The following is a 209,992-nucleotide window of genomic DNA, read 5'->3' as shown; positions in this document are numbered from 1 at the left end:
ATTTTGTTTGACATAGGCTAACTGTGGTACATAATGTGAACTAAGCTGTGATAGGGTTGAATGAATGGATGTTCAAATGTAAAGAAGGGTAGGGAAGAAGGTGATGGCGGCTGCTTTTTGTCAACTTGCCTTGCTTTGACTCACAACTTCTATGAATCAACTAAATGTTAGAATAATGTTGGCAATGATTACAGTGATGAAGTAAAACAGAATAGTTATACACACAGAAAAAACCCGTCCCGCACTTATCATTCAAATGTTCAGGTGAATGAAGAACTTTGTGAATGGACATGATCATATGAATGAACAAAGAGTACAATGACCATAGTCCACCAGCAGGTGTCACTTTAATGTCTGCGTGGTGCATTCCTGTCTTCACACAGCTCACTGCTTTGGAAGGCTCCTAATGTCCCCATAAATAAAGCTAATGTGGGTCAGTGATTTTCCTGCTCGTGGCGGAGAAAGCCCCTAAGCCCAGAGCTAAATCAGTGTGATCCCACTGCAGGCTCAGCACAGACCTCGGAGGGCTTATAAACTGAAGATGACTTGGCGGGAGGAAGATCCAATATGGAACAAGCCTGAAGCATGTTCTTAAGGCTTTGAGCACAATGAAGTGTCATCACTGCCATCATTGTCATCAGAAATGTTTTCCTGAAACCCAACAATGACACTAACAGGCTTTGGCAAGCCATGGCCAAGAATGTATTTCGGATTATGATTAAACCTTAATTTACAAACTCACTTGACTTACATAGACAATTATTCATCTTAAAAAAACAGAATATCTCCTCTGCTGAAGTTTCAGCTTATTAAATACAGCACTTCTCTGCTTAAAAGTGGGACAAAGGTAGGCCTCAGATTTGTTTGACGCAAAAGTTCAGGCTTTAATCTCCTTTTTAATCACACAGACCTTATTGAAAAAAAGTTAGATCATTAAAAGGTCACTGCAAGATGAAAGCCACTGTCCCATAGCTTGTGGAGATTGAGTCAAGATAAACACAGAATTTCAGTGGTGAAAATTGAAAAAGCTGTTATTAGAGTGATGCGTCAGGAAAGTGAATCAATCCTTTGTTTAATTGCAGCTTTCTTTATGTTTTGAAAATTCTTAGGTCACATCTTGAGACATCTCTTATCAGGATGTCTTGAGGCAGCTTGGAGAACGCCTGATTATCTGAAACATCTATTAAAACCTCCAGACATATGATATACAGGATGTCTTTGTAACACTGATGATGTCCTATGACTTCGCAGCTGCTTTGGTTTTCCCCTTTTTTCGATTTGTCAAAATTGTTTACTTGCAGTTTTAAAAAGCTGCAGAATATTTAGCTTTTTAAATACTGATTTTCAAATGAAAAGAAAAATGTGTATATGGTTCACACAAATATCACTGAAATGTGCAATTTTATATAGAGACCATTTACTTTACGTCGCCAAAGTAATAGGATGTGATGTTGAAGAAAGTTACGGAATCCAGACATTTTATTTTCTATGTGTTCCTGTGATCAAAGTCATTTCTGGTTGTTTTCTCGAGATCTCGACTTATTTATCTCGTTATCCCGAGATAACTACACTGCACCACCCTAATGTCAGATGATAATAACTTGTATGCCTAGAGTTGCAGAAGCACAAAACCAACAGAAATTGGCTTACCGCATTAGTGTGGGCAGCCTTTAGTTTTGTTTTGATTTCTAGATTGCCAGAAAATTATCCCGTTATCAAGAGCAAGCAAGCTTTGTTATCTCGAGATAATGAGATAAATTTATCCTTTAAAAAAGGGAAAACGAGCTGTTATCAACTCGTTATCACGGGACAACGGAGTAAATACAATGTATGGATGCATGTCCGCTTAGGGCTTCAATAGCAAATATCTTGTATTACACCTACCTATATGCACATAGTACTGCTATAAGTACTCTATCTGCATAACCAAAATGACCAGATATTACTAAGAAATACATGAATACTGCACCAGCTAGCTCATATATATATATAAAAATAGACTGTATATACCACCCTAATTGGACTCTGGTGGGGATGAGTCTGCCTACAGGTGGGAGATTGACCATCTGGTGACCTGATGTGGTGAGAACAATCTGGAGCTTAATGCTCTGAAGACAGTGGAGATGGTTGTGGATTTTAGAAAGAAAACAGCCACACCATCAGTGACTCCACTGTTTCCAATGTGGAGTCTTTCCGCTTCCTGGGGACCGTTGTCACACAGGACCTCAAGTTTGAGCTGAACATCGGCTCCCTCATCAAAAATGGACAGCATAGGATGTACTTCCTGTGGCAGCTGAAGAAGTTCAACCTGCCAAAGACAATGATGGTGCACTTCTACACCGCCATCATTGAGTCCATCCTCATCTGCTCCATCACTGTCTGGAACGCTGCTGCCACTGCCAAGGACGTTTCATTCGGTCTGCAGAGAGGGTGATTGGCTGCAATCTGCCATCTCTTGAGGACCTATACACCTCCAGGACCCTGAGGCGTGCAGGTAAGATCGAGGCCAACCCCTCTCACCCCGGACACAGTCTCTTTGAGACCCTCCCCTCCGGCAAGAGGCTGCGCTCCATCAGGACCAAAACCTCCTGACACAGGAACAGTTCCCCTCTGCTGCCAACCTCATCAACAAGGCCCTGGGATTTTCTCCAGTAAACACAGATTTAAGTGGGTGACACTGACAGAAGAAATACTCGCCTGCTAGGCCAGATATGTGCTTCAGAGTACAGCTGAGTGACAAGTGAGATAAGCCTGTTCCTGCAGCGAGAACAGTCTCATGAATACAATCAGCTCCTAATGTGTCCTGTATATCTTAACGCTAAAAAAAAGGAAAAACAATAAAAACACAATTATAAACAATCAATTTTAATGAAGTTGGGAGTTGTATTGCTGGTTTCGTTGGCACCTTTGATTTGTTTGGGTCACCTCAGCATAATTCTGTATTTAAGATGCTGACAAACATTTTGTGCCATCAGCTAGAAATATATTCATGAAACAGCATTTCGCTTCAAAATCTCCACTTCATCTCATCACTTTTTCTGATTTTTCTTATAGTTAGAAAAAATTAAACATGCCAAAGAAATAGAACATCTTAATCACAGTATGTGTGTGGAGCTTTAAAAAAAGATGCAATAGTAATCAGCTTAATTTACGATTAGCGGTAGCTGTTTTGGTTGGGTCTTAAACAAAGATAAAGTAACATCTTCAGGAAAATAGTTTTAACCTCAAACAAGTCCCTTTAACATCCTCAGACTTAAAGTTATAATCTCGAAGGTCTCAGATATGTTCTCTTTGGCGGTACCCTGTGGTGACAGACTGTGATTGTGGGTGTACACTTTCCTCATATCCAGACACCCACGGTTGGCTCCCTTTGTTACGGTTGGAACTCTTGATTTTCCTCATTGACGGTCGCTTTCCTTTTTAGACTGTTTTCCTTCATCTGAGCGTTGAATTTGTTTCTTTTTCTTTGGATTTTCACTTATTTTTGAAGTTGTATCTGTAGTCATCGATCTTTTCTTTGCTTGTTCAGCCATAGTAGATTACTGTTTACTCGCAACGCCTGCAGAGAGTGGAAAAGCAGCCACTTAGCTCTGCCTACCCTCTCTGGCAGACCAACTACTCCTGGGTGATGGAAAACGTGTCACTAACTAGGCGCTGCTTGTGATTTTTTTCCGCAAATGTTGCCACGGACACCCAGTCCATAATAATAATGTATACTGCAAATGCAAAGGCTTTCATCAGTGGGCCATAGGCTCAATCACCATTGTGTTACCTCATTCGGCTATAGATAGTGACTTAAGAGACATTTATTTAAATTAAAATCTTTACTTCCATTTGTGTTCTTGTAAACGGTCTTAAATTGTGATGCAGCTCATTAAATGGGCATGGCACCTGATGTAATATCAGCAGTTATAGGTGTTTCTTTTGCAGGGCCACCTCACTCAACAGCCTATTGGACTTGAAATGAAAATGCTATGATAATAAAGTGCATCTTAGGTCTAACTTGATGGCTAAAGCGTATATGCTGTTCAGTAGACAGATAATGCATATTGGACATAATTTTTGCACAAATGGGATTCCACATCACTTTGGACTGATGGTATGAAGAAACACACTTAACGCCCTGACACGAACTGTGTGTGTGTGTGTGTGTGTGTGTGTGTGTGTGCAGTGTGTGTGAGACCGAAAGAAATAGGCTCGGGTGAGACAGATGTAGGGTGAGTGTGCAGCCGTGAACTGATGTTTCCTGTGGTTGTGTCAGCCGATGTTTCCACCGAGTAGCCTACAGCGTCGTATTTCAGCGGGCCGAGCAGAGGGAGGAAAGGGGGGCTGGGGCTGCTGTTAACCGCTTAAATTTTCCGATGGGTCTGCAAGCTGCTTTCACATGCAGAGGCAGACGAAGGAGAGACATTCGAGAGACTCCTTTATCCTCTGATTTTAGTACTCGTTTTTCCTCCAACTTTGAACACAACACGCTAAGAGTTTTACAGTGTCTGTAAGGAAGGGTGGTTTCGCGGAACACCACTTAAAAAAGCACACATTTCTATATCAGCAATTACATCTAGCGGTATCTTGAAGACTGACGCGTGAAGGCAACTCGCAGAAGTCAATTTAATTTCCGGTCAAATAAATTTCAAACTAATGGTCTTATTGAAGAATGACTGAAATCTTCAGTTAATCATTTTAATACGGTCATAATGAGGAAATACTCTATATTCAACATTAAAAGTGTGAATGTTAACCTGCATATCACTGAACACATTTCAATCATTTTAAAATGCTACTCACTAATAAATTTGATCACGTAGAAGAAGAACATGCAATGTACAGAACTGTAGCCTACTGTAAACTGTAAGTTTATCATGCTTGAGAAGAAAGAGAGTTCAATTACATAAAATACATTAGATATATCTCACATCTACATTGGTTCCATTTCCAGCAGTACGCATATTATCGAATAAAATTGTAAAATTAATTTATTAAGTGATAAACTAATAGAAAAAATAACAAGTATTAGATAATCTTTTTTATAGGGCTCCTCTACAAGAAAAAAAAAGTTAAAAATGCAGCACCTGCTTTAGTTAATATTGTCTTTGAGTGGTTCAAACTCAAAAACAAATAGGCCCAAACACATTTTAAAAAATTAACTGAAAGGCCTGATAAGGTGGCCTTCCTTGGATTCAGCCTACAGGCTAGCTGTAGGTGAACTAGTACCCCCATTGGAATACTTTTCTTTGTTTTAAAAAAATAAATTATGGAACTATGGAAATAAAATGGAACTGAAATAACAATAGACAACCAGAATAAAAGTAAGAACAACAAGTGGAGCCTTTTTGGACGTGATAAATTTCTCTCTTTTATTTTGAAGCCCCGAAACAGATAACTTTTCCGGTCCTGTCCTGCGCTGTTTGCTCGTAACTTGACTCATCAGTGTAATAGGAGGGGACAACTCTGAACCGAGCTCATTCCTGCTCTTACGTTCTTTACCGGAGAGAGTGTCCGCTGGTTCCAATGAAAGAAGTCAGTCGTAACTCGGGGTGTATTTCTTAACCTGGACCGACCATCCTCCCACATGTGCTGACACGTCTCCAGATATTACACACATCCCGTCGGTCGGCGGACGGAGCACTTACTTGGCTGGTTTGACACATTGTGAATACATACGAGAGACGCGCCGAGGGGGAAGATGTTGCTGAAGGAGTACAGGATATGCATGCCACTCACAGTGGAGGAGGTGAGTTTAATAACAATTTCTTACTTTATTTATATAATTTTCACCACGACGGAGGTTCAGTATTTTCCCCACAACTCTGACAGCTAACGTTCAACCGTTTGGGTTCGCTGCCAACGGTTACAGACATGTGGCAGGAGGTGACTCTAATAAGATTCAGATTAACTTAAGTTTACACCTTTCTGTCATTTCTCTGTCTCCTCCTATGTCTTTACAAAGTCTAAATACTTCTCTTAAGTGCCCTTTGAAACATTCGGCTGTGTCCAAAATTACGTGTTGGCAATTGTCTACTTTTTATTCTGATCAAACACACACACCACCCCCTAAAAACACTTGAACAACCCTTAATAAAGCCCATTTGTGAAAAACACTGTAAAAACTCATTTTAAAATCCACTATATTTTGTATGATTAACTGGTAAAATAGACTATCAAAAGAAAGTGCTCTCATCTTGACCAAAGAGTTCATCACCACAATCACATTATAAGATCATAGTAAGGATTTAGTGTCATCACTCTTCCTCTTTACCGCAAACACACACACACGCACACACACACACACACACACACACACACACACACTTGCTCAAACAGTTACATAGAAATTGCATTGCATTCAGTTAATACTGTCCTGTTGGTTTCACATGATGGCACTAGAACAATGCTTAGAAAAAACTGGAGTTTGATACCATACATATACACACAGTTGCACTTGTGCTGCTTTGCTCGATATCACAAAAAAATGTAGTGTGTCCCATAGTGTGCATTCAGCCTATTTGGTCTCACCACTGAGTCTAAAATTAGGAACTGAAGATTATTGCTCTCTTGTCGTTGCATGCGTGCTGCACACCCTGACAGCACCCTTTTCAATTATCACCCATGCCATTGTTTACTTACTCATCATCTCCATCGCTTGTGTAGTTGCAAAGCGTGGGTGCTGATGTTGGTGTTGTTATAGTTGAGGGCTGGCAGTCAGGAGGAATAATGGCCCGGTTGCAGGGACATTTTGTCAGGTTTGTCTTCTTTAAAGAAACATCAAAAGCTTTAAGAAGAAGAACATTTTGTCATTTTCTCAAACTGTTATTTTTAGGAAAGAAAGACAAAGAGGAAGGCAGATAAAAGACTGCCTTCTCTCAAGTGTTTCACACATCGTTTCACATTTCCTTCCCCTCAAAATCTTGTGCTCTCATGATGCTCTGACTTTTTGTTTCCACCAGCACACACACAGCAAACTGCATCCAGTTTATGCATCCATTTCTCAGTACAGGACAGTTAAGGCTTTCTAGGAATTAAGGGGACCACTATGGTGTCATGTGGAAAAAGATGCATCCCTGCTCTGTGTCGTACACTGACAGAAAGGCTGCACGTCTACATGAAACTCTTACCAAGCCCCATTTTAAAGAACAATACCTTTGTCTTTTTTTTTCCGCCAGCTTCTGTATTTAGCCATCACAAGCGGTTGAAACAAGCATTTAACCACCCTCTCATGCAGAAACCTGTGGTCAAAACAGAAACGACATCTTCTAATACACGGGTGTTACAGGAAGAATGTGTACGCAGGTCTTTGAAATACCTTTGCAAGCGCCTATGTGTATGTGTGATATTGCATATGTGTGTTATGTGTGGGTTTGCATGCATACACATATTTTCCTTCCAGTAAATCTACCTCGGGCCCTCACCGTGTGTGTACCGCAAGCCCAGAGGAGCAGTGAGAGCTTTATGTCACGTAGGTCGGATTTTTTAACAGATGCTTGTGAGGAGAAGACAGAACAGTGTCCTTAAAGCCTCGATATGAAAGTTAAAATACAGGATAGAATTGCACTATCATTTCAAAAGTGACCGGTCTGAAATGGATCAACACTGGTTATCAACTGAAAAATGTAGGCTATCTATTATGCTAAAAGTTTGATCTCAAAGTACTCCAGTTATACCTCCTAAATACACTTTTTATGGCCTAAAAATAATGGATTACGCTACCATTAATGCTTGCCCTGTCACCTCCTTCGTGTGCAATTTCCTGTCACTGTACATTGCCAAACTTGTAATATTTGAGCTATGGTGAAGGCTCATATTGATAGATATAATTAAGCAAAACAAAAAAGTGCATCAAACGCACCGTCAGTGGCAACAATAAACTCTGGTACCTCCTTAGAATCATCCAACTTATATCACATTAAAGTCAACATTTCCATTGATCGTGAAGTGAGACAAGGTGAACGGGACTGCACAAATCAGTGTGACACCTGATTGAGGGCCTGTGTCCACTAACAGCATTTTTTTGCGCGGGCAGTGCCCACGCCCTGAAATTCAGAGCGCTTCTCACAGGTGCTTACTGTTGCTAGGTTACAAAAGTTGTATTGGAAGTGACTGTTAAGTCTGTTTGAAATTGTTCTGTATGGTTAATACAGGCTTTTATTCAAGAAAATTATAATAAGAAAACATAAAAACAATGTAGAGAAGTCGTGTCCTGGCATTTGCAACAGCTCTAGACCTGGAAATTTTACCCACAAAAAAACGAAAGGATTAGCTTCACCTCTGCCATTGTTGTTGACATAGTTGATTACTGAAGTCCCGCCCCTTCCTGATTTTGATTTGTCGCTGCAGGAGTAGTGACATTGATGAGCGCAGCGGTTTTCCAAAAGTTGAACTACTTATAAGTAAGTGCAACGACAAAAAACAGCTGACGCACAGGGCGTTTTTTGCGCTGAGGATGCAGAGCGCTGAAAAGGCTGAACTGCACTGGTTTTATATAGAAAATAGGTGCTGCCACAGATGCTCCGATGGTTTTTGCCTTATAACGGTCAGAGTCTGTTGACAGTTTCTTTTCCATTCACCATCTTCAAATAATGTTGTTTCCCAACCGGGCTCTGTTTAGTTTTATTTCATGTGTCTTCTTCAATTTTTTCTATTTGCTGTCATTCAGTTTTGTGTGTCTTTGGCTTTATCTCTGCAGATTCTGCTGTTCTTTTTTTTGTCCCACAGTCGCACACAATGTCAAATTTAGCGGACTTCTTTCTGTGGATTGATATGATTAGAATTAGCCTAGTCGTCTTGCTACAATCTGTTCTTCATAGCAGTGTTCTGCTATAAAGAAATAACAGAGCTTAGAATGCAGCAATCGACCAATCAATCGAATCAAGTATTCAACACAGCCATGTAATAACACAATTTTCAAACACGGATGAAAAATGGATTAAAAAGGGATGAATACATTACACTTTTTATTTTAGTACAAGAGGGAGAGTGGCCATCCATTACTGCTCAGATAGGCGCTGCACTCTGCTTCCATTTGTATTTTTACAAAGATAAAGCCCTATTTGGATGAATCGCAGGAAGGTCGTTGTCACAGTCCTTTAACTTAGTAAGAAGTCTCCTGAGTGGTGTGTTCTGTTTGTTCTTATCATGGCTGCACACATGGAGCAGGATGTCATCATCCCCTGTCTTCTAAAAGTGGAGTCAGAGTTTCCTGTCTGTAAAACAGGAGAAGAAGAATGGACTGAGAGAAGGAGGACTGGAGATGGGTGGATGAAGGGATACACTACTTTGTAGTGGAAGGAAGAGAGGGAGGAAGAGAATGACAGAGAGGACGGATAGACAAGAAGGGAGGAGGAGGAGTAAAAAGGGAAGTTCTGGGAGTATTATTTTCTTTTTAATTCCCACGGGTAGTGCACTAATACACTGTGTGTGCGTGTGTGTGCTTAGATTTGGAGTCATGGGGACATGCAAGGTCACGTCTCAGTGTATTGTCTCTGAGCAGAGATTACCGTCTGCTGTTGCGTCATCACAGCCTTACTCGTGCAGATGTTGGACTGGTCTCTGCGTAATGTTTATACAAGTTAAACGAACACAGAACACACTGAAGGAACCAGTTAGAAATACCGGAGCGTATGAGCTGTTCTGTGAGCCTCTATTCTCTGTGCTCTTAATCATCTTTATGGGTGTGTGCCTGCCTGGCATGTTACTCCTGCCCTTTCCCTCCATTCGCAATTTTCTTCATTCACACATCCAACAAAGAATTGGAGGTAATGACTTTCCTGGTTTTAAGGCTTAGAAATAATTAGCAACGGTTTCTCTTCATTAAAGGAATAGTTTGACATTTTCATAGCCTAGAAAAAGACAGGTAATAGGGGAATATGGGGCAAAAAAACATTCAATGAAGGCGTTCTCCTCGGTAAATCATAAAGCAAATAGTAAAAAAAAAGTTGTTTGAATATTCAAACAATATATTTGAATATTCTTTATTATGGATTGGCCTTTTTTTCTGTCTACAAATTGTCAAAATACAGTGAAAACTCCATATCATAATTTCCCAGAGCCCAACATTTATATTGCTTTTTTTTTTGCCTCTAATGAAGTGTCATGAATTGAGAATTATTAACTACCTCTGTTAAAACCAAAAAGTATATTTTTCACATAATTACTGGCTTTAGGGCTTAAAAAAAGACTACTGTAAAGTTTGGTGTATAAGACACACTTTTAATACATGTGTCCTTATAAAACGGTGCAACCAATATACTAGTATAAAATGCAGAGAGAGGTTTTTTGTTGTGTTACGATATTTTACCCAGTCGAGGGCGCTATAATCTAGCTTAAGCTTCGTCACGGACATGCAACGTCATGATCGCCAGGGCTAACGTTACCGTAGGCTAAACTCACGCACTGGGAGCTAGCAGGATTGCAAACTCGACATTGTGAAAACAGATGGTAGGCTATAATGTGTGTGTGTTTTGAATGTGTTTCAAATGAAAATAAATTGAAATAGTGTTGAAATAACTTTTATACACGTTTTTTTTAGGCTTTTTTCTTTCTGGGATACCTCCAAAAACAGACAGCGTCTTATATTCCGGATTTTACGGTAAATTGACAGATCAATATTCAGAAATGTTGCATAAAAATGTTCAGAATTTCACCTTAAAAAAAAAAAAAAATCTAGAAGATGATGCTTTGCCAAATATATATTAAGAGGAATACTGCTCTCAGGGAGGTCTTAGGACAACGTTGATTGACATCACCTGAAGCTGCTTTCCCACTGGTCAATAAAACCTGCTAACACCCGGCTTTTTTGCTTAATGGGAAAGGCATTCAGACCCGGGTCAAATGGCTCTGCAGTAGACCCGGGTAATTATCACCTCGGTCCTAATCGTCATTGATGGGAACACAAAACCCGTGTTGACATGCTAATTTCCTACCTCTTTCCGGCGCGATGCTATGCTCCGTCTGTAACTTCTGCAGCTCCTTGTCATCTCAGCTAAAAATTCTGCCTGTCTTTGTCCAAGCAGCGCTCGGACATCGTTCCAAAATTGTCGTCAAATTTGATAAATAGCCTGAATGAGTAATAGATACAATAAAAACCTAACCAGCGTAACATCTTCACTGTTTACTAACCCTGTTTCGGGCGCGTTTGTGACGTCAGACGGTGGTGGGTAAAGTTGTTGATTTAATCGTTTGCAAATGTTACCATTTTACCAACAGTCCTCCCAATAATGTCAGAAATACATAAAAATAAGTATCCTCTGGTCTAGGTAGGTGGTGATTTCGCCAGAAACATTTGCTGCTACCTCTAATATTTATATTCTAAGCATAATATTCATTATGTAAACAGAGGATGACTCAGTGTAAGCAAATGAAGACATTCAGGTCTGGATAAAGCCTCTTATTTTGAAGGAGCCCTGTCCAAATATATCTTCTGACTATTAGTCTAAAGTTCCGTCTCTGACAAGATTTAGATGTAACACAAACCAGAACCACTTAGCCAACAAATAATCATTTTCCCTTTCACTCCCTTTGGGGCTAACTCTGCTGTTTCTTGTCCTGCGAGCGCGTCCATTCATCAGCCACCGCGCCTGTTTTTTTTTTCCTGGAAAGGATAGAGGGGTGATGCATCACAGGAGACGCAGATAGATGTGTTCCTTCTCCTGCTGTCTGTCTGTCTTCTGTAACGTCTCTCTCTCTCTCTCTCTCTGCTGCAGTAGCTCTCACTTGCACCTCCCCTGTCTTCCGCTGACAGGCCCTTTTTCAAGCTCAGGAGGAGAAAAAAAATGCTGACATCGCCCAACCTTTGGCCGACCTGAGTCACCGTGTGTCTCCTGAAGCACGCCTGCTTTCACAAACTGTGTTCACCCTTAAGGTGGCCTTGGTTGACAAATAGGAAGCTTTCATCAAAACTGTGAATTCACACTGTGATGGCTGAATCTGAGTGGCGAAAAGAGCAACGAAAACTGCTTAGTATTGAGCTCAGATTTACAAAGACCCACAAAGTATCAGCTCGAATGAGCGTTTCACGGTAATGTTAACACTTTCAGAAGGCCAGTCTTTTTTTTTTTCTCCTCCATTAACCGAAGTGACTCAGAGCGGAGTGACATTCAGCAAATGCCGGCGAAAAAGACACCCATTCAGAGCTGAACGAACTGAACATTCGTGTGTTTTCAGAGGATTTGATGGAGTGATTCGACTGCGGTCTGATGCGATGTTAGCTCTGGTAATAACTGAAGGATTATGACACCATATGATTGTATAAGACTGTAATCTGCTGCGAGACCCAGGCTGTGGGAACATCTCTGCTGGGCATGTGCTGTCATATGCGCACTAAACACAAAGATGTAAACATATATGCTCACCTTTCAAATCAAAGCAGAACAGTTCATAAAACCCTAGCATTAAACATAACCCCTCCATTTACCATTTGCATATTCATGAGTGTGTGCAGTTATTGAATGAATGTTAAACAGGTAGCATGTGTGTGTTAAATCGCCTCTGAGGTGCTGTAATGACTTCTGCTAATGGATGCTGCTTATTTTTGGTGCTGTTGGCAGCCAGAGAGAATAGCTGGTTTGATTCGAGGATGGATGAGTGTATAAATGGGAGGATGTGGGGCTGGCTGCTTGAATGAATGGCCGGATGGATGGATGGATGGCAGGAAGGACACCTGGGTTGCTGCCGCCATTTTTCAAGGCATCAGCATTTCTGCAAGAGCAGTCTTATAGCCAGGATTCATTAACGAGAATGAATATGTTATAATATAGTGTTCTGCGTTTGCCAAAAACCACATCCGGTAATTTAAGCAGCTGGCACGTAGAATAAGTTCAGTTGACACCTGATGTGTTTTATTGCATTGTAGAGGACCTAACAAGTACTCTAACAGGATTAGAGCTGCTGTGTCATATTGCCACTCCCACCCACAGGGATTATGTCTCATGGATGTACATAGAAGTGTTCATGTTGTACGGACATTGTATCGCCCATCAGGCATGACATTGACGATTTGAACCGCTTCACGCAACACTGCCCTCCATGGCTTCAGGTAATCTTTAAGTGCATGGAGTCTTATTTAACTAACACTGAGACAAAAGGCAGACAGTTTCATTCAGTTTAATTTGAGTGTCTCTTTTCCCTGCTTACTTCATTCATGTCGGAGAAGAAAATAACTTTGCTGGCTCGTTAAAACCCCCTTTTTAATAAGGCCCCTTTAACGAGATTTGCTGCCATTGTTCAATCCCTGAGCACATTTTCATGATGGCAGCAGTTAATTTCATGTATCCACACGCCGGGGGGCGGGGGACACACAGGGGGATGCATCTCGGAGAGGACAGCGAGACATCTTTCTCAACAAATGAAATTGTTTTTTTCCAGGCGAGGTAATTAAAGAAGACGACATCCTTTGAGGCCTATGTGTTCTTTCATTAAGGATATAGGATGTAATGAACGTAATTAAAAGTTGTGTAAAGACTTTGTTGATCCCTGTGAGAATTATTCTCCTCTCAGAGGTCAGAGGTCATGGTTTGTCAGTCGAGGCTTCACACTTGGATTTTGCATTGAACTCCTAGCTCAATTTGTATCTCACAGCCCTCCATAGTACCACAACAAAGCCTAAATATGACATAATACCTCCAAGGTACACAATGTCGGCCCCATTAATTCAGAATAATGTGTTCTCTATTCCTGGTTCGACCCCTCCTCCATCCACTCCAGGGTTTGTTTAGAAAAATGGGGCCCATAGACGCTGTTTGTTTCTTTGGTGTCATGGTAAGGTGCAAAGCTCTTTTGCCATCTGGTGTACATGACAATGCTGTGATTCAATCAACATCCCATTTGCTGCCATTTACTCTTCCAGAGGAAACCATCATGGCTTGTGATGGACCATTATCCACGAATGAGGCCCATTCTCATTTCCTAGATGGCTGTGTGTGTGTGTGTGTGTGTGTGTGTGTGTGTGTGTGTGTGTTGTCTCACCAGAAAGCCTGTTTCATAACCCGAGAGCGTCATGAGATCGTCACGCTTTGTGACAGTCACACTCTGGAGAGGGGCTCTTTCACGTATGCGTTTAACTAATTAGGGCCCGAGCACCGACGGATGCTATTGAAATTGAAGGAATTCTTTTTCTTATTGTTTTTCTCGAACCAAATGAATTGCATATTTCGCGATTTTAACATGCTCCTAAACTCATGAAAGTTGGTGTGCACATCACAAGTAGGAGAAATTTACGTGTGATCGTGCTGTGGTGAATGGGCGTGGCCAAATGGCTCGCTAGCGCCTCCTAAAGTTCAGCCCCTCGCATAGGTTTGACCTAAGTGCACCAAATTTGGTACACATATGTTTTATGACAGGACCTACAAAAAAGTCTAACAACAGGAAGTCAGCCATTTTGTATTTTGTGGTAATTTTTGCCATATTTTGCCATATTCACAGGGTCCATACTTTGATGAACTTCTCCTAGGGACTTCCTCCCATCCTTTTCAAACTGAGTCAGTGTATTGACAAGACATTGATGATCAAAAGATATAAAAAAAATTAGTTTTTGTCAAGGGATGTGGCCTTGGCAGGGGGTCAAAGTCTGATGTTTTTTTTGGCTACATGCCAAAAACAGAAAATCGCTGTAACCCCCATGCACAATGTTCAATTTTTTTCGTATTCCACATGCATTACAAGAGTCCCAGCTTGAACACAATTACATGAAAATATTTCCCATAATGCATAGTGCCCCCTACTGGACACAGGAAGTGACATGTTTTACTCTACAAGCCCCTCCTCCAAGGTGGTAAAACATATAAACTCAAATCTAAGTCATGAAACTCTTAAGACCTTGATTAAGGTTTGTGAAAAACATAGCTGAGGTTTCAACAGAGGGCGTGACCCTGGCGTCGCGGCGAATATAACCTTCGCCATGATGCCTCGCCATGACATTTAGGCTGCAATAACTCAGCTGTACTTCATCATATCTGCACCAAATTTCACACGCTTGATAACATTCCCGCCCTGGTCAGATCTACACACTCCTTTTTTTGCCAGTGCTATAGCACTGGTGACAGCCTATATCAACTCTCACATACATTGTCCAATCTCCTCCAAATTTCACAGGTTTGATTAGGGAACTGCCCTGAACACATCCACATAATTATTTTCGCTCATACTCTTAGCGCCACCTACTGGTAGGACCCAGTACTAACTCTCATATACAATGTTCAAGGAGCTTCAAATTTCACATGCATGAAGACAGCCTCGGCCCGAACAGGTCTGCATATTAATTTTTCACTCATACTCATAGTGTTACCTACTGGTAAGTGCCAGTAGTAGCTCTCATATACAATGCTCAATCAGCATCAACTTTCACATGCATGATTATAGTCTCGGCCTGCACAGATCTACATAGAAATTTGGGTAATGCTGATAACACCGCCTACTGGTGCACAGCCCCTGGCTGCAGCACATGCTGTGGCTCATGCACACCCTGCTGTTGCAGCACGCCCAAAGGCAGCCTCACACCCCGCGGCCGCGACACGCCCCGCCGTGGCCACAGATGCGAGGGCCCGTTCATCGCCGCTTGCGGCTTTAATTTTGTTTGTCTCCCTCTTGTACACAGCCGCGCTTTGAGTATAAGTGTGCTTGTTTCTATTATTGAACACGCACAGACACATTACAGGGGCACATCATCATTGTCCGTATCACGTAAGCTGTTCAGCGACCCTGTACTCCACAGCAGCATGCAGCACTCCGGTGCTGAGATTCTGAAAATAATTTTTGTTGTCCTGGAGAATTTTAATTTACTGAAGCCCCTCGCTCAAATTGCCTACATAAACCAAGGTGGGTATTTCTGTTTGAAACTTGACTGTTGGTAGGATAAGCTGTGCGCTATGACAGGTTTGCCCTCACCTGACATGTCTCCTAGTGGTGACTGTATTTTTAAACCCATTGCGTTTCTGAGTTTGAGTTTTGACCCTTTGAAGTTCCTGTACCTGGTTAGTGTGTAGTATATAGTATGCACATATAGTGTAAAAAAGGTCACGTGATGAACACTCCCATTTCTGACTGCACCTGAACGCAGCACTACACAGCGCATCCCCCCGTAACATGGCAGTGAGGGAGACCTGCCTGGACTTGTTTACTGCACTTACTATGGCCACATCAGTGATCGCCGACCGACTCTTTTTATCGTGTGTGCGTCCATGAATATGTAAGTTAGTTGCCTTAATGTTTATGTTACACTCTGTTAGATTCAGTTTGGCTGCGCTTCTTCTCCGCCTACCTGCTTAACTAATGGGAGGCTAACGTCAAGCTGTAAAGTGGTATTCCGCTGCGGTACTCGTCGTAGTTTTTTGAGTACGAGTACGAGTACTTAAGCTCCGATACCGCCCGATACCCAATACTGGTATGGGTATCGGTGCATCTTAAATATGACACTTGAATATTACAGTCTTTTGTTTTTTCAATATATTGCTATGTTCTTTCAGGTGTAACTTGGATAGATATAGGCTTAATGAACGACTTCGCCCCACCATTCTGCCTTCATGTGTTTTACACAAGGAGGAATAAAACTAGGGTTAAATGTGTCAGTACTAGTATTGACTGTATTGTCAGGAAAAACTCCTGGAAAATTATTTCTTATAAAGAGTGGGAACCCTGGATGAGGTCAATGATGAGTTCAGGGAACCGGTGAAGTGAAGGACTGTTTATGAAAGAGAGTAAAAAGCCTGATGATGGCTTTATGGAAAACAGCTCAAAATGCATTGTCATCCACTTCTCTCTTTCTCTCTCTCCTTCTGTCTCTTGCGTCAGACTGAGGAGTCTGGTTCTGTTCAAGGTTTCCACCTGTTGAAAAGGAGTTTTTCCTTGCTACTGTTGCCAAGTGCTTGCTCATTCTTGGATTAATGTTGGGTCTGTAAATAATATAGCAAAGAGCACATTATAGACCAGCTATATAAATGTATTCAAACATTGAAATTAAACCATTCTATTGGGAGAGTTGCATGCTTGTTGTGCTCTGATGTGTGGTTTCGTCCTGCATAAAACACAGGTATGACTTTATTAGGAACATCATAGCTGTGTACCAATTCAGGGGCAGCAGCCTTCGAAGGCCAATTGCGTCACAGAAGTGCGTTGGAGGCTGTCCCAATTCAGAGACTCCTTCAGATGCGGTCGATAAATGCGTCCTTCGTTTCCCTGGCCGCGAAGGATCAATCGGCTGCATCCTTCACGGCCCACCATATCCCGAGATGCATTGCACGCCAATTCAAACGAAATGACAGACTTTTAAATGGCCAAGGAATACACTTTAAAATGTTCAAGTTTTTGGTTTCAACTCAATCGCAAGTGTTATACATGTTTAAGAAAGTGAAAGGGCCTTTGAAACAAGTTATCTTTAAAATAATAGGTTAACAGGAGTGGCACTTGGTGGCGCAAGGGTAGACCAGACTTGTCATTTCAGTTGGGCTTTAACGGTCCACACAGGCTATGAATGGAGCATCCTCCATGGACCGCCTCCTTCGAAAGCTGCAGCCCCTGGATTGGGACACAGCTTATCTAAATGGGAAATGTCTCACATCTCCTAACTTCACAACCACATCACAAGGGTTTATCCATTGTGCATAATTGTACTGTTTTTATTCTAGTCATTATTTGAGTATTATTTGTTCTAGTCTGTTTTTGTTCGAGTATGAAACTGCCGCGTGTCACCATGAAGAAAAGTGATATTTCTTCCAGCATCTCTGCATCCGCACATCACAGGAGGGATGTGAACCGTTTTCTCCCAGCATCCACAGTCTGAGGGCGGCTGCTAAATCTGTAACGTGCGGCTGAAAATAGAGACAAAGCAGCTGATTCTTTAGACCAAAGCCACTTTTCTTGCTTGTTCTCAGTATGGATATCTTCTCTGAAACCTTTTGCTGCTGCCGCTGCTGCTTTCCGTTCACTTGCTTACACTGCGTCTCAGAAAGGTGTGAAACAGCTTGCTATCACTACACGCTTTGCTGTACATTAACACATCAGAGGAAATAGATTGTATTTGGTCTTTGGTACAATTGTGGACAAACCTTTTTTTAAAAGTAATATCACCATAACGTGGTTAAATGCTGAGAGGCTGAATGGATGAGGGTGAGTTAATGGAATGATGTGAGAGATGAAGCTTCCCAGCCTCTTTACAGAACTTGACATTTCAGACATTCATTTGCTGCACTCAGTCGAGCACCTACAAGTGGGTTTGAGCACATTTCTTTGTTGTTTATCAGATGAGATTTCACAGGATGTGGTTGAGCTCCTGCGTTAAGAAGAATGACAAAGGTATTTTTGGTGACGTGGAAATATAAATATTAAGTCGGTGCCAATGGCAGCCAGGTTGTAATTTACAGCATCAGAAATGACAATAAACTAATACAGTAATATGATACTCATGTTTCTTAATAAAAAGACAGTGTGGGGACTTGTAGTTGTAGGGACTTGGGAAGTTATACCCCAGGAGAGGCTCACTGTCTGTCTGAGAAATACCCAGCTGTGCGTACATGCAGTGACAGTATAATTTCACACATCGGAGCTGACTATTTTTTTTTTGTTGCCAGTAATAGCTCTAACAGCCTCACAGCCCGAGCGTTATAGGCATATATATATATAAACACATAGTATATGCTTATAGTTAAGTGCAGTGGGGGTTTGTATGTCTTCTATCCGAAGATATAGGACAAGGGTAAATGAACTGAAACTGAAATTAAATGTGAAAAAGAAGTGGCTGCGCAGCTGGCTTGGGCGATTGTTACCTGTTTTACAGCGGTTAGAACAATTCAGTAATGTCACAGCCCTAAATAGCCGTTGGTGTTGGTGCGTAGCTAACTTTAGCTTTTCACTTGAGTAAAAATAGCATGACACCAGTTGTGTTTGGAGGGTGAAATAATGTAGCTGGGACTTAATCCAGACCATGTTCCCTGCATTTGACATGAGTTCCTCCAAAGTTATCCAGTTTATCTCAGATGGAAGTGCCTCTCAGAGCAACTCCTCTATGAATCCCACATTTCCCAGTCATAGCTTTCACTAGCTTGTGCACACTCTGCATGCCTGCCCATTATTATTTGCTCTGCCATGACCACATTACCACAGCCCCTTCTGTGTTTTATGAATAATTAAATCAATTCCTTCCAAAAGCACGGGAGGGTTAAACAGGATAAACGGAGTAAAACACTTAACAATACATCTAACATAGCAGTAAGTGAGTTTAGATTTCTGCTGTGAGAGAAATTGTTTAATAAGGAGGATTATAAGCAGAACTGTGATTTGTAGGGTTTTTGTTTTCTCTGTAGCGAGGACTTGAAGGTGTATTTTTAACACCGCCTAGCACTTAACACTGCTGATATGGTGCCATAAAAGCTTGTATCAATATCAGACTGCTGATCTAGCAATACACTGAGATCACAGACTTAACTGTCTCCCAGTGTATGACTAAAGCTGTCCAAGTGAACACAATGCCACATCTTTCAGAGCCACATAGTAAACCACCTCGGGCTGTAGACTGACTTCTTTTACAGCATACTTTTGCGTTAGTTTAAATCTACAGTTGGTCTTTGTGAAATGCTTCAATCTTAGTAATTTGGGTTGGATCCTAGACCCTCAAAGAATAAACTTTAGTACATTTTAAAGTTAATTTCATCAATCTGGTGACCGTTTTTTTTTTCAGAACACCATTTAATCATAAAGACATTAGTTTTACAATCTCTGTATTATGGTGTAAACCAAAGGGCATTATGATAATAGGCTAATTAATAGGCGCTATCACCTGCAACTGGAGTGGTGAAGTAAAAAGAATTACGCTTTGTAGCTTCCTCTCGTGAAATATTTTTTAACTTGCTAGCTATTTTCCTCTATAAACCTCATTCTGTTAGTGAAGTCAATAAACAGTTGGTTGTCTTGGAAAGAACTTTCTGACCTACCGTTAGAGCTAGGAACGTTCCAGTGCGGGTGTTAGCATGTTAGCATGTGAACACGTACAGCAGGCAGAGGGATTTGGGCTAACTGACTTTGACTGAAGATGCTTTGCTGAAACAAAAATATACCGTTAAATATATTTTATGTTATTATGGGTAAATATTGTTGGTTAATTATAACACTGGCGCAATGAATCAGACCATGGCGGGCCGCCACAGTCGAAGTAATTAATGGGAAAACACTGCGCTTGTTTGCTCTAAGCTGTTGGCTGCCTTTCTAACTTGGAAGGTTAACCAGATCTGTTGGCCTCAACATTTGGCTTTCAATTTGCTCAAGGTCATCCGAATATAAAACAAACGCAATTATTCCGTGACATTTGTGAATAAAAGGCTCATTTTACCAAGACTAAAAACGGTTGGTTGCTTCTGAGAATAACATGTTCTTCCTTCTGTTTCTGCAATGTCCAAGAGGGACCAAACACAGCACACTTTGGCATTTGGCAGCAAATAAAGATGAATACAGCAGACCATGAAAATAAACCACAAGACACATGTAAGGATCCACTGTACTTTGACGTCATACCCTTCCTATTAGACTGTAATCTTCTCAGCCCATAGTGTGACATTGTTTGGAAAAGGCTGAGGAGAAACGTTATCACAAGGTCCACATAAACACATTATGGTGCTCAAAGCGTTATTTTGGCTCATAGTATCTCCATTACTTCTGCAAATGATGCATTGGTAATGCGTTCGCTTACGCGTGACAAAGATTTTTAAGTGGGCCTTCTTTTTATTTGGCTACACCACCGACAGCCTGCCATGTTCTGTGTGCTCTACACAGATAACGACTGTTAGAAACTGTTTGCCTTTAATTCTGACCAGCTTTTACCACTGCAGGCTACGAAGCGTGCGTTGTCATCTGATCAAATTTAATTTAATGTTCTGCTGGTCCTTTCTCACCGACTGCCGCTTCACTTGCATTGTGGGTGTGTACGTGTTCACAGGAACAGAGCTGATTCTGTTTGTTTTTTTTCCTACTTTTACTTGCACACTAGCTGCTAGTCCAGCTTTATCTCCCACATTTCCCTCCTTCCTTTTTCCCCCCAATTAGTCTGTAGAGAGATGAGGAGCAAAGATTTACTAGAGATTTAACAGGGCAGGATGAGGGGAGACAGATGGAGACGCTGGGAGGAGGTTTCAGGCGATGCTTTCGTGCAAGGTACTTGCTTTAAAATACATGCAAATAGAAAAAGGGAGAGAAAGACAAGAGGAAGAGGGAGGTGAAGAGAAGCTTGAGCAGTTGCATGAAATATGAAGAGGAGTTGAAAGGGAAATCATCTTTGGTTTAATGCAGTCTGTGGTTTCGGCGCAGCTCTTTAATATCTGTGTCAGGGAGACAGTTGCTTGCCTGCAGGCACATTAAAATGATGTTCCCGCTTGAAAATGTTGTTAATATTGTTAGCTATATGCTGACACACTTCATTATCATCTCTCGTTTCTATGGCAACCAGTGCCATTGGTCCCTACCATTACCCCCATAGCGGAGAGTGGATTATAGTGATTATAGTGTAAGACCATCCCTGGTATGACTGTCAAATAATGAAGCAGATGATGAATTCTTACCTTCCCTAAAGCCTGGGATTTACCACCGAGCGCTTCCTAGCTGTGTGTTTGTTAGACATAATAATGTGAGGGTAAATAAGCTGTGCTGATATTCAAGGTAAACATATTATTAATCTGTCTGTCTGAATGTCGCTGCAAGCATTTTATCAAAGAGTTTGATTTCAAGGGGAAGCACCTTCATGCACTGGAAATAATGGTGCCCCAGTGCTGCAAGAGATTAGTGTTCCCTTCGTGTTTCAGCAATTAAAAGGTTCAAGTAACAACACGACGAGTGATTCTGTGAGGCTGTACTTTGGCACTGCAGTAATTAAATCTCAATGCTTTAAACATTAGACATGCACTCAGTAACTAATCTAACATGCTGATGTTAACTAGGTGTAATGTTTGCCATGTTCATTATCTTAGCATGTTAGCATGCTCTACTAAGTACTAAAGAAGCGAACAGTCGGGTTTATTGGAATCACTATAGTTTTAACATTTAACAAGAGAAACGCGAATGTCTGTACCATATCCCATGCAGTCCCATAGTCGTTGAGACATTTCACTCAAATCAACCTCATGTTGGTTCTAGAGGAAAAGTCACCAAGGTCACCAAAGGTCACCAAAGTACGGTACTGACATAGTGCCTCTCAAAGCGCTTTTACACAACAAGTCACGTTCACCCTTTCACACACACATTCATACACTGTTGGCAGAGGATGCTATGCAAAGTGGCAATTGGCACACCAGTTTCTAACTAACCACATTCACTAAAGCCACTTTCCCACTGGTCGAAAAACCCACTAACACCAGCATCCAGCTTTTGGCGTAATGGGAAAGGTTACAAGGTTGCAGTAGACCCGGGTAATTATCGCCTCGGCTCTGATCGGCATTGATGGGAACACAAAACCCGTGTTGACACGCTAATCTCGGGTGCGTTTGTGACGTTAGAAGGTGACGCAGCAGAAAAGAGACCAAAAGGAGTATACTTCACTGGCAATGGGAACAGAGACAGCATCTATAAAGTGGGAAAGGGGTATAACAGTCACACACCAATGGCCATGTCTTTGGGAGCAAGTTGGGGTTCAGGTTCGACATAGAGACTGAACGAACCAACCTTCCGATTGAAAGACTACCAACTCTACCACTGAGGTGCCCCTAGGCGTCCTTAGGGAACCATGAATGTCTACCGAATGTTTAGCCAATCCATACACTATGTGTTGAGGTATTTCACAGGATAATTGAAAACCTATGGTGACACTAGAGCAACATTATTTGGATTACCAAAGTCTATGATTAATCCTCAGGGAATCATGAAGGTCTGTACAAAGTTTCCAGCCAATGTATCCAATGGTTTTTTAGTCATTTCCCAAAGTTGACTGAGGGACCAACACGCCACTGGCAAGGTTAAAATGTTCTAAATGACCAATTCATATCCGAGACATTTGGAGACGATCCATTTCTAAAATAATCATCCAACAAAGAACAGTGTGCAGCTCCAGCTGTGTCCATTCAAAGTCACATCTGGATTATACTGTATGTTTTTCTTCCAAGATTCCAACAGAGAGGCGAGACCAAAGTCATGTTTTTAAATCCCTTTATGGCCCCACTGTGTAGCAATTAGCCTCTCAGCAGGGGCAAGGTATTTAAGCCAGAAGAACAAAGACATCACCTGGTCGTGCCGCACACATCGTTCAAGACATCTGAACAAGGTTATTTGAAATAATATGAAATATTTCAGCTCAGAGACCTCCGGTTCAAACCTCAAATGCTCTTGATGGTTACACTAAGATTAGTTGTCGATTTATGAAAAGCTAGAACATAAGATCTTTAAAGGCTTCTGTTTTTGCTCACATGTTTTATCTGGATTTTCACTGTTTGATATAATGCGGTGCATCATCTGTGAATCCTGTGTTAGAGTTGAGTGCAGTATTTTTCAGGTGGAACTATCTACTCCCATGATGGCCATTCCAGTGCAATTGTAGAAAACCAGAACTGCGCTGGTGTCACCTACAAAATGAGTCAGTTTGCCCCAGTTCCCGGTAGTTTTAGTTCTTGAAAGGTGGAAGGTTTTTACAGGAGCAGGAAAGATGTAAGGTCAGTATTCCCTGTCTCGTCCACACCAGGGAACTGTGATGAAGGAACACCGAGATCATCAGCTCTACTGAATGCCTGCTGAAATGAAGCTAATAAACTCCACGTCTTATCTTAATGGCTTCACAGCGAAGGTTGATGCTCAGTCTTGCCCGCTGGCAGGAGACAGATAGGACGAGTGTGTGTGTATGAGAGTGAGGGGGAGGATGTAAGGACAGAAATACTGTCTCTCACATGATTGTAAAGTAATGGTAGGTCACGTTCTCAAGCCTTTTTTGAAAAATAAGAGTGAGGATTGATCGTCTTCCTCAGTGACGCACGTGTGTGTGTTAGCCAGACTATTTCTCCCTATTTTAGTGTCCTCTTCAACTGAGTCAGCCCTTACCATGGCTGATTTGTAGTGTGATTTAGAGGATTAGGGAGTGAAACTGCCTGCTAAGATGCATTGACTGGTGAAAGTGTGGGTCTGTGTGAATGTGTGTGTGAGAGAGAAAGCAAGAGGTGAAGTGAGGAATAATGTTTCGAGGTTAAAGAAGAAGGATGATATTATCTATTCATTTAGATAACAGGAGTGTTAATCACATTGTAGCTTCCCGGCAGTCAGTTTAAGTGAAAGGATTTTGTTTTTTAATCTCTGGTAAGAAGCATGTTGTCACTTTGTGCAGTTTATGAAAAAAAGTAGTGACTTTTGTATTTTGTGTGAATTTTCACATGGTCACACACACTTAATAATCTGAGGCATGAGTTTTGATGCATTAAAGTGCTTGAAGAAGATGAATATTATGACAGTTTTTGTGTCACTTGGTTGAGAATAGTATCAAAACTTTCACTAGTATCAAAAAGTCTGTGTGTGTGTGTGTCTGTGTGTGCTTTTTGTGTGTGTCAGATGACAAATCCACATAATTCCCAAGGGTTTGTTATCACAGGGGGAAAAACATTCTGCACAGAAGTTGGCAGCGTAAGGACAGACTTGTGACATGTTGTAATGTTAGAGTCACCTGACTATGTAACAAGGATGCACATGACATGGTTGTAGCCAGCAGACCCATAGGAAACCCCTGTAAACCTCTCCCCAGATGTTCAGTTTAAAAAATTATAATAATCCTCCGTAAAGACTTGAACAGGTTCTGTGTTAAAGAAAGAAAAGTATCAACTCGTTTTTTCAGTGTTTCTTTTTTTTTGTTTTAGCTTAATTGAGTCATTTTTGTTGTTGCAAAAAAATTTTGATGTAGAAAATCTCTGATTAGCTGAGCTTCATCAGAAATGTTGTTGAATGGAAATAAGTCTTGCGTTTGACAGTCAGTCAGTCTCACGAGTCTCCTGAATGCTGCCTTTATGATGCCTCTGGGAAAGCCGTTCCAGTCTGACACAGCTGAAGAACACACCGGTGAGAGAGTTTTACCTCTGACCTCTGGGATCTCATTGACCTCTGGAGGTAAGAGGCCAGTCTACCTGAGAAATACTGCAGAGCATTTGATTTGGGACTGACCTTGATGCCAAAGTGTTAAAACTTTTGGTGTGTGATTATAAGGGAACAAGAATTTTAATTGTTGCTGCAGAGTGGCGGCAAACAACATATGGATTCTACTAGTGGACCTATCAATTCCTGACTGCCATGCTCTCACCAGACCAGAAACAAGGAGTAACAATTTTGAACATGTTCGTATATGTCAAGATAAACAATATTCACATTTCTGTTTTAACTCTGTTAAGAATCCAAATTGTGTTTAATAAGTAGCAGAATTTATAATAGGGGTGGGACGGAATATCGATATTTTAATTTACAAATATATGGCGCTCCGAGCAGATTTCCCCTGATTTTGACTCAACGCGTCACTACTCCTTGACTCCTCGCAATGGCGCTTATGACATGAATGAGGGTAACGTGAGTGGACATGAATTGCCCGAAGAAGAAGTTGACAGCAGGATAAAAAGAAGACAGCGGGATAATGTCGGACAGTGGTGATAAGAAGTTAAGAGATGCGCCAGCCACTTTCAAATCCAAAGTCCTCATTTGTATTCACAGTTGTTCTGTAGTTCTGTAAATTTAATTGACAGACTGAGAATAAGTACATTGTTTCATCTCAGTTTGTGTCAAATTCTGTAAAACTGACAGTGAATTAATACATAATCCTGCACTTTACCTTTTTAGGGGCATTTTGTACACGGAGGTGGTTTAAGTTCAACTGGTGGAGTTACATTGGAGACCATTTTCATGACATAAAGGTGTGTCTGGAATTCTTGCACATTTTCTGTCTAAATATCGTGCGCTCGACCGTACGAGCTCATGTCATATCTTTGAAAAGCAGACACTTCCGTTTTTAAGTTTGTTTTTTTTCTTCCTCTGTTCGTGGTTTCCTTCCATATAAGCTCCAAGTGCGGCTCGGTTGATAAACATGACTTTGAGATTTCAAGATATCAGAGTCTTCACATTTCAAACAGATGCTACATGGGGCCACCGACATGCAGACATTGCATAATGCAGATTTAAGATGATCAATGTGTGTGCTTCAGTTTCACAGAATTTCCATAACAACAGTGTAATGTTACTTGACAGCCATCTAAAGTGCAGAAAAAAAAACACTTGAGCGAGGTTGATTTGTATGAACAAGTCCCATTCTGTTCATTTGGAGTCTGTGGAGCAAACAGTCTAAGTGTGCATCTCATAAAGACTATCTCCCCTCTCTATCGTCACGCTTCACCTTCCTTTCACTTTCCAGGTTTTACAGCTCTGGAAAGGCAAACAGGGGGCAGATGTGCCTGCTCTTTAAATAGAACTAAAGAGGTCTTAACAAGCCTCCTGCTCAGCTCCAGTTAATGTTGGGCTGCCCCTCACAGCCCCTCAGAAATTCCAGTGATCGCAAACAATGTCTGACTTTTATTCTCCGTTTATGTTATTCCTTTTTATAAGAGGAGTATTTCTGTTGCTCCGGTTATTCGTCTACTTTACAACTGCTGCTGCCATCACGTGGCTTCTGGTTCTGAAATGTATTACACTTAAACGGACACATAATACTTGCGCATATAAAACAGCAACATGCTTATTCTTAATTTACTATGCTCTTGAAACATATTTGCAGCTTTATAGTGGTGGAGATCATACGACATAAGACCATAACAGTTGTGTATTTTTGCCCAACCAGCCCTTGTTCTAAGTGATGAGAGCCTTCCTCCCTAGAAGCCTCAACCTGCACGGAGTCACCGACATGATTCATCCTATATTGATCATCCGGTGCTTATTTTTTACTCTCCCGTTGTTTGCTTCAGGTCCCAAAATGCTGTTTGTTTGGTGCTAACACACTGCTGATCACTTCCCACACACATTTCTTTTCTGGGTGTGCATACTTGCGTGATATTTGGTGAATCACTTTCATCCCACATCCTTTTCTCCTGAGGACAACCCTTTTTAAAGTCCTTTTTAACAAATACAGAATTTACTAGGAGGAGAGTCGAGTCTTTATAAATTAAGACCCTTCCATTAAAAGTGTTGCATATTGTAACATACAGCTGCACGAACATCCATTTATAGAAAAGACACACTCACTGGAAAAGTAAGGCTCAAAATCTACACATGCTTTCAATTTTGGGAGGGAGGAATGTCTCTGTCTGAAAAAGACACATTGAACAGAAGGAAATACAAATTCAACACTGAGATGAGTCACAAATCGGTTGCCTGGCTTCGAGGTTTTGGATACTGGTATGTTTCAGAAGTTTTGACTCATTATTGGAATTCAAAAAGGCTCATTAACACTCGAGACACAGCAGACTTCATGTGGGATAACTGACAGACAGACAGACAGACTGCAGCTCTGGCTGAATACAAATGTGGAGGAAGAAACAAACTATTAGGCTGTCGTTGAGTTTTATTTTTCAAGACGGACAATTGGAGACGTTGGTGTTTTGTTCCTTTTGTAGTCACTGAATGTCATATAGCAATTTAAAACATTAAATATCTTGTTACACATTAGCTATAACAACAGCTCAATTATAAAGAAATACTGTGCTAAGTGACGGTCTTTAACGTTGTGCCTAAAAATATATCCCATTTACCAGTTGTGTAGCCCTTTCCACACGTGAAATTGGCAAAGCATGATTCCCGTACGTGTTTATGATAAAGTAAAGCAGTGTGATGTTTCTATAAAGGACATAACACATTCTCCTCTATAAACAAAAGGCTGAATTCATTGGCAATAAATCCAACTCCTTGTTCAGTTTAGTTCACACTGGTTTTTCCAGGTACAGCTGTGTTTGTTATTGTTTGAGTAGCATATGGTAGCTAATGCTAGCAAACATTTCTGACTATCTTCCATTGCCGGAAAAAATGAGAAGACCACTGCCAAAATGTTTTTCACTGGTTCAACTATTTATAGGTTTGTGTATGTGTAAAATGTAAATGTAAAACCTGTGTTTTAACATTTCTCACGACTTCCAAATAAAATATTCTGATTTAGGTCTTTTATTTGCAGAAAGTGACGACTGGTTAAGAAACAAAAAGATGCTAATTGTTTTTCAGAATAATGCAAAGAAAACAAGTTCATGTTCCTTTTTAAACAACAGAATACGGATGTTTTAACTGAGGAAGAGTTCAGAAATCAATATCTGGTGGAATAACCTGGTTTTTAATTACAGCTTTCATGTGACTTGGCATGATTTTCACATTGGCGTTAGGCCACTCACTTGGTGACCATCCATCTGCCTCTTGATCACATTCAGGAGGTTCTTAATGGGGTTCAGATCTGAGTTGGTGTGGCCATGACATGTAGAGAGAGATGCTGATTTAAGGAACATCTGGAGTGGTCTCTTACATTTTTCTCCAGATGTATATTTATAATGTTACCATGTTGGATTTACATATTAAATGTGACCAAAGTTACAAATAAGCAAGTTAACGTATGTTAAATGAATCCCTCTCTTAGCAGACAGGCTCGTTTTTAATGGAGGCTGTACTGCTGGGTGCATAGAAGGCCAGTATTACATACATAATATTTGAATTGTGAATCAGGCAAAGCTTTTCCTAGTGGAATACCAGATTATAAACATACATGGTAGCATGATGGGTCCTCTTTAAGCTTCAATGACTCTTATTGACGCTTCTGGAAAGTATACGACCGGCCAATGTGTCATATCAAACTGTAAGTAGACGCATGTAAACAGCTCTTTCTTGAGCGCATCAACTTTGCTGCCATGAGCAAATCGGCTCATTGTGTCAGCTTATGACGGTTAGATTTCACACTCCATGTAGCCTATGGCATGGCAACAATGTAAAATGTCACAAACTTTAGGGCGGTAATCCTAAGAGTGACGGCCTCTTTTGTGTAGGCTAAGGAAACTGCCATAAATGTGGTTACATTGTGGTAAAAAATAATGGGTGTACACTAGTGCTTGTGTTAGTTTGGAAGAGATAAAAAGACTGTCGTAAAAATAGAGCTAAGCCAGCATTTAACCTTTCTCAGAGGCTTGAATGTTATGCTGCGTAATTGATAGGACATGGCTGTTTCGTCTCCCTCTAAGTAACATTTTCTCCTTCCAACTTCCTTCCCCTCTGTCCCCTTGTGATGTCATTGCACGCAGCAGCTCTGCGCATACATCCTGACCCGCACGCTGGAACATGCTGGCCGGGACTCAACGGTGCAGATATTTTGGAAAGAGCCGAGCGATTTCCTTGAAATAAAAGGGGGAGAGAGAGGCATCGCTGCTGGGCTGATTGGCCTTATTAGGGCTTTGACGTCAGTGGGAGGCTCAACTGGACGGAGCTGCATATTTCTGAAAGCTACTCAAGGGGCCTTTTATAGAGGATATTCTGCATCCTCTCCTACTAGGAAGTTGTGCTTGATGAATACTGTTATCAGTGTATGATGCAGTGAACCAAAAGTCCAACATTTTTAACACTTTTTGGCATTTCCTGTTGGATTTATTTAATAGAGTTTAATGATGCTGTTGTTCTTTATTTTCTGTTTCTGTTGGAAACATTCAAATATTATTTTATTGTTAATTTGTATGTAAGTTTATAATTTTAAATACTGTCAATTAGAGTTTTCAGGCTAACTAGCATGCTTAGAGAACTACATAGTCAGCTCGAAGGATTAGTTCTAACATTGTGGCTGCTATATGCATAAATATACTGTTTCTGTTTCTGGGATTTACCCTGGCTGTAGGCTTATCCTGTTTTCAGATGGACGACGCAAGCAGCTAGTCAGGGATGTTGGAACGCACCCAGAGGGCTGAACTGAAACGTCATGCTCCCTTCTCTGTTTGTTTACCTTCCCCTTTTTCCTTCAGAGGGTTGCTATACTACTCCGAGTGAGGACATGGAGAAGGAAAGAAGGAAGAGAGGACGAAGAGAGGAATTCAGGAGGAGGAGGAAAGATGGGGAGGGGGGGAAAGAGGAGAGACGAGAGAAATGAGTTACAGCCGCTCTGACAACGTTGACAGCTGGGAGGAAGTAATTTGTAGAAAGCAGAGGTGGTGCCAACAAGAAAGTTGGCCTCACATACAGAATATAGCACAGTGCATGTGGAGAATGCGTCCACACTGGAATGTTGCAGGGAAAAAAAGTTGGAAAGACAGTTGGATAAAATATCTAATATATTGTTTGAGCCAAAATGTCATGCGTAGGAAGCAAAACAGCAAAATTATTAAGCATATAAGAGGTTTGGTTTTGCGTCTGCTGAAAGACTCATGGTTTTATTAACCACATCAGTGCCTTCTGTCTATTACACAACAAGCAAATGGAGAGATTGGAGAAATAAGATCCATGCTTTCAGAACTAATTGTGTATCTGTGGTTGTGTGTGGTTATCAGAGTAAAGCTGAGCAGCGGAAAAAATTAAACAGAGGCTTTGATGCTCAGTTTAAATTTACAATCTGATTTATTGAGCTTCAGATTGGTTCAGCATCGTGGAATAAAATGACATGGGTGTGAGCACATACATGCCTTAAAGGCAAAAGCCACTGTCAATTAAAGCTGGTGTTCTCTGTAATAGATAGAAGCAATAATATTTGAAATTGGTGCCACAGCTGTGGCGAAAGTTGTACAAAGAGCTTGTGGTTTCACACATTCTACATTCCTGACCCTCCGAACTGACCCTCTAAGTGGTGTAACATTCTAACCTTGTATTTGTTTTTGCAAAGCTGCACTGAACTTTCTCCACAGACCTCAGGAAAAGATAACAAAATATTATTGTAGGCATTGCCAGTATTTCACCTGATATAAACATCGTATCCTGCAACAAACCTGCGTTCAAACCACAAAAAATCCTACTGTGAAACATGTATGTATACACACCGGAGTCTTGGCGTCTGTTAGCTTGTTTACTGGCTGGAAAAGTTGAGGCGAGATGTTTGTGGCAAAAGTTCTTTCCTTTGACGTCACTGTTTGTGATGTTTTAGCCCAAACAGAGACCACACGCCATGCCCATATTTTGTAGTGTTTGTGGATGCATAGGGGTTTGCGTGTAAGGGGCCTGCGCATGTCACAGTTCATACAAACAAAGTGTATATGACTGAGCGTCTCTGTTTCATCTCCTTTTAATATTGTTTTGACTACTCACCATGTCTGTTCCTTATATTCTACCTTCTTTCTGCATGTGTGTTTAGCTTCTGATCAATGGTTCCTGTCAGCAACACTGTTATGGAAACACGGCTAGTTTTGCTTTAGCCACAGAAACACAGATACACAAAAGGTCAAGGACGTTTGGACACAGGCCTTTTTAGTCAGTCAGCATACTGTACCAGCTGTGTGTTTGAACTTTTGACTCCTGAAGAGTCAGAGTGGCTTGATGAGTCCGCTTCTTTGTGCTTGTTGACCAAACAGAAGAGAAACTGCTGTAAACCCAGAATATATTAGCTGATGCAGGTGTGTTACTGGGGTTTTTACCAATAACTGTACAGATAGAGAGGCAAAATGTTACAACCTCTCTAGCTGCTAACTTAGCAATCTTAACATTGAAATTGAACTGGTCATAAAATTAGCTAAACATCTCCGGTAGTAAAGTTTTCTTTTTTACACCTGCTAGGCTAAGCTTACATTACCTTTTGTAGAAGTGATCCCAGGCTACCGCTGGCTTCGAACGCAGAGCCAGCCATTATGTAATAAATGTCCATCTAGAGATTTACAAGGACTGAAATGTCTTGTCTTGGCTGCCTTTCTGGCAACACCACCTCATGCCTTCATCTCTCTGCTGCTTCCTCTCTTCCTCTCAGACACACGCGGAGACAAATGGATCACAAGCACCAATTTACACTGGAAAAAAACTGACTCCTGCAAACTTGTAATGCAGTTGTGTTTAACTGTGTAAGTCCATTGCAGTCCATTTTAATCTTGTTATTGCAGCAGCTTTCTGCACGGTGGCAGTACCCCATGTCTTTCTCTCTTTCTCTTTGTTACTTTCAGCCCGTGTAAAAGCTACAGTATCACTGCAGGACTGTTAGAACTTCATACTGTCTATAGATGAAACACCACTTTTTGTGGTGTGTTACATTACCCTACACACCGAGCTTTGGGGTGAGACCACATGTTGTCAGCAACCATTGATTTCTGGCCAATAGGGGGCGGCACAATGTCTACACAAGCTCAGAAATGCACTGCTACCGTCCTACCCTCTTGTAAAGTTGTTATGGCTAATGCTACTAGCAAACAGTGTCCTATTTTACATCTAGTAGATTAAGAAAAAACATTTATTTTGACTTGTGTTTCAGGCCAACTAAGGATTGTAAGTCCAATATTGAATGTCCTTTTTTAATCTCTCTTAGTCTCTTCTTACAGACAGTCTAAGCCGTTTGTCTTTTGTGGCGTTAGCTTAATGTTGAATGATACTATGAATCAAAACAAATGCTTTAAAGGGCAAAAAGTTCAGTCAAGGGGAAAAGTTCATAATTATGTGTGACTGAAGCATTATTTTTTATTCTGAGTCGTGTTTCAGGCCAACTAAGAAATGCAAGTTCAATATTGAGTGTCCTTTTTAACCCTTTTTCTCCCCTATTAACATTTTTGCCGTTAGCTTAAAGTTGTCTTTTGTGGCGTTAGCTTAATGTTGAATGATACTATGATCAAAACAATTAGCTAAAATGCTTTAAAGGGTAATACGTTTAGTCAAGATGAAAAGTTTGGTCATAATTATGTGTGACTTAAGCATTATTGTTTATTTTCAGTTGTGTTTTAGGCCAACTAAGGAATAAGTCCAGTACTGAGTGTCCTTTTCATCTCCTTTGATATCCTCTTAAGGACAGTTTTGCCCTTAGCTTACATTCGTCTTTGTGTCAAGTTAGCTTAATTTTGATCGAAACATAAAAGAAACATAAAAAGAAATGACTAAATACTTGGAAAGGCCAAAAAAGTTCAGTTAAGCTGAATTATTCTGCATGACCCAAGAATTATTTTGATTCATGCTTCAGGCCAACTAAGGAATGCAAGTCCAGTGTGCTGTGTCCTCCTTTTAATGTCCCTTTATCTCATCTTAACAACATTATTTGCAGTTAGCTTAAATTTTTCACGTGTGGCACTAGCTTAATGTTGAACGCCACATGAAACAAATAATGTACTAAATGCTTAAAAGGAAAATAGTCATAATTATGCGTAACTTAAGTATTATTGTTTATTTTTAAATGTGTTACACAGAGCTGTTTAATTTGACTTTGATTGGTTCATGCTCAAATCTGAATATGCATCCACTGAGAATATCTAACATGTCATGACATTACATCTTGTCATATTGCATAATCTGGCTTTTTTGTTGATCTTAATTAGTTACATTTCCCTCATGAACTCCACTTGACTGCTGTGTGTTTGCAGAATGTCAGAGTCACATGGTCTTAATGCAGTTTCAGCAGCTTATCCGCTGTGAATGGCTGAGGAAACACTAGTCATCGGGGAATACAAGCAGACTGCTTTTTTTTTGTTACTCAGCAGTATGTCAGAGGAGCTCTGTCCTCAGAAACGTCTGGCTGTGCCTTGACGGAAATGTCTGACATTCTTGTTGCATCAGTTTTCACTCCAAGACAGCTGAGAGAAATGTGTACTAAACATCTGAATCACACGCACACAAAACTCTGTCTGATTCTAGAACACACACACTCACAGTCAGGCACCTCCCCTTAGGGGGCCTCTGCAATGGACACTGAGTAAGGAGAGCTGTATTGATGTACCTGCAGGTGACGAGGGAGAAGAGAGCCCATTACTGCTTTAATATCACACTTTTCTCTGTGACAGTCTGCCAGACAGACTCTACGCACTGCACACGGCCTGTTGTGTCGGACAGCTTTGCATGGGACTGACACTTACACTGGTGTCATGACACTCACTCACTGACTGACAAACGTGCTGGTGATGTAGATCAACATGTTACCTAGATTAGTTTATTTGTTACACAAAAATACAGAGCACGAGGAAAATATAAAAGCATTTGTGTGGGTGTGGTAGAAAACTAACTGGATTGTATGAAAACCACACCAAAAAGACACATACAAGACAAACATAATCACAAAAACTACCTTAATATGAACTCAGCATATGAGGATGGAATGGAATGGATGGAAGCAAGAGATGTTGTCGTGCCCATGTGACCAAAAATAATAGTGGTTTGTATTATTCCAATTTAAATGTTTTTGACAGCAGGGAATTTCCAAGTCTTTTCATTAAAAAAAACAAAAAACCCCTAAGAGAGTGGTGTTGAGGTTCTTTTCAAGCCTATTTTCCCTAAAATCCTTTTGACGTGTGCTTGCTAAACAACTCTCCAAACTCTCTTTAGGTCACACCCGGAGGTGATGAGAGGCCACTGGCCCTGGGGGGGAGGGTGTCAGACGAGGCGCTGCCATATCAGCCTTTTTTCTAAATTTTGCACGGCAAAGATTCCCAGCGAGTAACATCATTAAATGTTAAGAGATAGTGGTATCACTTTGTCCACAGGGGTCGCAAAAATCAACACAAACGGAAAGTCCCTCACAGGAGCTTTAATGTCAAAGTGACCCCAGGTGCGAGAGAACTACTTTTAACATTGTCAAGTCCTTGTCTGTGTTATTGTATACGTAGACATGAAGCTGTAAAATGGCTACAATTAGCTGACACGATGAAAGTTAATATCAACTTGACAAATACTAAAAGCTTTTCTTCTTAATGTTGCTTTTGACATTCAAAATCCATTTTTTATCCAACGACATTTAACATGTCAGGTGTTTAATGGATATACAGCTTGTGTTGCTCGCAGATGATTAATGTGAATGGAAGCTGACATGCCACTCTTTCCATTTCTCCACTATATTATCATATCTTACGAATGCTGTTTCCTGTTGAATTTTGATGCATTGTTTTAAACTTTCATCTTTGGATCTTGAACTAAATGATAAATCTGGAAGCCATGATCACTGCTGTGTTGTGCTTTTATCCCAGTATTATACTGTATGTCTAGGAATCACAGAATAAAATGCTTGGTCAAGAGGACTCGAGACATAACGGGAACTACTGGGTTCACCTAAGATGTGTCTCAATTCAGGGGCTGCATTCTTCGTAGGACGCGGCCTATGATGGATGAGTCATTCGTATCCCGTGTAGACCGCTAAGGCCGTACTGGAATGAGACAGTCTGGTCTAAGAAGGATTTCCTGTTTGTGTTTCCAAACGCTACTCCTGCTGCCTAGCAACAGGTAGCTAGCAGGCTAACGAGCTATCATAACTAACGTTACGTAACTTAACCTTTTCTTAAGAGAATTTGTTTCAAGGCCCCTTTGAACTGCATTGCAATGAATCTCTGGATACGTTGGGCCGTGAAGAAAACACCTGATGGATCCTTAATGGCCCTGGAAGAAGGAGGACACGTTCATTGGCCATATTCGTCGGATGGATGATTTGAGACACAGCTGACGTTTATAAAGACAGACAGTTACCTATTAGTGGCCTGTTATGTTAGAGGCCCCAAACAATGAGCCCAGTCAGAGCTGAGAAATCTGGTAAACGAGGAAGAGAGGGCAGGAGTGTGTCAGTGTGACAAAATGATCTAGTTTCTCAGCATTCCTGGCACACGGTAACCCTGCTGATGCTCATTAATTTGGTTGCTGAAAGGTCTCTTTGTGAATGCGCGAGTGCCGTAGTGTGCATACTTTTGTGTCTCATAGTTTTTTATTTCTGATTCGATATGTATAAAAAAAGGTAGCTGTCTGGTCCTCACTTTGTAGTACCCACATGCCTTTGCTTCGCTTCTTCTCATTTTGAACTTTAACCCTCAGCATCACCATGGAAATCGCCACCAACCTCCAATTAACAACTTCCTGGAAAATCAAGTCCATTCTCTGCTTCCTGGAAAGCTCTGTGGTGTCGCAAAAGAATAAAAGAAAAGCGATTTTGGTTCCCACCTCGATACAGTGCCAACTGAGCTCATTTCTGTGCTTCCACTGTTCCTGCTTTTTCAGGCCGGACTCTTTGGTTGAGTTGTTTTAGCTGACTAATGTCGTTTGGGGCTCTTTTACGCAACAAAGGGTTTGTTGCTCAAAGTTTATAATGGCTCAGGTTGGTAATTAATTCAAAGCAATTCCAGAAAAAACTCTTGCACTTTCTCTGCTTCTTTCTCCGTGGTCTGCCTCTCTCTTACTTTGTTATGTTGAAAAGAAAAAAGTGACTTTATTTATATTTTTCATTTCATATTGCCAAACATTTCATTTGCAGTCAGGCCTTTCACCCACGTCAAAGCAATCAAAGCTGGTTGGGAATATTTACAACCCTGAGTCTTATGAATAAATCTGTGGATTGTTTTTAGCCATTCTGTTTCGACATTTGGATTACCACTTCACTCCTTGGTAGCCATATGTACTACTATACTATATTTACATATGCTCTAATTAATAAATTGCCAATATTGCACACCACATCAGTAATCCTTTGTCTTAATGTATATTGATGTACATTTTCTGGAAAATGAGTTAATTGTTTACTGATTAAAAAAAGATATAGCTGCAAAATCATGCAAGAAGAAGTATTGTTACAAAGCATGCCTCCTTTATAATATGCAGCATTTCCCAACAGCCAAAAGTTATGTGGAGCAACCAATAATAACCAGTGTGGCACGACGTTTACTGTCATATCACCCGATACAACTCTGATCAGTATTTAAGAAATAATGGCTGTTTGCCCTTGATTGTAAACCCAGTCAGTCCTTCTATGCATGAGCAGAAGTTCTAGAAGAAAAAATGAGAGGTTCTCTTGTAGTAATGATGTTTAAAGTTAATGTCCGTCACAAAAACAACATACTGGACTTCTAGTTCTAAATGTTAGAAATAGAGCACGTCTTTCTGTTGCATGTTAAGATAGCTGCAGGAACTAGCAGCTAAGTGTTGACAGTTTCCTCTGGTAAATGTAATAACCTTGGTCTGAGCATTTTAAAAAGACTGTTGATTAAAGAAGAATGTATTAGCAAAATTATGCCGTCTCTGTGTTACTCTCTGTTTAAACTCTATCTCTATTCGACCCACCGCCTTCCTGGGACCTTTCCGGTATTTTTCAAAGACGCTTTCCTCTCCTCTCTCCCGATGCCAATGACTGCTGACATTTCCCTGTGAAATTCCACGGTGAACATCTAAGCCTAACAGCCTGTTGCTAAAGAAAGACGGCCTCAGTTATCATACGTGCGGAACTATTTTTAAACTACCTGCTGCTCTTTAGACTCTGTGCCCACAGTCACAAAGATTGTGGCACCAGATTGAAGCTTATTCTTACAGCAGTGTACGCTGGGTTACACAGAAGTAAAGTGCTTAGCTTCCCTGCAGATACACTTTTAGATCAGTCTGCGCTGCTGGATGTATTTTTTGACTTTTTGAGGACTAAATGAATCCACTGACCATTTTAGCACTCATCTTGAATGAACTCTCTATTGTACAGCCTCAAATTGGTTATTTCGCAGTGTCTCATCAGCCTGTTCTCATGTCTGAACTTGTTGCGTTCTGCAGTGTGTAATATATGTAGATTGAAGGAGACATAACAGAAGCATCACAAGAGGAAGAGCTTTTATCTAAAGTGAGACGCCATTAGTCTTATGGCTTTATCGCATTCTGGTCTCTTGAGTATGCTGTAAATCGATGCATTTAATGGAGAATATAACAAATCCATTCATGCATTCCCATCGTCTAGTTTACAGTCCATTCACTCATTCAATCCCTTGTTCAAACTGAATAACTGCACTTCAGCCAGCACATGTGCAACCATTCAGCAGCCCGAGGATTCACGTTTCCACTTTTTCCCCCCCCACAGCAGCTGTTTAGCTGCACTCTGCGCCTATCAGGACACTGACAGGCTGGAGTCCAATTTAAACAGGATTAAACTCCGAGTGGCAGGCCCAGTAATTCAAATTATTATCAATCCATCCACAGCTGTAAATCCACTGTGCATCTGCCATGTCAAATATGCAGCAAATTACTTGCTGGTTTCAGTGAACTCGGAGGTCATCTGATAATAGCAGTGCAATCAAACTGACTTATCTGTCATCCTGAAACATGTATGGATGGAACGCAGCTTAGTGGGCCATCGTGTAATGTTTTCAGATTTAGGTATATTGGAAAATTGTATGTACCTCTCATAAGTAATTGTTGGTAATCTGTCGGCCATGTAGTTATAATCTGGTAAAGCACACACATCACTGACAGACTAAGAACAGAGTGGCTTTGAAGAGGCAGTATGTGCATATATATGCTTCATAATGCATTGTCAACACATGTTATATTTGACTGCACCCACTTTCCCTGTGTGGAAACTGTAGCTGTCCAAGGTACTGAAGTGGCAGTACACACAGGCACACGCGGGCACACCTTTTACATCTTGCTGCAGTAGAAAAAAAAAAACATGACATAGTTGGCGAGCTGTGGGCTCAATCATGTAGATGTCAGCAATTCCTACAAGATTGTGTGCGTGCGTCTTGTGTGTATGTGCATGATTGTACAGCTATCTTCATTAGGACCAATTTTAAACCTTTTTAAGTGATGACATTTTTTTGGGAAGTGAGGGCATTGTGACCCATCCACACTTTCCGGCAGGAATACACAGGGCTGTGTGTTTGTGTGTGTACATGTGAGAGAATTTCACAATTCTTGCTCTACCAAGTATTATTATAAAAAGCATCTCCAGGGCAAATGATGCAGAGGCTCACTGCTGGAGGCACTGACATGTGCGTGTGCGTCTGTGTGTGACGGAGAGAGAGTGCTTGTGTGCAGTTTGCTACTTCCTGCAAAGGTTTGTCTATCTATAAATGATTGCTTACGCTTACAGTATTTATAACCAGTATGCACAAGTATTCAAATGTGACTTTCCAGCACAATCCAAATTTAAGAAAGAAGTTAAGACCCTGCAGACAGTTCATGCGCGTCTGTCAGTGATGCTCGTGTATTTTCAGTGATATTGGGGTTTTGAATCACAGCTTGGCAGCGTTCCCTTTCACTTCAAGGCCAGTGTTGGATTTATAGCTGCCAGTTACCTCAGCCTCTGGGTGGAAGCCGTTTCAAGGTAGACAGTTTATCAAATTGATTGACACATGATGGGGTGCATACCTGACCCTCTGAGGCAGAGGAGTACAAATAATATACATCCCGCCTCAAGGCGTAAAAGTTCCATACTGTGCTTTTAGAGTTGGGTGGAAAGGAGTAGTTTTACAGGGTGTTTTGCTGCGAAGAGTGGGAAATTAAACCCAGAGGAGGTCAATATATTGATTTCAGTTTGATGAGATGATGAAAGACAGGCAGAGAGATACAGGTGCTAAAAATAACCCCAGTTTATTTATAGCCACATTTTGAAAAGGCAAACCAACTGCACCGATGCAGGAACCTTCAGCTGCTAAAAAATGCAGGATTGTTTTTCTTTTCCACCCTCTCCTCTCTTCTCTTCTCTTCTCTTCTCTTCTGGCGGGCTTCAGACCACAACCACAAAGCAGTATGACTGTTGGCTCAGCACCCAAGGGAGCACTTCTATGAATTCAGCAGCAGAAGCGTGATTATTTAAACCTGTTGTAAATTGAGAGTGCCGTTTGTTCTGCCTTAATGCGCGTTGTATATCCTCCAGCACAGTTTGACACCAGCCTCCTCGCACACTGAAATCTGCAGAAAGCCTCCATTTCTTTTAACATTACTCAGACTTTTAACAGAAAAAGCACCGTGTCAGTGGTATTCTTTGGTGCTGTTGTAAAAAAGGAGGTTACACACTTTGATTCCGTGACAATAAAAGGTCATTTAGATTGAGAAATAATTAGATCACTTACCATATTCAGCATTTTCCAATAGATGCATGTGTAATAAACTGTTTCATAACCAGTTAAAACTCCACAAAGCAAGTTTAAAAAAGAAATGTAATATTTAAAAATGTTATCATTACAATATTTTCTGTCCTAAACTGCATTTTGAAGGCACCCCAGCGAACTGATGCTTGAAATCACTTCATATATATTCACAATTTAATCTTATTACGTGTATTAAAAGCACAATACGAGTTTCATTAGAGAGAAGCAGAATGTGCTGCAGACGTCTGTGTGCAACAGAAGGTTGATTCTCTGGGGCGAACTTGAGTTCTGCTCGAGAGATATTAGTTTCTAGTAGATCTAATTATTAGCTTCTGTCCCAGCACTTTCTAATGTTATGATGGAAAAAAACGAGTGTAAATCAAGATTTTTACTAACGGAAACAAAGAAATACAATGAGGCATACTTTCAATCCTTCATTAATCTTTAAATTGTTCCCCAACTCACACGCTAACACACACACACATCGTCTACATAGGATCAGATCTAGCCGATAAAGTCTGTTGAGACTAAACCCACGAGTACCTGGATTCATCGACAGATCACTGCAGATAAATTGCTTGGGTGCTCACCGTGTTTGTCCATGTGAGTGTGCCTGAGTGTGAGTTTGTGTCCCGGACTCTACAGCTATAACTATAATTAGCTCTTGTGTTTTGGTTGCCTTGGTAGCGCCACAAAGTCCCTGTGACTGTCGTCTTTGTGTGTGTGCGAGAGAGAGAGAGAGTAAATTTACCTTAACTAGTGTGCAGAGGCATTTTCCCCCTGTCAGTCAACTACATAGCTGCATAGATGAGGCATCAGGGACACATTTGGACACGAGCATAAAATGCACCGATCCTTTGCTCCTGGATCAGTACACGTATATTTTTTCAAAACAGCATTAGACTCATAATGTTGAATAGAGATTTATACTCTGACAAATCGGCAATAGTAAAACTGATGGGGTGTTTTCACATTAACAACCCTCTAGCAGTCATTTCAACTTTGTAGTAGTTATTTCTTTGGTTTAGCGGGAAAAGTGGGTGCTCTTTAAGCTTGTTCATTGCAGCACGGCACATCAAAGCTTAACTCCCAGTCCTCATTTAAGACAACTGCAGTGCATTCATTTACAGCAAACCAAATCCAATCCAGAACACAGGGTTTTATGGGTTTTACTAGACCAATGTTAAAGCATGAACAGCAGCCAGAGGTCCCGCAACAGACTTAAACTGAGAATAAACTTCCATCTGGACTGATTTATATCCTTTTGTTCCTACCGGCATGAACACCAAGATAATATAAATGACAATAAGCAGACAAAACAGACCATTGTGTTTAGTTTAAGTTGGAGCAACAGCAGAAGGATTTGTTATGCTTTCCTCTTTTGATGCCAACATTTCTTACCTGGTAGGGCCACAGGTTGCCAAAGTTCTGTCCGTTAAGCTTCCTGCTTGTGAGTTTATGTGATATTATTTATAATACGCCAGGTAATGGTTTACTTAAGCAGGGCACTGCGACCGTGAAATTGACTATATTAAATTGAGTTCCACTGTGGTTCAATGAGGGTTAACCAAAAGGAGCTGGATTTAACCAAACCATCAGTAATCACACATGCTAGTTTAAGGCACTAAATGAATGAAGCAAAAAATACTTTTAAATATAGAAAATCAATTTGGGTAAATGAGCAGTTTGAATAGGAATACATCCCTAAAAAGGTTTGAGCTCTTCTAGAACACACATGCACATACTTAGGAGTCCTAAGAACCAGGTCAGGCGTGCAAGTGCAGTGAAATGTATTCAAGCATACTTTCTTTTGTTGGTTATAAAAATGCAGTACTTTTTGCATCCAGGCTGGGAAAAGAGGATTTTTACTTTATAGCCAGTAATATGACTTATCTCATTACTTTTAAATTGTCTAAGTTCAAGAGATGCATGACACTTTCGATAAATAAGGCTCTATTTATGTGCTGGTAGGTAATAAAGATACAATTAATAAACCTCAGTTTTATTTTTGGAATATCCCTGTGATATTTATCCTGAATTATTGTATTTATAATTGGCGGTATGACGTACAACCCGGCCCTCTTTTAAAATGTCTGTTTTCAGCAAAATATCACCGTCTGGAGTCTCGGTGGCGTGTTCCCAAAGTCACAAAAATATATCAGTGGTTTCTTGCACTATTTTTTTTCACTGGAATACTAGTGAAAATAAAAATCGTAGGCCTATACATAATAATGTTAAAAAAACACGGATTGCTGAACTTTTTCTAACTCTGACTAAAATTACAATCTCCGCTAGCATCGCACTCTTGTTGTTTGTTATTGTCACACGATAATTAACCTGAAACCAGTGCCTTTTAGGGGGATAATTAGTTATGGTAACGGATTGGTGCATACTCAACAGTAACCAATACTGCAATTTGGGCTGTATCGGAGACTGATACCGATACTGGTATCCGATATAGATACCAAAGCTGGTATCCGATATAGATACCAATACTGGTTTCCAATACAAATACTGGTATCTAATACGGATAACGATACTGGTATCCAATACAGATAGCGAACACCATACTGGTTTCCGATACAGATACAGATACTGATACTGGTTTCCGATACAAATACCGATACAGATACCGATACTGGTTTCCGATACAGATACCAAAACTGGTATCCAATACAGATACCGATGCTGGTTTCCGATACAGATACCGATGCTGGTTTCCGATACAGATACCGATACTGGCATCCAATACAGATACCGATGCTGGTTTCCGATACAGATACTGATACTGGCATCCAATACAGATAACCACACTGATACTGGTTTCCGATACAGATACCGATACTGGTATCCAATACAGATACTGATTCTTGTTTCCAATACAGATACTGATACTGGTATCCAATATAGATACGGACACTGGTTTCCGATACAGATACTGTTACCAGTATCGGAACAGCTCTAATCCATAGAGATTATTTGGTGTGTCACCTTTTAGTGTTTTTGGTTTGACCTTTAGATTTTGGGGAGAAAAGTCATACAGACAAAGTCCTTCAAGTTGTAGTTTTACATTCATGTTTGTTTCTTACCTTTTGTGTAGTTTTGTACTGGATACATTGTTTTCATAAATTTGCCACTATATTATAGTCTTTGTGAAACTGTTTTTAATCTCGGCCACACAGTTAGATTTGTATAGATTTTTAAGGCATACATTCTTCCTTCCACTTCTGGCCGTGTGGAGGAAGGGACTATTGGAGATCCTTGAGATGAATGTGAATATATATATTACCTTTTACATTGCCTAAGCTTAGTGTCCATTAGGCCACTGCTGTCCCAGTAATACACTATCGATTTCTTTCATATGATCACTTTGCCAAACCTTTTGTTTTTAACAGGCATGGTTCACACCAGGGTTCATGAAATCACAATGTCAAACAAATCAATGATGTAATACTGGATATCAATACTGCATTATGCTGGCGGTGCTATATTTAACCATAAAACACAACAAACTCAATAAATTGCTTCAAACCAACAGTTAGAAGAAAACTAAAATGTGTTATGTCAGAGGAGTGATTGTGAGCACGGCTGGTGAGAAAGTGACCTCAGCTGACCGACCGCTGCTGTCATTTTGCGTCTGGAATCATTAGTGCGTGTAGAATTACATTAATGTGTACAGTAACTCTATCTGACTGTCGTTATGCAAGAGCCCAGCGTGCCGCTCTCTAGTGCATTGCATCAGTAATGCACAGGTCATGAGAGGTAGACACGTCAAAGGGTGATAAAAGTAAGAGAGACAGAGATGAGGAGGGGAAGAAAGAATAAAAGAAAGATAAAAAGGGATGAGAGAAGTGTATGTATGGTCAGCACACCTGTGGATGTGTTATTGATTAGGACACAGGGGTCAAAGGGGGTCAAAGGCGGCAGGAAGGCTGGATGAAAAGCCGTTTTCCGTGTGTTCATATCATACGGAAGTTGCACAAATTCCACTGACAGTAACAGTGGAAAATCTCCATCCTGAGTTGTCCGAATGCCTGAACGACTTTGTATCCAAAAGGATGTTAGTGCAATATTTTGTCTCTAAAGGGATGGACAGTTTGTGTGTTACCTTACTGGGGCTGAAAGCATCCAGCAGCTGCAGTGATGTCAAACAAAGTCCTAAAATAGCCCTATCCTGCAGGTGTTTGCACAGCTGGTCTAATTAGGTACTGCACAGGGTGTGTCTCATGTGGTGGGAAAATGTTGTAAAATAATAATATAAGTGGTCCAGAGTAGACTAATGTTTAACCATCTTAATATGTTATCAGTCATGGCATCAAATCATAGAAATAACTGGTGTAATAGCCCTTAATTGCCTCCTTCTTGCACAACACTTTGGAGTGACACAAGCTGTTTGGCTAGCCTGCTCACTTCTGTAGAGAATTTCTTCGAACTCTCACCTCGAATTCAGATTATTTTCAAGTATTTGAGTCAGCATGTCAAACCCTGAAGAAACTGAGGCATGAGTAATAAACAACAGGAAGGAAACGAGAGATTCTAATAGAGACCAAGGACATGAAGACACGTGCTGAGCAGCAGAAGACAAAGAGGAAGGAAAGAGGCGGAGGAGGATGGGAAATTGACGCTCCTTTGTCCCTGATGATGAAGTCAAGCTTCAACCACCCTGGCTAAAAATAGTACAGTAGTGGCCCCGCTGCTCTCTCTCTCTCTCTCACACACACACACAAACACACACACAGATACACACAGACAGACACATCCCAGTGGGGATTCCCATCAAAGCTGCCTTCACCCGTCCTGACCTTTTCATTTAAGTTGTGTTCACTCTCTCTCTCTCTCTCTCTCTCTCTACCATTCACAGCCTCCCCGCAGTACGAACCATTCACCTGCACTCCCACACTGAGCCGCCGGCCTCCCTAACACTCGCACACTCTTTGTTGATCTTTTTATTCGCCTTCCTATCCTCGCACACATTCAGCACACATCACACACAACCTTTCTTTACACCAGTAGCCTCTGATTTACTTTGTGTCGCCCAGAGGAGCTGCCCTTTTAACAATTTGGTTTTTTCACATGAATTTCCTCACACACGGGCATTATACTGCAACAACAACTGAGCTGTTAAGTGAAAAAAAACCAAAACACTGGCACTGCAGCAGAGGAGACATAAATCACAGTATGTGAGACGGTAGCACACTGAGTGATGTGCAGCCGAGGAAACAACAGAGAAACACCAAGATGAAAGGAGTTCAGTGACATTTTAAAGCTTTTTACTTATTAATGGGAAATTCAACGCTTGGCTTAAGCTTGTGAGAATTTAGGCGCTCTTATGTTTTTGACATCCACTTTTGATCTTGCATCAAAGTGAGTTTTCTCAGTAGTTGTGTAATTATAAATAATACCTGTCCATAGTTTATTACACAGTAATAGTTGACTATGTCTTGTTTTATTTGTGTGTGTGTCGAAATGCATGTTCCAAGCTAGCTGTTTCCCTGTTTCCAGTGTTTATGCTTAGCTAATATTTAGTTGCAAATTGAGTTTTCTCTGTAGCGGTGGAATTATTAATAATACAATAACAATATTGTATTAATATTTGAAAGTTTATGCATTATGAAGGTGACAATGTCTTGTTTTGTTTGTGTCCACATGCATGTATCAAGCTAGATGTTTCCCTGTTTTCAGTCTTTATGCTAAGCTAAGCTAACCTGCTGATTAGGGGTGAGACAATATATCGATACGGCAATATATTGTCGTCCTGACTCGTGCAATACAGTTATCGCTAGGCTGGCGCCAAATATCGATATTTTAATCTACAATTATATGGCGCTCTAAACAGATTTCCCTGCGATTTTGACTCACCAAGTCACTACTTCATGCCTCTTCGTGGTGGCGCTTGTGACATGAAGTGACGTGAACGGAAATTAATTGGCCGAGGAAGTTGACAGCAGGATGAAAGAAGAAGAAGACAGTAGCAATTTGCTGTGAAACTGACACCTAATTGCAGAGAATAAATTAGGGCTGTCGATTGATAAAAAAAAATTAACTAATTAATCGCGCAATTTGCTGTGATTAATCGTGATTTAACACTTTTTTTTCTTCTTAAGACTGAAGCTTGTAAATATGGATATTTAAAATGTAAAATCATGAAATGAATGTAGAATCAACACAAAAGTGAGAAGTTAAAACTCTTAAAAAGAGTTAAATTAAAATACTTTTGTTTAACAGCATCTTTTTCACTTTAAACACAGATTCTCTCCTGTGAACCACAGATTTCCAATAAAACCCTCAAGGCCATTGAAATTGACTGTCAGCTTGAAAGGCATATTTCTTATATGTACTAAAAGAAATAATAACAAAACCCAGGCCTATAAGTGCCTGTTGAATTTCAAAACCATCATTGTCCTTATCCATCTTTAGCCAGGTTGGTTCGGTGTGGCGGTTGTCACAGCACTGCTTCGGTGAGCGAGCTGCCTGATTGGCCGCTGTCCTCATCCTGCCCGCTGCCCCAGGCCAGCCCCGCCCGCCCTTGACTGTTACGATACACATTACCTTTTTAGGGGCATTTTGTATTCTTCAGCTAGTTAGATGTCATGATGTATCATTATATGATTGTCTTATATAAATTATCGCAGAATCGTTGCATTGTGATGTTATCGTTATCATGAGCCACGTATCGTATCATCAGTTACCCTGTGATTCCCACCCCTTCTGCTGCCGCTTAAGTTTTGTTGTTATCTTACAGACATGAGAGGAGAGTCAGCCTACTGATTTTACTTTTTGGCAAAAAACGCATTTTCCAAAAGTTCCCAAATGACCAAATGAATGTGGTCATAAGAAAGATGTGCGATCTAAAGAGCTGCATGTGAAACATCCTTTGCTTTCAGTCCAGGCTAAATTCCGAAAAGTAAAACTAAGAAGTTATTTGACTCATTCTCCTTTTTCATGACATGATCACGACTCCGAGATCTCTGAGCAGCTGCGGTCATGGTGACAGTGACAAGAGCAGAAAGACAAAATGAAAGACAGATTGAAAGTCCCGCAGCCCCGGAGAAATGCACGGAGGTGAAAGAAAATTATACGATGAAAGAAGGTGACAGTGAAAGGACGTCTTAGAGGAGCTAATGAGGGGGCTGATAGATGACAGATGACATGATTATAGTCAGGAGGGAGTTTGGGACTGTTAGACACAGACAAATATGACTGAACAGAGTGTGGTGAATAGTGTTTGTTTGCATAAAAGCTGTCGGCTCATGAACGACACCAAGGCCACTTGGACGAGTCACCTTTCTCCTCCTCGTCCTCTTTGCCAGTCTTTGTGGCTCTTTAATGGGATTTAGTGTCCACTTACCACTTTTGTCACTCTCTGATGTATATAGTTCTGTTGGGTCAGATTGGATTTCCTTTCTCTATACGTGTTCTTTCACAAGAGCATTTTTTAATCATAAATTACAAGACAAGCTAAATTAATTGAAACACATTACGCACTGCTGATATACTGGCCAGAAGATCGTGCAAGTCTAAAGGTTGGGTTAAAACTCCATATTTATATATTATTAATATATTTTTCTCCCTATATGTTCAACCCTGGCTTATTTATGTCTCTAATTGCACAAACTGAGTCTAAACAGAATCAATATGAGCAACTGAAACTGTGTGACTGTGCAGAAAGTAAGATTAGTGGCGTATATCTTGCGTCCTCTTCTTGCATCTGTCAATATTTCCACTATATTTTATACTTTAATTTTTCAAGTCATTGGAGCATGTCAGTAAATATTGCGAATTCTTGTCTTAAAGTTAACTAAACTCCAAACAAACCTTTCCATTAATCACCTCTGCAGCTATATTGCAGATATATTGCATATACGTTGCCTGGTAAGTAACAAGAATTGCAGTACAGAGATGACTGATAGCGTCACCACATAATTTATCCACCAAAGAACACTGAAGTCACGTTTTCTACTGTAGAATGTTCACTCAGAACACATCCCGGTCAATAAGTATTTTTAAAGATATATAAAAAATCTAGTCTTTCAAACAGCTCGTGGTTTTGCCCATTCTGCATTCCTACGACACCCAGCGTGCATTGCGCCCCTCCCTCTGAAAGGAACAGCCCAGCTAGAGACGCTGGAGTTACATACTAACGTTTCGCTGTAGGAAATGGCTCAGAGTGGTACCGAAATACGACAAGAATAAACCAGTGGATCGTCTAAAAAATCGTCAGGTCTGCAGTCTACATTTCTTGACAGGACTGAGGTTGAAAATCAGCAAACTGGCCCTTTAAATATCAATATTGATCTAGCATGTCATATTTCCGTTATTAGGGGAACCTTTGCATCCTTTTAACTGTCATGGAAGCCAAAAGACTGAAAGATGAAAAAGTCAAGCAAAAAGAAAAGAAAGTTTCAAGTTGCTTTTAATTACCGAGCAGAACCTCGGCCCTTATGTCTTACAGGTGAATATTTGAAAAGGAAAAATGTGACAGATGACTCCAATGTGAGACATTTCGGGAGACTGGGGCAGGGAGCGATGTGCTCGCTGAGCGTGATGTTGATTGGCAGGTCTTCTCTCTGTTCTGAGCCGGTGGCCCGCCGTGTTCCAGGACAAACTGTGACTCATTTACTCCAGAAGTGGCTGGACATGAGGCGGCTTCATAATGAGTGTCCGCTCCAGAAAATGGTCCCTGTCCCATTTAGAAAAAGGAACAGAGTAGCAGTGAGGAGGATCTGTAGAAGTGAATGATTTGTACCACCTACGGGATCATTTCTGCACGTTCATACCTGCTTTTATGTGTGTCAGTGTATTATTCTACTGTGTGTGCGTGTGTGTTTGTGTGTGTGGAGGATGGTTTTCCCTCTGATAGCACAGGGCTAATGGTTTGTTTACATCCTCTCAAGTTTCGTCAGGGATTTACAGTCCCTGTGTTTGAGGACGAGCAGGGAGGATCTACCACCCTCTTCCTCTGCCTCCTCATCGTCCCTCTTGGTTCAGTTCTCTCTTGTTACACCCTTTTTATGCTTTATTCAGTCTCTCTCTCACTCCTTGTCTTGACTCTCCCTCTTTTTTTCCCCTGTCTTGTTCTCTCCATATGAAATACTGTTCTCCCTTTGCCACCTTGATATTGAATACCTCTTTATTATTCGCTTTAATTTGAAACTCTCCCTTTTTTGCCGTCCATCTTTCAGATTCCTTTTCGCTCCATCACTCCTGTCATTTGTCGTGACACACTCCATTTCTCTCACTTATTCTCTCTGCCATTATCCCCCTTTTCTTCTTCTCTTCTCTCGGTTTTGTCTACTTCCCTCTTGATACCACCTTCTTATACTCCCCTTGTCCTCGTATTAATTTTTCTCCTCTCTGTGTTCGGGGCTCTGCTCTTCCTCTGGCTTTGTTACATTTTATTTTCTGCCTCACTTCTCATCATGATATTAAAAATCAAGCCCCGTCACAAATTGGTTATACCGGAGCCCTGCTAAAACATTTCATAGCCTCTTCCCCATTTTCGCATTTCTCCTGAATCGTAATTCACCAGCAAACCAGCTTAAAACATAACCAGGCATTATCATTGTTTCCCCTGCAATGCGATTTCAATTAAAAATGTTTTCATAAAATAAAGATGAGTCATTTGAGAGGTCATATATTTATATCCTTCCTAGTAACAATCTTTGTCTCATCCCACTGTAACGGTTTCACCTGACCCTTGTAGGGAAGGTTCATATTATTTCTGAAGAACTTATTATCATATTATAGTTGAAAAGGCCATAATATTTACATCCTGGTGTGAAAGCTTGAAAGGCGAAGCAACAGTAGCCAAGGGAGGCGGGACTTAGCAGAGGGTCCATTTCCTTCAAATTGCTGACTTTTCATATAGCGGCTGACAGATCTGTTCATCAGGCTAGACTTCACAGGGTGGTCAAGTGAGCAGTGGCATCTATAGGGTTGTGAAGTGGGCGCCCTCCTCCCTCAGTGTTTCACTGATAGGCCCACAACACCTCCACAGGGTTCAGCAGTGAATCCTGGCATCCCAGGCTCGCCCCCTAGATGCCATCTTCTCTTCATCCAGAGCCACTGACTTTCCTTTTCAGCAGCTCTGGAGAGGTCCTCTATGGCTTGGTGGAGGGCCTTGCCTCGTATCCCCATCTTACAGAGAATTCTTGCTGTTGATGTGGCTATGAAACTTATGCAACTTACTTCAACTAGTCGGACCTTCGCTTTCCTGCCACACTGTCGGGTGTCGGCTGCAAGCTCAGTGTACCTCAGTTTCTTGCGCTCATAGGCCCCATCCACTGCATCTTCCCAGGGCACTGTGAGCTCAGTAATTAAAATTGAAATTGATTTGCATTTCTGATCTATTCTAGTCCTGCTTTTATTCACATTTGTCTTCTTCAGGCAGTGCGTGCTGCGTGGTTAAACTTTTAATCGGGTACAAAACCTTGTTTTAAAAGTAAAAATCTAAATGTCATGTCGAAGCAGTGTCATCAGTGTCGACATTTTTCATCATTAGGCTGATAATCTAAATTTGAAATATCAAAACGGCTGGAAATACAAAACATTTTGACTCTGCCTGTCTGTTCTATTAACGTTTCTTTTCCGCAATGAAATAGAAACCCACATGCTGTTAATTAGGCTGCTTTGACCCACCGTTTACCTCATTCACGTCTCTCCCAAAAGCCTTCAACATTCATGTTTTTTAAGCTAATGTGGGTCAGCATAAATTAATTGTTCCGAATGCAGACTTGGTAATGAATTCAGTCAATTAAATAATCCCTCAAACTGTAAAAATGATGCCAAAATGTGTGCCAAATACCGTGTCATTGAGGGCTGGTGAGGATAAAAAGCAAACTAGTGTAGAAGAAACATGGATAATGATGGTTTTAATGCTGTCTGGAGGTGGGTGAGGGGAAAAGAGTGCTTCATGTGTGTGAGGGCATACGATAGATTACAGAATGTCATCCCTCGCGACACGCACATGATGATGTACGTGTCGTAAATCCTCTGCCCGCTTTGAAAAGGCAAAGCCAATGACACATAGAGCATCGAACATATGTTCTGCCCCCCGTCACCCCGCTCTCAACACCACACACACTCACACAGTCACACAACACAGTGACATGTTACTGAGTGCACTTCACACCATTCTGTTGTGACACACACACACACACACACACACAGTGAGCAGCAGCTGTGGGCACCGATCTGCAATTCATAACACACTACGGTGACCTTCACCTCAATGCCAACAGCTTGCTGGGTTTGAGCCCAGCTCCGTAGCGGCTGGGGATTTCACTCCACTTCCTCCGCTGTTATGAGCATCTCTCAGTCCACACAGGTGTAACATCATCCCAACAAGCCAGCATTTGAATTCAGCGATAAAGGACATTTTCATGTGGAAATATCAGCCAAACAGTCTGGCATGTCTTACATGCTTCATCTGCTGTTCCTGGGATGGCAGATTTCCTGTCATGGTTTTCCTTTTATTCCCAATGTACACCTCCCAACCGGCCTACGATACTTACAATAACTTTTTTTATTCTGCGATATTAATTGTGATTTTACTGTTTATTATGTGGGACTTTTAAGTCTTTTTTTCTTCTAACAAAACAAAACCCCTCTCCTACTTTTAACACACGTGGTTCTGAGGAGACTCCTACATGAAAAAGTATAGAGAGGTATGTCATCTACCCCGCGTCAGTGACTTTTGGAAACGAAAGCTCACCGTCTCCTACTTCCTGTCGGCACACACAACCTCACGCAGTGTGTGCGCTGCAATGCTTGTTTACAGTTTACAGGCAGCCCCATTAGCCCCCCAAAATCAACTTGTTACAGGTAAATTATCTTGTGTAATGACAAACAACAACAGTTCAGTACTAGCACAGAGTGTACTGGTAGTCAAAGCTAGCAAAATGTTAGCAATTGGTGTTTACCCACCAATATTAATATTTACACTAGTATCGTGAGGGGACTCTGTTAAGTTAAGTTTTGGCAGATACAAAAAAACTGTATTGGAGCACTTCTAACACTTATATAAGCAAAGGATTAAACATTTTTCTTTCCATCACTTATGTCCTCGTGTGGTCATGACGAGCGTCTTAGTCACAGGAAGACATCCATCTCACTGTCCCTGGCACTGGATTTGTATGTTCTATAAATGTGTACTATGCATCATCTCTGAGCACAGGCCTGTCTGTATGTGCGATGACATGATGAATAATAATAGTTCAGGTGATTCATAGTTCTGTCCTTGGTAGGCGTGAGTCCCGGGTGTGTGCCTCAGCTGGCCGGCACTTTATCCCACATTAACAGGAACTTGAAACCGACAGGTATCAGCTTGAGTCACAGGTGGGCACGTAGGCGCAGTTTGTTTCACTACAGGGTCAAAAGAGCAGCTATCAATTTCAATATACAACAATTGAAAGCAGTTTTATAAATATATTTCCCAGTTTAATGCGGTACTCCAGTAGTTGTGTGCCCTTAAAATCTAGTTGTGGATGTTTGTATTGACATTGACAATAAATATCTGCTATCCGAATGTAGATACATGTGTTGATACTGGGATATTTTTAGCCTCAGTCTACTATTTTCAGTCTGAATCAAATACAAAAAACATGAACAACATGTCAGAATTGTTGAAAGGTGATTTTGTTGGTTTGCACAGACACTCGTGGTTTCTAGAGGATGTATCCTGATTTTGGTGATCCCTTGATTTTTAATGTTGCACCACCAGCAGGTCAACATTTGTGGTCCTGAGTTAAGTCTTAACTGTTGAATAGTTGCTCTGGTATAAAAATACATATACCTTTTAAAATAAAATTTACACTTGTTGATCCCTTATATAGCACAGTCTAGTGATATTATCGGCACGTTGTTGGTATCTGCAGATTATGGCTTGAAGATGACGTATCGGCATCGGCATGTGTGCGTGTGCACGAGGGATTTTTTTAATAATGTAGCGATCAAACGATCGAATGACATCTGCAGCTTTTTTATTTGCTTTATAAACGGCGACAATCAATGCATTTACAATAGGGACATACGTAGATACACAGTAGGAATGTTTACATTGCGTTACAGAACTGCATATGATTGTGTGCGGACAGAGAGCGTCCTGATGTCCTGTGACTCCTGTCACTGTTTCAGTGCTCTTCCTCAACAAGGAGAGCGGGCGAACGACTGTTAATTTGGAGCATAGTCATTTAATTGCACAGAAATCTGAAGCAGCGGCGCTGCGGCAAAAAGTATGTGGCTGAAACACTGCCGGTGGTAACTCAATTCGCATCGACTGTAAATACAAATAACCTTCGTCTTGTCCAGAGAACCATCTAGCAGGGCTCTGAGGCTGAACTTGCCATTTCTTTATCCATTTCTGCTCACGAGGTTTGTTTCTGCATGCTATCCACAACATTGCGGCTGCATCGCTTCCTGATTTCTCAAACTACGGGACGGGCGGAGGGTCATAATAATAGAACGCATGTGCGTTAATCGCACGTTCAAATAATTTGTGGCGTTAAAGGGAATGTGCGTTAACACGTTAATTTTAACAGCCCTAATTATAACACAATTTCACTCAAGCTCTTATAGCGTCAAAATTATGAATTTGATAACCATAAGGTCAAAGGTCAACTTCACTGTGACACCACAACGTCTTCTCATTCTTGTGAAAGTGATATCTCAGTAACGCCTGGAGGGAATATCTTCAATTTGGACTCGAGCATGAACTGTTTTGTTGATAAAAGGTAAAGGTCACTGTGACCTCACATCAAACTCCTTCTCTGGAACACGATATCTCAGCACTGCTTTGAGGGAATTTTATCACATCTGATTTATTTATTTTTAATCATCTGTTCTTGGACGATCTCCTCCAGTGTATTCCTGTTAGTTCTGCTCTCACAATAAAGGATATGTGGGGCTTCTTGTGGAGGAAAGGAGAGAGATGTTCTGCAGATGTTACACATTACTGTCATGTGTTTATGGAGCTCCGATTGTACGGGCCGGGCAACACCGATAGCTTCTCTGAGTCTTTCTCTCTCTCACTCAGTCAATCTCTATCTTCACCATCTTTTTGTTGTCTTCTTCATTTGCCCTTTCTCTCTACTCCATCTTGCCTTCATACACACACACTAATTACACTCCTGGTCCACCTATTGACTGTCAGGCCTACAGCTGAAGGATAATCTTATCTGGAGAGAGCAGCCCCAGCGCACTGCACACTGTCGCCCAGTTGATTAAATGTGCAGAGAACAGGGGAAGAAGATTGTGTGTGTGCGTGCGTGTGTGTATGTGTGTGTCTTTGCCATCATAGGTAATGAAACCGCAAAGTGATGGGCCTATAGCTGTGCCAGCACTATGGGATTGTGTATGCATTTAAGTGTGTAATAGATGGATGTAGGAAATGCTGCACACTAGTGTAATCCCCACTCCATACCTTAGAGAGCAGAGGGAGGATTGGGAGGTGTATGGTCTTTGTCCAGTGGAAAACCGTGAAAACCCCTCCTACTTTTACCACACTTGGTTCAGTGACTCTGACACCCACATGAAAAAGTAGAAGGTTCAGGTGGAGCGACATTTTCCTTTCTAAAATAAATACAATTAGACTTGTGGGCTGCAGTTGTTATATTTTTACACAGGAATACACTCACTGAAAAGCTGCCTCGCGTAACTGAAAGCTTCGATCATCCAGTCGACATTGTGTGTGTAACAGTAGCAGCAGCGTCGCGCGCTTGTTTAGTTTACAGGCAGGTGACACACAGACATTCCTGCACAGCGGTCAGTTCACGCTGTGCTCTGATGAAGAGCTGCACTATAATGTGATGTCAGATGGACTTTTCCTGTAGAGAAGTCGTGCAAAACGAGAAAGTGGCGAGTTTTCTTTTTGCACCGAGCGACAATAAAAAAGCAGCTTTACGTGTTTCACTTTATTTGCTTGAATTTGTCTGAAAGGTGCATTGTCGCTAAGTTGAAAAGCTGTTGTAAGGAGAAAGAAACAACTTTTTTTTATTTAAGAAAGTAGTGCCACAAACACTGGGTGTTTGGGTGTTGTTAAATTTGGACCACAGACCCATTTTTTAGGTAAGATCTTCTGGCAGTTTGTTGGCTCAGAGTTTATTTGCTTTTAAGCTCAAACAGTTTTCAGCCACACTTCTTGAAGGATACAAATTAAATAGTTTCCAAGGTTAAACAACAAATAATAAGGACGTATGAAAAAAGACATCCCCCAGTCTCTACACTAAAGATGTGCTGTCTTTGGAAAGCAGTTAACAACATTTCTCATCGATCCAAAATCTGTCTTATCAGTGTGGAATGGGAACTAAAACTGATTTCTTTACAAACTACAACATGGGCACTTCAGTATAGGTTTCCACTGATAAAGGAAAGGTGGATGTTTCAAGCGAGGACAGAGGATCTATTCTTCACACATTCCAAGTTGTTTCCTGATATTGGTCAACTCCGTCTTGTCCAATATTGCACTCTGTCCACATTCCTACCACCACCACTACCACCCTCCGTTACTCAGGCCGCTATCAGCCTCCTAATGCAGCCATCCATCAGTGTGAGGGGCTGAGTGTTTGTCGGGGTGAGAGGGGGAAGAGCTGATTAGGGAGAGGTAATAAAACACCAGACTTTTCTTTCTATCTGATGCGCAAGATTTCCCAAGAATGTTATCCTCTCATTCATTTTCATTAATGAAAGCCTCGAGCTCGACACCTTAACCGGCACCTCTAGTTGGCGTGAAAATGTCAGTTAGAGGTGGGAGTCGTGTGAATTTAATTCTTACCAGTGCTTCTAATTAGTACCTCTACTTAAAGGGGGGTATTATGCTAATTTCAAGCTTCATATTTCACTCTGTGATACCTGTGTAGTAGCATAGCATAATTTACAGTGAAAAAAAACCCTTTTCCTCACACTGGTGCTCTGTGCAGGCCCTCATACAACCTGATACGACTCAGTCAGCTCTGTCCCTTTTAGAAACCCCGCCCTTACAAGCCCACTTTCTTCTGATTGGCCAGCCTGCGCTACCACAGGTCTTCTGTGTGAGAACATAAAAGCACCATGTACATACAGACTCCTTCACACGGTATCCAAGAAAGCACACACTGAGCTCATTAAATCAAGCTGTGAGCGCAGAGTTATTCCTGTACTTTTGCTGTCATCTCCATAGCTATTTCACTCTTTGAAGCAAAAATTGAGCAATTAAAAACACACGAGCTCTCGGACAAGAAAGGGTTCTTTTTTTTCCCGTCCAAAGTTCCTCTTATTAGTTCTCAGTGTTTCGATACCTGCCAAGCACAAAATGGTCTGTGCGTTGGGCTGCCATGGTGCTCCCGGGGGGCGTTGATGTAGCCTCTCTGCAAGTGGAGCACAGTGATTAGCAGAGCTATTAGTGTAGCTATTACTTCACATTGCCATTCAAATAGAGAGGTGTGCTGACCTGGCTGCAGACGAGCAGTGCTGTGTGATTGTAGGCTAATTATGTCCTCACTGATACTTTTGTTGTTCGTTAAGTGTCTTTGGCTTGTGTCGAAGGACTCTGTATGCTGCTCATTTATTCTGCTTCCTCTACCAAGGCTACGTTTGAAAGATAACTGGAAAATAATACAAGAGATAAATGATGTTGTATTAAAGATTATTATGGCAAAATAAAGCTAGTACCCTGAGCCTTTGATTCCTGGTCCTTGCAGGAACCTTCCATTATCCATTCTAGTTTAAATAGATAGTCTTATTCAGCTCCCTGATGGATCACAGGGTGTCATTACAGGTGGGCTGAAATTTGCAGTCAAATTAACCAATTAGCCATGTTTGTGAAAGTAAAGTGTATTTTGAGTTGGTTAAACATCTAGCTTAATTTTATAATGGCTCTCTGGTTAATGGCTTTTCAACTACATTAAACATCTTATTTGTCCGTCGCTAACACCCACTGAAGGGTTAGGAGCTTAAGCCGGACATACTGATTATCCTAACGCTAGAAAATCAGTAGAAGAAATCAAGTCCCTTAATTAAAATCCTCTGAACAGCTATGGGGTAGACGGGAGCTCAGTCTGCAGGGACTTGGCTTGGGAACTGGAGGGTGGCCGGTTCAAGGCCTGGTATGGACCAAGCATGGGATTGGGCTGGTAGCTGGAGCGGTGCCAGCACCGCTCGGGGCGCATGTCCACGTGCAGCCCCCTCACTCTGGCATCTCTCCATTAGTGCATGTCCATGGAGTCCTGTTTGTGCATGTGTGTATTTTGGGCCTATGTTTGTGTAGCATGTTTGTAATAACAGAGTGAAAACATTGAATTTCCCTTCAGGGATAAATAAAGTATTGCTTCTTCTTCTTCGTCTTCTTCTTCTTCTTCTAAACCTGCTGATAACAGCACATTACTTTCAAAAGCAGGCCTGTAATCAGGTTGAATATTAGCATTCAGCCACCTACTAGCTAATATTACCACTAGCTAGGGACTGGCTTAAAGCTAGTGTTACTTTTGTAGTGCTGGGTAATACAATAGGGAAGGAATACAGTGCTAACTTTGCACTGTACAAGATACATATTTATAGTAAAATAAAGTTATTGTAAAGGAAAAAATATGTTCAACATAATGCCATGTTTATACTTTGCTAAGAGGTTTGGTAACATTCTCTATTTCTTAGGATTTTATACCTAGCTAACTTTAGCAAGGTATTCTGTACGCTTTGTGAATATGGTGAATGCTTCACACAAAACCAACCCTGCACAATGCCAATTTTTCTGGATGAAAATGTCAGTCTTTTTTCTTTATATTAATATCAAAAGCATTTAAAGTGTAATTAATTCCACCATAACAAAATTCCACTTGTACAATGGTAAAAAAACACAGACCACTAACAATACAGTATAGGTCTTTTAAAAAAACCTTACCCTTAAATACTTGTTTCCAACTGGGGTAAGTGTTTATCCCACTTCCTTACACAGCTAAAATCCAGACCCAAATGTTCGCCTGCGTGTGCCAGTGAAGCAGGAGTACTTGATGATATCACACAGAATAACGACAGCGATAATCTCTCAATGGACAGAGAATTATTCGACTCTTCCCTCGATCCATTCTGGCCTGTCTCGGTTTATTGCTCTCATTCATTTGGTTTCCCTCTCCCCATCCTCTGCGCACTGAGGCCTGGCAGTGTAGTGATATACAGCCATGTGCAGGCCGCTAATCATAACTCCTCGTCTCGCTTTCTTGTGTTTTCTTTCCTTCCTTCTGTCTTTCTACTCTCCTCTCTTTTCTTCTCTGCTGTCTCTCAAGCTTCCTTCTCTGTTTCATCCACTGAAATTTGACTCAACTTTTCCTTTTTGTCTTTTCTGACTGGGGAATTATGCCAACTCCTTTATTTCTGCTCTACCTCAGAGCACTCCCACCTTCTTGATGATGGTGCTGTAGCGTTATCGACTGCACAGAAATGCTGAGGGAGCCCAGATAGACCACATATTGATTGATACAGCTGAACTCTGTGGTGTTGTTTATTCACGTTGTGTTACTCCAGTCCGGCAGTGCGTCTGGACTGTGAGCGAGTCGAGACCTTTTAAGCCCTCGGAAATGTGAGCAGTAGTAGTTTTTTTTGTTCATGAATAGAAGGATTTGTGTTCAAGGTTTTATTTAGACTGCAGTGATTTAATCACTTTCTAACAGGTAGAGTAAGGCCCACGTTATTACTTAGAAACACATCAGGTGGAAAGAAATAAATGAGATGAAAATTATTCCACTGATGAATATTGAAAAAGGATTGAAGGCTGAATAATTAAAGTTATTTCGGATGCATCTGATTTGTTATGTTTTACTAAGAGTGAGTCACAGGCACGCTTATTGCAACAGGATTTGGAAAACAAGAATCTTCCACAGTTTTAATTGCCTAAAACGCACATGAATGATCAAAATAATTGCATTCATTTATTTAATTTAAAACTATCCAGAGATATTTGTACAAATTTGGGAATCCAAATAACAAGAGTTACGCTACAGTTTCTCCAATCCAGGCTGCTAATGTTTTACTATGGGTGGCATATCTGAAATCTGGAGTATTTGTCTGTCCTGTGGGAACAGAACAGCAGGCCTCATGGAAGACCCACTCACAAGACCAGATTTGTTCTTTAGTGGCCCATATGAGTGGTTTAACAAATTTGACACATTCACCAGTCTTTTTTTGATTAAAAATTCCCTCAGCAATATGACCAGAATTCATGAGACGTTTAGGCCTGCCTTCTCTGGGCCGCCAGTTTATCTTTGCAGCCTAAGTGCGCGCCCTGTGTAAAGAGGCACGGCCCTCGACACAGCAGCCACGGGTTCAACTCCGACCCTCGGCCCTCTGCTTGCATGTCATCCCCACTCTCTCCTCCCACACTTGTGACTCTATCCACTGTTGTCTCCAATAAAGGCAAAGGCCAAAAAAAATGTATCTTAAAAAAAAAAAGAAAGAAGAAAAGTTATAGTAAAGGTTATATTCCATTCAACATAACACCATCTTCATAGTTAATTTTCTAAGAGATTTTGCAACATTCTCTGTTTTTTAGGATATTATATTTTGACATGACAAACTACAGTTCTAGTAGTAGTTTGCAAATTCTCTCTCTGCAAAAGATCTTTATGTCGCTCTTATAACACCAGATAGTATAATGTAATCAACAGTAGGGGTGGGAATCGCAGGGTAACTCACGATACGATACAGCGATTCTGCGATAATAGATGTATTGCAAGACTGTAATGTCATGATACATCACAGTATCTGATTGACTTCTTCTTTGGCCAATATATTTTTGTTCACATTACCCTCATTCATGTCACAAGCAGCACCGCGAGGAGTCATGAAGTAGTGACACGGTGAGTGCCATATATTTGTAAATTAAGATATCGATAATTGTGTTGCACGAATCAGGACGATGATAAATTGGCGTATCGATGTTTTGTCCCTCCCCTAATCAACAGTATGATATTCTAAGGTCCATTGTCTTATCAATTACTCGCAATTACCGCAAAAACCTCCCCTTATCTGAGTCATGCACCGCTTTGTTCATGAAAGAAGTTTTTTTTTAACTTTCTCACTTCCTGTCGAAGCATTTCATCTTTTCTCTGCTGCTCGGATGACTCAGAGGCAGCTGTGATAATAATTCCCAAATTTTGGGGGGCTATTCTAAAGGATTACTGACAATGCCTACCTTGTTATGGTTTTACCTTGTGAAATCCAAGAGAGGGACAACAATCTGCACTGTGAAATTACTATTTTTTCTCATCACAAATGGAGCCTCAATAGCAATTTAGAGCCTTCTATTATGGTAATGATAAAATATTGTGAACACACATCTTTGCGAGAAGAGAAGGTTGAGACTGTAAGTTTGTGTCGCTTAGAGTTGGTAAAGACTCAATGAACTAGCATCATGAAAAAATAGTAGAGGTTTGAGTTATAAAATTGTTCCAGCTACTTTCTCCCAAATGGTTTTTATGAGGGTACATGTTAATATCTGATTACCAGAACTTGGAAACCCAAAAGTACAAACTAAAACCAAGCAAACATTTGGGTGTTGTGTCTACTTAACAAGTACTTAGACTAATCAAAGAGCCGTTTTAGCTAAAGAAACGGAGAGTACGTTTGTTTTGACTCTACCAGCGGCTAGAAACTTCCAAAATATCAGTCTGAGCTTTCTAAATCCTCAGTGTCCCCAAGGGCAAACATGCAGTAAACAAATCCTTCACACAATGGTTCCATTGGAAGGAAATCTGAAGATCAACCTCTCGCATCGTATATCCTAATTTTAAATTGTAGGTTTTGGGTAGAGACACTCCAGCAGGACACAGTTGTCGCTTGTGATTTCACACTTGTCAGAACGTGGCCCTGTCAGTGTGCACTTGGGTTTCTACAACCTACACCAGAACCCTGTAATAGGGGGCGATGATGACAACACACTCTAGTTTATTGGCATTGATTAATGAGAAACAACAAACCGGAGTGCCTTGTCATCGGACAAATCGAATAAAGATGCGGCCAGCGCTCGCCTCTTTGTGCCGGCCGCTCCGTGCGGCTAAATGATCGATCACGCTGTGAAGACTCCAGACAAGAGACGGAGTGAGTAGTACTTCAGCGCTGCAGCGTGCTCTCAAGTGATTGCCTGTTTTGCTTCCACGAGGGAAAATAACAGGGCCGTTCACCCAGGCAGTACAAGCTTTTATTTGTTGTTGTGCAAACCTCCTCTAATACTGAGCAGACTGTTTTGACCCGTTCACGGCCGGCACATTCATCATGGTGTCCTGAAACATTTCAGGCCTGGATAATGTATGCATGTCCTTAATATTTTTAGAAGCTGATGACCGCCACGGCTCATTGATGACTAAGAGAATCTAAAAGGACATCTCTCGGCCAAATGGACATTAAATTAGGCTGATGTCACACTTAACTGCCTCTGTAATCCTGAGTCCTGAGCCTTTATTTCCCTTCGTCTGTACATTTTTCTCATTTTCTGCAACCTCGACCTCACTGGTGACCACATGACTTCCTTCTGCTCCCTTGCCCTCTTGTAATCCCCCCCAGCTCGTCCTCAGTGTCTTCAATCCACACCATCCTCCTCCCTCCGTTTGCATGTATACATGAAGACGAGGAACGGAGAGTGTTTGCATTATTTACAGTAGCTCTTAACCTGGCAGGCTTGTACTCACTCCGGAGCTGTTTTTAGAATTGCAGCCTTTGCTTTCGAGACTTCAATGAAAAAACAAACCTCTATTAATGGAGCCGATGTGGCTGCAGAGACTGAACCGAAGGCGGGTGATGCAAAAAGAACATGTTATGCAATTTGTTCAGGCTGTTACGAAGTACTCTGTAAGGGATAAGAGAGGTAATGTACTGCTCGTATATACATTAATAAATTAACACAAATGGGCAGCGGGCCTTTTTCCATTTTAAACACTGAATTGCATAAGCTTTACTATTATAACTCTGCCATGTATTGGTACATTCGTGCATGTTAAAAGGCTTGTACATTTTTAGAGCTGATGTACTCGACATTTCCCCTAATTAATTTATCGTGACTGACTCTTAAGTGTCTCAAAATTAGACTCATTGCTGTCAGACTTTATTAAATAACTTAGGTACCCAAGTCGGATCACGAAAACATTAACAGACTTCAAATGATTAAATTTAATGTCCTAATGCAGCTAACTTATGTAAAGTTAAATTGGGAAGTTTTGTAATTTGTCTCAGTACTGCAGAACTGTCCACTGCACAGATCTTTCCGCTGTGTTCGTGTGATTTCAGGGTTGAACCTGCAGGCACCCTAAATGTCCTTGAAGTGTGCTGCTAGTGCCCAAGATGTCCCTTAGCTTGATGCATCTTACAACATGACAGCCCTCCTCTACACTGAACTTACTAAACTTAGACTGAACTTTTTAAGTGGCTGCTTGAGTCTGCTCCAATGCTGCTCAAGGGAAGGTTGTTAAAATGTCTATGATTAATATACTTTTTTATTAACGAGCGGTGGACACGACAACTTGCATGTGAAAGATGCAAGTTGTCGTGAACACGATATCTCAGAAACGCCTTGAGGGTGTTGCTTCAAATTTGGCACAATTGTCCACTTGGACTCAAGGATGAACTGATGAGATTTTGGTGCTCAAAGGTCAAGGTCACTGTGACTACACATAACACGTTTGTGGCTATAACTCAAGAATTCATACGCTACTTGGCCTACTGTATGACAAATGACAAAATAGGATAAGATGATAAAGTGATGACATTTTATATCCAAAAGGTTAAAGGTCAACTTCACTGCGACAACATAATGCAAAAATACTTTGTTGGCCATTACTCAATGCCTTACCTCGGGAACAGAAGGGGATACTGTGACAATATTTCACATTCGGTCAGATACTGAATTAGTGACACTAATCTTTGGTGCCCACCTTGAAACTTTGGTGTTTGTATAGATCTTCTGTGTTGCCGGGTTGAAGATATAAAATTCCTTCAAAGTCATTACTGTACGAGTCTGGAAAGACATTGATGTAAACTGCAACTTGCCTGGTTGCCGGAGGCATATGGCCGTTTCTGTAATGTTTATTAAAGGGAAAAAGTGCACAAAAAATATCCCTTTACACCTTTTGCCAGGTGCCAATTTGCAAACATAAAAAGTTTGCAATTAGCTGCATTAATAAAGTAGAACATTTGGTAGCCTCTCTTAAGTAGAGAGCAAGATACTTCCCTCAGGAGTAGACAAGGGCCAGGCTCATCGCTCCCCCCTGCTTCCACTCTTTATGCTAGGCTAAGCTAATAACTTCTACGCTACAACTTTATACTACTGTACTGTTGGAGCCATTTACATTGTTAAATATTATTTGTTTAATTTAGTAATTTAGTCATGTACTTATTTGATGTTATTTGATTTAAGGAATGTAGATGATTGATCTGATATTAGTACTATAATTTAGTATATTTTATTATTTATTTATGCTTTTTTTTTTTTTTTAATAACTGGGCAGTTTGGGCACAGAGTGACCTATATATATATTTAAAATAATTGCATTGATCTATGGCTTTTAATGAATGGTCATACACATTTTGGACTTCAGACGTCTTTATCCAGAGCGAAGTTTTGATTGGTTCAGTTTAGTTAATTTAAACATGTCTTTGTGGTACAGCTACAAAACACGAGCTCAAGCTTTTTCTCCGTTGAAAGTAGGACTGCAGCTAATTATTTCTCTTTTGGTTAATTTGATTATTTCCTTGATTTTAAAGATGTAATACTTTTGTCTCCCAAAATGATAAAAACTCCTGAAGGAACGTCTTACAATTACTTTTCCATCTAACCAGCTATCCAAAACCCAACAGTATTCATTCTCCTGTTATGTAAAGAAAACCATTCAGTCTGCACATTTGAGAAGCTGGAAGCATCAAGTGTTTAAAAAGATGAAGAAATGAGCTCTGAATTGCTACCAATTTTAACTACCAATGTTCTCTTTGGTACCATGGGGCTTCACTACTTTCACAGTGTAATCAATTTACAGCAGTAGAAACCTGCAAAGCATTCTCCACAGTGGAAAAAAGGCCTTAAAGGGGAAAAGAACACATTTTTATATTGCATGATCCTCTCTGTGGCAAAGGGCAGCCAAAACACAGCTTGTATTATTAGCTGTTTGTCTGTGATTTTAACCTGCTGCTGTGTCTGGCTTTCTACTTGGGGAATTTTCTCAGACAGCCTTCTTCAGGCCTTGTATTGTCTGTGTGTGTGTGTGTGTGTCCTTTTCAAACACTGCAGTCTTACATGTGTACCTTTTGTTTAGAGAGCAGTGATGTTGGAGAGAGCAGATACAGAGGAAGTGAGTCATAGCATTGCTGCCCTTTTAAAGTTTCACAGTGTAACTAGTTTGGAGTATCACAGAGGAGAGGGAGCCGAGGTGCTGCACCTTGGTGCATGACTTTTTGACCATGGATTGTCTACATAATGAGGTAGAGAATTCAAAATATTTAGCTAAGAAACGAGTGTGTTTGCATTTGTAAGGATTCAAATACATGCATGCTAATGTCCGGGTGGAATCCTACCCAAAATATACCAGCAAGCTGCTTGGGCTTACTGTCTCATTGCAGTCCAGGAAAGGTGGCTTCATTTACGGTTTGACACAGGTTTGGTTTGTTGATGTGTGCCGGTGACTAACTGCTGTTTTTAATATTCCACTTCAAGCTGTTGAGTCTCTTTTTTCATAAATTTACCAGACTTAAACCAACAGGAAAAAAGTTTTTAAAAGATAAAAAGGATGATGCTACTTGAATGAACCAAAAGCTGCTATTCTCCTGCAGCTTGTTTGAGCCTCTTTAATCTGGTTTGGAGCGTCAATTTTTCCTTTGATTACTCTCTCACCTCGATGGCAGAATTATCCATCCTATAATTTACATATTTGTTTCATTTATATTAGCAGGCACCTGTAAAGTATGCGTGCTTCCCTCCAGAGATTTGCTCTCTAGGTGCTGACACAATTGTGAAATCCTCTCCTGCGAGCTATTTTAGGGTGAGCACCTCACATTTTTCCTCTGACAGCATTTCACAGCTCAGCCGGCAGCCGTGACAGGTAAAGGTCAGGGAGAGAGGAAGTGTGGAGTCCAGGGGAATACGGATGATTTAGCCCTCCTTCATTAGCCGTGCCCTGCTCTCACTTGGGAGATTTCTTTCTTAAACATGTGTGGAGGAGAGAGGAGTATAATGTGAGGGAGCAGGAGAAGAAGCGCAGCTTCACTTGTTAGCATCCCTTAATAGATAACAGGATTACAAGCATCATCGTCAATCATCACATCATCTTTTCTTCCCTGTAACGCCTCATTTTTCTCCGTCTTCTTGCTGTCACACTTCAAATCTGTTGTCAAAAATTTCCACTTGTCTCATTTTTCTGTCTTTGATTTAATTCCTACCCCTCCTCCTCATTAAGCTCCTCAAGTTGCCCTCCTTTCACGCTCCTCAGCGTCACTCTCAGTCAGCTCTTTTCCTCCCTCTTTGAAATAATTCATTCATTTCCATATCTCTTCTGCTCCTTTGTGGCTCTTTTGTTACCGACAGAAGCTTTGGATTTCGAATATGAAGATTAAAGATCAAAAGCAGACAGAACTGCTGCCTTCCAGCAATCAATCCACAGTTTATTGCTCGAATAGAAAGAACATGCTGCAGGGCATCCGAGTCTAAACGCTGTTATTGCGTGGCCAGAGTATTTAATTCAGTGAACATGGTCCAGTATGAACAAAAGCCACAGAGTCATGTTCATTATGGAATGAGTAGCTGTAGAGCTGGCCTTTTACTGAAGCTGACACGGCTTTACTTTGTTTTCTGACCTTTTCTTTACACAGTCTGCATAAAAAAGAGTGTTGATTTAGGGCTAAGCAGACAGGAAGTTCATGGTGAAAATGTACAGTTTGGATAAATATATATTCATTTATTTATCTTCATTTTGGTGAGATACTTCACGTGGCCGTCAACATATCTGTAACTCTTTAAAGACACTGTGTTGCCATCCTCTTACACTTTGTGCTAATGTTTCTAGCTAAGTTTTCTAAAGTCAAACAATTCCAACTTATCCCGTGTTTGTGTGTGTTTTCTCCTCCAGTACCGGATCGGGCAGCTGTACATGATCAGTAAACACAGCCACGAGCAGAGCGATCGAGGGGAAGGGGTGGAAGTCGTCCAGAACGAGCCGTATGAAGACCCGGCTCACGGACAGGGGCAGTTCACAGAGAAACGAGTCTACCTCAACAGGTCAGTGTTAACACATCTTTTCTGGAGTATTGTTTAACATGTGATTGAAGGGATAGTTCGGTTTGTTTGAAGTGGGGTTGTATGAGATACTAATCATTAGTAAGTGTACTACATACAGCACGTCCCCGGTGGCCCAGCGGCATGTAGATAGGCTATATAGCTAGGCAGATAGGGTCAATTCCACATGTAATTTATGAACTTAAAAGGACGTCCCACCTAAAAATCAATAGTAGGATCGATTGTACACTATATTTGAATTATTCACCACGTTTCACTTTTCAGTAAGAACGCCTCTTTATTTGGCACTACTTTGTGTGGACCGCAACACATACGTGCTACTACGCATGCAGCGTACGGTGTCGGATCAGCGGTTTGTGTCAGCGGTTTGTAGAAGAGACAACAAACAAAAGAAAATACGATATTATGGAAACAACAAAGTGCTGCTCACGGTGCGGACCAGAGGACATTGTTTTCCTTCATGTGTGAAGTGTTTTATTTTGTTAAGTTACAATGGTGTTAGATAGCGGTGGCTAGCTGTGCTAAATGTAAACATAAACACTCAAGGCGCAACACTGAGACAGTTATATGCCTGCACCGATCATTTTTCTAAAGAGGATTATACAAAACCAACCCCGAATGATCCTAATTGGAACGGCACAACGGGAACAGTCTGCTCTCCGGTCTCTTCAAAATGAGCCCAACTCCGCTGGACCTGGCAACCCTGGCTTCGCGTCACGAAGCCTGATGCCCCTCTACAGCTCTTTGAAATATATGAACTACACAGCATATGGACATATGAGGAGGATATGACGATGTTTATACTTTAACTGTGTGCGGAAATGCGGACAGATTGCAACATTATTGATTCAGATACAGAGCATCAAAACACGTCTGTGTCATATCTGCTCCTCTCCTAATGTCTGTCTCCTCCCCGCGCTCATGATAACTCTGATAAACAATGCGTGGATCGCCTCCTGCTCATCTCATTCACAGCTTGTGGAGACGTATCTTATTCTTTATGCACGGAAATACGGGAGTGAACACGACCCTATTAGGTCAGGGGCAGAGCCTAAGAAACACACAGAGATCGGTGTCCTCACTAGCTGTATGATTATAAACTGTTCACTGCTGGATCACAGTGTTATAAATTTCACTGAACTGCTCACACTCTGGATCATCTGACTCTGACCCACGCCGTCTCTCCCTCTAGGCGGATCATCCCGTATTAGTGAGTGAGATGATTCAGGTTGAAATCGCCTGGTGCGAATTCACTCTGTATTAACTTTGTATGTAATTGTACCACATTAAATATTTGCACTGCGTTTGGTCTGCACACATCCTTTTACTCTACTAGTACATTAGCACACAATAAAAGTTCTTACTTAACCACTGAGTATCTCTGGGTGGTGCATTTTTTATTTTTATTTTTTAATTGCTGCTTGGCTCGACACTTGTTACCAGGCGTCCTGAACTCACTTACTCCGAGAACAAATGTGTTCAGAAGCCACAATTTTCCACCTCACCTCCAAAAACCTCGACTAGAAATAGATTAGAAACGTCTTTATCTTTATATCAACTGGCTGTGATTGCAGGCAGCAACTAGATAACACAAACACGCGCGCTGCAGACTGCAAGGTATTACTAGCAAGTTTATCCATCACTGTTATTTATCACCACATGCTGATGCATGTCGTGAGCCTCTTGTGTTTTTGTTTGTGGATGCAGATGCATTTGAGACCCTTTCTGCACACAGTTTTGTTACACGCACATGATTTAAACGGAGACAATAAAGAGAAGATTAAATTATATGTGAAGAAAAGAAAGAAGAAAAGTAAAGACAGCGGGATGGAAAGAACAAAAATAAGGCTAGAGTGGGAGAATAGAGAGGCGGGACAGAGATGCTGTAGGCCATTTGTTCGAGCACAAATACCTGTGTCAGCATTCGCTATGCTTGGGAACTAATTATGCTGAGTCAGCACGGCTCTGTTCCTCAGAGGAGGAGGAGGCAGGAGGAGAAAAACAGAGATAAGCTGGGCTCCTTTTCAGGAATTTTTAGGCGATTTGCTCTATATTGATTAAAAATACTCAAGAATAAAAGTGGAATGCTTTTCGCACGAGTTATTAAGGCTGCGCTTGGACAATAAAGAGATTTAAAACGCGAATAATGGAAGTTGTCTTTGCGAACTGATCTTCAAGTCTCTTAAGTCGTTCTAAACTAACAGACATGAATCCATGAAAACCTCCTGTTGAAACTAAAGCTGTTGCACTTTCTATGTATACGTCTCTTGCCTGTATTAGACAGGACAGCTGAAAAGAAACAGGAAATGTGGGGAGGAGAGAGTGGGGGATGACATGCACCAAATAGTCACAGGCCGGGAGTCGAACCTGCAATCAATGCGTCAAGGACTGTTGCCTCTGTATGTGGGCCGCCTGCTCTAGCAACTGAGCTATACCAGCGCTCCACTTCCAGCTCTTTTTACCGGAGAAGGGAGAATGGAAGACAATAAATTCTTTAAACTCTAATGTCTCTTTATGCAGCATAGATAGAAAAAGACTAAACACAGAACTCTCCGCAGTACCTGACGTTTATTTCTCTGGTGAAATGCAAGATTATGCATAAATACCAATGACTTTGAATAGTTTTCTCCACTGGCAGAATGCAAAAACAAAAGACGTTCACGCTGATAAAGACATAAGGACAGAAGCAGAAAAGGAAATAGAACAAGGCATCCACAAAGGAACAAATAAAGCAGTGTAAGATCAGAAACCTCAAGTGCTTCCCGGGTTGATTAAATTAAATTAATTAATTCCTTTTGAAATGCAAAATCTACTAAATAAAGTTATATTAAGACTTTGTACCACATCTAACCCCTATTTCTGCCTCACTCAACTAGCCGTCCATCTGGCTCTGCAACAACTTAACATTTAGCTCTGATTTACCAGCAGGGAAGTCAATCTGGACTCTTCTGTCACGCTTCAACCGTCTCATTAGCCCGCTCAATCTGCCTGCGCTGTACTGCACTATTTGGCCTGATCCCATCCAACCTAAACACTGATTCCATGCATGTTCGGTCAATAAGCTTCATTAAGAGAGGAGATGGGATGGTTGATTTTATGATTGGATAAAATGTTGCCTTTCTTTAGATGTATTCAACCAAACAAGGTCCCTTTTTTTAAATTCAAACACTGGCTTTGGCACGAAAACTCCAACAGACACCCACCATGCTTGCACGCTTGGCAACCACGGCCCCCCGGCACACCAGTTATTGGCAAAGCTTTTAAAAAGACCAAGGGAGGGAATGGGAGAAATCAACAGATGGGGGTGTAGGAGGAGTGTCAGTCTCTTTTGTTGGGAGAGAGAGAGGGAGAGAGAGAGAGAGAGAGAGAGCGAACCAGCCTGCCAACGTTCACACAATGTGACTGTCGAAGGCTGTTTTTATTCACAGCCGTCACGATGCAGTGGGCGCCATTTTTGTCCTTCTTAAGAAATGTGTTTTCCATGTCAATCAAAAGGCAGGCTGCGTGAAAGCCTGTGCGCTAATCTGTTTTAAACATCTCATAAAGAAGTTCTCAAGGCAGCCTCAATTATAGTCTTTGTGGAGTTCAGGGTTCAAGAGGAATGACGAGTGTGCGCACTCACACATAAAGTCCCCTGAGAGCTGTACTGGCAGTCAGCTGAACCTCTATGAACACATGGTGGATGATACAGGGTGCTAGGAAGATCTCTCTTAGATTACAGGGATGTAACTTAAACGAAAGCTGACATGTGTTGCATATGCTCATTTGCTTTTTTGTCGAGCGTTGTAGAAGGTTCATTACCCTCTGTATTCTGAATATGAAACATCTTCCTGAAGCCGATAAGTTTAGTAAGAATAACAGCCAGCTTGGCTCTGTCCAAGGGTACAACAATTAGCCTACCTTATTCTCTGGAGCTCAGTAATATAGAGTTTCAAGCTCCTTGTCCCAACAAATATCTATAAAACACTAATATGTTGCAATGCACCATGCTTGCAACACTGATTTGTCTGTATATATGTTAATCAATGTTGTTGCTAAGGCTGTTGCTGTTTTAACCAATAGAAAAGCATCACTAATGCACCGCGAGTTTGTTTGTGCACATGTCAATCAATCTCGGGGTGCGGCTCTTGCTTAGCTCGCCCATCATACTGACAGGACCTGCTGTGTAACTTCAGGAAGGCTAGCTGTCATGGAAGTCAGCATTTTCCAAAGAGCATCAGGAGAGTTACAGCTTCCTTCGAACAGTACCAGGAATTGAATATGCTGCGTTTTGCACACACTGCAAGTGTCCATTTTCAGTCGCCCACTGTGGAAATGGCGACATACAAAGCCATATTAAAACGAGCAAACACAAATGGGGCGACAGGCTGGAAGTAGCACTGTTGCAACCTATTTCAGTGAAAAAATGTGAACATTTTTGTAAAGACATGATATTTAATCTGCTGAGGAACTTTCCATGGTGTTGAAAGGTGCAATGATGAAAAATCCAATTGTACCATGAGCTCATACATGTGGGTTTGAAAATATGGTCACCCTACAGTAATATAAACCTAATCTTTTCTTCTTTTTTTTTGTACAGACTAGAAAAAACAAGTTGTAATATGTTCATTTATAAGGTTTAAAGGTGCTCATAGGCAGATTTGTTTAATAAAGACATAGCCAGATGGAAAAAAAGCAGAAATAAGGAGTCATGTTTCGAAAACAAATAATTTGAATGGTCCACCAGTCATCTACATTATAGATGATTCAAGAAACAATGCCATTATCAAACTAATACAAAAGCTATTGTTTGGAAAGTAAGACACTTGCCTCTCCTTCATTACCATCAATGAGGTGTCCTTGACTAATGCACTTAACCCCCAGTTACTTCAGTGGAGCTGCTCAATAGCCAACTAATCAGACCGCCATTGTATTGAGCAGTTTTGAGGTGTTATTATGTGTGAATGTGAACACGATTTTTTTAAAAAGAGTTTTTCTTTCAGCTAAAATGCCATGAATAAATTACATTTTACACAAATACACATTGAACTTGGGATCATGAGGTTTGTATTTTTGGTTGTTTTTTTGTTTTAAAGTAATAATCTTGAAAATTTTAATTTAAATAAATGTCATTTCCGGTCTCTGCAAGTGTTGCGAGTGAACAGTAATCTACTACGGCTGACCGAACAAAGAAAAGATCGATGAATACAGATACAACTTCAAAAATAAGTGAAAATCCAAAGAAAAATAAACAAATTCGACGCTCAGATGAAGACAAACAGTCTAAAAATGAAAGCGACCATCAGCGAAGAAAATCAAGAGTTACAACCAGAGCCAACTGTGGACGTCACACATGCAACACAGTCTGGATATCTGGCAAGTGTGCTCCCGCAATTACCGCTTTGTCGCCATAGGTGCCACCAAAGAGAATGAAACTGAGAACTTCGAGATGACCACTTTAAGCTATGAAATAATGAAAGAATAATGTCTTTGTCTCCTATAGTATCTCCCCAGGAACTGAAGCTTTTTTTTAACCATCCTTTTTCAGCCCGCTCGCTGCTACACAGTGGCTCACAGTCTCTCTCCTCGTATGTCTCTGTCCATCTCAATGTCTCTCTGCAGTAAATTACCCAGCTGGGCTCGAGCAGTGGTTCCTAAAATCTTCTACGTGACAGAGAAAGCATGGAACTACTACCCTTACACCATAACAGGTGAGCATACACTTGTTATTTTACATCCAGTACTGTAATACTCCATTTTTCCAACACTTGTCATGTGTAGATAAAGAGTCTACAGTACCTCAGGCTGCAAAGGAAAATAACACTTTGTTCTTGAGGTCTTAATCAGTTTTCCTTTTTTTTTTATTAACACACAGCTTGGTACAAATGCTTTACTGGGTGTTTTTAGGGAGTTAGTGTAGCGTGGAAAAGATTGCTAATATCCACTGATTTTTTAACACATTAAAAATATGCCCATAAGTAAAAGCCTCTCTTCTTAAGTCTAAACTTCCGACATGTGTTGTATAATTCAGGAAGCTCTGATGCTCAGTTTTAAGCTACTTTATATGTATTTCTGAAGGACAAGTGAGCGTTTAATTGCAGGCATCGTGAGCTTGATGCAGAGTTTAAATGAAATGTGAAAAATCTGTGACCTCCGAGGACAAAAAAGTAAGGAGGATTTTGCAACAATGTATAAATTTAAACTCCAAAAGATGATAGCATTAGCAGCAAAAACAACCAACACTGTGGCTTTAATACTAAAGGCAACATGTAAAGAGCTCATTTCCAATGTGGTGATGACTCACTGGTCGTCATTACAGCTTACTCTGAGTCACTGCGTCAGCTCGCCAGAGAGACACAGTGTGAGAAAGCATGACATGTTATTGACATTAAAATGATTATTGACATGTTTAAGCCGACATGTATTTACATGTTTACCATGACGCAAACGCTTTCATCCACGCTGACTGTCAGTGAGTACAGCAGTGTAATAAGCCTTGGCTTCAAACATCAATGACGCTACGAGCAACCAGTCAGGAGTCCAACGATCAGAGCAGCAGAGCACAGAACATGTTTCTGTGATGTTTTAATGATCCCGATCTGAGGGAGAAGTGTTACACGCTGAGGAAGGTACATAAAAGGGAATTTTCTTGTTGATGAGAGCAAATTAGAGTAAGGAGAGAAGAAAGTCACGGAGGGGAAGATGATTTGTAGTCAGATATGTGACAGTTTTTCTACGTTTTCTTCTCGTCACATAATGTTGTTAGAAATTAGAAGAGGTTATATCACTAACTGTGTTTCTCTCTGCCTCTGCTCCGACCTGATGTTTGTATCAACCAACGCCATCGTCAGAATATACAGTAAGTATCCTTATGCATTTATATTTAATACTTTTTTGACAATACATGCATCAAAAGAGAAAAAAGGGAAAATGTTAGAAGCCAGAGTAACACTGCATGCCTTTAGACTTACATGAGTGCATCAGTGACTACATTGAGTGTAAAACACCAAAGGAATTACTGTATTGTACAAGCTATGGATGTTTTTTTTCTATTCCATTGTGAAAATGTTTGAATGTGAAATATTGATTAGATAACACACATTCAAGTAAAATTGTTGGAAGTAAATCCAGTGCACAAGTTAAATAAGAATGATAGATAAAGTTTTGACCTCTAAAAGGCAGGAGCCTCAGTATATTGAAAATTAGCGCCGTTCAAAGTGGTTATAGCAAACATGCTAGCAATTACCCGTTCACACATGTAGCATACACAGAGGAACATTATCATTAATTCTTTAGCCTTTTTCTTAACACTTAATGTACTTAAATATTTCACACTCCTTTTTAACTATGTTTTGGTCTGAGAAAACTACTGAGTAAATGTCTGCTTCTTTATCACAGCTAGCTAGCTAGCTAACTTTGTACATAGTGGTTATCAGAGGTTTCTTTCTAAAAACAGCTGTGGCTAAAAAACAGATTAATGAGTGCATCTGCCTGTAACAGTCTGTAAATGATCATGCTAGTTGGCTTGTGGCATATTTTCTGAACAAAAGTTAAATCTTTCAGCAAATAATTCTCCTTGATAGTACAGCTAGGTTTATTAACATGGTATGTTTGTGTATATGTGTGTATGTGATATAGAGCTGTCTTGTTAAAGTCCCATAAGTGTTTTACACAGGGGCTTTTACAATTTAGGAACCCTCTCCTTTGTTTATAGTGCTTGAAACCTCGCAACATGTTAAAACATACAAATAAGCAGACACTAACATATTAAAGCATCTAAGCTAATGTTAACAAACATAAACGCCGGCACTTTGTTGCTTATAAGCACAACTTAGTACGTGAACAGTGAATAACACTTAAAAGCACATGAAGCATTGGCAAAATTAGCGGTCAGATTTCCAAGGCACAGATGCATATGATTAGGCCTAGCTGTCACGCTTCTGTTGTGGAGAGTGACGAATGTCGACAGCATGAGTCATGCAGCTTTAGGCTGCAGGAATAAGAGAGGGGAAGACAACAATGTTGTGACAACAGAATGCTGAATATTGTCTATTAATGTGTGGGAGTGTTTTGTGTTCATGTATGAATCAGTGTAAATGCGCCCATGCCAAGACGAGTTTTATACAAAAGATCCAGAAAAGCCTTTAGAATTTTATTAGCTTTTGTAATTTTTGACAAGCAGATAATGGTTTAAATATGTCACAAAGCTGTTTTTATGGACTATACAGTGAGGTAGACCAGAGGAAAAACAGAGACAGAAGTTACCAGCAGCAGCTTTGACAGAAATACTCTGTTAGACACACCCAATGAAAGACATTGCAGTATACTATGAAATAGAGTCAAGACATAAATCTAAATTAAATAACCCTATAACTATAATGACCAAATACAGTATAAGGTGCATTCTGTTGGATGTAATGTTGGAAGGAATTTGACTTGGTGTAAAAGCTCCTACTAAAGCACACAGGATGCTTTTTATTACGTTGCTTTTCAAACGTATACTGTTTTTTTTTTATCAACAGTGCTCATTCCTGCCCAAATTCTCAATCCACATAGAGACAAAGTACGAGGACAACAAAGGATGCAATGACAATGTAAGTACAGTGTGTGTGTTTGTGTGTGTGTGTGTGTGTGTGTGCGGGCGCAAATGATAGGAGCTTTGAATGGTGTTTTTTGGGAATTTTTTGTGAGCCTTTTTCTTATTCATACGCGATGTACAACGATGTGCAGGTGTCTTCATCCGGAAGGAAGGATGGATCGCTCTGATTTTAGGTTTTAAAAGATCTCATCACAAAATATTAGTACATTTTATTATGTATAAACACAAAAATGAAAGGAATCTTGACCACTATATTTATAGTGTCATTGTTTTAAAGAATCTCTACAATCTCCATATCTGTACTGCAGTTTCATGTTACTAAATGTGTGAATGTCTATCTGATGATATCTGCTTATGAATGCATAATCTGCAGGCAAGGTACAAGATTTTTCTGGATTCCATTTGTAGTTCAAGTAGTGGTGACAATCCCATCTGATAAGGCTCTGGTTGTATGCAAAAGAAAGGGACTGAATTGGCCAAAATCTAACCCTTGAACTCACTTGCTTTAGTCTTGATTTGGATGAGAGTCGGTTCTGAATCGCATCCAAATCTCTCAGCTCGGCATAAACCTCTGCTGCCTTTCTTCTGTCCTTCTTGTACAGAAATCTGTGCAGCAAAATAAGCCTTATTAAGGATGCTAAATATCTCATAGCAGACATATGGTTGAAAACAAGACCTCTGTGAATAACATCAGTAAAACCATCCGGGCAGATTTGGCAGCTCACACTCCCTCCCCTGCAATCCCCGTTTCATGATGCCAACTTTACAATGCGCCTGGAGAGTCTGCCAAAAACGGTTCCACTTTTTTGGACAGCTAATTTCATTTGGGCTTTTGGCTCACTCACTTTCTTTCTCTGTATATATCACAACACTCTCCAGTTTATAGGGACATTAGTCATCAAATGAGACGCTGTCAGAGCCTGGACAGTGAGGAAGAGGAATGCTAGGGGAGTGTGCGCGTACAAATAGCTTGCAATATATCATGGCAAGCGGCCAGCACATTAATTTAACTGCAACTTCATATTTCGCTTTGAATTGTCAGTTATTTGGTGTTTGTATGAGGGAGGAATGGGCCCGAACTTTTGCCCAAGCGTGTGATGTTTTGATGTTTGTACATGTATCATAAGTGAGGAGGCTGAGAGAAATGGACAGACTGTCAGAGAGTGTTAAAAATGAAGTAAGGTTTGAGATTGATGCGTGTTTTGTCTGACAAGACAAGGCGACAAATCGGAGACTTTATATAATCAACCAGAAATAGCCTGCAGCTAGTGCACTTCACGGTTAAAAAACAGACCCAAATGACACTTAACACTGTGGTCTGATATATGTTCAGCGTGTTTATACGCCAGTCAGTTTGATGCATGTGCATAAAAGCAGAGACATAACAGCCGCATTTCATTATCTACACGCACAAAAACACACTCATGTCAATGATTGAATGATACAGCTGCACTGCTTTGTGTAACATCTTCAGGACGAGCAAACAAAAGCTCTGCATGTTTTATGACGTTGTGTAAGGAGTTCATGAGTGGGTTAGATGCATTTGCTGTGTGCTGCTTTGCTTTTGAACATTTTATATAACAACGTTCTCTTTGGACAAGTGTCATGTTTTCCCGTGTGTTGATTCTGAAGGCGTAACATTCATCTGTCCACTCGGGGTGTCTTGACAAGAACAACTAGGAAAAGAAGGACTTAAAGAGTAGAAGGGATTAATGGGAAAACGAGGAAGGAAGAAAGGAAGGAATAGTGAAGTGAAGCAGGAAAATCGTGGATGTGTGGACAAGAGGCTTGTGGGTGTGTGATCGGACAGTTTGAATGGAGGCTGCAGTAACAGTACATGACGTGTAGAATTCCACAGGACTATCCAATGTCACACACACACACACGTATGTGCTGACGCTTGTGTGCACACACACACACTTACACATTAAGCTTTAACATGTGTCCTGAGGCTCATGTTGCTCTTGTAATCTCTCCAAGGAGCCCTGAACTGCACAGCAGGCAGAATGAGAAAACACATCTGTTTCATTCTCTCTCTGCTTTCTTCAGCTGTGTTTTTTAACACCACTTGTTAGTAGTCCGTTCCTTTTTATAATAGCCCACATGTGATAACACATGGCTGATCAGTTTTTGATTAAACAGATGCTTTGCATCACTGCAGTCTACGTGTACAGTACAGCTCCAGGGGAAAAAAGAGACCATCCCAAATGTTGCTTAAATCAGCATCTCTCTCTACATGTCATGACCAGCCCAATCAAGATCTGAACCCCATTAAAACCTCCTGAATGTGATCAAGAGGAAGATGGATGGTCAAAAGCCATCAAACAAAGTCAAGCTGCTTGAATTTATGCGCCAAGAGTGGCCTAATGTCACCCAACAGCAATGTGAAAGACTGGTGAAGAGCATGCCAAGACGCATGAACGCTGTGATTGAAAACCAGGTTATTCCACCAAATATTGATTTGTGAACTCTTCCTAAGTTAAAACATTAGTATTCTGTTTAAAAATGAAGATGAACTTCTTTTCCTTTCATTATTTGACGTCTGGAAAACCATCTTTTTTTTCACTTCCCATGAGAATATTTTATTCAGAAGTTGGGAGAAATGTTGTACACAGTAAAACAAAAGTTAATTTCACCCAAACACAAAGCTATAAATAGTAGAACCAGAGAAAAACACATTTTCGCAGTGGTATCTTATCTCTTTTCCTGAGCTGTATTTATGGTCAACTTTCCGATTCCCAGCAAGTCATGCATCTTCAAAGCCCTGCTCAGTTCAAGGCGCTTATGAGCTTTTACTGCAAATGTGAAACCAGTGAAAGAAGAAGAACACTGAGATATAATATGGCTTGTCTTTCCCTAAGGCCACTTTAGACAACAACCTCCAAAAAAAGCTATCTGTTAAATAAGGCACTGCCTCGTAATAAACGAGGAGAGCATCCTCAACAGCATATCCTGCAAATGTATCTATTTAGCCGCTTTCCCACTGGTCAAAAAACCTGCTAACACACCCGGCTTTTTTGCTTAATGGGAAAGGTCCCGGACCCGGGTCAAATGACTGCAGTAGACCTGGGTAATTATCGCCTCAGCTCCCATTGGCATTGATGGGAACACAAAACCCATGTCGACGCGCTAATCTCCGCCCCCTTTCCGGCGCGATGCTCCGTCGGTAACTTGTGCGACTCTTTGTCACCTCAGCTACAAATTCCGCCCGTCTCTGTCCGAGCAGCGCTCGAACATCGTTCCAAATTTGTCTGCGCCGAGTTTGATACACAGACTGAATGAGTTATAGATACAATATAGACCTAACCACTGAAACATCTTCACTGTTTACTAACCCCGTTTCTGGCACGTTCGTGATGTCAGACGATGACGCAGCAGAAAAGAGACCGAAAGGAGTATACTTCACTGGCAATGGGAAAAGAGACAATCAGTATTTATTAGCGCGTTGACGCGGGTCTGAAAAACCCGCGAAGACCTGCTAATTTTGGTAGGAAAGGGGGTATTTCTTTCACCAACGTTTCAAGTTCTCATTGCCCTTACTTTTGTATAAACTGGAATTTCTCATCCTGGTTGGATTGTTTCTTTCTCGAATGAGATTAATTTGTTTTGTGTCTATTTGTCATTTTGAGGATAGTAAAGTGCTTAAATCCAATGTTTATTTATCCTCTAGGGCCGCTAGCTGCCTGTGTTTTCAGTTTGTTGTTTACTCACACTTCACACTGAAAAACTGGCAAAATGAAGTGTACCAACAAATGCTGGATAGACACTTGAATAGTGCAAGAGCTACCATATCACACAAAAATCCAATGGAGGATTTTAGTGTGTTTCAGTGATCCTATGAGGTTTTTAAATTTCTGAAGAGTTTGTGAAATAGCTTTGGTTAGTGTGAAGGTAAATGTAAGAATGTCTTTGTGAGTATTGTTATTTTGGTGTTTTCAAAATGACGCACACATCTTACTGCACGTCATCCTCCCTTCTAGTTGCCAGTCCCCGAATACATGTCCACGATCCCCCCCCTTCGTTCCTCTCCTTGATTCTCCCTCCCTCCCTGAGACTACATCCCTCTCCTCTTATTACACACTGTCTTGCTACCATCTTCCCCTCCACCAACCCATCTCTTTCTCATTGTTTACCTCCTCCATCCCTCTTCTCATCCACCTCTGTCTCTCTCTCTCTCTCTCCCTCTCTCATCATCCCAGTTTCCACTCCTGTTGCTTGGCTGCACACATGCGTGTCGACATATCACCCTTATTGTGGCAGCAGTGCTCAGCCAAACTGTAAATGAAAGAATGCAGGGGCTTGGGGGGGAGGAGGAGAAAAGAGGGGGAAAAGAGCAAGAAATGGAGAGAGATAGAGGGCGGGAGAGAGGAGGAGGGGAGGGTAAGAGGCGCATGTAACTGCAGAGAGAGATGGTTTTAATTCTGTGGGAAGGAAAAGCTCCAAAATGACTGAAATCGGATAAAAACAATGAACAAAAAACAGTAGCTGCATTAGCTAATGTGTTTACATAGAACGTGTACATTTGTCAACCAGAAAGTGTACATTTATTATATTGATAAGACGGCATACAATGAATTATATAACACCAAAATTTGAATATACTGTATCGACTTCTTTTGATATCCTTAAATCTATTTATGCTTCTTACACTTTTAAGCCCATGTGTGTGTAAGTACAGCAAACTCCTACGTTTCTAGTGGCCAATTTTTAAACTTAAAATAGAATGTGAAAGGTTATCATTTGTCCTCATCTGTTTCCTTAGATTTTTTTTTCACTCATTTTAATCTCCCAGCAGCCCCTTTAGTCAAATTAAACATAAATAATCCTTTAAATGAATCCTGTGGCCTCTAACCTCACTTTAAATGCACACACACACACTTTCCCTTGAAGCTGTGTGGTGGACGCTGCCGAGAGAAGATGCTCACATGAGATAGTGTCTGCAAGAGTGTGAGTGTTATAGAATATAAATACAATGCACCAACTATCATTACCTGTTTAAAAAATGTAATCAGTAACCTAATCCAAGTATCACAATTTTAAAGTAACTGATTACTTTCAGTAACTTTTGGATTACTTCAATACTCAATCTGCAAATAAATACACAAGAAAATACATTTCAATACAATGTACCGTACTGCGATGATGCTCCCATTTTCTCCTTTGACGATTTGTTTCACCAGAGGCCACGGCGACTTTGAGGAGTGCTGTTGTGAGACTTGTGTGTCGTGAAGTGTCGACACGTGCGCGCAGGTGCATGGTCTTATCAGAGACGGTCAGACGGACAGTTAAGAAATGAGACACCAGTTAAAAGTTCCATATAACTAACATCAATAAAACTAATGAAGGATAATTATAATTTTTTTTTTTAAAGCTAAGAGGAGAATAACAAGGTTGTGCTCACTTCTGTCTGTCTTATCAACACATAATGCATGCATTGTTATAAGCACTGTCATTTGTCAAAGTACCAAAGACATGGGCACAGAGCACCATCTAAAGGTCTTGTAAGCAAGTACAATATGCGTTTCAAGTGTTTGTCTGAGTGATGAGCGGACAGAGTGACAAGATAGTGAGAGTGTCAAGTGTTAGAAACAGAATGAATGACTTCCAACCTTTGAGTCAGGTAGTAAAGAAGGTCTAACCTGATTTAACCAGGAAAAGAAACACTTGTGAGGTGTTTTATTTCTGGAGATGCTTCTGATTGGCAGCCAGAGGCTGCAGCGAGTCTTTTCAAACCACTTCTTTCTGTTTATAGATCTTTGACACCGAGCTGAAGGAGCAGGAGAGGGAGGTGTGTTTCATCGACATCGCCTACGATGAGATCCCCGAGCGCTACTATAAAGATTCTGAGGTGAGCTTGTGTGGGTGTATGCATGTAGTTGCTCGGGGGTATCAGGAGTTAACACCACTTGAGGAGTGTAAGTGTGGTGTGGGAGCTGGAAAGGCAGAAGTGAAACTATGCGATTTAGCTGTATTTGTTCAGTTTATGATGTGTTGTGATATTATCAGATGGTTTTCTCTGGATAGATTGCTTAATTAGATTGCTGTGGAAAAGGCATTCTATAATATAACATACTTGATGATACACTAACCCTAACCCTGTTTATTAAATGTCATTTAAGCACCAAACATTCTCTTTAATAAAAGCTTTGGGGAATTGTGACAGCATTCCCATTTGTGTAGCAGCTCTTCCATCTCAAAGAGCATTCATGTGCAGCCTGAAAGTGGTCCATACATCAGAGTCTATGAAGTATAAGAGCTGGTAATTGTCTTTAGAGTAGTTTGATAACAGAGTGCCTCAGCTCTAATGAGCCATGGTAGAGATTCTCCAAGGACCAGAGGGGTTAATGTGAAAGGTATTTAATACTGGCTTCACTCATGCATTTAATTTGGTGCTCTCCCCTACGCCTCTACAGGGATGTTTTTTCTCCACTGGGAAGAAGAGAAACACAAACGGTGCCTGAAGCTTTGGGTTAATTATTCTAATATTAAACTGTGTGTGTTTAATGCAGGACTTGCGGTATTTCAAGTCAGAGAAGACGTCACGGGGGATTCTGCAGGAGGGCTGGAGGGACACCCAGGATCCCATCATGTGCTCGTACAAACTTGTCACGGTCAAGTTTGAGGTGTGGGGTCTGCAGACGCGTGTGGAGCAGTTCGTACACAAGGTCAGAGGTCAACCATAGGATAAATGTTTGATCTTTTATATATAAGTAATAAGTGAACCCTTACTTAAATGTTGCAGTAATGAATCTTGACATCTGTATTTCTTTTGTTCTTTTGTTTTGCTCCAGTCCCCAAAACTATTTGGTAATCTCTGTCAAGACTGGGATTGGCTTATTTCTAGTTTCGTCCGATCTCTGCTTTGTGTTCGTCTCAAAGTGCACTATTTCTTTATGTGTTGTTTAATGGAAAAAGGCTACACTTCTGGCGATTGCAATAGAAAACAATTATGCAAACATGGCGTGAATGAATGGCATTCAAAATCTGTTAGGGCATGTGACTAATTCAACATGTTCTTGTTTTTTTGGCTGGCACTATAACACATTCCTGAAACAATTAAATGAGTGGTTATTTCCCATCTTGTCATTATGTCTCAGTTAACTGTCTGTAGTAAGGCCGTGGCTCTGTATAACATTGTTTGAGGTGGCTCCTAGCTTGAATTGTAATATAAAATTCAACCGATTTGAACGTTAGGTGCCTGACCTTTAAAACACCATAACATTAGTGATGAAAAATGTCCTGACCATCATTTTGTTGTGTTATAGGTGGTCCGGGATGTGTTGCTGCTTGGACATAGACAGGCGTTTGCCTGGGTGGATGAGTGGATTGGTAAGTCTATCAGCCCTTTTTTTGCAGGCACACTACTACTATTAACAAATAAGTTATAATGGGCCCATCAGTTAAACAATAGCATTTGAGTGTCTTATATATAACAAAAATATAACAGCTTACATGACCTCTATATAAAACCCTTTTTTATATGGTAACTTTATAAAACCGGATATCTCTTTTAAATGTTTGTGCTATCATGGCCATTCTGACTGTATTAATCATTGTTGTGTGATGACTGTTTGTTTACCAGTCAGTGTGCATGAACAGTCACCCCACCTGCATCTAACCCTGTCACCGCTAGTCCTGCTCATTCTCCTACAGCATGGATCCTCCTCCTGGTATCACCACTAACACCCTACTGACAAACACTGGGGCCTGACATGGTCAGTGTTTGTTTCAATTGAAACCTGCACAATAACAAATGTGCTCTAAACCACAGTCTTCTATGTTTCATGTTAGAGAAAATGATACATATAAGTTTATACAGGGTCAAGAATACCAGTTTAAGTACTTTTCCACAAATTTTGACACTATTTTCATTTAATGTGAAATCCCAAGTAGCAAGGGAAATGTATCCCTATTTGAAATGTACATGAGTAGTGAAGGATAATAACACTGAGAGGCAGACCTGTTTGCAACACATTGACTCAATTTCAGCTGTTGAGCTTTTTCCACAGCTTAAGGGCATGAAAATAAAAAGCCATTATCTTTGCCATGAAACATATCCCTCTCCTCTGCAACCACTGACCTTAATATCACAACTCCCTCCAAGCCTGGAAGCTTCAAATAGTCCTCAAGTTCTTTCACAAGTGGAAGGATTTTACCCAGAGAACAAGTGAACCCTTCAAGGTGTGACTTTCTTGTTTTCCAATGATCCAACCTCTTCTCTGGGTGTGGATTGTCTTTGCCTTTCCTTTGTCTTGAAACGTCTTCGATCTTATACTTTGTTTCCTTTTTTCCCCTGGTGTGGCGCTGATTTGTATTGCTGTCTCCTGTAACTCCCTTGGTCATGGGAAGCTAGCACCTCTAACCCTAAAAAGCTGTAATCATTTGCTATTATCTCAATACTCACCCTGGGATGCGCTTTGGCCACCTAACCTAACCCTCTCTCTGTACCCACCTGTACTGCCAACTGGAGTGCCATTACAGAGGAGTCACCAAAATTTTGACCCTGGTTCCACCCCTCCCCCCTTCTTCCAGATATGACTTTGGATGACGTGCGGGATTACGAGAAACAAATGCATGAGAAAACCAACATTAAAGTTTGCCATGAGCAGCAAGAGCATTCCACAACAAACCCATCTTCACTGGATGACATAGAGATCCATGACAAAGCAAGCGTATGTCTTTTTCACTGTTTCTTTACTCCATTGCTCCTCCTCTGTCTCATATGTATCTGTTGATGACTGTGAGAGAAGTTACATACATTCATTCATTCTGTCCTAACTTTATTGATTCAAACAGTGAAGAAGATACGAATTGAAGTTTGCAAAAAATGTCCCTTAGGTTTGAAAAGGGGAACATAATGCAACACAAATGAATACCAGAAACATTTTGGTTATAAAATCACAATGAAGCAATATAAAAAATTACTTGTTCTACTGACTTTGCCGTGTGTTCTTCTTGGCATGCCTGTCACCTTTCTAAAGAATTGTAGTAACGGAAAAATCTTCTAGAACCAAGTTCACAAATTGAAAAAATGACTTTCCCTCTTCTTCATCTTATGTGTCTCAATTAATCTTTTTCTGATCCAGACATGACAATGGATGAGGTGAGAGAGTTTGAGCGCACCATCCAGGAGGCTACTAACCAGAAGATCGGGATTTTTCCCCCGTCGATCTCCATCAGTCAGACGCCCCTGTCCTCCTGTGCCCTCACCGGCCCTGCCAGCGCCCCCACCACCCCCATGTGCACTGATGCACCAGAGTCCCTCTCTGTTCCCAAGGACCGGCCCCGCAAAAAGTCTGCCCCAGAAACCTTGACCCTTCCTGACCGTGCCAAAAGTGGCGTCCCCCAGGGCTCTGCGCTGAGCCCACTACCAGTTTCAAACCACCTTCAGTCATCCACAACGCCGTCCTCCAACTCCGATCTTACTGAGATGGACGAGCAGTAGAGGGACCTTTGGATGTCTTCCCCACCCCCATGCTTTACTTATTCCTCCAAACCCCATGTCTTAGTAGCCCAGCGGGAATAGCCCAACCTCCAAACACCAGTGCCCAGACATTAATCATTGGATACACAATAATCAATCTTTAGCAGTGTCATTATTAACATCCAGGCTGCTGTATGCTCTACCACCCTGACAAGGCATACCTCTTCCTGTGAGTTCAGCCAGACACATCATACCTATTTTAACAACCACCTCGATGTCAAAACAAAACAAAGAGCATCCATGTTTTTTTTGTTGAGAGGCGTTTCCTTATGATATTTCAATAAATTGTGCTTAGTGATTCCTTAGTTATGTTTTCTTCAATCAGATGAGCTGATTCCTTATAATCTGTTGAACTATGAATCAGTTGCCTTAGCACCACAGAACCAGTGGTATTTTAAGTTTTACAATGTGAGTAAATAAATGACTGATTTTTCAGTCTGCAAATGGCTGTATGTTTTAATTAGAGATTAAATCCATGATATGAACAAGAGTAGCACAGTGGTAAAGTAACACTTACCAGAAAGACAGCCAAGTGCCCTAATAACAGAAAAGCTTAGCAACTGTTTCCTGAGCTGTCCAAGCTGGCTTGCAGATTAGATTGTACCCATCCTTTCCATCCCAAACCAAACTCCCAACTATACAACAGATGCAAATCAGTACAATCATAGAGCGTTTACTCCTCAGGTCTCCCCAACTCTACCTTACTCACACTCCAAAGGCAGGGATATAACGGAACCTTTGTGTCCCCGCTTATTGCCAAACAGCCGCATTTAATACCTCCTCAGATATGACAACACAGCACCTATTGTATGTACTATACCAGTCTACTTAACCCTTGGAATGTTTACACATCAGAAACCTTGGAGCATTTGTGTATTTTAGCATGACAATTTAATGATTCTAAAGTTGAATTTGTTAAAGTTTATTATTGCATATATCTTACATAAACTGACTAACTGAAGATGTCGGTAAAACAAAAAAAAAAGTCAAATGTTGCCTGAAACTAATGCTGGACTTCTCATGTGACATATAGGTGATCAAATTTTACCAAATCAGCCAATCACTTTAATGTCATATGTAGGAACAAGGCCATTTTGGGGAGTTTTTAAGCATTGACCAATGTTTGTGCTCAGTGGAGGTCCTAAAGAATTCAAAGCTTGATTTGAGAAGGGCACGTGCATCAAGCTGACTTGAGTATGTGCCTATAGCTGCATAGCGTTTGCTTCAGTAGGCAGGAAAATTATTTTGAAACGGGAACATCCATTGCAGTGACCCATTTTCTGAAGAATCAAATACGTGAGGCCAGAAAGTTATTCTTTAAACCCCCTTTTTCAATACAGTGATATGATTCGAAGAGGGTTTGATATGCTGCATGGAATGTTCACAGCATATATGCATATTATGTAAAGTATATATGTATATACTGTAAATGAATGGATTGGTAAAGTTTATTCTGTGATGCTGTATGAAAAAAGTGAATGCCAACATAGGAAGCTCTGTACTAATTTTGTATTGTAGAAAAATCCGATTTTGAGTGGAAACGTAAGCATGTCCAGAGAATATAGGCCTACAAACTCTTCAACTCAGTGCCTCTGCATGCAACTATCGTATCATTGCTTACATGTGTGTGAACCAAAATCTTATACTTCATCTATTCAACATGAAATTTAAAATTTTCCTTGCCTTTTTTTCTATTTTGCATCTATCAAATTATAACAGGCTTTAGCCCTGTAATATAGTAGCTAAAGTAAGACACGTTCATATAAGGTCAATCATATCAAACTACATCATCAGATGCTGAAGTAACAGGGCTAACTTGTTATCATATGTTCAGAAATTACTCAAATTTAGTTTTTCCTATTCATACCAATTACTTGTAACTTTACAGCGCAAATGCATTTTCTTTGCACTTTCCAGTCTTTGACACCTTATTTGACAATGAAGAAACAGTCTTTTAGGTTTGTTGGACCAAAGTCCTACAGTACAACAAAGTGATATTGAAGGGAGCAGGTCAAGGAGAGAGTCCTCAGTGGTCTTGCCATAAACTACTGTTAATATTATGTACAGTTTCTCACTTGCTTTTGTTAAAAAACAAAACAACTGTAGCTATTTATCTGTAACTGTAGCTTTTGTCTTTGCCTTTTGAGGATAAAAAACAAGTTATTGTCCCTCTGCATTCATCTATTATGTATAGATTATACATAATTACAACTCTGGTAATGACCATCTCTCTTGTCAGGAACACAGAGATCCAGGGATATGTTTTGATCTACCACAGGCTATTAAAAAAAATGCAAAATATCCATTTGTGTAACATTAAGCTCTGCTCTGTTTAAAAGAGTAACATATTAGGTATTGTAAATACTGTTGTTAATGACTAATATAGTAGGTTTCATACATTGAATCTGTTCCAAGTTGCATTACAGATGTGACATGAATGTGCTCAAAGATTTCAGATAGACAATGAAGGATATTCTTTAGTGTCTTTTAGTGTGAGGATGACTTCTTCACAGACACAAATCAGTCTAGAAGTAATATGTGTCTGTATCTATCAAGTCATTTATTGAGGATTCCGAATTCAGCCAATCGAGTATCAAGATTCCTCATCGTAGTGGTGCACTTTTGACTCTTCAGTTGCTTTTATTAAAATTCTTTGTACAAGTTGTAAAACAAAATGAAGCTTTTCTTTCTGGTGGGGTGGCTGCTTTGACGTTGCTTCGCCATGTTAATTGAGAGGTGATTGACTTTTTTGACGTTTCCTTTTTTTTTTGTAGTAAACCTGCTGTACTTTGATTTTGTGGTTGCTGTATTGTTTGAAGGAAGCTCTAAATCAGTTTATCATTGTTTCTTTTTGAGAAATGGACCAAACATTTCACTCCTCCTGATGCGGTTTGCATTCGACCACGCTGTTGTGTTGTCTCCTGGGACCTGTCTCACCAGCCAGGATTACAAAGTTAGCTTGACAAGTGCAAGGAGTGAAACCTGGAACAGCTCAGTGTTCTTCACTCTGTGGTGGAGATCAGGTGTGGTTCTGTCTTATCCAGCTTTCAGCACTAATCCTGCTGTGTGAAACAGGCCCCAGAAGTGCTTCTCCTGTTCGGCTGCTGGAAGTCGCCCTTAGTTCTTCTAATTAACTATTATTGTATTTGGTATATTTTTACAGGCCTTTGAGGTTCATTTGGTTCGTTGTTGTAACTTTACTTTTTTTCTGAAATAGACAAATAAACTTTACAAACTATTGCAACAGTGTTAATATTCTTCTTTTACTGTGCATGTTTCAAATAGCCCACTTGTGTATTTTTAGTCCTCAGAAACAAAACTTTAGTTAACAGTATGTTTCTCATGTATGGTGACACAACTCTTCAATTTACTTATATATCCAAACACAAGAAGTAGAAGAAATACATCATACATTTCATTATAAGTATAATTAACAATGTTTTCAGAAATAGTAAGAAAAAAGTATTTTCTTCAAGCCATAGTTATTTACATTCAATCACACCTGATTACAAATCAAAGATACAAAAACTCCCAGAGAAAACTCTTGATTCATTTGCTACAATTGCACATTTACAAGAATATTTCCACATCTTTTATTTCCAGAGGAGAGAAACCACAACAGCGATCAAGAGACAGTGTGAAGTGCTCACAGTGTGCCCTCCAGAGGACGTTGTGTTAACTGCAGCTGCAGTCACAGGTGCAGCCGTAGTCACAGGTGCAGCTGTAGTGACGGGTACAGCTGTGGTAAGTGCTCTAGCCTGTCCCACACATGTCCCCACATTCCCCACTTTGTCAACAGCAGACAGCTCTACATTCTGTGAACAGCAGGAGGCGATGTAAGTAGCCACTGTGATATTCTCCCCCCCTGCTCCAGCCACCGTGCTGGTGTTGAGGGTGCCATTCCCTTGGCGGATGGCAACGCTGTCAATGCCTGTTCCATTGATTCCATCAGTGAGATTGGCGATGAATTTCCACTGGGAGGAAGCACAGAGCGATGAGGAGGATGGGCAGTTTCTTGATGTACTGACTTCACGGCACACTGGGCGGGTAACATCTGAAACCTAACCAAAAACACAGGAATAGGGAATTGTACAAATGATTAAAAAAACAACAAGCTACATTGATACATTAGGTACTTATAGTAAACAACACCACTAAGACCACCAAATTAAGAAAGTCATAGCTAAAAGAGAGAAGTCCTCTTTATGTCAGAATAAAATGCATAAAAGAGAAATGGCTACTGAGCGTCTCTCCTTTGGTCTTATTTGTTGGCAGCACACATTAGTCTGGTTTCAGACATATTCATAGTATCATCTCAGCTGTTACATAGGTTAAAAAAATATCTAGTATTGACGAAAAGAATGATGTGCTTCTGTCGCCATTGATTCGTCAAGAGCTTTCAATACAGTTGATCATCTCATTCATACACTGCAATAGACTCCATGCCCGTATATGGTTTCAAAATAACCTTTGATTCGACACCTCTTGTTTTGACACACAGAAATCTATCAGAGTTTTTACTGCTAACAAACGGTGTTCCACAAGGATCAATTCTGGGTCCTCCCTTATTTAGGATTTGATAACTGATTTTATATTTATATATTGCTGCTTGCCATCAACTCTTCTCTGTCTTTTGATTTTAACAAAAGCAAATCATTGATACTCCTTTCTTATTTCTTAACAAAATCTGGTATGTGCTGGTTTTCTTACCTTGGCAGCCACAGACATCCTGATGACTGCGTAGTTGATGTCAGTGGCAGCTGCATTTTCTGCCTCAATGGTAAGGGTCACGTCTGTTCCTGATGTAACATTAGCTGGTACTGTTAAAGTTACCGTGCCATTGGCTTTGCCTCCACTGCCCTGTGCTACAGTGACGGAGTTGGGTGAGGTTGAAGTATAGCTGCGGTCATTGTTGGCTCGCACAGTGAACGTCCCAGTTGCAGTGTCGTTGACAACTCCGTTGATGGCTGTGGCTACTGTGAAAGGGATGGAGATGGTGGAGCCCGGTTCTATGCTGGTGTTGTTGACTTGGGCCTGAAAAAGTGAAGGGAAAGTAAGAGGGGAGTGTATTATCTAGCCTTGAGTAGAAATAATGAAAAGATGTTAGAATAAGTAAGATGATGAAAATTATTTTCTATCTATGTCCTTGGTAAAGTGGTGATATACTGTAGAAACAATGGCAGACATAAACAAGCCTGAGTCATTAAAGAGTAGCTAAACCCCCAGACCACTTATTTCAGCTGAAAACCTATGTATATGGGTATTTAGTGGTGTTGTTGATCAATTCAGGTCCAAATCTCGACATTTGAGTGCAAAGTATTTTAATTCTACAAATTGTGTTCGAAATATGCGTAGCGACTCCCTCTACAGGTTGAAACCTGGCTATTACAATGACATTTTTCTATTGGCTGATCTGGTGATGGGTGACCAATGTGGTGGCTGCTTTCGTCACCAAACTCTATATCTACGTCAGTTCAGCAAACTGTGGGGACTCAAGTGGATTGAGAGAATTGTGGGGATTAACTCCAACTGTAACTTTCGTGATTGAGTAGTTAGACTGTCCTGTTAGCATAGGTTAGTTTAGTGTTCATTTTAAAGTAGTGAGTTTATAGTATTTAGTAAGTTAGTTGATGGGTTCAGGCAGTAGTTCGGTTGTTATATTTTTCCAATTTTAGCTAGCTAGTAACTTTAGTTTTAGGTTAGCTTTAGCTCGTAGGTTAACAGTGTTTTTTAGGAAACTTAGCTAGTTGTGTGATTTAGCATTAGTTATTTAGTTTTAGTATTTGTTAGTTAGTGGCCAGAATGGATCAGCACTACTTCCCCAGCTGCAACAGCACCTCCGGATTGCACAGCTTTCCAGAGGACGTAGAAATTAGATGCCAGTGGTTGCATGCATTGGCACAATTCCATCCTCTGTTTAGTTAAGCACTAATTCATAATTTAAAAACAGTTCATGATGAGATATGATGGCAAATGAATGAATCCTTAGAGATTAAAAATTGTAGCCTTTTTGTGTTGTAAATGTGATATTAGTGAAGTAAGAGTGATGCTGTCCTTTAAGCCCTGCTAGTGGCAATGGCAATTGTGATGTTATCTCATATAATGTTATGACAATCTATCAAATAGTTTCTGAGACATCTGGTGTTGATGATGATTTATACTCTGTTGTCGCCATGAGGGGAACAATTTGTTATCAAGCATATAGCACAACAACTTTTACAGGCCTATTCAACTACTTTTTTAGAAGGGCCAGATCTGAAAAAAGTGAAATGTCAGTGGGCAAGAGATTTACATTTCATATGTCTGATCCATTAGTTTGATCTATGAAGCCATCTTAGAAGTAGGTTGTTGCTTTAATAAACATAATGTTGTATTTAACATGTATTTTATACAGTTTGGCTCTCCTAAATGTCCTCTTCCTTTCAACACCCTGTGTTAAAACTTCTTTGCAGAATAAGTTATTTTGCACAGAACAACAGAGCTAACTAATGCTAAGTGCAAATTAGCCTACTACCTAAGAAATCCTCTTTTGTAGGTTGACTAAAAACACAATGATAATACTTTTAACTGTCTGTGTATTCTTTTAGACTCATAACCAACAACTAGTCTTTGTTTCAGTGTCAGTTATTACGAAAGCATATGTTGTTGTTGCTGCTCTCTATTTTGCATCTCCCTCTAGCCTACTTTTCGGCCCATCCAGTCGAGGCAGATGGCTGTTCAACATGAGTCTGGTTCCGCTCGAGGCTTCTTCCTGTTTAAAAGAAAGTTTCTGTGCCACCGTGCCAAATGTTGCTCATGGTGGAGTTATGTAGGGTCTCTCTCTAAATGATAAAAGATTACGGTCTAGACAAGCTCTTTTTGTAAAGTGTCACTTTGTTTATGATTTGGCTTTTTAATATATATACTATTTATGCTTTTCTTCATTTTTATACTTTTGTATATGATGAAAGAGCCTCATTGACATTGATTACAGAGGGGAGTTAACTGTTATTGTATCTGGTATTATTGCATTTGGCCCATGGACCACCAATTGAATACGTCTGAACTTTTAGATACATTTTCCATGACATTTGGTACAAATGTTTACATCATTCCCCAGTATGAATTAATACCTTACATGACCACTGACATCCCCCAAATTATGTAACTTTAATTAAGTTCATGACCAAACTCATGGGACAGAAAACCAAAGGTGATAGTGCTCACAGTTAAAGAGATGCTGGAGGTCTTGATCAGTGTGGAGGCCTGTCTCTGGAAGATGCTCGGTGTTGACCTGGAGGTGGAGCTGCTGTCCTCTCCTCTCAGACAAACCATAAAGTCACCAGCGGGGACTGCACTGAATGTCACCAGGAAGTTACCGCTTCCCACAGACTGTGAGGACAGAAAGAGGATGACATGACGTGTCACAACATAGTACCAACTTGTATCATCTGCAATTGTCATAAACCCAATTTGTTTTCTAGCTTGTATTTGGAAAGATGTAGGTAGAAGAGTTTGGAAAACATTTAAGCTACTGTGCGTGGTCTTTTAAGTTTTTGTAACATGTGACATGCCTGCAATGTTCCATTGACCTCTGTTGACCCCGAGGTGTCAAACAGAGTGACCTCTGTGACCTTTACCGTGTCACTTCCTGTCACAGAGACCAAGAGGCTGGCGTTACCACCTGAGAGTAAATGCAAAGGAGTAAAGGAAACTAGATGAGTATTAATCTGACACCTTTTAACATTATTAATACAATAAGAGCTGTAGAACAGCTGACAAACTGGAAGATGAAGTTGAGGATAATAGTGGTCTGACCTGAAAGAGCACGTCCCTCCTTTAGACTGAAGTCCCCATGTGCTCCTTTGTGAGCTTCCACAAGGTTAAAAATGAAGTTGACTGAACTTTGACCTAATGTACACACACACAATAATCCAGATAAGTAGGGCTGCCACATGGCTAGCACAGCTGTAGACTGACCCACACAATAAATGAAGTCATATTACTGACCTGTGACCTTTACAGAGTAGGGATTATTAGAATCAACACTGATTTCCCATGATCCTGTTTGATTGTCAGTGTTCCAGCTTAACCGACGTAGGTTTCCTGCTGTGGTGAAGGATGCCAGAGGACCACTGGACTGACTGGAACTCTGAGACACACCTGAAAGAGAAGAAAACATGTTCAAACAAATCGTTTGTCTACTAGCAAGGAAGTCAAAGACTGATAAAACAGTCACAACTAGTCTTAACTTTAAAGACAACAGTAAAACCACCTGTAGAGCTGGTGAGGGTGAAAGTGAGAGACGAGGCCCCTGTGATGTAGGCAGTCATGTTCCTCAAAGAACCATCAACAGTAAATGTAAAATTATCGGGCTTTCCAGGATTCCTCACGACCTGAAAAACTGTCACCTGAAATGAGAAGGAACAGAAACTGCTGATTCACATACATGCACTGCGGAAAAACATGAAATCAGGTTTAATTTTCAGTTTTTTCAATGTCTTACCACAGCATTGGCAGATGAATCCTCTATGATACTTGTAACCAAAGAAAGGTCAGACTTGGTGACCTCAATAGCCTGACCTCCAGAGGCCCGAGCAAGGTCACGGTACAGCTGAGTGTCTGATTGGCTGATTCTGCGTGAGGAATATCCACCCTGAAAGTTTCTGCGGCGCCGGCGACCTGCCAGGACATCTGTCAACATGAAAGTTACCTACAAATATGAGGGTAAAATAAACTATTTAAAAGGTTATATTGACAGCCATCATGTTTTAAAAGAAACCAAAGAACCAAACGCTGGCTCTAAAGAGGCATTTCGTTTTTGCAAGGAAGGGCAGTGTGAGTGAAGGGGCTAGCAGTTGGTTTCAATCTGCAACGTAACCGTCATGTAGTCCATTAAAGAGCAAGGTTGGTAAAAAGTCACTTCTTACCACAGTCTTCCTACTCTCTATGAGAGCAGTGATGGTGCTTTTCAGGTGAGCGTCTTTAGCTGGAGCGTCGGTAAAGACAAAGATCTCAGAGGAAGGTGGAGCAGCAGTCAGAGCCAGCTGTCAATTATACATGGGATGGAAAAAACTGTGAAAATTGGTCTCGAATAAAAAGAAAAAGACAAACTGAACTGAGGTTAATTTAGGGGGTTCAAGTTTAATCATGATGTGATCATATGGCTCTGTTGCTTTGCATTTCATTCTTGTCTAAATGATAACTAGTAGAAAACATGTGTGAACACCTGCAGTCCTGACAAACACAACTCAGGAATGTCTCCTCCACCGCTTGCAGTCAGCTTGTTGATGTTATCTTTGAAGACGTCTGCATCTGTCGTCAGAATCAAGGGACCAAAACCTGAAAATGTAATAGATATCACCACTTACTGTTATCTTCTTATACATTTCAAACACACAGTTTCAAGGGTTTAAAACTTGCACTACAGTACAGTACAGTACAGTACAGTATGTGTACCTGGGTCATTGAAAGGCACCAGTATGTAGGCGGAGGGCTCCTCCTGGGTTCCCCTCTTCCTGTCAATGATATCAAAGGAGACTCTCTTCGCCTCGGCGATGTCATCACTCATACTGCCTGTGGTGTCAATGACAAAACACAGCACAGAGGACTGGGAGAGGCCCATCAGTCTGCAGGAACGAGAGAGAGAGAAACACTAATCCTGCTGATCATGGGTAATTCATCTGTCAGCGATCAGTGACTGCTATTTGACCTTGCAAAAACAAACAACCAAAGACGTGACATGTTTTCTCACAAAATGGCTCAGTTAAAGGTGGACCGTACCGCAGGAAGTTCTTGTCTCCGACAGACACTCTGATGTCCTCCAGTAGCTCCATTGTGGCGTTCACGGCCAAATCAGCAGCTTTGTGATGAAGGGAGCCGTGACTGGACCCGAGGTCGTCCTTGTTGATGCCCCCCACTGGGTCGCGTCTGCTTGTCCAGTCCAAAAATCCACCGTGGCTGCATTTACCTTGGAGGATTGAGAAAATGTTAATGAAACATGTACATGTTCATAAAATCCTACTTTGTAAATGATTCCTTAAAGTTACCTTCAGGTTTTGCTGAGGAGAAGATGTTGAAGTAGCCTGAAGTGAGAAGCCCCTGTTGCAGCAGGTCAGGCAGAAGGTTGTCCGCGCAGTTACCGCCTATACAGTTTCGACAGGTTGGAGTGTTGGGGCCTGCAGTGAATAAAAGCATCATCACATCAAACCTGATATGGGAGCTTACCAAAACAGCTCCTTGTCAGTATCAGTGACCCACTTCTTGTGTGTTTTAAGGTGTGTATGAATGAATGCAGTTACTGGGAAAGCCTAACAAGCCACGACAGGGGTGGTGCTTGCACACTGACAGGTGATGAATAAACTGAATGTGCCAGTGTCATTTCTCACTCAAGCATACACACTCAGGGTGACCAAGCAGAAGGTTTGTGGACAAGTAATGACAGTATCTCACCTGCCAGGTTCACAAGAGGTTCGTCTGGTCTGATCAGAGAGCTGTAAGGGGCTGTTTTCCCAAGCTCCACCCAGTTACTGTGGCTGTAGAAGTCCTAAATATGAAGAATATGAAACAATATTAACCACACCGCTGGTGGTTTTGGTCATACCTTATAGAGACACCTGTTCATCACCTGTTCATTTCACCTGTAATGTATGACAGAGTCTTCCAAGAGTCCACCTCCCCGCGACAAAGTTGTCCAGCTTCACGCTGGCCTTCACAGCAGACACGCCTCAACAGAAGAACACAGAGGAAGAAGAGTGGGCCGGGGACACACCGGACGAGGAAGCACTGCGCAAAGAAAATCGCGCGCGAGCCGGAGCATTTCCGTTCACACCAGACGCGCATTTCTACGCGCCGGTCGACAAGCGCCTCTGCTCCTCAGCTGTCGTTTACTCACATTTGGAGCTGTTTTTTCATCATGCTCTCTCTCTTGCTCTCTCTCTTGCTCTCTGTCTCTCTGTGTTTGCGTGTGTGTGTTTTGACACCCCACCCCCACCCCCTATAGCCAGCAAACTTTGTGTCTCTCTCATTTTTGTGTGTGTGTCTGTGTGTGTGCGTGTGTGTGTGTGTGTGTGTGTGTGTGTGTGTTTGTATGTGCGCGTGCGTGTATCTCCATCTCTCTCGCGCTCTGTTTAGATACTGACAAATATATAACAGCACACACATATAAAACATCGCATTTGTCAATCGCGGTGTTTTATTCTGAAAATTGTTTTAATTTTGAAAATTGACCGGATTCTCTCGTTGTTTCATGTGTGACTTCCTGCCAGGATTGACGCGATCGCTCGCAGCTCACGCAAAAAATAGACCAGACGCCGAAACGATCGCTACAGGGCGCTGAAAGAAAACTGGCTACGCTTCTCGGCGCTTCGCGGCTATTCGCGGCGCTTCGTCGTCCGGTGTGTCCCCATGTTTTTGGTAAAGTGAATAAATACTCATATGTAGGGCCAAAGTCTGAGAATAAAATCATGAAAAAAACATATTTAATGTCTATTTTGTTTCAGGGAAGTCGAAGCAACAGTTTAGTGTACCTGATGTAATGACATCCCGTCCCCCTTCGAAGGTCTCATCGTCAAAATGATGCCTTTCACTCAGTGCAAAAACCACGTCCACTATTGCGTTGCTGAAGTACATGTTGGCGATGGATGTATGGAACATGACGGTAGAGAGGACAGAAGTGGAGGTACCTATAGTGGAGCAGGCCCTTTGCACCTTGTCAGCTGACAGGCTGTCGTCAATCTGGAGATTAAGCATTACAAATATCGACTTTTAAATCTTGCTGCATGTTTAATCTATCTACCTTAAACCCAAACACTGTACTGTACACCAATGAACACTTAATTATTGGATGACAAGATACCATAGTTAGAGACTCGTATCTCCATCTTCCGACAGCTTTTTTGAAGGACATACTATATGAGATGTCCTCGCAATGTAGGAAATCTGGGAATATCTAGCATATTTATTTACTGTAAGCGTAAATGCTTTAACTAATTTCTTTCCTTTTTCACCTATAATTCTTCAATATATATCTTATTTGTTTTTTGTGATTCAGTACATTTATATATCATAAGTAAATTATGATGTGGTACACCACAGTTCTCCCAGTTTCTCAGTTTGAACTCACACTCAGTCTGAAGTCTCGTCCCTCAGAGGCTGCAATGTCTCGGCAGACCTCGGCTGTCTTTCTGAGCACCGCCCTCTGCGTGATGACACGGTGAGTCATGGAATTCCCACTAAAAGAGAAGAGTGGCTTGAAGCTGTGAATGAGGCCTGAGAGGGAGAGGATGGTCACCACCAGGAACATAAGTGACTCTGTGGCCGCCATCATGGATGAGGAAGTTGAGAGAGAAAGAAATCGAAATGGATGCTGTCTCTAAACTTTCTGTCCAAACTCTTCCTCCTTGTTCCTTCACTGGTTCTGTGTTGCTATTTTTGTTGGCCACGCTAGAAGTCAACCAAACAGAATCAGGGGAAATTTTGATAGCTGATCTCCCCCGCGGCTTCCTGTAGTTCAACAATGATTTACCACAAACGGGAAACAATAGAGAGGTTGCCGGTGCTGAACCAGGTGTAATGAGGCAGCAGATGACAAGTGAAAACACCTGAGGAGAGACAGAGACAGGATCAGCACAGAGAGCAGGTAGGAGGGAAATTAAACAGGCAGAGACCTTAAATTTCACAGTGCTAACATTAAAACAAACATAGCATTAGTGCTCGTGCTCTTATCGGACATTTGAATGCTGAATGCATAGAATTAATGTAAAATATTTTCCAACATTCACGCAAATCTCTTGTTAAATAAGAAGACTGGCATCTGAAGTGCAATGGTTGATCTAACCTGTTACTTTAGATCGTAAACGATACAACAGTGCTCTTTTATTACAAAAGAAGGGCACAATTTTTAAAGAATTATAATGATTCATTAAAATGGTGTGTGAGATTAAAACTAATACAGTTGACAGTTTACAGAAGATGGAAATAACACCCTCTTACCTGTGTGCGCTCAGCAGTCTAGCCTTGTTGAGATGTTGGCACCACTTTACTGTTACTAAGTCAGCATTGCGTGTTTACGCTCAGGTAGATACTATTGTGTGTGCTCCTATGTGTTTCCTGCGCTATCTGCAGACTGAAAACGAGTGTGTGCACTCGTTCCTTCCTCTTATAGTTAAGTCCGTCCTGCCTGATTGAGCTGATGAAAAGACTCCCACACACGCTGCAGTACTTTGTGTGTGCACTCCCATGAGTCACAACTTGGGTGTGAGCATTTTTGTATGTGCTACATCCCATTACAAATGTAAGCAATCCACCTGTTCTTATCAGAGGAGCACACCTGAGGGAGGTACAGGTTGTCAGACTTAGATTTTTCCGCAGAAGGAATGAATGAGTTTAAAGGTCGCGTGTTAGAGGAGCTTCAGCTTACAGCAAGTATAAGAGAGAGACACTGTGGCAAGAGTGTGAAAAATTTCAAGACTGAGACATTATTTTTTCGGATGCCTCTGTAGTGTCAACTCACTTTTATCCATATTGCACCTTTTATACAAAAGAGCTTCACAGAATAAAAACAGCCGAGCCAAAATAGTCCGACAAAAATAGGTTTAAAATTCTGTGTCTCTAAAAGTTGATCAAATAGATAAACACAAGGGATAAACGTACTATATAAAATTAAATGTGTGGCAATAAATTACGAGGCACCTTAACTAAAAAGCAGACTGAAAAGATGTCTGTTTCTTCTGAAAGGTCAAACGAGGTTAACAAGATATCTAACATTGTTTACACAAGAAATGACCTGAAACCTCACGGTCACCAGGGCGCGTTAATATTTCAGTTTCATTAGGCCCATGACACCCACATTGTGTGTGCTTGTGTTTCATTGTGTGCATTGTTCCGACTGACTTACGGAAAATATGATTTTATGTTCTGTAAACATGTGCCTGTTTGTCAAGTAATGTGGTGATCAGGGCTTGACATTAGCAACCACCAACCCGCCAAATGCGGGTAGAATTGGGCAGTGGCTGGTATCTCACTCACTCTTACAAGCCACTGCCCAATCGTTTTTCTTTCAATTAATCTTCTATTTCCAAGGAAGGAAACTTAAAGGATCCAATGTTTACATCAATGAGCACCTGTCCAAGCATAATGCAGATATAGCCAAAAAAGCATGGCACCTAAGAAAGCAGAAAAAAATTCAACACACCTGGACCACAAACTCTAAGATATTCATAAGACTCAACGGAACACCTGAAGAGGCAAAAGTGCTGATGGTAAGAAGTATCGAGGAGCTGGACAAATACCAATGATCAACATACGCTGGACTGTAAGGTAAACTACACACAACCATGACACTCACCGAAAGAAGTCACTCATCTACATCTGGAGGCATGAGCAACATGACTCAGAGGATTAGTGAATATGACAATCTGGAACTGCAAGCATTTCAATACAGTGATCACAATACACAGGATATGGAGCATGATATAGACCCGGATAACAACTTCTTCAACTCAATCAACAATAATTGCTGCTATTACACTGAGGACTGTATAACCAAATCAACAAGGATGGAAAACTATCAATTATACATATTAACAGTAGGAGTTTGTATGCAAACTTTACAAACATCAAGGATTACTTGCGGCAATTTACACAACCATTCAACATCATTGCAATAACTGAGACATGGATCAATGCAGAAAAAGGGGGGAACTTTGAGCTGGAAGGATACGAGTTCATGCACATAGATCGACAAAACAAAGGTGGAGGAGGAGTTGCGATCTTTGTGGACAAAACCTTACATTTCAGGGTGATAGACAATATGTCAATGGTTGTTCACAATGTTCTGGAATGTATATCAATTGAAATATACAAAGAAAAGAAGAAAAATGTAATCCTTAGCTGTATCGAACACCTGGGTCTAGCAATGAACTGTTTAGTGACTGGCTGGAGGAAATGTTCTCAAAACTAAGTCACAAAGAAATTTCATCCGTGGAGACTTCAATATCGACTTCCTCAATCCAAATAAACATAAAATGACCAATGATTTCATTAATACAATATTCACCATGAACTTATATCCAAAAATCACCAGATCCACCAGAATAACCTCCCATTGTGCCACGTTGATCGACAATATATTTACAAATGACATTCTAAACCAGGGGTTCCCAAACTTTTCCATGCCAAGGCCCCCCAAACAGCATTAGCTTCTGGCCGGGGACCCCCGAACCCACAGACAATGCTACAAAATATGTAAAGAAACATCAACTTTAAGAATGTATTTTCTTACTTTTATTCACTATTCAATAATTATTACATTTGTTTAGCATAAGAAAATTATTAACATCTTTTCAGCACTGTATATTGCCACTGAATACGTGGGACAGCGTCGATTTTTTTGGCAGCATCCTCACCAAGCAATTCTCGGACAATGTCTTTGGTAGCTGGTAGAATCAAATCCTCTCCAATTGTGTGAGGTTTTTTAGCACGAGCAATGTGGTATGAGGTTAAAAATGATGCCTTCAGGGCCCGCTCGGGCACGGTAGCTTGCTGTGTGAATGCAGCAGATTGCCTGACCAAATGCTCTTCTTTACGTCTGAAGAAGTCTACTGTTTTATCGGCCTCTGCCGGATGTTTTTGCATCATGTGACGCTGAAGTTTCGAAGGTTTTAAACACTCGTTTGAGAGGGTCTCCAGACAGAGGACGCATTTCGGGCAATCATGGTCATTTTTCTGTATTGCTGTAAAGCCATACATGCTGCCTCATATTTTCGTTTTTTTTGCAGCAGAGTCCTCCATGGCAGGGCTGTTGGTCTGCTCCTTTGGTCTATTTGTTGTCAAAAACCTGTCCATTTTGCGCTATCTAGCTACACGCAAGCTTGAGGAGCAGAGCGGCTTGATAACAACCGCCAAGTCTACACAGATTATGACGTCATTATTATCACGTCGTCATGCCGAATTTGCAGCTGAATTTGAGAATCCGAGATTACGGCATTTTTTACGTGTTGTACAGTTCAGGGCAAATGGTTATTAAAAAAATTGTTTTTAATTTTTTGCATTTTTTTTCTTATCTTCCCTCCAATTTTCTGAGGCACCCCTAGCGCCCCCTGGCGCCCCCCCAGGGGGCTGCGGCCCCCACTTTGAAAACCACTGTTCTAAACAACACAATAAGTGGACTATTAGTCAGTGACATCAGTGACCATCTGCCGGTTTTCACAGTACATGACAGTAATTACAAGACTACTCAATTTACCGAAAAAACTGAATACAGAAGGATGAGAACAGAGGAGTCAATAAACTCATTTAGAAATGACTTAATGGCACAAAACTGGAAAATCATATGCAATGACAATAACATCAACAGTGCATATGATGAATTCCTAAGAGTATTTAGAGTATTATATGATAAAAATTGTCCTGTAAAAAAAATTAACAGGAAGTTAAGATACATAGACCATCCTTGGATAACAAAGGGGTTACAGAATGCCTGCAAAAAGAAAAATACACTTTATAGAGAATTCATTAGACTGAGAACTAAAGAGGCTGATAATAAATATAAAAAATATCAAAATAAATTAACTAATATAATGAGAACAGCTAAGAAAGAATATTATCATAAAATATTAAGAGGACAACAAAAATAACATTAAAAGAATATGGGACATAATGAACACTGTGATAAAAAGTTGTCCAAGACAAGTAAGTTATCCTAAATACTTTATTGTTAATAACAACGAAAAGTATAACATGACTGAAGTAGTTAACAGTTTTAATGAATTCTTTTTAAATGTTGGACCTGACCTGGCAAAGAAAATCCCTGAGCTAGCAACATCGGAGGAACAGGACAGCAGTTTAATTGATAGAAATCTGAATTCAATGTTCATCACTGCAGTTGATGAGAAAGAAATTATAGAAATTATTTCAAAATGTACAAATAGGAAATCTACTAACTGTGACGACATTGATATGTGTGTTGTGAAAAGCGTGACTGGGGGGATTGTTAAACCATTAACGTACATCTGTAATTTATCATTTCAAACTGGTACTTTTCCAAACAAAATGAAAATAGCAAAAGTCATACCTCTGTACAAATCTGGGAACAAACACCACTTCACAAACTACAGACCTGTCTCATTACTCCCTTAATTCTCTAAAATGTTAGAAAAACTTTTCAATAATCGACTGGACAAATTCATAGACAAGCACAAGTTACTCACTGAAAACCAATACGGGTTCAGATCTAGTCGAACAACATCACTGGCACTAATCGAATCTGTTGAAGAAATCACTAATTCAATAGACCAAAAACAGTATACAGTTGGAATATTCATAGACCTGAAAAAAGCATTTGATACAATAAACCATAACATATTATTCAATAAACTGGAACGGTATGGTATTAGGGGTAAAGGGTTGGACTGGCTGAGGAGTTATCTCAGCAACAGGAAACAGTTTGTGAAGCTGGGTGATTACTGTTCAGCATGTTTGGACATTACTTGTGGGGTCCCTCAGGGGTCAGTGTTGGGCCCTTAATTGTTCATTTTATATATCAAAGACCTATGCAAGGTATCTTATGTACTTAAGCTGGTATTATTTGCAGATGACACAAATGTTTTTTGTTCTGGTAGTGATTTACAAATCTTATTGCAAGATATTAATACTGAATTAATTAAACTTAAATTATGGTTTGATAGAAATAAACTGTCATTAAACTTGAGCAAAACAAAAATAATGCTTTTTGGGAACAGCAGATCTAATGCACAGGTACAAATTCAGTTAGATGGGGTTGATATTGAAAGAGTCAATAAAATCTAATTTCTGGGGGTTACAATAGATCAGCTGGAAATCACACATTAAGCACGTACAAACCAAAGTGTCACGAAGCATAGCAGTATTAAATAAAGCAAAACAGGTTCTGGATCACAAAACACTCCGCATTCTATACTGTTCAATAGTTCTTCCATATCTAACTTACTGTGCAGAGGTTTGGGGTAACAATTACACAAGCACAATATATCCACTCATCACTCTGCAAAAGAAAGTAATAAGGGTAATTCATAGGGCAGGATACAGGGATCATACAAATCCATTCTTCTTACAATCAAAACTACTGAAATTCAAAGATCTTGTGGAACTACAGACAGCACACATAATATTCAAAGCAAAAAAAAATTAATTGCCGGGAAACATTCAAAAAATGTTTACTGTAAGGGAAGGGGGTTACAACTTGAGGGGAAAATTCCATTTCAAAATCCAGAATACACGCACAACAAGAAGGAGCTTTTGTGTTCCTATCTCAATCAAATTCAATCAAATTTTATTTGTATAGCGCCAAATCATAACCAGGGTTATCTCGAGACACTTTACAGAAAGAGCAGGTCTAGACCGACTCTTTGTTAAGTTATTTAAAGAGAGGCCCAACATGAATCCACCATGAGTAGCACTTAGCAATTTGGCACATTGGCAAAGAAAAACTTCCTTTTAACAGGCAGAAACCTCGAGCAGAACCAGACTCATGTTGAACAGCCATCTGCCTCGACTGGATGGGCCGAAAATGGGATAGAAGGAGATGCAGGATAGAGACAGGCAAAGAGAGCAACAACAACATATGTTCTTGTTACCACAACAACATATGTCCTTGTTACATGAACAACAACAGACACATACTTATGGTTACAATGCCAATAATAGTGGTAGACTAGGGTGAAGATTGGCTAAATAAATAAATAAATAAATAAATTAGCGAGAGAAGCAGAGTAATGATAAAGGCTGAGGTAATCGTAATTGTAACAGTTGAAGTCAACAGGTCTACTATTAGCATTAGCAGCAACAATAATGATAGTATGGGGAAGGCTGATGTTAGTAGTTGTTGCAGTCGAGCAGGTCCACAGCAGCAGGTGGTCTGCAGCAACGATCCTCAGGAACCTTCAAGACAAGGGAGCACAAGAACTCCCGGGAAGATATGTGGTTAGTAATGTTAATGGGACCAGAAGATACAGAGTTAATGAGCTGCATTAATATGACAGAGAGAGAGAGAGAGAGAGAGAGAGAAAGAGAGAGAGAGAGAGAGAGAGAGTCAGAGAGTCAGAGAGTCAGAGAGAGAGAGAGAGAGAAGCTTGGTGTGTCAGATCCCCCCGGCAGTCTAAACCTATAGCAGCATAACTATGGGCTAGTCCAAGCCTGAGCCAGCCCTAGCTATAAGCTTTGTCAAAGAGGAAAGTTTTAAGTCTACTCGACTATCTGTGGAGTTAAACTATGGAACAGTTTGAATGTGGAGATAAAGGAATGTCCAAACATAATTCAGTTTAAAAAGAAATATAAAGAGATGATTTTCAACATGTACAGGGATAGGGGTGTTAATAATCAAAGGTGTTTATTATTTATTTAATTATTCAGGTATTTATTTGCTTATTTATTATTTGCTGTTCTTTTGGTGTTACCTTCAGTTTGTCTTTGTATATATATGTATGTGCCTATATATGTGTACGCCTGTGATAAAGAGTATTGATGTGTATGTATATATATAAACATATATCTATATATATATGTATGTGTGTGTGTATGTGTATATGTATTAGATATGTAGATATGTAGATGTATACGTAACAATGTTTTCAGAAATAGTAAGAAAAAAGTATTTTCTTCAAGCCATAGTTATTTACATTCAATCACACCTGATTACAAATCAAAGATACAAAAACTCCCAGAGAAAACTCTTGATTCATTTGCTGCAATTGCACATTTACAAGAATATTTTCACATCTTTTATTTCCAGAGAAGAGAAACCACAACACCGATCCAGAGACAGTGTGAAGTGCTCACAGTGTGCCCTCCAGAGGACGTTGTGTTAACTGCAGCTGTAGTCACAGGTGCAGCTGTGGTGACAGGCACAGCTGTGGTAAGTGCTCTAGCCTGTCCCACACATGTCCCCACATTCCCCACTTTGTCCACAGCAGTCAGCTCTACATTCTGTGAACAGCAGGAGGCGCTGTAAGTAGCCACTGTGATATTCTCCCCCCCTGCTCCAGCCACCGTGCTGGTGTTGAGGGTGCCGTTCCCTTGGCGGATGGCGACGCTGTCAATGCCTGTTCCATTGATTCCATCAGTGAGATTGGCGATGAATTTCCACTGGGAGGAAGCACAGAGCGATGACAAGGATGGACAGTTTCTTGATGTACTGACTTCACGGCACACTGGGCGGGTAACATCTGAAACCTAACCAAAAACACAGGAATAGGGAATTGTACAAATGATTAAAAAAACAACAAGCTACATTGATACATTAGGTACTTTTAGTAAACAACACCACTAACACCACCAAATTAAGAAAGTCATAGCTAAAAGAGAGAAGTCCTCTTTATGTCAGAATAAAATGCATAAAAGAGAAATGGCTACTGAGCGTCTCTCCTTTGGTCTTATTTGTTGGCAGCATACATTAGTCTGGTTTCAGACATATTCATAGTATCATCTCAGCTGTTACATAGGTTGAAAACATTATTTCTAGTATTGACGAAAAGAATGATGTGCTTCTGTCGCCATTGATTCGTCAAGAGCTTTCAATACAGTTGATCATCTCATTCGTACACTGCAATAGACTCCATGCCCGTATATGGTTTCAAAATAACCTTTGATTCGACACCTCTTGTTTTGACACACAGAAATCTATCAGAGTTTTTACTGCTAACAAAAGGTGTTCCACAAGGATCAATTCTGGGTCCTCCCTTATTTAGGATTTGATAACTGATTTGATATATATATATTGCTGCTTGCCATCAACTCTTCTCTGTCTTTTGATTTTAACAAAAGCACATCATTGATACTCCTTTCTTATTTCTTAACAAAATCTGGTATGTGCTGGTTTTCTTACCTTGGCAGCCACAGACATCCTGATGACTGCGTAGTTGATGTCAGTGGCAGCTGCATTTTCTGCCTCAATGGTAAGGGTCACGTCTGTTCCTGATGCAACATTAGCTGGTACTGTTAAAGTTACCGTGCCATTGGCTTTGCCTCCACTGCCCTGTGCTACAGTGACGGAGTTGGGTGAGGTTGAAGTATAGCTGCGGTCATTGTTGGCTCGCACAGTGAATGTCCCAGTTGCAGTGTCGTTGACAACTCCGTTGGTGGCTGTGGCTACTGTGAAAGGGATGGAGATGGTGGAGCCCGGTTCTATGCTGGTGTTGTTGACTTGGGCCTGAAAAAGTGAAGGGAAAGTAAGAGGGGAGTGTATTATCTAGCCTTGAGTAGAAATAATGAAAAGATGTTAAGAATAAGTAAGATGATGAAAATTATTTTCTATCTATGGCCTTGGTAAAGTGATGATATACTGGAGAAACAATGAGAAGACAAGACAAAAACAAGCTTGACCTATGTGGTGGCTGCTTTCGTCACCAAACTCTATATCTACGTCAGTTCAGCAAACTGACTCAAGTGGATTGAGAGAATTGTGCGGATTGACTCTAACTGTAACTTTTCGTGATTGAGTAGTTAGACTGTCCTGTTAGCATAGGTTAGTTTAGTGTTCATTTTAAAGTAGTGAGTTTATAGTATTTAGTAAGTTAGTTGGCGGGTTCAGGCAGTAGTTCGGTTGTTATATTTTTCCAATTTTAGCTAGCTAGTAACTTTAGTTTTAGGTTAGCTTTAGCTCGTAGGTTAACAGTGTTTTTTAGGAAACTTAGCTAGTTGTGTGATTTAGCATTAGTTATTTAGTTTTAGTATTTGTTAGCTAGTGGCCAGAATGGGTCAGCACTACTTCCCCAGCTGCAACAGCACCTCCGGATTGCACAGCTTTCCAGCGGACGTAGAAATTAGATGCCAGTGGTTGCATGCATTGGCACAATTCCATCCTCTGTTTAGTAAACCACTAATTCATAATTTAAAAACAGTTCATGATGAGATATGATGGCAAATGAATGAATCCTTAGAGATTAAAAATTGTAGCCTTTTTGTGTTGTAAATGTGATATTAGTAAAGTAAGAGTGATGCTGTTCTTTTAGCCCTGCTAGTGGCAATGGCAATTGTGATTTTATCTCATATAATGTTATGACAATCTATCAAATAGTTTCTGAGACATCTGGTGTTGATGATGATTTATACTCTGTTGTCGCCATGAGGGGAACAATTTTGTTATCAAGCATACAGCACAACAACTTTTACAGGCCTATTCAACTACTTTTTTAGAAGGGCCAGATCTGAAAAAAGTGAAATGTCAGTGGGCAAGAGATTTACATTTCATATGTCTGATCCATTAGTTTGATCTATGAAGCCATCTTAGAAGTAGGTTGTTGCTTTAATAAACATAATGTTGTATTTAACATGTATTTTATACAGTTTGGCTCTTCTAAATGTCCTCTTCCTTTCAACAGCCTGTGTTAAAACTTCTTTGCAGAATAAGTTATTTTGCACAGAACAACAGAGCTAACTAATGCTTAGGGCAAATTAGCCTACTACCTAAGAAATCCTCTTTTGTAGGTTGACTAAAAACACAATGATAATACTTTTAACTGTCTGTGTATTCTTTTAGACTCATAACCAACAACTAGTCTTTGTTTCAGTGTCAGTTATTACGAAAGCATATGTTGTTGTTCCTGCTCTCTATCTTGCATCTCCCTCTAGCCTACTTTTCGGCCCATCCAGTCGAGGCAGATGGCTGAGTCTGGTTCCGCTCGAGGCTTCTTCCTGTTTAAAAGAACGTTTTTGTGCCACCGTGCTAAATGTTGCTCATGGTGGAGTTATGTAGGGTCTCTCTCTAAATGATAAAAGATTATAATCTAGACAAGCTCTTTTTGTAAAGTGTCACTTTTTTTATGATTTGGCTTTTGAATATATACCATTTATGCTTTTCTTCATTTTTATATCCTTTGTATATGATGAAAGAGCCTCATTGAGGTTACAGAGGGGAGTTAACTGTTATTGTATCTGGTATTATTGCATTTGGCCCATGGACCACCAATTGAATACGTCTGAACTTTTAGATACATTTTCCATGACATTTGGTACAAATGTTTACATCATTCCCCAGTATGAATTAATACCTTACATGACCACTGACATCCCCCAAATTATGTAACTTTAATTAAGTTCAACATTTTATTTGGTTTATGACCAAACTAACGGGACAGAAAACCAAAGGTGATAGTGCTCACAGTTAAAGAGATGCTGGAGGTCTTGATCAGTGTGGAGGCCTGTCTCTGGAAGATGCTCGGTGTTGACCTGGAGGTGGAGCTGCTGTCCTCTCCTCTCAGACAAACCATAAAGTCACCAGCGGGGACTGCACTGAATGTCACCAGGAAGTTACCGCTTCCCACAGACTGTGAGGACAGAAAGAGGATGACATGACGTGTCACAACATAGTACCAACTTGTATCATCTGCAATTGTCATAAACCCAATTTGTTTTCTAGCTTGTATTTGGAAAGATGTAGGTAGAAGAGTTTGGAAAACATTTAAGCTACTGTGCGTGGTCTTTTAAGTTTTTGTAACATGTGACATGCCTGCAATGTTCCATTGACCTCTGTTGACCCCGAGGTGTCAAACAGAGTGACCTCTGTGACCTTTACCGTGTCACTTCCTGTCACAGAGACCAAGAGGCTGGCGTTACCACCTGAGAGTAAATGCAAAGGAGTAAAGGAAACTAGATGAGTATTAATCTGACACCTTTTAACATTATTAATACAATAAGAGCTGTAGAACAGCTGACAAACTGGAAGATGAAGTTGAGGATAATAGTGGTCTGACCTGAAAGAGCACGTCCCTCCTTTAGACTGAAGTCCCCATGTGCTCCTTTGTGAGCTTCCACAAGGTTAAAAATGAAGTTGACTGAACTTTGACCTAATGTACACACACACAATAATCCAGATAAGTAGGGCTGCCACATGGCTAGCACAGCTGTAGACTGACCCACACAATAAATGAAGTCATATTACTGACCTGTGACCTTTACAGAGTAGGGATTATTAGAATCAACACTGATTTCCCATGATCCTGTTTGATTGTCAGTGTTCCAGCTTAACCGACGTAGGTTTCCTGCTGTGGTGAAGGATGCCAGAGGACCACTGGACTGACTGGAACTCTGAGACACACCTGAAAGAGAAGAAAACATGTTCAAACAAATCGTTTGTCTACTAGCAAGGAAGTCAAAGACTGATAAAACAGTCACAACTAGTCTTAACTTTAAAGACAACAGTAAAACCACCTGTAGAGCTGGTGAGGGTGAAAGTGAGAGACGAGGCCCCTGTGATGTAGGCAGTCATGTTCCTCAAAGAACCATCAACAGTAAATGTAAAATTATCGGGCTTTCCAGGATTCCTCACGACCTGAAAAACTGTCACCTGAAATGAGAAGGAACAGAAACTGCTGATTCACATACATGCACTGCGGAAAAACATGAAATCAGGTTTAATTTTCAGTTTTTTCAATGTCTTACCACAGCATTGGCAGATGAATCCTCTATGATACTTGTAACCAAAGAAAGGTCAGACTTGGTGACCTACATAGCCTGACCTCCAGAGGCCCGAGCGAGGTCACGGTACAGCTGAGTGTCTGATTGGCTGATTCTGCGTGAGGAATATCCACCCTGAAAGTTTCTGCGGCGCCGGCGACCTGCCAGGACATCTGTCAACATGAAAGTTACCTACAAATATGAGGGTAAAAAAAACTATTTAAAAGGTTATATTGACAGCCATCATGTTTTAAAAGAAACCAAAGAACCAAACGCTGGCTCTAAAGAGGCATTTCGTTTTTGCAAGGAAGGGCAGTGTGAGTGAAGGGGCTAGCAGTTGGATTCAATCTGCAACCTAACCGTCATGTAGTCCATTAAAGAGCAAGGTTGGTAAAAAGTCACTTCTTACCACAGTCTTCCTACTCTCTATGAGAGCAGTGATGGTGCTTTTCAGGTGAGCGTCTTTAGCTGGAGCGTCGGTAAAGACAAAGATCTCAGAGGAAGGTGGAGCAGCAGTCAGAGCCAGCTGTCAATTATACATGGGATGGAAAAAACTGTGAAAATTGGTCTCGAATAAAAAGAAAAAGACAAACTGAACTGAGGTTAATTTAGGGGGTTCAAGTTTAATCATGATGTGATCATATGGCTCTGTTGCTTTGCATTTCATTCTTGTCTAAATGATAACTAGTAGAAAACATGTGTGAACACCTGCAGTCCTGACAAACACAACTCAGGAATGTCTCCTCCACCGCTTGCAGTCAGCTTGTTGATGTTATCTTTGAAGACGTCTGCATCTGTCGTCAGAATCAAGGGACCAAAACCTGAAAATGTAATAGATATCACCACTTACTGTTATCTTCTTATACATTTCAAACACACAGTTTCAAGGGTTTAAAACTTGCACTACAGTACAGTACAGTACAGTATGTGTACCTGGGTCATTGAAAGGCACCAGTATGTAGGCGGAGGGCTCCTCCTGGGTTCCCCTCTTCCTGTCAATGATATCAAAGGAGACTCTCTTCGCCTCGGCGATGTCATCACTCATACTGCCTGTGGTGTCAATGACAAAACACAGCACAGAGGACTGGGAGAGGCCCATCAGTCTGCAGGAACGAGAGAGAGAGAAACACTAATCCTGCTGATCATGGGTAATTCATCTGTCAGCGATCAGTGACTGCTATTTGACCTTGCAAAAACAAACAACCAAAGACGTGACATGTTTTCTCACAAAATGGCTCAGTTAAAGGTGGACCGTACCGCAGGAAGTTCTTGTCTCCGACAGACACTCTGATGTCCTCCAGTAGCTCCATTGTGGCGTTCACGGCCAAATCAGCAGCTTTGTGATGAAGGGAGCCGTGACTGGACCCGAGGTCGTCCTTGTTGATGCCCCCCACTGGGTCGCGTCTGCTTGTCCAGTCCAAAAATCCACCGTGGCTGCATTTACCTTGGAGGATTGAGAAAATGTTAATGAAACATGTACATGTTCATAAAATCCTACTTTGTAAATGATTCCTTAAAGTTACCTTCAGGTTTTGCTGAGGAGAAGATGTTGAAGTAGCCTGAAGTGAGAAGCCCCTGTTGCAGCAGGTCAGGCAGAAGGTTGTCCGCGCAGTTACCGCCTATACAATTTCGACAGGTTGGAGTGTTGGGGCCTGCAGTGAATAAAAGCATCATCACATCAAACCTGATATGGGAGCTTACCAAAACAGCTCCTTGTCAGTATCAGTGACCCACTTCTTGTGTGTTTTAATGTGTGTATGAATGAATGCAGTTACTGGGAAAGCCTAACAAGCCACGACAGGGGTGGTGCTTGCACACTGACAGGTGATGAATAAACTGAATGTGCCAGTGTCATTTCTCACTCAAGCATACACACTCAGGGTGACCAAGCAGAAGGTTTGTGGACAAGTAATGACAGTATCTCACCTGCCAGGTTCACAAGAGGTTCGTCTGGTCTGATCAGAGAGCTGTAAGGGGCTGTTTTCCCAAGCTCCACCCAGTTACTGTGGCTGTAGAAGTCCTAAATATGAAGAATATGAAACAATATTAACCACACCGCTGGTGGTTTTGGTCATACCTTATAGAGACACCTGTTCATCACCTGTTCATTTCACCTGTAATGTATGACAGAGTCTTCCAAGAGTCCACCTCCCCGCGACAAAGTTGTCCAGCTTCACGCTGGCCTTCACAGCAGACACGCCTCAACAGAAGAACACAGAGGAAGAAGAGTGGGCCGGGGACACACCGGACGAGGAAGCACTGCGCAAAGAAAATCGCGCGCGAGCCGGAGCATTTCCGTTCACACCAGACGCGCATTTCTACGCGCCGATCGACAAGCGCCTCTGCTCCTCAGCTGTCGTTTACTCACATTTGGAGCTGTTTTTTCATCATGCTCTCTCTCTTGCTCTCTCTCTTGCTCTCTGTCTCTCTGTGTTTGCGTGTGTGTGTTTTGACACCCCACCCCCACCCCCTATAGCCAGCAAACTTTGTGTCTCTCTCATTTTTGTGTGTGTGTCTGTGTGTGTGCGTGTGTGTGTGTGTGTGTGTGTGTGTGTTTGTATGTGCGCGTGCGTGTATCTCCATCTCTCTCGCGCTCTGTTTAGATACTGACAAATATATAACAGCACACACATATAAAACATCGCATTTGTCAATCGCGGTGTTTTATTCTGAAAATTGTTTTAATTTTGAAAATTGACCGGATTCTCTCGTTGTTTCATGTGTGACTTCCTGCCAGGATTGACGCGATCGCTCGCAGCTCACGCAAAAAATAGACCAGACGCCGAAACGATCGCTACAGGGCGCTGAAAGAAAACTGGCTACGCTTCTCGGCGCTTCGCGGCTATTCGCGGCGCTTCGTCGTCCGGTGTGTCCCCATGTTTTTGGTAAAGTGAATAAATACTCATATGTAGGGCCAAAGTCTGAGAATAAAATCATGAAAAAAACATATTTAATGTCTATTTTGTTTCAGGGAAGTCGAAGCAACAGTTTAGTGTACCTGATGTAATGACATCCCGTCCCCCTTCGAAGGTCTCATCGTCAAAATGATGCCTTTCACTCAGTGCAAAAACCACGTCCACTATTGCGTTGCTGAAGTACATGTTGGCGATGGATGTATGGAACATGACGGTAGAGAGGACAGAAGTGGAGGTACCTATAGTGGAGCAGGCCCTTTGCACCTTGTCAGCTGACAGGCTGTCGTCAATCTGGAGATAAAGCATGACAAATATCGACTTTTAAATCTTGCTGCATGTTTAAACATCTACCTTAAACCCAAACACTGTACTGTAATATTCTTTCCAATGAACACTTAATAATTGGATGACAAGATACCATAATTAGAGACTCATATCTCCATCTTCCGACAGCTTTTTTGAAGGACATACTATATGAGATGTCCTGGCAATGTAGGAAATCTGGGAATATCTAGCATATTTATTTACTGTAAGCGTAAATGCTTTAGCTAATTTCTTTCCTTTTTCACCCATAATTATTCAATATTTATATTATTTGCCATCCCCATGTCCCCTCCCAGTTTCTCTGTTTGAACTAACAGTCAGGCTGAAGTCTCGTCCCTCGGAGGCTGCAATGTCTCGGCAGACCTCGGCTGTCTTTCTGAGCACCGCCCTCTGCGTGATGACACGGTGAGTCATGGAATTCCCATTAAAAGAGAAGAGTGGCTTGAAGCTGTGAATGAGGCCTGAGAGGGAGAGGATGGTCACCACCAGGAACATAAGTGACTCTGTGGCCGCCATAATGGATTAGGAAGTTGAGAGAGAAAGAAATGTTGTTCCTTGTTCCTTCACTGGTTCTGTGTTGTTATTTTTGTTGGCCACGCTAGAAGTCAACCAAACAGAATCAGGGGAAATTTTGATAGCTGATCTCCCCCGCGGCTTCCTGTAGTTCAACAATGATTTACCACAAACGGGAAACAATAGAGAGGTTGCCGGTGCTGAACCAGGTGTAATGAGGCAGCAGATGACAAGTGAAAACACCTGAGGAGAGACAGAGACAGGATCAGCACAGAGAGCAGGTAGGAGGGAAATTAAACAGGCAGAGGCCTTACATTTCACAGTGCTAACATTAAAACAAACATAGCATTAGTGCTCGTGCTCTTATCGGACATTTGAATGCTGAATGCATAGAATTAATGTAAAATATTTTCCAACATTCACGCAAATCTCTTGTTAAATAAGAAGACTGGCATCTGATGTGCGATGGTTGATCTAACCTGTTACTTTAGATCGTAAACGATACAACAGTGCTCTTTTATTACAAAAGAAGGGCACAATTTTTAAAGAATTATAATGATTCATTAAAATGGTGTGTGAGACTAAAACTAATACAGTTGACAGTTTACAGAAGATGGAAATAACACCCTCTTACCTGTGTGCGCTCAGCAGTCTAGCCTTGTTGAGATGTTGACACCACTTCACTGTTACTAAGTCAGCATTGCGTGTTTACACTCAGGTAGATACTATTGTGTGTGCTCCTATGTGTTTCCTGCGCTATCTGCAGACTGAAAACGAATGTGTGCACTCGTTCCTTCCTCTTATAGTTACGTCCGTCCTGCCTGATTGAGCTGATGAAAAGACTCCCACACACTCTGCAGTTCTTTGTGTGTGCACCCCCTTGAGTCACAACTTGGGTGTGAGCATTTTTGTATGTGCTACATCCGATTACAAATGTTAGCAATCCACCTGTTCTTATCAGAGGAGCACACCTGAGGGAGGTACAGGTTGTCAGACTTAGATTTTTCCACGGATTAAAAGGAATGATGGTGTTTAAAGGTCACATGTTAGAGGAGCTTCAGCTTACAGCAAGTATAAGAGAGAGACACTGTGGCAAGAGTGTGAAAAATTTCAAGACTGAAACATTATTTTTTCAGATGCCTCTGTAGTGTGACAGACGAATTCATCTCCTGTAATAACCCTAAAAGGAAAAGTCTTTATAAAATACTCAACTCACTCTTATCCATATTGCACCTTTCATACAATCCTGTGGCCTAAAGAGCTTCACGGAATAAAAACAGCCGATCCAAAACAGTTAACAGACAAAAATAGGTTTGAAATTCTGTGTCTCTAAAAGTTGAAAGTATTGAAACGTCACTTCTGTGTTCGCCTGAATGGGATATACAGTAACTACTGACTATGCACAGTAGCTCCACTGTCTACTGATGGATTGCAGGTAAGAATCTCATTGTCCGACAATCCTGCACAGCAGCATATTTATTGTCTTGCCTTTGCTTGATATACTCAGTATGTGTGAGTCATTGATCAAACAAATAAACATTCTTTTGTTTATAGCCGGGGCATGACGTAGGTCACATACTTTCACCTCTTAACTTCCTTGATCAGCATGTTGAAGACGCAGAAACTGTGTTCTACAGCATCAATCAGTGAATGTGTCATTTCTGAGAAGAAAGGTTGTGTAACTTGTCAAGTAACATTGCTGTTATCAAAACATAGTCACATGCAAAAATGTAAGACTTACTAATCCCATTGTTCATGTTAAATGATGTTTTGACGGATGATTAGTTCCTGCAGTGGGTATCAGGCCCTGACCCAAAGTACCTTTAAAGTTGCCACTGTATTGATAAATGAGGACCGGAAACATTGTTTATGTAATGTTTTTTAATGTAAATTTTTGGTCATGCAAAAGTAATCGTGTTACTTTTTTCAGTCGGTTACGCAGTAACATAACAGGTAACTTTTTAATTGCAGTAATCTTCGTCACGTAACAAGTTAGTTTTAAACATAAGGTTACCCAACTCAGGTGAGGAGGGACAATTACAACTGTGGGTAGGAGGAACTATTTTTTTCTATCTATCTGACTCTAGGTTTGCTTTGGAGAACAAAGATTCAGATCACATTTAAATACCAGGGGTCCGTTTCAGAAAGCAGGTTTAGTGAAAACCCCGGGTTTGTTAACCCTGAAATGAGGGAAACCTCGGGATTGCCGTTTCAGAAAGAGAGGTAACTTTAACTCTGTGTTGGTTACTATTGTAACTGAGTCTGTGAACCTTACCTGGTCAGGAGCAAGTTTTCTTCAGGAAACTCAGAGTTTCGCTCTGTTTCCTCCCTCCAGAATATAAAACCCTCATTCAACTTCCTCATTCATTCAGCCCGTCTCACGCGTGTGTTTGAGCGATTACCGAATTAAAAGAAGAAACGTTGCGTCTCTGTGGTGCTCTGACCCCTTTGCAAAAGTCTTTTATAATTATGATAAAAAAAAATCAAAAGACAAATCTGTGTCAAAGTCATCATTTTTAGATTTTCCACCACTAATGCCGAGAGCACTCAAATAAGACGCCGTAAGTTACTGGATTTTGTTTTTTTATACTAACACAATTCACTTTAATCAATATAAATTATAATGTATGTGAAGTCAGCATCATGTTAGGGATAAAGCTAATGCACATTAAAACAGCCACTGAATGATATTTCATTAGTTTAATATTTTAAATATGACTGAAGTGAGGTTCAGCCATGAGCCTGTTCTGCCTGAGCCGTACCTTTGAATGATGTTCTGGTATTTTATTTTTAACTGCTTCCATGTACGTTTTTCTCTCGCTGGATTGCTCCTAATTAATATAAATTTTAGCTTCCGGTCGTGATTAAGTATTAAATAAATAGACCAGTTCAAACTTGCGAATTCACTCGAGCAGCAGTTTCTTCCCACGCCGCTTCTCTCTCTTTTGCAGCTGCAGCCGTGTTACTTTATGTTTCTAAAAACATGCTCGTATTCGCTGAACGTCCGCGTGAGGATTTCGAGCTCCACTGGTGTGACGTAGGAGGGCCTCTTTTTGTGTACCGTTGCCGTGGTGAATTGTGGTATCGGGGCTCCATTAATGCTGGCTTTTTACAGTCAGCGTGCACGCACTTAACTCCGGCTGAACCTACTCAGAGTTGATTGAACTAACTCTGATCAGCTGTTCTGAAACCAAAGAGCCAGCGAATTTTAACTCAGAGTAAGTCAAACCACAGTCCAGGGATAGACTGAGGGTTTGTTGAACCTCCTTTCTGAAACGGACCCCTGGTCACTACACGGCACTTTCTCATATAAAAACACCAAATTTTGACTTGGTTATTTTTGTCAGTAAACAACTGTCAATATATGAGTGCATCAAATGTGTTTGTTTTTCTCAATTATGTAACATACCAACTTATTGACAGTGAAATTACTTCCATACACCAAGCACTTGCCTGCGTTGTGTGTAATATCCAAATAAAAAGTTTCCATTTCATATACCATAGGTGAAATGACTTTTAAAACAAGTTTAAAACAAAGTCAAGGCCACTATGCCTTCACTCCCTGTTGTAAAGCTCATAGAACATGTTTATTTCAAATTACATGAATCTTTATTTAAAAAGGGGGTATCATGCTGTTTCACATTTTAGACATATATATAATTTTACAATGTTCAGACCAAACGTGGGTGAAGTTTCAAATCTATAGGTAAAAGTATGTTGGAGTAATCCCCTGCTGAAAGGTCTCAGGTTCCAGACAGTCTTTTCTACACGCTGCACTTTGTGTCACAAAGTCAGCAGGCCAATCAGAAGAAAGTGGGCTTGTAGGGGCGGGGGTTTCTTAAAGGGACAGAGGTTGTACGAGGGCCTGCACAGAGCACATAGTTTTTTAACTGTAAATTTTGCTAAGCTACGCCACTGGTATCACAGAGTGAGATATAAAGCTTGAAGTTAGCATAATAACGCCCCTTTAAAATGACATGCTGCCCTTTAAGTGGCAACTCTACCTGGACAGTAAGTGCTGTTATACATAGATTAAACGCTATAAATAGCCCTTTTCCAACGGTTTTCCATCACCTTTACAATCACAAATGGTAGCAAAAGAGACACAATAATAATACAAGTGATGGTGAAAATGAGCCAAAATTGATCGACAGTTATGGCAGATATTGGATGCAACATATTGCTCTCTCTGTCATACACACAGTTCAGGTTGCTCTTCAGTTTGTAGAGGAATTTACACCTCCGGGTATCTGTCATGATGTCAGTGACAATGAACGTCTCGTAGGGGGGAATCAGCACATGGCTGTGTAGTTGCAAGGCAGAGTAATGTGTTATGTTTGCACCGAAACATGTGTAAACCTCAAAACAGGAAGTGTTCCTCGTAGAGTTCCACCAATCAGAAGTTAACATGAAGGTGCTGAAGCGAACTAGTTTGTCTGAGACATTTGGACTTAAGAGTGTATCTGTTCTGTAAGTTGTGCTGAGACACGTCACCTGACTGTGCTTTAAAATCTGAACTGCTTCACTGAGGGAAGAATACAGGGACTCAAATGTCTCCTTTGGTTGATTCACAGTTCTTTCTGCACTCTCAGTGTCTCTTTTGACAGGTTGCAGAATAAGATTTGTGTACATGTAGATGGCAATCGAATGATGTTCCCCCATGTAGATGTGTGCAGGCGCGCTGGCTTTTTGCTCCGCTTTTCTCCAGGCTTCACTGAGGTTCTTACTGGCATCCCATTTCTGCATGATGGCTTCATCTGTTAGAACTGTAGCTTTGGATCCGCAGTCATCATACATGTGGTCAGGAAGGTCGTGGGTTGGATCCTGTGAATGCTGAAATGACGAGTTGTTAAGTATGAGACCAGTAGACAGAGATACACCACAAACTTTTTGTTTGTGGTGTATCTCAATCTAAACTACTTCGTCTTTAAAACTGTATCTCAGTCATTCATCCAACAAAAAAAACCATACAGCTTTGCTAATGATTCTTTTTCATATATTGGTTAAATATTAAGATTTAAATACCTCTTCAACGATATCCTGCCAGCCGAGTGTCAGAAATATGACAACAAACATCAGCAGTCCAGCCAAGAGAACAAGAGAAGTAATGGCACATGCAGATAAGGTTTCTCTATGACATTGTTGCCTCTCCCATGAAGGCATCGTGCATCTGGAACAGAAGAAATCTGTTATTAAACCTAAAGGGATAAATAATGGATGGATGGATGACCTCTGTATATAACTGACCAGGTGGCCCATTAACTATCAGAGATGAACAAAAACCTGCAGTCGATAATTGCTGGAACTGAGCCCTGAAAAACAGCTATTTTGAAAAATGTAAAAAAGATGAGCTGTCATTATACAAGCTCTTCCAGAGAGAAACATCTCTTCTGTTTTAGTCTGTGCTCTTTGTGCAACTCTGCAACTTACCTGTGTTTGTTTGAACATGAGCAGCCTGCAGAACAGGATTAACCAGTGTTACCACACGCTTTATAGAACTTCCCTCTGGAAATGAAAGCAACAGTGTGGAGGATGTTTTTTTTTCACAATCGACATACACAAACATTTATAGGCTGCAACCTTGAACAATAGAAACAATTGTAATAAGAATGAAAGAACAGTTTCTTTTATGTTCATGTTGTTTCTAATGAAACACTAAACGCTGTTTCAGCAACACCTGCAGGATAGGATCCACATCAGCTCTGGTAAGGTGGAAAAAAATGTGTGTGCTGTGTGGTTGTACCTGTAAATCCTGTGAGCTGGAATTTCCTAACTCGCTACCTTATTATCATTTTTCTCTTAAAGGAGTATCAAGCTGCTGCTGCTGCTGCTGCTGCTGCAGAAAGCATTTACCTGAGGAAAGGTAAGCCAGAAAATCTTATTTCAAACTTTGCTAACAGAGAATAAAGTGAAAGTTTATTAAAGGAAATTGTTGACTTTTGCTTTGGATTATGATTTCAGCTGCAAGGCAAGAGCCTTTACTAGCAACTGAGTCAATTTGAATGAAAATAAACGATACAAAATGCATATTCTTTAAGGTTATCATATTTTTTATGAGATATATTTATTTACATTCAGATATGAAGTTTGGCAAAGAACCAGCGTGTGGGCTGAAGTCACTGACAAACTTGGCAATCCTTTGTGTGCTGTTCGTGGTGGCACTCCTTTTGTATCATGACCCATTAGTACTACTCTGGTGGCCTCAGAAACCAGCCGAGGTGGGATAACACATCTTTCTATACGCACCAAAAACATGCACATACCTGGTATTTGTCTCCAGAAAGCACAGCATTTGTTTTAAATATGCTGTGGCTGTTGATTTGTCTCGCTCCTTATCTGTCTTTCCAGCAAACCACGCCTGTTATTTTACCTCTGGATATGGCGACCGAGTCCGTCGATGACATGTTTGATGGCTGCCATCCTGAAGCAGCCTCCACGATCGACCTGTTTGGCGTGTTTGAGTGGCACTACAACAGAAACTTCAGTGCTGCCTGGGCTGCAGTTGAAAGGTCTGCAAAGAAACCTGCGCACAAGCAGCTGACCGAGGACCACGCTATAGCTTTGTACTTGTACACGCACATGAAAAAAATCCAGCAGGAATTCAACAAAGCGGTGAAAAAAGGGAAACACAAGTACAGCTCTTACGGATTTCGGTTCCACTATTTGTTCTTCCACCTGACTGGTGCCATTCAAGCTCTGCGTCAAAATAAGACTGCGTGCACAACCTCCTACCTACGGACGCGGACACGCTTCAACCGTGATGTCATCAACACAAACGTGCGTTTTGGTGCTTTCGCCTGGGCAGCTCCAAGCAAGCAGTCATTTAAATTTAACGGCAATGTGTCCTGTTTTGAGATTGACTCATGCTTTGGTGCTGATATAACATATTACTCTGCTACAAAACAACCGGGACAGGTGCTGATCCCTCCGTATGAGGTCTTCCACATCACTGACGTCTTAACAAATGAGCCGTGGTGCAGCGTGGTCTACAAGCTGCAGAGCACCAGGACACCAAGGACAGATTTAAACTGTAAACTGAGCGAAAAGCAAATCGAAAAAATTTTTGGAGCTGTTTCAAAAAGTTGGCATGTAAGCAGCAGAGTTTGGATAATGTCGGCATGTATAGTGTTGCTGATTGTAGTTTCTTTAGTCCTTGTTAAACACAGGCAGAGGTGTTTTGTGACTGCAGTGCTGGGGGCTCTGCTGGTGTGGGTGATTATTCTGGGGATTCTAAGAGTTAGCGTCTGATCAAAGGGTTGATACACTTCTTGTGATCAGTGATAATCTCGAAGTTCTCAGTTTTGTTCTATTTGGCGGCACCTTATGGCGATAAAAGGCAATTGTGGGCGCATACGTCCTAGATAACCAGACATCCATAGTTGGCTCTGGTTGTAACTCTTGATTTTCCTCGCTGACCGTCGCTTTCATTTTTAGACTGTTTGCCTTCTTCTGAGCGTCGAATTTGTTTCTTTTTCTTTGGATTTTCACTTATTTTCGAAGTTGTATCTGTAGTCATCGATCTTTTCTTTGTTTGTTCAGCCATAGTAGATTACTATTTACTCGCAACACTTGCAGAGACCGGAAAAGCAGCCGCTTAGCTCCGCCTACCCTCTATGGCAGACCAACCACTGCTGGGTGATGGAAAACGCGTCACTAACTGGGCGCTGCTTGTGATTTGGCGAATGTCGCCACGGACACCCAGTCTGTAATACTGCAAATGCAAAGGCTTTCATCAGTGGGCCATAGGCTCAATCATCATTGTGTTACCTCATTCGGTGATAGATAGAGACTTAACAGACATTTATTAAAACCAAAATCTTCAAGATTATTTGTTAAATGTTGTTCAAACATAAAAAGAAAGTTTTTAGAGGTCACACAATAAATTTCAAGCGACTAACTAATTTGTATTTCATTAAGTATTGAAATCAAATGGTAGCAGTATATTAAAATGTCAACCCGAAGATCTGTGAACAATATTTGTTTTATTAGAATATTTTCTATCAGGACTAGAGAGAGCCTTTTCCAACATGGATACAAACCTTTTTTGTGTCCGTGTTTCTGTTTCCCTGCCTGGACTTTTTGGTCTAAAAAGTACCCTCCTGTTTCAACATGTATACATTTAGCCCAATGTACTTTATTCTATCCTCAATGATGTATCAGTGTAACTTGTTTTGTGCTATTTTTTTGTGAAGAAGTAAAAGAGGAGTTTTGAAGAGCATATAATGTCTTCCCCTGTCTTTTCACTGCACAGCATGTGAAGGCCTGCTGTCCTCTCAACATGTGAACAAACACTTAACTACATATTATACACAGACTGGAAAAAGTGATAAATATAAAGCAAACTGACACACTAGGTTCATCTAAGGTCAATGTTTGTCTTAAGGGATTCCCCTGCACGAGTTATTTCCATGACTGACTGAGTGTTTGTGAGTCAAACATTTCCTGGAAAAACCTTTTTTCCACCATAACATCAAAGTTTAAAGTAGACTCTTCTCCGGCTATAGTCCGAGGTCCTAACACTGCGTATTGCAAAGATGCACAGACCCATATAATTAAATATAATCAAAGACAACTGAGCTGACTTCCACATGAAGGTCCTGCCCCTGATTGGAACGGCCTGCAGCTGGTGAAAGACAACCAGGAGCTCAGCTTCACAGTCCAACCGCATGTCACCAAAGCAGCACCGCAGCACGTGATAACTGAAGGGTGGTAAGTAACTAATGACCTTTCTTTCTTCACGCAGTTAATATACTTTTGTATTCAAGATAATAAAATTGCATCGCAAGGCTAGAGGAAGCCAAACAATTTCAATATGAAAACTAAAAATGAGCAATTAACCGTGAAAATTCAAAGAACTGAGCTACTGAAAGAGGTGTTTCCGTGTGCAGGTTTCTACACTGGTGGAGGATTCAATGATGGCGGTTTGGGTGGCATTGCTAATGTCATTTGGAGCCTGTGTAGAAATTGTAAAGGTAGGCCATGTGTATAAACCAGATAATAATTTCCTGACGTATGAATCTCAAAGTAAGAGATTTTTTTTTTTCGTAACATTTCTTTTCCTTTTCAGACCTCTGCAGCACTTGGGTTAAAAGGTCAAGTTCCTCTAGATCTGGCTCCAAACGCCGTTGATGACATGTATGCCGGCTGCAAAGACAAGATGGAGTACAGGGTGAAGAAGGAGTACCTGGCGAATGAGAGGAACAAAGACACAAACTTCACCCTGGCCTGGGGTGAAGCAGAAAAATACTACAACAAAAAGTGGAAGCGTCACAAAGGGAAACGACCCTCCACCTCTCTGGGGAAAGAGCAGATCATGGCCATTTACGTCTATAGCCTCGACAAACCAAAAGTCTATCTTGATTTCAATAATGCAGTCCGAACAGGGAAATCTGAGTACAAGACCACGTTCAGGTATCACACGCAGCACTTTTTCCTCACTGACGCCCTTCAAACTCTCAACGCTCGAAAAGCTGTAGCAGAGAGATGTCTGACGGGCTACCGGAGAGTCAACAGCTACTTCAGCCAGGATGTTCTGAACAAGGTGGTCCGGTTCGGCTCTTTTACCTCCAGCTCGATGGGTTTGTACCCCGGCTCGGGCCGATTTGGTGACAAGTCATGCTTTGAGATCGTCACCTGCTTTGGAGCGGATGTCTCGCTGTACTCAAAGCTTGGGGAGTTGGAGAGAGAAGCCCTGATTCCTCCTTATGAGGTCTTTAAAGTGACAAGGATTGAGAGGAGATCGGAGCAGAAGGGTCTTCCATGTGAGGTGGTCTATAGACTGAAAAGCACAGGAAAAACTCTCTCCAATTTAAACTGTGCTCTTTTTTGATATAAGCCTGTTCCTGCTGACAATATATCATCCTTTAATTAAAACAGAAAATCACGTTTTGTTTAATGCTTGTATTTATATATTTTTTACTGCATGCATACCTCCTACACATGCACGAACACACGCGTGAGACGGGCTGAATGAATGAGGAAGTCGAATGAGGGTTTTTTGTATTCTAGAGGGAGGAGACAGAGCGAAACTCTGAGTTTCCTGAAGAAAACCTGCTCGCGACCAGGTTAGGTTCATAGAGTCTGTTACTACGGTAACTGACCGAGAGCTTAAGTTACCTCTCTCTGTGAAACAGGCTAGAGTTACCACTCTTTCTCTGGGTTGAGTTAACTCACTTTGTGAAACTGAAAACTCAGTTTCCCTCATTTCAGGTTTAACAGACTCAGAGTTTTCAATAAACCTGCTTTGTGAAACGGACCCCAGGTGTATAACTCTCACTGTGTTTATCTAACAGATCATAGGATTTTGCCATATAAAATGCAAGCAAAGAACCTCTGACTCTAATATTCAATGAGGAAAAAGGGCCGACATTGACTGAATCATCCTGAATGAACTCTGGAATAAAGGCTTTTAAGAGAGTTTAAAGTTACCTGACACAAAGAGTCAACTAAACTAAAATCAGGCAACTACAGGAGTGCCAAGCTTGACAGTAGCTGTAAGACATTAGGCTTAAATATGATTCATGCTAACCGTCCTTTCACAATTACCATTACTTTACGAGCCTCGATTTTATTTGTTCTTATGTTATGAGAATGGCTTTGTTTAAAAGTCTGCTATCGAAAACTACACTACATGTTATGCTCCCTTGCTTTACTGTAAGAAAAGACATGCAGATGTCAATGAGACCTCCTGTTCTGATTAGGAACATTTAAACCAACAAAGAAGGAAAACAGTGCCATCCAGTGGGAAACAATGAAGCTGAACAACAAACTGTCCCAAGCAATGACTGAGTGTGTGTTCAGAGAAAGCTGTCCCACCAACATCACACTGTTAACTGTAACATTTAAATTCACATCAGCAGTATACCACATATATACGTAAGATGCTGAGAAGTGTCTCTTTGTACTTTTAGCATTGTGTGGATTATGAATCTTTTTGTTTTACTGAAAGATAATTGAAAATCAGATTTTGAATACATTGAAGTGGGGTTCAAGGTCAAGGTATCTTTATTCGTTGTATGAGGTAAGTGTACTATGTACAGTAGATAACAGTCACCCCGGCCCCTGTTAGGAGAAGCGGGCCTGAGTTCTTACACGGAAGCTAAGGTAAGCACCACTGCAGACAGAGTAAGGAGTACCACGTACTTTAACCGCTTGAAATATAATTTCATTAGTGTTAATTATTGCATTGGGGCTATTAAATTAATTTGATGTAATCTTTCTTTGCTGGAGAGGGGTTAAACAGGGTGCTTAGAAAATAAAGCAGTCTCTTAAAACAGGTTTGCCTCATGCAAAATATGAGCCTTTAAAAATAAGTACAAAATATAAAAGCTCAGAACTGGTAGGCATCTTAATTTTAAACTGATAACCGTAATAAATAAAAAAATCTAGTACCCAGAAGGCAGGAGAGTAATTAAGTAAATAGTTAAGTAAGTATTTCAGAATTTGAAAAGGAAGAAAAATATGAAACAGTGATAAAGTTAAGAATTTAATTGATAGCACAAAGATCTGTCCTTTTCAGTTATAAGAAATAACTAAAAAATGAACATCAGGCTTTGACTCGATAATTAATTTGTTAGTTCTTAAAATACTCACCGGACAATCTGTCACTGGATGTCAATCACTAAGTCTCAGTGTGTGTGCTCAGTATACACTTGGAATGAACTTTGCTTGTTCATGCATGACATAAAAAATGTCCACACTTGTATTGTATGGAATGATAGGGGTCCACTGTTGGCTGTCACATAATGACAGAAGTTCCCTCTTAGATAGCATGGAGTGACATTCCCACTCCAACATGCATTGAATAGGGGGGGGGGAATCATAAAATAGTTACATACTTTAAAAAGTCTTATTCTTAACTTAATAATTCAACAATTACTGCTGAAACATTTTGTTACTGTGTTTTTCTTAAACACAATTTAAAAGCTTTAATAGATGGTTTGACCATTTTCCATCTTGGCACTAATAAAAAGTAGGGCGACCCAGTAAGCAAGTACAGAACAGTACGTTGAGTACTTTCAAATCTAAAACAGAAAAAACATCAGCCAGGTTAAAAATATTAACATATTGCTCAGCATTACATTCCTATCCTTTTTACATTTAAATTAAAGGCAAAAGCAGTTTAATTAGCAAACATTTACTAGACATTAAAATAGTTCAGTTCTTTTATACTCAACTGACCAGTTTTCACAAGCCGTGGATGCCACATAATTGTTCTATAAACCTGTGTGCAGTCTGGACTTGAAGAAATAAAATAGACTGATGGGGTCCACTATTGGCTGGTATATAATGACCAAGTCCCCTCTTCGATAGCATGGGGTGACACTCACACTCCCAAAGAGTATAAAAGGGAAAATAAGCAGTATGGATCTTTCTCAAGAGAGAACATGTATCTAAAGTATGATCTGGACTGTTGTTGTGGATGAAAAAAAAAGAAAGCCGTCATGTTAAATGTTAAAAGAAAAAATGAATAATTTCAGGTATTGACATTTATGCACTGCCAGGCAACGTCGGTGTTAGTATGGGAATATTTTGGAGCTACCAGGAGTCGTGAATTTGTTTAGCCTTGTCATCTGCCTCCCTTTGAACATGTATCAGCAGCTCTGTGTCAAACATTGTTTTGACACATCAAGCTCAGGGTTCATCAGATTGTCAGAGATACACTGGATAAATTAGGTAAAAAAGGGATTTACCTCACAAAGCCCACTAGGTTTGGAGTTTTCTAATCCTTGTCTGTTTGCTGTCATGGAAACAAGTACTTTAACGTATCTGTTTCACAAGTTATATTTTTAACAGCAAATAATAAAGGCCTATGTGGGGGCTATTGGGTGATGCAGTTTACTGACTATAGTGTGCATAAGTGCTGCATTAGGATTACACTGATACTCAGCAGCTATTTCTCTTTATGGGGCCACATATCCCAATAAGTTGTCAACCTGGTATGTTATCGTTGTAATGGTTATTATAATGGTGATAAACTACCTACAGCTTATCTCAGAACCAGCAGGTAACAGATTTTTTCAGTTTGTTTGTTCTGAACTTTGTCAAACAGAAAAGTTAGTCTGCGCTTGGCCTGTACAAAAAACAGAGATCCTCATCTTTGTCTGCACTAAATGGCACCGGTCCCTTTTGAATTGACTTAAACAGTGCTTTAACCTGTTAATTATTTTTTTTAAACATGTCACAAGTCTTTTGTATAAAGATGAAATATGTGTTGGTTGGCTTAATGTATACCCCAGGTTCAAACAACCAAGAAAAAAAATAGTACAAAAAATGAAGAACTACTTAAACACACACTAGCTGAATCCTAAACTGATTTTCTCACTTGCTCTTGCTGCTATCAAGTGAATTTATTTGTATGCTATTATTATGAATTAAAATGTCAGTCAGAATTATTATGACAAACTACAGAGACACTGTATCACATGAAGTCTTCTTAAAGGCTCCCTGTAAGAAACCTCCACAGCAAAAGTATAATTATTTAAAGTGATTGAGTAGACTACATAATGTATCATGATGAACACAAAGTGTCACTGCTGCATCTCTTTGGCTCACAGTTAGAAGGTTATCATAACCTTTAAGAACACATCATTTTTCATTGACAGAAAATGACTTTCCTGTCATGATTTGAGTGTGCAAGCACAAGTGTCCTGACAGCAAAGATATAAAAAGGTACTTTTACTTTACCTTTACATGCGCGACATATATGAAAAGACCCCAGATAAATACTGAGATAATACTAAGTGGTTACTTTACAGTGGGCACATTCTTTAAAAAGGATTCTATCTGCAGGTCTTTGAACCATATAAGCTGTTGATGAAAGTAACGATGATCACAATAAGCAGTTTGCACTCTATTATTAAACATAGCTAAATATAGGTCACTATTTGTTCTTATCAGAAAGTCTGTCCCTGATAGGAGGAACAGTGCAAAATGCTGTGTCAGCATGTGAGTACACTTTGAAAGGGCCTCTCCTTCAGAGACAGTGATGTGTTTCTCAACATACTCAGGTTTCTGGTAGCATATTCCTCCCAGACCTGATGAATATATTATGAATGAATGCATTTTATTTAATTGGTAACAAGATTAGTCATTTTTGTCATTGCCACCGTGAACATCCAAAGCTCCCTCATCAGTGGAAACACTTTATGATATGTTCTCATTTTCAGGGTTTATATTTAGAAAAGGCTTGATTTGCAAACAAACACTGTATCTACAGCTCATCTTTATAACTGTACATAAGAACTTTGTACACTGTGTTTAATGGCAGTCAGGGTTATTTATATTTCCCCTGCTTAACATGATTTCTTAACAAGAGTTCTATGAGAGGATCAATACCATTCTACTACATCATTTTGAAACAAGCCAGTAAGCTTGGCTGATTGAACACAGGTAAACATCTGACCTGCTTTGTGAACAGTTCTGAAACACTGAGGCCATCAGAGCAATCATAACTTTGTTCTGTTTTATGTTTTCAGCTGATAACAAAGTTAAAAAAAACCTCTCAACCATGCATTAACATTTTAGGGGGGACATCCTGTTAGCTACTTTGAGCTGCACAGCAAGTAAATAACAGGGCAGCTTGAAAGATGATACTGACGTGTAGGATTAACACCACATTTATTTAGTGAAATTATTATTGAAATGAGTTTAAAAATATTTTTAGTGAAACTGATTAAATGGCTGATCATCTCTCTGGTCTAAAACACATGGATAGATGCTGTAGTGAGCAATAGGACTTTATTCAATTCTCACAGCTTTGTAAGAGGAGTTGCACATTAGCCTTCAGTCTATGACTTCTTCTATAGTAAAGGGTAGTGCTTCACAGCAGATCCTAACTTTTAAGGTGTGGTGTAAGTGTGGTGAGTGCTGCCTCTGAGACGTGAACAACCTGGAGCGGGTGAGGGGCGCGCGTCTGAAAGTCAAACTGTGATGGTCTCTACCACTCCTTGGTTTTCTGTACTGTGGGGGGTTGGGCTCCTGTAGCTAACGATGGTCGTAAGAGTTTTTCACACCTTTCAGAGCCGAGATTTTCTATCGAATCCATCCTGACTGAGGGTCATTCCTCTCTCCTGAGTTGAGCAAGGGCCACATACTGCTTGAGCATTGAGAAAATTACTTCTAATTGTCCTCAGAAGAAGAAGCTAAACCTGCGAACTGGAATATTACCAAATGTATGTGGAATTTGTCAGTTTATTTAACTTAAATAAGTTGGGGTTAAATTACTTGAAATATTAAAATATCTGAGGTGGTTGTTTATGGTGATTCGAGCTCTTTGGCTCTCAGTACCTCTGTATGCCTTAGTATCTTTAGTATTTGACCCTGGCTGTAGTAGGAAATACGGAATTAAACAGAAAGGTAGGAGGCCTACTCCAGGCCAACTCTCACCCAGCTGGCCAGCTATCCACAGACTACACACTGATCAGGCAGGTCAGCTGCCTGTCTGGATGTCTGTCTGCTCTATGCTGTCAAACCAGCAGCTGCTCCACTTTTTCTCAATATGAGACCAAAAGATCTAAACATCGTATTGATACTTACACCACAGGTGTCAAAGTCAAGGTACAATTATTTCTGCACTGCAAGATAATATATTTCCATCATAACTGGCCTGTTGGTATATAGCACACACACACACACCACTGATACTACAAATCCCAGAATGCACTGCAACAGCTGGGGAGCAACTCAAGAACTGCAGGCACAAGCCTTCTCACTGTGCTTAACCTCCAGCTTCAGGGGCCGTGTGATCACGGACATGTATGACGCAGAGAGCTTTCCAAGCGTCTGTGGGAGACTCAGATGCAGTAAGGAAACTTGATGCCAAACAATGACCATCCAAGTCTCCACTGCTGCAGTCCCGGTGTTCGTCTTTGGAATGCTCAGTACTCTGTTTGCAGTTTACGTGGAAAGAGCACCTGTAAAGATCCAAATGCAGCTGATAGAACTCCAATGTGATGGCACACTCAAGACAGTGTATGATTCTGCACAGTTACACGCTTCGTCCCCAAAACGAGGCCCTAACGCCGCCTACAAGCTGCTCAAATGCACTCCATGTTTGGAGGCACATACCTGTGAGAGCAACTTTTCTCTTTGATGAAGATAAGCAAAACCTCACACAGGAGTCTCTCAGTGATGCACACCTTCACTCCAGCCTGAGAGTGTCAAAAGCTCAGAACCTAACCCCAAACATTCATGAACTTTCAGCCGAGAAAAGATACCAAGCATCTGGCCCAGGCAAACGGGCATAAGAGCAGAGTGCACTTAAATATATGTTTTCTTTTTGCACCTTTTCCTTGTAGTCACAAGTAAGACTGCTTATGGTGAATATGTTTGCACATCTTCGTCAGATTGATCACATTTAAAATAGTCTTATTTTGCTATTATTTTGATGGAAATGTTTTTTGTGGAAATGAGAAACTGCTGATAGAGAGATAGAGAGACATGAACAGAGTAATGATGCTGATGTGTCGATTATTTTATGTTTGATCACTTTTCTGATACCCTTGGTTTGTTCTGAATTCTGTAAGATGTCTTAGGAGCAGTTAAGTTCATAAATGTTCTCTCTGAATGTGTTTGACAGCCCTGATATACTCTGAATATGCACTTTGTCAGAGAGGTGGAGGAAGGTAACTACACTGAACAGAAATATAAACGCAACACTCTTGTTTTTGCTCCCATTTTTCAAGAGCTGAACTCAAAGATCTAAGACTTTTTCTATGTACGCAAAAGGCCTCTCAAATATTGTTCACAAATTTGTCTAAATCTGTGCACTGTGTCCTGAGCACTTCAGGATAATCCATCCACCTCACAGGTGTGGCATATCAAGCTGCTGATTAGACAGCATGATTATTGCACAGGTGTGCCTTAGGCTGGCCACAATAAAAGGCCACTCTAAAATGTGCAGTTTTATCACACAGCACAATGCCACAGATGTCGCAAGTTTTGAGGGAGCGTGCAATTGGCATTCTGACTGCAGGAATGTCCACCAGAGCTGTTGCCCGTGAATTGAATGTTCATTTCTCTACCATAAGCCGTCTCCAAAAGCGTTTTAGAGAATTTGGCAGTACATCCAACCGGCCTCACAACCGCAGACCACGTGTAACCACACCAGCCCAGGACCTCCACATCCAGCATCTTCACCTCCAAGATCGTCTGAGACCAGCCACCCAGACAGCTGCTGCAACAATCGGTTTGCAGAACCAAAGAATTTCTGCACAAACTGTCAGAAACTGTCTCAGGGAAGCTCATCTGCATGCTCGTCGTCCTCATCGGGACGTCATCCTCATCGGGGTCTCGACCTGACTGCAGTTTGTCGTTGTAACTGACTTGAGTGGGCAAATGCTCACAATCAATGGCGTCTGGCACTTTGGAGAGGTGTTCTCTTCACGGATGAATCCCGGTTTTCACTGTACAGGGCAGATGGCAGACAGCGTGTATGGCGTCATGTGCTGATGTCAATGCTGTGAATCGAGTGGCCCATGGTGGCGGTGGGGTTATGGTATGGGCAGGCGTATGTTATGGACAACGAACACAGGTGCATTTTATTGATGGCATTCTGAATACACAGAGATACCGTGACGAGATCCTGAGTCCCATTGTTGTGCCATTCATCCACGATCACCTCATGTTGCAGCATGATAATGTACGGCCCCATGTTGCAAGGATCTGTACACAATTCCTGGAAGCTGAAAACATCCCAGTTCTTGCATGGCCAGCATACTCACCAGACATGTCACCCATTGAGCATGTTTGGGATGCTCTGGATCGGCGTATACAACAGCGTGATCCAGTTCCTGCCAATATCCAGCAACTTCGCACAGCCATTGAAGAGGAGTGGACCAACATCCCACAGGCCACAACACAACAAGATTTAGACAAAGAGACTGAAATTATATTACATTTTCAGAATCATTTACCTGCATGCAGACGTTAAAAGTAAATATTTTTCAGCTCAACTGTAATTAATGCTTTTTTATAAAGGGTACAATCTTTGTCAGAGATTCACATGTACATGTGAACAGAGATGGTTTAACATATTTAAAGGCTGTCTTATGAATCTGAGAGTTTGCATTAAGTTAAAGGCATACAACTGTTACGGCTGTATGTGTTTGTCCCTTTTGCCTCTCTGTTGTCTTCCCAGCTCTTCCCTGCTGATTGCAAATGAGGTGCACCTGGTCTTGGATCAGTCGCCTATTTAAGACACCAGCACTGACACCAAGAGAGGCTTCTGGAGTGGGGACTGCTGTGAGAATGGGATTCTGTGTTGTGTTCCAATTGCTTTTATTAGACTGCAGTTAATGATTCAGTTGTTGGTATTGTCTATAATAAATCCTTTGGTTTTGACTTTTTTAAGGCGTTTCCTGTGAGTTTGTTGGGTCAATTGTGGATAGTTGTTAGCCGCATAGGGCCGCCTTAGGGTGGGGCGTAACACAACCCATGGTGTATTATTGTCATGTTGATACTCTGCAGCAATTGCTCTTTGCTGGAATATACATTCTAATTTTCTCAACAGCTTGTACAGTGTAACTTGTACAGGTGTGGGCCTGTGATGTTACAGAACTTTAAGAGAGCTTCATGTGTGGAGTTTATTTTGTGAATGTGTGTTGGAAACAGAAAGATGGTAACCCCCTCAGAGTGTAAGGAAAGAGTAAAGTCCCCTCTATGCTTGAACACAATGACAGAGGTCCCCTGTTGGATGGTAGGTAATGACGTTCACACTCCTTTATGGATGAATCCATTAGGTGAGAGGAACACATTGTTCTTGTCAGTGGTTGGGTTACATCTAATACACAGGTGAAGGGAGCTTATTGTAAAATGCATACTTTACTGTCCCACACAGGTAATAGAAATGACCAAAAAATACACTGAAGAAAATAAAGTCCCCAAGGAAAAATGTAACATTAGTAAACTGCTGTAATCAGTCTTTAAAATGTACTTTGAGAATATATTTTATACAATTAAAGTCTGGATAAAGTAAACCTTGTTGCTAACACTGCTCATACCTGATGTGAGTGCAAGCAGCCAAGTAACTTCTGATTTCCAATTTAAACTTTTCTCTCTTAAACTGACTGTGATTTTTTCCTGCTATATGTATCATATACATGTTCAAATATTGATAACATTTAAGTTAAATTATTCATTATTGTAAGAAACAAAGAAAGTCTCTGCAGTACATTAGCAGTCATTAGGTGAAAGACTGGGCACAGCTCCACTGCAGTATATGAAGGTCCCCTCTTAGATAGGCAGACAACACTCTTGGCAACTTCTTTAAAAAAAAAAAAAAAATCCACATTTGAAGTAATATTCTGGTAAAAAACCTTTAAAGTTAATGTTCTACTTTATTTTTGTATTTTTAAAATGAGCAGAAACAGGAGTCCCCTCTTTGATATTGTATCCTGTCAGTCCCCTGTTGGTTATAAAGATGTGTATGCATGTGTGTGTGTGTGTGTGTGTGTGTGTGTGTGTGTGTGTGTGTGTGTGTGTGTGTGTTTGTGTGCGTGTGTGTGTTTGTGTGCGTGTGTGTGTGTGGCCTGCCTGAATAAATTGCAACTGAGAAATCTTAATCCTGGTTTTCCATCCTTTCCGCTCACACTGCCTGCCATCCATAAGCACAACATTAGGTGGAAGTGGCCGCCTGATATTATAGCCTGTTATTGATTACAAGTTCATGTATCTACAACTGACGTGGTGGCTTAAAACTTATTGAATTTTCAGTACAAGTATGTTAAGTCTTTCTGGTCACAATAGATGAGAGCAGCAAAATGTCAGTGAAAAAAAGCTATTTAAGATTTTCTTTACATCCACGAAGGGCAAAAAAGGGTTATAGAAGAGCTTTGTGACTTCAGGCCGCCTGCCGAGGGCATGAAAGTGGTACACTGGGGGACCCGGTGTTGTGTTCCTGACTGGCTTTCGAACCAACTGATATCCCTGTTTGTAACAGAGGTGCTCTGGCCTCCTCCGTCACCAGATTCGTCGTGCTGTATCCTTAAAAAGGGGAAATAGTAGTGGGATAAGAATGAGGGAAACACACGCAGCTCTTCCTTCCGCTCGTCTTTATTCAGTTATATGCAGATACAATTAAAACCGAACAAATGCATGTACTGCAAAGCACATCCCAAACACATTCTGAAACACAATTCAAAAATTGTACCATCACAACCCCCCTCCCACCTGCTGTCTTGCAAACTTGTGCTTTAAACATATATCATAAATCACCAATGTAACCAAGATTAGAATCCCTGTCACCCTTTATGTCATACAATACATTTACATACATTTACATAGGTGAGATGACCGTGATAACTAGACTTTCCTGAAACAGGGACGTTTTCCAGACCTGTTCAGGTAGAGGAGAGGCTGTGTAAACCCAGTTGTTAAAGCTATGCATTTGCAAATGTTTAAGATTTTTAAAAACTCTGCAGTGGGATTATAACCATGTACAAAAAGAAATGAATGGCCCTGGAAACCATAATAGGCTAAATGATTTTAAAAGCCTTTCTCTTCATTGTATTGCTGGTCTTCTTGTCTGTGTCTGTTCCTCCTGGCCCAGGGCGTTTCAGAGCCCTGTGAACAGAGAGGCATCTTGTTTTTCCAAAACTGCAGCAAATCCATGTCTACTATTTCAAGGAATATAAATAGATACAGTATATGTCGTCAATTATTATGTATATTACCTCTGATGAACAATGTTTTCTTTACAAATTGGTTGATGATTTAAAGATTTTTTGTCTGTTACACTTGAAGCAATGCTAATTACTTGTTACATTAATACTCACATTTGTTGAAATGGGGGCACCACCTTCTATCAGAAGGAAATTAAAGATAAAATCTAATTCATAAGTCAGACAATGGGCCTCATTCACCAGAATATGCATAGAAATGTTCTTACTCTGCGCACAAAAAAAAGTGCATACTCAAATTCATGACACATGCGCATCGGCCAATTTAGTTCTCACTATCTTGCGTATGTTAGTGAATCAGAATCATTCTAAGTTGAAAAGCGCGAGCCCAAAATCTGCAATCTGCCTACTACTAAGATTTCTCTATTTCAGGACATCCGCTCGGCATATCATGAAGAGAGCAGTGAGGTGAAGACAAGTTAAAAGAGACCAAGTTGCAAGAGATGGCCGCAGGGAAAAAAACGAAAGACTTTAAGCTCAGCGGAAATTGGGGTTATTGTGTCGGAGGTGGAAGCAAGAAAAAACACACTTTTCCGAAGCGTGTTCTCAGCCGTCACGATGTTGAAAAAAAACCTTGGGCTTCAATAACTGAGGCTGTAGATGCTGTGTCTCCTGAGGTTTGGACCGTGGCTCAGGTAAAAAAAAAAAAAAGTGGTTCGACATCAAGGTGGACGCTAAATAAAGAATCACTGAGCAGAAAACAAGGAAAGAACTCATTTAAGGAATGTACAACATTTATTGAACTTAATGCACGTATGTCACAGACAATTAAAAAATTCTACCATCACAACCCCTCTCCCACCTGTTGTCTTGCAAACTTGTGCTTTTAATGTAAATCATAAATCACCAAAATAACCAAGACACGAATCCCTGTCACCCTTTATATCATACAATATATTTACATACATTTACATAGGTGAGATGACTGTGATAACTAGACTTTTCTGAAACAGGGAAGCTTTCCAGACCTGTTCAGGTAGAGGAGGGGCTGTGTAAACCCAGTTGTTAAAGCTACACATGTGCAAATGTTTAAGATTTTATGAAACACTAATTTCTTAAGGCAACATTGCAGTGGGATTGCAACCACAAACAGAGATAGATTAATGGCCATGGAAACCATAATAAGCAAAATGATTTTAAAGGCCTTTCTCTTTATTGTATTGCTGGTCTTCTTGTCTGTGTCTGTTCCTCCTGGCCCAGGGCGTTTCAGAGCCCTGAGAACCGAGAGGCAGCAGAAAAGCATTATGAAGAAGTACAACCAACTTTGCATAAAATATACATAATAAAATGGCCTATTTAAAAAAAAGATAGCGGAAAGTATACAAGAAATCAAAGTTACCAGCCAGACAATGCAACAACAGACTACCCTGTATCTCAGGGGTTTAAACCGAAGAAATAACACAGGGTGGACAACCGCAACATAATGCTCAACACAGAGACAGCATTGCAAGAGAGGGCGAGCTGTAAAGAGAAGGCCGAGTGAGAACGACCACACCATTATGAAGAAAAACATTTTCAACTCTACAAAAAGCAAAAACCATATGCGGGAAAAAGAGAAAATTATCTCAGACATAGCCAGGTTGAGAGAAAAGAAGTCTGAGGCCAGAGTCTCTCTGGCTCCTGCCAACATCAGCCACAGGACATAACCATTCAAAGGAACACCCAGGATCATGTTGACTGAAGCTGAAGCAGTGTTAAAAATGTCCCTATGCCAGTCTTTATAAAATAGGCTGTTTGATGAAGCATTCTCTGCAACGGTGGTGTTCATTTTGTGGCTGTAAAGAAGAAGAGAAAAGACAGCATGAGAAGCTCCGACATGAAATGTAATGTTTCTTTGATTATTTGTGGCTTTTTATAAAAAAAGTAAATACTGCACAGTTAATCTCTCTGAAGAACAGACCATTTCAATAATCTGAGAGAAGGTTAATAACAATACCACGCAGTACACAACCCAACACACCAAAACTACACAGCCCTTGATTCAAACCTGGTATAGTGTTGAGCAGCATTTTGGAGTTCTGGTGGTGCAGCATTGGAGTGAAGATTTGAACAGACCAAAACATAGCCTTATAGCCTTGTTACTTGATATAGTGTGTACATATTCAAATACAGTACAAAAGGAACAATCCATCAACAGGCTGACAGATGGAAATTTAGGGATCATACCCTTGACCAGGTTTAGAAATCGGATGGTTGGAAGATTGTGTGGTCACCGGACTACTGTGCTCCTGTATTTCTTGTTTTTCCAAAACTGCAGCAAATCCACGTCTACTATTTCAAGAAATATAAATAGATACAGTGTATGTCGTCAATTATTATGAATATTGCCTCTAATGAACAATGTTTTCTTCACATATTTGTTGATAATTTAAAGAGTCTTAACGGTTCCTTGAGGAGTTTTTTTCCTGTCGATCTGTAGAGCAGTCATTTCCATGAATGGGTCCAGTTTTGTTGGTCCTATGCATGCACACAAGGAAGCACATGTGTGCTGTGTGCACTGAGGGTGAAAGTGATGATACTGAACAAGAACTGCTTCCTTAAGGTGATTCATTTCATAATTTTGTTGTTATTTGTTGTTTTGTAATTAACGATCAGAAGAGATATTTTATTCAAATGAAAAAAGCAATGCTCATTGCAACAATTAGTTAGAATTAACAATTAAATTTGGTCAATGCATTATTAAATTCACAGTTTTAATTGTTGTTGTCTGTTAAAGGTCTTTTTTTTTTTTTTTTACATAAATAGTTTAAATATGCAGTGCATTAGGTTATAAGGGTGTGTGTTTACATTTTCTGAGAAAGCCGGTCCTTCATCATTTGCGCTTACGCATGGTCTGAGGAAGTTCTAACTTTGTTTGCGGAGTACGAAAAAACTCAAGTAAGAACATATTGATGAATCCCATATTTGTGCTTCAAACATTCGTACGCACGGTTTAAGCACAGGTTTGTGTGTACGTGAATGAGGCCCAATGACTTTGCCGATAAATGAAGCCCTTTTATTCATAATAAAGTTGTACCAGTGAATGAATAAATGAGGGTATAAATAAGCTTATAAACAGGAAATATAAAATGTGTGGGGGATAAATGGCAAACTAGAATTGGCTTGGTTACAGTGATGAAGAATAGGATTTTCAGATTACATTACCAAACAAAAGAATGGTTGTAGAAACCAATAAAATGTAAGATTATAAGCAGTCAGATTAATTTTCTACATCAACTTTTGATCACAGCAGCTGCAACTGTTTGGCTGCAACATTCTGGTTCTGGTGGTGCAGCATTGAAGAGAAGATTTGAAGTGACAAACACACACACACACACACACACACACACACATTGCCTTGCAGGCTCTTAATACTTAGTTTAATGTGTACATAATCAAATACAGTAAACAAATAATCAGTCAACAGGCTCACACATGGAAATTTAGGGATCATACCCTTGACCAATGTTCTGTGGTGTACCGTGCCTTTTGCCCTACTTGGACAGATGACAATCACAGTGACATGTCCAGGTTTACAAAATGGATAGTTGGAAGATTGTCTGGTCACCTGCATGTTACTGTTCTCAGATATTATTAATTTCTTATACAGTGTACCAGAGTAATTTAATTGTGGTGTTTTTCGCACAAAAATTACATACTTACATATTTCTTCAGCAATAACAACTATTATCTATTCAACAGTGCATAAAAAACAATATGTCTTTTTACATAACCATGTAGAGACGAGCAGAACACACAAATGTGCCGGTTCAAATTTTTTTTCTTTGAGAAAATAAGACCTTAAAATTGAGATCTTATGAGCTAATTCCTGAAGCCTCAGCAAGCTTGACAAGCAAACCTATGTTGAGTTTGATCAAGACCAGGAGACCCTCTTTTAATCTGTGGTGCAAGTCTCAGAAACTAGGGAAGATTTTACGCACCTTGTTTTGCTCGAAGACAGCTATTGACAAAGCTGCTGTTTTAGCAGATAAGTTTATGCTGACGCACAAGCTGAGTTTTGACAGACCAAGGTGAGCAAATGGGAAAAGCTGTGTTTCATAGAACTCCTCAAAGAAATTTGCCACTGTCTGTGCCTCCCTTAAAAAAGACTGCCACTGGTCTTAAGCATGATATTGATGTTGGTGATGCAGCTCCTGTGAAGCAACATCCTTACAGAGTACATCCTGAAAACTGTGAGATTCTGCGTAGAGAGGTAGATTACATGCTATAGTATGGTATTGCTGAACCCAGTGCCAGCTCCTGGAGTTCTCCTGCCTGCATGTTGATATGTCAGAACAGATGCCTTGATTTTGCACGAAATTTTACATAGTCAACTATCTAACCAAGCCTGTTTTCCGCTTCATCGGGTGATAGATTGCAGCTTTTGTAACCAAGCTAGACCTCCTAAAGGGTAACTGGAACATCCACCTCACTCAGAGCTTGTGAAATCTCTGCTTTTGTGACCCCAGATGACTTTTGTCAATACAAAGTGAAAGCTTTTGGGATTCAAAATGCACCAACCTCTTTTCAACATCTGGTGAATAAAGTGTTGAGAGGAGTTGCAGATTGTGAGGCTTATCTTGATGATGTGGTCATCTACAACTCTACCCAGTCTCAACACAGCTCATAGACATAACCTCTCTGGTCTCTCTCAGCAGGTTGAAAACTAAAACTATCGTCTAATGCAGGGGTGTCAAACTCATTTTAGCTCAGGGGCCACATGGAGGAAAATCTATTCCCAAGTGGGCGGGACCGGTAAAATCGTGGCATAATAACTTAAAAATAACAACAACTTCTGATTTTTTCTTTGTTTTACTTTGGTCCAAAATAGTACAAGCACATTCTGAAAATGCACACCTCACAAATAATCCTCTTGACAAAACACTTCAAGTTAGTTGAAAATTCTGAGGAAAAAATTTGTGCAATTTCAAGAACACAATGCCTCAGTGATTGGAAATTAGACGTATCAGTGTATCTTCAGAGCCATTAAACTTTAAGTCACAGCCTATCTGGGATTGAACAAAATACAAAATAAATAATAAATAAATAAAACAACTCTTCTAGGTATCAAATACCTCATTTGTCATTTCCACATATTAATCCTGTGCTAACTCAACAAACCATATAAACTGAGGTAGAAACTATTCTTACTCCCTGCCTTGTAGGCTACACTGTTTAGTGATGGAAAAATAAAAGTGTGCAATGCATGAACAATTTCAACAAACCAAACTTATGAACTGAAGTGACTGACATTATTACAGTAAATCACACACTGTTCACTTTCTATAAATTTCCACAGAAGACATTCATTTTCACAGAACTATATCAGGGTGCAGTGTCTCATGCAGCATTTTAAGTGGGGTTACCCATTGTTTATTTTACTCCTGAAACCTGGCATCTTTTAGCTTTCACAAGTGCATCAATATCAGGCGTCAAATCCTGAGTGGCAGCCAATTTCAGGATGTTATTCAAGTGCTTGTGCGTGAGCCTTGAGCGCAGCTTTGTTTTATTGATGCTCATTACAGAGAAAACTTGCTCACAAAGATATGTGGTTCCAAACATGCACAACACTTTTGCAGCAAGGGCTGTCAAGTTGAGGTAACCTGGCAATAGATACTGATAAAATGTGTCCAAGCCAGCTGCGGCAAATTTTCCCTTCAAATCTGAGTCATACTGCAAGTCTATTATTTTCAAGTTGGATGTTGACGGGCAGATCAAAGGCATTCACGGTGAATGGCGAGCAAAAAACTTTGAAGTCTTTCTCCAGTTCACCAAAATCTGAAAGCGTTGCTCAAACTCCCACAATAGTCCTGTTATTTTATCTTTGAACCGCTGTCAAACTGACGGTCATTCAGGCCTCTGGATCGGATGAAATTAACAGTTTGGACGACCACCCTCATGACGTTATCCATCTTTAATCACTTGCAACACAAAGCCTCCTAATGCAAAATACAGCGAAAAGTCCAAAAATCACGCTCTCCATTTGCAGTCTGCACTTTCTTTCTGAACATTGTCACAACACCTGCTTTTTTCCCGATCATTGAGGGCGCACCATCTATAGCCAGGCTGACACTGCAGGACCAGTCCACTCCGACCCTGTCCAGCGCACCAACGAGTGCGGTGAAAATATCGGCTGCTGTTTTAGTATCCGTCATTGGCACCAACTCCACGAACTCCTCTGTGATGGTCAAAGTGTCATTAACTCTGCAGATGAATATGGCCAGTTGCGCAACATCTGTAATGTCCGTGCTTTCATCAACTGATATTTGCAAAAGCCTGGCGCTTTTCAGGGCACACAATCTCCACAGCCTTCTCACAAGCAGAATGCTGGTTACATTATTGGTCCCACTAAACCTCCTGCCCCCTCCCCAGCAGTTTTCATCCACAAGTACAGAGAACAAGAAGACTATTGTCTACTTGCGCTTAGTTATACAAATATAATGTATAAAGATGTAATCACCAAAAAAAACGAGAATACAAAATCCCTATAATGCTTTACATTATACAATACATTTACTTAGATGTACAAAGGTATGACTGAGATAATTACGCTTTGCTAAAACAGGGAAGCTTTCCAGACCTGTTCAGGTAGAGGATGGGTTGAATCATTCCTGTTGCTAAACCTATACTTGTGCAAATGCTTAAGGCATAATGAAACACTATCTTCTTAAGGCAACATTGCAGGGGGATTGTAACCATAAACAAAAATAAATGAATGGCCATGGAAACCATATTAAGCAAAATGATTTTAAAGGCCTTTCTCTTCATTGTATTGATGGTCTTCTTGTCTGTGTCTGTTCCTCCTGGCCCAGGGCGTTTAAGAGCCCTGAGAACCGATAGGCAGCAGAAAAGCATTACGCAGAGCAACACCAAACTTTGGATGAAAAACATATAAAGATACATCATATTTAAGTCAGCAAAAGTACAGTATATACAAGAACTCAAGATGGCCAGCAAGACAAGACAAAAAAAGGTCATCCTGTATCTCAGGGGTTTAAACCGAAGAAATAACACAGGGTGGACAACCGCAACATAGCGCTCGACACAGATACAGCATTGCAAGAGAGGGCGACCTGTAAAGAAAAGGCCACATGAGAACAGGAATATCTTGAAACAAAAAGACATTTTCAACTCTGCATAAAGGAAATACCATATGCAGGAAAAAGAGAAAATTATCTCAGACATAGCCAGGTTGAAAGAAAAGAAGTCTGAGGCCAGAGTTTCTCTGGCTCCTGCCAACATCAGCCACAGGACATAACCATTCAAAGAAAGACCCAGGACCATGTTGACTGAAAATGAAGCAATGATTAAAGTGCCAGTATCAGGTTCTTTAAAAGGTAGGCTGCTTGATGAAGCATTCTCTGCAATAGTTGTGTTCATTTTGTGGCTGTAAAGAAAAAGAGAAAAGACAGCATGAGAAGCTCCGACATGAAATTTAATGTTACTGAAATTATTCATCAAGTCCATAATGCACAGTCACTCTCTCTATTAAGAACAGACCAATTGAATAATCTGAGGGAAGGTTAATAACAATACAACACAGTACACAACCCAACAAATTCACCTCATTAACCTAAAGCCTTGATTCAAACCTGGTATAGTGTTGAGCAGCGATTTGGAGCATTGAAGTGAAGATGTGAACTGATACACGCACACACACATATCCTTATAGCCTTGTAACCTGATGTAGTGTGTACATAATCAAATTGTAAAGGAACGATCTGTCAATAGGCTGACACATGGAAATTAAGGAATCATACCCTTGACATATGTTGACAACTGACAACTGCTTGGACAGATGGCACAGGGACATGCTCCTGTATATCCTGTTGTTCTTTTTTCCAAACTGCAGCAAATCCATGTCTACTATCGCCAAGAATATATATAGATAGAGAATGCCCTCAATTATTATAAATATTACCTCTGATGAACAATGTTTTTTCACATATTTGTTGATAATTTAAAGAATCTTAAAGATTCCTTGAGTAGTTATTTTTCCCGTTGACCTGTAGAGCAGTCATTTCCATTAATGGGTCCAGTTTTGTTGGTCCTATGCACGCACACAAGGAAGCACATGTGTGCAGATCGCGAGATAAACATTCCTGCCAAATTTTTTGACTGTAACACCTGGAGCAATGCGAACTATTTGTTACATTAACATTTGTTGGAAAGGGGGCGCCACCTTCTATCAGAAGGAAATTAAACGCATACAAATCTAAGTAATAAGAAGTCTCATTATCTGGGTTGTAATTTCCGAATACATGGGTGGATAGCTTGTGCTTTGAAAAATTATAGACAGACAATAACTTTGGTGATTAATGAAGCCCTTTTATTCATAATAGTTCTATTGAAAAATGCCTCGCACATCCGTTTTAAAACAGGTGCGTAGGAGAGGAACAGGTCAAAACACAAAGTGTAAACTCCCGCACACTGTCTAACTTGCAGAAATGATATTTATTTGCAATGTTTCAGCAAGCCAGTTTGCCTGATGAAGGTCTACTACTGAAACATTGCAAGTAAAAATAATTTCTGCAAGTTAGACAGTGTGCGGGAGTTTACACTTTATTCATAATAGTTATACCAGTGAATGAATAAATAAGGGAAAAAATAACTTTATAAACAGGAAATGTGTGAGGGATAAATGGCAACATAGAATCGGCTTGGTTACAGTGATGAAGAACAGGATTTTCAGAGTACATTACAAAACAAAAGAATGGTTATAGAAACCAATAAAATGTAACATTATAAGCCGTCAGATTCATTTCCTACATCAACTTGTGATCACAGCAACATCAGATATTCAAAAGTTTCATTCAAAAGTAGAGAGAACAAGAACAAGATCTATTTTTGCATATTTTTGCTTTGCTATACAAATATAAGCAAAACTCTAACATTACTAATACCTATAATGCCTTACATTATACAATACATTTATATACATGTCCTGAAACAGGGAAGTTTCCCAGACCTGTTCAGGTAGAGGAGAGGCTGTATAAACCCAGTTGTTAAACCTATACTTAGGCAAATGCTGAAAAAACTAAAAAACACCATCTTCTCAAGGCAACATTGAAGTGGGATTGCAACCATGTACAGAGATAAATTAATGGCCATGAAAACCATAATAAGCAAAATGATTTTAAAGGCCTTTCTCTTCATTGTATTGCTGGTGTTCTTGTCTGTGTCTGTTCCTCCTGGCCCAGGGCGTTTCAGAGCCCTGAGAACCGAGAGGCAGCAGAAAAGCATTACGCAGAAGAGCAACAAACTTTGGATAAAATACGCATTAAGATACAGAGTATTTAAAAAAGTGAAAGCATAGTATATGCAAGAGACCAGGATTGCAAGCCAGGCAACACAACAAAAGCTTATCCTGTATCTCAGAGGTTTAAACTGAAGAAATAACACAGGGTGGACAACCCCAACATAGCACTCGACACAGATACAGCATTGCAAGAGAGGACGAGCTGTAAAAAGAAGGCCGCACGCAAACATGAACATCTTCAAACAAGAAAAAGAATGAAACCCTACAAAGAACAAATACAATACGCTGGATAAAGAGAAAATGATTTCAGAAATAGCCAGGTTGAGAGAAAAGAAGTCTGAGGCAAGAGTCTCTCTGGCTCCTGCCAACACCAGCCACAGGACATAACCATTCAAAGGAAGACCCAGGATCATGTTGACTGAAAGGGAGGCAGTCATTAAAATGACAACAGAAGGCTTTAGAAAAGGCATTATTGGTGAACCACTCTCTGCAACGGTGGTGTTCATTTTGAGTCTGTAAAGAAAAAGAGAGAAGACAGCATTAGAAGCTCTAAAAATTAAAAATGCAATGTAATTTAATGTCTCTGATTATTGGGCTTGTAATAAAATGCCAAAAATGCACAGTTACTCTTTCTTTAAAGAACAGACCTATTTTAAAAATCTGTGAGAAGGTTGATAACAACACAGTAGATAATCCCTAAATCTAAAGCTACACAGCCCCTGATTCAAACCTGGTATCAGGTGTTAAGCAGCGTTTTGGAGTCCTGGTTGTGCAGCAGTAAAGGGAAGATGAGAACTGACACATGCATAGCCTCATAATCTCTTGTAACTTGGTACAATGTGTACATAATCAAATACAGTACAAAAATAACACAGTCAACAGGCTGACGCATTTACATTTTGGGATCATTGCCCTATAAACATGTTTCCAAGATGTGCTTTTTCAGGACATCTACCGGCACGTTATATTTCCTGTATTTTTTCTACATTTTTTTTTAAAACTAGGACCTATGATATGTGTCCTATATTATTTTTTTATATTGCTGATGATGAACTATATTTTTTCACATATTTATTAGTTTTGTTTAGTTTAGCACAAGAATATGAAAGATACAAAACACATGCAGAAAATATAGAAGTATGTGTGTGGATGTGGTAGAAACCTGTAAATCTTACCAAAATCCAGAATATTGTCATGAGTTTCTAGTTTAGTTCCGGTTTTCTTGTATTTTGGTGTTCAGTTATTATTTCTTGTTTAACCATGTCACTTTGTCTCCCTGACGGTGTTGTTCAATTTTGTATTTAATATATTGTGTTCTTGTCTTGATTTAGTCTTGTTTAGTTATGTAATTTATTTGTGTTTTATTGTCTAGAGATTTTCTGCATGAGTTCTACTATCACAGTCCTGAGTTTGGTTTTTAGTGTTTCCTGTTTTATTTTGTAGTTCTTGCTCTATGTATGTTTTGTCTTGTTTTACTTCCTGCCTTTGTGTGTTTTCCCGCCTGTTGGATTATGTGCCCTGCCCTTATTGTTTTCACCTGCTCCTTTGATTGTCTCACCTGTGTCTGATTAGCCTCACCTCCTAAGTTTATTTAGTCTTTGTGCTCCCTTGTCTCGTTGCCTGTTCATTGTGATCCATCGTACGTGAGTCTATGTCTTCCATCGTGTGTTAGTCTTTGTCCATGACCTTACTCTGGATTGTCTTCGTGCCGTGATTTCCTCGTGTCTCTTGGATTACCTGTTCCTGGTTTTGTTTGAGTTTATTGCTGTGCCTTTTGATTTTCCTTTTTGCCTTCTGTTGGAGTTTAGATTTGGTTTTTGCATTTTTGCCTTTTGTTTATTAAATCCATTATTTCAGTCTGCATCTGGGTCCTCACCTTTTTTGTTTAAATCAAAACCCTGACAGAAGGCAAAAAGGAAAATCAAAAGGCACAGCAATAAACTCAAACAAAACCAGGAACAGGTAATCCAAGAGACACGAGGAAATCACGGCACGAAGACAATCCAGAGTAAGGTCATGGACAAAGACTAACACACGATGGAAGACATAGACTCACGTACGATGGATCACAATGAACAGGCAACGAGACAAGGGAGCACAAAGACTAAATAAACTTAGGAGGTGAGGCTAATCAGACACAGGTGAGACAATCAAAGGAGCAGGTGAAAACAATAAGGGCAGGGCACATAATCCAACAGGCGGGAAAACACACAAAGGCAGGAAGTAAAACAAGACAAAACATACATAGAGCAAGAACTACAAAATAAAACAGGAAACACTAAAAACCAAACTCAGGACTGTGATAGTAGAACTCATGCAGAAAATCTCTAGACAATAAAACACAAATAAATTACATAACTAAACAAGACTAAATCAAGACAAGAACACAATATATTAAATACAAAATTGAACAACACCGTCAGGGAGACAAAGTGACATGGTTAAACAAGAAATAATAACTGAACACCAAAATACAAGAAAACCGGAACTAAACTAGAAACTCATGACAATATGAGACGCAGTCAGTTTTTCGGGGTATCCTAGAGGGAAAACGGTTATCTATAGCTATTTATTAATAAAAATAATAAAACATAAAAATGTGTATATTTCAATTTATTTTCATTTGAAACAAATTCAAAACACATATTTCAGCCTACCATCTGTTTTGCCATGTCAAGTTTGCAATCCTGCTAGCTAGTGGTGCCGTAGCTAGCAGCCTACGTTAACGTTGATTGTTGTGAGGGTAACAGTTGCACATTACAATTACCTAACCGAACTAATGTTACTCACATTTAAATGAACTAGGCTAGCTAACATTACTCACATTAAAATGTGCTAACTCAGCTAATATTGCTCACGTTGAAATGAGCTAACCCAGCTAATATTGCTCACGTTGAAATGAGCTAACCCCGCTAATATTTCTCACATTAAAATGAGGTAAGCTAGCTGTTTAACTCATGTTAAATAGAATCATTTCCACTGATGGTGAAGTAAGATAAGTTGAACCGCAGACTGCAGGAATCACCGCAGTACCTGTCTGCTGACATTTAGTGTTGTCATGTTGTTGTTAAATGGAAATGACCAACAATTTCTTTCGTGGTCGGAACTGTTAACTGTTAAAAGGATGTTTTGACACTAGAGAATCTTTTGGTCATAGACGATTACACAGAGGGATTGATTGAATTAAAATTTTCATTCCACAAATTGTTATTTATGTGAATGGGTCCTGTTTTTTTTTGTCTCATGCACGCACACAAGGAAGCACATGTGCAGGTAACACAGTACTTATTCTGTCCCACTGATCCAAAGCTGGTGGTAATCCATCAAGAAATGCAACGTATTTGTGCATTTTGTGACCTCAAAGTTATTATATAAATAACATACAACAAGATTGCTGCCAAACAAATAATATGTTTGCTTATTCTTTTATGTACAGTGATTATAAAACTGCAGGGGTTGTGGTAATGCACACTATTATTTTTGCACTCATAGTCGTCATTTGCATGGCAGACTGCCTCCAACAAATTTACGTTTGCATGAGAGGCCAGGGCCGTGCTTCTTGCCTGTTATGTGTCAGGTATGTAAAGCAGTGTTGTTACTTTGCATCATTTCTCTCGCAAATTAAGCGAGTCCAGAAGTTAAAAAAAAAAATAGTGAAAAAAAGACAAAAAATGAAGATAAAAATTACATTCAAAATGTTTCTTGAAAGATAATGCTATTTAATGTAATATCAGCTGCTAGCCTTAACACCTAAAGTAATTTAATTTTGGGTGGGTGTAAAGGGGTCAAATGTGCATATGATTATTAAGAGGGTCTGCTAAGTATGTTTATGTTAAGTATATGTAAAAACTGTGAAATACATCCTCTGTGCTGGCACTGAAGCCGCACAGAAGTGGTCTGGGACACGCATCCTCCAGGTTGGAAACATTTTACTCTTTTGTAGTGCTAAATAAAAGAGATAGAGGGTTTCACTTTAATTGGTATAAAAGGTCTATTAACATTAGTCTTTATGGATTTAAAAAACATTAAACAACATTGAATCAAATATTTTATTTGATTGTAATTAAAGACAAGTACAAAAATAAAGAACCTCAGGAATAATCATTTCTGACTAGCTTCATACATCTGGGTAATTGCTCATGATCATGAAAGAGGACTTTGACAGTCTTTGCATTACTATACATGCATCCAAAACAAAAGAAGGTTCAGCAGCAGTGTTGATTGATTTGTTCATTTTTAGGACGAAAATGGACATCAACCAGACAGCCATAACTACACCGTGTGTGTCACCTGCAGGAAACACCCTGGACATCATGAGGAGTTCTCTAGAAGGACTTGCCTATGCAGCAAACCTTCTCTTTGGTTTCCCCATCCATAGCTACATCCTGTGGCTTATATTGAGGGGAGGACAAAGAAAAATAGCCTCTGATTTCATCCCCCTTAACCAGATTGTGGTTGAGATTCTTCTCTCTCTCTCAGGCATTTTGTATTTCCTGAATCGTTACATGTCCCTCCCTCTCATTGAAATTCTATATCGCCTGTTAAGTGCAATGTTCCTTCTTAAGCGACCCCTGGTGCAGAGCTTTATCTGCTTGGAACAATACCTAGCGACTGTGCATCCTGTGATATTCTTTAGGTGTAAACCTCTAAAGTGCAAGGTGGTCTGTTTCTGTGTTTCCTGGCTGACAGTGGTCATGATAGTCTGTGTTGGTGCAGATTTTAATTTAGACCTATCTTTTTTAGCAGCGATGGGAGTTTTGTATCTGATCTTGTTGCTTTTGATGGCTTTCTGTTGCTTCTCTGTTCTCAGAACTCTGAAACGCCCGGGACCAGGGGCGGGGCAGAGGGGCAAGAACACAAGCAACACAATGAAGAAAAGGGCTTTTAATCTCATTCTGTTTAATCTGGTTTATACCACTGTGTCTCAGCTCCCAATAGCAATCATGGCATGCTTGGGTCATGTCATACCACCACCCCTTTTTAAAGCTCTTGGCTCAGTGAATATCTTTGTATTTATCATAACAGGTTTTGTGCCATCCATCCTGTATCTCTATCGGGTGAGGAAACTGAACAGTAAATGCAAATGTATATGATATTTGTGTATTTGTAAAATATACAAACATAGTGTCTTTAAGGAAACCTTTTAAATTATTCATTCACAACAGCTCCGTTACTGTGCTGCAGTAACTGGAATGATTATATTTAAAGACTTGATCAAGAGTTTTTGTGTGAATATTATATTACAACCTATATTTTGTGGTTTTATTTTATAATAAAGTGATATCCAGGTGTTTTTTGTTATTGGTTTACACCATGATTGTAAAAGTTGCTCTCTTTAAGACAAAAAAAAACTTCACATAACCAAGAAATACTTTTACATACTGTATTTACAATTTTCTTTTCTGTCTGCAAGTTGTTAAAGCCACACAATAAAATGTTAATAAAAAACATCACAGCTGTATATATGCCTTCTGATATTAGCCGTGACATAAATCCATGTTTACTTGCAGTGTGCTAAATCAATGTATAAAATCCAGGCAGGAGCTTGCATGAAATAAACACATTACCATATGTATCTAAAATCATAGCCTTTAAGTTTTGTTCATACTTCTTTCCACAACTCAATTTTAAATCTCAGTATGGTGTTGGATGTTTCAGCTGGCAGAGGGTGACAGAGGAGCCAACACCAAAACCAGCATACAAAGGCTCACTGAACTGAGCTTTGAATCTGTGGATAAGCTCCATCGCCTCTGACACTGAATAAAAGGCCACACTGTTGCCCGCATAATCCAGGTACACACCCAGCCGTGTTGCCCTGGGAGCGCCAGGAAGGTCTCGGTCTACTTTGTTGTGCCAGGCAGAGTAGCCTGAATCCGAGCACAGGAGACTCCAAGACTTGTCGTTGTAGCCCAGAAGGCTGTGCGAGTTCTTCCCCTTTCGACTGATGCTCCTGTAGGCAACGCCGATCGAAAACTCACCGCCCCACTCTGCCTCCCAGTAGAATCTGAAACCGGTCAGAGGCTCCTTGCACAGCGCCTGGGAGAAGCCATCAAAGCGCTCTGGATGATCTGGGTAAAACTGGACTGTTTTCTTCCGTGTGACCCTCTGGTTGCCATCAGAAAGGACCAGCTCTTTATACACTGTGTTTGGATCGAAGGACAACTTGCAGGAGTCTGAGGAAAGATAGCCAAATGCAACACAAATTAATTATTTATGTGTACAGGTGGAGCATTCAATCAAGAAAGGAAGACTTACACTTCTACTCACATCTTAAGAAGTCCGTCCTGGTTTTTGGCTCCTGAAAATCAACTCTGGAAGGAACTGTTTGCATATGAAATCAGGGACACATATTTATACCATTTGTCTTTCTTGTTGTCATCCCAAAAATGAAATAGAGTTTTTAGTTGCAAAAAAAACCACTTACCTTTGAGTCGTTTGTCTCCATTTCTTGGCAAAAGTATGTACACAGGGGTTTCACTAACTGTTAAGATCACACAGCATTAGGTTAGCCCCACCCACTTTATGGTTTTAAAGTGTAAAGATTTTAAAGTTACATTTTAAAGATATTTTGTCAACTTTATGTCAACTGTTACTGTACTTTACACAAACCTGTCTTGGAGATTTTGCCCAGTTCTTTCTTACAGATGTCGTCCAGATGTTCTTTCATCTCCATGGCTGTCTTGCTCATCTCTCCAAAGGAGAACTGAGGGTTGATGAGCACTTTGGGCACCATGGCCTCAGGAGGGACACACAGGGTCGGAAAGTTCTATTCAACAGGAAGAGTAGTGCTAGATCAGGGGCGTGTCAAGAATTTTTGAATTAGGGTGGCTTAACTGAGTGATGCAGGGGTGGCATGAGGTAGTGTGCACACACAACACATGTTGGAATAGCATGCATTTATAATTTCTGTCTCCACAAACTGTATTTACTTTACTACTTACAATTAAGTCACAAAAGCTTTTGCAACAAAGCCCAATAAGTTCACTTGAATGCAAGTCCCGCTCACACAAGTATAAAGACATGGATGCTAATATTTCTTGCAGCTCTATGATCTTTCAGCACCTGCAGAAAGTGAATGTTGTCCTCTGTCTCGAGGATCTGCCGTAGCTCGGCGTCTCTGCGCTGCAGCTCCTGAATCTCCTGCTCCAGGCGGTCCACGTAGCCCTCCGCCTGCGACATTGCCGCCTGCATGTTGGCCATAATCATCTGATTGATTTCAGCCTTCCAGCGCTCCACCGCTTGCAGCATTTCATGGAACGTCTTATCGCTTTCTGCCTGTGCTCGCTGGGCACCACTCTACATTTAGAAGTTTGTTTAAGAAAAGGGTTTGACAAATGATGACAAGTTGTGAACATAGTGGCTTAAACATTTGTATTTCGTTTGTATCTAACCCCGGAAAGCCTTACTTTGAGAACATCCACGTTATGTTTGAGCTCCTGCAGCTCCTTCATCCTCTCCTGAATGATGTGCTGGACTTCAGACTGGGTGATCACCAAGACTTTCTGTTGGAGGACATGATAAAGAAGACATGATTTTGTTAGTCATAGTCACTTAAGAGAACAAGACATCAGTGGCATCTTGGATCATTATGAAAGTTGCTTTGGTGGTAGAGAGTTCTTGAATTCACAAAATGATCTAGGCGGGGTTTAAAATGGAACAGTTATTTTTTAAACTTAAGTTCTGGACCTGGACTATGCCTCGACCACATCTATAATTGCCTGACAAGCCTACTTGGACCTAGTCAACCCATCCACTTTGTTTGTCTCAGATTGACCCATCCTACCTTCCCTTGATTCATTCACCCTCCAACCTCATCCCCTCCTATTCAACTTTCATGTCTCTGTCCTATTGTATGTACAGTCTAGGCATTATTCTAGGTACAGCTCAGGTACAATAATGCCTGAGATGAACCCCCCCTCGCTCTGCACTGTCAGGACTGCCATGGACATGTGCTAATGGAGAGATGTCAGAGTGAGGGGGCTGCACATGGACATGCACCCCGAGCGGTGGGGGATTTGGTGGCTTCCCTCCGGTTCCCAAGCCAACTGCCTACAGACCGAGCTACCGTCTACCTTCAGTACATCTTCCAAGAGCAGCCTAACAGAGGACATTCCTCTTCCTGCTTCAACCCTGCTCTATATATCAGTATCTGTATTCACTATCAGTAATCCTGAACAAACAATTAAAGGCATATTGTTGGGTCGTGGTCCTTTGCGATTTAATTCATACATATTGAGTGACAGTTCAGACCTACTTGTTTATCGATGCGCTCCTCCTCCGCTGAGGTGATGTTGTGGCCGCGATGCTCTCGGACAGTACACAGCACACAGATACACATCTGGTCCGAGCGACAGAACAGCTCTAGGCCTTTCTCATGCTGGGGGCAGATCTTCCTGTCCAGGTGGCCCGTCTCGTCCACTAGCTTGTGCCTCTTGAAGGTGGATGACTCATAATGTGGCTTGACGTGCGTTTCGCAGTAGTAGGCCAGGCACATCAGACACGATTTCACTGCCCGGTTACGTCGGCCCACGCAGAAATCGCAAAAGGATTCCCGGTGCATGTCGGGGAAGGGAGTGAGCTCTGGAAGCTGTCGCCGTGGCTCATGGTTTACGTCGGGCAGATTGCGTCTCAGGACGGGCCGTGGCGTGAAAGTTGCTCGGCACTGTGGGCAGCTGTACACACCCATGTGATCAAACTGGTCCCAGTAGATCTTGATGCACTCAAGGCAGTATGTGTCACCACAAGGGATGGTGACTGGATCTCTCAGTGTGTCCACACACAGTTGACAGAAAGAGTCTGGTGGTGAAGGGAAGCTAGATTCAGCCATGATGATGCTGGATGAGACAATTCAGGATCCCAGACTGTTAATACGAGTAAGTCTTCCAAGTGACGCTAAGTCCAACTAAAGGCTCCTGTGATCCCACACTTCCTTTTTCAAACCAGAGACAATGCTGACCTATGGTGATATTTAAAGGGGAGGTTTTGTTTGTACTGTAAACAGACAGGTGTTGTCTTCCCACAGAATCCTTTCCCATCATCTGAGTGAAAGTACTGAGGTGTTCAACCATGAAGGAATCTGCTTAACCAGCAGGAATTTCAAGTAAACTGACACAGTAAGGTCAGCAAAATAAATCCTAATAGACGCTTACCCAGAACATGAAAGAATAAATGTTATTTAAAATTGACAGTTACAATCATTGATATTGGTGATTAGCTGACATTGTGTTGATCTTGATTACTTAGCCTGTGTCGGCATTAAAATAGTTTTATTTACAAAACAGGGATGATCTTAATTTCAACACAAGACTTACAAAAACATTTGTTATTTGTTCAGAGAGAACCTCCAGTGTCTGCTGTTGTTTTACATACATTTTGCCCTTAAACCAACAAAAATAATGGAAATAATGTGAGGAATTGACCGTACCAGTTAGTATTTGGGGTCACTTAGTCCTTCACACCCTTTGACTTTCCTTTTGACAGAGAAGTGAGTTTCATGATGGTGCATGATGTCAAAACAACTTCATCTGTTTATCCTGTGAACAAAACATCGAGCATCAGTTTCAGTATGTGGGCACCCACAGGACCTCACTGAAAACCTGCGCATTGCATGACCATTACGTTGCAAGGTATAAATAAACCAGAGGACAATACTTGAACAACTATATATAAAAATTTGATTTCTAGCTCCATTTAAAGGAACAATATGTTATTTGCAAATAGCTGCTAACACACTCAGGGTAAAGGGAAATACTTTTTATGTTTCATCAGTTACAGTGAATCAGTTGCTATTCACATTTTCTTTTGCTTTTACTTTAAAAAATGTAAAATAATTTGGTAAATCCACGAGTAACATGTCTAGATTTTAAGACTAATGAATAGAACTACATGTGCATATCTTTTCACATACAACTTTAAGTTTTTACTTAACTAGGCGAGAAATGTATAAACGATCTTTCATGTTAAAAATAAAACATTTAAATACTAATAGTTTTAAACTACTTTTCATAAATGAAAATAAAGTGTGGTATAAGTCTTAGCATTGTTTACACAAGCTCAGGCAGGCTGTGTAGACAATGTAAACAAAGGCTAAAGGTACTAGGGACAGAAACAAAGGTCATTTCAGGTGAGGGTTAGATCTGCCCTTGAAATCTGTAGATTTAGAAATGAGTTCAACCCTGTATAAGTATTTCCTCTTGTATTAAATAATTTATTATTCGTTTTAGTTGATCACTGTTTGGCACTATGAATAGTCACAGAAGTGCAGTGCTAATTTGGCACAGGTGTTGCGCACAGAGAGGCCTATGGTTTTTGACCATGGGAGGAACATGGAAAGATAGGCGCTGTGCATCATCAACTATTATTTTGAGTGACAACAGAGGATGCAGATGAGTTTTTTGGACACACACACCATCTACACTGTAGCCACATGTACAAATCTGACCAATCAAAGAAAAGGTGCATCAACAACTTTAGTAAATGATATGTATATATTCAGATTGTAAAACAGTAGTTCAAAATATCAAAGGTAATTTACATCCCATTATAATACAATGGAAACATTGCTCACTACGTCAGTATATAGAACGGATCTTAGCTACAACTTGGCAACAGGAGATACGGTATCAAATACGCTGCTACTAAGCTATTAGCCACAAAGCTTAAGTTTTGGTAGCAAGATTCAAAGTTGATAACATTGGGTGCGGTTGACATAAAGTAAATATAATTTGACAGTATGTTTACAACAACAATTGCTAGCTAAACAATCCACATTAAGATTTCCATTAAGGGCATGTACAGAACTAAAGTCAACGCACTGATCGCAGGCTCAACTCCCGATCTGCCGATCACTTGGTGCATGTAATCCCCTACACTCTACTCCCTACATTTCCTGTCTCTCCTCAGCTGTCCTGAAAAGTGAATGGGATTTTAGATAACAGCTTTTGTGATCCACAGTTTCAGTAAGTTCAGAGGAGCAGTGTACTTCTTGCAGCTCGTGTCACAGGCGCCATCTGGTGGTGTACAGAGGAGGAGACACTGAAGGACTGCCTTCACTACTCACTCTCCCTCTCTTTAACACGGTCATCAAACTATAGTATAGTATATTCTTAATAGGTTGAAAGAAATGTTGAAGCCCCCTCATTGTTGTCAATTTGTAAAGGAGCTGCATGAATTGTAAACAAGGCTTTCACTGTGTCTTATTGCTTGGTTAGTAGTTTAGACACAGGCCAATATGTAGCCAGCGTATTAGTTAAGAATGGTGAACACCTTTACCTGAACTACTTCATAGGTGTCCAATTCTCATGAGTGAATTGACACCCTGCAGCCAATCAGGAACAAGTATTAACCCAGACCATGGTATATTTACAAATTAAAACATTTAAAATCACGGCAGACTATTATTTCAACAGCAAGCACATTTCATCCAAAATTGTATGTAATTAATTGTGTAAACTAGTATGGTTAGGTTTAGAGGTTTGATCCCACATTTAATCTCTAAATATGCCATTTTTAGATGTCGACTTTTAAGCTACCGTGCAATTTGGTTAAAAGTAAGTAGTAAATGTCAGGTGTATAACTGGCTGACTGAGTGGAGGATGATGGTCCGTGTTGTGACCAATATGTGTCCTTCAAAATGAGCCCACTGTCATCAGAGTGTAAAGAATCCCACTCTGTATTCCTGCTCTGACATTCAGCCTGACTGATATGAAGCAGTGAGACGGAATAATCTTCCCCTGTATAATGTGTCAGTTTGTCAGAGCTCTTGTCAATGGTCTTTGTCCTTTGAAGGGCCGTCCTCATCGTTGTCCAGACAAGAGGGCTCTTGTGACAATGACAGTAAAAGAGAAAAAGAGAGATAGCATGGGCAATCGAGAATAGTAATGATGGACAGCTGTGAGTTGAGTTCAGTGTGACTGAAGGGGGAGAAGAGTGACAACAGCACATTCTGGGAAGCATTAAGAAGGGTTACAGAGTACTAAAAATTAAAAAGGGTTACAAATATTAAAATATTTATCAGAGAAATTAAAAGAATATGAATTAAAATGGAATTAAATAGAATAAACATCCATCCATTCTCTTTACCGTTGATCCTGTTCAGGGTCGCTGTAGCCTATCCCAGCTGACATTGGGCGAGAGGCGGGGTACACAATGACAGGGCTGACACATAGAGGCAGACAACCTTTCACGGTCACATTCACACCAACGGGCAATTTTTACAGTCACAAATTAACCTAACAAGAATGTCCTTGGACTGTGGGAGGAAGTATACTCCGAACAGAGAGAACCCCTACTTCCAAAACAGGATTCTAACCATGACAAGACATCACCCAATAAAGCCCTAAAATAAAAAACATACAGACAGAAAAAGAAAAAACCAACTATTGTTCAAAGTGTACTATACTAATGTATAACCCTACTAAAATACCATACATAGCATGAGAAAAACTGAGATAGATTTTGCCCAACAACAACATCAAATTATAAAAACAAACAAGTATTAGCAATAAGAAATTTCAAAAATGAAGCAAGACTAGAGGATTAAGGGATGACGAAATTAAACCAATGTTCTAGGGCACTATAAAGGGTAAATAAAGGAAAGAAAAAAGAGAAGAAGGAGAAAGTTAAAAGAAGGGGGGAAAAAAAGGGAGTTAGATAAAGAACCAAATTTAAAAAGTCAGGATTAAAGCACCATCAATGGCTATGTAGGGGCTGCTATAGGCAGAGGCTGGTGAGATTGGGCCTATTGGCAACAAACCACAAATTGTACACCTTAAAGCTCCGGTGAGGAACTTTAGGTTTGTGTTGATTTTGGCGCCCCCTGTGGACAAAGCCGTACCTCTTAACTCTTTGCTGATTTTCTCCTGTACATGCTTAGGGGTGGTGTTTATTAAAAAATCTCATCCTGCTTTCTTTAACAGTCATATGTATCACTCACTTAAAATGTTTGCCCTGGAAAATGTGAACAAAGGCAGCATGCAGTAAATCACTTCGTCTGACACCTACCCCCCGCCAGCAGTTTCAGGCGTTAAAAATAACTATATAGAAATAATCAATCTTGTTGCTGATGGTCTGGTTTGCTTTTGTAGCTCATATAGAGTAAACAGATTTAATTTCAGTCTGTTTCATAACCAGCGAAAAACTCCTCACAGGAGCTTTAGAGTTGCATTTTAATTTTTTAAATTGTGAATCATGTCCGTACACAGAGGCTGGGAGCTAATGAGACTGAATCCACACAAGAGAGGCTGAGTGGCCATGATGTCATTAACTGTGCTGGTCGGTACTCTCTCCCTCCTCCCTCCCTCCCTCCCTCTCTCTTCCCGCTCTCCTCCTGCCGTTCTGTATCTCTCCATCTCTGACGTCATCGTGAGAAAGACTGGGAGTGGCAGGAAGGAAGGAGGAGAGGCAGAGGAGAAAGAAGAAGAAGAAAGAGGAGGAGGAGGAAGACAAAGAGGTCGAGCAGCTGTAGGCGAATCAGGACTTCCCTGAATATTTACACACCATCCTTTCCTTTACGGCAGCAGGTACACTTTACTCTATCTTTTTCAGCATCACTCTTTACTGCTCTGTTATCTACAGTGAAGAGGCATCAGAAATAGCAGCTGATAAAAACACGTATACCTGCTATCAGACAGTCGTTACAGGTAGATGTCAGCTTTATGCTTGAATAATGAAACTGGATTAGGACATTTTTAATGCAGATTATTTTTTAATAACAATTGTAAAAACAGATGTGATATGTTTTAACAAAGGTAGATGCAGTCATTCAGAAATGCAACATTAGATCTACAGTGTTGTTAACATACATGCTTTCATGATGAATGTTGACTGTTTTAACTGCTAAACACAAAAACCATCAATCATCACCAAACACCTTTTTAAGCTGTAAAAAATTTCTCAGACTAGTTGTTGACATGACTAACTGCAGTGAATATACTCCAAAATCCATCAATGTTGTCTTCCATTTCTGAGACATCCTCCTCTACCTCTGGTTCAACTTCAATCTCCTCTTCATCTGGTTCAGAAAATCGGTCCAGTTGTTCAGTTTGAAATGTGTGGCTCATGTGGGGGGATGTGTGGGTGTGAAAGGGGATGTTTTCCATCTGATGGATGAATGTAATCTAGCGTTACCCATTCATTCACAAAGTTGACTAAACCACTGAAATATCAATGAAAATGGTGATCAGCAATTTTATATGTTGAAATGCCTCATGTGGAGGATATCAGTAGACCTTGAGGCAATCAAATGTAAAACACAACATTTATGAATAATGAAAGTTGTAAATCGGTCAGATTTGACCGAACACGACAGGAGGGTTAGTTTAATGCCTCTGACAAACAGCTTCTTTTAAGCATGCCAGAAAATAGAGTTTAGATGCAACTTTTTATTGTTTTTTTTTTCCTTTAAATGTTTAAATTCTGAATTAAATTCAGTTTTATTATTTTTGTTCTCTTTAAATTTGTATTTATGAACTGAATGTACATCATTCTCAGCAAACAGCAGTTTGACTTATTACGGTGTGTGTTTGTGTGTGTGTGTGTGTGTGTGTGTGTGTGTGTGTGTGTGTGTGTGGGAGAGGAGGGAGAGAGTTAGACGGGAGCGGAGGAGAAAGAGAAGGAAACTGTTTGTTCGCTTGCTGGAGATTGAACAGCAGAGCAGCCATTTGGAAATGGAGTTGATTGAATTAAATTGGCCCAAGTGCAGCTTGGGTAACACTAACATAATGATGGATCTGAAAGTGTGTGTGTGTGTGTCTGAGAGGGAGAGAGAAAATGTTCACTTAGACTGACCATGATGGCAGCGTTTCTTGGCAGGCCCATCATCAATCAGCTAATAGAGTCATTACGACTGTGTGACTTTTATGAATTTATCAAAATGTGCCCACAAGGACAGAAAGAAAATGAACAACAGCAAAGTAAGGCTGTTGCATAATCACTTTAAATTTTAGGGTTAAGATGATATAAATTCAACTTTTAAGTTGATATCTCAACATGATCTATTTCATAATGTTTGTATACTGTATGTCTCTGTCAGTATGGCCGAGGGCTCAGTGTCTGTAGCAGAGGTGGAGGCCTCCTTCCAGAAGTTTGCAGTCCATGGAGACACGAAGGCCACAGGGAAGGAGATAAACGGCAAGAACTTTGCGAAACTCTGCAAGGACTGCCATGTCATCGACGGCAAGAACGTCACCACCACAGATGTTGACATAGTTTTCAGCAAAGTCAAGTAAGACTTACTTCATGGTCAACCTTCTAACAACTGAATCCTACACATGCAGCACACTGTGTTAGGCTTCAGAGCAGCTGTTTGGTTCAGAATGTGTTGTGGCAAGCAAAGATGGCGCATGCTTGTGTTTTTCTGGGCTGTTAAAAAGAAGAGTGTCATCGTCGGCATATAGATTTACTTTGTTGATTTGATGTTGGCTTTACATTGCTGTGGCTAGCTGCCCTGAATACAGACATCAACACTCCACAAGCAAAAGTAAAACAAATCTGTGCTTGCACTGATACTGAAGATTTTGAGGATGTCAAACTACCTCATTATAAGCCAGCTAGCTCAGTTAGAGTGCACTCTCCATGTACAGAGTCCTGGCCACAGCAGACCCAAGTTTGGCTCCAGCCCTCAGCCCTTTGTTACAAGTCATCCCCACTCCCTCTTTCCCCATATTGTGGCTATATCTCTGGCTGCCATTAAATAATGGCAAAATGCCAAAAAGAAAAAGCCAGCTAGACACTTGCTGAATTGCTGTAACCAACCATTAGGAAAATAATATCCTTGCTCAGTAATATCCTCTTGTCTCCATCGTGATCGTTTTCATCACGATTTTATTTTCTTGTATTGTTGTCTCTTCTCCTTCAAGATATATCCAAATTGAAACGCGAATGCCTTGACAAAATTGATTCTGTGTGTTTCCTCAGGGCAAAGTCAGCTCGCGTAATCACATTCGAACAGTTCAACCAGGCCCTGACAGAGTTGGCTCCCAAACGTTTCAAAGGCAAAAGCAAAGAGGAGGCGCTTCAGCAGCTCTATGGTCTCATCGTTGGTAAGGGGCCCACCAACATTGGAATCACTGTAAGTATATATGTTACATGACATAAGCCCCTTTCACACATGCACTGCACTCATTTCAAATTATATAGTCCGGGTGGGCTGCATGTGTGAATGCAAATGGCCGAATTTTTCACCCCAATTTTTGACTTTTTCCTGCCAATCTCCAAGTAAAATGTTCCCATGAAGCCAATAAATATCGCCATAAAATCCAACGTGTTGTGGCTTAAAATGGACAATTAAGAGTTAGGGAGAAACCGATGTGATATCAGAAAAATTTTCACTGTAAATGCGATCTTTTGTTATTTTTAGAAAGTGGCAAAGGCAGCAGCTGTGGACAGACTGACCGATACGACCAAATACACGGGAGCGCACAAGGAGCGCTTTGACGAGTCAGGCAAAGGGAAAGGAAAGGCCGGGCGCGAGGACATCCCAGACTCCAGCGGCTACGTGTCATCCTACAAGGGCAGCGGCACTTATGATGACAAAGTGAAAGAAGCATAATTTTAAGGACAGATTATGAAAATAACCCATAGATCTGCAGTTAGTAAAGAAATGTTTGTAGCATGACTCACTGATAGTGTTCTGTATATTTTTTAGAGAATTTAGAGGGCACACATTAAAGAAACTAACTCCGCTTGTACTACAGCTTAACACTGTGCCTTGCTATTGATGTAGCCACTAGCATGGATGCTTTGTTGTACAGTCATGTGCTGCTGTTCTTCTGCTAACATCATTCATACATACAAATGTATATATTTCAGTGCCTTTTGCTACACAACCAATCAGTGCCCATTCTTATTCTTGTCATAGAATTTAATCACATCATCAAATTGATATTGTACTTTCAAGCAGAGCATGTAGAACAAAGTAACAAGAAGGCAGGATTATACCATACTGATGTGGCTGTAGTACCAAATCAGAACCAGAAGCAGGACTCAGGTCAAGTAGGATGTTACATGCAAGAAATTTGCCTTGGTACTTTGTGCACAAGGATAAAAATACGTAGCAATAAAAATAGTAATAGATGTATGCGTCTTGAATGCAAATACTGCAGTTGAAATGCATAAATATATACAGATAATTAACAGTAAAACATGAACAAATATTGTAAAATATTATGAAACAGCAACATGAGTGTTATTTGATGATCTAAGGGTGTCTTTATTCCTTTCTTTTTCATAACGAACAACACTGTTCTGTTATTCTTCATGCTCAAATGACATATCCTCTCATACTGATTTTAATTTGGTATCAGGTTGATTAAATTCAGGGTATAAGTGAATTAAATGACCAAAAGATAAAATACACAGTTTTACATGAATTAATTATATTTTATTGGACTTACACTCGTTCTACATTTCTGTGACCTATTTGGGTTGCTGCAATGTAACGTCAGCAAACAAGAAAATTAAGATGCTTATGTTTGGTTTTTGAACGTATATCATAAACATAAAGTATTTGTATTTTGAAACACTGTAAGAATATATATTAACTATAAATATCAACTTATGGACCCAGAAGTCCAATGCAGACACAGGACTGTATGTATGTATGTATGCTGTATGGTACCTAAGCAATTGCACATTTTAATCTTTGTTATGATACATATTGATTGTACATATTTGTATGTTGCAGCCTTGCTTTCCATAACTATGTGGACTGTGTTTTTTGTTTTCTAGGCAATCCAGGCTCATGATCTTACACGTATAACAGCAATTAAAAAGGCAGATTAAAAAACTGTAGCAGTCGCCTAATTTACAGTATGGGAAAATTAAAAAGAAAAATATTCTCAAGTATTTCAAACAAAAAAAAAGGGGGGAAAAAAAGAAAATTAACAGAAATAGCTGGGATACAATTTCACAACACAAAGAGTCACAGTGGAACAATAAACAGTCAGCACACACTCATCCTGCCACCTTGACCCTCCTTGTAATGCGACCCTGATGCCATTTATGCAGGGTCCATTGTAACAATGCTTTTCTTACCGTATACATGTTTAAAGATAGCTTTCCTCCTCTATATCTCACTCTATAGGTCTGAGCTGATAAGCATCACATGGGTTTTGTGTGTAAACTGCCATTGAATTTCATAACAGAGGCAGAAATTATGCTCAACTCAGGATTAAATCTAAACACATAAAGAAATATCCTCATAAATAAATACCACATAGAACTTTTTTTTTTTTTTTCAGAAATCATGTGTTACTTTTATTTTGAAAGTAACTATTCTTAATTTCATCTTTACAAATTCACTGTTTGGTTAACTGAGGTGAAACTTTGAGTCATTCTTTACACATTAGAAATTACTATACATCAGTTGGTTCGGACCAAGTAATCCGATTGGATCAGAGGCATTCCATGAGTCCTGAGAACAACATCACTGGGACTTTTCACTCTGTGTATCACGCGGCCTCAGCCAGGTGTTCTAAATACTGTTAACTAACAGCCATCCATGTATGTGTACATTGATCAAGCTGGTACATCTGAATCACACAGCAGAATGTTTGGGTTGCTTGGCAACAAAAGTCCAGTTTCAGTTTCAGTTTTTAAAACTATTTGCTACTTGTTTAACTGTTGCAGAAAAGCAGTGTCACACTCGATGTCATGATGTTGATGTGCTATGTCAGAATCACAGCCATGATGATACATCCCTCCCTCTCATGTGATCTTGCTTAATTAACTTATTTTCAATGTAAACACAACAATGCCATAATCTTACTTGATATGAATGTTATGGTAAATATGTTTGTCACACACCCTCCATACTGCCTGTATCTTTTCAGCTATATCTGAAAAAGAGTTAACCAAGGCAGAGCATAGCAGCTTTGAAAACAGTAATAATGAAAAAAAGTAGGGCCTAGCAAAGCACATAGAGGTTTATCAAATTTGAGAGAAAAAAAAGCAGCTATAATCATAATATTCACACTTTGGTAACGTAGACATTCATTTTGAAGGAGTTTAATAACAATTCTTGACCCAAACCCACTAATAATGTGACACTGGTGAAGTTACTGTGATGTGTTCCTTCACAAATCTCCCCCTTAATGATGCAGAATCGCAAAACTAACAATTCAAAGGTGAACAGATTTATCAACAGATCATTTCACAGTGTCTTTAATGCTCATGAAGGTTTAAATTAAAGTAGCGTCAATATTAAACACTTTCAATTTCAGACTGCTTCCTCATGATCCAACCAAAGGGACTATTGGAGACACCAGCCTCAACTAAACTAGGGCCTTCCCAGTGTCATCAGTTTCCAATAGTTCGACAGGTGCAGAAGGATAATGCAGCAGGCTTATCACAGACAACAAACTGCATGATCCTATCAGCCAACCTGACACCTCTGACCTCATAACCATAGCATACACACAGGCACTATAGATACGATCTTTAGGAAACTTTGATATACACTGGGGAGTTTATCCAGATCTGAAAGCTGCCCTCACAGTTCACACCTAGCCTGTGGAGCAGAGGGCTGAACGTGTGTACGGGAAGGGGATAAAGTGAGGGAAATAGACACAGAGGTCTCTCCACCCACTCGGAAATAAAAGTGACCTGAAAACAAACACATCTGACAAACCATCGTCGTGAAAAACTACCCTAAGGTCCTCCGTATTGCCAGATTGTGCAGCAGGATAAATAACACCGGACTGTCAGATTTGACGTGGATACAGAGTGAATAGAAGCTTCTTCGCTGGACTGCAGTGAGTTTACCTTTAATCGAATGAGTGAAATTTAAGGCAAAATCTCAGTTTACTTTCAAGCATTTGTTGCAGCAGTTTCATGCAGGCTATTCTTCTAGTATTAAAACAACTCTTTTTAAAGCTTATTTGAGTTAATGTGGAAAGCTGGATACAGTTTTGTTTACATTTGTTAAAACTGCCATTGAAATGACTTTTAAATTAAAACAGATTCACTCAAACTGCTCAGCAGTGTATCCAAACTAGACTACAGTTGATCTCTTTATTTGAACATTGCAGTCAACAAAGAGACCATCAGTTTAAATTACTTTTGAACCTGTGGAGTTCTTTTTTCAGATTCTGTTCAAACAAACAATAAATAAAACAAAATACAAATAAAGTTCTGCTTATCAACGTGTTAAAAACATATTTTTTGTTTAACATTCACTTCTCTGTATAACTAAAGCACATCTATTATAACAAAAAGTACAGTCTACCTGCTCTATTTAAAAAAGGGTCCTGAGACTGTTAAGATTAAGTGCAATAATAAAAAAGATCAAATCTACAATATATTTCTTTGGTGTTATAGAATATGATTCAGTGGGGTCAACATTTTTCAGAACAAACTTCCCTGTCTCCAGACATTTCTTTGAGATGAGAGCTACATCATGCACTCTGTTCATCCTGAGCCTGCTGTGGGACAGTGTGGGAGCCGACAACACTCTCAGCAGCCTGCAAATGGCAGCAGGTAAACCAAACTGTTACTCAGATGCTGTTCAGTGTAAAGTTTAACATGGTGGGGGGGGGGGAAACAGGTGTTGTGTGTCGACTCCCAATTTGAAACGGTAAATGGACTGCACTTATACAGCACCTCTCTAGGTTTTATTTATTTAACCTTTATTTAACCAGGAAAGTCATTAAGAACAAATTCTTATTTTCAATGGCGGCCTTGCAAAAGGCAAAACCTCTTGAGGGAATGGGGGTAGGGGCTAAAAAGGAAAGCGGCACACATCAAAACATTAACAACATGCAGTGGCACAACATACATGGCATGCAGTCCAGTACACAAGCATTGGGCAGGTAGCTAGCAGGCAAACATTGACAGGCAATACAACAAGACAAGCAAAGTATACACCAGCAGTATGACAAACAGGCAAGAGAAAAAAAGCAGCAAAATGACATTTTCTTTTTAGGTAGAGAAACAGCAGCATGTTTCAGTGAGAATATCCATAATAGAGTCCTTGAAAGCTCACTTGGAGATAAAATTGTTCAGTTTTAGGCCATGTGTAAATATACACGGGTATTAGTTTTTGTCTCATTTGTTTCCAAAAAAAATCCCATCCATACAAGCACGGTTATAAAAAAAATCCTCGTCCAAACAAAAACCGCCAGTTTTATAGCGGTGGCTAACAAATGCATTAAAGCAGACAAAAACAGACAAATTCACTCTTTCAATAGCTCTGATAACTTTATATCTAACATATCATACAGTAATTGAATGTGTAAATGTCTGAAATTCAAGTTCAAATGTAAAAGGAACAAGGGCATATCCTGTAACTTATATCACTGTTTATCATCAAAACATGGCATTCTGTTCACACACACACACACACACACACACACAGTTACAGTAACGTTAGTAGACCTTCAATGCGACTTCCACTCACCAGATGATGAAAACGTGGTGTTACGTATCCTTGAGCATTTTAAGTGGGTATACAGAAATCTGTGACCTTTCCTAGTGGGTATACTGCATATACCTGTGTATCACGTAGACTACACCTCTGCGAGTACCTGTACATGTATGTGTAAACATGTAAAAAGTCCTGTTAAGCATCACTGTTTATGTCACGTCCGTCATTTTGCAAGGAATGTTGTCTCGTTAGTGACGTGTCACCATGGAGATAACGGCAAACAGCCTGACGTCACAGGCCAAAAGCTCTGTTTACCCGTCTACATGTCTCCGCGAGTTTGTAAAAGTCTTCAACCTGGCCGGAGTTTTTCTAAAGGTCCCTTTTCAGTGACCTAAAAGAGCATTTGTGTGTGGATGAAAGGCAAAAAAAGCTAAGAAAAAGCTTGGCTGCAGCAGCCTGGAATGCGGAAAGACCAACTGCAGTATTTGTTTTAGGAGCAAGTCTTGTGACCACTCAAAACTGCTTTTACACTACATGTCACATTCACACACTGATGGCAGAGGCTGCTACCTAAAGTGCCCAACTGTCAATCAGTCATCATATTCACACACCGATGGCTGTGGCACCTGGAGTCATTTAAGGTTCAGTGCCCTTCCCAAGGATAATAACATGTAGACTGAGGAAGCTGGGGATCGAACCACCAGCCGTCCCATTGAAAGACGATCAACTCTACCACTGAGCCACAGCTACCCCGTAAAGTCATTTAGTCGCTTTTTCCATTAACAGCCTATTAGAGCAAAGTCCTGCTAGGAGATCTGTTTCACACTAAATTATGTGCAATTAACTGCACATGTAGGATTCAGGAGATCCATTCATCGCTTTCAAATATTTTACATGAGACAACATCTAATTGCATTTCAATATTTTGCCTGGGATGTCAAAATATACAGAAATGTATTGCAAGCATGTAGAGTGTCAGCTTGATTCTTAACAGGCAAAAAGCAGCAGCTGATTCCAAGTAAGGCCACTTTCTTCTTTTCACATTTTCAGTGTCGTGGGAAGGGGAGCTGCCGTGCAGAAAGTGGGACTGCGAGTGTACGTTCAAGCACGGGCGAGGCTGCTGCTGTGCCGCCACTGAGCTCCAAGAAGTGGAGGATCAGCTCTTCTATAGAGTGATGGACCTGTCGAGGGGCATTTTCCAGCTGGGAGATGCCATCCTTGGAGACATAGGTACTCTTGAACAGAGACACTGGTAGTCTATATATATATATATATATATATATATATATATATGTGATTACAGCTGTGGATCAAACTACTTGTTTTGAGTATCTAAATTTATTAAGGGACACATTCTGTAGCTTTATTGTGTCCTTCCTCTTGGTTTTGTAGATGTATTTTTCCATATTTAAAATTCCTTTCCTGTTCGTTGAACTGAAATGTATGGAATGGTATGGCTTCACTTTATTCCTCCTGAAAAAGTGATGCTTATTTCTGAGGGTTATTCCATGAAGCTTAATGAAAGAATAGCCTGCACTCTGGGTAAACAATGTATGCACAATACACTGGAGCCCTCTATTGGCTGAAGCAACCTACAACAGTCACATCAGAACATTAGAGTTCAGTTACATTACTGTGGCTCTCTATAAACAGACATCTGCATGCAAGTGCAGCTAACAATCACCTGTAAACTCCAACTCCATTCTCGCTCAAGTTGTTAGTCAGACTGTAAGCAATGTCACGTCATAGACAGTTAGTTGTTGCTCCCAGAGGCTATATCATTGTCAGACCATGGGTTCTCATTTTCTCGCACTTTCTTCTCTTGCTTTTGTTAGTGAGATTGGTTAACGTGAAGGTTTCCAGGGTTATGGTTTAGAGCTTGCACCAAAAGGCAGAGTGCTCTGTAGCCTCAGTTAGAAATTAAAATGAATGTAACATCAATAAGTAGGCTTGTGAAACTTTGGCATCTAGACTGTCTGCATTTTTCTCCCAAGCAATCTCTCTTGTTTTTTTTTTTTATTGCCGTAATAAAGCCCTTTTAGGTGATTGTTTTTAGGTGTTTTTTTTCAGCTGCTGAGAACACAACCCGCCCCAGCAAGCTTAATCAGCCTCGTAACACTGAACTTTGACTTGACACAGCTGACATGTTTTAGTAGAATGGCTTAAGCCTAAAAAAGGTGTTAATTTGACAATGAAAATTCTGTTGAGGATCTGAATATAATGAGTGTTATTGTTTCAGGAGGGATACGGGTTGCGTTCACAGCCTCCATGAGCCGCAAAAAGAACTGCTTTGGACCTTTCACCACAAACAGACCCATTCCTTATGATGTCATCACCCTCAACCATGGAAGCGGATATAACCCCGCCCTGGGTAAGCGCTCACAAACAGTTCAAAACCACATACAAGTGTTGTCCTGCAAACCGTTTACTTCAGTAACCTTCACCTGAAACCATCATGGTGCAGAGGTGCCTTTTGCAAACTCAATTTTCTGCTCAAAATGTCCTTTGTTCCAGGGATGTTCACAGCCCCTCGTTCTGGACTGTATTCCTTCTCCTTCTCGGTCTACTCCAGTGTGGGTGGGGAAGGCGAGAAGATGTACTACAAGGTGCAGCTCATGAGAAATGGGGAGGTGGTAGCATCCACCTGGGAGGACAACAGAGAGGACTCAGAGGACAGCAGCTCCCAGACAGTACTGCTGTCACTGGAGCAAGGAGGCCAAGTCTATGTAGAGCTTCTGAGCGGCAGGCAGCTTTGTGGGAACATTGAGGGCCTAAACAGCTTCTCCGGATCCTTGATTTACCCCACGCTGGCCTAAAAGTGATTTTAATAACTGTGTCTAAGTTTGTAAAAAGTTTAATAAAGATGCAACCAAATACAGTCCTAAGATTGTAAGATTTTTGTTATAGTGTCTTTGCAGAATGAATGGCGCCAGACTAAGCCATACAATTAGGCACATGAGTAGTTATTAACCTATTGCTACTCTGATGACTCCTTACTGTACGACTCCAGAGGTTTTTTTTTTTGCATTTCAGTTACATAATCATAATGACTTTAAAGCTTTGAAAAATACAAAACCTCTCAAATAAGGTATGGCAGAGAAATCTATTGCTCAACCCTTCTGCACAGCAGAGTGGCGCTCAGTGCTGCCACTTGTGGCCCAAAGATACATAGCTAGGATAATAGTTTATTGCTGCACTGGTATTGATATGTAACACACAATTTTGCATCGCCTATATGTTTAAATGTGTAATTTTTTTCACCCAAGATCCCCAGAAATCTCTTGAAATGCCAGAAATGGTGTGGATGCAAAATCTATCCATTTCTTGAAACCCATATGAAGCTGGCAAAACAGCTGCACCTCCAGTCATCAGTCTGTCAAGTTACAGTTACAATTACAATGTTAATTTCATTTAGCAGAGGCTTTTGTCCAAAGCGACCTACATCTGAGAGTTAATACAGTAGAGAAGGCAGTTATGGGTCTTTGCAGTGATTCATTTTCAAATCTCGTTCTCGGATCTTCAGTCATTCAGTGACATGTCCAGGTAACCCGTACCGACAAAGAAACAACTCACCCACTCCTTCCTTACTCTCTCTCGTTCATTAACGATGATGGCTCCCGTTGCATTCACTGGTCTTCTCGTGAAATCATCACGATATAACTGTTACTTGGCCCAACTTGTCCATTACAAAACCTTCTGACTTTATAAAGTCTTCATAAATAAACATAATTTAGTTTGTGTTCATCTGTCAGATCTGTCAGAGGTTTACACGTCTGTGAATTGGCTTTGTATGCATGCCAGAAATACTTTCGCCCCACTTTCGTTCGTAATCGGGTCGTATCGTTCACAAGGACCATTCTCGCTCAGCGAGTGAGTGAGTGAAAAGGCTACTGGCGTGCTAACATACACTACCGGTCAAAAGTTTTAGAAAACCCCAATTTTTCCAGTTTTTTATTGAAAATTATTCAGTTTAATGTCTCATTGCACTCTGAAATGGAAGCATAGTACAAATAAGCAAGTGGAGTTAAAAAAGAAATCATGGAATCAATTTATAGACCAAAATGTATTCTAAACTTTTGACTCATCAAAGTAGCCACCTTTGGCAGACATAACAGCTGAACACACTCGTGGCATTCGTTCTACAATAGAAATCAAATATTGTTCAGAAAGTTCTTCCCAAATCTGTTGCAGAAGTTCCCATAAATGTGTGGCACTTGTAGGTTGCTTTGCTTTCACTCTTCTGTCCAGTTCATCCCAAACCAGCTCGATGGGGTTTAAGTCTGGAGACTGTGCTGGTCACTCCACGTTTTCAAGCTTACCATCTTGTTCTTTTTTCTCGAGGTAGTTCTGGCATAGCTTGGACTTATGTTTTGGGTCATTATCTTGCTGTAGGATGAACCCCTGACCAACTAGGTGCATACCAGAGGGTATTGCATGGCGCTGCAGAATGCTGTGGTAGCCATTTTGGTTCAGGGTGCCTCTCACTCTGTACAAGTCACCGACCCTGGATCCAGCAAAACAGCCCCAGACCAATACACTTCCTCCTCCATGTTTGACAGTTGATGTCACACACTGTGGAACCATCCTTTCGCCTACTCGACGGCGTACAAAGATCCTGCGTGATGAACTGAAGATTTCAAATTTTGATTCATCCGTCCATAATACCTTCTTCCAGTCTTCAGTAGTCCAATGGCGGTGTTTAATGGCCCAGGCAAGCCTCTTTGTCTTATTCTGACGTCTTAGCAATGGCTTTCTTGCTGCAACTCGTCCTGTCAAACCTGCAGCTCGAAGTCTTCTCTTCACAGTTGAAACTGAGACTTGCCTACTATGACCTCGATTGAGCTGTGCTTGAAGCTGTTGTCCTCTCAGAAAGCTGTTAACTCTCAGAAACTTGTCCTCTGATTCAGTTGTGGCTTTGGGACCTCTTCCTGTCAGTTTCCCCCAGTTTCTGAGTGCATTTGATGGTGATGTAAACTGTACTCACTGACACCTTGACTGTCTTTGCAATTTCTGTTTTGGAAAGACCTACATTTTTATGTGTTATGATGGTCTGTCTCTCTCCCATTGTAAATTGCCTTTTTCTTGCCATTTTTGTAGCAACACACTACTTTCTGCAGTACAATACTGTTCAACTGATGCTCACGAGGGTATGGTCCCACAGTGGGTTCCAACACTGCTTTTATGTAGACAGAGGGGGTTGTAAGTAATCAAAAAAAGTTGGAACACCTGTAGGAATTAGTAGCACAAGCTTTCAAGGCTTGATCAACCTCCATTGCTGCAGAACAGCTTTAAATTGTTAACCCATTTCGTGTGGCCTTTATGTATAATTCTGAAATGTACTTTATTTTTCAGTTTTGGGTAACCTTACCTTTTTTTTTTTAACCTCTGGCGGTTCACCAATTACCTTTGTACCATTTCAAGCTATTCATTGGACTTGAATGACTTGAATTGCAATAAAAAACTGGAAAAATTGGGGTGTTTTGACTGGTAGTGTAGGTCAGTCTGGTTTTCTAAAAGGAAGAAGGAAGGGATTGGGAAGCCGCAGAGCAGAGCAGAGTCAGACGCAATTCTGTTGGACATTAACATCAAGCGAGAGAGAATTTAGTGAACAGCAGGAAGGAATCAATACATGGAATTGAACCGATCATTCAATTCATTAAAAAGATTCATTTATTTGAAAGAATCGTTCATAACCGAAGCATCTCTATAATACAGCACGAGCAAAGATCTAGACAGGAGGGAGCAATGTGAGGAAGTGCCAACAGCTTCAAGACACAGGTGCCGACAGGCAGTGCACAGAGTCAATGCACAGGGTGAATAGAAGATTTATCATGATCGACAATATCAACATCTTCTTCATCATCAAGTCCATCAGTATACTCCTTTGTACCTGTGTAGTAGTCACTCTATGTTACAAGTTTTACACATACCCTGGTCAAGATCTACATTCCTGCACAAACAGTGCAGCTCTTTCATTACATTTACATAGTTAATACATTGTACATCTCAATTTTATTCATATTTTGCCACTATGTTGTTGTGTTGCATAATAATTGGCCCTTTGAATGAAGGGGTTCTGTGGAAAACAGATGTGGATGTGTATCTACCTCACTGCACCTGTTCGCATACAGAAGATGCTTTGCTTCCATTATATGTGACTGTAACAGAAGCCTGTTAACAACAGCTCTTTTATTCCGTTTTACCTTTAGTGTATGGTTAATGAGTATGGGTTAATGAATCTTGACACGGAGAAATGAGAGCATACAACAAACACTTTTTTGCATCAAGCAGTTTAATGATTACAAGAAGCAGGAAACATTAAAAAAAATCTCTTAGAGGTGACAGACAGTGATGACGATGTGTTTCAAGTGAAGCCCACACTGATCAAACAAACCCTAAGCATAAAGTTAGGGACTGTAGAGAATTTAAGGCGGTCTATATCTTATAATTAACTCAATTGTGATAAGAGATTAAAGACGGCAGAAGAAGAAAGAGAGGGGACTCATGGTTACACAACCTTGCAGTTCAGATTGCTCTTCATTCCGGCACTCTCCAGCAGATAGACAACTTTACAGTCATCCAGTTCCTTGAATTTACCCTGGCCGATCATTTTTTCGGTTACTTTGAACGTTTCATAAGGGGGGATGAGCACCTCTGCCTCTGCCTCACAATAAATTGGGTAATATTTCAGATAAGCACCTGAACAGGTCTTAATTTTAAAGCAGGTCTCATTACCAAATTGTTTTAGGCTGTTATCGTAAGAGCTGGAGGTAAAGGAACCGAACCGAATGATCTCATTTACATTGCCAGCAAACCCACTACGGGTTCGTCTATAAGTATTGTGACACTGGTAATTGCTATTCAAGATCTGTACAGCAGATGTCAGAAGAAAATGTAAAGAGTGGAACTCGAATGAGGTGCCATATTTGCCTCGTTCGGTCCGGACTGCATCATTGAACTCCTTGTAAATGAGATCATCAGTATAAACACAGATTGCATGCATGTGATATTTGGTTAGAGCGCTATCCTCTCTCTTTGGTTCCTTTTGAGCACACTCTGTTGTTTTTTCCCAGGCCTCAAAAAATTTTTCATTTCTTATTTCCGTCTTAAAGTAATTGGTCTGGACTTTTCTCATCATGGCGTCCTGGCAGCCAAAGTACATGTCATCAACCGAATCTTCAACCATGCTTAATGGGACGTCCTGCACGGTATGTCGAAGAATGGCGTTGACACGGATCTGAATGGGGAGCCGAAGAAAATGAGGTCATTAAACAAACACTGGTTAAACAGTGCTTTGAAAGTGATTGGCTGAGTTAGGATTGAGAGCAGGTATGACTTCTAATGTTTAACCCTTTAAAACCCAGCGTAGCGCCGCCGCTACGATTTGCATATTCATTTTTGATTGGCGGTAGATTTGAAACCAGATAAGATAGATCGATCATTCTTTTTGCATATAAAATCTGGGGAGTTACACTAACATTTCACACATTCACCATGTCTCAGGGCGCTTTTTCGTTGAAGTGATGGGTTTGTAAAAATACACAATAAAGCGCATATAACAAAAATCTTTATAAACGAGACCACGGGTATTTGACACACTTCCACACACACACACACACACACACACACACACACATATATATTTATGGAGCCGCAAAAACCCGGTCGCGTCAAACGACTTTACAGCTTTCGTGAAGCTTTCGAGCTAATTACAGCGTCGGATGAAGAGTCCAACCACTCGTCTGGCCCGGATTCTGCCACCAGCGGGGATGAAGCCGACCTTATCGATGACATGTAAGTATATATTATGAAAAGTTGTTCGTTTTGAGTTGGAGAAAAGTAAAGAAAACACATGTAACGCCGCCGAAAGCATTTCTTACAAGTCATGGGCTGCACACAACTAACGTACCATGTAACTTTTTCTGTGTGCAGTGTTGACGATGAGGAGGAGGAGAGAATGGAGGTCTCCTGCTCTCCCAGTACCCTGAAGAGACTGTCATACATTTTACCACAGCTCCACTGGTGGGACTGAACAATGATTTTGAATAGGAACCTGTGATCGTAAATAATTTGTTTTGATGTTAATGTTGTCTCTTTGCAAATTTTGTTATTTTAAATATATGTTATTTATTTTCGTTTTTTGTACAGGTCACAAAAATGACAGTATCTCAAAAAGCAAGTTATATACAGACTCCAAATAAATGTCCTGTGGTTCCAAAGGATTTTGTGCAACGTTTTACATTTTCAAATTTGACGGATACAGCTATGCAATTTCTGTATTTTGAAATAAATGTGAAAAAAACAAAAACAATTTTCTTTTTGTTTTTGTTTATTGCACTTAATAAGCAAAAAGCAGGTTCTATAGAGGATAACTGGTGCCTTTGACTGCAAATAAAGTGTTTAATCAGAGCAATTCACCTACTGTATATTAAAAGTTAATGTGAAAATTGTTATTTCCATAAGCATCCTACTGTCCTACTAGCTAAAGCTAAACATTTAATCCACACTCTTCTTCAAGTTTTTAGCTGAACAACCCTAACTGCTAACATTGTCGAAATTTGGGGAATTTTCACTCACCGTCATGGTGTCTGCAGGCAGCATCCAGCCAAAGAGCAGGCACAGTGGAACGAAGATCAGCATGTTGTCCTTCATCACGGACGTCAGGAAAACTGATGAAACTACACACACACACACACACTACAAAATAAGTCAACAATGATTACCTCCGTCTTCGTAGTGTTGACACAAAAAAACAGTAGAATTATAAATAATAGAAATATTTTCGGTATTTATTAAAAGTGGAATTAAAAGCTCAACTTACCTTTTGAATAAGATGATGTTGCACACTTTGTGAACCCCGCAAATCAAATGGATTGAACAGACAGTCGACACTCAGCAGGACCCATGGGGGTCTGTATATATACCCTCCACAGGGCCGCACAGTTCATAGGTCCTCCCACACACAAACAATTCTACATGTCAAAAGGATGTGGGTGGTTTACGTGCATGTCTTAGGGTAGAAGGGACAGGAAATGAATGTGAACATGTGGTCATTAAGGTACTCGAGTTTCTGTGCTGTATCTAAGTTGTGGACTCAAAGGTCAAAGTCCCAAATTTAGACACGGACCTTTATGATCACACAGAACATATCATTTATAATCAATATGCAACAGAAGCCTGAATCAAACAATGTCACTTCATCTGTATTCAGACATGTTTCTCTATATCAATAGTATACAGTAGTATACAATTACAGCAAAAAATTGCATCTGTTGTGCACAGCTCTTGATTTTTCTTTAGCTTGATGTAAATATTTTTCTTTGATCAAAGGTGTACTAAAAATCTCCAGCCTAATTGTCATTCTAGTGTGCTGATAGAGTCAGAAAACCACTGAATGATATGAATTCTCTCATGGCTGATATGCTTTCTATATTTACCTCTTTACATTAAGACTTTGAAAAAGTTCAAAAGTGTAGTTGTAATTACAACTTATTATTAGTGTGCAGAGGTAGAAAAGGAAAATGTACATTTTAAACCAATGGTTCCCACACACTGTTTCCTACATTCAGTCTCTCTCTTTCACACTCTGACCACACTGTTAGTATTATTTCACACTCTGACTACTTTGGTCACTAAATGGGGTGGATCTATCAACAGAAATTCATGGTCAGCATATACGGAAAATGTGTTGTTTTTTGGGTGTTGTCTTTCCTGTGCCTGCTATTTGCACTATTGTCTCTCGTAGCATGTACATATTAGTTCAAAGTTTAATATTTAATGTTTAAGATAGGCTTGTAGTTTTTAGTTTAATATTTAATGTCTAATGCCTGTACATAGAGAGCGAAGTTAAACCAGAGTCAAATTCCTTGTATGTGTACATACCTGGCCAATAAAGCTGATTCTTAAAATGCATTGTTCGGTTACAATATGCTTTTTCATTAGTATTGCACTCACTTGAAAGCACAGCGATATCTAAAGACCCCATCCAGTGACAATCAAGTATTCAACCTTGTAAACATCTCCATGTGTTGTTTTCCATGTGCTACAAGACATATCAGGGACAACATAAACAGTCATCTCCATGGCTGGGCCTGTCTGCTTTTAAACTGCAGTGTACCAAGGACAGGCGGAACAACACGTTTTCAGATTGGCAGGTTTGACACGTCACAAACCTAAGGAGCCAATCCCGTTAATGGACGGGGTGACGCTCTGCATATTATTATGGCAACCATAGACTGTGTATGGCAACCACTTCAGTGATGTCACGATGTGCGAGCCTGCTGTAACCTTCATCGTAATTTTTGCGAACTCACTACTGACTACTAATGTTAACGTTACTACTTATTACTAAATTTCAAGCTCGCTAAGTTTCAATAAGTTGACACTCAACGAACGTGTTTTGTTTTCACGACGGAGGGACAACTGGAAATGTGCATAGTGGGCGGGGACTATGCAGACTGAGGAGTTTTTAATGAGGGAGAAGGAGGAGATGCCTTGGGAGGATTTTGACAAGGTAATTATTATTTTGCAGAAAAAACATCAGAAAAAATGTATTATTTCAAGCAGAAAAAAAAGTACCACGTACTTTAGCCACTTAAAAGAGACCTTCATATACATATACATATTATACTGAACAAAAATATAAACGCAACACTTTTGTTTTTGCTCCCATTTTTCATGAGCTAAACTCAAAGATCTAAGACTTTTTCTATGTACACAAAAGGCCTATTTCTCTCAAATATTGTTCACAAATTTGTCTAAATCTGTGTTAGTGAGCACTTCTCCTTTGCCGAGATAATCCATCCACCTCACAGGTGTGGCATATCAAGATGCTGATTAGACAGCAGGATTATTGCACAGGTGTGCCTTAGGCTGGCCACAATAAAAGGCCATTCACATGCACTTTTCAAAGTAAGCAGTTTTCTGAGAAAACTGCATCTAGTCTATGTGTAACGTCGGTGCTTTAGTTTGCAGGTTATTGTCATGCTAACATGCAAGATGCAGGGTTTTGCTCAGAGCATGCTGTGGCTGCTAAAGGAAATGAGCTGGCTTTTACCAGAGAAATGACGCAGTTCCAACCTTTGAGCAGGAAACCTTTTTCATTCAGACCCTTCCACACTTAACCTCTATATATATTTTAAGCTTTAAGAATATTTAAAGCTTACAACCTTTATTGTCCACTGACACATGATCTGTATAAGCAAGCCAAATGATTTAAATCAAAAAGATTGCATAACATATCGATTGTATACCAGTTAGAAGTGTTTAAGCACGTACGAGAATCTGCACTTTATTTAAGCTTTTGAGGTAGAAATGAAACCAAAGGTCTCAGTTGTCGCTGGTCAATCTCTAGGTGCAGGCAGCTATAATAACAGTCCCAGAATTAATCAAAACAGAAGAAGACACTTAAGGAAAATGTATGGATACTTTTGCAGATCCTCTCCTGTACATGTATGAGTAGAATTTTCCAACAGGAAAAAAAAAAGAAAAAATCAATGTTAATGTTCATTACTTCGTCTCAATCATCTTCCCGGTGGTCTCATTTGCTTTTTTTGGTCATATAGTCGCATAAATATTAAATTCAGTCTGTTTCATAATCAGTTACAAACGCCTCAGACTATTCTTAACTGTTTTCTTGAGGACATAGACAGTTACATTAAAAAACTTCCAGTCAACGACATTGAAAAAGAAAGATAAAGACACTTACCTGTTTGTACCAATTTTGTTTAATGTTACCCTCAATTCTGATCGAATAAAATCACAATTCAAATTGAGCCCAATTGTGCAGACATAGCTGAAGAGACACCATTTACCTCGATCAACTTATTAGTAGATTCTCGTCTACTATTTGGAACAAAGGAAAACAAAGCAAATCTTGCTGTTTGAAGATTTATTGATATCATGCAGAAAATATATGATATACAAAACATTTGTAGGATTTAGAATGTCTGACAAATGCAAAAACACAAGAAAATGCCTTCAAGAAAACAAGTTTCCTTTGGTGATATACAGGTTGTTGGTAAAGTATGAAAAGTGAAGACTGCAATAATAAAGAACCCCCTAGTATGCATTTTGGGGCTGAAGAGAATGTAGGGACATATTGTAATGCGTGAGGATTTAAGAAGAATACATAGTTTGGTGTGCAAGACTTAACTTTCAATTTAATTTTACTTCACGTCACCAGTCATAGAAGAATCAGTCACTTTATATTACAAGTTTAAATGAGATTCAGAGTTTAATGTCACTTTGCTCTGACATTATTTAAGCAATATCGCATGAGAGGGAGTGCTGTTGCACTGAATATCAGCACGGCTGTGATTCGGTCGAAGATAATTAGAGCCGTGCTGATATTCAGTATAACATTACGACCTTGAGTGTGATATTGCTTTTATACAACAGGTATACAAGCGGCAAATAGTAGTAAAAAGTAACAATCAATAACAGCTCATTTTTCTCCTGCCCTCTTGCTACTCTGTGTCTAAAAGTCACCACAGAGCAGCTACTTTGTATGATGTACATTTATCTGTTTGTTTTAATTCATCATCAACCAGTGAAATAAGAGCACTAAGCGCAATAATCAGCACTCATGAAATGCCTCTTGTCCAATCAGATGACTCGGTTCGAACTAACCATCTTACAATGAAGAAGAATCACTGATCTAACTTTGCAGCTTTGCAGTTAAGATTGCTGTAAGTTCCTATACTCTTCAAGACGTACACGACTTTGCAGTCACCCAGTTTTGCTTTATGCTTATTCTTCATTTCCTTGGATATCTTGAAGATCTCATAGGGTGGGATCAGCACCTCTTCCTCATGGTCTTTTAGGTGTGGGTATTTTTTCAGATAAGCACCATGACAGGTGTTAATTTCAAAGCAGGTCTTGGTACCAAATTGAGTCAGTTTTGTGCTGCGTGAGCTGGAGGCAAAGTAACCAAACCGAATCATTTGGTTGACTTGGCCAGTGAACTTAGTATTAGTTCTGCGGTAACTAGTGAGGCACTGTTTTTTTGGATTAAGGACCTGAATGGCAGACGTTAGCCAGAAATGTAAAGAGTGAAATGGGAAGGTGGTGCCATATTCCTCTCTGCTGGTTCGGACTGCACGGTTGAATTGGTCATAAAACATTTGATTACCAGATGTGTAAACACAGATTGCTTGCAAATGTTCCTTAGTTAAAGCCTCATCCCCTTTCTCTTTATGCCTTACATTCCTCTCTGCACACTTTTTTGCATTGCGCCAGACCTTTTTAAATAGTTCTTTGTTCTCTTCTTTAAAATATTTGTCCTTGACCTTTTCACTCATCTTCGCCTTGCAGTCAGAGTACATGTCATCAACAGCATCTTTAACCATGCCCAATGGGATGGAAGGGTCAGGCTTGCCTTGACTGAAGATAGAGTTGATCTAGAGAGGAAGGAAGACAAAGTGAAATTAAATACAAATACAAATTAAAATAACAGGTATACAACTGAGTAAAAGGGACAAGTTAAAGTGACATGGTAAGGGATAAAGTGACATGTATGGTTAAGCAGCATTTTAGCAGTATGAAATAATACAGTATGATATGAGGTATTAGATATAAGACGTAGTCCAGAATGAGGTGCAATATAAAAGTGGCAATAAAATACAGTATGTATATGATTATAATGAAGAATGATGTGGTAAATATAGTAAATAGTAAAATGTCATATGAAAGTAGAATTGTAATAATATAGCATAATCGTATAATATATATAATAGTATAATACAATATAGTATAATATAATATGTGGCATCAATAAAAATATAATAATAATAATAATGTAATAGTAATGTAATAATGTATAGTACCTACTAGTTCCTGTACCACTTACAGTAGTCAGACTACTTTGTGTGTTATTAACACTGCTTTATTATGAACTGCTTTTTCTGCTTCACACATCACACACCAAAAACAACCAATGGTGAAAGCAAAAGTTACACTGAAGTTGAAGAACATAATCATGACAACATTAAACTAATGAATAATGGCTGTTAAACGTACAATTCTGTAGTCCAACTGGCAAATTGACAACTGTCATAGCATAGGAGCAGAACAATACTGATATAAATAGAACAGGGATTAATACACCTGCAAGACAAATCCATATATTTTGGGGTTTTTTGGGGGCTTGGAAGGCCATTGCAGTGGTGTACTCAAGGGTGGGAGTGCCCCCCATGTCTGAAATGTTCTTCCAATGTGTAAATGATACATTTTGGAAAATTTGTTGGCCTCCACACACTCCGTGTCTCCGTGTGAGACAATGACAATGTGCCCCTTTTTTCTGCCCCTGCCCTGCAAACAGCCTGAGTCCGCCACTGCATTATTGTACAAAGAGCAATGCAGGTGTAACAAGATGACAGACTTTAAACTTAGCAACCTGAGTCTCAAACTAAGCACAAACCACAAAAGTAACTGAGACAGAACCAGAGAGGGGTGATAGAAATGGTGGGCAGTGTGACACCAGACAGCTTACGGCTCCTCTGCTCCGACTATGACTGTCAGTGAAGTCAGCTAAACTACTTTTAAAACAAGGTGGTAGCCCAACCCTTTTGTCTTGAACACATGATTCATGAGCTTACTGAGCAAGGTAGGATCATCTCTAAATTAAGAACATGAGGGGTCTGAGTCGACATATTTAACCCAACGTCATGTGTGAGTACATGTTTAAGGTTGTGTTAGAATTTGTCAAGTTCAAAGATTTTCAAGAGATGCGGTTAAGAGTGTTGGAATGAACCACTCACCTTCTTGGAGGCTACAAGCTGCACCAAGATCAGTAGCAACAGTGGAGCCAAAAAGTGGATGTTACCCTTCATCACTGCAGTTAGGCAAACAGCGTCTAAATTAACACACAAAAAAACACATACACACAAGACACCAAAAATAAAAATAGAATAGAGTTATACATTCTAAATCATATCTGATCTATATGATCTAATAAATGTTTTCTAATTTTATACTTGAAGGTTGTTTTAAAATAAAATAAACTCACCTGTCTTTCAGAGAAGAAGACCCCCTCGGTTCAAAGGCTCTGACTGGAGTATAAGTTGCTAGCTAATTTCCAGGACTTACATAGACCCTGTCTAGTTCCAGTCAGTTCACCAAATACCAAAATCACACACGCACACACCTACACACCTACACACACACACACACACACACACACACACACACACACACACACACACACACACACACACACACAGACCCTCACACACACACAAGACCCTGTGGTTCTCAGAGTTAACGTGTTGTTCCTCTAAAGGAAGTGAGGTTTGCTTTTACCACAGAAGTTATACTTTCAGTCTTTAACCCTCTTTAGGGGTCTCACCGACCAGGCTTAACAAATTGAAGCTTCATCCATATGATTAAACTGGCCAGCTGCAGAGTGCACAATAAAACAGTGCAGTCAAATAAGTCAGAGCCAAACAAGCAGGTTGTAATTCACACTTTTTCAGTAGTTATAAGCTGTGTCTTTCCCAGTCCAAGGAAGTAGGACTATTTCTCTTAAGAAAGCAAACTCCTGAGCCTGAAATAGGAAGACAATCACCATGAAACATCACCTTTTTTTAAGCTCAAGATACTTACCCGATAGACCCATTACTTCTGTGACTGAATATCTACTGGAGGACCAAATGCTTAATCACACAGCTGAGACAGTTACCCACATTCACAATATTAAACACTCCATTATTTACAATACATGTCTGAAAGGGGACCATTACCTTTACTTTTATTATACGAGACTGGCAGTTTAATCTAACTTCAACAGTGCTCTGATCAACGTCTTCAAAATCCATCTTTCGTAAGAGAAAGGACGTATTTTTCTCCACCCAGCTGGTGCACTATATCCAATTCAGTTGTGTCATGCTGGTAGCAGCTAATGCAGCAGCCAGAGTAGCCCTGTAGAGTTCTGGTATAAGCTCACTTTTTTAAAGTCTACATCACCAGGTCGCTTCACTTTCATCACTGACCAAGTGACGTCATATGAAGAAACTTTAGCAGATGTGTGCAAATCCCTCTTGATATATACATATATATAACTTTTTGTTATAAAAGCAATAGTACGAGGACCATATTTTGTGCTTTGATGTGTAGCAGGAGTTCAGCATACGATACTAGTTCACTGCCTCCACAAAAACCTTTTCACTGTCTGGACTAATGGAGTCTTGAAGGTATTCTGTAGTTTCAGGGCACTCTTTATTGTTTATAGTATCCCCAGTAGCTTCTGCTGATATGGTTGCTACTCCTCCCAGGGTCCATAAATACAAACAGATACAAGACACCTGCAGGAATACAACATAACATACAAGAAAAATACAATACCCTGAACAAAGAAGGAAAATCTCCTCATAGAGTTTGGCTGCAAATAGAGTTTAAAAAAATGAAATAAAATTACAGTTTACAGTATTCACATAATAGTGGCCTATTACACAGTCTAAGTCACCTCTAAGTTACTGAATTTTGAAGGTTATGAGTTGAATACCACATTAAAAGACTTTAAACAGGTTAAGTTTATAATACAGCAGTTGTTGAACCTGCATTCGAGAAAGAAACCAAATGTAAAGTTTCTAAAGCTGCAACTTCAGCAAGTCAATTGTCTTCATCATCAGTATTTCCTGTTAGAGGCAACAAGCAGCAAAACCTCGTGTGAGAAGTGTGGTCACAGTGAGTGGAGGTTTGTGAACAGACACTAGTCCTCTCAACATAAACGCAAAGTTAGGAGCATACAAGCTTTAAACAAGGAAACAACTGATTGAATGATGAACTGATGTTTACTGCAAATGCAAAGTGTTGAATGTAAATAGTTCACTGTCAACATAAATGAAGCTGCTTTTGGCTTTGGATTTGCTGTTGGACAAAACACTTTCATTTTTCTTCTCAATTTTTAGAACTGTACCTTAACAAAGTGGCCTGACGAATGTACATTTATTTTCCCGGTGATACATATGTATAGATGCAGGTATTTGGTTTGTTAAAAAAACACAGTTTGAGTCTACCTACTGCTAGCAGCATTAGCATTGCAGCTAAGTTGCTAAGTAGCACCAGAAGGTCTTGAGTGCTGGCCTGATTACTACGCAAACCAACACGGAAAGTTCAGTGTGATTAAGTCTTAAATCTGTAATTAGATTAAACACTAGATGATATTTTTTTCTTCAGAAATTACACTTAAGAAAGCAAATTATTACCCAGCCTTCAGTGAATGACATTTGAAGCAGTAATGTAAAGAAAATGCAGGTAAGTCGGTCACCATCCCGAATCCTTCACTTGATTTTATTTATCCAAAAGAAGCATTGTTCAGTGGGGGGGAAATATCTGCCACTGCAGGAAAGTTACAGAGATGAGCACTAGCCAGCCTGAACATTGTGGCAATGAAAGACAACTGCAGCGTTTGCTAACTTGTTATTTTGACACACAAAACAATTTAGAGTGACAACAGAGTAGAAATGTAGGCCTATACTCTATTAGATAATTGATTTAACATGTCTCTTATTAGTTATTAGGTAGACATGCATACATACACAAAGGTACTATTAGCCAAAGATCCTGCCAAATGCAATGAGGTCAAATATTAGATTTGGACACGACGGATGTGACAGCAGCTGAAAAGTCAGTATATGTGTGTGTTCTGATGTTAGAATCACCTATAATGTGCCAGACAATACTTACAAAACAAGAGCGTACACACCTTCTGTGCATGCAGCTTCTAACAAATACTAATTACAGGCATTGTTAGGCAGCGCCCTGAAGTGGCTGTTAGAATTATGACAGGAACCAATTACGAAGTTAGATCACAGTTTAAAGAGCATGCAAGGAGCAGCGATTTGGGGGTTCAGTGTCTTGCCCAAGGACACCTCAACATGTAGACTGTAGCATTCAGGGATCGAACCGCCAACCTTCCAATTGAGAGACGACCGACTCTGCCACTGAACTTTTTTGAGCCTCTTTTCCCAAATATTCTCTTTTCAGCGACCATTGGACTTGTCGTTGCAGGAGAGGCACAGGTATCACAATATAGAACACTGGCAAACACGCTGTTGTGTTTAAATGTTTAAAAAGGTAATCTGACATTGAGTCAGCATGCACAATACAAGAGTCCTGAAACTTCTTCCATCTGTGCGATTATTTACACATCTAATCCAGTTTTATGTTATGATGGAATTTCTTAATGGATAAATGCCTCAAAGCAGATGTTGTGTTTCAATAAATGTCCAGCAGATGGCGGCATTGTCCAACAAAGTGACCCCATGCATTCACTTTCCTGAGTTGTTCCCAGCACTGTTTGTCTGACTGTCTTCTGTTTGTGAGCGTGTGTTTGTGTGCGTGTGTGCCGAGAACGTGTGGCTATGCCTAACCCCTTGAGGAATTTTGATTATCTTTCAATTTTTTCCTCAGTTGAGGCAACACACTGAGAAGGGGTTACAGGGGAGGAGGCAGGGCATGTTTGAGAGATACAGAGAGAAGAGCAGGGAGGAACGAATGGATTTCAAGAACAGAGGGAGGGAGAGGAGATACAAGACGCTCTGAGAGCCGATAAAAAGGTGAGCTGGCTCTTCAGGAAGAGTAGAAATAAAAATTGAAAAAGGTAGCCATCCGTTAGAGAATAGGCATCAGCCTAACGTTATACCGCAGGCTCAGCAGACAGACGTGGGGGAGCAAGGTGTGGAGATTTTGCAAAGACGGGGCAAAGTGAGAGTGCAAACAAACAGGGAATGTGAAGCGAGCAGAGGAGTGGTTGGGTTTGATGGAGAGTATTTGGTTTATCAAGGAAAGCAAGAGAGGAATACAGTAGGGAGAGGTCGAACAAGAATAGGCCCAGCTGAGAATGAGTGCTGTACAAAGCATACATAGCAAGGCAAAAGTGTGTGTGTGTATCCTCAGAAATCCAAGCTGAGAAATAAGCAATGTATGAAGCTCAAAAATACAGAGAGGACTGGTAGGGGAGGGGAGACTGGGGCCTGGAGAGTCAAAACACAGGGTACACACTGTATCACTGATAGAGCTCATGCAGAGAGAGAGAGAGAGAGAGAGAGAGAGATGTGGTGAGGAGAAGGGGAAGTAGCGAGAGAGATGGAAAGGTTTGAAGAGGTACTTCCTGTACTTTCCGTAACATCAGCAGTTTCACCCCGAGCGGCAGCAGCTTCAGGGCCAGTGGCCTTACAAAGACGCTTAAAGAGTGTTTTCTGAGTTCATTTCACATCTCTGTGGTGATTCTACACATTAATTAAGGTTAGCTGATTTGAAACGTGAAACGCTACCTAGCTACTGACGAGCCAGAGAAATAACTGCAATAAAAGCAACTGTGTTGTTTCCTTGGTAACGTAAGGTGACGTCATGTCACGGTCGACGGAAACTCATATGGTCCAAAAGTCAGCGCATCGTAACACAGACAGAGCCCACAAGGTGAATTTTATGAATGAAAGCGTGTTGTCAAGTATCCTTGAGCATTTTTAAGTGGGTATACGGAAATTTGGGACCTTTCCTCGTGGGTATGGGGCGTATACCTGTGTATCACGTAGACTATACCACTGGGTTAAGGGCATGAAAGAAGGTGGAAGGGAAGAAGGGAAGACTTTAATACCCCTTTCCCAACAAAATTAGCACATTGACGCAGGTTTTTCAGACCCGGGAAGACCCGCTAATTAATGCAGATTGTCTCGATTCCCATTGCCAGTGGAGTATACCGTCGGCAGCGCATAGCATCGCACTGGAAATGGGTAGGAGATTAGTGTGTTGACATGTTTTGTGTTTCCATCAATTGCCGATCAGAGCCGAGGCGATAATTACCCGGGTCTACCGCAGAGTCATTTGACCCGGGTCTGAATGCCGATCGTAACCTTTCCCACTAAACAATAAAGCTGTGTGTTAGCGGGTTTTTTGACCATTGGGGTAGGGGCTTAAGAGACTATGCAAAAGGAAAATAAAGGCAGGTAAGATCAGGGAGTCTGGATAGAATACAAGGAAAGAGGAAAGGATGAAATGCAGAGAGAGGGACAGCAGGAAGAGCATGGAAGTAAAGTAGTGAAATATTTTTGGGAGTCTGAGCATAGAGAGAAGGAAAAAAATCAGGCTTGGTGAGTTAAAAAATGTAATAAGTCTAGCAGAGAGGACACAAAGAGGAGAGTGCAAAGAAGTGTCAAAATGTGCGGATGGTGGGAAGCAAGGTTTAGGTGTTTTTCTTTATTCTGAAAGAGGTGTTTAATTGAATAAGTTGGATAAAAAAGAGAGAATAACCTTTATCCTGCCCTTGAAAGCTGCAGTGAAAGTCAAGACCTGGAAGGAGGTGTGTCCCCTTTCAGTAGCCTTTTTTACACTGCGGTTCAACCTCAGCGCTGTGCAGCTCCGTCCTCATGCCACCTTTGTCATTCTACATTGGACCACATACGTCCGATGCCGGCTCAGAGGCGGAACGACTTCGCCCCACCATCACGCCTCCGTGCGTTCTACATAGAAGACGGAACGTAACAGAGGTGTAATAGTCCCGCCTTACTGGCAGTGTAAAAAGCCCTAGTGAATCAAAACCATCATATACTGAAGAAGAGGAGACAGGTGAGTAGGAGGAGGGACAGGAATGTAAAGTGGGGGGAATGGAGGTGTTCAGGTAATGTGTGTTTGGGTGAGTAAGTGCCAGGAGAAGGGATCCTCTTCAAGTGGGTCACAGAGGCTGCAGAAACAGACATTTATCATACATGGCAGCACAGCATTGTGTATGCATGTGTGCATGTAAATCTCTCCCATTGTTTCACCTCTTTGTGTTTAAAGTAGAGAAGGAGAGAGAGAGTGAGACTCTGTGTGTGTGTGTGTGTGTGTGTGTGTGTGTGTGAGCATTTTATTGTAAGTCAAGCAGCTCTGACAGGCCACAGATGCTATGGAGGGTGAGGAGGGACTGTTCTTTCTCCCTCTCTCATTCTTCTCCCTTCTTCAGTTGTCTTTTTTTTTTTTTTTAATCTCCAGCCTTCTCCTCTTTTTCTCCTCCAGTTTGTCACGTCATCATTTCCTTCTTTTTTTTTTGCTTCCCACCAATAACGCTCTTGCAATTTCTATGTGAATGTGATTCATCACACTTAGTGATCTTTTGAAATAATTGAACTCACCACAAATTAAAGGTGCACCGTGTTGGCTGCAGGCTGCGCCGTGGTACAGTGGTTAGCGCTGTTGGTTCCTGGCTTGAATCCCGGTTCGGACAAAGTGGGCCTTTCTGTGTGGAGTTTGCATGTTCTCCCCGTGCATGCGTGGGTTCCCTTCAAGTACTCCGGCTTCTTCCCACAGTCCAAAGACATGCTCGTTAGATTCATTGGCAAGCCTCTATAGCCTCTGGGGACAACAGTGAACATGTCGGGGTGTTTAGCCAGCGGTTAGCCATAAACAACTTCCAGTCAAGGCTTCCTTTTCCACGTGTTGCATTGTTTACAGAAAAATAAACAGTTTTTCTTGTGATTGACTTTAATTAACGGGTCTTACCTTTGCTGGAATTTTAACACCATGATGCAGATTAGTAAAATTAAAAGTGAAGCTTTGTCAGGTCTGTAGTCAAGAGGAGACGAAAACTACTTTTAAAACTCTCGTTTGTTGAATGGAGGTCGGATTGCTCATTTCTGATGCATTCGGGGAACTCGGGAAATCTGAACGTTGAACGTCTTTCGGGACAGTGAAGTTATCTCAAGTTGAATTTTAGCTCAAGAACTGATTGTTAGCTGAACTTACATACAGATGTCTGTTTATAGAGATTAACAACAAGCTGAACTGTGGAGAGCCGGAATGGCATGACAGCGGTTTATGTGACGTATATGGTTGTGTGTCTCTACGTGTCAGCCCTGTGATTGACTGGCGATCAGTCTAGTGTGTACCATGTGCCCAATGACAGCTGGCATAGGCTCCAACAATGTTTCATGGTACTATATTTAGCCGCACATGTGCTAAATGATCATATACCACGACTATATAAACTAATATTGATGAGGCTAAAGAAACTTTTTGATATTCAAAGAGGTTTCATGTCGTCCATCATTTAATAAACGATTATTCATTTTCTGACATCCATTTGTCATCGCCACATTCTCTGGCTGCTATATGTGCATACCAATGTTATTTATTCATTTATTTTTTACATGTTGACCCCTGGGACGGAGCCTCAAAATAAGAATATCAATAGTATTAGTATTTTTGCAAACAAGGTTTTTATCATCACATAATCCAATTATTGTGGGAACAATAAGCAACAGTCTCCCTCCTTTTGCCTTTGGCAAACCTCTCTAAAAGTTATTTCTGTAATTATTTCTGACATTGTGAGATTTCCTGCTAACAGACAAACAAAGCGGTAGGACAGAATAATATCTTCCGATGGGAGCGGAGGTTATTATTGTCTCTAATTTTGAAATGATGTTTTAGGAACTGGGTGTTTTTCAGAGGGATTACTTGAAGGATGATAAGCTCTTATTCCCATAACCATTACAAATCTCAAGAGATACACGGGTGATGTGATTTCTATGAACGTGGATTTTGTGGTGCGGTAACCTCACTTTTTATCTCATTCTCTGCTTAACAAGTGTCTCTTCAGGTTTATTCAAATGAGGCTCGGCAGACATGCTTATGTTGTGAATAACCCTTCAGACGACCCTCCCACATCTCTGTTTCATGAAATGCTTTTACAAAGGATTATTATGAGACATGCTGCTTTAGCCTGACACAATTTTCAAGTGCAGTGTTGTTGTTGTTGTTAACTGACTTTAGTGAACGTTTGCAGCAAAACATATTAAAAACATGAAGGTGATATTTTGTTTCTTGACAGGAGAATGAAACAAAAAATCTTTAACATTAGGAACAAAACCAATTGTGGGTTGCTAGATGTAAGTAAGTAATTCATCACACAGAACGTTTAACCTCTGTGTGGTTATTGTCTCACTTTTCTCACTTATGGCTTGCATTTGCATGTTTTTCATATGTGCTAAATAGCTAAACAGTGTGCAATGCATTGCACAATAAGGAAATGAGAGGTTGCACTCCAGGCCGGATGGTAGATGTTACTGTTTCTCAATGATGCAACAATTAGTGGAGCTTTGTTTTCAGAAATCCACACTAAACATATAGAGATCAGTGATTAGAATGCACTTATGTACTGTTAAATGCAAGACAACTGTAAAAGAAAAGGAAGAAAGCAAGTTTGAGTAAAAGATCCATCCGTTTTAAGGTTTATCAGAATACAAATCTCTGCATGGCCGTTAATAATACTCTGAGATAGGATTTTACAACAACAGTAATCTACCACTTTGTGCTTAGAGTGGTAACCCAATCGCCTTGTAAGATTATGTTGAGCTGCGCTCCAGAGAAAGTTAAACCAGGTTCATTATACTGCAGGCCGTGCACAGATAGATGGTGAAAATGATCTGTGGAGCGTCATATTGGCATTATATGAGCAACATTAATGTCTGTAGCTGCAGAATATGTCACAGGCATGAAAAATAAAGTCTGTTAATACTTCTGGTTTTCAAATTAAAAGCTAAATCTGGCCTTTTTGTAAAGAGACTCTCCTTGTTTAAAGACAAATATTTTATTTTGATGTTTTTCGAGGGCAGTTGATGGGTAGATCAAGTCACTTGCAAGGCTCCCTATTGGGCTCCCTGTTACGTAGTCATAAGTCTTTCTTAGGCCATTAGTACATTATGGAAATGACATCAGGTTACGGGCGCCATATCTTCTGCTGTGATCTCTCACCAGATTGCATTTAACCTCTTTTGCTCCCCTGTTTTTCCTGAAGCCTGCTGAAACGTGATTGGTCAACACTAATGAACTCCAAACTGAAACAACTCCTAAAATCTGGCCCCACGCCTGCAGTGGTCTGCATTTTAATGCACAATCTGTACAAAGAGATTACAGCAGGTTAAACCACGTTCAAATTGTTGCTGAATGACCTTGCATTTGTTTTCATTGAAGCCCTCTGTGTTGGTACCGACACTGCTTTGCAGGACTGGCTTTATTCAAACACACGAGGGGGCTGCATTCACACAGAGATAAAATGAGTCTGAGTGTGGCTTTGGTTAAAACTACCACACTTTTTCACTCTCTTTCCTGCCTTTGACTTCCCTCCCCCTGTCGCTCTGCCCTCCTTTTGGTCTCTCTAGTTTACTCTCCGGTAGCGTACAGTGTCTGCAGCAGCGGCAGTAGTCCCCAGTGCCGTGCTATCACTCTCACTTCCTGCTGTACTTCAAATGAACTACTCTGTAGGTAACAGTGGTCGGGAGTCAGGAGTCACACTGAAGTTTCCAGACACAATAATGAAGACCCCGTGACTCAAAACACAATAGTGCGGATGTACCTGTGCGCTTGTTTTTCCAAACAGGCTGTTACAGTTTGATATAACAGCAAGTGGGAACAGAAGCAGCAGCATACAGGAGTTGGTCCTGAAGAGAGAAGGAGATGAGGTCATGCTATAATCAGGCTGAGAAAACACATGATGATTGACAGGATGCTTTTGATTACTTACTTTACATACTTTAATGATGAGATGGCTTTAATATGCAATACTGTCAATAAAATATGAGGTTCACAGAATCATCATTTTTATGGTCTTTATGGACATTGTAAAAGTGTATTCCTTTAATTTTCTAAGTAGTAAATATAAGTTAAAGTTTAGCAGACAACAGCATGTCCTCCCCACTAATGGAGGCCCAGCAGATTTGGCCTATTTACACAAATTAAATTCCTCTGCTGGGCATAGACCCTGATGGGAAATGTTCTGAGCCAGCAGGAGGTGACAAATGGAAACTTTACATCCCTCACTTTTCAAACTGCGTGAGCACGCTGCACAAATAAGGCTGGGCTTAATATACATGAAATGGTGGTTTTCTATTGGTATCTATACATTTATATTTAATAAATCATCACTGACATACGTCACTGAGTGCCATTAGGAGTTTACTGACATCACCTGAGAAAATTTGAGGGGTCAGCAACCTACAAATGGCATGGTGTTTTTTTAAAACCTTCACACATTTACAAATATGCACTGCATGATTGACTGGATTGGTAGAGGCGTGTAGACAACATGGATAAGACATCAAAATGGCATCTTTCAAAGAAGTTTCACCTCTTTCAATGGCAACAGGAAGAGTGTTCATAAGTTTGAATATTAACTGTTAAATATATAATTGTCAAGTTTCTGTCTAACTATCAAGTTAGTATGCAGCGCTAACTGGGAATCATGATTGGACGACTCAAAAAGCTCCCCGTATGTGATTGTCATGATTGGAGGACTTGCTGTTGGTCAAACTCCTCGCTATGGCAACACGCAACATCAAAGCCCCCAGCTACCTGCCTGCCAAAGAAAAGCCTTATCAGTCGTACTCATTACTACTCAATACGGTCTCAGACAAGACCATCATCATGGCTGCGTCTGTGCCAAGATTTACCATTTCCAAGCATTATCTTACTCTGCACATGGGTGAAATTGGTAAGAAAGCCTGGACTTATTTTCTGCAGTATGACATATGAACAGAAAATGTATGAAAACATGCAATATATTGGACCAAGGTCTTTTAGTTTGAGGGTTGTTTCAAGAGTTATATGCTTTAACTGTGAAAAGAATTACATGGACATGAAGTGCCTTTGTGAGTGGAAAAATAGTAGCTAAATAAATAGAAAGGTTGGCTTACAGTTGTAGTTGGCTGAATTGTTACCCACAAAATATTAGTAGGCAGGTGCAGGTTATTTTGATCTGACAGCATCTCAAGAAAGTACAACCACATGGTGCTACACAGGGGCACTGAACTAATCAAAGTCTGTTAACAGACTGGTTAGTACTACTACAAAAAAAAATGGAATAAGACATTTGTGGCTCCAGAAGGAGCTGCACCAAATCTTAACCAATGTTTCCTCATTTGACATCACTTGAAGCAAAGGCCAAAAACGTTTTGACAGTTGACAACAGTTGTCTGCTTATGTAAAACTGCCCAAGGTGTCAACATGTCCTGATATAAACCAAAGACACATAGTTGTGTTTTAAGACTTCAAAGCTGGTGACTCAGAACTTGCAGTTGTGGTTTTGTTCTACATTTCTGTCATAAGCAACCAAAACTATTTCAATATCACAGCCCTTTTAAAGTACACTACTTCTTTAGTCGTTCTGCTCATTCATAGCTCCAGAACTTTTATCTGCTTTGCAAAATCAAAAAATAGATTGTTTTTGTTCTCTTTACATGGCTTTATGAATAGCCTTCAGATCAAATTTTGTATTTCATTACAGTTTTATTAAAACTGCTTGGCTTTCTGAAACTAGCACTCATCTAGTCACACTTTATTTGCACATGCGGGTTAACATGTATGCATAGGTAACATCAGGGAAGTATGGAAGCAGGAAGTAGATTCTGAACATGCACAGTAACAGCAGAGTAGAAATATGTATGCTCTTCTTATTAATGTCTGTTTTAATCTTTGAAAATATCCTATTTAAGTAGGTTTTGATTTGGACTACAGCATTTAACCTTTGTCAATAGATAGCAGATGTATGATGTAAAAGTGTATTTTGATTTATAGAAGTCCAACTATTTTGAATGTCTCTAAGACCCTGGTTTATGTTTAAGCCTGGAGCCAATCACTGTCTGAAGGAGAAAGCAAGGGTGCTGTAAGTTAATTAAGTGTCACATTTGAAACAGTTTGGCCTGTTAAATGTACCTGTCTGGCGTGTATTTATCACTTTGGCTTTTAAAGCTCACTCTTCCAGTAATTAGGATGTTTTGAAAACCACTTGAAGGCAACATTTTATGCTAATAATGTGGTGACTGGCAGCACAGTAAATAATTACAGAAAAATAGGTAGGTAAATATGGTGGTTTTAGATTGACAGTGCATTTGTTTGGGCTTCAAAAATGTTTGATTACATTAAATAAATAAAAACTTTTGGAGCATTTTTAATCAAAATGTCAAAACAGTTTTTATTTGTTTTGCCTTTATTGACAGGGCAGCTGAAGAGAGAGAGGAAACGTGGGGAAGAGAGAGTGGGGACTAGATGCACCAAAAGGCAGAGGGGCGGAGTCGAACCCGGGGCAGATACGACAAGGACTTTGCTGTATATGGGACACGCCATCTACCAACTGAGCAAACAAAATCAGCACCCCTAAAAATGGCTTTGCAATGTCCAGTCAGACTTTCAAAATAAAGCTTGCTGAGACGCGAAGGACTGCACCAAATCACGTGACCTTTGTCATGATGGCAACAAGAGTAAACACGGGATGAATGTTTTGAAAGCTACTTGATAGGTTTAGGAAAAGATCATAGTTTGGGTTAAAGTAAGCATGTTAATTAATAACTACTATGTATCATAACTGCGACACATGACTTTGACAGCACATCAAAACAGCACAAAGGAGGAGAGCATCAAGGATGTCACATGATGGTATCAACAGCTCTAAAGTAAATCTGAACACACAGTCATGACATATTTTTCTGTGCACTTTTCCTTTAAATAAGCTCCTTTAGCTGGACAACAAAAGTAAAGACCCATTGTTGTCTTGGTAATTGTGCTGTCCTGTCATTAAGGAAGACATGATCCCCAACCGCTCCAGTGAAGCTGTTCTGCTGACCTTTGGTCTCCTTGAATGTAACCATAGTTCTCTTTGTTCTCTGTTTTGTTCACTTGGTTGATTGTGGATTGTAATTCCTCTGGATTGTTCGAGCTTTAGCTGTGCGTCGCAGTGGGGAGAACAGGGCGGGCTGAGAATTGGTGTGACTGGAGCATGGAAAGAAAGGACTTCTACTTTGGAGAGGTAATGTGTTTTTCGACTGGCCGTATTGACTCGTTTTTAATTTGAAATTTGTCCCACAGTCTGCACACTTTTCTCGACAGTGACTTCCACTGGGAATTGCAGTTTCATTTAAAGAGTCAAGGGGATTTATTTTGGATTGTGTTTAGTTTGAAGTGTTTTCCTGAGCCCATATTCTCCACTGGATTGTGTCCGTTCAACGGGGAATACCGGGTTTGATTTGTGATCAATGCTGTTGTTTGGCATGCATCTACCACACCCCACAGAGACAATCTGATGGGAGGAAGAGAAAGTGATTAATGTAGTTCCTTCACAGGAACAAGTCCAGAAGAGAGTTGTCAAGCTAGGCAGACAAATGCACGGTGAAAATCAATGTGTTCCCATTGTTTGTTTTTCAAAGTACTTTGTCCATGATGCTGCAAAAATGTGTGAAGTGGAAAAACTCGTCAAGCTTCTCTGTGTTCTCCCCCGAATTATAAGTGGATGAAGTCAAACGTGTGATCCCAAACACCATCATCTCCCAGTGAGAACAAATACTGTAAGAGTATAAAACAGCTTTTCTCCAGTGGATGTTTAATATCTCTGCTTGCTCATATTACCAAATGAAACAAGACAAATTCCAAATTAATGACATGAAGTTCAAAAGCGTGAGGTTGAATGGGTTCAAAGATGTAATAATACAACTGCTGTTGAAGTTCTTTAAATAGGAGAGTCCAGTATTTAAGAGCTTGACCTACAGAGACAGAAAGTCAAGTATCTAAGTCCTCAGTTGCACCAATTTAAACAATTAGCCTCTCACAAGCCCCCTTTAATTCATGAAAGTGCAGCACTTGATTACCAGAGAGCGCCATTAAAGGTACTTTAATGGAGCTATGGTAAACATGTGGTACTTTTAATTAATTCCTGGGGGCAAAGCAGTCAGTGAGTTGGCAAGTGTTGTGTTTATTTACCAAACTGGGATTATGCAGTGTTTGTATTTGAAATGTATTCCAAATTGTTAAGAAAAAAGTGCCAGCGAGAGGCAGGTTGCACTTACTTGTTGTCCTCATGGAGGATGTATAAATGTACACAGGGACAGAAGATCAGTCCCAATTTTGACATATATTTGACATCTAATTAAGAAACCATTACCTCCAGTGGTCTCTCTGTTTTGATAAGCCCCTAAAGTGTGTGAAATAATGTTGATGAATGAATGGTGTTCATAAAATTGTCAAATCTTTTCCAATGGGAGTTGAGATGAACTTAATGGGTCTGCAGGCTCTATGCGATAGAAAGATTTATTAAAGCCTAAAATCTAATGTGTTGGAACATGATCTGTAATAGCTCCGGCGTCCTCCCTGGAGAGAGCTAGACGCTTGGTTTGGAACGAGTCCCAGTGTGTGTAAAAAATTAGCAGACGGACATCCTGTATACTGCTCAGGCTTCTAGCAAAAGTGCCAACGTCACCTCGTCATTATGCTCGTCTAGCTCAACTTTCTTCACCACTTTTTTCCCTTTCTGCCTCTCTTTTACCTTAAACCTTGTTTTGTCTACTCTCTGTCCGACACTAACACAAATGCCTGTACTGTTAACATGAAGCTACAAAATGGGAAATGGACTGACATTTCTCGTCTTCTGACCACTTAAGGGGCTTTACACTACATGGCAGCATTCACCCTTTCACACACACATTCATACCTTAATGACGGTACCATGCAAGGCCCATCATCACCTTTATACACACATGACTATACCTCAGGAACAACTAGGGGTTCAGTATCTTGCTGGAGGAGCTGGGGATCGAACCGCCAACCTTCCGATTGGAGGGCGACCCACTCTTCCTCTGAGCCACAATCGCCTCAAAAGTTTCCCCTTTGGCCAGCCGAGGTAAAAGGTGAACAAAAACACAAAAGAGCCTTCTGTCTTTTCTTTCTGATGACTGATTGTCCCAAGTAAGACCAGACTTTTTCTTAGAACCAGGTGATGATCCTCTGTCCAACCATAAAAGGGTAATGGGGAGAAATGCAGTTCTATGATGCAGGTGAAACTCTTTAGGAGAAGAAAAAAAGGTCAAAACCTAGTATGTGGCTGACCGCATCAGGTCAATGTGCGCTTTTGAGGGCAATGTGTTGCAAGGACTGTCCTTATGAGGCCGATGACAACGTGTTTGAAAGCAGGTGCGCAGGCTCCAGCTAGGCGCGCTGCGGATGTAGGTGAGGACAGCAGAGGAGCAGCCGACAAAAACAAGACATTAGAAATGAAATACCTAAATAGTTGAGCATCTTTGTGCACTGATGTATTTCTCCTGGCATAAAATACAAATAATGAGATAAGGAGGAAATAATCAGGAGGTGATGTCCCAACAGCAAGGAGTCCTTGAGACTATAAAGACAGATTGTAGCAAAGAGAAACAATGACTGATGATGAATCAGTGGGAGTGAATTAGGGTCTCAACGTTTCTCAAAAGGTGTTTCTCAGGTGCTCTAAATGCTGTTACATCAATATAGATAGCAGGTACCTTCTCTCTCCAAAGCCTGTTGTTGCCATGGGCCTGCTAAGACTTTATGGAGGTATTCGTGTGTGCATCGTGATGATGCCAGTGAATCCCAGAGACCCACTGGCATCTTGCTGTTAAAAACAGCATTATATCAGTGTATGCCTGAGGGAGTCCTCCTGACAGACCAAGGGTTGTTCACCATGGAAAGCATGTTTTTCTTGCATTTGTGATTAGAACTTCTCATGTCATACTAAAACCAAAAGCAAAATAGTACGGCCTCATCTGAGCTTCAAAAACACAGTGTGAGGTCACTCCACCTACAGGGTCGCAAGAAGGGAACTAAACATGCCATTGTGACATTGCCATTGTCTTCCAGTCACCACCAGCAGCAGGTTGCACTCATACCAAAACTTGCTAAAAGAAATAGAGGATTCCAGCTGGCTGGCAGCCAGAAAGTCTTTGGGACAGGGGAAAGCAATTTTAGATGGCTACCGCAGCATATGTAAACACGACACAGAATTCAGCACTAATCAGACCCAGTGATTGACTTGTTGAGATATATCTTCCATATTTGGGCATTTTTCTGTCTGTGAAAATACATTTGCAATTACATTTGAAATACGCACAAACGGCTCCGGAGGACACAGACGCTGTTTGCTCTGCAGTGCACTTTGGATGCATTCAACCCTCTGCCTGTGCTTGGAGTATTTTTATGTCATTTGCACAAGTTTAGCAGGCACAACAGCCGCACAATCCTTTAGTGAATTCCCCCCTTTAGAGTCCTACCAAATATATCTACAAACAAAACAAAAACAGAGCATCATGGTGTTCACCTGCATTGTACCTTAGTGTAAGGAGCGCAAGAGGAAAAGAGACGCTGGAGTGAAATACTCCCCGTTTCCAGTCAAGGACATTGACTGCTGCAGGCGATCAAAGGGGGCGGGTGTCCTGGATTGAGGAAGTGTAGTTTAGCAAGCTCCCCGCCTTTTACGTAGTCTGGCGAAGATTTTCCAGAGAAGCAGATAACGTCCTCCAAAGGCACAGAGCACATTTTGTCGTACCATAATGGCATTAGCGCCCCATTATAGCATGATAGGACTGTGGTTGAAAATATGCAAATTTGCAAATGAAATGCAGACACGATGCTTCTTTTAAGAGCATCATTACCTTGAGGCAATTTGTCTATATCTTCCTAGTTGCCTGCATGAGTGTAATTTTAGCACATGTCGTTCTCTCCTTTCCTATTGTCTCCTTCCATTCTTCCGTCTGGCACCAACCATGAAATTAATTGTTTAACATATTAGCGCTCCCCTTAGGGAGAATATAGGTCACTGGCGGGGCAGTAGCAATTTTTAGCAATATGTTGGCCAACCATTAATTAAAGCAGTAAAGACAGAGGGTAGAGGGTATGAGGGTTTGACTCAGTATGGCGGCTGCATCTGCGCTGCCTCCTACATAATGTTAGATGGGTAATCAACCTCTTACCCACACATGCACTCCTGCACCCACACATACAGTGTGTATGCATGTGTGCACGCCCCAAAACAAAGGCTTAGATATTGCCCACGGTGATCTGGAGGCTGTCTAACATCACACTTCTGATCTTTAATAACTTTAATCAAATGTAATGCGAGATAATGACAACATCCAGAGGGAGAGATCATGTACAGGAATCTCATGCGTGTGTGTGTGGGACTGCCTTAGAGGCCCTTTAAAGTGGTGTGATTACAGGTGTAGTCACAGCAATCGCCTCCCACACTTTTTCAACGAGTTAAAGGAGTGAATGCGTCGCGTCCTTGTGTGTGCGTGTGCGTGTGTGTGTGTATATGTGTGTATCTTCTGCCCCTAGATTATTGCACTTTGTGGACTGTGAAATGACAGGTTAATGGGAACCGCTGTGCCTACCTCATCCATACACATACAGAAATACACACACAAACATACACATATACTGAATATAGAAACGCACACGCACACACACACACACACACACACACACACACACACACACAGACACAGTATTTCTAGATGGTTAGAAACAGACAAGGCAAATAAGGATAACACAGAAGTTTTAATGGTGGAAAAAGTAGTACACTTCTACCGCACACACACAAGCCTTGACAGAGGATGAACTCAGGAATTGATAAAAGGTACTAATGCTGAATTTTCATTATACAATTGCACGATTTCCACATGCTTCTAAAGCTCTTCATAATCCTAAACATCTGTTTGATTGAGTATTCAAGGCGGAGCTGAATATCCCCTCAAAATCCTTGTTTATTGGCGGACGGACACTTGCTGGTTTTTAAGTAATCTTAATAATTATTTCATTCATGCAGACGATTGGATTATATTCCCTATGGTGCTGTTGCTGCTTCTTTGACACTAGATTTAACTGTGGTTACTGGTGCAGGGCAGCGGTGGGCAGAGCAGAGGGAGAGACTGGAAATCTTTATTAAGTATTTGTCAGGTGCGGAGTAAATTTCGTAAACGAAAATAATTACGAAAAATGTTCGTCAACGATCTTTTTTTTCATGATGAAGATGAGACATTGACGAGATAAAAGTAGGTTGTAGGCTGACGACACGTATGTTTTGTTTTCGTTAACGAGACAAGACGGGACTTAAATGTGCTCAGAGATTCATTCATTTGACGCTTCTTATGCACAAAAACGAGCGATCACCGGCTGTCTGCCTCACTCAGACTGTTTAAATGAGAAGCAATGATGAATTCATACCAACACTGCTGCTGTTAATAAGGCAAGAGAGGAATGTGCCATATGTGCTATTGTAACTGCATGTCTTCGTTCTGGGGCTTTACTTGCGTAACGTTACGTTCCAGAAGTTTCCATAAACATATAACTTCAGCTGGGGATCTATATTGCCCGTGCAGAACAACTCTACTGCAGAGTGAACCTGTATCGGGCTAACTGAATTGGTTTAAAGAAGAGAGTTGTTTTGAATAAAAGTAATAAATAAAAGGTGATGACTTTTTATTGACTGAAACTGGACTAAAATGTTTGTGTTTTGGTCGACTAAAACAAGACTAAAACTATAAAGCATTTTTCGTTTTAAGACTAAGATTAAATCTGAAATAGCTGCTTAGGGGTAAATTGTTGCCTGCCTGAACTAGCTCGCAGGCGTCGCTCCATTATGTATTTTGTTATACATTATGTAAGCGGCGGTAACTGCCAGCCACTCACTTGGTTACATTATTTGACCTTACATTATGTAAGGTCAAATATATCACTTTTGTGCATGAATTTGTTTCCTTGCACTGCTTTCAGGTCTCTCTTGCAAAAAATTATTTTTGAAATAATGTTCAAATTCTCACTTGTCATGCAGTCAAGGTCTTTCATTTGAAGGCTTTAAGTCCATCTACTGCTAACCAGTTTTTCAGGTAAGCATTGATTCTGGAGAAGCAGATGCATGGATCTCTTTGTATCTTTGATGCCCCGAGACGAGCTATTTGGTGTGTTTGTTTTATAATGTATGATTCTCTACTTTAACTTGTTAACTTTTTTTTGTGTAAAACTCTAAATTGGAAATAACGTCTGTTAAAGTTTATCATAAAAAGCTGCGTAAGGTTAATACAGAAAAGTTACTTATTATTACTGAAATTCTAGTGCCATTAGTTTCTATTAGAATTCTATATCCACTCACATTACTAAGAGGTGATCTCTGTTCATTCTGCTTTTAGTATTGCCAAGGTCAAGGTAGATATGTACACCTGTTTCCATCTATGAAATAGTTTATGTTTCATATGTTCCATCCATCACATTATCGCTCTGTTCTTCCCCTCTCTCTCTCTCTCTCTCTCTACCTCTGATTCTGCTCCTCTCACATACTTGTTCTCACTTTTCGGGTGATAGTTTGACAGTTGTCCTGCCGGCTGTTGGTCTGACTATCCTCTGACCACAGAGGGTGAGGTGATCAGCAGAGAGAAGCTGTGTGTGTGTGTGTGTGCGTGTGTGTATACTGTATATGCATCAGCGTGTGGGCAGACAGCAGCAGTGTGAAACATGCTGATGGTAATGAAGTCGGTAGGACCAGGGAAGAGGTGGAGAGGAGGTCAAGTAGACCACAGTGAAGCGCACACACACACACACACACACACACACACACACACAATAATGCATGGTGAATCTGCATAATAGAGTGAACGCACACCCATCCACCCAACTCTGAACACACACACGCACACGCACGCACGCACGCGCACGCGCACGCGCACGCACGCACGCACGCACGCACGCACACACACACACACACACACACACACACACACACACACACACACACACACACACACACACACACACACCTTTATAGCACCACCCTGCTGACTTAGAGGACAATGTAAATTCAGTCGGGGATGAGTAATAACACTGCAGATACACACATTCTCCTACACATTCACTTGTGTGCATGGACCACACACACACATATTTTCTTGCACACACTTCCCTGCTTCTAATTTCTGACAAAGCAGCACCGGTGTGAACCTCAGGCTCATAATAAGCAGCGTGTAAAAATAGAAGCACTGGGTGTGCACAAAGACCAGATGCTTGGCTTCCAGTACATGCTAATTCTGTTATAGCGCCACGCAGCAATGCATGGAATACAGGCGTTTTCTTAACATGATGCATGGATTGTATAAAAGTAGGATGTGAGGAATCTAAAATTAGACACATTAAAGATCTAAACTGCAGAAGAGCAACATGAATGTTGATTTAAAGTTACTGCACACAAAAGATTTAAAACGTATACAAACGGACAGACAGAACTGTGAGAAAATAAGAGTCTCTAAATGTTTGTGGCGGCTTTCTCGTGTTGTTGTAAAAAATATATTACTTGAGTCACAGCACAGCCACGACTGACCATGTTTTTGGGGACGGTCGGGTGTGGAAGCTCAATTCACTGCAAGATGAGAGAACATTACTATTTCACAGTTTCAGAACGTTCTGACCGTATATCAGAGCAAGGTAAGATTAGGCTGGCTTTAGTGTTGCACATTAGTACATAAGACCATGTATTAGTCGGCTCCAAGGGGTGAATGCAGCACACACAGGACAATAAAATCAAGTGGTTATCCAAGTTGGTTCAAAACACAACATGTTCCATACCTGCAAGTAAACCATACAGACATCTCAGACAGACATGTCTTTATTTAGAGAGGGAGGACAGTGGATAGTGTCAGAAACAGGGGAAGAGAGAGTAGGGACGACAAGAGGCCGAGGGTGGGAGTTGAACCCATGGCCGCCACATACAGGACTGTAGCCTCTGTATGTGGGACACAAAAGTTAAGCACTGAGCTACACCGGTGTCCTGTGTGTTTGTTTTTTGACGTATGTTTTAATGGTGGAGAAAATTTAAATTTTTCGGGGGGCTGTGGCTCCGTGGTAGAGTCGGTCGTCTTTCAATCAGTAGGTCTGAGGTTTCGATCCCCAGCTCCCTCAGTCTACAAGTCCAGGTGTCCTTGGGAAAGACTCCAAATTGCTCCCGCTGGCTTAGCCAGGTGTTTTGATTGCTTTTCTTGCATTTTTGCCTTTATTTGATAGAGATGAGCAGAAACAAGTGGATAAAAGGAATGTCACCATGGGAATTGCAATCAATTTGTATTTTATAAGTCTTAATTACAAGAAGAAGAAGAAGAAGAAGAAGAAGAAGAAGAAGAAGAAGAAGAAGAAGACATACTTTCCAGGGGAAAATTCAATTTTTTCTCTCTGTTTATACAAACATCCTACACACACACGGGCCCGAAATACAGACACAAACAGGACCCCATTGACATGCACTAATGGAGAGATGTCAGAGTGAGGGGGCTGCACATGGACATTGCTCAGTGCCTTGCTCAAGGACACCTCGACAGTGTGCATAAAAGGAGCTGGTACCTCCCCAGCTACCAGGCCCAATTCCATACTTGGTCTGTACAGAGATTTGAACTGGCCACCCCCCGGTATCACCTACAGACTGAGCTTCTTCCCCAAGGTAGACTAAAAACTCCCAAACCCCAAAAACTTTATCTACTTCTAAAACCACCACATAATAATGTACAATTTGAAATGCCACCAACAGAGCCATCAAAAATCAGCAGACATATCAGAAACAGCATCAACTGAGCAGCTGAATTTGTTGAAACTAATGGAGTATTTCTTGAATCCCTGAATTTTGGAGCGATATTTAACATAATAGTGCTGTAATTTCTCCACAAAGCTGAAGCATCTGTATCTGATGTAGATACTTGAAATATTTAGGGACTGGAATTGAGTTGAAAGTGGGAACACATGAATAAAAAATGACTTCCCAATGGCTGGGGAGGAATCTAAAACAATATGGCTTGTTAAAGAAGCCATGAAATGGAGATTGGAGCTGACTTCATGACAAGTGGACCTGATAAAAAGGAAATAGGCAGGGGGTTTGCAAGCTGATGAGCAGTGGAGCACATCGCATCCGAACTTCACAGTACATTTAGCAAACAGTTGAAGAAATGATTTGGGTCTTTTTCCAGGGCAATTTCTAATAGGTAAACTTTTAGGAAACTTTTGGTCTGTATCATTTCCTTGGAGAACCTTAGGGTGACGTGCAAGTCATTTTTCACTGCATAGGGCCTTTACCAGTCAATGCTCATCATATTAGAACAGCATTAGAGCTGGCTGTGTTCTCTGCCCCGCATTCGGCTGTGTGGGAGTCAGGGACTGGAGGGAATAAAAAAAGTGCAAACTTCCACCTAAGCTTCTCACGCATGTGATGATGCACCTGCCCATTACAGCCAAATGAGAACATTATGTCATACATAACACTCAAGCGCACATGAAAAGCACACACACTCATATATCCTCATTTGTAAGGTGCGCTCATTTACACTATCCCTTGTTCCTTCTCCTCTCGGCTCACTCATTGAGTTAATTAGCTTGTGCGTTCATCACACCTGGTAGAGTGAGGAAGACAGCGAGAGAGATGCTTTGTAAATTATAAATAAATATATTTTAGCATACTTCATCATTCACTGGCTTTTATTATTTTATTTTCCCAGGGACTTAAATGTTTAATTATCTCCCCTCCCTCGAATGGATTGTTGCTTTCAATAAAAAGTCAGCAAGTCATTTCAGATTGTGTGTTACATTAACACATATTTATCTCGGAGTAATTTGAGTGTGATTTATTGCTGTTAAGAATCTAATAACATAAAACAAAGTTAATTAGTGCTTCATTGGAAAGGTACTTAAAGACTTTGAAAATTAGGCCTTAATTAAGAAACCAAAGAGTAATTACACAAAAACATTGATGTTATGACCATCACAGCTCTAGGAAAGGAAGATGCAGTGTGTAAGCGTGTGCTGAAAGGAGAAGTACGGTATTTTTAAACCTGGGCCCTATATTTTTTTTTACAAATTTGGGTGTTGAAATGACTCATAAGAACAAAAACCTTTGGAATCGGTCAAGTAGATGTCCTCCATCATAGCTGCGAATGACTGCAACATAATCCCCTGGGGCAATTGCGCCCAATCAAAGTACGCAGGTGGTGAGATTTTACCTGAACAGGATGGTGGAAACGTTAGGTAGAGTTGGAGAGAGGATTTGTTTACATAGAGGACTGCCAGCAGGAATATATTTCAAAAGCCATGGCTGAATATTTACCTGATCGACGATGAAGATGAGGCATTTGAACCACCGTTCTGTTTAGGTAACATCTCACCACCCGCAAGATTTCAGAGCAAGACTTCTCCTTGAATGAGACTGTTTCTGGTTACACAAAAAGAATCTTACCATTTAAAAAAAGGACCATCTCTGTAGTGATCTTTTCCGCAATGTTGTCGGACACCTGGAGTAGCAATCTGAGCCTGCAAAACAAGCATTTTTAGTGGACGTACTTTGATCGGGCACAACTGCCCTAGGGGATTATGTTGCGGCCATTGCGGCCGTATCGCGGCTACGGTGGAGGCCATCAACTGGAACAAATTTGTTAAATAGGGCCCAGGTTTAAAAATACCGAACTTCTCCTTTAAGTATACTGTGGGTTAATGAGAGCGACTGCTGAGTGCCTTCAACATTGTGGACATCTGCCCTTCGCTCTGTTTTTCTATCACAGTCACCCCCTCCCTTGTTTATACCTTTAAACTCCCAGCCTCTCTCTGTGACAACCTTGGAGAGTCTTTTATCTCTGTGGGAAGGCTCCATCTCGTTGGATGTCAAGTAATGTCAAACAGAGAGCAGTAATGTCAGAAGCTTTCATTGTGGATGAGAGACCAGAGAAAAACACAACATAATTGCTTGTATTCTGTCCTGCAACCTTCAATTCCTGTGGGATATCTTTGAACATTAACTCTATTAAAATTGTGAAGATTACACGGTCAGAAGCGTGCCACTAAAGTGCATCAGTCCGCAGTGCATTACATCCAAACATTGATGTGGTCAACAGTACGCAGCCAGATGCAATGCTTGGAAAATTAACCGATCAGTCTCACTCTTAGTTGATGGTGCAGGCTGTCAAGCACACAAACCGGCTCAAACTGAAAAAAAATCTATCGCAGTGATTGCTGTCGTGAGACATTTGTTCACTTCCCGACAAGTTGGGAGGATCATTCTTCACAGGGACATGCGTATTGACTGGATATTCAGCTTGGCTCTTGAGTCCAGGCCGGGAGGGCCAATCAACTCAGATGTTCTTTTCCTCTTCAACCTTGTTCAACTTCTCCACTAAGAGAATTTGTGGATCTGAAAACAGTTATTTCAGGTAATTGGACTTCAGCTATACTCTTTGAGTTTCTACCCCTGTGAGAGAGTGAGGCCAGTCACACTCTCGGGACGCCAATTTTAACTTCAGGGACCACATAAATCAAAGGTATTTAAACACAAAGTCATGCATTTCCCACAAATAAAATGGTTCTCCAGGCCTGTGTGCATGCATATTTAAATAGCAGATCACTATCAACATAACTGGACACTGATTTTGTGGCTGTATGAAGACCAGTGCAAACAGCTCTCTGCAATTTGGTAACTTCCTGACATAGAAATAACCTTTGCCCCTCCATGTGGTCTCTTGGTACGCACACATGGTGCAAGTGGGAGGAGAGGCCAACCAATGGGAAGTTTAAACAAGTGCAACAGGGAGAGTTGTTGGTGTTTTGGTTGAAACCGGTCTAAGTCAATGACTGTATATAAAGATGGACGACTCGTCTCGTTGTAAAAAAAAAAAAAGAAGCCATCTAGTGCATTAGGAGCCAGAGTCTACGCAGTAGGGATAAACGAGATACGTGTCCTCTCGCCGATCCTCCTCTACTCTGCTAATGCGGAACAGATCGGCTGCAGGAGCCGTATTTGTCAACAGAGCTGATCATGTCATGAACACTTGGACATAAATCAGCATAACTTACTTACTATAATGACAGAAACCATGTTAAAAAAAAAAGTATTTGACGTGTATTTTGATTTTATAGTTTGACTCATGTCCCATCATGCCGGAGGCGGGCTTTATGACCTATTCTGCAGCCATTCAGCAGGGGGCGCTCGGAATGTTTTGGCTACACTTTTAGGGAGCTGTCATGTCTTCCATCTAAGTCTCCAGACATGAAGTGGATCAACTGGTTATTTTGTCAACAAAAGAAAAGTAAATGTGGAGAAATAAGCCAGAAGCTTTAAACAACCACCAAAAATAACTTGTAATGTGGTTTGAAAAAAGGAAAGGTTGGTAATTCATTAATCTCGTGAAACAGGGATTTATGTCACACATGTTTGTGTGGACGGAAGATATGACTGCTGCTGATGGTTTACAGGTTGACAGAGATTAAATATTAGTGCTGCACATCTGTCTGTAAAGGTCGAACAGAAGGACAATTGCTCCAGCAGTATCGGAGGATTTAGTCGATGTGACGTGCCCAATCTGTGAAGCTGTCCTTCTTCTTCTTCGCTGTCTAGTGGAGCAAACAGAGGTGTATGCAAACAGGTGAGTCAGGGCATGTCTTGTGTGTTTAACTCTTGGAGGAGAAATCGGGCTCTTGTATACGCACTTCTTTATAAATCTGATGCAAAGCGTGCATGAAATATTTATAGTTTGTGCACTGTGAGTTGTAGATGTGAACTTATACAAGAATTTTCAGCATCTTGCCTCAAGACAAAGTAAATAATACATACTGTATCTATCAAAATAGACACTGGTAACACATAAGAGAGATAAGTGGAATGGTGAATTGTCCTTCACATTGGTTTACAGAGCTTGATTCCAATTAATGAAGTGCAGTTGCTGTCAATCTGCCGTCCATGGCAACAGTCATCATGGAGATGTAGGGTGCCAGACCACACACTCATACACAAATACCTGCATGCTTTCAAGTACACATCAACATGATTTAAACACAAGGGCACTCGCTCGGTAGGATTGTACTCACTGTCCTGCTGTCTGACACATTATGGAGTGAGTCTCACACGCACAGGTTGTAGAGGACATAGTGTTTGGAACAAAGAACACTTTGTAATTTATATATTCATGCTTGGAGTAAACATTTCACTAACAGCGCGGCTGCTGTCTCGGAAAAGCAAATGGCTCACAGATGCTAAGAAAGACAACAGTGAAAGATAAATAACAAGGACATCTCAGATTTTTTAAGTCCTGCAATGACTCAACATTTTGTAGAAGCCTTGATGTTTTAAAATTTGATTCTAAAGTATTTGCTTCAAATAGCAGAAATGTGTTCTCTGCGAGTGGCAAGCCTGACAACTAAGAATTAGAATAAAACGCATGCAACGGCCTGAAACAATTTCCATTAGGAGTTTAGGGCTGCATATTCAGAAACGATGCTAATTCAAAAACAATTGAAATAGTCCAAAACAAATGCAACATTAACTGTAAATGAAAAAAATGTGCTGCAAACAGCCGAAACAAATGCGTTAACAGCAAATGCACTGCAAATACAACAACTATGCAAGTGAAAAGTGCTTCAGCGTTCAGTGGAGCAGCTTGATATTTTACAAGAGTGAGACGGAGATGATGAACAGAATTTATTTATTACAAAACATACATAAAAAAGACGCCAGGAATTTCTCTGAGGAACATGCACAACTGACTAATGTGTAAAAAAGCTACTTCATCACATATACAAAAAGCACACAACTTTAGTTGAGAAATGGTTTCTGATGGACAAAAAGCTTTGGTTAAAGTAATAATCATGAAGATTTTCATTTAAATAAATGTCTGTTAAGTCACTATCTATCGCCGAATGAGGTAACACAATGCTGATTGAGACTATGGCCCACAGATGAAAGCCTTTGCATTTGCAGTATATAGTATTATTATGGTCTGGATGTCTGTGGCGACATTCATGGAAAAAATCACAGGCCCAGTTAGTGACGGGTTTTCCATCACCCATTAGTGGTTGGTCTGCCAGAGAGGGTAGGCGGAGCTAAGCGGCTGCTTTTCCACTCTCTGCAGGTGTTGTGAGTAAACAGCAATCTACTATGGCTGAACAAACAAAGAAAAGATCGATGACTTCAGATACAACTTCAAAAATAAGTGAAAATCCAAAGAAAAAGAAACAAATTAGACCCTCAGATGAAGGCAAACAGTTTAAAAAGGAAAGCGACCGTCAGCCAGGAAAATCAAGAGTTACAACCAGAGTCAACCGTGGACATCTGGTTATCTGGGACGTATGCGCCCACAATTGCCTTTTATCGCCATAAGGTGGCGCCAAAGAAAACGAAACTGAGAACTTCCTTAAGTAACGACTGCTAAGTGCAGCTTCCGTTTGCTACGGATCATAGTTAGCCATGCAGCTAGCTGAACAAATAGATGACTATGCCCGGTGTCTGGACTCAGAGCCAGGGGTGTGTTGGTGTTTACATCTCAAGCTAGGAGCTTCAGACCGCTGGGAGCTTTAAGTTGACAGGCCAGGGACAGGACCATCATTCCCCACTCTGCATTGCAACGTGTTTGCCCTTGTTGGCCACCGAAGAATAGTAAGTTCCTCTGTTGCACAGCTAGGAAATGATTGTGAATTAATACAAATAACGCATACTCTGATAGAACTGAAGAGGAAGAATTGCAATTGGCCTCAAAATTAAAATAAAGCTGGATATAAGACGTGCACCCGTATCAAAGTTTGACAACAGCACCAACGTAATGAAGCATAATGTTTACTGGAACCTGTGAGCCCAGAGGTTTACTGCAGAGTACTGTAGAGTGACTGTTCTGTATTAACATTTTGGAGGATTATGACACAGTCACAGTCGAGGGAGAACAATGGTCCATTTGCCATGGAAAGGGGAATGGGCTGAACTTAACAGCTTTTGTAACTCTGGAGAAGACAAGGTGAGCCTCAGTTGTGCCATATTGTGTTGCTAAGAATGAGCCAGTGCCTGCCAGGACAAGAAATCCATTAAGGCAGCTGATATTTTGAGACCAAGTACTGTTTTAATATGTTTATATAACATAACTTGTGCTGTTTGAACGATAAGAGACACAGTGGAGGAGGAGTGAAGGGGTCACATTCTCCTTGTCAGCCTCTTCAGGCAGGCTAAGTACAATATGATGCATAAAGATGTTGGGGTTGAGATGCCTTTTGTTTGCTGATTAGAGCTTTCTTTTTATATGATTGAGACTCATCTGTGGTCTGCCAAATGCTCTTGGTACTGCAACAGAGGGCGATGAAAGAGACAGTGATGGCAGAAACAGAAAGGCGGCTTTTTCAACAGATGAGGGCTGAGATTTGGCCAGCTAAGAAAGGGTCAACTTGGGCGTATTTCTGTGTGTGAATGAAACATGGTGCTCTGTCATCCTTGAGGTGGTAGCAGGGCAACAGAACTCTCAATCCATATCCACATGGTAAGTGATGGTTACCGTAATCCACCCAAGTCAGACTTTGGCTAAAGAAAGGATAGCAAGAATGTAGCAGAATTTCTTCCTCTGACAAGGAGGCGTTAAGCACTAATATTTCCAACAAGTACAAACCAAGCACAATCATGTAACTTGTTCCAAGTATATACATTTTGTTGGTTTACTCCCCTACTTCTATGTCCTTTTTCTATTATTCTGTTTGAGTTTACGCCTTGAGTAGAGAGCAACATAAAGAACAAAAAAGAAAATACAAAAGAAAAAAAAAAAAAAGCAGACAAGGCAGATAAAATGAGAATAGGACATGAGCAAAGAGAAAGAAAAGATAACATCAAATGAATAAAAACTGTTTTAAAAGAAAAATGTACCAAATAACATCTCACAAAATGAAACATTTTGGGTTTTGGAGATTGGTAGGCAGAGAGAGCATAATATGTGGGCTCTAAGAGCAAAAGCCTGATCATTCAACAAACCTTCGAGTTACCACTATGACTCCATCTGAACTTCTTAGGGGTCAAGAGGGCAGATAGCAGGTCAAGAAATCAGAAATGTGGCCTCACAGCAATAAGTCAAGCAGCAGAATTTGCACCAGCGGGCGAAAGCTATTTTGAGGAAGCCTAGGCTGAAACCTGAGTAAAGTGCATTGCAATAGTCAAGCCAAGTATAGATAAAAGCTTGTAAAACTTTTGGTAGGTCAGCAAAAGCTACATAACGACTCAATCTTTGAGATGATCTTAAGATGGAGAAACATGAGTGGACAATTCATCAACAGAGGATATCAAATAACCACTGGATTCCAAGAAGAATGTTTGTTGTCATTTGACAAAACACAAATATAAGCACAAACACAAAAAAATGTTGAATATGGGAAATCAAACAAAAGTACCTTAGCCTTAGCCTTTTATAATTTAGGACATGCAGGATTTCATATCAGAAGGGCAAGTCGTAATATTTGTTAGACTTTGAGACACTATGATTGATAAAAAATGGTTAAACAAATCAATATTTCGAATGGCCTGGTAAAGAGGTAGCATCTTAATAGAAAACAGATGGGGACCAAGAACCAAGCCTTGTGGTACACCATAACTCATCTGTAGAGTCAGAGTTACCGTTAGACATTGGAAACTTTCAATTGAAAGGTATTAGGGTTATAAGCTAAGAGCTGAGCCCTTGGTACCTACCGTAAACTCCAAACATGTGTCCCAATCCAGGGGCTGCAGCCTCCGAAGGCCGTATTTGAAGGCCGACTGCGTCACAGAAGCGTGTCGAAGGCTGTCCCAATTCAAAGCCTCCTTCAGATGCGGCCGACAAATGCGAAAGATCCATCAGGTGCATCCTTTGCAACCCACCGTATCCTGAGATGCATTGCGTCCCAATTCACACGAAATGGCAGACTTTTACGCGGCCGAGGAATACACTTTAAAATGTAAATGTTTTTTGTTTCAACTCAATCGAATAGATAGTGTTACATGTTTAAGAAAAAGAAAGGGCCCTTGAAACAAATTATCTTTAAAATAATTGGTTAACTTACTTGACATTAGTTATGCTAGCTAGTTAGCACGCTAGCCGCCTGTTGCTAGGCAACAGGAGTGGCGTTTGGTGATGCAAGGTAGAACGGTTTGAACGGTCTACGCAAGCTATGAATGGAGCATCCTCTGTGGACCCCCTCCTTCGAAGGCTGCAGCCCCTTGATTGGGACACAGCTTATGTGATCAACTGTGTCACACTTCTGGTTTTGTACCTTTCAGACAGATGACAGAAAAACACAGCTGACACGTGTTTGTTGTACACACTCCATTTACATTTGCACCCATGTAGGACAGGCGAGTCAGCCCTGATTGCCTGAACTGGTAGAACATGCATTATTCAGTGAGTTGATCCATAAGGAAAAGCTGGTAAGATCCTATTAGAAGGTGTAGCTTGTGTGAAATAGCACTTGGAATTACAAAGTTCAGAGTGACATTGATTTTCATAGAAAGGCAGCGGCATGTTGCATGACTCTCGCTTTGGAGAAGAGCTTATGGAGGAGCCGGTCTGAAGAGATCATTCTCTTAAAGGTTGGAGATGGATGATAAGAAACTACAAAGCCTCGACCAATCTGCCTGCTCATGTTACCTTTACGGCTGAGCGTCCATTCATACACACACCTTTCTAATTCAGTTCAAGTAACAGTGAGACAAGTAACACACATTAATGCACAGACATGAGCACAGGCTCGCTTGCTGTCTAATTGTCTTTGAGATGACTCTGCCACTGCCCCTCAAATCTCTGGGAGGGTGAATGAGGACGATTATTGGGCTGCGGAGCATTGCTTCTGAAAAGCAACACTCACACGAGTGCGTTTGTTCAGACACTGCATTCACCAACAAATCACTCAAATATGACCTTGCACACCCACGCACACCTATTCTCACAAAGCATACAAGCCTGCTCCCACAAACAGTTCAAACACCGGCAGATAAAATGTGGATTCATGTTCTTCATATGTGCAGGAATGCTGATAAATATTTGTACAATGATATTACATTTGTGACTTTTTTCCTGCGATGGAAAGACTTGGAAAAAATACGTAAGCATAAACAACTGGAACTGTATTTTTAAATCAATGGCAAATATCACTTGCTTTTAGAAGTATCACATAATTGATAAAAAACAAATGGATGTTTTTGGTTTTTTTTGTTAACTTTCTTCATTGCTTTTGTATTAACAATAGTTCCATTCAATAATGTTAGTACAGAATGTGTTTTTTTTTTAAACAATAAGAACAAGCAAATGGATGTTTTTATATTATTATATGGCAACACACTTCTGAGGGCTGTGAAAGGATTGAAGGATGAAAGGAAAGTGTAGGAGGAGGAGAGTTAAGAAAGGCAAAATTAAGGGAAAAGAGATGGACACGTATTTACTACAGTATGAATCATTTTCATCATCTTTGAAGGAAATTTTAATTCATTCAGTTCAGCCTTTGACAAATGTTTTTGTGTGATTAAGAATGATCACATCAAACATGCCTTTACCAAGTGTTCACAATTGAATTCTCTTATATTAATCCCAAAAGACAGCACTTGATTTGAAGGGATTAATTGCACACAGCAGAAATTGTGTCTCGCAGAGCTGCGGATTACGTTCTTCATTATTCAACACAGATAAGTCTTTTCAACCAATTAATAGCTGAAAAAAATACTGGTCAGGATAGATACTAGGGATGGGCATTTGAAGCACAAGTACTGTTTGATATTCACTGGAAACTATTAGACCATTATTTGAGGACACACCCCCGTGCGCAAACACACACAGACATAAGGAGAGACCAAGGCCCATTTACTTTTTCAACTCTGTCGGTTATAT

General features: G+C 40.5%; 10 protein-coding genes and 1 pseudogene across 15 annotated transcripts; 5 read left to right on the top strand and 6 right to left on the bottom strand.

Annotated features, from left to right (window-relative positions):
• Positions 1 to 5,456: 5,456 nt before the first annotated feature.
• LOC138594225 (cytoplasmic phosphatidylinositol transfer protein 1-like) lies at positions 5,457 to 87,377 on the top strand. The gene is made up of 8 exons (XM_069665242.1): positions 5,457 to 5,734; positions 65,909 to 66,057; positions 71,677 to 71,771; positions 74,575 to 74,648; positions 80,406 to 80,501; positions 81,163 to 81,318; positions 81,919 to 81,982; positions 83,740 to 87,377. Exons 1-8 carry the CDS (start codon positions 5,687 to 5,689, stop codon positions 84,096 to 84,098), a joined length of 1,041 nt encoding a protein of 346 aa, XP_069521343.1. The 5' UTR covers positions 5,457 to 5,686; the 3' UTR covers positions 84,099 to 87,377.
• On the bottom strand, positions 87,376 to 97,264 carry LOC138594224 (von Willebrand factor A domain-containing protein 7-like). Of its 2 annotated transcripts, XM_069665239.1 has the most exons (18): positions 97,110 to 97,264; positions 96,241 to 96,718; positions 95,645 to 95,852; positions 94,757 to 94,842; positions 94,569 to 94,662; positions 94,166 to 94,294; positions 93,900 to 94,086; positions 93,576 to 93,745; positions 93,346 to 93,458; positions 93,047 to 93,163; positions 92,623 to 92,829; positions 92,392 to 92,527; positions 92,127 to 92,279; positions 91,935 to 92,027; positions 91,691 to 91,800; positions 91,344 to 91,508; positions 88,848 to 89,171; positions 87,376 to 88,198 (listed from the first exon to the last, which is right to left on the bottom strand). In XM_069665239.1, exons 2-18 carry the CDS (start codon positions 96,442 to 96,444, stop codon positions 87,731 to 87,733), a joined length of 2,964 nt encoding a protein of 987 aa, XP_069521340.1. In that variant the 5' UTR covers positions 96,445 to 96,718; positions 97,110 to 97,264; the 3' UTR covers positions 87,376 to 87,730. The 2 variants fall into 2 exon arrangements, with proteins under 2 accessions (XP_069521340.1, XP_069521341.1); XM_069665240.1 differs by lacking the exons at positions 94,757 to 94,842; positions 96,241 to 96,718; positions 97,110 to 97,264 and having other exon boundaries at positions 95,645 to 95,770.
• A 5,436-nt stretch (positions 97,265 to 102,700) lies between these two features.
• On the bottom strand, positions 102,701 to 113,229 carry LOC138594374 (von Willebrand factor A domain-containing protein 7-like; annotated as a pseudogene).
• A 2,708-nt stretch (positions 113,230 to 115,937) lies between these two features.
• LOC138595345 (ecto-ADP-ribosyltransferase 4-like) lies at positions 115,938 to 118,093 on the bottom strand. Of its 4 annotated transcripts, XM_069666721.1 has the most exons (4): positions 118,041 to 118,093; positions 117,728 to 117,802; positions 117,323 to 117,467; positions 115,938 to 117,130 (listed from the first exon to the last, which is right to left on the bottom strand). In XM_069666721.1, exons 3-4 carry the CDS (start codon positions 117,458 to 117,460, stop codon positions 116,330 to 116,332), a joined length of 939 nt encoding a protein of 312 aa, XP_069522822.1. In that variant the 5' UTR covers positions 117,461 to 117,467; positions 117,728 to 117,802; positions 118,041 to 118,093; the 3' UTR covers positions 115,938 to 116,329. The 4 variants fall into 4 exon arrangements, with proteins under 4 accessions (XP_069522822.1, XP_069522823.1, XP_069522824.1 ...); XM_069666722.1 differs by having other exon boundaries at positions 117,728 to 118,046; XM_069666723.1 differs by lacking the exons at positions 117,728 to 117,802; positions 118,041 to 118,093 and adding an exon at positions 117,545 to 117,679.
• LOC138595344 (ecto-ADP-ribosyltransferase 4-like) lies at positions 117,693 to 120,508 on the top strand. The gene is made up of 4 exons (XM_069666719.1): positions 117,693 to 118,002; positions 118,103 to 118,160; positions 118,376 to 118,515; positions 118,646 to 120,508. Exons 3-4 carry the CDS (start codon positions 118,378 to 118,380, stop codon positions 119,543 to 119,545), a joined length of 1,038 nt encoding a protein of 345 aa, XP_069522820.1. The 5' UTR covers positions 117,693 to 118,002; positions 118,103 to 118,160; positions 118,376 to 118,377; the 3' UTR covers positions 119,546 to 120,508.
• A 682-nt stretch (positions 120,509 to 121,190) lies between these two features.
• Positions 121,191 to 122,126, top strand: LOC138595346 (NAD(P)(+)--arginine ADP-ribosyltransferase 1-like). The gene is made up of 2 exons (XM_069666724.1): positions 121,191 to 121,269; positions 121,365 to 122,126. Exons 1-2 carry the CDS (start codon positions 121,210 to 121,212, stop codon positions 122,124 to 122,126), a joined length of 822 nt encoding a protein of 273 aa, XP_069522825.1. The 5' UTR covers positions 121,191 to 121,209.
• A 24,122-nt stretch (positions 122,127 to 146,248) lies between these two features.
• Positions 146,249 to 151,139, bottom strand: ftr84 (finTRIM family, member 84). The gene is made up of 7 exons (XM_069666541.1): positions 150,468 to 151,139; positions 149,620 to 149,715; positions 149,276 to 149,509; positions 148,823 to 148,979; positions 148,638 to 148,694; positions 148,481 to 148,534; positions 146,249 to 148,386 (listed from the first exon to the last, which is right to left on the bottom strand). The coding sequence occupies exons 1-7, from the start codon at positions 151,038 to 151,040 to the stop codon at positions 147,848 to 147,850; spliced, it is 1,710 nt and encodes a 569-aa protein (XP_069522642.1). The 5' UTR covers positions 151,041 to 151,139; the 3' UTR covers positions 146,249 to 147,847.
• Positions 151,140 to 155,589: 4,450 nt separating this feature from the next.
• tppp2 (tubulin polymerization-promoting protein family member 2) lies at positions 155,590 to 160,241 on the top strand. The gene is made up of 4 exons (XM_069665974.1): positions 155,590 to 155,733; positions 157,245 to 157,436; positions 158,129 to 158,282; positions 158,571 to 160,241. Exons 2-4 carry the CDS (start codon positions 157,246 to 157,248, stop codon positions 158,760 to 158,762), a joined length of 537 nt encoding a protein of 178 aa, XP_069522075.1. The 5' UTR covers positions 155,590 to 155,733; position 157,245; the 3' UTR covers positions 158,763 to 160,241.
• Positions 160,242 to 162,594: 2,353 nt separating this feature from the next.
• Positions 162,595 to 166,390, top strand: cbln18 (cerebellin 18). The gene is made up of 4 exons (XM_069665435.1): positions 162,595 to 162,688; positions 164,625 to 164,804; positions 165,814 to 165,945; positions 166,089 to 166,390. The coding sequence occupies exons 1-4, from the start codon at positions 162,595 to 162,597 to the stop codon at positions 166,388 to 166,390; spliced, it is 708 nt and encodes a 235-aa protein (XP_069521536.1).
• A 3,537-nt stretch (positions 166,391 to 169,927) lies between these two features.
• On the bottom strand, positions 169,928 to 172,429 carry LOC138595308 (erythroblast NAD(P)(+)--arginine ADP-ribosyltransferase-like). Its single transcript, XM_069666676.1, has 3 exons — positions 172,396 to 172,429; positions 172,152 to 172,252; positions 169,928 to 170,811 (listed from the first exon to the last, which is right to left on the bottom strand). Exons 2-3 carry the CDS (start codon positions 172,224 to 172,226, stop codon positions 170,083 to 170,085), a joined length of 804 nt encoding a protein of 267 aa, XP_069522777.1. The 5' UTR covers positions 172,227 to 172,252; positions 172,396 to 172,429; the 3' UTR covers positions 169,928 to 170,082.
• A 3,032-nt stretch (positions 172,430 to 175,461) lies between these two features.
• On the bottom strand, positions 175,462 to 178,781 carry LOC138594771 (ecto-ADP-ribosyltransferase 5-like). Of its 2 annotated transcripts, XM_069665992.1 has the most exons (3): positions 178,582 to 178,781; positions 178,334 to 178,428; positions 175,462 to 176,974 (listed from the first exon to the last, which is right to left on the bottom strand). In XM_069665992.1, exons 2-3 carry the CDS (start codon positions 178,403 to 178,405, stop codon positions 176,225 to 176,227), a joined length of 822 nt encoding a protein of 273 aa, XP_069522093.1. In that variant the 5' UTR covers positions 178,406 to 178,428; positions 178,582 to 178,781; the 3' UTR covers positions 175,462 to 176,224. The 2 variants fall into 2 exon arrangements, with proteins under 2 accessions (XP_069522093.1, XP_069522092.1); XM_069665991.1 differs by having other exon boundaries at positions 178,334 to 178,781.
• Between the last annotated feature and the right edge of the window lie 31,211 nt (positions 178,782 to 209,992).

Source organism: Semicossyphus pulcher, unplaced genomic scaffold, assembly GCF_022749685.1.
Source record: "Semicossyphus pulcher isolate SPU_LCO1_2020_fin unplaced genomic scaffold, fSemPul1.0.p SCAF_17, whole genome shotgun sequence".
In the NCBI taxonomy this organism is placed as follows: Eukaryota; Metazoa; Chordata; class Actinopteri; order Labriformes; family Labridae; genus Semicossyphus; species Semicossyphus pulcher.
This window is presented reverse-complemented; position numbering and strand designations above follow the sequence as displayed.

Excerpts from the sequence above, each read along its gene's own strand:
- LOC138594225 (XM_069665242.1), top strand. The coding sequence starts at position 5,687 with ATGTTGCTGAAGGAGTACAGGATATGCATGCCACTCACAGTGGAGGAG. Across the intron at positions 66,058-71,676 it reads AAACGAGTCTACCTCAACAG|TAAATTACCCAGCTGGGCTC; the intron begins GTCAGTGTTAAC and ends GTCTCTCTGCAG. Across the intron at positions 74,649-80,405 it reads ACAAAGGATGCAATGACAAT|ATCTTTGACACCGAGCTGAA; the intron begins GTAAGTACAGTG and ends TTCTGTTTATAG.
- LOC138594224 (XM_069665239.1), bottom strand. The coding sequence starts at position 96,444 with ATGATGGCGGCCACAGAGTCACTTATGTTCCTGGTGGTGACCATCCTC. Across the intron at positions 94,843-95,644 it reads ACGGGATGTCATTACATCAG|GCGTGTCTGCTGTGAAGGCC; the intron begins GTACACTAAACT and ends TCTTCTGTTGAG. Across the intron at positions 91,509-91,690 it reads AGGTCAATGGAACATTGCAG|TCTGTGGGAAGCGGTAACTT; the intron begins GCATGTCACATG and ends CTGTCCTCACAG.
- LOC138595345 (XM_069666720.1), bottom strand. The coding sequence starts at position 117,556 with ATGGGCCACCTGGTCAGTTATATACAGAGGTCATCCATCCATCCATTA. Across the intron at positions 117,131-117,322 it reads GGCAGGATATCGTTGAAGAG|CATTCACAGGATCCAACCCA; the intron begins GTATTTAAATCT and ends TCGTCATTTCAG.
- LOC138595344 (XM_069666719.1), top strand. The coding sequence starts at position 118,378 with ATGAAGTTTGGCAAAGAACCAGCGTGTGGGCTGAAGTCACTGACAAAC. Across the intron at positions 118,516-118,645 it reads GGCCTCAGAAACCAGCCGAG|CAAACCACGCCTGTTATTTT; the intron begins GTGGGATAACAC and ends CTGTCTTTCCAG.
- LOC138595346 (XM_069666724.1), top strand. The coding sequence starts at position 121,210 with ATGATGGCGGTTTGGGTGGCATTGCTAATGTCATTTGGAGCCTGTGTA. Across the intron at positions 121,270-121,364 it reads CCTGTGTAGAAATTGTAAAG|ACCTCTGCAGCACTTGGGTT; the intron begins GTAGGCCATGTG and ends TTTCCTTTTCAG.
- ftr84 (XM_069666541.1), bottom strand. The coding sequence starts at position 151,040 with ATGGCTGAATCTAGCTTCCCTTCACCACCAGACTCTTTCTGTCAACTG. Across the intron at positions 148,980-149,275 it reads ACAACATTCACTTTCTGCAG|AACTTTCCGACCCTGTGTGT; the intron begins GTGCTGAAAGAT and ends CCTGTTGAATAG. Across the intron at positions 148,535-148,637 it reads TGGAGACAAACGACTCAAAG|TTCCTTCCAGAGTTGATTTT; the intron begins GTAAGTGGTTTT and ends ATATGCAAACAG.
- tppp2 (XM_069665974.1), top strand. The coding sequence starts at position 157,246 with ATGGCCGAGGGCTCAGTGTCTGTAGCAGAGGTGGAGGCCTCCTTCCAG. Across the intron at positions 157,437-158,128 it reads ATAGTTTTCAGCAAAGTCAA|GGCAAAGTCAGCTCGCGTAA; the intron begins GTAAGACTTACT and ends GTGTTTCCTCAG. Across the intron at positions 158,283-158,570 it reads CCACCAACATTGGAATCACT|AAAGTGGCAAAGGCAGCAGC; the intron begins GTAAGTATATAT and ends TGTTATTTTTAG.
- cbln18 (XM_069665435.1), top strand. The coding sequence starts at position 162,595 with ATGAGAGCTACATCATGCACTCTGTTCATCCTGAGCCTGCTGTGGGAC. Across the intron at positions 164,805-165,813 it reads TGCCATCCTTGGAGACATAG|GAGGGATACGGGTTGCGTTC; the intron begins GTACTCTTGAAC and ends TTATTGTTTCAG. Across the intron at positions 165,946-166,088 it reads CGGATATAACCCCGCCCTGG|GGATGTTCACAGCCCCTCGT; the intron begins GTAAGCGCTCAC and ends CCTTTGTTCCAG.
- LOC138595308 (XM_069666676.1), bottom strand. The coding sequence starts at position 172,226 with ATGAAGGACAACATGCTGATCTTCGTTCCACTGTGCCTGCTCTTTGGC. Across the intron at positions 170,812-172,151 it reads TGCCTGCAGACACCATGACG|ATCCGTGTCAACGCCATTCT; the intron begins GTGAGTGAAAAT and ends CTCCCCATTCAG.
- LOC138594771 (XM_069665991.1), bottom strand. The coding sequence starts at position 178,405 with ATGAAGGGTAACATCCACTTTTTGGCTCCACTGTTGCTACTGATCTTG. Across the intron at positions 176,975-178,333 it reads AGCTTGTAGCCTCCAAGAAG|ATCAACTCTATCTTCAGTCA; the intron begins GTGAGTGGTTCA and ends CTTCCTCTCTAG.